General features: G+C 34.8%; 25 protein-coding genes, 1 long non-coding RNA gene, 5 other non-coding genes and 2 pseudogenes across 43 annotated transcripts; 24 read left to right on the top strand and 9 right to left on the bottom strand.

The window, feature by feature from the left end:
* Positions 1 to 15,537: 15,537 nt before the first annotated feature.
* Positions 15,538 to 18,826, top strand: LOC121246905. The gene is made up of 2 exons (XM_041145222.1): positions 15,538 to 15,853; positions 18,025 to 18,826. Exons 1-2 carry the CDS (start codon positions 15,825 to 15,827, stop codon positions 18,641 to 18,643), a joined length of 648 nt encoding a protein of 215 aa, XP_041001156.1. The 5' UTR covers positions 15,538 to 15,824; the 3' UTR covers positions 18,644 to 18,826.
* Positions 18,827 to 22,060: 3,234 nt separating this feature from the next.
* On the top strand, positions 22,061 to 22,702 carry LOC121247392 (annotated as a pseudogene).
* A 3,043-nt stretch (positions 22,703 to 25,745) lies between these two features.
* On the top strand, positions 25,746 to 31,741 carry LOC121246900 (protein IQ-DOMAIN 14-like). 4 transcript variants are annotated; one of them, XM_041145214.1, is made up of 7 exons: positions 25,747 to 26,097; positions 27,330 to 27,416; positions 27,685 to 27,782; positions 28,247 to 28,654; positions 29,323 to 29,556; positions 29,970 to 30,101; positions 30,867 to 31,741. In XM_041145214.1, exons 3-7 carry the CDS (start codon positions 27,708 to 27,710, stop codon positions 31,599 to 31,601), a joined length of 1,584 nt encoding a protein of 527 aa, XP_041001148.1. In that variant the 5' UTR covers positions 25,747 to 26,097; positions 27,330 to 27,416; positions 27,685 to 27,707; the 3' UTR covers positions 31,602 to 31,741. The 4 variants fall into 4 exon arrangements, with proteins under 4 accessions (XP_041001152.1, XP_041001148.1, XP_041001151.1 ...); XM_041145217.1 differs by having other exon boundaries at positions 25,747 to 26,101; XM_041145218.1 differs by lacking the exon at positions 27,330 to 27,416 and having other exon boundaries at positions 25,746 to 26,101.
* A 333-nt stretch (positions 31,742 to 32,074) lies between these two features.
* Positions 32,075 to 33,538, bottom strand: LOC121246904. The gene is made up of 2 exons (XM_041145221.1): positions 33,048 to 33,538; positions 32,075 to 32,536 (listed from the first exon to the last, which is right to left on the bottom strand). The coding sequence occupies exons 1-2, from the start codon at positions 33,173 to 33,175 to the stop codon at positions 32,293 to 32,295; spliced, it is 372 nt and encodes a 123-aa protein (XP_041001155.1). The 5' UTR covers positions 33,176 to 33,538; the 3' UTR covers positions 32,075 to 32,292.
* Positions 33,539 to 34,019: 481 nt separating this feature from the next.
* LOC121246902 (60S ribosomal protein L5-like) lies at positions 34,020 to 37,195 on the bottom strand. The gene is made up of 9 exons (XM_041145220.1): positions 37,009 to 37,195; positions 36,249 to 36,318; positions 36,069 to 36,160; positions 35,603 to 35,729; positions 35,416 to 35,495; positions 35,188 to 35,304; positions 34,939 to 35,073; positions 34,625 to 34,794; positions 34,020 to 34,346 (listed from the first exon to the last, which is right to left on the bottom strand). Exons 1-9 carry the CDS (start codon positions 37,009 to 37,011, stop codon positions 34,241 to 34,243), a joined length of 900 nt encoding a protein of 299 aa, XP_041001154.1. The 5' UTR covers positions 37,012 to 37,195; the 3' UTR covers positions 34,020 to 34,240.
* A 13,516-nt stretch (positions 37,196 to 50,711) lies between these two features.
* LOC121246901 (deoxypodophyllotoxin synthase-like) lies at positions 50,712 to 52,181 on the top strand. The gene is made up of 3 exons (XM_041145219.1): positions 50,712 to 51,203; positions 51,286 to 51,607; positions 51,717 to 52,181. The coding sequence occupies exons 1-3, from the start codon at positions 50,839 to 50,841 to the stop codon at positions 51,957 to 51,959; spliced, it is 930 nt and encodes a 309-aa protein (XP_041001153.1). The 5' UTR covers positions 50,712 to 50,838; the 3' UTR covers positions 51,960 to 52,181.
* Positions 52,182 to 59,058: 6,877 nt separating this feature from the next.
* LOC121246651 (U5 small nuclear ribonucleoprotein 40 kDa protein-like) lies at positions 59,059 to 63,310 on the top strand. Of its 2 annotated transcripts, XM_041144871.1 has the most exons (3): positions 59,156 to 59,213; positions 60,552 to 60,627; positions 62,055 to 63,310. In XM_041144871.1, the coding sequence occupies exon 3, from the start codon at positions 62,106 to 62,108 to the stop codon at positions 63,141 to 63,143; it is 1,038 nt and encodes a 345-aa protein (XP_041000805.1). In that variant the 5' UTR covers positions 59,156 to 59,213; positions 60,552 to 60,627; positions 62,055 to 62,105; the 3' UTR covers positions 63,144 to 63,310. The 2 variants fall into 2 exon arrangements, with proteins under 2 accessions (XP_041000804.1, XP_041000805.1); XM_041144870.1 differs by lacking the exon at positions 60,552 to 60,627 and having other exon boundaries at positions 59,059 to 59,213.
* A 1,010-nt stretch (positions 63,311 to 64,320) lies between these two features.
* LOC121247083 lies at positions 64,321 to 66,615 on the bottom strand. Its single transcript, XR_005937211.1, has 3 exons — positions 66,321 to 66,615; positions 66,148 to 66,235; positions 64,321 to 64,459 (listed from the first exon to the last, which is right to left on the bottom strand). It is a non-coding gene; the product is annotated as an uncharacterized LOC121247083 (long non-coding RNA).
* An 11,705-nt stretch (positions 66,616 to 78,320) lies between these two features.
* LOC121247391 (F-box protein DOR-like) lies at positions 78,321 to 79,577 on the top strand. The gene has a single exon (XM_041145749.1). It carries the CDS (start codon positions 78,321 to 78,323, stop codon positions 79,575 to 79,577), a length of 1,257 nt encoding a protein of 418 aa, XP_041001683.1.
* Positions 79,578 to 80,729: 1,152 nt separating this feature from the next.
* Positions 80,730 to 87,863, bottom strand: LOC121247390 (putative inactive cadmium/zinc-transporting ATPase HMA3). Its single transcript, XM_041145748.1, has 9 exons — positions 87,504 to 87,863; positions 85,962 to 86,219; positions 85,422 to 85,519; positions 83,986 to 84,241; positions 83,741 to 83,878; positions 82,931 to 83,258; positions 82,595 to 82,797; positions 82,316 to 82,509; positions 80,730 to 81,938 (listed from the first exon to the last, which is right to left on the bottom strand). Exons 1-9 carry the CDS (start codon positions 87,682 to 87,684, stop codon positions 80,730 to 80,732), a joined length of 2,865 nt encoding a protein of 954 aa, XP_041001682.1. The 5' UTR covers positions 87,685 to 87,863.
* Positions 87,864 to 91,252: 3,389 nt separating this feature from the next.
* LOC121246823 (cysteine synthase, chloroplastic/chromoplastic) lies at positions 91,253 to 118,965 on the top strand. 2 transcript variants are annotated; one of them, XM_041145112.1, is made up of 11 exons: positions 91,254 to 91,669; positions 98,868 to 98,977; positions 99,451 to 99,508; positions 99,753 to 100,016; positions 100,830 to 100,967; positions 101,207 to 101,258; positions 101,368 to 101,447; positions 102,283 to 102,342; positions 102,923 to 103,003; positions 105,017 to 105,126; positions 118,925 to 118,965. In XM_041145112.1, the coding sequence occupies exons 1-10, from the start codon at positions 91,418 to 91,420 to the stop codon at positions 105,107 to 105,109; spliced, it is 1,188 nt and encodes a 395-aa protein (XP_041001046.1). In that variant the 5' UTR covers positions 91,254 to 91,417; the 3' UTR covers positions 105,110 to 105,126; positions 118,925 to 118,965. The 2 variants fall into 2 exon arrangements, with proteins under 2 accessions (XP_041001047.1, XP_041001046.1); XM_041145113.1 differs by lacking the exons at positions 105,017 to 105,126; positions 118,925 to 118,965 and adding an exon at positions 103,590 to 103,830 and having other exon boundaries at positions 91,253 to 91,669.
* Positions 118,966 to 119,117: 152 nt separating this feature from the next.
* LOC121247389 (salutaridine reductase-like) lies at positions 119,118 to 122,488 on the top strand. The gene is made up of 3 exons (XM_041145747.1): positions 119,118 to 119,222; positions 119,292 to 119,577; positions 122,132 to 122,488. Exons 1-3 carry the CDS (start codon positions 119,152 to 119,154, stop codon positions 122,486 to 122,488), a joined length of 714 nt encoding a protein of 237 aa, XP_041001681.1. The 5' UTR covers positions 119,118 to 119,151.
* Positions 122,489 to 126,860: 4,372 nt separating this feature from the next.
* Positions 126,861 to 129,166, bottom strand: LOC121245123 (protein FAM136A-like). Of its 2 annotated transcripts, XM_041143449.1 has the most exons (4): positions 128,958 to 129,166; positions 128,245 to 128,382; positions 128,014 to 128,166; positions 127,263 to 127,392 (listed from the first exon to the last, which is right to left on the bottom strand). In XM_041143449.1, exons 1-3 carry the CDS (start codon positions 129,084 to 129,086, stop codon positions 128,038 to 128,040), a joined length of 396 nt encoding a protein of 131 aa, XP_040999383.1. In that variant the 5' UTR covers positions 129,087 to 129,166; the 3' UTR covers positions 127,263 to 127,392; positions 128,014 to 128,037. The 2 variants fall into 2 exon arrangements, with proteins under 2 accessions (XP_040999376.1, XP_040999383.1); XM_041143442.1 differs by lacking the exon at positions 128,014 to 128,166 and having other exon boundaries at positions 126,861 to 127,392.
* Positions 129,167 to 136,376: 7,210 nt separating this feature from the next.
* Positions 136,377 to 142,413, top strand: LOC121246194 (non-specific lipid transfer protein GPI-anchored 5-like). Of its 2 annotated transcripts, none has more exons than XM_041144246.1 (4): positions 136,377 to 136,664; positions 141,288 to 141,595; positions 141,686 to 141,805; positions 142,087 to 142,413. In XM_041144246.1, exons 1-4 carry the CDS (start codon positions 136,639 to 136,641, stop codon positions 142,215 to 142,217), a joined length of 585 nt encoding a protein of 194 aa, XP_041000180.1. In that variant the 5' UTR covers positions 136,377 to 136,638; the 3' UTR covers positions 142,218 to 142,413. The 2 variants fall into 2 exon arrangements, with proteins under 2 accessions (XP_041000180.1, XP_041000182.1); XM_041144248.1 differs by lacking the exon at positions 136,377 to 136,664 and adding an exon at positions 138,977 to 140,827 and having other exon boundaries at positions 140,984 to 141,595.
* LOC121247903 lies at positions 136,523 to 136,663 on the top strand. Its single transcript, XR_005937309.1, has one exon. It is a non-coding gene; the product is annotated as a small nucleolar RNA snoR86 (small nucleolar RNA).
* A 2,225-nt stretch (positions 142,414 to 144,638) lies between the features above and the next one.
* LOC121245812 (non-specific lipid transfer protein GPI-anchored 5-like) lies at positions 144,639 to 145,811 on the top strand. The gene is made up of 3 exons (XM_041143681.1): positions 144,639 to 145,050; positions 145,178 to 145,237; positions 145,456 to 145,811. Exons 1-3 carry the CDS (start codon positions 144,732 to 144,734, stop codon positions 145,581 to 145,583), a joined length of 507 nt encoding a protein of 168 aa, XP_040999615.1. The 5' UTR covers positions 144,639 to 144,731; the 3' UTR covers positions 145,584 to 145,811.
* A 1,327-nt stretch (positions 145,812 to 147,138) lies between these two features.
* LOC121247904 lies at positions 147,139 to 147,334 on the bottom strand. The gene has a single exon (XR_005937310.1). It is a non-coding gene; the product is annotated as a U2 spliceosomal RNA (small nuclear RNA).
* A 1,085-nt stretch (positions 147,335 to 148,419) lies between these two features.
* Positions 148,420 to 149,173, top strand: LOC121245810 (annotated as a pseudogene).
* A 690-nt stretch (positions 149,174 to 149,863) lies between these two features.
* On the top strand, positions 149,864 to 150,059 carry LOC121247980. Its single transcript, XR_005937379.1, has one exon. It is a non-coding gene; the product is annotated as a U2 spliceosomal RNA (small nuclear RNA).
* Positions 150,060 to 150,881: 822 nt separating this feature from the next.
* Positions 150,882 to 154,237, bottom strand: LOC121247181 (50S ribosomal protein HLP, mitochondrial-like). 2 transcript variants are annotated; one of them, XM_041145531.1, is made up of 4 exons: positions 154,101 to 154,237; positions 153,920 to 153,953; positions 152,109 to 152,197; positions 150,882 to 151,530 (listed from the first exon to the last, which is right to left on the bottom strand). In XM_041145531.1, exons 2-4 carry the CDS (start codon positions 153,951 to 153,953, stop codon positions 151,156 to 151,158), a joined length of 498 nt encoding a protein of 165 aa, XP_041001465.1. In that variant the 5' UTR covers positions 154,101 to 154,237; the 3' UTR covers positions 150,882 to 151,155. The 2 variants fall into 2 exon arrangements, with proteins under 2 accessions (XP_041001465.1, XP_041001466.1); XM_041145532.1 differs by having other exon boundaries at positions 150,882 to 151,527; positions 154,101 to 154,222.
* Positions 154,238 to 164,274: 10,037 nt separating this feature from the next.
* On the top strand, positions 164,275 to 166,647 carry LOC121246892 (FCS-Like Zinc finger 8-like). The gene is made up of 2 exons (XM_041145205.1): positions 164,275 to 165,786; positions 166,241 to 166,647. The coding sequence occupies exons 1-2, from the start codon at positions 164,945 to 164,947 to the stop codon at positions 166,359 to 166,361; spliced, it is 963 nt and encodes a 320-aa protein (XP_041001139.1). The 5' UTR covers positions 164,275 to 164,944; the 3' UTR covers positions 166,362 to 166,647.
* A 2,962-nt stretch (positions 166,648 to 169,609) lies between these two features.
* On the top strand, positions 169,610 to 180,621 carry LOC121247160 (folate-biopterin transporter 1, chloroplastic-like). Its single transcript, XM_041145510.1, is given in 10 exon segments — positions 169,610 to 169,848; positions 176,983 to 177,218; positions 177,511 to 177,575; positions 177,678 to 177,724; positions 177,727 to 177,839; positions 178,649 to 178,797; positions 178,884 to 179,135; positions 179,226 to 179,394; positions 179,515 to 179,607; positions 180,158 to 180,621. Coding segments are annotated over 10 exon segments (1,524 nt in total). The 5' UTR covers positions 169,610 to 169,745; the 3' UTR covers positions 180,455 to 180,621.
* A 9,695-nt stretch (positions 180,622 to 190,316) lies between these two features.
* LOC121245091 lies at positions 190,317 to 191,122 on the top strand. The gene has a single exon (XM_041143385.1). It carries the CDS (start codon positions 190,621 to 190,623, stop codon positions 190,987 to 190,989), a length of 369 nt encoding a protein of 122 aa, XP_040999319.1. The 5' UTR covers positions 190,317 to 190,620; the 3' UTR covers positions 190,990 to 191,122.
* Positions 191,123 to 201,277: 10,155 nt separating this feature from the next.
* LOC121244936 lies at positions 201,278 to 202,946 on the top strand. Its single transcript, XM_041143189.1, has 3 exons — positions 201,278 to 202,010; positions 202,164 to 202,313; positions 202,447 to 202,946. Exons 1-3 carry the CDS (start codon positions 201,381 to 201,383, stop codon positions 202,738 to 202,740), a joined length of 1,074 nt encoding a protein of 357 aa, XP_040999123.1. The 5' UTR covers positions 201,278 to 201,380; the 3' UTR covers positions 202,741 to 202,946.
* Positions 202,947 to 211,207: 8,261 nt separating this feature from the next.
* LOC121246700 lies at positions 211,208 to 213,995 on the top strand. Of its 3 annotated transcripts, none has more exons than XM_041144933.1 (2): positions 211,208 to 212,181; positions 213,468 to 213,995. In XM_041144933.1, the coding sequence occupies exons 1-2, from the start codon at positions 211,647 to 211,649 to the stop codon at positions 213,518 to 213,520; spliced, it is 588 nt and encodes a 195-aa protein (XP_041000867.1). In that variant the 5' UTR covers positions 211,208 to 211,646; the 3' UTR covers positions 213,521 to 213,995. The 3 variants fall into 3 exon arrangements, with proteins under 3 accessions (XP_041000867.1, XP_041000869.1, XP_041000868.1); XM_041144935.1 differs by having other exon boundaries at positions 211,209 to 212,181; positions 213,507 to 213,995; XM_041144934.1 differs by having other exon boundaries at positions 211,209 to 212,181; positions 213,486 to 213,995.
* A 1,437-nt stretch (positions 213,996 to 215,432) lies between these two features.
* Positions 215,433 to 219,189, bottom strand: LOC121246969. 2 transcript variants are annotated; one of them, XM_041145296.1, is made up of 5 exons: positions 218,945 to 219,189; positions 217,706 to 218,133; positions 216,827 to 217,395; positions 216,643 to 216,709; positions 215,433 to 216,183 (listed from the first exon to the last, which is right to left on the bottom strand). In XM_041145296.1, exons 2-5 carry the CDS (start codon positions 218,082 to 218,084, stop codon positions 215,735 to 215,737), a joined length of 1,464 nt encoding a protein of 487 aa, XP_041001230.1. In that variant the 5' UTR covers positions 218,085 to 218,133; positions 218,945 to 219,189; the 3' UTR covers positions 215,433 to 215,734. The 2 variants fall into 2 exon arrangements, with proteins under 2 accessions (XP_041001230.1, XP_041001229.1); XM_041145295.1 differs by having other exon boundaries at positions 218,934 to 219,188.
* Positions 219,190 to 220,712: 1,523 nt separating this feature from the next.
* On the top strand, positions 220,713 to 220,783 carry TRNAG-GCC. Its single transcript has one exon. It is a non-coding gene; the product is annotated as a tRNA-Gly (tRNA).
* Positions 220,784 to 220,794: 11 nt separating this feature from the next.
* On the top strand, positions 220,795 to 220,884 carry LOC121247932. The gene has a single exon (XR_005937333.1). It is a non-coding gene; the product is annotated as a small nucleolar RNA snoR114 (small nucleolar RNA).
* A 904-nt stretch (positions 220,885 to 221,788) lies between these two features.
* On the top strand, positions 221,789 to 223,236 carry LOC121245804 (late embryogenesis abundant protein D-34-like). The gene is made up of 4 exons (XM_041143675.1): positions 221,789 to 222,154; positions 222,263 to 222,550; positions 222,662 to 222,848; positions 222,928 to 223,236. The coding sequence occupies exons 1-3, from the start codon at positions 221,828 to 221,830 to the stop codon at positions 222,818 to 222,820; spliced, it is 774 nt and encodes a 257-aa protein (XP_040999609.1). The 5' UTR covers positions 221,789 to 221,827; the 3' UTR covers positions 222,821 to 222,848; positions 222,928 to 223,236.
* Positions 223,237 to 227,010: 3,774 nt separating this feature from the next.
* Positions 227,011 to 229,971, top strand: LOC121247137 (probable prefoldin subunit 2). Of its 2 annotated transcripts, XM_041145478.1 has the most exons (3): positions 227,044 to 227,180; positions 227,279 to 227,380; positions 229,344 to 229,971. In XM_041145478.1, the coding sequence occupies exon 3, from the start codon at positions 229,352 to 229,354 to the stop codon at positions 229,796 to 229,798; it is 447 nt and encodes a 148-aa protein (XP_041001412.1). In that variant the 5' UTR covers positions 227,044 to 227,180; positions 227,279 to 227,380; positions 229,344 to 229,351; the 3' UTR covers positions 229,799 to 229,971. The 2 variants fall into 2 exon arrangements, with proteins under 2 accessions (XP_041001411.1, XP_041001412.1); XM_041145477.1 differs by lacking the exon at positions 227,279 to 227,380 and having other exon boundaries at positions 227,011 to 227,180.
* A 5,328-nt stretch (positions 229,972 to 235,299) lies between these two features.
* LOC121247388 (uncharacterized mitochondrial protein AtMg00810-like) lies at positions 235,300 to 235,932 on the top strand. Its single transcript, XM_041145746.1, has one exon. The coding sequence runs from the start codon at positions 235,300 to 235,302 to the stop codon at positions 235,930 to 235,932; it is 633 nt and encodes a 210-aa protein (XP_041001680.1).
* Positions 235,933 to 238,052: 2,120 nt separating this feature from the next.
* LOC121247387 (transcription repressor OFP12-like) lies at positions 238,053 to 238,704 on the bottom strand. Its single transcript, XM_041145745.1, has one exon. It carries the CDS (start codon positions 238,702 to 238,704, stop codon positions 238,069 to 238,071), a length of 636 nt encoding a protein of 211 aa, XP_041001679.1. The 3' UTR covers positions 238,053 to 238,068.
* Positions 238,705 to 252,585: 13,881 nt separating this feature from the next.
* On the top strand, positions 252,586 to 262,631 carry LOC121246026 (SART-1 family protein DOT2). Its single transcript, XM_041143992.1, has 13 exons — positions 252,586 to 252,770; positions 253,724 to 254,603; positions 255,064 to 255,205; positions 255,306 to 255,360; positions 255,736 to 255,849; positions 255,950 to 256,046; positions 256,302 to 256,368; positions 256,509 to 256,568; positions 256,871 to 257,489; positions 258,326 to 258,723; positions 259,718 to 259,938; positions 261,479 to 261,563; positions 262,301 to 262,631. The coding sequence occupies exons 2-13, from the start codon at positions 253,729 to 253,731 to the stop codon at positions 262,373 to 262,375; spliced, it is 2,808 nt and encodes a 935-aa protein (XP_040999926.1). The 5' UTR covers positions 252,586 to 252,770; positions 253,724 to 253,728; the 3' UTR covers positions 262,376 to 262,631.
* Positions 262,632 to 263,286: the final 655 nt, after the last annotated feature.

Here is a 263,286-nt window from a genome sequence, read left to right as displayed (position 1 = left end):
TTAACTCCAGTGGGAAGACTAATATATTTTTTTATTTTTTTTATTTCGTGATTAAGGAAGTATTTTTTAATGATGTTGTAAGTTTTTTTTATTTTTTAAAAATATTTAAAAAGTGTTAAAAAAATCTATATAAAAAAGGACAAAAAAATACACATAAAGAGCCTAGCGGGAGTCCTCAGTGGCGACTCTAGCATTGTCCAAGTTGTAATGATTAGATAAAAAAATTAAAATTTTGCAATTGAAAAATATGTGTTTGAGTGGTATTTAGATGTTGAGATAAAATGAGATGGGTTGAGACCATTTCAACATCCAAATGAGGTCTAAAGGTAAAATTATATGTTTTATGTTTACACCGCATCTATTGCAATGAAACTTTTTACTAATTTTTTTGGAATTTTTGACCAACCACTCATTTTTCTCTCAGGTTGGTCATGAGTTTTGGAGTCTCGAAAATAGTATAGTTTTAGAAAATCATTTTATTTAAATGATTTTAATTCCTTAAGAGTATTATTTAATATTCATCATTTCATTTAATGATAAAAATTCTATTTATTTAGATGTTTTTATTTCTCTTAGAAATTTTTACAAAAAATCATTATTTTATTTTATGATGAAAAATGTTATTATTTGATCAAGAATAAAAAGTTTGATTTTAATACTTAGTATATTTACCTTTCATTTATTTTATAGTCTTTATTTTTTATTTAGTCCTCTTTTATTCCTCTTAGTTTAATCTCCACTGTTAGATTTAGGTTAGCAACCCTAGATGTAAGGTTAGGATTAAAACCATAATTTGAAACTCCCCATCGTGCCTCCTTGCCAGCCATCGTGACGTCGCCGTCAACAGCACCGCTGCGTCTCATCGGCGACAACCCCTTCTCCCTCTCGGCTTCTCCCCTTCCCGATCCCTCTCTTCCCCTCTGCATCCTATCCCTCCATTTCTCTCCTATCTCTTGGTAACCTAGCGCTGCCGCCATGAAGGACGTCGCAGCACTGCAGACTACCGGTGTAGCAACCCACAACAGCCTCGTAGCCCACCGTTGTGCACCCCGACCCTCACGTCTCTCTCTCTCCTTCTATGTTTCTCTCAACCCACGGCCTCAGCTCCTATTCTTCCCGCATCGCCTCCAAGCCTTGTCGCGACCACCCCCATGCCACCATCGTACCTAAACTCAGCCCAACGCCTCTGTCTTCCTCTCCCTCCCGATCTCAACCACGATAGTTCTGTCCCACGAAGCCCACAACCAAAAGCCACCAGCCTCACGCCCAGACCCCAGGTCAGCCCACCTCAGACCACTTCAGCCGTGTGCCAACCCACTTTAAGCGCACACTTCCTTCACTGCTCAGCCCCTCACGTTGTGGTATAAACTATATCTCTATGCCTCAAAAAGTATTATGTCATGTAGTTTGTACGGATGTTGCTAGTATTGTGTTTGAAAATAGGTAGATTAATATTTAGAGTTCTTCTATATAACATCCACTGTAGCCGTGCACACAATGCACACACTACGTGGATGCTTCCGCTTGTGGTCCATGTGTTTTTTTTTTTTTTTTTGGTTTTGCACCAGACGGCTTCTCTCTTTGTCTCTCTCTCATCGTTTCTCTCTCTCTCTCATCTCGAACTATCTCTCTCATCGTCTCTTTCTCCTCGACTCTCTCTCTCTCATCTCTGCTCTCTCTCATCTCGAGCTCTCTCACTCATCGTCACTCTCTCTCATCAGCTCTCTCTCTCATCTCAGTCTCTCTCTCCTCGACTCTCTCTCTCATCCCTCATGCTCTCTCTCTCTCATCTCGATCTCTCTATCATCTCTGCTCTCTCTCTCATCGTCACTCTCTCAATCCGTAATTTTGAATTTGGGAGATGAATGTTGTAGGGAGTTTTTCGTCATTTTACTTATGCCATGTAAGGTGTGCAGCGGCTGCTCCCACTACAGTGGCTTCTCCCCAGATTTTTTCTAATATTTATATATTGATTGCATTGGTTGTGATAGAATGAGAAGAAGTGGGGTGTGGTTTTATGATTGGAATGAAGTTGTAAGTGAAGCATAGATATTTTGAATTATGGGGATTGTGTTGGTTGTTCTAGGTGGGGAGTTTGTTGGACTTTAGATTGAGTATATGTGTTGTATGTATTGTTAAGAAACTTATTGGTTGAACATATAAATTGTGAAGGTTGGGTTTGTGTGTAGCCATGAATGAAGCTTATTAATCTTTGTATATCGTAATTGTGTTGGATTTATGGGCAGCAAGTACGTTAGTATGTTTTATAAATTTAAGTTGTGATTATGAGAAATTAGAGTGAGATGATGTGAGTTAGTAATAATTATTGAAGTGATATATGGTGGTGGTTTCGTGGAGCCATGAAGTGTAACTTGTAAAACTTTGTATTTTGTGTTGTGTAGATGTAAAAATATTGGATAGATTTTTATGTATTGAATGTTTAAGTTTCAAAAGACTATGAAGAATTGATGTGGTGATTGGAAACTTGTTATGCAGTATGTGTGATTATTTAGGTTTGTTGTATATTGAGTTTAAATGGATGATTGATTGAATATGTGTGTTGTATTCATTGTTAATAGGCTTATTAATTGAGAATAGTGTTTATGAAGGTTGGGATATTGGGGAGCCATGTGATTGTGTTGTTTGTTATTTACTGGGCTTAAATAGATAATGGATTTAAGTGATGTGTATATTAATTTATTTGAAGAGTTGGCTTGAATGCAATGATTTATAGATTTGAATTTATATGAGGTCCAATAATTTGACAGATTTGTATATATTGGGTGTATTAGGCATGAACAATGGTGGTGGAGCATGGTGATAGTTGGTTTCTAAATATTGGATAGGTTTTATATATATTGGATGTGTTAGTTGGGATTTGCAATTGGAGTTTATTGTATGTAATGGACAGATGTTAAGTTTAATCTTTAGCTTCACTTATATTGGATGTGTGAGCACGGAAGTGATTTCTAAATACATGATTATGTTTGTGTTGGACTATGTTTATAATTGAATTGTATTGAGATGCGAATATATGAAGTTTGGATGGATAGTCTTGAAGTGTTGGGATGAGATGATGAAATTGTAGTGAAGTTGAAAAACATGATGATGATTCTGGTTTCTAAATGGATAGATTTGTGTTTATTAAATGTATTGAGTATGGATGGAGCTTGTTAAAACAATTAGTGCTTAAATAAATTATATGTTGCTCTAGGTGATAAGAAGGTATGACACGTGTATGTTTGGTGGATTGTATATGTATGTTTGGTTTGGATTGTGTAATATGTTTGTAAGTGAGGAAGTAAATGAGATTCTGGAAATTAAAGTTGATGTTGGATTGGATTGTATGTGTATGGAGGAAGGGTATTGTTTGAGAAATGATATTGTAACTCTAGTTGAAATTCATGGTGAGGTGGGATTGAGTTGTAGACTTGTGAGTGATGGTTGGAGGATTTAAGTGAGGCATATGCACTCACTTTATTAGTTAGAAAATGAAGTTGGATTTCTAGATTAGTAGTTTAAGCCTAAGATTTATGGCAAGGGTTATGCTTCAAGGAATTAAGATAACTTGTATAAGTTCAATGAAAGGGTGTCAAGAATGCCTAAAGGTACAAATTGTACGATCAAGAATGGCATGAAGGTGTATGCAAGTAAGTAGTTGATTAAGTTATCTGGACATGACTAGTTTAAATGAAAGGAAGTTAAGTAAGGAATCAATTGAAGGTTAAGCCTCGTGGAAAAGAAGGAACTAAGAGTTAGAGTATTTTTAACATGTCAATTCTATGTTTAATATTCTATTGTAAATAGAAAAGAATTGATAGAAAGTTATGTATGCATGTAGGTTGTCATCTGACACGCACATGAATGGACTGTATGAAATGTAAATAGCATGAAGTTTAGATAAGTATTATGTTCATACTCTTCTAGATTTTTCTAAAGATATGAAAATGAAAATGAACGTTTTATATATGAAAAATGAAACAAAATGCTTTAATGAGAAAAATGTTCTTTATGAATTGAAGAAAAAGGAAATTATGGGTGTAACTGGTCCGGTTCGATCCGGTTTTGGAGAAATTTTGGAACCGAATTAGTATATACTAGTTTTAAAATTTTAAGAACCGATATAGACCGATTTATCACCGAACCTAGAACTTTTAATTTTTTCGATTTTAGTCCAGTCCGATTTTCAAGTTTACTATTTACGCGTGTAACATTATATATATTTGATATTATAATTTTTTTAATACTAAATTTAATCGTGAGAATTTAATATTTATAATTAACAATTATTAATTTATTGATGTTTAATTATACTAGTATATTAATTTTATGTTATAAGATTAATAGACTTGAATGATAAGATTAGAATTTCATGTTATATTAATTAGAAATGTAGCATATAATATATATAATAATAATAATATAAAAATTATATATAATATAAAAAATTAAGAACATATATGTACCGGTCCAGTTCGGTTTAAACCGGTTTTCAAAATATGAAAACCCGTACCACACCGGTTTAGGACTGATTTTCATTTTTAAGAACTGATACCGCCTCGGATTGGTTACAAACTAGACTGAACCCACCGATCTGATCCAGTCAGTTTTTCTGTTTTTTCTTACACCCCTAAAGGAAATGGTTTTCTAGAAATGAAAGAAAATGAAATGTTTTCTTAAAATGAAATGACATTTTATGAATCTATGCTAATGTATTAATGTTCAAGTATATGTATGTAATGACCTTCTTTGGTAGCCCCTTTTTATGCACCCAGAGAATAGTTGTATGCATGTGAATAGATGTTATATGTAGTATGTATTGTATGTATGGTTCCATGAATGAAATGATGAGGTTTTATGCTTTATGAAATGGACTGATGAATTAAATGAATGAAAAAGAAATGAATGAAAGGAAAGGAAATGACTGAAAGGAATTGAATATTTTAATGTATGAAGCTACGTAACGGCTATGACTAAATGAATGAATGATGGTACCAATGGACTGGACATATTGCGATGTCGGATAAGTAGTACTGGTAGTGCACTCAATGCTGCCCCTGACTAAGGGATGTCCAACCCGTGGCCATGGGCAGAATCAGGTCCAAAAGATTGTCAATCCTAACACACAGAACGTAACAATGTGTACTAGAGGAAAAGTAATAAGAATAATTGGATGTATGAAATGTTTTAGTTTTATAATGGAATGTACAAAATGGGAAATGTTTTGAGTAATGAAAATCTTTTTAGAAAAAAAGTTCCACCTTGTAATGTTTTTCGAAAAGAAAATGTTTCATGTAAAGTATGCATATGAATGAGAAATGCATGAATGAAAACCTATTTTAATATATTTTTATAGTATGAAGTAATGCTTATTGAGTATTTAACCCATTTTGTTTTTATATATGTCCATCTCCCTCTTAGGAACAAAATAAGTAAGAAATGTCAGGACAGACATGGTCCAAAGAAGATGTGAGTGTGACAGAAGCTTAGGCATTTTATGTAATGTATGAAACCAGTTTTATGAAAGGACTTTATATTTTTAATTAAATGAGTTCTGCTCCAAAATTCTCTTTTAAATTTATAAAGCAGATTTCAAATTTTAACTATGGAATCTTTTATATCATGGGAAGGGAATGAAAAAGTTTTAAAAAGTTCAATAATTTCTGTCTCGTTTTTTAAAATTATTTTCTAAAGTCTTACACTCAAATAAAGTAGATTTAATAGATCATATGAAGTCATGTATGAGTTTATTTTTATATAATCTTTTGTGGCTAAAATATCTTTCACTATTATACCTAGCACACAACGTATAACTTTTGAGAGGTACCAAAAATGATTGGGAAATTAAGAAACAACCTGACAAAATAAACTAAGAAATACTCCAGCATAACATGCATGACATACTCTAGAAGGGGGATGTCAATGAAAAGGAATATGATTTTTGATATTTTGGAATTATGACCTCTTCCTTGAACTCTCAAGGGAGTGATGTTAGGCCAAGAGCTTGATGGCCTGATTGCATACAATCATGTTTTTCGAAAAAATTGAAAAATCTAATTTCAGAATCCCCCACCCTTGTCGCATAAAAACAAAAAGAGTGACAAAAACAAAAAGAAAGAACTAGAACTGTAGTAGTATGTCATAATTCAGGCAAAAAATGAAAATAGGAATTTTAGAAAGCAATTTTAATCTGACATGATGAAAATAACCCTAAGTGTTGCAACTAAAAACAATTATTGTTTATCATTCATTTTAGTGTTATTCTTTTATTATCACTTGATGTAATATCAAATAATCTGATATGATTTAATGTGATTAGCAAAGTTAAACTAAAATAAAAATAAGTAAAATAAATTGATGTGAAATCCTTCTTTGTAAAAAAAAAAAAAAAATGCTTTAATAAAAATAAATAAAAGAAAAAAACTTATTAAGTCTAAGACTATTAAGTCAAAAGCGATACCAAGTCTTTAGACCAATTCCCAGATCCACCCGAGTCTGCCTTGATTTCTTCAAGAAACATAAGCCTAAAACCATCCACTCAAAAAAATACATATCAGGTTGTGGGTTTCGAAAGTCAACTAGTTTCTTAAAGAATGTCTTATGTTCCAAAGAATCAGTCCGTATATATTCTTAAGAGTATACAAGTAACCTATTCAAGATAGAACCTGACCAAAGTCACATAAAATATCCAAGAGATATATATATGTGTGTATGTATAGTTATGTAACACTCCACTCCCCACAATCAATAGTAAAGTCATTTTTAAAAATTCTCGAGAGTTGAAATGCTACTACTAAACTATGATTTAAAAGTATTTTCTTTTATTTTGAAGGAAACGCTTGGTACAAAGATTCTATAAATAAAATAATATTTTATTCAAATACTGAGATCACAAAAAAGAGTGTACAGAAGCATTTATTAAATTTTTTCAAAATGTGTACCATAAATAGCATAACTTAAAATCTCTGTACATGATCTAGGCCACTGTCACTGTAAAAAACCAGACTAAAATGATTTGATGATTCAGTAAGAAATCCATCATAATATAAACATACTTAACATAAGGTTTTTTCATCTAAATTAACTGACTAATCTGACTGGCCAACAAACTTAACATGTGTGCAAGATTGTGCACTAACTTCCCATACTACAACAAAGGAAGCCGACTGTGCAGTACTCTGGCGTATTACGGTAGACCACGCTTGAGTCTGTGGTTTGCATGCCCACCTTAAAACTGCATTGGTACCATGCATCTAAATGACCATCTGATTAACTGTTTTGAACTTATCTTACACTTGATTTTATAAAAGCTTACGTGTTTTATGCAACGTAAGATTCATGAGATGCATAATATATACATAACTATAATATGCAGAATGAAACATGATAAATGATGTACTTGCAAATATCATGACATGCATGGTACGTAAACACTGGCTTCGAAAGAACTTATTTTAATAATAATATATATAACTAGTTACGTATGTTAATTCTAATTTATGATTAAGGTACTTACCTTCTAATATTATTTCCTAAAATTTCCGACACAAAATTGATTACTGTGCTGGATTGGGAGGTTTATGATTTTTTTTTTTTCCAAATAACACGCAGAGGGAAGATATTCATAAAGAGATCTGGGAGAGGGTGACGACTAGTTTGAGTTGGACTCGATTAAAGTAGAGTTGTATCCCTATTGGAATAGGATACCGACGAGTTCGAGTTGGACTCAGTCACAATCATTCAAGAAGAGAGTTTGAATTTTGAAACATGATCTAGTTGCTCATTCAATGTAGGATTGGCAATGAATGAGATTGCGTAAGGGACTTTAATCAGTAATGATTTTAAATTGAAATAAATTTCTAATAGCCAATCTTTAAATTGTAAAACGAGTCTAATTCGTTTAATAAATCATAAATGAGATTTAACCTAGTTATTAAGTCTAATTAAAACTCTTAATCAATCTCAATAATTTATCATTCGTGGGCTTATCCAATATGACTCATTAAATATAATTTAGGCTCAATAAAAATTATTAATATCTCGAACTTTGAATTATTAGGTCAGGTCATTACAAATCCTCCTCATAAAAATTCCGTCATCAAAATTCGCTAGATCTCCAACAACCTACATTCTTTCTACATCTCTTTTACTCCTCGTTTAGTCGAACTTAATATTCCAACAATTTGGTCCGATACTTACTAAACCTTTAAGCGTACACATTGGCATGATACATGTCAACCATCATACACTCCAAATTCAACTCAAACATAAACAAGTATTTGCCTTAACAATGGGATTGATTAAAAGCCTGATAAAAAATTCACCCAATAATTATCTTAACTCCACATACAATAGTAACTAATGATCTCCACATGAAATAATAATAAAATTCTCTACCTAAAATAATAACCTCAATAAATTGTAACCTAAAACCCTCCAAATTTTGGATCATAAATCTTACGCCTCGTTCTTGGTGATAGAATCGTGTTTCCTATAGAACATAAGATATTTTCCACCAATTATCATGAAATACTATACACCATACATAAATTTATGTCATAACTCCAAAATCTAATAAATTCATTCCTAATTTCCTCATATCAAACTCCACAAAATATAAGACTATTTTCTCATGAACAAGAGGCTTCATCAATCTTAAAACCAAAGGTACCTAACTTCATATTTAGAAACTTCCTCACCTAATGCGCTAAAACCCTTTCACGTGCACTTTGACATGCATGTATATAAAAAAATTTCATTGATAATTTTCATTAAAACAATAAAGTAGTAAAAGTTAAAAATACTTACTGTAGAGCAGGACATGCCTTGAGGAGACCTTAGCCTAGATTTTTTTTTTCACTTTCAACTTTCAAAATTCCTTTTTGTTCCTTGTAAAAAGTTTTTTATTTTTTAAAAAAGTCTACAAAATATTTGACCTAGCTTTGATACCAATTGTAACATCCCGCTCCCCACGATTAATAATAAAGTCACTTTTAAAAATTATCAGGAACCAGAGTGCTACTACTGAATCTTAACTTAAAAATATTTTATTTTATTCTAAAGAAAGCGTCCGGTACAAAGATTCTATAAATAAAATAGATCTTTATTAAAATACTGAGATAAAAAAAATAAAGTGTGAGAAGTATTTATTAAAATTTCTCATAAATACCATTACTTAAAACCTATGTACATGATCTAGGTCATTGTCATTGTAACACCTCCTAGACTAAGTCCTGTCCTGCAACTCTATCGTCATAATTATCCTGACCTAGGGTGGTTTAAAAGACATAAAAAATAAACTAAAATGAATTAATGACTCGGTAAGAAACGCATCATAACGTAAACATACTTAACATAAGATTTTTTCATAAAATATTTAATGCTGAGCTTAAATCATGTATAATCATGCTAATGCTTATGTTATGCATATGATTGATTTATCTTAATTAATTGACTGATCTAACTTATCTAGCTGGCAAACATTCTTAACCATGTGTGCAAGGTTTTGCACTAACTTCCCCTACTACAGCAAAGGAAGTCGATTGTGCAGTACTCTAGCGTACTACAGTGGACCATGCTTAAGTCTGTGACTTGCACAGTTGCACACCCACCCTGAAACTACATTGGGACTATTCATCTGAATGACCATCTGATTAACTGTTATGAGTTTATCTTACACTTGATTTTATAAAAGCTTACGTATTTTATGCAACGTAAGATTCATGAGATGCATAATATATACATAACAATAATATGCAGAATGAAACATGATAATGATGTGCTTGCAAATATCATGACATGCGTGGTACGTAAACACTGGTTTCGAAAAAATTGACTTTAATAATATATATATAACTAGCTAATGTATGTTAATCTTAATTTATTATCAAACTATTTACATTGTAGTGTTGCTTTCTAAAATTTTCGACACAAAATTGATCACGGTGTTGGACTAGGAGGTTTATGGTTTTTTTTTTTCTTTCCAAATAATACGCGGAATGGAGATATTTATAGAGAGATTTGGGAGAGGGTGACAACCAGTTTGAGTTGGACTCGGTTAAAGAGTTTTAACGTAAGATGACTTGTAGAGTTGTATCCATGTTGGAATAGTATGTCGACGAGTTCAAGTTTGAGTTGGACTCGGTCACGATCATTCAAGAAGAGAATTTAAATTTAAAAACATAATCTAGTAGTTCACTCAATATAGGATTGGCAGTGACTGAGACTATATAAGCGACTTCAATCGGTGATATTTTAAATTGAAATAAATTTTTAATGGCTGATTTTTAAATTCTAAAAAGAGTCTAACTTGTTTAATAAATATTAAATGAGATTTAATTTAGTTATTGAACCTAATTAAAACTCTTCATCAACCTAACTCAATAATTTATCCCTTATGAGTTTATCCAATATGACCCATTAAATATAATTTAGGTTCAATAAAAATTATTAATATCTCGAATTTAAAATTATTGAGTCAAGTCATTACAAGTTATAACTAGTAACCAGCATTTATTGAAAAACAAAACTCAGAGCATTTTGGCAAATGTTTATGAAGAAGCCAAAACACTTTGAGCAAGGTTTTATATATAGGTCCGATTTTAATGACGGTGCCCTTCATGTGTTTGAGTAGGAATACTGTTTTAATAGGCCGTCAGTAAGTTAATCAGCTTATTGTATTTAGGATTTAGAATCACTTGTTTTTGGAGCTCCTTATTTTATGTCAAGTTTGCAAGCTCGTGGTCATGGGATTTGTTCAACCAAACTTTGAATATTATCCAATTTAACAAGCCATTCCTATTCATTCAGGCAGCTCTTGTATTTCCTGTAATAATGATGGTACTAGTAGAGGAAATGCTTCTTTTTTATATGAAAAACTCAAGCAGAAAAAGGAGGCCTGAGATTCGTTACATTGTAGGAATACTCAACTTGACGTGACCCTCGATTTGGTTTGTCGTTGTAATTAAAATAATAATTTAGTATGTCGGGACTTTGCTACATCCACGTAAAGATTCTTGCAGAGAATCCTCACCGATAGTCAATTTTTTTTTTTTTTTTTTAACTTTTTTAACATTTTTAAAAATATAAAAAATTAAAAATTTATTTAAAAGTACTTTCTTAATCATTAAATAAAAATAAATAAAATAAAATAAAATAAAAATTTGGTAGAAGATGTCGGTACAAATCTTATGTGGAAATAATATTTTCCTATATTTGGAAAACATATTACACATGCAGACAATTCCAAAATTAATAGTTTCCTCTTGAATTTAAATTAAATAAAACATAAGTATAATTTTTACAATTCTTCTAAGAAATGAGCTCCAAAATTGTACTTTACAAATGGTCACATTCACATCTGTAGCATATATCATGGTTTTGCTCTGCTACAAATAAAAGTTTATCAATAAAGCTTAAGAAGGCAAGAGTTGTCATTTAAAAAAAAAAAATTGATCGCCTAGCTGGCTAGGTTCCCTTCTTCCCCCAACACATCATAAACGACACTGCTTATTAATCTTTTGAATGTTGATAGAGAAAATGATGCTTCTTGTAATTCATGGAAAAGCATAGACATCTTTTTTTACAATATACATGAGTCTTCCCCAAGGTTCCTTTTAAGAATAAAAGTAGCAGCAAACTAGGGCTGGGTCATGGAGCACCTCTGCGCGCCACCCCACCCTTCCCTTCCCTGTATGGCCTTTGCCTAGTCAAGACTCAGGAGAGGAGGCATGCTGGCGGATGCCTGCACACAATTGGGAGTCGAAGGAGAGGCTTAGGCTGGGCACAAGCCCATATATATATATGTGTATGTATGTATATAACACATATATATATTAAAAAATAATTTTATTCAATAAAACAACATAAACGACGTCATTTCAGGTAACACTTAGCTCCACACGGTTAAGAATAAAGTCAATTTTAGAATTTCTCGGGAGCCGGACTGCTACTTCTGAATTTGACTTAAAAATAATTTCTTTTATTCTCTGAAGGAATGTCAGGTACAAAAATTCTATAAATAGAATTATTTATTGTTAAAAATACTGAGATCATAAGAGAGAGTACGTGGAAACATTTATTAAAATTTCTTAAGTCTGTACTATAAAAATCATAACTTAAAATCTTTATACATGATCTAGGCCACTGTCATGCCTCCCTGAATTAAGTCTCGTCTTGCAACTCTACATTCATAAATATTCAGACATGGGATGGTTTAAAAACATAAAAACAACTAAAATGAGTCTATGACTCAATAGTAAACCCATCATAACATAAACATACTTAACATAAAACATTTTTATGTTGAGAATTTAAAATCATGAGTGATCATGCTGATACTTATGCCATGCGACTTGTCTTGAATTAATTGACTGATTTGATTTATCTAACTGATCTGACTGGCTAATATACTTAACCATGTGTGCAAGGTTGTACACCGGCCCCATATTCCACTGCCGCAAGGGGAGTCATTGATGGTATTCTAGCATACTATGGTGGACCACACTTGAATCCGTGGCTTACACATCAACCCTGAAATTGTATTGGTACCATGCATTTGAATGACCATATGATTTATCTAATATTTATCTTTCATTTGATCTTATAAAATCTTACTTATCTTATGTAACGTAAAATGCATGAAATGCATAATACATACATAACTATAATATGTTGAATGAAATATGATCATGAATTATGGTGAATGACGTGCTTGCAAATATCGTGACATGCGCAGTACATAAACATTGACTTCAAAAGAACTGGCTTTAATAATAATATATATAACTAGCTAACGTATATTAATCCTAATTTATGATCTAGCAACTTACCTTGTAGGCTAATCTGATATTTTTAGGGCATGACTAATTTCCTTTCATTGGCTCGGCACCAACTAGAGGGAGAAATAGATTAATCGAGAGATTGAAAACATATGTGAGAGAGGAGAAAGAAAACATGAGGGGACGCTGGGAGAGGAATGATGCAGTCAGCTATTGGTGTGGTGAACGTGGGACACGCACGATGCTAGACCAAGTATCTTGGGTTCGGCCGTTGCACTTACGGAGGTTTATGGTTTTTTTTTTTTTCAAATAACACATAGAAGGGACAATATTTATAGAGAGATTTGGGAGAGGGTTCCAACGAGTTTGAGTTGGACTAGGTCACAATCATTCAAGAAGAGAGTTTGAATTTAAAATATGATCTAGTAATTCATTTAATATAGGATTGTCAGTAACTGAGATTGCATAGGAAACTTTAATCAGTGATAATTTTAAATTGAAATAAGGCCAATCTTTAAATTCTAATAGGAGTCTAAATCGTTCAATAAATATTAAATGAGATTTATTCTAGTTATTAAATCTAATTAACACTCCTAATCAATCTCAATAATTTAAGCTCATGGGCTTATCTAATATGAACTATTAAATATAATTTAGGTACAATAAAAAGTATAACTATTCCGACCTTAGAATTATTAGGTTGGATCGTTACATTTCAGGATTAAGTTTAACCTAAAACCTAACCCTCCCCCTGTCTCTTTATTTCCCCCTCTCTCTCTCTCCTTCCTCTCTCAGACTCTCAATCTCTTTTCCTTCCCATGTCCCTGTCTCCCTCCCTAGGGACGCGCACGCCCATTCTCCTCCCACTTTTTCTCCTCCTTCTTCTTGAAGCACAGTTGTGGAACCGAATGAAAACTTTACAAAGGCACTATTGAATTAAGCAGGAGAAAGCTCAATCGATGGAATGGAAGAAAATAGTTACCACAGCTGGGAAAGTTTCTTTGGATAGAAGGAGAGGTAAGAGAAGAGAGGAAGGGGTTTGAATGGCTGTGGGTTTGCGAAGAGGCCCACGCCCATTTGTGGTTGTGGTTTTTTGCTTAGATATGTTGTTGTTTTGGGATTTTTTTTTTTTTACTTTTTTGTTTCCAATATGCTCTAGTAATTCATTCACTATAGGTGGGCGGGGTGGGGCGAACGACCGTGGGCCAAATCAGCCCCCAACTTCCAAACGGGGGCACCCTCCCATGGGGGGCTGTGTCGAGGTTCAGGGGCCCAAACTCCCCCCCCCCCCCCCCCTTATGCAAGGGCGGGAGTGGGATGGGACAGGGGCACCTCTTGTGTAAGTGGTGTAGCTAGCACACTATGGCAAACTCCCATCGCCATTTTCAAAAGTTTGGATACCAAGTCCTTCCTTCCATCCCATTTCTTCCGCCAAATATGAGAGTAGGCTGTAAATTTTTCTCAGGGATTTGAAGTTTTGAACTGCCCATCACTTTCCATAGTCTCAATTTGGGTTGGAACCAAACTTTAAAGAGACTCTATTCTCTTTCACATCAAATTCAGGAAAGTCCAAAAGGTAATTACCAGTCAGCAGTCTCACTGCATGCATCGGTGTCCCCTAATTTCCCACCTTTGGTATGAAGCTTTGAATTCCAATATAAAAATAGGGGGAAGCATCATTTCAACGGTCTACAATGTACAAAAAGCAAAAGATCATGATGGGAAACCCTATATAGCTTTTTGACTAGAAAACCCTTTTTCAAATTTTACATCCCTTATAATTTATTAGAGATTTTGAGCAATTAATATTGCTTACATTCCTTTCCCTTTTTTTTTCTAAAGCTTTGTATGCAATTAAAGCATAAGATGCAACAAAAATGTTAAAAACATGGAAAGATCGATCGATGTTTGAATTGAGAGTAAGAGACTTTTGACGAAGAATCAACGAAAATGTCAAAATTGTAATTTCCCCATAATTGTCTTTGGATTCTTCTATGTATCCTCCTCATCTTCCTGTTCTTCTTCTTTTTTTAAAAAAAAAAATTATTACTTACAAATTAAACAATTAGCACTTTTCCAAATTCACCAGAAATTGAATGATCATAATAATTTTTTTAAGAAAAAAAAAAAATCCCGATGACTGTTCTTTTGACATAAAAAACAATTAATTACTTGTACACCATCCCAACACACATACACACACACACTCTTCCTCTAAGCTGCAGTTTTTGGGAATTCTGGATATAGCAGAATGCACCCAGAGACTGAATATTTATGATGCCATCCATTAGCATGTTATTTAGCACCATGCTGGACCGTATTCATGCCCGCACCTTACCTCATTGCTCTTCTTTTGAGGACTATAAAAATATACTGCCATATTATTCAACTTGTCCCTTTATTTTGACATCTCATATATTTTATTATTTTTAATTTTTTTCTTTACTTAATAGTTAAGGAAATGACTATTAATGTATTGATATTTTTTTTATATTTTTTTACAATATTTTAAAATAACAAAAAAAATATATGAATAAAAAAATTGAAATGAAAAATCCAATTTGACTTAGGGGAGGGGGCTACTGTGAGCCGCGAGTATCACCGCTCATAACTAAATCTCATTTGCTGCTCACAGTCAGGAGCTAAACATGACTGCTATTACTAGCTAGGGGTCTTGAGGAATTATTTTTCTCTTTTAAGTAAAAGTAATTGGGGGCTATTTAGTAACTGCACGAAAAGCTACCAACAATCTACTTTGCCTTTGGAATTTCTCTCTGATCCCTCTCTCTCACACTCAAAAACAATTATAAGAATCATGCCTGCCAAGGCAAAAGAAGAGGCCGGGGGTGGGTTGCAGTAAAGAATGGAGAACATGAGGAAAAGAAGACATTGGCAGCAGCCCCCCATCTTGGAGTTACAAATTGCAGGAAAAGGCCGCTCTTCATGATTCTTCTGATGATCATCAGCCCAGATCATGAACCTTCTCTGCTCTTCTTCTCAACATCTCTCACATACATACTCATCACACCCCACTTGGTTTAGTTCATGCAAGATCCCAAGAACTCAACCACAAGGTATGCCAAGAAAACACTACTCCTACAACTTTCCTGCTATAAATATACTATAAAATATATTGCTGTGTCATGTTCTCAATCATGTTCTGTACACAACATCAATGCATTCAAGAGATTTACTTGATCATTTTAGATTGTTTGCATCTCTACCTTTCTTTCTTACCAAGAATTACTAGTATTTGCTCGATCTCTCTGCAAAATTCTCAAATTTGAGATCATGATCTTGAGATCACAACAATTCTCGGATCCCGCATGCTGTCAATCGATGTTTTACAACTTTTAGCCAAGCCATGATGGTTATGATTATGAACATGTCCTCTGATCCAAAGCCATGGGTAATTAATTAATAGGTTAATTCATCATTCTGCTAGCTTGTCCATTGGGTCGATGCTATATATATATATATATATATATATATATATATAGAATGTACCCAAAATTAATTTATTATGAACATTGATGTTTCTTAAAATTATAAACTCATTAAACAAAAATGTTGAAAATTAATTTATTATGGACCATTAATGTAGTCGAGGTCCGTACTAGATCTTCTTGTTTATAACGCCAAGCTTTTGGTCAATTCATGGGAAGGAAAATAATTAATTTACAGAGATAGGGAAAGTTTTGAAAAACATATAACTATAAAATTAGACTTTTTACCTCGGTTTTCTTCGTTGTAACAAGCCAATTTCTGTTATAGACTCTATTATAACCATTTGGAAGAAATTAAAAATAAGCAAAAATAAAATAAGTACGTAATTAGTTTAATCGTGTTTTAGTAGTTAACTAATTACCCCCTAAGCTGAAAATATTTCTCATTTCATCTTATCTAATCTTATTTTCTTCCTAAACATCATTCAAATGCATATATTTTCATTACAATTTTTCTAATTTTTTAAATAAAAAGTAAAAAATTAGTCAAGTTTTTTAAATTTTAAAACAAAAATTATATTAAAAAATTATATTTTGACACTATCTTATTTAATTTTTAATTTTTATCTCATCTATCTGCGTATCAAACGAGGATATTTGCATTTAATGTCGTAGTACGGTGCATGACTCGTTACGGCACAGATCCTGATCGATCGTTAATTATGATCATCAGTTATGGATATCTTCCTTATGCATCGATCATTCATTTAATTTCTTGTAATATTTAATGGTCGCGATACAATATTGGTCACAAACTTTATAATTAAGATCATTTAAATTATGCATGCACCACTCGGCCAGTATCATTTAAGATCATTCAAAGCTGTGGTACTTGTTTATAAATAATTACTAAACCAGCCCCCAAAAAGAAATATATATTATCAAGGGGAAAAAAAAAAGGTAACAAAGTGCTTGATGACATGTTAGATGCACCAAATAATTTTATAAAAATAAATTTATAAATTAATATAACTTGATATATATTATATGATACATAGTTTGTAAGTTTATTAAATATTAATAGTAATGTTAGATATATTAATCATAAATTGTATAAACGTCACGTATTTATTTTGAAAGTTGATAGTATGATTTATTATTAAAAAATTAATTTTTTTCATATAAATCTCATATTTATTTATTTTTTAGAAAAAAAAAGACAACAATGACATGTGCTCTCTAGTACTGGCGAGCCAACCATAATTCGGTCTTTGCCCGCCTGTCTTTTGGGGCCAAACGCGTGGCCGTTACGAATACTCCAGGCTGAGTCTAAACTTGACCATTGAAGAAATAATTAGGATCACTTTTGGTTAACAATGAGTTCAGTTTTGGGTTTACTAAACTTGTCAAAGATCATAACTTTCAACTTTCTTCTTTCAGACTTTGGAACTCCAAATAATTGAACTTTTTTTCACCATATATGGCTTATAAAAAAGTTTCTTCGATCTTGAAGGTCACGCGTCCGTTAATATGTCTTCCTGAATTAAGGCGTATGTATCACGCCCAACCCTCCTTTGCCCTTCTTGCCTATTGTAAAACATCAATATATATATGCATGTATGTCATGTAGTTCTTGGGGTCTCTCAGATTCCTCATTACTGTCTGCTCTTTCTGCTCCTTTTTTCTTTCCTGGAATAACTAGTTCTTATAGATTCGATCTCTCTCAATCCACGAAGCTGCTAGCTACATATCAAGAAATAAAGCATGACATCATGTACGTGCTTCTTTCGCATGAATAGGAAGCCGGCCTGGTATCAAAGAGCAGTGAAGATGGCCGCTGTTTGGAGAAGTACCATTTCCAAGTCCAGAGAAATCCCAACGAAAAATGCTACAATTTTATGGAGAAGTACCAATTCCAGAGCCAGTACTACAGAAATCGATCATCCAACTCATGCAAGCTCCAACATAAATACTAGATCAAACAACAAGCTAAGCAAATGCAGCTCTCTAAAGATTGCCACCACTACGTTTACTCGAGTTTTTCTTTGTGCACCAATCTCTTCCTACAAGGAGCTTAATTTCCGAGCTGAACAGATTCCACCCAGAAGAAGTAACAGTTACCCAAGATACTCAAAGTCGAGTACGTCGACGTTTCCCACGTCACAGGATGGAGTAAATTATAATAATATTCCAGCTACCCCAAGACTTAGTGTGGAAGGGAGACGAGTTTTCCGGGGAAAGTCTCTGACGGATGATGTTTTAATGAGAAGATTTGTGGTTGAAGAAGAAGCAATGATGCAAATTAGGAGGAGGAATCAAATGGAAGCTATAAGGAGGAGAAGTATTATGAGAAGGAAGAAGCTTGGGCCCAGTCCTCTTAGTAGAATGGTTATGGCAGGCCGGGAGGAACATGCATGATCATCATGATCAGTAGTTGAAATTATAAGTATATAGTTTCTAGTAAATTTTTTTTTTGGGGGGAGGGGGAATATTTTTCATTATTTGATCGGCAATTTTTGTAATAAATTATTTTATGGAAAAAAATCCGGAATTAATTTGTTCGGTTGGATGATTTTATATATTTGATTTCGGCAAAGTTTAAAGATTTAGTGCTTCTTTTTTATTTATTATTTGTCTGTTGGGGATTGCAATAGGAGTCTTAAAAAGTACTTAAATAGTCTGAAAAACTCTTTAATGAAAAAATTAAGTTGTTTGGGTGTTACATATTAGAACACTTTTAATCTCAAATAAGTTACAAAATACATTTGAGGGTTTTCATACTTTTCCTCAAAAACCCTCAAATGTGTTTTTTCAGATAATGCAGAACGCAATTTAAATTTTAAAAAAATTATCAATGGACGAAAATACCAATATAATTTTCAGATAATTACAACTTTTAAACTTTAAAGGATATAATTATAATTTTTAAAAATTCAAATAATCGTAATTTCTACGTCAGAAAGCACTTTTTAAATGTTTTCAAACAAACGTAACATGTTTGAAAGTGCTTTAAACATATAGTTACTAAACAGTAAATAACTTTTTAATAATAGAACTTATAAATTAAGTTATAAACTATAAGTCTTAAAGTTATAACTTATATTTTTCACCACAATCTCAAATATGTATATATGTTCTCAACTAAAAAATTATTCCAAATTAATTAATAAAAATTATTCCAAATTAATTAATTATATATATATAAAGAAAAATTACACTAAGCACCTCTTAAGTATCATGCTTTCCCGTTTGTATCTTAAACTACTAAATTTTGATAATTAACAAATTCTATGATCAGCTTTTTATAGCTGAAATTGGCCACGTGTCATTTTCTCATCGATGCAAATAATAATTATTAGATTTTAATTTGGATTCAAGTTGTCAAAACTTGATTGCTTGAGATATAAGTTGTGAGTTTTAGAAGTTTAATTAGATCAGTGTAAATAAAAAAAAAAAGACAGTTCATGGGTCCAAATTTTAATTTCTCAGAAAAAAAAGAAAAGAAAAAGATTCAAGTTCACTCCATTAATATTAGTTTGCTGAATATTGGGGAAATTAGTGGAAAAAAGGAAATTAATAAGTTTATAAATTAGCAAATGCGATTGTGGGCAAAAATAAAAATTAATGATCTGCATGGCCATGCCTATATGCATCACATGATGGTTGCAAAGAAACACATGCAATTGTAGTTTTTCTTGGACCTCCAATTATGTCCTAAAAAGCATGAAACATAGTGATAGTTTAACAACCCTAGCTAAGCTAACCTGCTAGCATTTTTGCTTATAAGCCACTCAAAAACAAATATGAAGAGATTGGAGAACAAGCTAGGGACATACTTAGTTGTAATGTGAGCTGTATCACACCCAATAATTTTTTCTTTCGACATAAGTGAAGATTTTTAATAAATTATAGCGTCTCGGGTCTCGCCTCCTTTTATCAAATTTAAATTAATTAAAAAAGTACTGCATTATAGTATATAGTACCATGCTAATTAAACTCTTTAATTGCACTTTTTTCAAAATAAAAAAGCTTGGTGCTGCACCAAACATTTATTTTTCAACAATCATGCTATCTTTCTTTCTTAAATAAAAAATTAGGGTATCTTTTTTTTTTCAATTTTTATTTCGTGAGAAAATTAATTATATTTCTATTGTAGATTAAACATGATTTGTATTCGCAAGTCATCTCAACTCATTTCAACTCATCTCAACTCATCTCATTACTATTCATTATTATTCATCAACTTTAATTCACTCATTTTACTACTATTTATAACTCATCTCACTACTATTCACAACCTATCTCAACTCATCTTAACTCATCTTCGAATTCAAACGATACCTAAACCTACCAAAAGGTTTCCAATAGTGGACAATTCGACGACACCGCGTGTATCTATGATCTTCGTTTGTTTTCTAACATGCTGCCACGAGTATTACTCTTGAACGACAGTTTTTCTAATAATGTGAGAGCCGATCGAGAGTAATTAATTAATCTAACATCATCGACGACAGACGCTCCATCTCGGAAGAGAAGGGTTTTCTTTTCTTTTTTCTGTTCTTTTTTTAAGATTAAGATCAGACTAGTGGACCAACGTGTAAGGCATTAAGGATTTGACTAATAAGACATATTCTAAACATCGATAACGTACATATTTTGGTCGAATTCCACAGACTCTGGCTAGAGTGGCCGGCCATTCCAATCCTATAAAAAAATATACAAATCAAATTATGTCCCGTATATAGTATATAGTATAAAAACTTTTAAATAGAATTATTAGTCTCTTTCCTTGTAAATGAGTTTTTGTAAAAGAATAATTCTATATACAATCGTGAAGTGCATAAACGTTGCATAATCACTTTGAAAAAGAGTGAAATTTACTATTAAAAAATTAATTTTTTTTATATGAGTTTTATGTTTTATTCACTTTTTCAAAGCGATTACGTGACAGTTGCATAATTCACAGTTGTAAATATCTTTTCTCTTTATAAAATATCAAATTATCATAAGTTATGATTTTTAAACAAAGATTTAAGAGGTATTGACTGTTGACATACTCATGTCCACTTTGTTTAGAAAGAAAATTAATGTTGGGGATATAAGTCAATGTTTCTTTGTTGGGCTTGAAGTTGAAGAATTTTCTGTTAAAAAAAAAACTCAGCCTAGATCGATCGAAGTTCCGAATTATAAATGATTAGAAAAGTTTAAAATCTTTTGGGCAACCAATATTAAGTAGAAATTAATACATTACAAGAAAACGATAAGGCACAATTTTTTTTTATAAAATAATTTATAAAAATAATACAATTTTATAAAAATACTCTCATAGCATTATTATATAAAGACAAATATTGTATGTATATTGTTGCTCTACATTGAATAGCTTTGCTCTTCTTAACAATCATGTGCCTCACATCTTTTAAGTGTGGTTTAGATAGTAAGTTGAGATGAGATAAATTGATATGAGAATTGAAATTAAAATCAAATAAAATATTATTAGAATATTATTTTTTAATATTATTATTATTTTAAAACTTAAAAAAATTAAATTATTTATTATATTTTATATGATAATTTAAAAAAATTGTAATAATATTCTAACAACCTTTGTCACAGGATCGTAGTAGACCTTCCAATATAAGTCACTTCAAGATAAAATATAGTCACTTCAATCACGAGTAATTCTACTCTTAAGCCGGTCTACTCTCCAACACCACACGATGATGTGGCAAATCCGATTTCTTAAAAACGGTCTAATGCTCAAGTTCTCCCTCTCCCCCTCCCTCCTTTGCTCTCCCCCTTCCCTGCCGAATCCTTCTTTCCCCACCCTTTGCGATGGGGAAGATCATGACCCTCAAGAAGACTCGCCTCCACGAGGACTAGGAAGGCGTCCCTCCCAGCAGTCTCCATGAGGTCTCCATCCGCCGCATGCTTTCCTGCGATCCCCACGTCGTTTGGTTGATCAATGTCAAACAAGGTCAAAATAAAGAAGGGAAGACAATACTTTACTTGGTCTTTGAGTACATGGAAACTGATCTCAAAAATTTCATTCGGAGCTTCTGTCAAACAGGAGAGAACATTCCTACCAAAATCGTTAAGAGTTTGATGTTCCAACTTTGCAAGTGTGTTGCTTTTTGCCATGGTCATGAAATTTTACATAGGGATCTAAAACCTCACAATCTCTTGATGAACCCAAAGACACTGGTGCTTAAAATAGCAGATCTTGGGCTTGCTCGATCATTTATCGTGCCAATAAAGATGTATACTCATGAGATATTGACTCTGTGGTATAGAGCTCTTGAAGTCCTTTTAGGATCTACCCATTACTCAATTGCTGTAGATATGTGGTCTGTTGGCTGTATATTTGCTGAGCTTGTCACAAAGCAAGCACTCTTCCAAGGAGATTCTGAACTGCAGCAACTCCTCCACAAATTCAAGTTATTAGGTACTCCAAATGAAAAAATGTGGCCTGTGTAAGCTATCTGGATGGGAAATTTTCTGCTGTAGGAAATTTTATCTGCTTGCCTCAAGCGAACTTTCTAAGTCATGTTAAATTTTGCTTTAGGATGAAGAATTTGTTCTAGATTTGATTGTTGTGAACCCTGCTTTTAAGATTTTAATCACAATATATGGCTGCTTAGGTGCCTCCATAATTTCAAAAATATATATAAAAGGTCCATATGTGTTATCTGGTTGGGCTTCGGTAGGAAGGGGGAGAGCAAAGAAGGAGGGGTAGGGGGAGAGCAGAAAAAGAAGCATAGAGGAAGAAGTGGGAGGAGAGATTCGAATGGAAGATTCGGGAAGAATGTGGAAAATGTCTGGAGTTGTCTAATGAATCATTTTTTTTTTAAAAAAAAAAGCCAGCTCAGCTGGCTTGTGTGGTGTTAGAGATTTAAGTGACCTAAGAATAGAATTATTCTATGTGCAAACATAATCATATGCTTCCGAGTTTCTGCAACTTGCCACAACTATACTCATCCAATGGCTGAGACTACATGGCTCGTTTATTTAGTGTTTTGCCCTACAATGAGAGCCACTGGTTAGGGGTTTTAGTCCCCACCTCAATCTATAGTAAGTTGCACTCACGCTCCAATATTCAAAATAAAGGAATGTTTTAGTCACATATTCATAAAAATAAATTCACAAATTAACGTAATTTTTTTTTTAAGGTAGAACAAATTCCATTAATTCATAATGGGATATTACAATTTTAACCTGAAACATATAAAATACAAGCCAACTACTACTTTTAAAGCTTCTTAATACACAACGTTCTCTGTGATTGACATAGTTTAGTTCATTATTATAACTCTCTATAGACAAACCATCTAAGAGACAACACTCTATCCTAAGATAAATTTAATAAACCTCACATTCTGTCTTAAAACAGAATTAAACAACCTCACACTCTGTCTAATCAGATCTGAAGAAACCAATGGCCCTGATTCCAAAGAAGCTGCGCGTGGCGATGATAGAGCTCCCATTGCGATGGCACGTGGATGTCACGCGTGCACTTTGAGCCCCACGTGTGGCTCACACATCGCTCCATTCAACGAGATTCTTCGTCTATCTAAAGGATTGACGCCTTAGGAATCTTGAGGTGGGGCACGTGGTGGTTGCCTGGCTCCAGAGAACAACAGATCTGCATTTTGCCTTACTGTAATCAAAACAACAAACAAAACCGAAAAAATAAAAGAAGAACTAGAGCAAAGAGGGAGGAGGGATGAGGGATGAGGGAGGAGGGTGGGAGAGAGCGAGAATAGACAAATTAACACAGCTTAATGCAGTATATTAAATTGTAAAATTATTTTTATTGTAAAATAGATCTAATGTATCATATAAAATTATGTCAGTTTGTAAATTTACTCTTATGTAAATTTTTTTATACCTGTAGCACTCTCTTCAAAATAACAAATACATAAATACTCACCTATTTAACAAAAGACAATAGTGGAAACTGACAGCTTTATATACTGTTTTATAGTATATAATTCGATTTGTAATGGTATTTAATTTTAAATCTTTTTTTAAAATTAAATTTTACATTTGAATGATACGTTCCAAATTAGATTAGAAATATAATATTCAAGGACAAAATGCTGATCATATGGTGCATAAATGCCTCCATTGGAATTTTCTTTTTGAATCGGGTTTGTGTATTCAGAAATTTATCTATATGAATAACGTTTCATTGGTTAGTCATGTGTATTATGTATTAAGATTAATAAATCTTCAGGGTTTTGAAGAATCAAAATCCAAAAATAAAAGGAATTTTACAGGAAATGGTTGGGTGATCGCCCTCACCTATAATAGAGACGGGAAACAGTATTTACAATCATAGAATGTACAAGCGGCACATACTCATTTTGAAAAAAATGAATATATATAAAATTCACATAACAAATTAATTTTTAGTCGACCACACTCTTTTTTTTTTTAAAAAAAAAAATGTGTTTACACAATCTATAACTATATCAACATTACTCAATAGAGACAGTATAAAGCGTCCATCAAGAAAAAATAAGTATTACCATGCCCAATCAAAGCATAACAACTATTCGCGAAAACATCATCGCCATAACCATCACACCAAATTAACTAAGAAAATAGAATGGGTGATCTAAATACAAAAACATATAGAATTATTAAGAAAACTCATCATACTTTGTAAAAAAAAAAATGCTCATGAACGCTCACTGTTTCATCTCATTTGATCATGAAGTACGATGACCAAAATAATCGTGGTAGCAAGCATTCCCTATCGAGCCACGTTCAACCTTAAATTATTGAGTTAATTTTCTCTTTACATTTATACTTGTTTTTATTTCTTTTTATCCTATTACATAACCTTGTATTGTTAGATCTAGATTTAGATACACGATCGCTCATTGATTTCTTGGGCTAGCTAGTATCGACATCATCATTTGTCATAAATACCAGTTGGTTAATATAGCACGATTAATGTTTAATACTACTATCATGAGTTATGCAAGCATCACACATTTATTTTAAAAAAGAATAAGATCTATTATTAAAAAAAGAAATTTTTTTCTTATAAATTTTATATTTATTTTTTTAAAAAATAAAAATTTACAATGCAAACACATTCTATGACTGCATATATCATTTTTCGTATATATTACGGTTATGCCAATCCTAAAGCTAAGTGGCTTCTCAATTCATTGGATTATCGCAATCTATAGAAAAATTTTGGCCTCATTTGTATTCAGAGATGAAATGAGATGAGTTGATATGATTTATAAATAGTAGTAAATTTTGTGAGTTCCGTTCGAGCAAGCCTCCTGCCTTCCCCCCATTGGCAAATATGTTACACCCACCTTTTGAGGCGCTTAAGGGAGAGATAATCTTGGTGAGGCAGAAATACAACGACGACGATGATGATGAGATAATTACATTAAAATAAAAGAAAGAAGGAGGAAAACAAAAACATTGTGACAAACCTAACCGTTAATTAAAGTGGGGAATTGTTTTTGTCTTTTTTGATGTGCAGAATAGTCTTCCCAATGAAGTAAAGGTAGTTGAAGTTGGCCACATTGAGTGAGGAAGCGGCCAATCCCTCCATCTCTCTCTTTCCTTCTCGTCATGATGATTTCAGAAGCCAAAAGGGAAAAGAATTATAAATCCCACAAAAGGTGAAAGGTGGCTAAGGAGGAAAAGTAAATTCATACAAGCAAGAACACGATTCAAAGTTCTAGTGAGAGAAACTGCTAAAGAAAGGCAGAAGATAGAGGCTTGTGGCACAGGAAGGACAGGGAGGGTAGAGAGATAGAAGGCTCTTGTCTGCTTTGCTCTTCCTTTCTGTTGAAAAACAGCTTTTTGAAGGGTTTTTGGAAGGTCGGGAGGTTTGCAAGGCACGTACGGTCTCAGTTATCTTAGCCATATTTAATTGTGTAGAGTTTTGGTTTATGTTAATTATGTTATCTGATTATTACGTATGAATTCTTGACGAAATTAATTAAAACAGGATTTTTAAAAGTGGGCATCTTCTGTTATTGGGATTGGAATCATGTTTCAGTTCTAAGACAGTTCTCTTACTGAATTCCTTGTTTCCTTGGATCCCTTTTGCCCTCTTATGTCGGATGTTCACTCGGGGAATTGTTGTCTTTAAACTCTTAAAATAAGTTTTCTTTACAAGAAAAACAGCTTTTGCACCCCCAAGAAATTCTCTCTCTCTCTCTCTCTCTCTCGGCGTTTCGTAATACTTGAATGGTTTTTCATCTTGTCAAAAGTGTTCGTTGTTAAGAGAGATGATACCTGCACAGATAAATGGGCTCAACCTTGTGGAGATTTCTTGCCTTAATTAAGAAAATGAAAGTCTTTGTTTCCTCTTTGTCTAATTAGATCATTCTGGTTGGCAGTATATGTTTGTTTGTATTTAGATATTGGTAATAATATGGACCTCAAAACTATATAGAGATGAACGATGTTGATGTTTTAAACCCACTTCTTTAGTCATATTTTATTTAAAATCCTAGAGGGTGTCTCTGTTACATGATGCAAACATTTGAATTCAATCTGCCAATTCCCATGCCCTCCTTGTCTCTGACTATAAATGAAACTTTTTTTTCTTTTGTTTCTTCTGTTCTTTTTTAAGGGAGTTGTTTTTATTCTATTTTATTTCTTTGATCCCCATTTCATAGTTGTTTTTGTATGAGCAAACATTACAAAAGTAAAAGAAAATAAAGTAGTACAAATCACGGCAGCTTATCAATAAAGTTTGGATCTAGAAGTTGAGGTGGGAAGGCAATGAATGGGAATGCTTCCAGTCAGGTTGTTGGAAGTGGCCCATCTGGCTATGTAATCACCCCCATTTGGTAGTTAAAACCTGCAGTATAAACCTTGTAATTGGCCTCCTCCTTGTTGATTAGTGTAATCTTTTTGGTCTACAATGTGGCAGTGGCTAATCTTCTATGCAGTAAATTGTTGAACTAGTTCCTTAGAATTAATTATGCCCGCCTTGAAAGGCATCCCATACCTTCAAATTGTATATCTCTGTTTTTTCTTGTTGATTTGGGTTAAAGGAATAAATATCACCTCGGAATATTTGCCATCTCAGATCTCTGTGTTTTTCCATGTTAATTAGGAAAGGGATACTAAGCACATCACAATAAAGGCTTCAGAAGAGGAATTTGAGAAGAAGTCAATAATTTATGGATCATGTGACTTTTGGGTACTTTTGAATAGCCTTAATCCACATTCATAATATTTTATAATCATTAACTTGAACAAGCATACGAATCATATGCTTCAATGTTCTCCTGGTGCTAATATTCTTTAGTTGGTTTTGGCCACCCACTTATTTTATTGCCACGTAATACTTAAATAATTTACGAAGATTCAAATATATACACATACATACATAAGTAAAGATGCCCTCATACATATCTGGACATGCATGATGCATCCACTGAATTATTTGATTTCTCCTTCCTTTACAGGGAGAAACAGTAATGCTAGGAACATGGGAAAGAAAGGCAGTTGGTTTTCTGCGATCAAGAGGGTGTTTATTCACCATTCTAAGGAAAAACTAGTCAATGTAAGTTAATATCTTACACAGGGTGGGTGCAGCCGTGCAGGGAAGAAACTGAAAATGCATAATGATTACAGTCTTAGAGTTTTAGAGATGGCATAGTAAAAATATATATATATATATATATATATTAAAAAAAAAAAAAAAGAGATAAATTGTTGGTGAGGCATTGTTAATAAGTAACAACACAGAACAAGTTGCTAAAATTATCGAATTACTTGTCATCCTTGCTTCGAGTTGCTTCCCTTATAAATTTACACCACCGAGTTCCACTTATCTCTTTTGTCTGAAAACAAATAGCAGATATTCTTCAGAACAATATATTTCATTGAAATAGTGCTGTTCAATTAGGGTTTTAGAGTAGGTTTCTGGATTCAGAGAGCAAAGATCACTTACTTCCAGGCTGAAAAATACTAATGCAATGCAAACTGAATGGAACTTCTCTCCATTATTACTTCAAAAAATTGCAGGACCAAGAGAAGAAAAGCACAAAAGAAAAGAAGAAGGGTTTTGGAAATCTAAGGCATGGGGAGTCCAATTCATTAATTCCTCTATTCAAAGAGCCAAGCAGCATTGAGAAAATTTTTGGTGATTTTGAAAAAGAGCAACAAAAAGTAACTTTTAGGCCTCCCACGCCTCCTGAGCAACCAAATGCATCCCCGTTTGCCTCTCCTAGGCTAGCTTCTCCAAGGGTTGCCTCTCCTAGGCTTGCTTCTCCAAGGGTTGCCTCTCCTAGGCTTGCTTCTCCAAGGGTTGCTTCCCCCAGAGCTGCTTCTCCTCAGAGTGTTCGTCAAAAGGAGATTAGCCACAGACCAGAACCAACACTAAACCACCATGCTTCAGCGACTAAGATCCAAGCAACCTATAGAGGTTATATGGTAAGCGTCCATTGTCTCTTGTTTACTGGATAATATCAAAAAAAATTATTCAAGGCTTTGTTGTGTCCCACCACATCTGACAAGCAAATATTGACAATATCAAATAAAGATCCAATACAAATAGGATAATCCATTTTAATTTTTCTGTCTGGTAAGCTTTTTCTTGGGCCACATGTGACCACTCAGATGAATATCCTATCAAATAGACGCATTCATTTTATGGAGGCCTCCTGATGTTAAAGGCAATTGTTTTCCAGTATGTCCATAAATGAATCTGTCACAAACTTTATTTTTGGATTGCATTTGACCAGAATTGTTGGCCAAGTGCTCTCACTAAGACTCTAGTTTATACACAAGATTTCCAGATAGCAAAACTGAAAGGCAGGGCATATCGCTGCTCAACCTTGATTTGAATATAGGGTTCTCTAACATGCCCTGATACTCGGTTGAGGTTAGCTTGATGAAGCAATTGATAGATGTTCATTTGCATTAACTTTAGGTTTGGATGGCTATATCTGATGCAGGACAGATCTAGAGATCCTAGGATGAGAGAGATTTAAATGGGAAACAAAACTATAAAGGACTCTTCTAGACCTCTTTTGGCTGTGCATGTTCTGCATAAACATCAGTCCATAACCAAATTCACTTAACTAGTACTTGTCATGCAGGCAAGGAAAAGCTTTAGAGCATTAAAGGGCCTGGTGAGGCTTCAGGGAGTTGTGAAGGGACAGAATGTAAAGCGCCAGACGATGAGCGCCATGAAATACATGCAACTCTTGGTGCGTGTTCAATCTCAGATTCAGACACGGAGGGTCCAGATGTTAGAAAACCAAGCTCGGCATCAAGCTCCATCCAGGAATGATAAAGAAGTGGAGGGTACCTTTGACAAATGGAGCCAGGCAGTAAGTTTCCATATGGTTGATTAGTGAATTTGATTTGAGCTATGTACCCATAATGGTTCCAACCAGTAATGCTCCCTTCGGCCCGGCGGTGGTGCAACATTGGAGATTTGATTAATATGATCAGAAGTTATAATTTTGTCACAAAAATCAACTCATTATCCCATGTCCATTATGGCTGATCTGTCCATTTTGAAGGCGTGGCTTTAAGTCTGTCCCTTTACCTGGACTTGACACTGTGATGCATCTTGTCTCTGGATCTTAATCTGGGTCATCTAATAAAGAATTGAAATCTCACCAGTAGACCCAATGATAATTTGATTGTCTAAAGTGGAAAAGAACATACGCTTTGGTGCTTTTTTATGTTATTATTTCATTTACAAGAAACAAAATTTACAATTGGTGCACTGGTTTAGTCTGAGGCAGGTAACCATGATGACTGGGATGATAGCTCGCTGACAAAGGAGCAGAGAGAGGCAAGATTGCAGAAAAAGGTTGAGGCAGTTGCTAAGAGAGAAAGAGCCATGGCCTATGCATATTCACACCAGGTACTCTTTTTACACTACTCTAGCCCAGCTTCAATTGCATCACAAGGGATAGTCTCCCCTCCAACAATATACTAGTCAACCAAATCCATTAATGCACTGACAAATCCATGTTACTGGAGGTGTATATTGGTGTAACTACCCACTTTGGCTGCCGGTATTAACAATTTGGTCTTGTCTACTTCACCATCATTTACCAAGTCTTTTGATTTTCATTCCTTCCTTTGTCATTGTTCTCATTCCCATTTTTCTTATCATGCATCATCCTAAGGACATATCTTGTATATGGTCTAGAACCCAACACGTGCCTTTTTGGTGATCAATAGTTAAGAGCTTTTAGGTAGGACTTAAGATCTACAGAGCCACACTGTTTTAAGAAACATTATAGTACTATTACTTTTTGAATGCCATCATTGTAGAGAGCCCAAAATGACCAGCCAAACAATTTTGAGCTGTTTGAAAGACACTGTTTCTGCACTTCACAAAGTCATAACTTTGTAGATGCAAAAATTCTATTGTTTGAGAAATTCTTCTTCAGAATCAACGAGTCCAAGAAACGTAACATGTATGTTTTGGGTCATGAGTAAACCCAAGCTCGTAATAGGACTCTGCATGCGTGTATCCATGCTATTGACCTACACTTTATCCATTAACAACTTCAAAGGCATTTGCTTCCTTCCTTCTCAAAACTAGCTCAAGAGGAAGTTATTACGCCAGTTGGTTCATTTTTCTCTTCAAATTTGAGTTTTGTTCTCTCTATGCCAACAGTTGTGGAAGGCCTCTCCTAAATCAGGTCAAACACCTCTAAAGGATATCAGATCTGGGGGATTTTCACGGTGGTGGAACTGGTTAGAACGTCAGCTGCCTCCAGCAAATCCACCCGAAAGCCATGCAATGAAGAATTTTCAACTTACACCTCCAAGACCGCATTCAGAGCTGAAGCCAAGCCCACTTCCCCAATCAAGTGATTACAAGCAACATCATTCTGGGTTTGATAATATGGATATTGCCACACCAAAATCCTCAAAATCAACTATAGTCATGACAGGAAAACAGGCTCGAACCCCACCTCCTAATAGAACCTCACTAGGCAACAGCAGCTTGTCAAGGTATTCAAGACCAAGAGCTAGTGGAGCCGATTCCCCTTTTGATCTGCCATTTAAGGATGATGACAGCCTCATGAGCTGCCCACCATTTTCAGTTCCGAACTACATGGCTCCAACATTTTCAGCCAAAGCCAAAGTAAGGGCTGGTAGTAACCCCAAGGAAAGGTTTCCAGGGACTCCGGGCAGCGAGTCTAACAGGCGAATTTCATCACCTTTGACACAAGGCATAGGGTCTTTGAAGTGGAACAAGGGCTCCTTGTTCTCTAACAAGGATTCTAGCTCCCCAAGAATGTTAGACAAAAACCAGTCACTCCAGTCAATAGGGAATTTGAGTGTGGATTCAACAGTTTCTTTACCTGCTGGGGTTGGAAGGAAGCCGTTTAACCGATTTGTGTGATTTCGTTTGGTTTATTTTTTACCTTTTATATCCCCCATCGTGGTGTCTATTTTAATTGAGTGTATTGTGATAGTTTGATTTATATGATACTGAAAAAATATAATAATGAATAAAAAATAGGATGATGGTTTGGATGTAAACAGGATTGGGTTTCTCAAAGGTATTATGACATATGTTTTTTTAGGATTTCTGCAGCCTGTTAGTTCTCTGACTGTAATCCCAAAAGCAAGTGCTAATGCTGTGTTAGAAGGGCTTGCTATGAATATTCCCATTCATGACTATATACAGCTAGGCATTTGGGCAGAACTGAACCTGAAGCATCTTCCACGGTGCAAGCCGTGCAACGCCTCACCATCCTACAAGGAGCTGTGCACTTTTAATTGCCTCAAACGAAACAACCAGAAAGATGCGCCGAGGTGAGTGGTCCTAGTTTGCCATATTGTACACCGTTCACAAAATGGAATCTTCATAATTTAAGATGCAGAACGTTTACAAGCAAAAGAACAACTATCAAGACATAATTCTCATTCCGATTTTTGTATGTACCTACGAACCAATGTTCGGTATTTAACCAGGCAACTGGTCAAATCACCATGACATGTAATCGACTAGAGAGAGCACCAATATTCTGTATCCATCTTCTGCAGAAAGACACTTGAAACGTCAAAGGTGGTATGCGTTTGATGATAAATCATTCAGATGCAGTTGGTCCGTCGACAGGCTTCCCTCTCCCCCTTAGCTTGCCCACGGCTTCTTTCATGGCCTCATTTCTTTTTTTGCTTGCCAAAACTTTTGCCTGGACACCACTCAAATTGGGGTCCCTCCCCCTCCTCTCCTCAGGTGGTGGCGGCGGAGGCCTTCTGGCTGCCGCACTCACACCTCGATCACTGACATTCAAGCCGAGCACTGCACCAGCTAGGCCCAATGTCACAGCCCTGCAACATGAACCCATGACATGTCATAGATTTTATAGTTCTATTGTTTACACTTTTACTGAGTTTTCTCATTACCAAGCTACAATCTACTCCGTGATTTTACATCTCTTACAGTGGAAAATGAGGAATTTACTAATAAGTTCCTCACTAATCATCTTGCTTTTTAAAGAGGCTAAATGTATCTATTTTTTAGCATGCACCCCTGCTTTTGATATGTTATCTTTTTAGCGAATGTCTGTCAACCTTGTTCAAGTTTCATGAGGAAAATGAAGTTATAACTCATGGATGAAATAATCCATACAGCGGGTTTAAAGAAAAATATTTTAGCCCTTAAATACGACCTTCGCAAACTTAGCTCTAAAACCTGTTCATCCTTCACAGGAAACACTCTTGAGCATTGCATAGAAACATACTAACGTATATACACTTATAAATGTGTTCATACATAGGTACAACGTCCACATTCTTCACTTGAAAAACAAGCAACTCCAACAGAAAAACGTAAACCAACCTGCGATGTACAAGTTTATAATCCAGGTCTCCATCACATCCTAGAGATGAGCATTGAGTCTTCTTTCTTGAGGTTGTTGAGATGGGTACCGTTGCAGGAGCAGGTGCCGGGGTTAGTGAGTGGGCCATGACTCTCCTTGTGGACTGGTCTTGCTTGAGTTCAAAGTAAGTAGGAAGGTGTTTGTTTCTTCACAAGTAATAAGAAAAAGCCTATAAATGAAGGAAGTGGATGGTGTTGGGGTAGCTTAAGAAGTAAATAAGCAGATGCATTGACTGGTACCAGATAAGGTTCCATCTTCGTGGACCCTTCCTTCTCTCTGATTTACTTAGCTTCTGCATATCTATTGTGTCTTCCCCATTATCTATATGATTATTTCTTATGATCTCTGTTTTCGGAGACTGACCCATGTAATTAGGACTGTTCTTGTAACTTCCTATTTATATCCAAAATGTTCAGTAATTTCGAACTACTAAAAATGAAATTGTTTGGTTCAAACGGCAGGATCAATATCAAAACGAGAAGTATATGCCGATATTCGCAATTGTTGATGTCGAATGAAAGAATAGCCCGGACATCATAATTCACCACACAATGTAAAGTTGTTCTCGTATATAAAGTTGTTCTCGTATATATCGTGAGGTGTGCTGCGACTGTAGACTGATGGCTGATATATAGAAATGCTCCTCATGTATAGACCCTCAGATGTTTGAGAAGATGACGAGGAACCGAACCCAAAACGAATTTTACCGAGTACCGAAGCTCCTGTGACAAGCCTTCCAACGTCATGTTATACTTTCACTTGGAGATTCCTCCGACACTTTTGCATGCAATCCACACGACACCACCCACACAATGTGTAGGAAAGCGTACGACAGACCTCATGAAAAACATCGTAACAAAGAACAAATCTAAAGGCAGAAATCACTAAAAATCGAAGACGAGCGCAGGGGAGGGTCTTGGGGTATCAGAATAACGTAAAAAAAACCCTAGGAAAATGTCGGATTAAAACATCTTTGTAATCCATGCCCATAATCTAGTTACCATATAGAAAACGACACGCAATCCAAGCTGCAAAATTGCCCATAAATAGACAAATATCTTCTGAAAAAAGAAGTTTTAAAACATAGATAGGTCCCTCTTTTAAACTGCAACAGATAACCAAAATCTATGAAACCCTCACTTGCACACTAATCCTACTCATCATCCTCATCATCATCAGCTTCAGCTGAGTTTAATGCATTCAGTCTCTCAATCAGCTTGGCCTTCCGTTCCTCATAAGTAAGCTTCTTCAAGTTGTACCTGTTAAGAACCAGAAATTGGAACCTTCAAAAATATATTTTCTGCTTTAAAAAATCATGATATTCAGTCAAACAAAATTCAAGGTTTTGCAGTTGGAGTATTGCAAAAGCACAACCAAACAAGGAAGTAACTGAGTTTGGTAAGAATACCACCACAAATTTTCCCAAGATGAAGTACACACGTAGAAAAAAGTAATGAAAAGAGGCAACTACCTCCGTACATATGCAGGTACATATATACACACCAAAAAGCAACAATAAATCAATAACTGTCCCCACCTCTTGTGTTGCTTGGGAGGTTGTTTCTCAACCTTCTTCAAGGAGGGTTCAGCACGAATGGCAGCATGAACTTTCTTGTACAACTCCTCTATGTCATCAGGTTCAATCTCTCTTTTGATATATTCACTGAAGTGAGACTGGTACTTCTCAGGTTCATCCTCCATCAAGGTCTGGTACCAAGTTAAAAGGCAAACAATTAAAAAAAATTATAAGTTAAAAGACAAACAATTAAAACTAATATCAGAGATTGCAAAACGTTCTAAGAAAGGCAATGATCTGCTAGAAGAGGCATGGCACAGAACATAAATCCATACCCTCATATATGCAGCAACATGCCCACCATAGATATACTTGTGGTGAACTCCAGCATCGAACTGCTTACTTTCTTTTCCATAACCAGCAAACCTCTTCTCACTATGGGGGATATCAAGACCACCATCCAATGCTCCCTATAGTGATTACCATGGAAAAACTCATGCAATTAATAATTCTAATCATAACAATATATGTAAAAAAAAAGACAACTAAGAGGTTATGAAAGACAAGTCTGTGATTGACAATACCTTAAGGGCACCAAAAACACGGTTTCCAGTTGTTGTCCTGATAAGACCAACATCAAGGAGAGCACGGAATGGCCTTCTGCTCTCTGCAGGCTCAACTGAGAAATCCTCGCCAGTAGCCTAATAATAAAATACTTATTTACAAAGAAAACTACCACAAAAGCTGAAAACAGATATCCATTTAATTCAGGAGGGGACCAAGGGAGATATAGTATATATATGTCAATATACCTCCACATTGCCTTGATACTCCTCATCCATTTCAAGCATTTTCAAGACGCGACGGGCCAAAAGAAGTCCAGTACAGTAAGCTGAATGCATTAACAACATTCAATTATACAAGAAGACTACCATGAGTAACAGACAAAAAAGATAAAGGGTAGTAGAAAAGCTCTTAAAAGAGATAAGATAGAAATACCAGCTGCATAGTTAGTAAGGCCAACTTCAAGCCCATAATGCGGCAGCTCATGTGAATAAGCGGCAGCAAGAACCAAATCACCAGCAATACTAGCGGAGATAACTTGTGCAGTAATATCCTTGTTGGTCTGGTAACAATGTTAAGGTTTGAAACGCAGAAGAAAAATCTCAAAATGAAACCCTTCTGATTTTAACTCAAGACCAAACATGTTAGCCAATAGCCAGTGTGATCAATAAATCCCATTACTAAAATCTCAGAAGACCAAGAAGTGCCAAAATGCACATGCCAAAGAATGTACAAGAATGGTAATTATCATTCTTTATCAAATTCTATGGCCAACAAAATAGGAAGCATAAAAACTATAAAGAAAGAAGCTCCTTCTAGTGATCACCTAAACAAGAAACAAAGAATTAAAAAAAGATATCGGGACAGGAATAAACATTACTATAGACATATTTTAGGATACAAATCGCACAACAAATCGATATTTAGGAGTATTATACTTGTTCTTGTCCTGATTAATTAAGCGAATCCGGGCCCGGTAGTCAGTCTTCCCCTCTGGAAATATTCAGGAAATCTTACTGTCAGAATAGAAATAACATCAACTTAAGAATTATAACCATGAATCATTAAACACAATGCATACCTCGCCTTCTCTTAAACTTGACTTGAAATCGCTTGAAGTAGGCCTTGGATTTTTGAGCTTTGACAAAGGCCTGTAATGAATAATAAAATTGTTAGAACACTTGTCCCAAATGTAATTAGAGGGCCAACAATGTCAACAAACCGCATGGTAACAAATTAGATCCATATAACTCGTCTTTTGTTTGCATACATACAACTTTTTTCCAATTACACACATAAAAAAAAAAAAAAGCTACACGAAGTAATAGAGAATCCGTGCCAAAATACCCATAAGACTGAAAGAATAAGTGTAAACAACCTATAATAATATAATAAAATGCATAAAATGTAAGGATATAACGGGAGAGAGGTTGATTGCCAACTACATCAATTCTTAGAAAAATTGCCAACAATATGAGTGCTTCGGAACAGCAATTAACATATTCCTAAGAATTAAAATGAGGCATTTCCAAGATTCGGCAATATTCTCCTTTATCCACCTTTTTTTTGGGGAGCCAAACAAAACTCTCATACTCAACCACAATCCCGTGTTTAAAATCCTTCTCAATCAAACAAACGATACCCAACACATAGCTGTCCTCTTTCCATCCCACACTTTCCCAGCAAGTAAACAAACCTTTAGTTCTAAAAAAATTAAAAATATGTCAAGAAATGGAGCCGACTTCTCAAACAAGCATGGATTAATCAGCCAAATCAAACCAACTATTCAATCATAGTGAACAAAAAGAAGGAAACATAGAGCCTCAGTACGAGAGTCTCACCATTATTAAGGCTCGATCTAACTCCAAAGAGTAGAGAGGAGAGGGACAGAGACGGCTCAGCCTTCGTGAGAGAGAGGCCTAATGTAAAAGAGAGATATAAGCCCTGGAAGCACCTAATGGAGCTCTGAGATAAACGGATGCGATTGATTATATAGGGACTGACGGTTAGGATTGATTTGTTGGGGGGAGATCGCTAGGGTTTTGTGATTTGGGAACTTTACAGCACTTGAGTAGTGGCATTTTCGTGATTTCAAGGATGGCTTGCGATTAAGGTGCGGTACCCGAGCCAGAACAATGAATCGTGCTCTTCAGAAGTGTCACGTTCTGCGAGACTTAAAAAAATATGATTTTATTTTTTTATCTTTATATTTTATATTTTATATCAAAATTTACATATTTTTAAATAATGTGGAGTGTAAACTGTAAAGCGTATATATAAAAAAATTTTAGAACAATATCAATGTATTTATGTTTTCATGGGCTCTAGAGTTTGGGCCGCTGGCCCATACAAGCAAGTACTCTGAGTCTGGACCTCTTATAATAATCTCTTGGCAACTATTACCAGTCGTGTTACAACTTCTACGTGTCGAAGGCAAAAAATGAGCTATACTTCTTTCCACAAAAAATTGGCGTTGAGGAATAAAATCCTAATTAATCTCGAAACTGTAGAGGCCCTCGACAATAAATGTCTTGTAAGTATACTTCGAGTAATTTTTAAAAAGTTACTCAGAATCTGATTATTCGTAAAAGTTATTTACATCCCAATGATTCAAACCATAAATCCGGACCAGTAAAACTATGTTCTTTACCACTTAAACCAAGTCATAACGGTTAAAAAAATAATTAGAAAAATGCTAAATGTATTTGCGAAAAATTTACTTCTCTACATAATAGTTATTAATATGTTAAAAATTATAAAATTTGAGATTCAAAATTTGAATTTCAACAGAAAATAACAAAATGAGTGGTGTAAGTAAAACTGTAAATATATGTAGAACTACTCAAATTATTATTCTTATAAAAGTGCACTTGGCATATTCCTATTAATGATGGGAAAATCTAATAAAAATATGATAGAAAAATTCATCTCATCCGCTACTATTCATCACCTCACATTCTATGAAAAACACTCTCACACCCTATAAAAAATATTCACACATCCTATGAAAAAACTATAAGTATAAGGTGTGGAAATGGATAGTGACTGATGCATAGCATTCCTCAAAGATGATATTATATATGCAAAACATGTTATATAATAAATTGGGTAAGTAATCCATTTAATTATAGAGAAAACTACGTGAGAATTGGTAACATTTATTCGGCTAGATTTTAGCCAGAGCCCTCAAAAATAGCTCACATTCGACAGATAAAGATGACCAAATCTCAGCTTCTGATGTTTCCATTTTCTTTATATTCGCCACCCCTGAGCTTCTCTTCTTTGCGGCCGACAATCTCCATGACAAACTCGACATCTTCATCGAAGAGATATGTTGTTGGAAAATATGATTGCATTTATGAAAGGAAATATGGGTTAAAGATAAAATTAAAGTGCCAAAGATGACCAATGTATGGAGCAGCTACGATTGTTCATCCGGGTTCCGGCCCAAGAACTTGAGTATATTCGGACCGAAACCTGTGTTTCAAAACCAGGCTAGAACCTGAACCGGGTTAGTTCAAGTCAAACTTGGGCCAAAACTCATATTGAAATTGGTTTATAAAAATCTTTTTTTTTTTTTTTACATATATAAATCAAAGCCTACATATTATGAATTTTTTTCATGAAAAAAATATTGATGCAGTATTCAAACTCTATTTATTTAATTTTTTAAAATAAATTGTTTATAAAATAATATTGCATTCTTTATATGAAATCCACATATTATATTGTTTATATGCATTTTGAATTTTCAATCAAATAATCATCATCTATTATCATTAGGACTGATCTTTAATTTCCAAGAATCCCAATTAGTAAATAATTATAACCCAGCTTAATTATGTTACTTCCATAGCCCATCATCCCTAAGATCAAGTACAGGTTGTACCCATGTCTCTTCATTCCATTATAATGCATGTAATGCTTAAAAAAAAATTAGTAAGAAAACAGACAATGGGCCATCAGAGAACATGCTGATGTAATTAAAGAAAATGGGTTCCTCTCAACACTCAGTATTTGACATTATTAATAATAAAGAAAATATTATAGACACAAATGAATCTCATAAAAAAATCTCACACACTGATGTGGCACACTGATGTGTTAGTGTGCCACATCTCTACCTATTTTTTTCTTTCTTTCTCCCTTCCCCCGTGCCTCCACTCATGCCCTCTCTCTGCACTGGCCGTGGTAGTTGGAGACTACCCCAAGGTGGGCAAAAGACACTGACGGTCCAAGCGGCACCGCCGGCGTGGAGCTCACGACAACTTGTCGTGCACGTTGGTGACCTGGGACCACATTTCGCACACCATGTACATGGTGGACCGCGCACCACTAGGTGGCTGGGGTGGCGGAATCTGAGCCGATGGCTTGTCCTTTGGCTATCTATGGTGGTCAGGAACTACCCCGAGAGAGCAGACAACGAGAGCAAGGAGGGAGGGAAAGAGAGAGAGAGAGAGAGAGAGAGAGAAGAAGAAGGGAAACGTTGTCATATCAATATGTGGAATCTCTTTGTGTCTCTAGCAGCCATCTAATAATAATATTACAGTATACTAAACCTTTGTTGAAATAATTCCAAAATCCAAATCCCACAATTCATATATTTCTTATATAAAAAGAAGATCCAAAGTAATTGAAAATGATCAGTATATATAATTTTGATGTTTTGCATCCCTTTCTATTACAAGAGCTTTGTAGGTTGGGTAATGATTGCACACTTGATCTTTATTTCGAAGCTCTTTTGGGAATATGGGAAACCTTGATCACAATGGCAATGTGGGCATTGCGAAAACACTATCCTTTTGATACGTACAAAATGACGTGAATTATTAGTTCTTTGAGCGAATAATACAAGATTTGATCTGATGTAAAATGGTATCATTCATGAACGTATAGTTGCTAGAAAGGGAAAAAAATCAAAACATTCAAATTAGGGAAAAAAAAAACGAGGACCTGGTTGTAAACCCGAGTTCCAGCTTTAAAACCCAGTACTCTAACTGGGTGTACTCGGGTTTTTCTATGTAGGTACTGGACCGGATTTATTTCGGATCGAAACCTGGTTATCCTGGTTCCGAACCGGGCCAGGAAAAAATCCGGCCTGAATGAACAAGCTTAGGAGCAACCACAAGATACACGTGATAGAAGAATTAGTTAGGGTTTAAAAAAAAATCGGTGAATTGGTTATACTGATCAAATTGGTGTGTTTGGTCCGGTTCCAATTCCTAATAATCAAAACTCATTAGAAACTAGACCGATCCTGATTTTGATATTTAGAACACCGATTCAAACTAAACCGGACTGGTAGATATACACATATATATTATATATATTATATGCTAATTACTAAGTAATATAACATGAATTCAATCTTATTATTCATATCTATTAACCTTATAACATAAAATTAGTCTTATAAATTTTAATATAACATTTGATTATGATATAATATAAATTAATCTTATAACTTTTAATATAATATTTGAATTATGATATAATATTTAAATTTAAATTTTATAACATAAAATTAATATAATATTAATATAACATAATATGATAGATATGAGTCAATTACTTGCTATAGTTTTATTGGAGTAAGATTTTATTTATCCATAAAATCGAAAAAACCAAACCGAACTGAAACTGAAAAAATCGAAAATTTCGGTTTCAGCGATGAATCGCCGTATATCAGTTCTTAAATTTTTAAACCGGTTTAAAAAAGATTCAAAATCAGACCGAACTGGATCAATTACACCCATAGAATTAGTTGATGAAAAACACCATTTGAAATAGTATAAAACTATTTTATGTGTAATTAACATATAGTAATGCCAATTAATTATCATTTTTATGCGTACGAAATGTTACCAATATTGCTCAAAATATCCAATTATTAAGAGAGAAATTTATTGAAATCTGGCTATTCGGGAGCAAATCCGCAGTAAAACGATCATGTTGGGGATTACACACTAGAAATACGACTGTCTATATGCATTTATCCAATGCACTTTGTGCAAAGTATTCATTGGTATATTACTATTGAATATCATATGAAAAGATTTCAATGATTAAAAGATAAAAAATGTTAGATATGGTTTTAATTATATTAAGGACTTGTTTGTGAAACAAGATATTCTAAAGTATTATTAGATATTCTCAATATTACTCAAATATAAAAAAGTTTTTTAATTTAAAATTTTTAATTTTTTCATTTAACCATTATCTAGTCATTACAACTTTTCTAAACTTCCAAACAAAATACAAAAGAATAGTACAAAATTTTCAAATTTCAAAACAAAAATTATATTAAAAAATTACATTTAAACAATTATTTAACTTTATAATATTTTTATTCAAATTTTTTTTTTATCAAAACTCAATAAAAATATTTTAAATCAAATAATTTTAGTACTGTTCAAAAATTATTTTACTATTATTCACAGATATTTTAAAACATCCTAAATGTCGAAACCAACCCATTCACGACCGACATGATATGTTTTTCTATTTTTTAGATCAGACTATCCCTATTCACAATTTTAATATAGTACTTTATGATATACTTTACAAAAGATATCAATTCAAAAAGAGTAAACTATGATTTCACGACTAAATTGTACGTGTTTTCGGGTCCTTTCCTTCTGTAAAGGGTAAGGTGGTGGGTAGAGCAGGTCCTTTCCTTCTGTAAAGGGTAAGGCGGTGCGTAGGAGCTTTCTTTTATCATAATCTCTTATCGGTTGAAGCTACAAACATGGCAGATGATTTAGCAAGGCTTTGGGAAGGATTTAAACTAACCGAAACAAAGAAAGAGGTAGTTGATTTAACAAAAGAGGAAACGAAAAGAGCTGATCTGAAGTCCAAGAGGCGTCTTCTTCTTTTTGTGTTGATGGAAAAAATCTAAATAAGGAAGCTTTAAAAGCAACCATGAAAAAGATATGGAACCCTGAGGGTTATCTGTGCTTCAATGAAATAGGGCATCACAGATTTCTAGTAGAATTTCATAAATCAGTGGACTTGGAAAGGGTAATCAATGGAAGGCCATGGACTTTTGACAAATATCTAGTATGTATACAACCTTTTGACAACAACAATCCTCAAAGTGAGGTGAGTTTTTCACATGAACCCTTTTGGATTCAACTTCATGATTTGCCTTTAGCTGCGATGACATATGAAGGGGGAAAGAATAGGGTCTTCAATAGGGGAAGTATTAACAGTAGATGTGGATGGGGATGGGGTAGGGTGGAGAAAATATCTCAGAATCAGAGTTAATTTGGATACCACCAAACCTTTACCTCGAGGGAAATTAGTTAAAATAGAATGGAAACAGTTTTTGGTGGAATTTAAATATGAAAGACTTCCTTTATTTTACTTTCATTGTGGTGTAATTCAATATGTAACTAGGAGTTGTGTACTGAGAAGAAGTAGAACTAATTTAAAAAGTGAAGTTCAATCCCAGTATGGACAGTGGCTAAGGGCTACAGCTATCACAATGATGGGTAATTGGGACAAAAGAACTGCAAGCAGGGGTAACAGAGGTCAGTATAAAGCTCAAGAAAGTGATGAGGAACATAACAACATGGGCCTTCTATATTATCATGACAACCAAATCCCTCAGAAGGAGGCAGGCACGGACCCTGCAGAACAAATTGAACTAAGCGTGGATAAGCGTGGATAAGGGTAAACAAAAAGTTCAGCTGGAGTATAGCAAACATGTTGACCAACCTTTAGAACAAAATAGAGTTTCATCAGCTGAGACAAACATTATTAACATAAATCAGGAAGATTTGTCTATAGAGAACAGGAATCAAATCAATCAAACTCTCAATTCAGAAGAAGAAACCCAACCTGTTTACTTGAGATAACATTCATCAAATTCTGTGGACTTTTTACCAAAACAACTGAGCTGGAAAAGAAGGGCAAGAAATGTCAGTCATCAAAAGTCAGAAGAAATGGAGAGTGAAGAGACAGAATCAAGTGCTCCAAATGAAAGGAAATGAGTCATTGACAATATTGATAAGGAGGATGACTAAGGTGTTACCAAAAAATTTAAAGAGAATCTCATTCCTGAAAGGAGAATAACTCAGGAAACTATGGTGGAGGCTGCTCAGTAGCCCCACCACCAGCAGTAATGAAGTGCCTTACTTGGAACTGTCGAGGGTTTGGGAACTCTCAAACAGTTAGAGAACTATACTTTATGGTGAAGCAAAAGAGCCCAAACATCCTTTTTCTTATTGAAACAAAAAGCTCAAGGGAAATGATTGAAAGTATAAAGAACAAATAGGTTTTGATAGAAGTTTTACAGTGAATAATAAAGGAAGTAGTGGAGGTTTGGCAATGATGTGGCATTCCACTGATGACATTGAGGTAGAATCTTATACCAATTCTCATATTTCTCTTAGAATTGATGATTCTAATATTGGGAGGGTAGGGACAGTAACAGGCTTTTATGGCAACCCAATAACAGCAAAGAGAGAAGGGAGTTGGCAGCTTTTAAGGGCTTTAAAACCTGTGGATAATAGACCTTGGTTATGCATGAGAGACTTCAATGAAATATTGCATCAACATGAAAAACATGGGGGTATCACCAGACCTTTGGCACAAATGGAAGGCTTTAGGAAAGCATTGCAAAACAGTGATTTAAATAATATGGGTTTAGTGGCAATAAATTTACCTGGTTTAACAACAGAGAAGGAGGTGAATTCACTAAAGAGAGATTAGATAGAGTGATTGCCAACATTGGTTTTATAAACATTTTTCAAGACTTGAATGTTATGACTCTAGCAGCTTGCACCTCAGATCATAGCCCCATTCTAACAAATTTGATCTCTCAGTCTTAGCCGCAAAGAAGAAGAAGCAAAATCTTCAGATATGAAATGAGTTGGAGCCTAAATGAGGAGTGTAAGGGCATGGTAAATAGAGCTTGGGAAAGGAATAACAACACTGAGAATACAATAACTGAAGTCATAAACAAGTTAGACAAATGTAGAAGTCAATTCATCAACTGAAACAGAAGACAAGAAAGGCTTTACAAAGAACCAATTGAACAGTAGCTCAACAAGGTGAAACAGCTTCAAGAAAGAAACACAGGAGCTGACCAAGAGGAAATCAAACAGGTGCAAAGGAATGTGAATATTAAACTGGAGCAGGAAGATCTAAAGTGGAAGCAAAGATCAAAACAAAAATGGCTCAAAGAAGGGGATCGAAACACCAGATTTTTTCACATGTGTGCCAATCAAAGGAAGAAGAAGAACACCATACACAAGATCAGTGATGAAGAGGGAAATTTCTATTTTTCAACACAAGACATCAATCACATTATTCAGGAGTTTTTCACTAATTTGTATGCTACATCTCATCTAATGGGCCAGTCACAGTGTGTTGAGGACATGCCAACAATGATTACTGGGGAGATGAATTCAATATTGACTTCAGAATTTGTGTATTTAGAGGTATTAGAAGTAGTATTTAGCATGAACCATTTCAGTTCTCCTGGACCTGATAGATATTCAACAGGTTTCTTTCAACAATATTGGGAAACTATAGGAGAATATCTATGTGAAGCAGTAACAAAGGCTTTGAATAGAAATAGGTGGGATTGTTCCATCAATAAGACTTTCATGGTCTTAATTCCTAAAAAACAAAACCCTCAAATGTTATAGAATACATGCCTATTAGTTTGTGTAATGTATTATACAAAATAATGGCCAAAGTTCTGTCAAATAGGTTGAAGCAATTCCTACCTGACATCATTTCTTCAAATCAGATAGCTTTTGTCCCAGGGAGATTAATTACAGATAATATAGTACTTGCTTTTGAAGCTATGCATTCAATGCAGTGCAAGATGAAAGGAAATACTGGGTTCATGGCTCTCAAAATGGACATGAGCAAGGCCTATGATAGATTGGAGTGGAGTTTTCTAGAGATTGTAATGGCAAAGATGGGGTTCAATAGAATATGGATAGAATTGATTCTTAAATGTGTTACCACTGTTACATATTCTTTATTGGTCAATGGTTTTCCTCAACCAGCTTTTGCTCCTTCTAGAGGAATTAGATAGGGAGACCCTTTGTCACCCTATCTATTCTTATTATGTTCTGAAGCTCTAAGCCAAATGCTCAACAAGGCTGAACAGATGAGGTTAATCACTGGCTTACCTATTGGCAAGGGACAAATTCACTTAAACCATCTGTTTTTTGCAGATGGCAATGTACTTTTTTGCAAAGCCTCATCACTAGAATGGAGTAGGCTCAGTTACATCAGAAGTCAGTGTGAAAGAGCTTCTGGCCATAGATTAAACAAAGAAAAATCTGCTCTATGTTTCAGCAACAATACAAAGGCTTCCATAAGGGACATTGTCACAAGGTTTGCAGGGGTAAGAATTACAAACTCTTATGATAAATATCTAGGCCTCCCAGCTTTAATAGGCAGATAAAGGATCAATATTTTAAGGTAATACTAGACAAAGTAAGAAGGAAATTGACAGATTGGAAGTGGAAGTTTTTGTCTCAAGCAAGCAGAGAAATATTGATAAAATCAGTGATTCAAACTATTTTCACATACTCAATGGGAGTCTTTAAACTTCCTAAGGGATTGCTAAAATAGTTAAACAGTTTAATGAGCAACTACTGGTGGGGGTAGGTAAATGAAGAGAGAGAGATGAACTGGATGAGTTGGTAAAAAATGGGGAAGTTTAAAGAAATAAAGGGTCTTGGATTCAGAGAATTTGAAAAGTTTAACCAAGCTTTGTTAGCAAAACAAGCTTGGAGAATGATTAAAAATCCAGATTCCCTAGCAGCAAGTGTTCTAAAGGCAAAATACTACCCTCACTCAGATTTTTTCAATGCTAAACTAGGAAGTAACACATCCTATATTTGGAGAAGTATGTTATCAGTAAGAAAAGTAATTCAAGAATGATCAAGTTGGAGAATTGGAAATGGTAAATCTGTTGGAATTTGGAAAGATTCATGGCTGCCTCAACCTATATTGTACAGACCTCAATCTGGTTATAACCTGCTGGAATATGATGCAAGAGTGGAAGACCTCATCCAACAAGAAACAAAAGAATGGAACATCTTTTTAATTCACCTTCAATAGTATAGAAGCTGGCTTGATCACTAAAATCCCTATTAGCAAGTATAATCAGGAAGACAGATTGATTTGGAGAAGCAATGCTAAGGAAGAATTCACAGTGAAAAGTGCTTATCATTTACTTAGAAAACTACAAGAAAGGAACCGAGGAGAGGCTTCAATAGGAGTCATCAACAAAGAGGAGTGGACTAGGTTTTGGAAGCTGCCAATACCTCCAGCAGCCAAGAATTTTGTTTGGAGAGCATGTTCGAATATACTGCCAACCAGGGTCAACTTGTGCCAAAAGAAGATCATTCAAGACTCAAGCTGTCTAATGTGCCTCAGGGAACAAGAAACAACTGAACATGTATTATGAGAGTGTATTTCAGCAACTGATATACTGAGTCAAAGTTCAAGGAAAATTCAAAAAACAAAGACAACATGTAGCAATTTCAAAGTGTTTATTAAGGACATGTTCAAAAGACTCAACAAGCAGGAGATGATTGAGCTTATTCTAATTTTATGAAACATTTGGTAGAGAATAAATGAATATGTTTTTAAGAACACTATGATTGATCCTAAGACAGTCATGCATAGAGTAAGTGAACTGATGACAGAATGTGCAACAACAAGGTTAGAAGAGAATGATCAGATTGCAGCAATAGACGGGAGGGTCATATGGGTTAGTCCACCTCAAGGTTTTTGTAAGATAAATTGGGATGTGGCTGTAGATTTTTAAAAAAAAAAAAAAAAAACTGTAAAATAAGAATAGGAGCAGCAGTTAGAGATGAAGAAGAGAATTTTTTGGTAACCTTGAGAAAGAAAGAAGATGCATTTCCAAATCCACTTGTGGCAGAGGCATCACCTAGTGGAATTGAACTAGGAATGAAGAAGGTGATTCTAAAAGGTGACTCAAAAATTGTAGTTGATGCTATACAACAGAAGAAGAAGGACGAAAGCAGTTTTAGTATGATAATATTTGATATCCAAACAACAATGGATAGATTGGAACAATGTTTTTGTAATCACACTTATCGTGATGGCAACTTGGTTGCCCATAAGCTAGGGAAGGATGCTCTTAGATTGCGTTTAGATGTTGAATTGAATTGAGTTTAGTTGAGATAATAAAATATTGTTAGAATATTATTTTTTAATATTATAATTATTTTGAGATTTGAAGAAGTTGAATTGTTTATTATATTTTATATTGAAATTAAAAAAAATTATAGTAATGAGTTGAGATAGGTTAATAATCCAAACAAAGCCTTAATGACAGAGATTGTATAGTGGACATCCAGGACATTCCCAACTGCTTGTTAACTTTGTTTTAGCAACGGTTATGCATGAAAGAGGTTATTTCCAAAAAAAAAAAAAAAAACTATGATTTCCCCATCTTACATTAAAACTCGCTAATCGAACCAATGACTAAAAAAAGGTGGCGAATTCTAGAAGGAGGAAAGAATATTAATAATATTCGATTCGTCAAATGAAATAAGTCCGTTGATATGAAGCAGTTGCCAAGCTTGACAAAATAGGCCGTTTTGATTCTTGAATCATTCGAGAAGAGAGAAAAAACGACAAAAGTAAATTTGACCGTAAAAATCAAAGATTTACACCGCACTGTTGATAAGAAAAAAAATATAAAATAAAATAAAATAATTGTGTATAGTCTGTGGTGTAGAAATGATGAGTATGATTTTTCTTAATATTATATTTGGCAAAATAAAAGTAAATTCTGAATTATTATTTTTTTGTCTTTTGAATTCTATAAAGAGTGGCTCTAGGTGGGAGATGGGAGTTACCGTTAGTTATAAGATTTTTTTTTTTCATATATGTATTTTTAACACTTTTAAATATTTTTTAAAAAGATAAAAAAAATTATAATATTATTATAAAATACTTCTTTAATTATTAAATAAATAATAATAATAATAAATTCCGACGGATCCCCAATGGAAAGAGTATCATTTCCCTTCGATAAAACATCAACCACTTGTGGGAACACCTAAAACCAGACAGAAATTGTCAAAGACAACACAAGTGAACCACCAAACCAGGGGCTTTCAAGCTTCTCTTATCTACGACTTGGTTTCAGACCAGTAAACATGGGTCAGGTTGACTATTTCCCTCAAAAAAAAAAAAAAAAAAAAAACCCCGAGCCATCGAAACATCAGCATCTATCCAATATAAAAAAACTCAATTTCCAAGTTAGTACGAAGAGCACACTATTTATATTGTTAATACGACAGTGTTTAACTTGTGAATTAAATTTTATTATATTAAAACGTGAAAAGTGTATTATTATCCACTGTTCCTTATTGTATAATTGTATTTTCTTCTAATACAAAACTTAAAATCATATAAATATGAATCTCACCACAAATTAATTGAATATGAAAGGAATAACAAACAAAGTAAAATAAAATGGAGAGAGATTAATTGGTAATCACTAAAATAGATCAAACAAATATTGAAGTTATATTCTATGAATGCAAAGACTTTTTGTCACCAATAATAATTAAAGAACACCGTTGAAGGAAAATTACTCTAGATGGTTAGACAACACCTATAAATCTGCTATAGAAAAAACATTTAGGCTGCGTTTGGTTGTCAAACTAAACTCATCTCAAACCAATCAATGATGTGACCAACTATTTTTTCAATTTCTTATAAAAGACTTTAATTCATCTCAACTTACTTTCTACATTTCTACTTAAAAAGTTAAACACATCTTAACTTAAAAAAGTTAAATCTATCTCACTACAATGCCCAAAATACTACCATTAATTCACAATTTAACTCAACTCATTTCAACATCCAAACGTAACCTTAGTTTAAGTTCTTACAACAATTAATGCTAGCTGTATTTAAGAAGAATTTATAAAAAAACTCATTTCTCTACATGTTAGTTATTGATACACTGAAAATTATAAAATTTGAAATTCAATGTAAAACTGACAAAATGAGTCTTGCACATAAAATTATAAGTACTTACAAAAACTTAGCTCGAGCCTTAGGTTTCTTCTATAGCCCCTCTCCATGATGAATAAACTCGTTCATTCAACTAAAACTTTAGCATACCAGTGAATTCACCGGGCAATCTCCAGGAACAAGATGATCAAATATAGTGTTTCGATAGTAAGAAATAAACAATTTGATTTTTTAAATAATGTTTTTCACATTTAGAAAATCGTTTATAAGCAACCTTATATAGATAGATACGGCTCCAATCAAGATTCAAATAGGACTTACAAAATTTTAAAAACAAGATCTTGTACATTCTCTTGAAAACAAGTCTCATGATGTGTCTATCAAACCCGAGATCGCGATGTCGCTCAACCGAGGGACCATCGAATATCGATCGAGCACTTAGCTAGCAATGTTGTTAGACTTTTGGCTATATATATATATATATATATATATATATATATCATGTAGTGTAGTGAATCTTATATATCGTGAAAAAGTGTACATTTTTATTTATTTATTTATGAATCTTCTTTTTATAATAAAGAATATGCACAAAATTCACACATCTAAAACTTGTAACTGGTATCGTAGCAGCACGAGTGGAGGCATTGAGCAGTATACTTTTACTCATTTTCAATTGAGTGACTCAAGAATTGTTGAAAAATGGTTTGGGCGTTGAATGAACTTGGAAGGGATATTCAGCCCGAAGGGATAAGCCCATGTGTTGGAGGGCCCAAATCTGAAACTTCCAAAATCGGGACTAGTTTGCAAGCTCAGGGATGCAACCTATAACAGGCTCGTGAAGGATAATGTAGTGAACAAATAATGTTTTTGTTTGATCAGGTTATTCTACCAATTTATTCGAATGCTATCTAAGATAGACTCTGATGTCAGTCATTATCATCACTTTATATTCCAAAAGTTAACACTTAAAGGTAATGTATTTAACATTCATTCGTATATTTATATTGATACCACTTCTCTCTAACTTAGACATCGGAGTCCTACGGGACACACCCGTGCCATTATCTACTCTGCTACAGGTCAGTGATACGAAAGACGTCCTTAATAAAGCTAATAACCTTCCCTTATTTAAATTGCTACCAACATCAACTTTGGCTACATTAATGAGTTGTTGAGAAGGCAGATCGAAACAGCTCCCGCAATCTGGAATGTGTCTTTTTTCAATTTTGACTGTCATATGTAGGCGCGGTAGTTAATGTTGAAAATTACTCTTGACAACCTATATATCTATCTACCTTGGCATGCCGGCAGGGGAGTTTCTATAGTCAATATGGAGATATAAATATTTTAGTTAAAAAAAAAAATTTATAAAAAAATTTTATAAATTAATTTAATTTAATATAATACATTAAATTGTAAAATTATCTATATTGTAACGTAAATATAATGTATCAACTTTTATAAGATTTCTGCCTAACTGTGCAAAGAAAATCAGTGCGAACTCGTGTGTCATGCACTCTACAGTGGCACTACATCCATACACAGTACCACTGAACTGACAGATATGAATATCTATAAATAGCACTGCCCATATCAATGCATTTCATACAGTTTTCGCCTTGCAGCCCTCGAGCCAATTCCTAGTTTTTCAAAAAATTAAGAAATTTATAACCATGGCCGTCCAAACACAGACCAAGATTCCGGTTGTTGATTTCTCTGACGAGAACCTGAAACCTGGTACAACTTCATGGCTGAAAGTTCGCAACGATGTTTGCCGTGCACTCGAGGAGTACGGCTGTTTTGCAGCAGAACTTGGCAACAAATTTCCTCTGGATCTTCACGAGGCTATCTTTGGTGCAGCACAGGAGTTGTTTGATTTCCCCACAGAAACCAAAGAGAAAGTTACCTCTGAAAAGCTTTTCCATGGCTATGTCGCGAGTCCTCTCCGCGAACGCATGATGATCGATAACGCAACCTCTCCGGAAGTGATTCGAAAGTTGACGAATATCTTCTGGCCCAACGGAAATGATCATGTCCGGTAATAATTTAGTCCCCTCCTCTGTTTCATTCTCGGATTTGTATCGTGTAACATGACTTAATTTCTTTTTCATTTTGATTAGTGAGAGTGCTGATGCATACGTGAAGAAGATGACGGAATTGGATGAGATGGTGACGAGAATGGTATTTGAAAACTATGGTGCAGAAAAACACTATGATTCTCACTTGGAGCTTACTTCTCGCACTCTCTCGCTTTTAAGATACAAAAAACATCAGAAGGACGGGAACAATGAAGGGATTAAAACCCATACGGACAAGCACTTCACCACCATACTCCATCAAAATCGAGTGAGGGGTTTGGAGATAAAAACTAAGGATGGTGAATGGATTGGCTTCGATCCATCGCCTTCATCCTTTCTATTCTTGGCTGGTGATGCTCTCCAGGTAAAAATGAGTGATGTTTTGGTATTTTTTTAGTATTGGTATTGGGTTTCAGATGGTAAAAGTAGAGTACTGATGATGACTAATTAGTAAAGTTTTGTAAATGAGCAAGGTATGGAGCAACGACAGGATAGAAGCAAGCTTGCATAGAGTAATGTTGGTGGAAAATGAGGAGAGATACTCATTGGGGACGTTTGCATTCCATGAGGGGACGATACATGTGCCAGAAGAATTGGTTGATGAGAAACACCCTTTACAGTACAACCCCTTTAACAATCGTGAATATGCCAAAGCACAAGTTGCTCTCATTCAGAAAGAAATTTCACTCAAATCCTTCTGTGGTGTTAACTGTTAATTCAAGTACTAGTCCTGTTCGCCGGCTGTTCAAGTGTGTTTGTATGGTACTATGGTGATAAATTGCATAAGATGTGATGCAAAAGGCTACTTTTCACGTTGTAATCTCACCGTGTAATAATAATAATAATAATAATAAATATAAAGAATAAACAATGCCTTTTGTCAAATTACTACATGTCTCAAAAATTTAAGTTTACGAGAATATATAGATTTAATTATTTGTATTATATATATTCTTAACACTCTCTCTTAATACGTATGGGTCACTCTTTATCAATGAGTAAGTCCAACATGTAAAATATTTAATTAAATAAGTATAGTGTTGAGTCAAGGTTCGAACTCAAAACTTTTACTTTAATACTATGTAAAATTATGACTTATCTCAAAAGTTTAAACTTATAAAAAGAAGTAAATTCTTTTAACGTCTATTTCATAAATTTATTTGTGGCATGTATTTTCTATTACTTTTATCCATACATTTAGTCAAGATCAATTATACCCACACAACAATTCGAGACTTTTTTCCAGTCTCCAATTAAGCTAGGCATTGAAAATTGACTAGTGCTAGCTCGAAGGTGCTATTAAAGGAGATCTAAAACTAGTCAAATTAAACAATATTGAACAAAGGAGCTTACAAAAACCACAAGAGGTCTAATGCAATCCGTATATATTCTAGTCCCCAAGTGCATATAGGTATCGTCGATGAAGCCAAAACTTAGGATAATGGACTATGATCATGACATTGCAACTTATTAAGATATTTATGGTACAGAATTTATAGCCATTAAAGGAGACCATTCCTTGGGTCTTTGAGTCTCTGACTCCCCCTCTCTCTGTTTGTTATTTTTTTTTAGTTTCAATTTGTTTTTAATTTTCTGTTTTGTTTATCAATTTTGTTATTTTTTAAAACTTCTCTTGCTTTTTTTTTTTAATCTCATTATTACATTTTTTTAATCTTTTTCAAGTGCTTTAATTTTTAGAAATTTAGTTTAATTTTTTTTTTATCAAAGACTTTTTTTTTTCTAAATTTCTTTATGTGTTTTTATCTTTTATTATGTGATTTTTTTAAAAAAAATTATAACTTTATTATATTTTTTAAACGTTTTTATTGAGTTTTAGAACTTTTAGCTTTTATTAATTCTCCGCTGATTTCTATTTTTTTAAATATATTTGCCAAGTTCTTTTTTGCTTATTTAAATTTGTTATTGTTGTTTAGAAATTTTGTAATTTGTTTGACATGTTGTCTCTTAATTGGTACTGATGTGCTTTGACAAATGGATCAATCTCAAATTTAACTAGGTATTATATGGAAGAGTACTGCTACATCCATAAAAAATTTTCTAAAAATAAATTCACAAAATGACGTGGTTTTATATGATACATTAAATCTGTTTTAAAATAAAAATAAATTTACAATATAACGTACTATATCCAACCACGTCAATTTGTAACTTTATTTTTATGAACTTCTTTTGTGTTTAAAGCATTTACTGCTAGATATTGTCTTTGATACCCCATATAATAATGATAAGGGTAGGTGGTGTATGAGATCTCACATTACTTGGGAAGAGAAAGTTCTTGCTCTTTATAAGGTTTCAATGAGGCTCTAATTGTGATACCCCATATGATAAGAAAAATAGTAGATAGTGAATGAGATCCCACATTGCTTGGGAAGAAAAAGTTATTGCTCTTCATAAGATTCAAATGGGATTCCAATTGTATCATTGACCTGTCCTTTTGGAGTATAGGTCATGTGGTTTGGATCTTCTATTGGGGCGTTACCAATGGTATCAGAGCCTATCCCAACCAGAAATGTGGAACTTGAGTCGTGCCACTTACAACGGACAAGCCCAATGAGGACATCGGAAATTTAAAGGGGGAGACTGTGATATCCCATATGATAGGAAAAATGGTATGTGGTGAATGAGATCCCACATTGTTTGAGAAGAAAAAGTTATTGCTCTTTATAAGGTTCTAATGAGACTTCAATTGTATCATCGACTAGTCCTTTTGGAGTTAGGTCATATGGTTTGGGTCTTCCATTGTGGCGTTACAAATGGTATCAAAGTCAATCCTAATCAGAAATGTGGGATTTAAGTCGTGCCACCTACAATAGACAGGCCCAACGAGGACATCGGTAATTTAAGAGGGAGAGATTGTGATACTCCATATGATAAAGAAAATTGTATATGGTGAATGAGATCTCACATTACTTGAAAAGAAAAGTTCTTACTTTTTATAAGGTTGCAATGAGATTCCAATTATATCATTGACTTTACCTTTTGGAGTATAGGCCATGTGATTTGGGTCTTCCATTGTGGCTTTACAAATGATATCAGAGCCAATCCTAACTAGAAATGTGGGATTTAAGCCGTGCCACCTACAATAGATAGGCCCAACGAGGACATCAGGAATTTAAGAGGGAGAGATTGTGATACTCCATATGATAAAGAAAATTGTAGGTGGTGAATGAGATCCCATATTACTTGGAAAGAAAAGTTCTTACTCTTTATAAGGTTGTAATGAGACTCCAATTATATCATTAACTAGACCTTTTGGAGTATATGTCATATGGTTTGGATCTTCTATTGTGGCGTTACAAATGATATCAGAGTCTATCCCAACCAGAAATGTGGGACTTGAGTCATGCCACCTACAATGAACAAGCCCAACGAGGAAATCGAAAATTTAAGGGGAGAGATTGTGATACCCCATATGATAAGGAAAAGTGTAGGTGGTGAATGAGATCTCACATTGTTTAGGAAGAAAAAGTTCTTGCTCTTTATAATATTTCAATGGAATTCCAATTGTATCATTGACTAGTCCTTTTAGAGTATAGATCGTGTGGTTTGGGTATTCTATTGTAGCGTTACATATAATTCCTAAGATACGCAAGTCTCATGTACTTCCTTTAAAAAATAGTAAGCCCACCATTAAAAAATAAATTTTTAATATAATTTCTAGATTTACCCACTTTTTTTTAAAAAAAAAAAAAAAAAAAAAGTCTATTAGGGTTACACATTATGATTGTACAAATAAAATCTCTTTCTCTCTACAAAAATAAATTATCTAAGTTGTATATTTAACACACCTGCCACACCTCCACGTTAGCTCTTGTAAGTTTCCCATTGTTTATTTTTAAATCAAATTATGCTATATAAGCATTTTATTAAATGTATTTTACATACCGACTTGAGAATAAAAAAGTAATTATACTCATCATCACATTATTCTATGATGTGGTATTAAATGATTGTAGATTATTTATTATGTTTCACTTGTGAGCCTGTCATTTAATGTCACATTAAGAAATGTTGAGAGGATGATAATAGAAAAGATGATAAATAAATTTGTCAATAGAATAACTGAAACAATTAAAGCTAGGTATCTAATAGTGGCACCAATGAGGTTCCCTGAATCCCCGTCACAGGTCCCTCTGATATTTCGTGAGGTCTAGCATCTCCTCTCTCTATTTCAGGATTTTGAAGATCTTATAAATAAGAAGAAAAAGTGAATTTGCATCTGTTGAGTTTGAAGTTCAGGTTTATAGATGAAAACTTCTTAGCATGAGTTGCGGTGATAGGGTGGCAATGAAAGTTGATTTCTAGGGGATCGGTTCTTACAAATAAATGACTATTACTAGGCCTGTGCAAAAACCCGCTTGACCCGATCCGTCCGTTTGACCCGACCCGACTCGAACCGAACACGCGATTTTAATTACATCTCGGGTTTGACCCGTACAACCCACCTCTTAAAACACAAAACCCTAGCCATTCACATCCCACTTCCCCTCTTCTCTTTGCATCGCCTCCGTTCGCCCCCTCCCCACTTCTCTTCGTCACGACGCTATCATCTACAACCCGAGAGTCTGAAATGATTTACTTGGAGCGACGGACGACGCGTGGCGAAAGCTACAAGTTTTACTAGGAGAGAATCAATGGATCGTTTTGTTTGCTTCATTCGGTTTGCATCGACTTCTCTTCTCTTCTCCTTCCGATGTTCAAGTTTTGGTATTTTCGTCTCTGCTTTTCCTTTATTTTTTACCTCGTTTCCTTTCTCTGCTTTCATGGGTGATGGGCCTTGCTAGCTATGGCATTCAGTGGCTTGTGATTACCAGTATCATCACCTTGCCTTACGTTTCGAATAAGACGATGATACGTTGATGGGTCTTCCTGCTTTGTTACACATGTAATCTGAACATTTTGTCTTGATGCCATTTAACAAGGATAAAGCTTGTTTCTTTTTTCCTTTTCAATAATTGTATGATATGGGAATCTTCGATTGATACCGCGTCTCTGTGCGAAAACCCGATATTTTCAAAGTACTCGATTCTGGGTAAAGCTTTTCTTTGACACTAGTGGAAAGCAAATACGTGTGTTTGTTTGCATCGGAGATGCCGATACATAGAGGCGAGTCAGTACACACCCAAAGTTCAAACCAACATCCAAATTAAATTTACAAAAAAGAAAGGAAAAAAAAAACGGGCCGAACCCGACTAGAAACCTATGCGGGTCGGGTCAGGTCGGGTCGAGTTGGTCCAAAAACATGGACGGTTTGCTCGGATTGCAGGCCTAACTATTACAAGGTGAAAACATGTGTTGATAGCATTGTGTCAAAAATAATGAAATCACAAAGAACATGGACACCGAAAAAAAGGAACCAAGTAAGCTGATTTGGGAACCAAGAGCCTGATGGTCTGATGATATATAACCCAGTTCTTCAAATGAAAAATCTGGGTTCGAACTCCGGATCCCCCTTATCAAAAAAAGAAAAAAAAAAGTAAGCTGATCTGGGAAGGTGAGAATTATCATCCCCTACACCACACACTAACATATAATTTGTTATTTTTGTCATTTTATTTAAACACACATATTAATGTAGAAGTATGTGTGTTTAAGTAAAAAGATAAAAATGATAAATCACATATTGGTGTGTGATATATGGATGATAAATAGCATTTCTTAGGTTACCTGGAAATGCAAATCTAGCTTTTAGGCATTATTTAGGACCTATTTGAGGTTGTGGTAGGAGTTTTAAAATGTGCTCATATAGTTTTAAAAGCTCTTTAATAAAATAAAAAAATTAGGTTGTTTTGGTGTTACATATTAAAATACTTTTAATCCCAAATAAGCTAAAAAGTAAGTTTGAAAAAAAAATCACTTTTTTATGGATAATGCAAAAAGTAAATCAAATTTTAAAAAAATTATCAATGCACGAAAATATCTATACAACTTACAGATAATTACAACTATCAAACTTTTAAAAATATGATTATAATCTTTAAAAATTCAAATAATCTTCATTTCTACCTCAGAACACACTATTTTAATTTGTTTCCAATAAACGTAACGTATTTGAAAGTATTTTAAACATATGGTTACCAAACAGTACATAAATTTTTAATAGTAGAACTTATTACTTAAGTTATAAGCTATAAGTCTTAAAACTATAAGCTATATTTTTCACTGTAATCTCAAACATACATTTAAATTTAGAAAAATTTTACTCATTATTCTTATACCACACACCCGTTTTTATTTTATATATATATATATATATATATATATTTTTAATAGATTTGTGGTAAATGATGATGAGTAAAATAATTCCGTTGAAAAAGTTGAAATAAACAAGTTGCTCCCCATTTTTCTTCTATTTTGAGTTTTAAATCCACGTGACCACCAAATGGGTGAGTGTGTAGGGTGTATTAAAATAAGAGGTTGCAGTAACTCGTCCGGAAATCTTAATAGTAATTTAATAAAAAAAAATTATTGATATAAAAAGATATTATAAAAGTAAATTTATAAATAAAATAATTTTATATGATATGTTAAATTTATTTTATAATAAAAGTAACTTTACAATCGTATTATATCAAGTTACGTATTGCTAAACATTTCTGGATTCTCAAGTCTACAAGTTTCAAATTTTTGCTATGATTGCTATGGATAACTTATGGTTCTATAGAAATCAGATTGTGCATGACTCTCTAAATCTTTCTATAGAGCAATTTGTTGTTAAGGTAAAACATTCTTACAGTGACCATTGTAATGCATGGGATTCTAAAGAAAAAAAATGAAAGGGTAGAAAAAATATGGACCCCCTCGAATAAGTATTCTATTTCTTTTGATATGGCGGTAAGATCAAATGGAAGCACCTCAATTGTAGTTTGTAGATCACATACTAAGGAGACAATTCTCATAGTGGCAAATCAGATAGGAAGCTGCAATCCAAATCTAGGCAAGGCAATGACAGCATTCTTAGGAGTTAAAGAAGCATATTCAAGGTATTTATTGAACATCACAATTGAAGGAGACTCTCAAAAAATAATATCAACATTGACAAAGCCAGAATAAACTCAAGACTGGATAGCAGAAGGTACCATAAGAGACACAAGATTGCTATTAGACAATTTCTTGAACTAGGAAGCAAACAAAACATATCGTACCATTGCACAATGGATAACTTCCAATAATTTCATTGGAAACATTCCTCTAACTAAAGTTCTATAGTGTTTATTGAATTTTTATAGTGAAAAAGGCTCACCTATTCATTTCTACTTTCTTATAGTAGTTTGCAATATTTGAACTCATACAGTTGTCTCTTTTTTTTTGTCTTGGCAAGTTTACTACTTCATGATAAAGTACTGGGAAAGGAAGCATACATAATTTAGAGAGTAAAATATTATAAATTGGGGGATCATTTTCACTATGAAATTTCAACAGTGGATGGGGGATAGTGGAGAGAGACAAGTTTCCATATTGATGGTTGGAAGCAGCTCATTGCGCTAATTCATACGCATATCAATTTTGGGATCAATGAATTTTCTTTACATATTAATCTTGAAAGGATTGAAGCAGATATCTTGAGTCTAATGAAATACCTCGAATTTCCTAATCAATTATAAAATCAATTATAAAATTATGATTTGATTGATTGATGGCAGTCCCCTTCAATTTGGAATTTATTCACGTTTGCGCCTCTTGAATGCCTTCTAACATGCTATTGATACATTTATCTCTTTATGTTAATGAAAATTTTTTTTCTGGAGAAAAAAAAAAAAAAAAACATTTCTTAACCAAAAAAGCAATAGGAAAAGGTTCAACTCCGAAAACGACGACGTCCACTTAAATTTATATGGGGTTTGATATATACCTGAATCAGGCCCCAAATTATGGTACCCCCGTCGCCTTCGCCTTCGCCAACGAAGAAAAAGAGATCCTCTAGGGTTTACCACGCAAGTCTCCACCAAGTAAGCTCTCGCTCGCTCCCTCGCTCTTTCTGGGAATCCTTGTTCCATTTACTAGTTTTATTCTATAAAATGATAGCTGTGCTGGGAATTTTTCCTAGCGCTGAATGTGTTGTCTTTCGGTTTGTTTTCCTTCAATCTCAATAGCCGAACTTGATTTAGCTTATTATTTCATTCCTTGCCTTAAATTTGGTTTGGGATGTTTCTATTCTTTAGAAATTGGATTAACTTTTGTAGTTGCGTTTGAGTTTCATTTCCGTGATGTTGTAATGTGTTACTGGTCCACTTGGTTGCTGAGGGAGTGTTTCGCCGATGGAAACACATAAAATTGTTGGATATGAGGCTTTAATTATTCAGTTTCCGCTTGGTAACTTTGGGGTTATCTTGAACAGGGAAAAATGAAGTGGAAATAGAAATTTCTAATTACATAGTTGTAAATCCTATTTATGCGCGATGAGCCATTCTTCCTCTTTTTTTTTGTTTTTTTAATTCACTTATTTATTTCTGATCTAGGTTGAAAGATGACTAATTTCACTCAGTATTTTGCCATCTGCAGTTTTTTTTTTTTTTTCATTTTTTTACGAATGATATGAAATTCTGTCATGGTGTAAAAAATTAGACAATGTTGAAGCTGGTGCCTTCAAATGAACACCCATAATGTTGTGCCAGATAAAGCTTATTTTAGCCTTTAGGTAGGCAAAATTTAGGGGGTCTTATATTCGAATTGGACACTTGATCAGTTTATAAAGTTGAATGTTGTGCCAGAGACTGGGTCTTGGGATTATTATGAGTATAGGGACTAGTAGTGTGAACAAGAAAGTATGAAGCAAGAGACACTGTTCTTGGATTGTTTGAATACACCAACCATATTAAATCAAACCATTAATGGAGCATATGAAATCCCGTATTTAATAATTGTGATATTTCCTATCCCATCCTCTTAAGTCTTGTTGAATGAACAAACATGATTTTTTTTTCTTTTGTGCTAATGATGAAATGTGATTAACCACAATACATTTGTAAACTAGTTTTTTTTAAGTAGTTGAAATTTTTATTGAACCCAAAGGGCATAGCCCAATGACAGTGGCTATATACAAGAGAAACACCTAATTAGGAATAGAAAAAGATACAAGGAAATCGTGGGAGCTGCCTAAAGAAGCAAAGTAGTGGAAAAAAAAGTTTTAAGCTTCCATCATCTGTTCACGGTCCTAAAATTTTTTTACTATTCATTTCCCTACAAAGATAGCACTGTAACAGATAGAAGCCATATTCCTCGTTACTGCAATTTGAGGGGTGTATATAGCTCTCTCTAGTTTACTAAGAGATCTACTGTTTTTCTAGGCATATACCAAGACAGCCAACACTACCATAGAAGTCATTCCGCAATGCTCTGACAACCTCACAATGGAGTAAAAAGGTGGTCTACATATTTTTTTGCTCCTTTTTCACATTCAACATTAATCAATTGCAATGATATGACATTTCCTTAGGTTATCAATGGTGAGGATAATTTCCTAAGGAGACTGTCCAAACTAAAAAGGCTGCTCTTAAAGGTGTTTTAGTCTATTAAATATTCCTGTAAGGAAAATAGTTTCTATCCTGAGGTATGAGAACCTGATAAAAAGAATGGAAAATAAACTTCCTTCCTTGGAAGGGCCCAAGGCTGTCTTATCTAAAGCTTCAAGACTTGATCTGGTGGAGTACATGAGATTGAAAACTTCTGCGAATGCATCGACTTCCCAATCAGAAGCCACTCTGAAAAAAATGACATTCCAGTGAGGGGAGCCACTAGAAATCCCAATAATCTGGCCACTGGAGCTTGCTGTACACGTATGCTATTATATACCTCTGTGAAAGCTACTTGAGTGCCCTGTCACTGCACCATTAGTTGTGCCATTTGTGAATTAGTAACCGATATAAATGAATAATTTTTATGTGTGGATATGAGTGTGTGTTTTTTTCTTTTCTTTCTTTCTTTCCGAAATGGTTATAAAGAAGTAGGATTTAGTTAGAATGGATTTCATAAGTAAACCTCCAACCTCGTGCATTGTAATATGAGTTTTGTATTCATCTTGGTCATTAAAAAGGAGTTATTAATATTTGAATCAAATATCTACCTAGTCTTGTCTCGCCGCTTTATCACATTCTACTTATACTTTATGGTGTTAGGTTCTATTTCTCTTTGGCAATTTTTATAAGATTTATGAAGTTCTATTTTTCTTCAATCCTTGTCTTAAATAAAGAAGGAAGATAACCAATGCGTGTATAAGGTTAGAGGTCTTAGGTTCAAATCATACCACACAGATCTGAATTTCTGTATGTAAAGATCATATACTTTTAATATTTTTTATTGCATGCACCAATGAATGTTTAACATGCCCTTTTTTTGTGCAACTTTGATTGAAGCATGTGATCAAACCTGAATGGTTTTTGCCTATATTGAATGAGTGATTGTCAATTGTTTTCATGTTGTGGGTTAACATAGTACATGGACGAAAATGATAGTCTTCGTTCATTTTTTTTTGTAAGTGATATTGTCTTCGTTCATAATTAATTGAGACACTGCAGTGTAGTTGTAAAAAGTATTGGCTGTGATAGTAGAACTCTTCGCCTCCAAAAAAGAAAGTGTAGGTCAGAGCACATTTCATTTCTTTCTTTCTTTCTTTCTATTTATGCAGTGGTTTCGGTTGGTCGATTGAGGACTTCTTTTTAACATTTATGCTGGGGGTGAGGGGATCACCGTAATTTTTTTTTTTTTTAGTTTTCAGGCTCTGAAATTCCATATTCAGCTCTTCATCCTGCTTGTTTTACATGGATGGCTAATTTGTTTAGTTTTTATCTCAGGATTAGCTCCATAGAGATTAGGTTGTCACCTGTTAAAGAAACCAGGAAGAGATGGAAGTTATTCCAGCATGGGGTGAGAATGCTTTGTCTACGGCTGGCCCAAGACCAATGGAATGGTCTACTGTCCCGTATAGTGGTCCGCAAGCACCTGGGCCAAACGGGAAACAGCGGACTTCAAGTTTGGAATCGCCAATCATGTTGCTGATGGGTCACCAGAGCACCATCTACACTATGAAGTTCAATCCAGCGGGAACAGTGGTTGCATCTGGATCTCATGACAGAGAAATCTTTTTGTGGAACGTTCATGGGGATTGCAAGAACTTCATGGTTTTAAAAGGACACAAGAATGCAGTTTTGGATCTTCACTGGACTGGTGATGGATCCCAGATAATATCTGCCAGTCCTGACAAAACCCTGAGGGCATGGGATGTTGAAACAGGGAAACAGATAAAGAAAATGGCAGAGCACTCATCATTTGTGAATTCATGTTGCCCTTCTCGAAGGGGACCGCCACTCATTGTTAGTGGATCCGATGATGGAACTGCCAAACTGTGGGACATGCGGCAGAGGGGTGCAATCCAAACATTTCCAGATAAATATCAAATCACAGCTGTCAGTTTCTCAGATGCATCTGACAAGATCTTCACAGGTGGTATTGACAATGACATAAAGGTATGGGACTTGCGCAAGGGTGAAGTGACAATGACTCTTCAAGGGCATCAAGATATGATAACAGGTATGCAGCTGAGTCCCGATGGCTCCTATCTTCTTACAAATGGTATGGACTGCAAGCTCTGCATATGGGATATGCGTCCATACGCACCACAAAATCGATGTGTGAAGGTATTGGAAGGGCACCAACACAACTTCGAAAAGAACTTGTTGAAATGTAGTTGGTCGCCTGATGGAAGCAAAGTCACGGCAGGGAGTTCAGATCGGATGGTTTACATATGGGATACAACTTCTCGACGCATCTTGTATAAGCTCCCCGGCCATACTGGATCGGTTAATGAGTGCGTCTTCCATCCCAGTGAACCTATTGTTGGATCTTGCAGTAGCGATAAACAGATTTATCTGGGGGAGGTTTAGGAATTATATAAAGAACCTGCAACGTACCTGACTGTTTTTCAACCTATTATATGGTTATCTCTTTAAGAGCCCATACAAAGACTTTCGAAGAGGTTGTATCTCTGCTATAGTTCCTGAGTTTTGATGTTGGTATCTTAATTGGCAATGTAAAAGATTATGTTTTTCCATTTTGGAATATCGTTCCCACCTTTATTCTGGCATCTCCAAATAGATGTTATTATAGAAAATCCACAGACGGCCTCTTCTTAAGACCGGTGTAATCAGTGGGAATCTAAGATCAGAAGGCAATGGCCCCAGCCATTTAAATCTCTTCCAGAAATCTTACCAAAAGAGCCATGCACCTTTGGTCTTGTCTTCTGACTTCAACCAATGAATTTTGTTTAAGTGCTCGTGCATTGACTGACTCCGTACGTCTATCGAATTTAGAGAGAGAGAGAGAGAGAGAGAGAGAGGGGAGGAAATGCGCTTTCACAATCTCTCGGTCTATTTAGCATTATTTTTTAAAATTAATATTTTCATCTCTAATCTGTTGAATATTATTTTAAAAAGAGTGGTGCTAATTAATAACACGTATGGAGGGAATTAATAAGGTATAGAACATTGAGTTTCCTTGGCCTATATATCTTCTTATATATATAAGTGGCTATTTAACAGAGCCTAACGGAAATTCTTGTTTTCCGTTAGTGCTCTGTTAAATCATCGTTGGTGCTCTGTTAAATCATCTCAGCTGATTCCACTGATTGAACTTGCAGAGCAACACCTGCATAAAAAGCATGCAATGAAAATACATGAAAATACTGCACTGCATAACTGAAAGCAGGAAAATAATAAACTCAAAATAATCTAATACTCAATGGATAATGTGGAAAACTGCCAAACTGAGCTTTCACATCTTTGAAGTCTGTTTGTTGGCAGTGTGGCACGCCAATAAAGAAAAGCAGAATTTGTTTGGTCTGTGCATAATATGGAATTTTTTCCTAGCTAACATGAGTATATGAGTAGTTTGTAAATCACTTTCACCACTTTCATATGTCACATTATACTCAATGGATAATGTGAGAAATTGCAAAACTAATCTTAACTAAGCTTAACTAAATCAAATAATCATCATAAACAATGCTTCCTAAAAAATAATTTATTTGAAGTCAGTTTAATGGCACCTCAAATACACTACTCATGATCATGCTTTACCTTTGATAAAAATGCATGAAACCCAACTGCACTGCAGTTTATGCATTTGAAAGGGACTTGTCAAATTTGCTGCTTTTCTGTCATCCAATTTGCTGGTGCCTGTTTACTGAGAAAGCAGGTTCAACCTGCAGATCAGAAAAAGTAGACAGAAAAACATAAAAATGTTGTGCTGACATATCTGCCAAATTATAAAGGATAAAAACAGTAAACCCAAATAAAAAACATACAACGAAAAAACATGAAAATAGTCAACTGGTATAACTGTCAAAACCTAAAGGAGAACTGCAAAATTGATTAAAGGATATAAAAAACATGAAAGTGGTGGACTGACATTACTGTAAAAACATAAAGGTGAAAAATAATAAACTTAAAATAACCTAATACTCAGTGGATAAGAAAACAAAAGCTGCCAAAGAAGCTGCCAAAGAAAACAAAATAACTTAATACTCTGGATTAAAAGATAAGAAAAAGTACGCATACAAGAAAGAAGCTGCCAAACAAAAGCTGCCAAAAACAACACTGCCAACAGGAAAAAAATTGCACGTTGTGATTTTGTGTTGTTATCAGGCAGAATAGTTAAGGAGAAAGACAAAATAAACATGTACACAAAAACTGTACTCTTGCCGAAAACAAAAGAACATATCCATCCATATTTGATAGTTTTTTCCATTTATGATTTGAGAGTTTTTTTTACTTGTGTCTGGCTTGGTTGGTTTTGCAGTTTTTACTTGGTCTTGGAGTGGTCGTATGGGAGGAGGCGAGACATTGCAGTTTATATATAAACCAAACCCAACCACATATATGCAGCCTCACTTCCAACTAACCAAATTCTGATCTTTGCAAAACATACAACTTCACTTCCAACTACACAAATTCTGATCTTTACTAAGGATCAAGCAAATTGTCATATAGGTGAATAAGGATCAAACAAATTCTGGTCTTCTCTTCTCTTCCATTTTTTCCTTTTACTGTTTTTTTATGTTTACTGCTGGTTTTTACTGGTGATGATTTGTTTTCAGCTGATTTCCCAGTTCTGTGAGGTGTTCTTGGGTGAGGATCAACTGCACATTTGTAGCTCTTATCTTAGTAAGTGTATGGTATTATTTATTTCTTTCTATATATTTGGGATACGTCTTTTTTTAATTTTAAAAAATATTTATTACTTATGAATTTTTTGTTTTTAATATTGGCAGGGAGATTGTGAGCTGCCAGTACTGCAAAGGTGAGTTTGCGACTTCTCATAAGGCCTTTTCTTTTTGTACTTAATTCATTTGTCATGCAGTTTATAAACAATTTATTTAAATATATTTGTTTTTTTTTTTCATTTTATTTTTTGGTAGTTGCTGCTTATATATTTTTGAATTTATAGTTGTCTCTCCTCAGCATCATGAATTCTTATACACTTCACTTAGCAATTACCAAATTGTTGCCAAGTTTTGAAAAAAATTACAAAGTGCAATTTTTAAATGTTAGGGTATTACACAAATTCGTGCTACTTTTGCTGTATTTGTATGTTCATGGATATTCTTCTATTAATGGCTATATATATAGATTTCACCAGTTAACAACATATAAATAATTACAAAACCCTAATAGATGCTGACACAATAACAAAAATCTTAAATTAAAAATCCCAATAAAACAATTACATAATATCATCAACCAGAACATAGATTTTGAAGTATTTTAAAAACACAAAAAAAAAACCCTAATAGATGCCGACACAATAACAAAAATCTTAAATTAAAAATCCCAATAAAACAATTACATAATATCATCAAAAAAACACAAAAAAAAAAAAAAAAAAACTTACCATGGGAATCGAAGACAAAGGGTGAGGTGAGGCCGACGGTCCGCGTGAGGGTGGGTGAGTTCCAGGAGATGGATATGGCGGCGCAACCCTAATAAAACAATTAGGGTTTTTTCATCAACAAGATTTACATTTTGAAGTATTTTAAAAACACAAAAAAAAAAAAAAATAATTACCATGAATCAAAGACAAAGGGTGAGGTGAGGCCGATGGTCCACGCGAGGGTGGGTGAATAGCGGCGCAAGGTTCAACAACAACAACAACAAGAAGAAGGAGAAGAAAGAAGAGAGAAGAAGAAGAAAGATGGGAGAGAGCGGAAGGAGAAGAAGAAGAAGAAGAAAGAAGAAGAAGAAGAAAGAAGAAATGGCAGAAGGGAGGGGAGGATTCGTGCGGCGCCGTTTCCCAAGGGTTTCGGCAACACGAAGAAGAAGAAGAAGAAGAAAGAAGAAGAAGAAAGAAGAAGAAAGAAGAAGAAGAAGGTTCGGGTTTGTGCGGCGCGGCGCATTACAGAACGAAGAGACGAGTATGAAACCGTAGGGTTTCATTTGATTTGCGCAAAAACGGCGGCGTTTCAAAAGGGCTGGGCTCCCCTTTATCTTATACGGGTTGGGCTTCAAATCATACCCACAAAGCCCAATCCAAATAGATCATTGTATAAAATCACTATAAGGCTGGGCTCCCATTTCACTCATACGGGCTGGGTATAAAATCATACTCACAAAACCCAATTCAAATAGATAATTATAAAACCACTATAAAAAGCCCAAACTCAAAGAAAAAAAAACAATACCAACAATAATAATAATTAAATCAAAATAAAAGCGAATAATATATAAAAGACTATCACAAATTATATTTATAATTGTAAAGTAAACAAACACTTCGCAATTTTTAAAAAAATAATAAATAATTACAAGATTTATATAAAAAAAAATTAAATTTTTAATAACAAATCTTACTCTTTTATAAGATAATTGCATTACGTTTAAACACTCATAACAGTATATAACATGACTTTTATTTAATTTGATTTGGTCTTTCATGTTTTGTTTTTGATATAAGTATCAAATAGATAAATTTGTCTAAATTTTTATAAAAAATATATATATTTTAAAAAAATTATATTTTTAATATGGTTCACCTTTTTTTATAAATGACTTAGGTGTAACTTATCTATTTGGAGCCAAGATTATTATCCTTTAATTTTTCGTCAACCTAAAAAAGAGGCAAAGAATACATATCTTTATTAGTTGAAAGTGAGCTTTATTGGATCTACTCAAAGAAAAAAAACAATACCAAGAATAATAATAATTAAATCAAAATAAAAGGCAATAATATATAAAAGACTATCACAAATTATATTTATAATTGTAAAGTAAACAAACACTTCGCAATTTTTAAAAAAAATAATAAATAATTACAAGATTTATATAAAAAAAATTAAATTTTTAATAACAAATCTTACTCTTTTATAAGATAATTGCATTACGTTTAAACACTCATAACAGTATATAACATGACTTTTATTTAATTCGATTTGGTCTTTCATGTTTTGTTTTTGATAAATTATATATGAGTATCAAATAGATAAATTTGTCTAAATTTTTATAAAAAAATATATATTTTAAAAAAATAATTTATAATATGGTTCACTTTTTTTTATAAATGACTTATGTGTAACTTATCTATTTGGAGCCAAGATTATTATCCTTTAATTTTTCCTCAACCTAAAAAAGAAGCAATAATATATAATAATTATTCATAATAATAAATAAAATAAAATTACAGAGGCAATAAGAATATAAAATATTATTTAAAAATTGAAGTTTATCTAATATAGATATTATTATAATACAGAAGGCCCAATTCCAAGAAAACACTTTAATACAAAATACACGATAAATAATTATTTATTACTCTATTTAAATGTTATTCTTGTTATTTAAAATGTTATTCATGTTATTTTACGTTTTGAATAAAATACTAGAAACAAATTTTAAAAACGGTTTAAATTTTTTTTCATCGTTTCAAAATGTTTGCAAAAGACATATTTGAATGATCTTTTTGTGCTTATATTTGTATGTATGTATACAATACAATCAAAACTTACAATATCATTTGTGTCTAAACAGGAATTATCCTCCTTATCAAGAGATCTAAATATATAAAAGATTCAACTATTCGTTATATAATAAATATATATTCATTTCTTTGTTGAACCCTGCTTGCAATTTTTAGTCGATAGTTACTTTGTTAGACCCTGCTTGCAATTTTTAGTCGATGGTTACTAATAGAAATTGCATTGTTTATAGCATTTAAAATGCACTATGGATGTATGTATTTCGCATTAAGTAGTTATTAATTATTCATTTAGTTTTGATTGTGTGGAACAGCATCCAACGTTTTGAAGAATTGTTGACTTCATTAACATAATGAGAAGTGGTAAGATTGTGTTAGTGAGTTATGTAGTATTTATTTTTAAATAATAATATTAATTTCATAAAAGTTAAGCTTAAAAAGTATTTTTTGAAGATCATGGAAAACAACCAGCAAAGAAAATCCCGTATAAAGATTTACCAGAAGAGAAAAAGGAAGAAGTCCGTAGAAAACAGAGAGAAATATATGCTAAAAAAAAAGTGTCTAGAAGCAATTCTATTCAGTTAAAAGAGCCAGCTTCATTTAGGGATGATCAAATGACTACGTCAATTGATGGACCTTCAAATGATGATGTCCAACATATAAACATCATTCAGGACTTCAATGTTCTACAAAAAGTGTCAAAGAGACAACGAATTTTTCGTGTTGATCCTGACATCAAAGAATCGGCATCATTTCATAAAGTATGCGTTCCTCCTGGTGTTAATGTCTGTGTGGTTGATTCAGAGGCGACTTCATCATTAAACAATGTGACGAATCGTTCTGATTGTCCAAGTGATTCTATGGATTTCTTGACACGTAAATCAGGAAACACATACATAGATGAAACAACCATCTCTAATCAACTTTTGATTCAACAGGTTTTTTCTGAAATCGCTTTTTTATTTTTCTTAAATTGAGCAGTCTTATATTCTTTTTCATTGAAATCTGGAAACATCCTATTCAAATAGGCTCCATGTGTTGTTCGGGAAGAGTCAACTTTTGAAACAAGTATACCGCCACCATGTAGGGGTAAGAAACAAGTATAATTATACTATTCGTTCTTCTGATTCTATTATCAACTCTTGCCACTCTCCTAATAGTGTCTTTAGTTAGATCATTCAAAGAATTCAATGGGTTTACACCTATTGTCTTGTGTTTATTTTTTAACTCAATAGGTGGAAGGCATCGCCGCACTGTTGGACTTAGACAATTATTACAAGTCGTGCCATCTGAAGCATATTCTTTGCCATATGTGCCTTGTTGCAGACATTGTAAAGCAAAACGTTTCTATCATGAAACAAAAGGATTTTGTTGTGCTGATGGGACAATTTCTTTGATCACAAATGATGTCCCTGATCAGCTTTATGATCTTTTTACCTCCGACACAGATGAAGCCGTGCATTTTAAGACTTATGTTCGTACTTATAATAACAAGTTTGCGTTTACATCTTTTGGAGTTAAATTCGATAGAGATCTTTGCAGACGGAATAGAGGGATTTATACATTCCGAACTCAGGGACAGATCTATCACTATATCAATGATTTAGTTCCATTAAACGGCCGTCCTTCTTATCTCCAATTGTATTTCTATGATACTGAGCATGAATTGGAAAATCGCATTTCTGATTCAGACAGAATGAATCCATCAATTATATCTCAACTCATCGATATTCTTCGCATCAATCCATACTCTGTGTTCTTTCGGTCTCTTGGTGATTTGCCAAATTTGGAAAATCAAGTAATTCATATAAAATCAGATACTGGCCTAGATCAACGTGTATTTAATGCCCCGACATCTTCACAAGTTGCAGCAATATGGGTTGAAAATGAAGATGCAGATCAGTTGGGAGGACGGGACATTTATGTCTTCAGTCATTCTGGTGGAAGTCATATAGTTCAGTATTATTTTGGCTGTTATGATCCACTTCAGTATCCACTGTTATTTCCTTTTGGGGATACTGGCTGGCATCAAGGCATTCGTAGGGTGAATAGAGGAAGTGTATTAATATATGATGAAACAGCTCAATCAATAAATCCTCACCAATCAATGTCAGCAGAAGAGTTACTTACAAGAGAACAACGAGGTGAGAGTATAATCTTAATCTTCTTATTTTGTACTTAGCTTGTAGACGTCTAATTTTGTAATATTTCATTCTTCTAATTTTGTAGCATTAAACAGAAAAATGAAGGATCCCATTGTTTCGTGTCGTGAATATTATTGCTACAAATTGCAAATCAGAGAGAATATCAGATCAATTTTGTTGCTGTCTGGTCGTCTATTGCAACAATATGTTGTTGATATGTATGTTAAGATTGAGACGTCAAAATTAGATTATTTTCGTGCCAAACAACAACATATTCGATCTGAGTTATATCAAGGTATTGTTGATACCATTACACTTGGGGAAACTAATGCTTCTAATGTTGGAAAACGAATCATTCTGCCTTCGTCATTTATTGGAGGTCCAAGAGACATGCGAAAAAGATATATGGAAGCAATGGCTTTAGTTCAACGTTATGGGAAACCAGACATTTTTTTAACAATGACATGCAATCCAAACTGGCAAGAAATTTCAAATGAATTACGCCCCCATGAGGAGAGTCAAAATCGGCCTGATTTGGTTGCTCGGGTCTTTCGTGCAAAATTAGAAGAATTAAAGGATCGATTATTCAAACGGCAGATATTTGGAAAAGTCTCAGCATATGTTTATGTTATTGAGCACCAAAAAAGAGGGCTTCCACATGCTCATTTTTTAATTATATTACAGAGGGATTGGAAACTCTATGCGCCTGAATCTTTTGATGAGATTGTATCGGCAGAAATACCTGATAAAAATGTGAATTTGCACTTACATAATACTGTTGTGAAGCATATGATGCATAGACTATGTGGGGTGCTGAATCCAACAAATGTTTGCATGAAGAAAAATGGTTATTGCAAAAATCAGTATCCAAAAAATTTTGCATCGCGTACGACTGTTGGAAATGACTGTTTCCCAATATATAGGCATTCTGACAATGGAATAACTGTCAATGTGAGAGGTCATAATTTGGATAATCGTTGGGTCGTTCCATATAATCCATATTTGCTTGCAACATTTGACTGTCACATTAACGTCGAAATTTGTTCCACGGTAAAAGCAGTCAAATATCTATATAAGTACATTTACAAAGGGCATGATCGTGTTGCTTTTAATTTGGTTTCTGAACAAAACCATCAACAAATTGATGAAATTCAACAATTTCAATCGGCCCGATGGATTGCTCCGCCTGAAGCTATGTGGAGAATATATGGCTTCATTGTTAATGAAATGTCTCCAGCAGTGTATAGTTTACATTTACATCTTGAGGATCAACACCAAGTAACTTTTCGAGCAAATGAAGACTTAATCAATGTTCTCAACTCTGATCGGTCTGCAAAATCGATGTTAACAGAATTCTTTGCATTAAACCGAGTGGATGAGAATGCGAGGACGTTGTTGTACAAAGAATTTCCAGAATTCTATGTTTGGAACCAACAATACAAAGAGTGGACTTGTCGAAAAAATAAAACTGTTATAGGTCGAATTGTTATAGCAAATCCATTTGAAGGTGAGAGGTATTATCTACGGATATTGCTAAATCATGTAAGAGGACCTTTATCATTTCAAGATCTTAGGACAGTTGATGGTGTTGTGGCTCCAACGTTTCGTGAGGCTGCAACTATGCGTGGTTTGCTACAGAGAGACAGCGGTTTAGAAGATTGTTTACATGAAGCATCTGTATATCAAATACCATCCAGTTTGAGACGGCTTTTTGCAACTATATTAGTTTATTGTAATCCAGCCAATCCAAGAGAACTTTGGGAACGTTTTGAACAAGATATGTCAGTTGATTTTAGGTCAACTGAAGATTCTATGTTCAATGTAAGAATGCAAGTTTTGCGCTCAATCTCTTTTACACTTGAATCAATGGGAAAAGACATTAATTCGTTCCATCTTCTTGATGACAATATTTGTTTCGATGAAGACCCATTCGAATCTAGGGAAATTGATGATGAATTGGCTGTTGAAATTCCAGAAGAAGATATTGCTGCATTAGAAATCCTTAATAGTGAACAACAACATGTTTATAATGAAGTTTTGGGAAAGGTTTTTTCAAATAGACCTGCCACATTCTTTATTGATGGCCCTGGTGGGACAGGGAAGACATTCCTGTACAAGGCACTTCTAGCAGCAGTAAGATCAAGAAAATTAGTTGCTCTTGCAACTGCTTCATCTGGTGTTGCTGCATCTATCCTTCCTGGAGGTCGAACAGCACACTCACGCTTTAAGATTCCATTAGATGCTGATGAACATAGTATGTGTTGTGTCAGTAAACAAAGTGCCCTTGCAAAGCTGTTGCGTGTAGCAAAGTTAATTATATGGGATGAGGCCCCAATGTCAAGAAAACAACACATCGAAGCATTAGATAAAATGCTACGAGACATTAATGATTCAGAGTTAACATTCGGTAGAAAAGTTATCGTTTTTGGTGGAGATTTTCGCCAAGTTTTACCTGTGGTTCGTAAAGGAACAAGACAAGAGCAAATAGACGCCAGTTTGATTTCTTCCTATTTGTGGCCTACATTCATCAAGTTTCATTTAACTGAAAATATGCGAGCGAGATTGGATCCAATTTTTTCAGAATATGTGTTACAATTAGGCAACGGAATGCCACCAATCACAGTTAATGAAACTATAAAAGTTCCTGATGGCATGCTTATTTCGTATGAAGATGACTGCACTTCTTTGAATCATTTAATAGATGCTGTTTTCCATGATATTCATGAATATTCAATAAATATTTCAGCTATGATGAATCGGGCCATATTAACACCAAAGAACAGTTATGTTGATGAAATAAATGCATCACTAATTCATAAGTTTCCTGGTGAGCTTAGACGATATTATAGCTTTGATGAAGCAATAGATGCATCTGAACAGTCAATCATGGAGGATTTCTTGAATACTCTAACTCCAAATGGACTTCCTCCTCATGAATTGTTACTGAAGATAAACTGTCCCATCATGCTGCTTAGAAACATTAATCCTTCAGAAGGACTTTGCAACGGAACACGCCTAATTTGTCGGGCTTTTGATCGAAATGTCATTGATGCAGAAATCGCAGTTGGACACCATAGCGGAAAAAGAGTCTTTATTCCAAGGATCCCATTCTTGCCAAATGTTGATGAAAATAGTGATTTTCCATTCAAACGAACCCAGTTCCCTATCGGATTAAGTTTTGCAATGACTATAAATAAGTCACAAGGGCAAACGTTGGATTTTGTTGGGATATATTTACCTCAACCTGTTTTTTCACATGGTCAATTATATGTGGCTTTATCAAGGGCTAAGACTGCATCTACAGTAAGGGTTTTAATACGGCCAGTATCGACTGAACGATCAGAAAAGAACGACACAAAAAATATTGTGTATACGGAATTATTAAGATTAGCATGTTCAGATTAATATTATATAGGTAATTATTCAATTGTATAATTTGAGTTTAACTACTTAAACCAAACTACACATTTAATAGAATTCTCTTTTCTTTATGTTTAATATTGTATTCTTGAAATATTTATTGTATTCTTTAATTTTCTTTTCAATTTTCTTTTTAAATATAGTATTGAGTTTATTACACTTACATGTGCAATTTATAATTGTATATGAACAGCTTTAAAGATGAGGACGATTTATACATCGATAAAAGATATCACTCCAAATACAAGAAATTGGAAAATAAAAATGATCGTGGCAGACAAGTCACCCAAGCGAACAGGGCAACGCTCACCAGTAAAGTATCAAAACTTAACATTGATTGATCCAGAGGTATAGATAAATGTTGATGGTGTTCCTTTCATTTAATTATTTTCTTGTAACACATTTAAAAAAATATTATTTTTTTTAAACACAAAAACAATTTAAAATTAAACAAAATTATTATACTCAATTATTCATAACAATTTTTTGTTTATTTCAATTTCTTATATTGTGCAGGGAAATCGAGTGCAAGCGACAATGTTTGATAAAGATATTGATTCACGGGATGATACTTTACATATTTTCCAGTCATATTACATCAGTAATGCATACGTGAAGCCACTGGATCCAAAGTATAGAATTGAAAAATATGAATACCAATGGATCCTAAATTCTAGAACAATTATTGAGGAAGTTCCGAAGGATGAAAAACAATTGGAACCACCAAAGTACCAACTCATTCCGTTCAACGAATTAGATGCTTACAAAAACTCCATTGCAGAAATAGGTAATTGACTCTTTATTTTAGAATATTTAATTATCAATTTATTAAAAATTTAAATCTCATCTCTCAGATATTCTGGCTGTTGCAATCCACATCAAGCCATGTAGAGAGATAACTTCAGCGCATGGACCGACAACTATTCAGGAAATTTATGTCATTGATCAAAGGTAAAAATATTTTTTTGGTCGGTCACTATATATAGGTAATTATGTTTCATCATTTATTTCTTACATATTCTGTTAATTCTTTTTTTATTCTAATTTTGTAGCTTAAACCCCATATGTTTAACTATGTGGGGTCAATTTGTGCAAGATGAATGCAAAAAAATATCAGAAATGATAAAGACAAAGCCAATTATACTTGCAACAGGAATAAGAGTTGGTTCTTATAATGGTATTTTTAATTATTAACAATATTATATTTTATTTTATATTGTATATGTTTGCATTAATTATGATCTCTATTTCCAATGAAGGATTGTCTCTTTCATCGCGTCCAAAAAGTAAATTTGTGATCAATCCTGTTCTTCCTGAAGCAACTTCATTGCAAGAGTGGTAATTATCACAAATAAGTCATTATTTCTTTCATGCCACTTGAATATTGAAATCTCTTTATTTTTATTTCTTATGTCATATTTGTTTTTATGAATTTTAAGGTCAGTGATTAATGACTTATTACTTGAAAGTATTATTGCAAAAAGCTTGACATACCCGTCAACATCTCTGTCTTCTATTGGTATTCGAGAAATAATCAAGAATTGTGATGTTGCTGAGGTCATCAAAAGTTTACAACCCATGCAGGTAAAATCCTATTTTTTGTAACAAATTCAAATATTTATATAATCAATTCACCTAAAAAATTGTTTGTAATGTAATGTAGAAAGCAAGATTTTGGATAAAGGCAAAGATATTTGTGGTTGACTTGCGCCAAATATTTTTTTATATGTCATGCATTGGCTGCAATAAAGGAACTGGGTATGATTACAATGATACTTTCCTTTGTTACCATTGCAAACATCAAAGCATTTCGCAGCCACGGTATGTATCTTTCAAATTTGTTGTTTTACGCAATAAGTGATGTAATAGATTTAATGTATAACTTTTGTTAATTCTAACTTAAAATGACATTTTTATCAAATTTATAGTTGTCGAGCATATGTTGAACTCGACGATGGTACAGGAAGACTATCTGCTGTAATGTTTGGTGAAGTTGTGGAGCAAGCATTTGGTTGTTCGGCAGTTGAGCTTATGAAGCACACTGGTGATGTATGTTTTCTTATTTTCCATTGTCTTTATCATTGTGAGCAAAAAAGTTCATCTTAAAATTTTTAATATGTTTACTACATTATCTATGAGCACATTGAACTTTATATTAAAAAATTATTAAAAACAAATTATAACAAAAATCATGGCTGTTGATTTTTATATACTTGTTTATTATGCCAATTTTATTTTTATTTATAACATGCATAGTAATTTAATTAAGAACATTGCATTCAAAGATTTGTGTTAATTTATAAGACATCAATTTTTAGCATATTTATTCTTTAAATTTTTATTAATCATGGAAACCTATTAAAAATTTCTTTTACAGGAGCATCTACCATATATAGAAAATCTTGTAGCAGAAGTTTCGCAAAAAAAATGGATGATTGAACTTTTGGTGGACCCTAATCGACTCAACCAACAGCAACACAAGAATTTCAACGTCATCTCTATTGATGCAGTACAAGATGACACAGAATGATGTATCACAGTAAATATGTGTTGGATTATGTTATATTCTAAACTAACATTTTATAAATATCGATATTTTACTGAACTAGGCAAACGTGCTTTGCACCTTATCCCGACCTAGTAATATATATAAGTACAAGATGACCCTAGCATTGTATGGATACTGTAAAATGTACTTCTCTGTTTTTTCTGAAGTTTTCTCAAACATTTTTTAAATTCCTTCAAACATTGTGGAAAGAAAAAAAAAAGGTTCACAAACTCATTAAAAAATATTTCATTAATAATTATATAAAAAATAATAATAAGACAAAATTGGTCACTTTGAGGGGTCACTTTTCTCGATGCCCAACTATTTTTTTTAAGAAAAATCTAATTGCAAGTGATTCTGTACATTAATATGTGCATCCATTCAATATGATTGGTTAAAAAATAAATTTTATTGAAAACAGTGCTAATTTGAATTTAGAATATAAAGGCAACAACATTAGTACGCAGATTAGTACACAAACTTGCTTGTATATAGTAAACTCTTTTTTTTTTTTTATATATAATTCCTTGTTTCGGTCCGTACGTACCCTAATAATCTCGATCCGTTTAAAAGGTATTCTACTATTTCAAGTTTGGATAGTGTGCAAATGTGCAAGATTTGTGTTTGTTTTGGCTTAAAATTAATTAGGTTATTTTTAGTATTTTTTGGCCAATGCAAAATTAAGGCTTTAGGATGAAAAATATCTTTATTTGTTAGCTTCACATTATCTATAGACAATATTTTCTAAAGAAGGATTATGTACATTCGTACAATTAATTTTTGTCACGACTTTTTACACAGTGAGGATTATTTTATAAAATAACTTATAAAAATAACATTGTTTTATGAAAGAAAAATGATAAATTTACAACTATTTTACAATTCTATATGAAATGAAGTGTAATTTTATAATATTAAAATTTATTTTTAATGAAATGACATGATTTCATTAGATGTTTGGAAATGAGTTATAAAATTGTTACGAAAGAGTTGTATGTATATTTAGTTTTTATAGAAATATCCTCTATTTAAAATATTAGTTGTATAAAGAGTTGTAAACCTTTGTAAAGGAACTTAAAAATCCCAGGTGTAAATGTGGTCAGAAGATGAAAAAAAAAAAAAAAAACAAGGAAAATGATTCTCCCACCTAGAGAAGTTAACGAGAAAATATATCGGTTATATATATATATATATATATATTTTTTTTTTTTTTTACTTTGTAATTTCTTTTACAAAGTGTTTAAAGAGATTTAAAAAATTATTTAAATAAAAAATACAAAAAATAAAAGTACAATTTATACGATGGTATAATGCTGGAATCACTTTTCTCGATAACCCTAAAATTGTCTAAGAAGATACTGATATTTAGGTGGAGTTTGGATAGTGAGATGAAATGATTGATGAGAGTTTTAAATGAAAGTTGAATAAAATATTGTTAGAATATATTTTTTAATATTATTATTATTTTAAAATTTAAAAAAATTGAATTATTTATTATATTTTATTTAAAAATTTGTGAAAATTATAATGATAAAATAAGATGAGATAAGATGAGATAAGATAAGTTGAGATGTAATGTTTTATTATCACTTAACCGTTTGTTTACAATTATAAATTAAAATAATATATTTTTTAAAAATTTAAGTTTGACTTTTGTTTTCATTTGATGTTGTTAGATATTTTAAAATATTATTTTATTAAGAGTTGTAAAAGTAATTGTGATTGGGTAGAAGGGTATGATATAGTAGCGTCGTTTCCTAGTAATATTCTGATAATTATTATCCGAGTCCTCGAGTCCTAATCCTGAGAGGAGAATAACAGTACCGGATTGACAGATCAGAACGCCGGTTTTCATTAGAGTTTATATATATCCCCTCTCCCCGTCTTTCTGATCTATCTCTCTCTCAGTTTTGTGCTTATATATATATATATATATATATATATATATATATATTTGTCATAGGCTAGGGTTGTGCAAGGCTAGAATGAAGAAATCAAGAGGCTTACAGGACACTAGCACGGAGGCCGTTTGGTATCTCAACCAAGCACCCGCCAGAAACATGGACATAGCAGATCTTTCCGAGGATCTTCTCATCGAAATTCTCAGTCGTGTTCCTGTTGAAACTTTGCACCAGTCTGCGAGGTACGTTTGCAAAACTTGGGTTAATGCAATACGTGATCCTGTTTTCGTAAGGAACCAAGTGCTACATGCAAAACCTGGGCTCTTCGTTTCGAATGCAAAACCTAGGCAACTCGTACGACAAGATTGTCACATGGACAACTGTTGGTTCTTCGAGTACAAAAACGGAAAATTCAAGCTGACAGATTATGAACACGAGTTTGATGGGGAAATCTTGGGTAGTTCTGGGGGAGTGGCGCTATTCAAACCCAGAAATAATCTCTTCTTCGGTACTTTATATGTTGCAAATCCTCTTACCGGGAAAGTCATGAAACTCCCTCGCCCCGTCGAAAATCTTTGTGCTTTTGACCGGTTCAGTAGCATTGCTTTCATCCCTGAAACTGGGGAACTCAAGGTAATAAACCCTCGTCTGGACTCGACGGGGAAATATCATTGGGGGATAGCAACTGTGGGCGTAGGTATGTCATGGAGAAGAATAGATAGACATAATTCTCAAGAAGGAACGCCATCATTGTTCGATGATCCATTTCTGTATCTGCAGCGGCCAATTTGCGTTGGTGGGTTTCTGTATTCCGTATCTAAGTGTTGGGGTTGCAACCAAGAGGAGTTCTGCTCTATTCACGCCATTGACATTCGTGATGAAACCACTCGCTGCATTCAGATTCCAAAAGAATTAATGGGACTTTATGAGGGAAGCCGGCTTATGGCCATGGGGAATTACTTATGTTATATAGGCTATGAGGTGCGAGTTTCTGCGGTATACTACAACGTATGGATATTGAAGGACTTGGATCAGAATGAATGGGCTAAACTTTACAGCAATATCGATGTAGGTTTGGAAAAAGACGAAGCTCAGAATGCGATACCTATTGGTTGGATGGAGGATGAGCAAGAATTGCTGTTCTGTGTTAATACAATAAAATATGTTAAATCTCATAGAGCAGGAGCAGCAGCAGCATTCGTAGCATCAAATTCTGTAATGATCTTGGCTTACAATGTGAAAACACAAAAGAGAGAGAAACTTACATTACTAGATCAAGCCTCCCGCCACAAGATACAGGTTCACATCAACAGCCTTCTTTCGTGGCCAAGCAGGCATTAATTCTAAACGAGACATCGATCGTTTTTCTTATTGTAATTAATTATAGGATTTTTTGTCCATTCTCATTCGTACGTCTGTCTCAATAGGGCGTACGTGATGGGATCGATGTTTTTTTATTTTTTAAATTTGGTTTCTCCAGTTTTTTGCACTATGCTTTTGCTGAACTTGGTACTGGTAATTTGTGTGTGTGTGGTACGTAACTTTTACTGGGCACCATGAGTACTGAGTACTAAGCGATCGAACGCCAGACAACCCATGCATGAGATCAGTGTCATATCATGAGCCACACAGTCCATTGCCTTACACATTAATATTCTTACATAATCTCTTTATTTTATTGTTGGACATTCTCTTTAGATTGGAGTTCAGATCATCTAGGGTACTGCTGGAGGTTCTTCTCTTGTGATGGCTATATATATATATATATAGTATTTATAATGGAGTGATGAACAGCATTTAATCCTTTATAGAAAGAGGTGTTTAACTCATAATCACTACCACGTACGACCATACGATGTGAAATAGTATTTTTCAAATATCATGATCAAGATCATAACAGATCATTATTGTCTCAAATGATCTTAAAAAGAGGTGCTTAATTGAAATTACCATTCCTAAAAAATATATAGGATTAGGAACAGCTAATTATCTATACATTTAGTAAAAGAATTAATATTTAAAAAAAAAAAAATACACCTATTATAGGTACCTATTATTATCAAGAACAAGTTGAGAACAATTGGTAAAGCTAGCCGTACGTTCCCAATTAGGAGCCTTTATGAGTTGATTTTCTTACTGAAGAATTAGCATATACATGTGCGATGGTCAGTTATTGCCTATATTCTAAAATGAACATGCAAAAAGGAAATGAATTCCGATCCAATTTAGCAAAGTCGATATTAATTACTCACATTTTCAACAAACACAGTGCCAAAGATGCTCACAATGTCTAATGGACCCGATCATCGACATACATGGGATTAGCCTAAAATTGAGTACAACTGGCTAAAATAAGACAACACGAGAAAATCATGCTTATTAAGTTGGAGCATAAGTTGAAGTTACCCAAAGTTGGCAATAACTGTCTACAATTAAGTCAACAACCTGCTGATCTGTTTGCAGAACACAACCGTAGTAGTGAAGTACTGGCATCTAATTAATCACAATTTCTGATAAGCTGTCCACAAAACCAGCTCCACATTGCCTCTCAAGCTTACCACAGCATTGCTCCCCTGACTGCTTGCAACACTCTCTGATCTTTGCAATCATAGAATCATCAGTGACAATAGATATCTCCAGGCCATGAGCAGTGGTAGAGGCAGTATTAATAATGGTTGCACCCTGTGCTACACCACATCCGCTGCAACATTTCCTTTGCTGAGATTGAGCTTCACTGTTTTGGGGATAACAAACTTTACTAGAATCTGCTATGTCTTCAAAATTGTCATACTTGCAATTGATTTCTGTACAGTTAGAGCAACCTCTGTCAGTTGATGCAACATTGTTGCATGGTTCCAATTCATGTCTAGGCAATAGGCAAGTACACGCATCATTGTCCAATTCAACTCCATCAGAATGACCACAATTTCTCACGTTATTTGGGCCTTTATCACCACATCCATCACTGCACTGCTTTACTGTTTGGAATTTGTTGTTGCCTCCTCCTTGTCTGCCAACCAAGTTTGTTATTTGGTGTTTCCCCAGTAAGTTAACACCGAGAAGTCCAGAGTCTGTAGGATTGCTTACACTTGGAGACTCCACATAATGAATGACTTCCTTACAGCATCTGCATTTGTCATTGCATATCTTTGCCTCAGGGATATGATATCCTCCATCATAAGTACCTTTCCCACCAACAGCAGTTGTGCTTTTTTCCTTCGGAGATGAGGTCATAGTGAAAGTGCCATAGCTGGATCTTGCAAAGTCTTCATGAGATTTTGATGTCTCTTGCAACAGTAGCATGCTGTTCAAAATTACGATCAAGCATGTCCCGACATCAGTGAGAACTGCTGCCCAAATCAGCGGATAACCCGCAAAGGCCAAAGCTAGGATAGCACCTTTAGTACTGATGGATATAATGACATTCTCAATGAGTTTCCTAAGTGTTCTTCTTGCAAGTTGAATGGCTTTTGGTATCTTTCGGATGTCGTTTGACATGAGAATTACATGACCTGTCTCCATTGCGAGTGCTGAACCTGAAATTCCCATTGATATGCCAACATCGGCTGTAGCTAATGCAGGAGCATCATTCATGCCATCCCCAATCATGACTGTTGGACCTTCCTTCTTATAGTCCTCAATTATTCGTGCCTTGTCTGCAGGTAGAAGCTCTGAATGGATAACATCGAGAGCATGGTTGAGCTGCATAGAAAGTTTATACATTGTATGAAAAAAGTCTTTGCAAATCATTTGGAAACTCATGCTACAAAAAAATTGGCAGGATAAATTAAAGCAACAAACATGGCTACATGGAAAGTGGTTGAGCACAAAATGGTTATGAGTTTTGAATTTCGGTCAGGTTGAACGGACTGAGAACTGACCGAATTCATAAATGATTTCAGAAACCTTACATATTATCCATTGGCAGGCCATGCTGAAGGCTATTTGGTACCAAGTGGTTAAGCCGATTTTTATGTAATTGGAAACCCATCAATATTCCTTATGTGCAGAAACATATAAAGAAGAACAATAACACCAAGACATGATTAGATTTGGTTGATTGGTAACTTATTTTCAACCTGATCTTGTGCAAGCATCGCTGCAGTATGACTATCGCCTGTAAGCATGACAGATTTAATCCCCAACGACGTCATCTCTTCAATTGCCTCCATGGCCCCAGATCGACAACTATCAGAGAGGCTGAATATTCCAACTAGAGTTGTTCCAGAGTATACATAACCATCTGTATTTCCTTTCATCTTATGAGATTCTACTGTAATACAGAACAAGGATAAAATCATCAGTAACGACTGGAATTGCAGGAAATAAGTTTTGAATAAAGAGACAATTGATTCTACCTGTCCCGTGCCCAGATCTTAAACCAATTCTCCTGTTTCCAATATAGATATCGTGCCCGTCAATTTTCCCGAACACTCCTTCACCAGGAAAGTTTTGAAAGTCTTCCACATTCTCAGGCTTTGGCTCAATGGAGTGTAATCGTGCGTAGTCAACAAGTGCAGCTGCCATTGGGTGACTTGATTTACTCTCAATGCTTGAAACCCTGTGCAATTTTTACAACTGTTTTTACTTTTTCTTATTCAAAAACCACATATCATTGTCTTTCGTTTTTTTTCTTGTGAGTTCATATATGAAAAAGTTACCAAAGAATAAAATTGTAATGAACATTTTTTTACCAGTGGAGTAATGTGCTCAAGCTAACATCATCATTAATAGCCCGAAAATCCGTCACTACAAACTCTCCCCTTGTTATTGTCCCAGTTTTGTCAAAAGCTGCAATCTTAACCCTTGCAAGAATTTCAAGATAATCTCCACCTTTGACTAGAAGTCCATTTGTTGCAGCCTTTGAAAGTGCACAAAAAATTGCAACAGGTGTAGAGAGGATAAGTGCACATGGACACGTACTTACAAGCACTACTATTGCGAGATGAAACCATCTATTTTCGTTAGGAAGTCTGAGTGCGGCCGGAATCACAGCAAGGGCACATGATATTAGCATAACTACTGCAAAATTACATAGGAAAATGTGTGAAAAAGAAATATTAGTGAACTATAGCATGTACATATACTTTTTTCTCTGTACGTAAAGCATCAAACTGCAAAGAGAAATATCTTGAGGATCTTTTATCATGAGCTTTTGAGGTTGTGTAGCTTCATACAGCACTCAAACTTCTTTACAATTTCTAGCGAAAAAATCTACGGCTTCTGATTTACTTCCCAAGAAGCAGGCAGCACCTAGTTTCACGAAGATGAATGACTACTCTGTTTAATTATGTCTATATGCTGTTTAATTCATGAAAATATATATTTTTTTTTTGTACTTTCAGAAAAATCATCTTTGTTTTCCCTAGTAAATGAAATTATATTAGACAATGATACACTGATGTTCTTCACCTTTCCTGGGCATCTGCATCTCACCAAAGAAATCATTCAAGTCTCAATTCAAAAGGGGGTGATGGCATTTTGCATAGATGACAGCGACTAACCGGGAATATAGTACTTTGCACAATTGTCTATGAATCTCTGAGTTTTAGACTTCTTCTTGTGGGCCTCTTCCACTAACTTTGCCATTCTTGCCACAACAGAGTCTTTTGCTAAAGCTGTAGTTTTTAAATTAATATAACCTGAAAGAGAAAAAGAGAAAAGAAAACAAGTTCCAAACTATAAGCAGAAAACATTCCAATTTGTTCTTTTAACTAAAATATGAATAATGAAAGGTAGGATGATCAACCATTTATGTTGATAGTGCCAGCTAAAACAGGTGAATACAATTCTTTGGTGACAGGAAATGATTCTCCAGTCAGCATCTTTTCATCAACTTCACATTTCCCCTCCACAATAACTCCATCAAGGGGAATAACATTGCCAGCTTTGACTGCAAGGACTGTGTCCAACTCAACAACATTGACATCAACATGTTCTCCAGTTTCAGCTATTGTGGCTTTTTGAGGAGCCATGCTCATTAAAGATGACATTGTAGCCATAGCCTATGAGGTGCATTGTTGAAATGAAGGACATAAATTTGTTAAACCAATGCAGAAATTGAGTGTACCATGAATTTAGAACTTTTTTTTTTTAATAAGTGAGCGATATTATTAATAAGGATAGGTATAGCCCAAGTACACAAATTTGAACAATCAACAATATTCATAAACAGGAAGTCCCAGAGGGATTGTTGTTATCAGGGTATCATAGGAACTTAAGCTCCAGAGATCATTTATATTATCAGTGGGATATAGGAACTATGGGCCTCAAGAAGTCTTTAAGTGATAAATAGATGCCTTGTTCAAAGTTTTAGCTTTTTCCTTAGCGGATTTTTTTCCTCTTTGTTATGATAACCCTTCTTTTTGTCCTCGAATAGTAATATAGTACCCAAAGCTTAAATCTATATTACCCAAAAAATTTCAGTTGTAGCATTACTTCAAAATTTTTTGATAAGCCAATCCCCTAATAAATGGATGAAACCAACAGCTAAATTATTCAAAATATGTTGAGAGATAGTATACTAAAGCCAAAATCATTTATGCTGCTAAACCTTTGGGTCACATGGTTGAATTCCAGTAATATTAGGATTCAATTCACAATAAGGAATTAAATTTAGAATATAGTTGGCACTCTCATGTAGAAAGATCTAATGAAGCAGTTAAGACTTGAAGTGCTGCGAGTGTCCGTGATAGCACAAAGCAAATGCAGCAAATACTATATCTATGGCCTCCATGTCAGGAGTTTATTATCCTATCAATACTTGGACATAGTTTGAGGCATGCTCGAAAATGTTGATTGGCATCAATTGGTTTTTTTAATACCAGGCGATGATGTGGTTTTATGATTAAGTGACCACCAGAAACACACAACAAAAGCAAGGAAGTGAGATGGGGATTTACAGGTGATCCAACAAAGACAATCTTTTCTTCTCCTTTGTTAAAAGCTGACCGTGTTCATGTGTTAAGATGCTGTTACTATGGTACTTTTGTGCGTAACTGCGTGATGGATGGGAAAAAAGAACTTTTCAGACATGTACTTTTGGTATGTGCTTCTCAAGGTAGCTTGATTAGCTAACCTTTATTATAGGTGAAACAAAGAACAGAGATAGGCCATTTAATTAGCAGGTCATGTTAATTAAATGTGTGTATGTGAGTGAAAAGAGAGAGAGAATTGGTAGCAGACCTTGTAACTTGCTCTTGACTCAAGCCACTGAGCAATGGAGTACAGAAAGACAACAGTACCAGCTTCCCAATAATCTTGTAGAGCAAGCGTCCCCACCACTAGAAAGCATCAAAGATGTAATGTAAGACATGTTACTATGTAGTTCTTTCTTACAATCTCTTTTTATCTGCTTCTTTCTTTTTTTGTTCTTGACTTTTCCCAGTCTGTTGCACGGAATGCAGCATTAAGTATGATACTTAAAGCCGAATTATCTTAAGCTAAGGCTGCAAATTTGCATCACTCATAATGATACCTATTCAACCTTAAAATATAACATTTCTAAATTCTAGGCCACTGAATGGCTGTTTAAAGTTCATCCTAAAGATTCATCTTTCAGAATATGATGAAGAATTGACATATTGGTTTAGGTAAACATTCACTTCCTTTATTGAGCCAATCTCTCTCTCTCTCCCCCTGTTTTATTATATTTCAATGATTGGATTATACATAGTTATACTAAAAGGCATAAGAAAATCAAATCTAGTTTCCTTAAACCATTACCTGCCATGAGAACAAGAATGTTGATGTTGAGAGTAAGGTTTCGGATGGATGCTATGCTTCTCAACACGAGTGAGGGGAGGCCAACAATAACCGCAGCAAGAGCCAACCATCCCAATGGATGATAAATATACTTCAAAAAGGACAGTGCAAGTAATAAGCCACAAACCATTGTAGATGGGGCTGGCCATCTGTTCTGGAAACTGCTCTCTTCCTTTGGTCTAACAGTAGCTTCCAGCCTTGCTTTATTCAGTGCGTCAACTGACATTATACGTAAAAATAAATAAAAATAAAAATAAAACAACCTACACATATTAGGTACACACATGCTGTCATAGCTGTCAGCCTGTCACTCAGCTGCCTCAGTGGCGTGTGGTGGCACCTTGCACATATGCTAACCATAAGACTTGTATGCATGAGAAAGGCATGCAATGCACTGGATGTGTGCTTTGAGTTGGAGCTCAAAATCACTCAGCAAGTGGTGCTACCTAGTGTGGATTGGTCACTGGTTCTGGCTTGAAGGGCTGACTCGAGTGAAACTTTGGTAGGATGTGCAGCTGCACATGGATTTGGCTGACTGTGCATGGATTTTTGCAAGTTTGACTGCTACCCGATGACGTTGGTGGTGATGATGCTGTTGGGATGAGCAAGGAGAAGTGGGGAGGTGGCAATGGCTCAGGCTAAGCTCTCCTCTCATATGTGCGGTCCAAGGGCTGGAATGAACAGTGATGGGCTTCTCAAAAGAAACTAGACACCAAGGGCATTGAATAGAAAGCCTTGCTGGCTGGCTGGATCGACTAGCAGGCAGAAGAAGAGTGGATAAGTGACCTGTTTGCCTTGCCATATAACTCAAGGCAATGATCAAGGGCTGCAAGGTGCTGAGATGTTAGGTTAATAACTCACTGATATGAGGCTGCGATTTTGAAGGCAGAAGCCCTCTGCATGCGCTGGGCTGATGGCTTGTTGCAGTGATACTATAGTACTGAAATCTGTTAACTTGCAGCGAGCAATGGGCCAAAGTAGCAAGCACGCATGCCAGTCCTTTGAGCCTCTAAGTGTGTATAAAAAGGCTACCATGGTAACAGCTCGAGCATCAGTGAGGGTTCATGGAATTAGAGAGAATTCTGGGAAAGCAGAGCGAAGAGAGAGTACAGTGTGTACTCTTTGTTGAGCTATGGTGTTTCTTTTTGAACCAAGAAACAAATTATCATCCGTACTATACATTTAAACTTCCGAAGTTGTTATCATCAAGAGAAGTTATATTAGCAAATCCAGAGCAAAACTAACATGCTTGGACTGTGTTTTCGCCTTATCATTTTACATCAGAGACATGCCGGTGGACAATGGAGATTCCAACACCAACGTCAAGGTAGCAAAGACTTAGTGCTGTGTTTTCTTTTCTGGTCAATCAAACTATGGTAGCAATGGCGTTAGACTAACAGGGCCATCATGCGTAATAGACTGAATAGACTGAATACGTTTGGACTGGAACATCCAATCATTTTTTATGTTATCAATTTACAGGGAAAAGGGTAATGCACGTACCGACTTGAATCTCAGATATGAAAACAGTGTCATGGACAACAATTAACGTTTTTGTCGGTAGGATCACTGAAATTTCTTTGACCCCATTGAGCGATTTCAGAATCCTCTCAACCAATGTTACCTCTGATGCACAGCAAAGACCCAACACCTCAAAGTAGCTTTTCTTCAAGTTTTCAGCCATATTTCTACGTGGTACTTCCAGAGAAAGAAGAAGAGGAAGAGGAGAATATATTAGTCTGGTACCGAACTAACAAATTGAACCAAAAACAAAAAAGGAAAACAGAGACAGAGAGAGGTTGAAAAAGAAGTATTCGACGAAAGAGTTCCCAAACATGCGGAAGGGGAAAGAACAGAGAAAAAAGAAGAACCTTTTGAAGCGGAGGAAGACGAATTGCGGGAGTTTTTGGAGTTTTGACTTGGTGCCTCTGTGTTGAGTTTGACTTGGGGCTTCCATCTTTTTAAATATAAATATATTATCGAGGATAGCTTGGAGACGCAACGTCCATTGTTTTTTGGTGCTGTGTTTAAAATGTTCGTCGTGTTGCAGGGGCAGTTTAACCATGACAGAAGAACTTGCAAAAAGATATTCTAATTTTATAAATCAGTTTGACGTTGTTTTGTTTTGAATATGCCATTGTGACCTTCATGCTATTTGTTTTTTAGTATTTTTTTTAACTGCTGCTGCCGAATGGAGCGGCGCATGGAGCTCACGCAGATGATGAAGGGATGATCTGCAGATTTGGAATAATGGATCGGCAGGCTTACAGATTCGCGAAGCAGTGCTTGGTGGCTGTGAGCTGGGGGACGGTGAAAGATCAGAGGATTAGCTTCCGGGCAAAAATGGAGGAAAATAAGAGAACAAATAACTACACAATCGGATAATACGCAGAGATCACCCCAAGAACCCAAAAAAAAAAAAAAAAAAAAAAAAAACCAATCAAAATAAGGTCAAATTCAAAGGGTCCGAAAAAGATTCGATTTTAGTGAACATTTTGAATGAACCGTTTCAATTGATCGATTCAAGCCGATTTTAAACTGATTTCAACCGTTTTAAAACTGTATTTATTTTGGAAGTTGTTTAACAGCTAACTTTTTTTTTTTTTTTAATTTCTTGTATACTAATATGATAGAACTAAATATATATTAACTTTTTTATTATTGTATTCAATAAGAATCACATGAAAAAGATAACACATATAGTTCTTTATTTTTTTAGTTGAACAAAAAGTTAAGGAGATGAATTATTATTTTATATAAAACTTATTGTTGTGCATAAAATACTATATTTGTCTTGTGTTTATAACTTAATGGTCTTTATCTTTTTCGTATATAAAACAAAAATATCAACAATTGAGGTTAAATACATAAATTACATATTTATTGAAACTATTTAGATTCATATTATATTTTTATTGAAACTAATGAATGAATTTATATTTTATACTCTTTTATACATTATATAAAATGCTTAAAGTGCATCAAATATGATTTTTTATACTTTTTTTTTATCAACATTGAAATATCTTAATCAAAATTGTCATGTCACCTGATTCAATTTGTTAAATCGTCCGATTTATTGAATAAGTCCTTGCTCGATTCCCATTTTTCGAGCCTTGAATTCAAAGGAGAAGGTGAGTAAGAGAATGTCAAATTCAAAGTAGGATAGGAAGACGAGAGAGTCGAGAGAAGTCGGAGTTTCTCCTTTTCTCTAGGGCTAAATAAAAATCCAAAAATTCGATTTCGAATTCGAATTCTACTTTGATAAAATGAAGTGGGGGTCGGATTTGTTTTTTAGTTTTTCAGTCAGAGTTGGAGGGGTCACCAAATCAACTCTAACTTTATGCTATGACTCCAACTTCGAATCCGATTCTGATATTGTACATATATTATGGAAAATTCTGTACATTACACTATCATCTCACTTTCATTCTAAAATGTAATATGTAACATATTTATTACCATTAGTTAATCCTTTATTGAACGATTCTTTATCATGTAATAGTGATAAATGTGTCACATCTTACATAGTAAAATAAAATTCAATAATATACTAATATAAGCTAATTATTATAAAATAATATACTTATACTATAATATAAATAGATTAATAATAGTTTAATATATGTAAATGTTATAGTATTAGTACCATACATAATCAAGTATAGAAATAAGTATACTAGTATTGAAATAAGTATAGCATAATAAGTTAATAACATATAATACTAATTTATTAAAATATAATAACATTTAATTAGGCACTAGAAAGTCTAGTATACAAATAAATTTGACATTAGAATAGAAATAACTAATAAATTTAGCATAATAAGTTAATAATACATAATACTAATTTACAAAAGTATAATAACATATAATTAGATTGTAGAAATAAGTCTAGTGTATAAATAAGTTATAAATAAGTTAGACACTTGTAACTGATATGGCATAGAAGGTAGTAGCTTAATTTTAAACCTTTGATTTTTGTACTTTGTTATTGGGCTCCTATTATATTTACTTTTAATACATTTTTATAATTAAATATTTACTATAAATATTGATGTGGAATGACCATTAACAGGAACATCGTATTGTTCTTATTCAAAGAGTTTTGGTTATGTTTTTAATAAACTTGAAATTTGAAAGTCTACAAAAATGTAATGTTTAAAAATGAGATAAATATGAAGTTCAAAAAAAGTTCAAATTAGACCTCGCTCTAACAAGTCAGAGTCGAATTTAAGAGATTTCAACCCTGATTGGATCGGTGCTCACTCCTACTTTCCTTTGTTAACTTGCTTTTCTAGTGAGAGGGGCATAAGGTACTTTGTAATACATGCATCCCAAATGTGTGTCCGTGTGCATATATATATATATATATTGAGTAATATTAGATATATTTTAAAAATTGGTTTGGATTTAAAAATGAGATGAAATAGTTTTAGATAAAAAATGAAAGTTAAAAAAAATATTGTTAGTATATTATTGAGATTTGAAAAAGTTGAATTGTTTATTATATTTTGTATGAGAATTTGAAAAAGTTATAATGATGAGATGAGATGAAATATTTTTCGAATCCAAATGGAATCTAAGAGTGTGGACTCTATTTTTTTAAAAGAAGTACCCTGGACTTTGTACATTCTAGAAGTGAACTATCATTTTTTGTATATATTTATATAAACTTTTTCATTATTTGTGAAATAATGGAAAATGAAACGTAGAGTCCATTTGAAGTGTAGCTAACAAATAGAACTTGTTTCCAAAGAACAATGAAATCGGACCTAAATTGAAGAAGAAACATGTGTTATGATTCACTCAAAAGGCGGGGGAGAAAATTCAGATTTTTGTCCCCAACTGTTCAGTTGGACCAACTGCTGTCAATTCGATATTTTTGTCTACGAAGAGTAACCAGTCGCTTCTCTTATGCTCTTTTGTCAATTGTCACCCATTGGCTCTTCTTAGACGCGAAAAGTTTCGTTTGGACGAAAAAAATAGACTTTTTCGATACCATATTTATTTATATTTTTTAAATAGAATATGCGATATTTGTGAAGAAAGTCTCGTACACATCAAAATACATCGCTAGTCTCCAGCGGAAGATATAGCATTTTCCTTTGTTATTTTGTGAAGAAAGTCTCGAACCCAGAAAGTATTTGGATTTTTGAAGTCTAGATATAAAATTTCAACCGTTCGATTTAAAAATATTCAAAGCATGTTTATAGTATATAATATTTTAAAAATGAAAACTAATCCACCGAGACTCTCTCACCGAAACGAATCAAGCCTCTTTCACTACTACCAAAATCATCGTTGAGTTCTGCGGTGTCCATTCGTCGTCTTCTTCTTCTTCTTCTTCTCAAGTCTCAACAAGAGACTTCAAGGAAGACACCCTCTCGAAGAAAAGCAAGAAGTGTTGACAAACAATGGCTGCTGCTTCAGCTGCTCTGATCAATCCGCTGACACCCTCTCTTTGCAACTCCAAATCTGAGATCCTTGCGGACTCTTCTCGGACTTTGAAACGAGCCTGGATGGGCCAGGCTATATCTTTGAGGCTGAGGAACAAGAATTTTGGCAGCAGGAGGCTGCCTTCAGGTTGCTCTGTCGTGTGCAAGGCCGTGTCTGTGAAGGCCCCAACAGAGATCGAAGGTCTCAACATTGCCGAGGATGTTACTCAGGTCAGATAAAAACCCATTTCTTCTTATTCTTGAAGATAAATTTGAGAATTATCTGATTCTGAGATGTATGTTACTAACGTGAATAATTATGTTGCTTTTAGGAACTATTAGTAGGAATTGTGTGGTGGATTGTTTCTCCTTTATTGACGTTTGAGCTTTTGAGTTGGAGAATTTCGATTGGTTCCTGCTGATTACTGAACGTTTTAGAGTCGGTGGATACGTCATTCGTGTTCTTTATTGCATATTTCATTGTAATTATAGTTGGTTGTTCTGATTTACTTAACAAGAAAATTATAATTGGTTGTTCTTGTTATTCGGAAATTTCAATATTGATGTAAATGTCATTCAAATCCGCCAATTTATTATTTTTGTTAATTTTTAGAATATGAAGTGCGTCATTTGATTTGTTGAGAATATGAATGGGAATTGGCAGATATTTCATGCATGGCATTTGAAAAAGTAATTGGAAGGAACTTATATATTTATATAATATCGTTGAATCTTAGTATTATTTTGTGGTTTTTTTTTTGATAAGTATAGTATTATTTTGTGGCTATTGATAAGGTGAACTGTTACTGTAATTATTGTAGCAAAGTCTGGGGGTGAATTTACTGGCGAATGAGGATGAAAACTACTGCTTTTTAAAATCATTTTGAGTTAGTTGTTATGTTGACCAGTAAAAAGAGCGACTTCTTACTTCTTATGTTACTTTATTGAGTTCTTGGTGAGAATAATTGATGATTTCTGAAATAATTGATGAGATAATGATGTGGGTTGATATTTTTTTAAGTTATTTTTGAAAATATGATGAGAATGTAGTTTTACTTATTTATTTATTTTAAATTTTTTTTTTGATAAGTAAACGATATTATTGACAACAATGGGCAAAGCCCAAGTACACAAGATGTTATACAAGAGACAAAAACCTATCTAGGTCACAGAAGTGAGAACAAGAAAATCATGTAAATTAAGACCATTAAAATCTATAGCTATGACCCATAGAAATAAAGTACGGAGAAATAAAGATCGAAGCTCCTCTAGAGTCCGCTCCTTATCTTCAAATGTCCGATCGTTACGCTCTCGCCATATGCACCACATAATACAGATAGGGATCATCTTCCACACAGCTTTGATTTGTGTAGCACCTCCCAGAAATGTCCAGTTGGCCAATAACTCAACCACTGTGACAGACATTACCCAATTTAATTATACTCGGCTGAGCACTTCGATCCACAAGGCTCTAGTTATCTCACAATGTAGCAAGAGATGATCCACTGACTCACTGGCTTTCTTGCACATACAACACTAATCTAAGATAACAATTCGGTGCTTCCTCAGATTATCGGTTGTCAGAATCTTGTCTAAAGCAGCTGTCCAAGTGAAGAAAAGTGCTTTGGGAGGGGCCTTATTCCTCTAAATACTTCCGTGTTTGCAATCGACCACCGATTTCCATAAGGCTTCCGGTTCCATACTATATCTCCATAGCCACTTCCCGAGTAAGGCCCTATTGAAAATTCTCATATTTTTTATCCCCAATCCATCAGAAGAAATTGGTCTGCACACATTGTCCCAACTGACTAAATGGAAGTTGAATTCGTTCCCCATCCCGCTCCATAAGAAATCACGATGGAGTTTTTCATTTTTTTCGCCACAAGCTGGAATTGGAAATAGAGATAGGAAATAAGTTGGTAAGTTAGAAAGAGTACTCTTGATTAGAGTCAACCAGCTTGCTTTCGATAAGTAATATCTCTTCCATCCTGCCAATCTTCGCTCTATCTTCTCAATAACTGAATCCCAAATAGAAAGAGCCTGTTAGGCTGCCCCCAGTGGTAATCCCAAGTATTTTTATAGGAAGAGAGGCGACCTTTCACCCCACTGTACTGGCTAGATGTCGAGTGTTGCTGACATTCCCGACCGGCACTAGCTCTGATTTATCAAAGTTCACTCTCAAGCCTGACGTTGCTTCGAAGCATAATAAGAGTGCCTTTAGTGCCTTGAGTTGATCTTGATCTGCCTCGCAGAAAAATAATGTGTCATCTGCAAATAAAATGTGAGAAATAGATAGACAGCCCCTATTGGGGTCACCTACTAAAAATCCAGTCACAAAACTATTTCTAACCACGGCCAAAAACATCCGACTAAGGGCCTCCATAATAACAACAAAGAGAAGTGGGGACAACGGATCTCTTTGTCTTAGGCCACACGAACTGCTGAAGAAACCAGCTGAGCTGCCATTAATCAGAATTGAGAACTTTGCCATAGAGATGCACCATCTAATCCACTTACACCATTTCTCCCCAAAACCACATCTCTCCAACAAAAGAGAAGGAAGCTCCAGTTTACATGGTCATATGTCTTTTCCATGTCTAACTTACAAATAATCCTTGCAATCCTAGACTTTAATCTGCTATCCAAACATTTATTGGCTATAAGGACTGAATCCTAAATTTGACGACCCCTTACAAATGTATTTTGCAGCTTCGTGATTATCTTGCCTAAAACCTCTCCTAACCTGTTTGCAAGCACCTTTGAGATAATTTTGTATACCCCATTTATGAGGCTAGTGAGACTATCTTTCACCTCCAAAGCGCCGCTCTTCTTTGGGATCAAAGCAATAAAAGTAGTATTTAGGCTCTTCTCAACCTTCCCAGCTGAAAACAATTCCCGAAATACATTCATTATATCCTCCTTCACTACTTCCCAACATGCTTGGAAGAAACCCATCGAGAAACCGTCTGGACCTGGTGCTTTGTCATTAGCCATTCCTCTTACTATATCAAAGACCTCCCCCTCCTCAAAAGACCTCTCCAACCAAGACGCAATTTGTGGTTCAGCAAGTCCATCAGGTTTTGGCCTCCACCCCTCTCATTCTGTAAACAACTGTTCATAGAAATCCACCACGTGATCCCAGATCATAGGAGCTTCCGTGCTACCATTAATATTCAACATCTCAATGGTATCATATCTCCTATGAGAATTGGCCACCTTGTGGAAGAATTTTGTACATCAATTCCCTTCCTTCAACCATAATACTCGACTTCTGACTCCAAAGATCTCCTCTAGAGAAAGAACTTTCTCCAACTCTGATGTCAACTCTGTCTTTCGCACTATTTCTTCAAGGGCGAGGGCTTTATCCTCAAGTATTCTCTCAAAACCATGTAATTCCTCCACTAATGCTTTCTTGCACTCCCTTATGTCACCAAATGATTGAAAGTTCCAAAGTTTTAAATCATTCTTTAAAACTTTTAGTTTACCTACAAGTATATAAGAAGGAGTACCATAAAACTAATAAGATGACCACCAATTTCTTACCCTATCCACAAAGCCTTCACTCTTAAGCCACATATTTTCAAACTTAAAATATTGACGTCCGCCTTGGATACCACCACCATCCAACATAATGGGAAAGTGATCCAAGCAAAGGTGAGGCAACCTCTTCTGACACACCTCCAGGTAATGGATTTCCCAATCTGGCGAGATTAGGAATCTGTTCAGCCGAGCCCACGTCTAATTATTGGACCAAGTGAAAGAGCCCCCAATGAGGGAAGATCCACCAAGTTCATGTAAAAAATACATGCTGAAAAATTTGTCATCACTGGGCGCAACCGATTGTCTCCGGATCTTTCACTAGGGAACCTTATGATGTTAAAATCTCCTCCTATGCACCAGAGGAGGTCTCACCAACTATGTAATGCAGCAAATTCTTCCCATAATAACCTTTTAATACTGTCAACATTCGGCCCATAAACACCTGCAAAAGCCCACAAAAAGTTATCTTCCACAGCTTTAAAGGAATAGGTCACTGTGTACTCCCCAACAAAATCCTCCATTTTCTCCACCACCCTTCTATCCCACATCACTAAGATATCACCTGAAGCCCCGTTCGAAGGCAAATAAACCCAATCTGCATAAGTCTAGCTCCAATCACTTCACACTACTCTTCTAGACACCAATTGCAACTTTGTTTCTTGTAAACAAATTATGTCCCCCTCCATACCCGAAGCAAGTTTTTTATGCGAAGACGCTTATTTGCCTCATTCAACCCACGAACGTTCCAAGACATGATTTTCGGCTTCATAGAGGATATATAATTCCCTTCCCTTTGGATCTATCGCGGCTTGAGCTACCCTCATAGTTCAAGAATCATTTGAGTCTCGTAAGCTCCCGTTGTTTCTTGGTCTCAAAATTTTTAGACTGAGAGTGACTTACCTCAATGGCGGTGAGAAGAGCCATAAATTGTTCCTTAAACCCCACACAATGTTGAATGTCCTTTACCTTTTGAAGCACCAAGTCAAACACATTGAACTCGTATGTTAACTCACAGTTCAGAGGAAAAGGCTCCCCTTCTCCTCCCCCACCAAACAGATTTTTGGCCTCCCGTTCGACCACAATATCCTCAGTGATCTCCACATCATTGCCAAAGGAGTTGTTAATGGTGTATTAGGAACCATCACCACCTCACCTCCACCATGGTAAGGCATCTGAAAAAGCCCCACGTCACTATCCATATTGAACTCCATGCTCAACTCGCCTTCGCCGGAGGAGGTAGAGGTTCCAGTGTGCCTATCGACAATTTCTGGCCACGTTGGATCGAAGAAGGGGCTTTCGACGACAATATCTCCTCTGTATCCTTGTTTAGCAGTGACGCCGGCGTCTCCACCACCATCGCCGGGGTTTTCTGGGCCACCGTCGATCGTCCCACCTTAGGCCTCCGTGCTTTCGCAGGTTTCTTCGGCACGGGTGTGATGATTCCATTGTTGTGGACCAGTATGTTCCTCCATTGCATATCCTCCCATACAGGCTGAGACTTGGGCTCGGGCCCTGTTGTGTGAGGCCTAGCCCCAACATTATTACCCTGATGTAACGGGCCAAGGCCCTTGTTAAGTGGGTCAGCTCCCACAAACATACCCCTGCTAGGTCCATCTCTTGCCGAGCCCATCTCTACTCTTATAAGCCAATCCACTTTGGATTTTAGTGAAATCAATTGGGACTTTATGTCTAGTAGAGAGGTGAGAGCCTCCCCTCCTGCCATGACACCTAAGGGTCTGCCACCACCACCCTGCTTTGTACTAGGTGAAGCTCTCTGTAAGATCTGTGTCCCATGCCTTGCTTTGCAACAGTACTGCTCTGTCGTCGTCCCTTATACGCAGAACACTGGGTTCCTCCACCATCAGTGCCTTCCTAAAGGAGCGAAACTGTGGCTGCGCCTTCAACTCCTTTGGCTTCAGAGTTCCTTCCTTGTGAGTGGTCTTCCCATCATTAATAAATTCCCATAGAGCCTCCCCCCATCCTCTTCCACCCTCTGCCCTCCTCCTCAGGAACGAAAGTAAAGTTCCTCCTACCACCACCACCGCGATGTAACGACCTCGAATATTCGAACACCGTTGCGCAATAAAGTTGCGGCTACCTTCCCTGACTGTGGTGAAATAGTCTCTTTTTTCATCCTTCATGCAGGCTTCCATGGCCTTAGCCAACCATTGCACTGTTGGAGGACCCAAAACCACCCTTGACACCACCCTCCAGCTTCTTTTTGTAATAACCAGACGACCCCCCTCCTTCACAAATGAAAAAGCTTTTGATTCTATTACAATATCTTTTGAAAACACCTGAGAACACACCAACACCCAGAAAAACTCAAGACGCGCCGTCATAGACCACCCAAATACAGCAGTGAAAATAAGAGGTTTTCCATCGTCACGGGAAAAAGAGAAAAATCGTACGGAGAGAAAAATTCTAACAGGAAATTCCAAAATTTATCAGAAGAAATTTTGGGTCTTTTTAAAATTACCAACTTAGATGTGGGTCTTTTGAATTTTGGGGTACTTTGTGATATTGTTGGTCCAGTTAATTCTTACATTAGTTTCGGATATTCAGCTTCAATGACTATATCACAACGATAAAGGTTGTTTGTGTTTTTATTTTTTTATAGGTGTAATGTGCTTATTGATTTTGGTTTTTAACTGGTTCTCAGGCAAATGAGCTCAGCTCAAACATATCTCCCCACCTTGTAAGAATAGGTTTTTGGGTGAAGGCGTGAGTTGGAGACCCAATGGCGAAACTAACCAATCAAAATAGGAAAAAATGTAATCTCCTGATGCTAATTGTGTTTTCAAGAATTCATGGGGGCAGGGGGGTGTCAGTACGATACTCGTATATTTGAAAACGAATTCTTGAATATAATAATGTGTGTTGTTAAGAAGAAAGCTTCTTTAAACCTTTAATGTGAAATTTTTTGGATGTACTATTTTGATCCAGGCTTCTCCTACTTTAGGCAGAATTGCACTTTAAAAGTGAATATGTAAACGATGAAGTGGGTCATTTCTTTCATTAATATCTTTTTAGAAAGATAGAAAAGAGCAATAATTTTCACTTATAAGACATTTTCATAAAAAATAAAATAAATAAATTAAGATAATAATTTACTGCAGAAAAATGAAATTTTTAGATTTCTAAAAACTTCATATATATGGATACCTTGTGTTAACTTGACATTGAGGTCCATTCTTGCTATGCTTGAGCTACTTTCAGGGTTAAATCAATATATGAATAATGTAAGGATCGTCAAAATTTGAAGAGCTTTCAATGATTTTTTGAAGTTATGTTCATTATGCAGATTTATTTTGTGAGTGTCATTATATATCTGCAGAGTAGAATGCTCGTCTTGTTAGTTTCTTTCACGTTTCAAAAATCAGAATTTGGTTTCTCAATTTTTTTTCTTATCGTCTGAGGTCATAAAGAAGTGCTTCTAATGATATTTAGATGTTGGCTTATATGCTACTGTGACCATATCTATTTGCTCTGAAATGTTTCTCATGGAACTGAGTATACTTATATCATGGAACATCCAGAACAAGTGTATTAATATTCTAGGGAATGCCAGCACCTCCAATCATGGCTAGGTTGAGGTGTCTTGACATTGTTCAGGCCAATCTTGCCACAAAGCTCTTGTCAACACCTTTACTGCATGATACAGAGCAATGTGGCAGGGATGAACCACAATCTTGTACTGTAAGGTGGTAAAATAAGTTACATTAGTGGCAAGTAATAGCTATTTGTCAAAGTTCAAAACTTCTATTGTTGCTAAAGTATAAAGCCCGTTGCCCTCTTTTATTGTATTCACTATATCCATCTATCAAAGCACCAATTATAGTCATTTAGTTTCTTACTTACATGTTGCATTGATTGCATTGTGACACAGTTAATTGGAAAAACCCCAATGGTTTACCTGAACAACATTGTGAAGGGGTCTGTAGCCAATATCGCTGCCAAGCTTGAGATCATGGAGCCATGTTGTAGTGTCAAGGACAGGTAAGGAAGATAAAAATTCTACTCTAGGTATTAAACCTCTATGGGCATGTTGTAGTGGTGACGAGGTATGAGGATAGAATAGACAGCTTGAATGGCCTACTTTGAGAGTTATTTGGACATATCATTATTAATTACAGCTTTCTGGTAGTTTCCTATAAATAGTTGAAGTTTTTTAGGTATTCCAGGAAGTCCGATTGTCCATATTATCTGATCATGTGGGTTTTCCCCCCAAAATGTAGCCTTCTGACCTAACAGGTGCCCAATTTAGACAGCTAATATTAGTCAGTTATAGTGAATTAGGAGCCATATGTCGTATTTAAGGCTCAAAAAGGTTTCTACTTTACTGTGAGAATCATATGATCTGGTCCATTTGAAAGGCTAATATCCTAGTTTTCTGTCCTTGGAACTTAGGATCAGACTTATAGACACTGGTGTTTAATATTTTAATCAAGCACTCTGAAATTTTGCTGCAGGATTGGTTACAGTATGATAACTGATGCTGAACAAAAGGGACTGATAACACCTGGAAAGGTAAGTAGATACAACTCAAGCATTGTTGAGTTTTAATACAACAGAACTACCCTATGGCTTTTGCCGTTTAGAAACTTAGGCTGAAACTTTTCCTTCTTATAAAACAAGGCTCCTTGATTGGCAACCTCAGGAACAATTAACTTGACATTCAATGCTAACTCACCTGCACTATGCAAATTTCGCTTAGTCTCTCTTGCATAGCTTACCGTTTTGAGATAGCTGTTTCCTTTCACATATTTTGTAGAGCATTCTGGTTGAACCTACTAGTGGAAACACAGGCATTGGTCTTGCATTTATTGCAGCTTCAAGAGGATATAGACTCATCTTAACAATGCCAGCATCAATGAGTTTAGAAAGAAGGGTTCTTTTGAAAGCATTTGGGGCTGAGCTTGTTTTGACCGAATCAGCAAAGGGAATGAAGGGGGCAGTTCAAAAGGCTGAAGAGATTTTGAAAAGCACACCAAATGCCTACATGCTTCAGCAATTTGACAATCCTGCTAACCCCAAGGTTTGTGATCACGGTACCCACTCATGACTTGTTACACCTTATAATTATCTTTGAGTATTTGTTTCTATTCTTTCATTGCTTTGTACCGCTACTTTGCGGCCATGGACTTGGTGTATATCGAATACAAAGGTTGAGAAAACTCATGTAACTGGGGAGAGGATGCCAGATATATGCATATATTCTAAATATATTTATGTTGTATATCAAAATCATGGACTTTGTAGTTCTAGCAGGCAAATGCCTTTGGGGATGTGTATGGTTAACAGAGTGGCTGTAGGATCCCTCTAAGAGTTCTCCCTGTGTTGGACTTATGAAATTATTTCAATCACCTTACATCCTATGTATAATATATATTTGCCTATCAAGATTATGGCACTATCTTGCTAGCGTTGCAGGTCTCTATATAGCATTGCAAAACACCACCTTGCATGGGTAGAATGGTCAAGGGTCCATTCTAGATGGTCACCAGTGATAACTAAGCCACAAACTTCCTGATTACATTTTTTTTGGACAATATTATTTCTTAATCACATAAAGAAGGTGATGATGATGATGAATGATTATTTACTAATGAAATATGTACTAGTGATGTAAATGATGCCAGACCTGCTCAAAATGGAAGAAAACTATTGGTTTTGGTCAATTATCAGGCAGCCAGGAAGATGATACGGTTATTATTTTAGATAAAGTCACTACAGAAAGATCACGCTATTAGGATAATGCTTTGTCCTAGGGATCTTGTATGTAGTTATATAATGTGGCCTTTGATACGGTGAGATATACAATTTAGAAATTGACGTTTTGCACGTTCAGATACACTATGAGACAACTGGACCAGAAATCTGGGAAGATACACGAGGCAAGGTGGATATATTCATAGCAGGCATTGGAACTGGTGGAACCATTTCTGGTGTTGGGCGGTTCCTCAAACAGAAAAATCCTAAAATAAAGGTAAAAAGTTGTCAAACCTATAGGACATTTGTCTTATTTTTTACCAATAAAAAGGTAAAAAAGATGCATTTATCTTGTTTTCATAAGTCATATGGCGGGCATGGAGAGTTCCATGGGTTTTGTGGTATATGGTTGCCTTAATAGCGGAAAAAATGCTTTGAAAGAAAAGGGATGTATTCTTTTACCTGGCTATTTATTTATTCTATTTGAGCATTCTCATTTGACCCATGCTTTATCAGGTAATTGGCATAGAACCTTTAGAAAGCAACATACTTTCAGGTGGAAAACCTGGTAAGACAACAAATAAGCTTTCTGACTATTATCAATTAAATCTAATTATCTTTAATAGTTTCTAATTCTTACTTATTTTACTTATTCTGATATTACCATTCAAATGCAGGTCCTCATAAAATTCAAGGAATTGGAGCTGGCTTTGTGCCCAGGAATTTGGATCAAGAACTAGTCGATGAAGTCATAGAGGTCGAGTCTTATTTCTAGAATATGTGGTGCTCCAGTGCTCCTTCAATTCGATTATCTATGCTTTTTTTTTTTTTCCAACTTTATTTGCTAGGGAGGTTTTGGAATCTCCTCAACCCATGGATAGTTGACAACCCCAAGACCATGTGATGGGACTTCTGCTGTTTTGAGCTTTAGAAGTTTTGATTCTCCTAAAATGAAAAGTTCTACCTATAAAAAAAATTATGTTAAAATAAAAAAAAATCTTAATCTTGCATTTCTCTACCATTGTGACTTTTGGCTCTTGTTTAAGTGATAACTATTTAAATGGATTCTAGTTTGTTTGGCATGGTAATATTCGTAAATGCTAACTTTCAGGTCATGCCTATTTTTATGTTACAGATCATAATTGTATTTGGGCCATGCTTTTTGCTATTCTAAATATAATTCTGATTACTGGTAAAAAAAATAGTTACATATCATATTGTCAACTAATAATTATCTTTGTTGCTGCTATTCAAGGCAGCTGACAGTAGCTTAGACATGGTCATTTTTTGTCAGGAAAATTAAGACTGGATGTGTCTAATAAATCTTATAGAACTTTATTTCTGTACATAAACGTTCAATAACATGATGCATAGGAATTACGGCTTTGCCTATACATGAATATGGGCCACCTTTAGTCATACGCATACATGTTGATTTTCTTTAGTATGTTCTTCTTGCCACTGCAGTATTCAAAAGCAAAAGGATAGGAAATCCCATTTAAGCTTAGAGTTTATCGTCTAGTATTTATCATAAATGCAACTGTTTTGTGTGTTTACCATTACTCATTTCTCACATGCTGTGAATTTGGCAGATATCTAGTGAAGAAGCTGTTGAAACTGCAAAGCAGTTAGCACTCCAGGAAGGCTTGTTGGTTAGTGCTTTTTCTTAATCTTTTCAACCAATTAAAATTTCAGATGAAGAAGAAATTGGGACAGTATGCTCTGGTGTTGACATGCGCCCCTCTGCATTCCCTTGGATGCCCTAGGATCTAAAGTTTTTGTTCTAACCAGAAAAAAAGAGAGATGAAACCAGAACAAGAGGATTGAACAGATAGTCTTTCATATTAGGTTTAGTAATCAATTAGATGAACCCTGTACTTCTTCAACCTACCCATAGGTCAGTCGTATTTAATTAATCAGAAAATGACCAACAGAATATAATATAAATTAAGGCGGCAAATGGTTATTTTTACCCTATTCTGTAGTATCATCCAGTTGTGATAAAATAGCACGTTCTCACTCATAGTGATTGGAAGTGGTGGCATGTTGTCTATGTTTTGTGAGAGAGAGAGAGAGAGAGAGAGAGAGAGAGAGATGATACTCTCAGGTTTTATTAAAAAATAGGTGCTTGTATCCATGTCTGGGGATGGATATTTATGTATTAATGTATGTATGCATGTACTTGTCTGCTAAATTATTGTTCTTTCCTCACATGGTTTCCTTACTAATCAGGTGGGGATCTCTTCTGGGGCAGCAGCTGCTGCCGCACTGATGGTTGGAAAGAGACCTGAGAATGCAGGGAAGCTCATTGCGGTATGTCCCTTTTTTCTAAATGAAACTAGTAGGAAATGTAATCCATCTTCAGTGAGCTGCAGCATTAGAAAGAAGAAATGAGCCCACTGTGGAAAATTGTAACATCACTTAGGCAATAAAAAACCCACTTTCATTGTTAAAGAGTTACATGGAATCCATAGGTTTGCTGGTATTAGGTAACAAGGCATACTTGTGGAACCCTTGGATAAAACTTTTCGAGAAAACAGAGATTGTCCTAAATGATTAATTATTACTGAACCTTGTCTAACAGCATAAGCTATACATGGTCTCCTTTTTTTGGTTACTTCTTTATTTATTTTTGAATTTGGTTGGGGAGGTGGGGATAATGCTCCTATGGTAAGAAAATTGTTATGAGCTCTTTGATTAATGTCAAGTATAAAGCTAAAACGAAGTTTCCATCCAGCATTCTTGCAAGACAGGTTGATCCCTTGTTAATAATATACACACTAGTTTGTGCATGTGCTGGAAGGGTATTGTAGCTAACTTGTCATGGACTAGGTATGTGTGACTATTTGTCCTTTGTCAAAACTCTTGTGCTGGTAAATATCTGGAGTGCATTTGTCAGATACATGATCCGGACACAAATGATGAGATTGCTCTGATCTATGCTTTGAGTAACATGAAGTTTCTGTGAAGCATGCCATCAAGCAGGATCTTGAATCGTTTAATAATATCTAAATAGGTTCATTTACATTATCAAGAAGATCAGAGTGAAGTTGCTATTGTCTCTTTCTTCATCAAACATGTATGGATCTGTGTCTATAGAGGCTGTCAGATACATATCATAAACATATTTTTTCCATCTAAATGGGTATTTTTTTTTTTTGGTGGGGGGGGGGGGGGGGGGGGGCGGTTTGGGGGTGATGCAGGTGATTTTAATATGGCTATGTTTAGGCTTTGGTTGTTGCCATGTTGGAGGCACCTTTCACACCAGAAAAACATAAACTGTAGTTGTTTATCAGAGAACTAGAGTTATGGTTTAAGACTTGCATTCAAAGTCCATATGGTTAAACCTTTCTAGATTTGTGCATTTGTATGTTTCTAGCCTTTTGTAGCAACTTGTATGCGTCACCTTCTATTATTTACCATATTTTCTAGACATACGAAGTGGCTGTCACTGATTGTTTTCATTTTATCCTGTAAGATATAGAACTGAATTTTTTCAACCGAAGATGACCTAAAAGTAATTCCCAACAAAGATGTCCTAGAAGGAATAACAAGTGTAAGGATATCCTTTCTGGCTGTTGACCGAAATTAAACATAGTTGGGATTCATAGTTGCAATGAGTGTTAGGAAGTGCGGGCATGCATTGGTAGCTTTAATTCAATGCAAAGTTGGAAAAATGAACTTTCTGGATGAACCAATACTCTTCTCTTCAGGAACCACCACCCAAAGCCATCAGTCAGGTTTCGGGGGCCTGTCTGACTTTCCTAAATAGCATCCCATTTAATTTTTGGTGCCCGATTTCATCTTTGAAAGATTTTGCACTGCTGTTGACATACTTCACTGATAGTTCCATTTTTATTTATTCTTTATCAACAATGTATTCTAAATGTAGTACATGTAGTTGTTTTGGGGCCAAAAATGGGTCAGTCATATGTGAAGCTGCTCAGCTCTGTGGGTTCGGGCTTGTTTATATGGCATCTTGCCAAACCGATAAAGTACTTTCGCAGCTGTAATAGGCTGGCTTGTTTTCTTCATTAGTGAAATGTTCTGCGGCCCTGCAATCTAAAATGTTTTTCATATGAACTTGTTTCCAAAGAGGGAGAAGTGGTTAAAGATTAAAGTACTGTAGTTAACACATCATGAATTGCTCAATTTGTAGTTTAAGCAATTATGCTCAGATTCTTTGTTCTCTTCTCAGCACTGGGGCTCATGAAGCTATCTATGTTGTGGGAATATGCTGTTAAAATATTTATTTAGTTGTTCTGAATAACCCTTGTCTCCATTGCCATACCTCTCATCTAATTTGGGAATTCAAAATTCTTGTAGGTTGTGTTTCCCAGCTTTGGCGAACGATATCTGTCCTCTGTTCTTTTCCAGTCGATCAGGGAAGAATGTGAGAAAATGCAACCCGAGCCTTGAATCATGTTTTTTCTATGTATCTTCACATTTGCCCTATCATCCGTAATGTGCACCATAGATGTGATCTGAGTCTTAACAGCTGTGACTGGTTTGCTCCTCTATGAATGGTAATTGCCTAGAAATTGTGTACCCCAGTGGATGGTGTGCTTGAATCTCTTCTTCTAGTCAATTACATTGGTTCTCAATACAAAGAATGAAAGTCCCCATTTTTCTAAGTATGATACTCTGCTACTCTCTGCTACTACTTGTAGTCCTCACCATTGAATAAATTACACTGCTCTAGCATTATATGAAAACACGTGAAACTAATTTTTGAAATTTGTGAGAATTTATAGGCATGGCCAACGAGAAAACAATGGGAAAGAATTTGAAAAGTGGATGAAGTGACCATCTTCTTTCTTTTTCTCGCATGAAGTAAACAAATGGTGGGATCAGGGTGGTTAATTGTACTTGAGTTTTTACATTTATAAATTGAGATAAACTTTCGAACATTAAATATTTGAGAATAAAAACTCTAATTACATATTTCTATAAAAAAGAACCTATCTCCTTCTTCATAGAAAGAGAATCTCTCTCCTCCTTTCTAAAAAGTTCAAATCACTCTTAAGTACTTCCGCCGGAGGGGAGGGGGAGAGTTGTGTGAATATGCTTTCCACCTTCCTCTCCATCTCTATTTCATTTCCACTACTATTGTGTGAATATGCTTCCATGGTAGTTTTTTTTTTTCCTCCCCTCCATCGGTTCGGTTTTCGTCAAATCTATTGCACTTCGGCTACCATCAGTCGACACGCGCCCCACCACGCAACCATATTGCCGTCGATCTATTGGGACGACGCTGAATCGTGCCAAAAATCTAGACGTGTGACCCTCACGCGCGACTTGTTTCCTCCCATGGTCTTTACATGCTGCCACGCCTCGACGACTCCGTTAGCCACACACGTCGTACCAGCAGATTCTCCACCTCACCTTCCAACCATTAGTGCGTAGCCTTTACGCGCTACTATAGATGAGCGGGAAGACAAATAATTCTTTGCAAATCAGTCCATTTGATATCAATTTTTCTACTATATTATCGTTTTTCCTAATTGATGATTTTGAAAAAGAGACTACGGATCTTTCTAAAAAATATCTCAAAATAAAAAACTGCAGTATACCAATAGCTTACACCGCCTTTATCGATGGCTTATTTAAAAACTATATTTTAAGATGACGCTCTCATTATAGGATATGAGTGGAAACCAAGAAATTAGTTTCAAAATCTATTTTATTTTCCTTTTTCTATTACTTTTATACTATGATTATTGTACTTGATGTTTATTGAAGAACCTCACATTCTCCTCATGTATCATCTTTTCACTTTTTAATAAAATTCATTTGCTTAAACAAAATTACATATTTCTATCAATCTCTCGTTAAATTTCTATCAATCTCTCGTTAAAAAACTAATGTGAAGGATTGCTATGTAATGTCACGTGTCAATCTTCAATTGATTGACGCGATATACTGTGCCACATGTCAGCTAAATGAAGAATGGTACATTACATACTAGACTGACACGTTTGAATCTATTCAATAGTTTTCTAATTGAAAATTGATGGAAGTATTTGATTGTGGATTTTTTATTCTCGAGTATTAATATTGGAAAAGTGAAATATGTATCCCCGATTTGTAAAAACGTGAAAATAAAAGCACTGATTTAAAATTGAGATGAAAAATTAGTGAATGATAGTGAAATAATTTAAGTTAAGATATTTTAGGTTATATTTAGATAGTGAAGTAATTTCAAATATTCTGTAAATAGTAATGAAAAAATAATGATAGAATATTGAATAATAATGAATAATAAAAAAAGTAATAACAAAATAATGAATAATAGTAGAGTATTTTGAATTGAGAAAACCTGCTGACCGGTTGGGCTTCTAAGCCGTTAAAATAGCCCACTAATTAGAAGCGGATACGTACGCATTTCATCTTTATTTTCATGGGACCGCATCTCACCCGATTCTTTGTTTTCCACTCATCTTTTTTCTCTCTTTCATCCAGAAGAACTCTTGTGAATCAGAACCCCCTCTCGCAACACGAATGCCACCCCCTCACCTCTCTCGCGACGGTGCTGCGAATACCACCCCCCTCGCGACTGTGGCAAGGAGACGGACAGCCCCAGCCCCCACAACCATGGCTTTGAAGACGGACAACCCCAGCCCCCTCTCGCGACAGATCCAGAAACTCTAGAATGGTTCGATTTTTCTCTCCCTCAAGATTCTTCTTCTTCGATTCTCTCTTCACATCATTCACTACTTTGGGCTAGAATATTCTTCATATGAAATCACTACTTATAATTTCAGTAATTATTCTCTAGTTCATTTTTCAGTTTGGGGGTCCAGTAAGATGAGTTACGGCAGTAGTGACAACGGAGCCCGCCTCAGTGCACTGCCACCAAGCACGTCGCCCAAGACGAAGCTTAGTTCCACAGCCACCATCTCATTCCGACGCCGACCATCTGTTACCAAGTAAGAAAATTTTCAGACCACCTAACCCACACAAATTGAGCACCGTCGTTGGCCACAGATTTCGCACCACCCCAGTCAGCAACTTACGATTTCGCACCAAAAAGACCCAAACAAGCTTTCAGGTGCCATTAGGTACCAATAATTTACAATTAATTAGGGCTTCCCGTCAATAATAAAAATTGATAAATCAAACTCCTTGAAATGAGATTAAGAAGAGAAATCCTATAGGAAAGAAGATTTAAAAAAAAAAAAAAAAAACACGAAGTTGAGAAATTTTGAAGACGGAGAGAGAGATTATTGATAGAGAAAGATGAGAAATACACTGCACGGGTCAAGCGCCATCACTTTCTGGGTCTCCATCACCGTATGAAAGTTCGAGGCACACGACAGGGATGAAGACGAAGAAATTACAATTGTGGCAGGGCTAATCGTGTGTGGCTACAACTATTTTACTTTTGGTGTAAATTGTGACGTGGCTGCTTTTAATTGGAGGGCTATTTATTAGATATAAACAGCCGGACCGCTTAGAAGCAGTTCTGTTTTGAATTAGGCATAATTCATAATACTCCACTATCCAAACTAGACCTTAGAGTATTAGTAGTGAACTAGGCATAATCAAAATTTAGTTAAGATTTGACTTGCTTAAAATGCATCCACATCAAACTCAACATATATACATAAATTTTAACTTTCATGCTATTGACTAGCCGAATGTAGCTAGCCCAAATTACTGGCCAAATCATTTTTTCACAATAAAATATTATTTTCGCTTGAGACCATTATTCCCATGCTCAACCTTTTTCTCCACGAAACAGCTCCTCAAGCATTAATACATGAAACTTGAACAAAGATTTGTTGGCGTTGCTAAACTCTCCTCAAAACAGCTCGTCTGCCACTGTTGACCTCCACGAACACTGGAGTTGCTGAACTCTACCCTTTTTTTTTTTTTGGTTATTTTATTCATGCAAAGGAGAGTCACAGAATTCTATTAAACACGAGAATGTTTTGAGGGCTTCCCAACCTCCATACAAACTTCAAAAAAGCTTTGATAAAATTCCAGATGATTCCTTTCTTCCCTTCTCCCCTACTAAGTACCCATACATTCCTTCCCATAACAGACTAACATGTAAAAAGACTAAACTAACCTTCTAACAAACATAATATCTCTACCCAAAACACAGAGTTTTATCAAAGTAAAATACTAGCATTAGCACTACAAAACTGTGCTGTTTCAGTCATCCCAAATGACGCCGTCACAGTCAGGTTCATAACATGTTTCTATTTGGGTTTTTCTTTTGGGTTGTTGATTTTTCCAGCTTCTCAACACATATCGGAGTAATGTTTATATGATTTCGATTGTTGTTTCCAACTTCTTTTGGACTGTTTTTCTTTTGGGTTGTTGTGTCAAGTTTCGATTCAACTTTTGGTTGTTGATTTGAGATATCTTTTTGGTTGAACTACGAGATTTTGTTGGCTAAAATATGAGATTTGCTGCTCCTAATGGCATTTCCTTCCTCTGTTATGCTAATTTTTTTCTGGAACTAGCACTAGAAACTAGAAAGGTATATCTTTTATGCTTGTAATTATGAGAGCAACACTAGAAGTATCCATTGTTATTTGCCAACCAAGTGTTTGTGTAAATGTGAAAGAGAGACTAAACTTCTTCACAGTTATTTCTTGTCCATTTGGTAATTCACCCTGACAAAATAAATAGGCACACACGATCAATTTGTATCTTCCATTCAGTAAAGACTTGTAGATTAGGAGCAGCTGACCCACGTTTCCTAACCTAAATGTATCTTCAACACCATTTGTCACCCTCTTTCTTCGATCGGCAATCATCTTTGAATACGCCTGACAAAATAGAAGAAAATCTAGAACCATTTCTTAACTGTTCTTTTTTCTTTTTCCATTTCAGTTTCTATTTCAAGTGTAGGGCAAGTTGACACTGGATTATGTATGCTTTTCTGCCAATTGTTCATCTTTAATGATCATATTATGTAAAATTACGCATGCCATCATAATATCGTTGAGCATTTCAACATGAAAAATCTGTGCAGGTCCATGAACTAAAGCAAATCGTGTTTGAAGCACACTAAAAGTAAGCTCTACATTCTTCCTTGCGGACTCTTGGGAAGCAACAAAGTATTTTTTCTTGTTTCCTTGGGGAGCTGAGATGGTTTTAATAACTATTACCCATTGCGAATAAATGTCATCAGCAAGATAGTATCTCATTGCATAGTTATGACCATTAATTTTGTAATTGACAGTTAGAGTACACCCTTGAGCAATGTCAGAAAATATAAATGATCTATCAAACACACTTATATCATTATGAGACTTAGGTAATCCAAACAACGCATGCCAAACCCATAGATCGTAAGAAGCCACTATTTCTAAAACAATTGTTGGTTCGTAGATATGATTAGAGTACATACCATGCCTAGTAGTTGAACAGTTCTTCCAATTCCAATTCCAATGCCAAGTAGTAATCTAGCAATGTCATCATTGTTGGGTTTCTTTAAGTACTCTTCAGAAAAAATTGAAACAACTTCTTTAACAAAAAAATTTAGGCTTCTTAATGCAGTAGTCTCTTCAATCTTTAAGTATTCATCCATAAAATCAGTCATGACATCATATGCAAGCATCCTTAAAGCAGCTGTAATCTTTTGAAGGGAAGAAAAATCAAGCCTTCCAAAACCGTCTTGTCTCTGAACAAAATAAGATTCATGGGCTTCTACCGCAACTTGGATACGAAGAAATAGAGAACGACTCATTCAAAAGTTCATTCAAAATTATTTATGAGGATAGATTGGAGGATCAACAAAATAGTCCGAAAAAGATTTTGGTGGGCTTGCAATCAATCTCGCCTAATGAATCTATGTGATTTTTTAGAAGAACCACGTGAGCTTGATCATTCTTCTTCTAGAACAAGTTGTCTCGGTATCTCAAACTCTTCATCAGAATCTGAATTGATAAGTGCCATTTGTGAAAAAGTGAACGATCCATTGAGAGAAAATGAAAAAAAAAAATGGTTTCACAGAAAAACTTGAGTTGAAGTGAATAAAATTGTTGAGAAAATGTTATATTTTATAGTGGAAGAATATAACTGTTGGAGAAATGTAGCCCTTAAAAAAAATATCCATTGGAAGAATATGACCGTTGTAAAAAAAAAAAAGACCGTTAAAAAATTATATCCGTTGAAATAATATGAACGTTAGAAAATTAATATGTACTTTTTTAATAACGAATAAATATTTAATTATCATAAGAATTAAAATAAATAAAAATTTCAAAATCAATATTTTAATAGAATAGTAATAGATTTAAAGAGTTTGTTATTTAATGTTGTTCAAAAGTGGCTAGCTAAATTAGAAAAAGTGAATTTTCTAGTCTAATTCTGGCTAAAGAATGGCTAGGTCACTACTAATGCTCTTATGGGGTGTTGGAAAAGGGGAGAGAAAAAACTTAATAATTAAAATATTATAATTTTTGTTTTATGATTTGAGAAAGTTAAATTATTTTTTGTATTTTGTTTGAAAATTTAGAAAAATTATAAAAATTAGACAATAATTAGATAAAAAAGATTAGGATAATTTGAAATTGAAATAGGTATGTATTTAAATGATGTTTGAACATTCAGACGAGCCATTAGTCTTTTTAAAAGGCAAAACAAATGCTTTGGTTCTTTATAAGGTGTTTCCCAATTGAATAATGAAGAGACCGGGCGACCATAGTGTGCATTTGGAAGTACAATTATTTTCCCAACCAATGATTGATCGTAAATCACATGGATTTTTCTACTCGCACGTGTGTATTTGTTTTCACGTATGTTTATTATGCACTCTTGTTTGTTTTTAAATGAAAACAGATTCATTTTTTTATTCATCTATTAATCATTTGATACTACATTAATATAAAATAATGAATAACGTCTTTTAATTTAAAAAAACATGATCTCTTCAAAAAAAAAAAAATGTAAAAAAAATGATCCTCATAAACATTAATTTGTCGTACACGTAAAGCATTTTTTGAATAAAAAAAAAAAAAGGAGAAGAATATTCCTCGAAATCGCGTATTATAAAGTCTCAACTGTTCGTATAATTTATAAAGTCACATGTAGTTAATAAATTAAGTAAAAAAATCACATGTCTAATCTTTGCATTAATTTGCATGAATGATATTGATGTATAGGCCTTAGATTAATATAGAAAAGGTAGGAGGTCACCAACCTAAACTTAGCTTGGCTACATATATAGACAGAAGGAATGAGAATCGACCAGAAACTGTTCAAATTTATTTATTTATTTATATTACTTAAGAGTAATATTAGATGCAGTTATAGATTATGTAGGTGCTTAACACTCCTTTTGAAAAAGAGAAATTAAGTTTTTAATGTGTTTTTCATATTTATTTACTTTTTTCAAAATAAATGCATGATACAAACCTTAATATATGAACACAGAACATCAGTGCTCAATGACAACAACTGTAAAACATATATAAATATAAATAATGCTACTATGCCGCCCCATTTTGCTCCATCATTTTGATCGCTCATGAATTTAATTTTTTTTTTTATAGTTTTTTTCTTTTACTTATTGATTAAGGAAGTGACTATTAGTGTATTGGTATTTTATATTTTTATTTTTTAAAAAATGTTTAAAAATATTAAAAAATATATGAATAAGAAAAATTAAAAAAGAAAATTTTGCCTAGGAGGCACACCCAGCGGCGGCAACCTAGTAGCACTCTATAAATATATGGCATCTACTCTATCAAAATGAGGACACAAAATAGGAAAAAGAAAAGGAGTAGTATGGGAACATGAGTACTTTATAAGGGTGATTAATTAATTGAAAAATACATGGAAAAAAAGAAAAAAAAAAAAAGCAATTTCTTTGATTATTAAAGATAGAGATTAGATAAAGAAATTGAGGACACCGGCCCTAAATTTGTTCGATCCCCTCAAAAGTATTGTAGGAAAATGAAGCGTGCATGCATGCATGAGAAGTCAACTGTTTTCGACCATATTCCAACGCGGTAGTCCAACATGAATCGATCTTGGGTCATTTTCAGAGGCCGTGTTTATTGATGTTTGTAAGTAGGAATTGTATGTTCAATTAATTATTATTTTCTTGATTTCGTCGGCCCTCAATTTTCTTTGATTGTCTCATTATAAATATCACGTGATCGATAAGACAAATAAAAGAATGAGAAATGGAAATTAAGCAAATGAATGTTTTGGTCCTGCATGTATTTCTTTGACCGATCAAACACTACACAACAAATAACATTTTTATTATTTGTAGACGAGTTATTTGTGATAAAAATAATTATTTGTGATGAATATAGAATCATTTTAATATAAATTAATAGTCATTTTCGTATGAAATAATACGGCAGCAATATTAAACAATTTTCTTGTAATGAAAATACACAGTTGATCAATCTGCCCGGTTTGGATACACAAAATTATCTCATATCATCATTATAACTTTTCTAAACTCTCATACAAAATATAATAAATAATTCATCTTTTTCAAATCTCAAAATAATAATTATATTAAAAAATTATATTTTAATAATATTTTATTCAACTTTAAATAAAAAATCTCATCTCATCTCATCTCATCTCATCTGAAATACATAACCTAGCGAGCCTCCAGGATTCTTGAAACATCGTTTTATTGACTAAAAATTAGGTGCTACAATACCATCTATGGTTGGATATTAAGTAGGATCGATAAGAAAAGAAAAGTCACTTGCAATAGGGCATGGGTAAGGGGCCCTACTCTTTTAGACGACCATTGTCTACAAAGTCTCCCTTACGAGTTTTTATATATAGCTGATGAATGGGAGGTTTAGATATACAAATCAAATTCACCATGCTGGTTATAGAATATTAGAGGAGATCAATATAATGATCCTATTAGGGTCAAGACAAGTCGAGTTCTAGTGAATAATGAATGAATTATAAACTCTATTCATCTAATTTTTATTTGAATACAAGTTGAATTTCAACTTATCAATTATCATTTAGTTGCATCTTATGTTCACGAATAGCTCATTAATTTTTTTAACTAGTTTGAACTTAACGACAATATTTAATTTGAAAAAATATACTATTTATGTTATATTTAATAACTTTTTACAAATTTGGATAAACACACTTTATGTTTTTGTAGATTTTATATATATATATATGTATATATATATATATATAATTATACATATAATCAAGGATTATATTATAAGGAATTAATCAAGGATTCAAAATACAACCCATATATATCATATCATGAACATGGTTTCTCTTATATTCTTAAATTCTTTTATATGAAATGTATTGTTTAATAAAGTATCAAAATCTTGCGTTCATGAATAGTTTATTTAATAATAGAACAAAACTCAATTCAATTTTAACGGAATCTCGAATGATTTCTCAAATAATTTTGTTTAATTACGAACCCTAAACAAAATATAACTAGCAGTTATTTATGAAATCAGCAAGCATGCAAATCCGTACTTAGGATCGATTTAGGAATATCAAGATAAAGTTGTACAAATTAGGTATGCTCGGTGAATGAGATGATATGATAATTTTGTGAATAGTAGTAAGATGATTTATGAATGGTAATAAGATAGTTTGAGTTAAGTATTTTTTAAGATTTGGGAAATGAGAGAAAAAAAAAGTTGAATAAAAAATAAAGAATATAATTTTTGTTTTTGAATTTGAAAAAATCGAATTGTTTTTTATTTTTTATTTAAAAATCTGGAAAAGTTGTAATGATTAGTTTGAAAAAATTATAATGATTTATTTGAAAGTATTTGTATTTAAGTGATACTTGAAAAAAAAATAAGATGAGATGAGATGAGATGTGATGAAATGAGATGAAAATGATTTCCAAACATGCCCTTAAGTCGGAAGGAATATTCATGGAGCTAGGTTTGAATATAAATGAAAAACTTAAGAAGCATTCACAATAAATAATACAATTAATTCAGTTAGTTCATTAATTTTAGGCCTGCACACCAAACCGTCCAAGCTAGATTTGGGCCCGACCCAACCCGTAGGGAAATCTAAACCATATTAACCCAGACTGACCCATAAAATTCGGGTCGGGTTGAAACCCGTCCTCCTCCTCCTCCTCCTCCTCCTCGTTCGTTCTACCATACACATTGGAAGGCAAAAAGATCCATTCTGATCTCATGTCGTAGCTTTAGCAGAAGGAAGAAGAAGATGGACCCTACTATAACCGTTGTTGATTAAGCTTTTGGTTTGCAATGCCTTCGAGGAATTTTTCTATCTTAATCAATCTCATAAATGGATAATAACGTAATAATATATTCCTGAGAAAAAAAAAAGAATAGAGAAAGGGAAATTGAAATCGAAATAGACGGACGAACCTATGTTTTAATACAAAAATCTGTGTTTTAATTCTACCATTTCATTATTCCTTCACAACCACTCCGATTTCATCAACCAAGCGCCATGCTGAAGAAATCTCTCTTCCTCTAGGAGCAGCAAGCTCGACTCGTTACTCGAGCAACACAATGCCGTGTCATGATCCGAGCTAGGTTGGAGCACCGGCACTCCTCCATCGCCTCCGTGTTGATTGCGAGGCATCTCCATCTCAACTTCACAAACAATGACGAAAAGCACTTCAATTCCTCGACGCTGAGCTTCCTCCTCTTAGTGGTAGTTGTTGAGCTCGCGACTACTGCCGCCATGGCCAGAGATGCACAAGCTTTGGTTCTCATGCCCACTTGTGCCACCTCCATCATTGCAATATCTAAGATTCCTCTATGGGTTGGTGGGCGTTGTTCTTTTTCTATGGGTGATCGGTTTCGACTGATGTTAGGGGTAATAAACCCAATAAGGGTTTGACCCATCGAACCTGATTTTAGTCAGTAGGCCCATGTTGGGCCTTTCGGATTGATTGGGCCAAGCCCTTTTATGCACAAGCCTAATTAATTTGTTCATACTTTATGTGCTTTTGTATCGCATTTATACTAACGAGTAATGATAGATACAAATTAATTTCAAAATAGACAAATTTTACAGATTTTATAGAAAGTGAGTCATACTGAAAAAGAATAGATTTTTCTATACATTTTATGATATAGTTTATTTTTTAAAATAGAACTATACGAAATTTATCTATTTAAAACTTATACAAATCATTACTCAAACAATTAAAGTGCATGCCTGCATGTTAAGGCCCCGGCAGGCACCCAAGAGAAAGAAATGCATCTCTAATAATAAATAAGATTTATAAATGATGCACATATATGAACATGACACGTGAGATTAATTAAAGAAAAGACAGGAACAAGCTCGCGCGATTGATGGATAGAAAAATCAAGAAAAACATTCTCTTGGATTTTTTTAAATTAAGGTGATAATTGGAGATAGGAATTCGATTTTTGGACATCCGATCCTTTACCATCAAACTACAAAGCTGTTGACAAATTCTCTTAAAATCTTAGCAAACGACTAGAATACCAAAACGTCATATATATATATATAGAAGCTGGAATTAAAGTCGACATTAAAAACGTGTATATATTATCTAATGTTAGATTAATTAAATTGAATACAAAGGTTAGATTAGTAACATGTGATTATAAGAAAAATGCTGTATCAAAATGAGCCTATATATTTTCTTTACAAATAGTCATTTTCCTTGCCACTAACTCGTCGTAAATAATTTTTTTCTTATAGTGACAATATTATATGTTTGCATATCCAAAAGAAAAAAAGCTTTAGATTTAAATATTTTTGTATTTAATTTACATTTAATATAGGTAAAAACTAAAAAGGTTTTGTTTCGATTATGCTATGTATTAATTATATTAAATACTAAAAAGGCTTCATATAAATTAATTAGTATTTAATATAATTAATACATTTAATTTCGATTATGCTATTACATTTAATTACTGATCCAAACTGCATATATACTTAATTAATATTTGAAATATTGGTATCGTGCATGAATTAAAATGTCACCCTGTCCACACGCAAAAGACAAGACAATGCATGCTAGCTTTTTTAGTTGAATCTTTTTTCCTCCCTAATTAGCGCTTTATTTCCCACGCTAATTAATTTAAATATATATATATATTAATAGAAAATCCTTAGGACCGGTCGGGCTGCTATTAGCCAAGTAACAACCTGTCAATCACATAATAACACGTAAGACTTCCATCACACTTATCATGAAGCATGACTACATTATAAAAGCACAAGCTCTTTTGCGCGATTTCCAGCCCCTTACCCCTTGCACCCCCTCGAAGTTGATTTCAGCCCCACGAATCGCACCAAAAGGAACCCCCCTTCGTCCAAGCTCAACCCAAAGAAACTGCCCCACAAATCGCACCCGAAGGAACCCCCCTTCGTCCAAGCTCAACATGAAGAAACTCCCCACAAATCGCACCCGAAGGAACCCCCCCTTCGTCCAAGCTCAACCCATCGGCATCGGCCCCCTTCAAAACCCTCCTTCGTCCAAGCTCAGCCCCTTCATCTTTTTTCTAGTGGAGTTTGGACTCACATGCTATATTTCTTAGCAGCATGCTGAGACATTTGAAAAAGAGCTCATAATGCCTTCAGATTTGGGCAGGCTCTGGTTTGGGCAGAGAGATTTTGACAAAATTGTTGTATATTCATTATGAGTAACTGTACAATGGGTGAGGGTTCATTTCGTTTACATGTATTAGAAGGGTGTGCATATTGATGCTTGTGTCTCCTGTCGAAGAGGTGGGATGGAAGCTAAAGAAAAGCATATCACCTACTGTGCCTGCTCTGTAAAAGTTGGGTGTATATATTCCTTAAATATGAGATGACGTTCTGCTATATATATTGATTAGTGCATTTGTTTCAAAATGTTACCTTGTGTTTTTTGTTGGTTGATTGACTGCACTTTCTTGGTTTTGCTGACATTGTTCCAAAGATGACAACTCTCTCTCTCACTCACTCACTCTCACATGTTGTTTGCCATTGCAGCTCCAAGAAGCAGATGTTGGGGATAGCTTAGAAAGCTGGAGGAGGTATGCTTGTTGCATGTAATAATTTCTGGGTTGAAAAATGTAAGTGGTCAGGGTCCCAATGATTTCTACTCACTTGTTGCAGTGTGGATAGGGTTGGCTGCTGCGTAAAGGGAGTATGACAATCTGGAAAGGAGGCTGCGGACCCCTTCATATAAATAAATAAATATATATAGGAAATCCTTAAGAAATCCACGTAGGAGAATTAATCTGGATTGATTCAATCACCCAAAATGCTCAATAAACTCAAGAATGACCAAGAAATTTAAGAGTGAACAAGAAGAATCTAGAGCACGAATGGAGAAGAAACTTTAATTTATGTATTATGTAGAAAACTGTTCTGAGAGTCATTACAGAGTAATCTACTAACTATATATACAACATGAAAAAGAATACAAGTGCAAACATGTGCAACAATAAGACTATTTACAATTAAGGGTCTATAAAACAAACTATTTTACAAAAACTATTTACATACTTCAATAGGTCAGACTGAGATTGGGGCGGTGCAAAGAGAGGCAACGAGGAAGAGAGGGGTGGTGTGATTTACAGAGGGGAGCATACATACGACCTTAATTTTCTGTGGTAGAGCGTATTTTCTTACGTGACTTGAATTGAACAGAATGTTGCTTTTGTGGAATTTACAGTCCGACCGTTAGAAGCGTTTTTGTATATTAATTGTTAGATGACCACGTTTGAGAAATTAAAGCTAGACAAACAAATGATTAACATTCCTTAATTAGTCTTAAGTAAGGAATATAATTAAGAAGTACATAAAACTATAGACAAAAAAATATATAATTTCAAAATAATTGAAGTGGCTGGCCAGGATTCAGATCAGCCGATATTAATATTCAACGGCACTCACAACCGTACAAAATTTCGGTTGATAAAGGCAATGACTTGGTCCACTTTCCTATCACAACCGTACAAAATTTCGTTCGTATAATAGTCAAAATAAATGCTCTGTCGGGTCTTCAAGAACTAGAAGAAGGTTTAGGTAGGTAGGTACTCTCCATCAAAAAAAAAAAAAAGGTCGGTAGGTACTACACGTAATTAACACTGGGCCAATTTTTTCTAAAAATCAAAACGGAATTCAACTGCACGTTGCCCTCTAAATTTTAATATTTATTATTGTATATGCGATTAATATTAAATACAGTTATAGATGATATAAACGTCGTATACTTATTTTAAAAATAAATATAATTTATTATTAAAAAATTAATTCTTTTATATAAATTTATATTTAATTATTTTTTTTATGTGCAACACATATTCATTATTATATGATTATAAATATCATTTATTTTATCGACCGTGGCATGCATGCACTTGCCTTATTTTATCTCCATATGGCATATTGCACCTCTCTCACTCCGATCCCCACGCACACGTACACGACTACATATATACATATATAGAAACATAGACACAGATCCAAGTACCACCGAATCGGACAGTTTCTCTTCAGAAAAATTAATGAAGTTCTCCGCCAAGGAATCAGAGGTCCCATTTTCCTCTCATTCCATGATGATCTCTTCAACCCGCAGGTAAACTCTCTCTCTCTCTCTAAAGCGCACACTCTTTTTATCATTCTTAATTTAATATTGGTATTGAAGGTGGTGGTCAAAGGAAACGGTGGCAGTCGTGACCGGAGCGAACAAGGGAATTGGGTTTGCGTTTGCGAAGAGGTTGGCAAAAGAAGGACTGACTGTAATTTTAACAGCCAGAGACTTTGAGAGGGGTCGCAGAGCAGCCCAGGAACTCAGCGCCCAAGGACTCCATGTTCACTTCTTAAAGCTCGACGTGTCTGATCCTTCTTCCATTAACACCTTCGTATCATTATTCCGGATGAAATTTGGAGCGCTAGATATCCTCGTAAGTTGCCAGCTAGCTAGTATATATATATTCCTTTTATTTAATTAATTCCATATATATATATATATACATATTATATATATATGGGAAAATTCCAGTATCAGTTTGAATATATAAGTCTTAACGATTAGGAAAATATATATATAAGTTTTAACAAAAAAAAAAAAGAATATAAGTTGCAGGCATTTATAAATGTGTTTTGAATCATGAAAAAAGAAACAAATTTATATTGGCGTTGCTATATATATATAGAGAGAGAGAGAGAGAGAGAGAGTGATTAGGAAGGATTCATGACCATAATTGATTAGTTTATGGGAGCTTTAGATTTAAAACTCTATCCAAATTCATTACATTTAATTATTACAAATTTTTATATAAAATATAATAAATAATTTAATTTTTTTAAATTTTTTAAATTTTTTAAATTTTAAAATAAAAATAATATTTTATTTCACTTTTACTTTTATCTTCCCTCGTAATATTCAACTCATTGTCTAAACTTCTTGTATATTATTTTGTTGGGGACTGAGCCGTTTTGTTTGAAATTAATGAGTTATATATAACATTTTCTTGATTGTGATTGATTTATATCTTAGATGCCCCTACTTGACTTAATATCACGTACGGACTTTTAAGATATAATTTTTGTTTTTTCTAAGCGGACTTTTAAGATAATTTTTTTAATTACTTTTAAGATAATTAATCTCACAATCTTATATTTTCAACTCGATCCGACGCGTTTCCTACTAAATTTTTTTGTCATATTTGGCATCGTTAATATATAAATATTGCTATGTATTGTCTTAGGTTAAGTTTGACTAGTAAGTTAAAATGAGATGAGTTAAATGAAAATTAAAAGTTGAATAAAATATTGTTAGACTATTATTTTTTAATATTATTATTATTTTAAGATTTAAAAAAATTGATTATTTATTATATTTTGTGTGAGAATTTATAAAAATTATAATGATAAGATAAAATGAGATGGATTAAAAGCTCCGATATCAATCCAAACCGAGCCCAATGTGCAAGTACTGATTTTAATTTTTTACGCATTCATGAAATTTTTTTTTTCAAAAAATATGCAAAATTTATATATTCTAAAATTGTATAAATAATTTCCCTTTATATATAGTAGTTAAGGAGGGTATGAACCATGTACGTTATATTAAAAAAAAGTGATAAAATATCTTTAGAAAATATTGATATGTCATTAATTGTACGTTATATATGCATTATAAATTAACTGCATAGCATAAGTAGCTAAGTTAAGGTCTTGAAAGCCAACCTAAAAATTAAATTAGTAATTTCCTTTTTGTTTTGGACGCAATTTAATTAGCTAGCTACAATTTTTAATCGTCGTTAATTTTGTTTTGTTCTATACTTTTTCCTTATATTTGTTTTCCAAAGTTGTATGCAAAAACGTGCGTAATTAACATATATAAGAACACGGAATATTTGTAAATTAATAAAGTATTCAATGTTCAACAAGCAGCAGCCAGTACATGATCATGATGATCATCATCATGATTATCAACCTTTTGCTTAACTATTATATATATATATATATATGTATATATATATATATATATATTCGATCTTCTAGCTGTTTATTTTTCGGTGCGAAGTCATGATCGGATCAGCCACATGCATGCATGTACTAGCTAGCTAGAGGGAGCCATATATATATGTATATATATATATATATATATATATATATTCGATCTTCTAGCTGTTTATTTTTCGGTGCGAAGTCATGATCGGATCAGCCACATGCATGCATGTACTAGCTAGCTAGAGGGAGCCATGCATGCATATCATTTTGGTTCTTTAATTAATTTAGTTTCTATAATTAGTTCGTGATTTTCTAATTATTGGAGTAGTAGTAGTACTACTACTCATGTGTCTGCATGCTTGTATGGCAAATTTTATTCCCCAGATAATAATAATAATAAGTTAAAGTACAGGTGAACAATGCTGCAGTGTCATTCAATGAGCTAAACGAGAATTCAGTGGAGCATGCAGAAACAGTGATCAAAACCAATTTTTATGGAGCCCAGTTGCTTACTCAAGCTCTCTTGCCCATATTTCGTCCCTCTCCAACGCCTAATTCCAACTCATCTCGGATCCTTAATATTAGCTCCAGACTTGGCTCCCTAAACGTACGTGCGTAAGAGAGTTATAATTTTTTTTTCTTTTATTTAAGATATATAGATATATATTAGATATAGTTATGAAGTGTGCAAACGTCGCGTAATCTTTTTGAAAAAGAAATAGGTGCACTAATAAAAAATTAATTTTTCTCATATGGGTCTCGTACGTCTTTACTCACTTTTTTCATTTTTCGAAGGGATGGTGCATGCGGTCAACACTTATGCACTCTATGACTGCAAATATCATTTCAATATTTATATATATAGTACTCTTATTTTCTTAACCTCTAATATATATTACTATATACTATTTCTTATAGTTAATGAATTCCAAATTAATTATTAATGCATATATATATTCATGCATGCAGAAATTGAAAAACCCTAAGATAAAAAATATACTGCAAAGTGAAAACTTGTTGGAGCAGGAGATTGATGGTGTGGTAAGTTCGTTTCTTGAGCATGTGAAGAAGGGAACGTGGGAGAGTGAAGGATGGCCAGAATTGTGGACAGACTACGCAGTATCAAAGCTTGCACTAAATGCATACACAAGGGTTTTGGCCAAGCGTTTGGAGGGAAGCAATCTAAGTGTGAATTGCTTTTGTCCTGGCTTCACTCAGACATCTATGACTCGCGGAAAGGGCACGCATACCGCCGATGATGCTGCCAATGTCGGAGCAAGGCTTCTCCTCCTTCCACCTGAGGAGCTACCAACTGGAAAAATTTTTTTGGGAGGCAGTAGTACTACCAGTAGTAGTGCTAGTGTTGTTAATTCTAAACTCTAAACGATTGATTGATTATTGGGCGTGCATCTAAAATATAACATGATTCAAATCCCATCAAACTATATATGATGCTAATATATTAACTATTGCTTGTTGATTTATTTCACTATTTATAAGTAGTTGTTAGTTTTTTTTTTTTTTTTTTAATTTTCCGTATGGGTATATTCATATTGTACTGATATGATGCATGAATAAATGGATCTATAGATTTATACACACATGCATGTAATATGCACGTGTATTTTAGGTACAGCTTGTTCAATATGACCTCTCTTTCCTTTTCATGAGTTGCTTGCAGGATGAAATGGTTCTTCGTAAAGGTTAGAAATTGACAGTATAAAAGAGGCCAGCTCAATAGTACTGTTAGGAGATCAAGAATGAACACGTTTTCTAATAATATTTTTGCAATCCCAACTGATCAAGTTCTTGATGTTCGCTAACAATATTGATTTTTAGTCCTAAATGATGATTGGGTGCTAGGGAGGGTTGAGAATTAATGAAATGCATAAATATCATTAAGTCAGTATGGGCTAATAACTTCTCAAACCAAACCAATGATGTAGGATTTGATAAGATTGAAATCTCCGAAACCACCAACATTGACAATCAACCCTTCAACAAGAATGCCATTAAAAGTCATCAAGCGACTGGTGTGGACCACATCACACAGTAATTACTTGATAAAGCTTGATAAAATTTATAAGTGGTGGGCAGTAGAACCCCACACCTCATTGCCCTGCCCCGTTCGACCCATCCTCGATCGCCTAGGCGAGGTGGGGGATCCAGGGCGCAGATGTGGGGGCAGGTGGCCCTCCCGCACCCGCCATAGTACTGGAGGGCGGTAAAAAAAACCTTGCCCTGCTTCCCTAATCCTTCTCACTTCTCTCTCTGTCACACACAGTACTCTCTCTCTCATCTCCATCATAGTCCATCTGTCCATCGTACGCTTACAGCGTTGTCGTCCATCTGCATCTCCATCGTCGAAGGTAAGTCTACTTGAGCCTTGAATTCGAAGCTTTATTCATTTTTTTATTTTTATTTTTATTTTGTTGAGTTATGGAGGTTGGAGGATGGTTGAGATGAAATGGAGGATGGGATTGTGTCTTTGTGAACTGTGCTGTGGAGATTTGATTGTGTATGTGTTTTGAATCTTTGATGTTGTGATTTTGTATTTCAGATTGGAACCCTAAACTAGGGTTATCGATTGGACCATATTCAATATATATTATATAATAATATATTAATTTATTTATTTCCTTAATTTGTTATCATGAAAAAGTATTATTAAAATGTTAAGAAGTATATAAGTACGTGAAATAAGGAAGATAGAGAGCACGTTCTTTGAATATATAATGGCTTGTTGTGAGACTTGTTTTGACGGTTACAATTGATAATGTCTTGGCTAACGATGTCGTATTGGGATATCTTAAGACCTATCTTAGAGAGACAAATAAGATAATTTTGGATAATGATTGTTTGCATGTTAGATGTGATGTATATATTTTGAATTTAACTGTGACTGATGGTTTGAAAGATGTTGATGACTTGGTTGCACGAGTCAGAATGGCTATAAGATTTATGAGATATTTTCCTACTAAATTAGAGAAATTCAAGGTTGCTGTGAAGAATTGGGGCATAACATCCAAGAATGGCCTTTGTACTAATGTTCCTACAAGATGGAACTCAACTTTTTCTATGTTGGAGGCGGCCTAAGAATATAAGATATCTTTTGAATTATTAGGTGATGAAGACATTCAATATGTTAAATATTTTGATGAGCACAAGAAATTAGGAAAGCATATTGATGAATGATTGGGAGGTGGTTGCTATTTTTGTAGATTTTTTGAGGCTTTTCTAGAAGGTTACATTGAGACTATCTGGTTATTTATACCCTACATTCAATTATTTCTGTCAACAAATATGTAAGGTGAAAGAAGAATTGAATGAAATGCGTAGGGGTAATCATATTAAGATGCAGGAGATGATATTGATGATGATGGTCAAATATAACAAGTATTGGGGGGTTTAAGTAGGCTAAATATTTTGTTATTTGTGCTCTTGACTCCCAATTCAAGATTGATGGCATGATATATGGTTTGGGACTTGCGCACGGGACTGCATGGGCTGAGCTTATTGGGACAATAGTTAAAGAAACCATCGGTAAATTGTTTGATAAGTTTACCAAAATCAGGGGTGGTAATGCACCTACACCTACACCTACCCCACCCCCTCCTCCAGTAGCATAGGCGGGGAAAGAGCGTAGGTTGGTGTGGGGTGAAAGCCTCTCACAAAATCTCTACTAGTCCGTCAATCTACAGAGGCGAAGTCGGAGATAGACCAATATTTGATAGGAAATCTTCTCTCATATACGGCAAAATTTGATATATTAGCATGGTAAAAGACCAATGCCGTGAAATATCCCGTCTTTTGAGAGATAATCCGCAGTATTTTGGCTATCTCTATTAGCACCGTTGCCTCAGAGTCAGCCTTTAGTACCAGAGGGTGCATACTGAATCCATTTCGGAGTTATTTGTCTGTTACCACTGTGGAGACATTGATTTGCACACAAAATTAGATCAAATGAACAGAAATTCATGTTCCAAATGCTCTTGACTTTAAGGAGGCCGAGAGGATAAGGGTGGTGATCAGCCTGGATCTGGTAATCGTTGATGTTTTCACTATTAGAGTTGATTGATTATTATCATCTTCTTTATTTTGAAGAATAATGAATAGATAACTTACAGACCTAATTTTTTTTCTCTCGCTTATCTTTAATTTTTTGCTCGGCTACCAAAATCCTAGCCCTTTGTTTGGTTTCTGAGAAAACATTTCTGGCAACTATTTCTTTGGTTAGTAAAAGAAAATATTTCAGCCTTGAGAATCTAAAATAGAACGATAATAATTGTAACATTTTCCTCAGCGAACTAAGATTCGAATTCTTACATATTGAGAAACTTTAGTAATGTTGATGCATGTTGTATTGTTCTGAGCACTATAAATTGACTGTGGTTTCAATGCCCGTGCAACGTCTATGTTGTTTATGAAAATCACGAGGTAATGAGTTTCTATGTGGTCCACTTATTATTATTTTTTTTATGTAGGGAACCTCTCGAAAGTAGGGCCTTTGGACCCACTCCTGCAGGGTAAACCTCAGTCTCATGTACTGCACTCTCGAAAATTTTTCTATACTGAACTGGTTAAATCTCTGGCTTTTTATCAAGTAACGTGGCTCCAAATGATTGTTTGCACCCATGAGATATTGAACTTTGGACCTTGAAGTGAGTGATACCTTAAGACCAAAGCCTTCCACTTATTCTTAGGAACAATGAGTTGATTTTATTTCGAGACAATGGATTAAGTCCCTTTCTACTGACTAGAGTTTGATGTTCTTATGTTGTTGGACATCTGTGCCCCATGTAGTTGTATACAAATACAAAGAAGCTCTAAATATCAATCTTCATTAAAAAATAATATTAAAATGATCGACAGATAATGAAAAATAAAAAATAATTTTTCGATCATATAATACAACAAGATAATAGTTCAAAGAATGATGAACGGCATTACTTATTTTTATTTTTTATTATATAATCCAGCGAGTGTCTGAAGCTGAATGCTATCTGCCTTTTGGACAGTGGACTGATCCTAAGAAATTCTATGAGATTGCAGGCTGGGAGAGTAATCGCTTTTGAGTTTTTGTAGGCAAATAAATGGATAGGCTCTCAGGATATATATAGGAGCTTTGCACCCAAGACCAAGAATCTTGTAGTTGCCGGAGGCTTGACAGCATTTGTCCTTGGTGTGTACTCCTACACCATGAGAGCTGTCGGAGGTACAGATGAATTACAGATGGCCATAGACAAATTTGAAGAGCAGAAAAGCAAGCAGTAAAGAGGCTGAGATGGGCTGAGCCTGAAACAAGCATGTCATCAAAGGTTTTATTCTTGCAAGTAGTGTCATTATAATGTGACTTTTGTGAAAGAGATCATCTGAGTCCGTTGCTTTGATTTAATACATGGAATCAGAGATTTAAATCTTAAAACAGTTGAATGCTTAGTTTTGTGGTTCATCTGATATTTCCATGGTTTTCTTTTTTGCACTTGTTTGTGCATCTTGATATGATCAGCATGATAAGAGGGGGAATGAGTACACGAATGCATCTGCATTAGATTAGAGATCTTGGAAACTGATAGTCAGAGAATGATAATCCTGAGGCTTGCCATGCCATTTGAGTATGGTTTTACAACGGAGATACGAGATCAACAAAACCGAAAAAAAAAATCGAAGCATTTGGCCTGATGGCACCTCCATCCATTAATTGAAAACTACGAACGCGAGAAACCTCAGATACTTGAGACCTATCCTGACATGATTTTCAGTTTAATCAGCTTCAAGTGATCTTATTAGTGAACAAGAAATTCCAAATTTCTCTTTATACAATAAAAGCTCTTTCTTTCTCAACCAATGAATACAATAATTTGAGCCCACAATAACCAATGAACTAGAACTCACAGCGCCAGGCATTCGATAATATGTCTGAGCTACAAGCCAGTTTTCATGAACTTCCATCGTTTCATCAGTCGTCATTCAGAATTTCAAGTCACCTATATGTAATTATTATCCTACATCTACAGGATGATTCGATTTGTCACCAAAACTGTCACTTAGCAGTGATACTTCAACTTCCTGAGTATCACAAAAATAAAGGTTTTGTACGTTTCACTCGATCACTGAGAAAAAAAGGCGGCCTTCAACTTTGCAGCAAGATGCGGCAGCATCTTGATGCCGTCCTGGGTTGACTGATCAACACAGGTCTCCAAATCATTCAGGGCATCTGGTTTCTTTTGGAGCTTAGCTGCTTCAAACTTGTCTTGGCAGACCATCAGCGACCTTTTCATCGTTTCCTGCATCCAAAATACCAAATTCTCAACACTAGTTTTATCCTAGCATGGAGTAATTACTTCAGCAAGGGTCAGGAAAATTAAGGATGCAAAGAAAAATATGGATATTGACTTCTACCAATGCACACAAAACACGCACATATATTGTGCGACATTGTGTTCTTCTGCCACCAGTTCTTGATGCAATTGTATGATCAAAAGGGTGCAGGAAATTCATGAAAAATTACCTTGTTTGATAATAAAAGTATTAGAAAAATGAAGTGCATTGAATAAAGCAATGAGGCTAGAAATGATCAGATCTCATTGTGCACATTTAAACTACAGTAATAAAGTTTAAGCTCCATCAAAAGCAATCACAGAAAATCTAAAGCTCAATTCAGTTCTTTGGACAAAAAATTAGGGCAAAGCAATGCTAAGGGCAGCCAGCAGCAACTAGAGCATCTCCTCTGAAGGCAGAGGGCAGGTTGATCACGCTTTTTGTGGAAATGATCATGTTTAATTTCTTTTCTTCATCGTGTGTAAATCATTGTGCCTTTCCTGCAACATGTCCTAAAACAAGCTTCTCTATCCAAATCTAAGTTGTTCTAAGGACCATGTTCTATCGGTGAAAATTCAATAATTTACCTAATCCATGTGAATGGAGACGCATTATACGGATCTGGAATTTAACCGGGTAAGAGATATGTTGCATTTGCACTTTCTCTTGTGAAAAAAAAGGATACGTTGTGTTTCCACGGATTCATCATCATTAAAAAAAATCCAGGGGAGTAAAGCCCCCTGAAACAAATGGAATCAGTGACAGAAACAAATGAGAACAGAGAAAATCAAAAATAAAAAGAAAGGAAATCAGCCTACTTGAAAGTTAGCCATCTCGTCCTCAAGCATATGTTGAGATCTATCAACTGGAACACTGCAATTTTCTACACAATCGCTAATCTCATCATAGCTTCTTTCCCTATCAAAGCACTCATATGCACATTTGAAATACGCTTGCTGCAGACAATCATCATTCAGAAATTCATTGTAAGAAAGTCTAAAGCTAAAGAACAGAATAATTCAAGATAAAGAATGGCTTGAAGATATAATTGTTTCTCCATCCTGTCGCTAAGAAAGCGTGAGATAGGGAAAATTTGAAATTTGAAACTTGAACCTGATAAAGCCTGAAGCTTCATGCTCCATTCAAAATTAAGAAACATCGATTATATGGCCTTGTTCAATTAAGAAATTTGGAAAAAGATAAGATTTTGAAACAATAAATAAATAAAGACTGTTTCATTTGTACAACGCTTGCATTTACAAAAACTGAAAATTAGTAAGCTTTTATACCGATCCCCTACCTAAGCCAAACAGTTGTTATGGGAACACTTTGGAAAGGATTCTAATTTCTCAAGTCCAAAAGAACAACATTTAAGACTTCAAGTTCCAAATAATATACTTCCCCTAAATCTTTCTCAGCAACCAAACAGAGCTAAAGTATCAGAATAACAGTCTAACAACGCAGAAAGGTAAATAAGCACATGCAGAGGAATTATACATATCCAGAGAGAGAGAGAAGAGAGAGAGAGAGCCTGAAGAGTGAACTTGACGTGGTCTTGGACAGGAGAAAAATGTTCTTCAGCGGCTAAGTTGACTTGGTGGAGTTTCTGTCGAATTTTCTCCGTAACAATTCGCTCTTCGGCTGCTGCCATACGATCCATGTCTCTCTTACTTTTTCTACAGGGTTCAGGGTTTTTGTGACAGTTCTACAGCCTGCCTCTTGTCTGGGTGTACGATCTGGCCGGTGCGCACATTAAAAAAATCTATTCAGCAATTTAATTTTTATCATCCATTTATTATCTCATAATGTGATATTAAATGATAAATTTACAAGTAAAATATAATAAATAATTTTCAATCACCTATTATCACATCATAAGATGATGAAAAGATGATAAAAATTGAGATAATGAGTAATATTACTCATGTAGATCACATTTAATAAAGAGTATCAATAAAGCACATTTTCATAATATATTTTACAATAATGTTATAAGATAAGGGTACTTTTATAAAGTAATATTATTTTTTTATAAAATATTTTATAAAATTACCTCTCATTTAACATATTGTTGTGAAATATGTTGTAAAAGATATTTTGTATAAATCATTTTCCTTTAATAAAATACTTATATGTAGGGGTGTAATTGGTCCGGTCTAGTCCGAGAAAGGTCATTGACCAAAAATTTTGATTTATCATTTTTGTCAGATCGAACTATTAGCTAACAGTCCGGTTGGTCCATTTTGTCCATGAACATTTTTTTCCTTTTTTTCTTTTTTGAAAAAAAATTAATTAAATTAGTAAAATTAAAATTATGTGAACTCTTTAATATTTTATATATGGTTAATGAATATTAAATAATTTCATTGTATATATGGTTAATAGGGATGGGCTTTGACTCCGACAGAGTTGGAATGCCCAACTCCAACAAAGTTGGAGACAAAGTTGAGCTCCGACTTCGACTCCGAATAGGAGCAGATTCCGACTCCGATCAAAGTTGCCGGAATCGGAGTCGGAGTCGGAGTCGGAGCCCAACTCAGAGCTAAGCTTTTTTTTTTCAATTTTCTTATCACTTTCCCAGCATCCAAACAACACACAGTATACAAAAAAAATAAACAAATAAAAAAAATCCAAACAACATCAAAGACGAGATCAAGATTCAAGGGTTGGATCGAAAAGGCTTTCCCAGAATCCAAATGACATCAAGGGACAAATCTAAATGAAGCTTCGCAGCAAAGATGAGATCTAGAGTGGGTAGAGACAAGATCCAAAAGGAAGCTTGTAGAAGAAAGAACATGAAGGCTTCATTACGAAGCTGTTGTCGAAATGAAAAAAAAAAAAAATCATTTCTCTTGATCAAGGCTTTTCCTTGATCTCGTGTCTTCATTTCTCTTACTTTTCCTTGAGGTCAGATGATTTGTTGTAGAAGATCAAGTAGATATTGCAGTTGAAAATTAGGAGGTTTCAAACCATCAACCAGCTACCAATATCAATGCTCCAAATAAGGGATGAGGAAGCCATGATCTTGTTGTTAGATTTTGATTTCCGTAACTGACATTTGAATTTAAATATGTTGCTGAAAGTTAGCACTTGATTGTAAAAACGTCTTTCAATTTATACTCTCTGTAATCCACTTATATCAATTAATCAAATATACAAGTGTTCAAAATTGTATTACTCTGTTTTCTTTCATGGTATCAGACTGACTAGCAAAGACAAACGTCAAAAAAAAAAAAAAAAAACCCATGTCTCACTCTCCCTCATCTTCAACTAGCCTTCCAACCCCAACCTCCCATCCACCCTTTGTTATTTCCATGAGTAATGTTGTTACTGTCAAGCTCACTTCTAAGAATTATCTCATTTGGAAAGTACAACTCATTCCTTACTTCCGTGGCCAAGATTTATTTGGATACCTTGATGGAATCATACATATTCCACCCAAAATTGTCTTTATCACCCAACCTGAAAACGGCCGCATCACTGAAATAATCAACTCTGCCTACACTCACTGGGTCCAACAGGATAACATCGTCCTTAGCACTATCATGTCTTCTCTCTCTAAAGGTATTCTTGCCCAGGTGGTCAACTATACCACTTCCCATACTGTTTAGCGTGCTCTTGAGGAGAATTTTTCTTCGTGCTCTCATGCTAAAATTGTGCAAATTCACACACAACTGGCGACTACTACCAGAGGCAGTAAAACTGCTACTAAATATTTTTTGTTTATTTAGAAACTAACCAATGAGTTAGCTATTGCAGGCCAGCCCATGACATGCGAATATGTTATTACATACATTCTTGCAGGTTTAGGCCATGAATATGACAATTTTGTGGCCTTTATTTCTGCTCGAACTGATACAGTGTCTCTTGAAGAGATATACTCTCTACTTCTCACAACAGAGGCACGCATCTCTCGGCATCAGCTTGCCTCACCTATTCAGCAGACTTCCATCAACGTTGCTTAAAAGCAATTTCAGTCCTTTACAAATAGAGGACGCGGTGGCTATCGTAGCAGAGGATGGGGTCAACGTAGTGATTCCAATGCTAATACCCGGACCAATGATCAGAACACTCTGGTTTGTCGGGTGTGTAATAAACCAGGCCAGTTAACTCGAAAATGTTACCATCACTTTGATCTCTCTTATCAAGACTCCTTTAAAACTGACAACAAACAAGTCATGGTTGCTTCAAATGGTGCCAATTGGGACATTGAATGGCACGCAGACTCAGACGCCACTCATCATGTTACAAATACTCTCAGAAACCTGAACCTCAAATCTGCAAATTACGATGGTTCAGATCATGTTCAAGTGGGAAATGGCCAAGGTTTGCACATTACAAAAATTGGTCCCTCTCAACTCTCTACTCCCAACTCTTCCTTTCTTCTTCATAACGTCCTTCTCGTTCCTGAAATTTAAAAGAACTTATTATTTGTGCAACAATTTTGTGTTGATAATCATGTATATTTTGAATTTCACGACAAATATTTTATTGTGAAGGACTACTCGGGGAAGGTTCATCATCAAGGCCAACTCAGTAATGGACTCTATCAATTCAACTCCACTTCTCGTCACCCTTATACTTTCTCCATTGTCCGTGTCTCCACTCGCGAATGGCATCGTCGTCTTGGACATGCATCCCAACCCGTTCTCAACAAAGTCCTCCTCAATAATAAACTTTCGACTAGCACCAATAAAATGTCGTCTATTTGGTCCGAATGTCAAATGACTAAAAGCCATGATTTACCCTTGCAGTCTTCTTCGCATGTTTGTCGTCATCTATTAGATTTAATTTTCAGCGATGTATGGGGACCTGCCTCTGTGGCTTCCACCACGGGTGCTAAATATTATGTTAGTTTCCTTGATGACTATTCAAAATTTGTGTGGATGTTTCCAATCAAATTGAAATCTGACATTGAACAAATTTTTCTTCAATTCCAAGCCTATGTTGAAAAACATTTTGAAAGGAAAATTAAATCAATTCAATCTGATTGGGGTGGTAAATACCGCCGATTACATATCTATTTTCAACATCATGGAATAAATCATCGAGTGGCTTGTCCTTACACCCACCAACATAATGGATCGATTGAACGTAAACATCGACATATTGTCAAAGTTGGTCTAAGTTTGTTGGCTCACTCAAAACTTCCTTTCATCTATTGGGAAGGTGCTTTCCACACAACAACATACATCATAAATCATCTTCCAACACCTGTCCTCCAAAATAAATCTCCTTTTGAATTAATGTATCATTGTGTGCCCGATTACTCATTCATGCGTGTATTTGGTTGTGCTTGTTAGCCAAACATGAGACCTTATAACAAAAATAAACTCAATTTTCGGTCTCAAACCTGCATCTTCCTCGGCTACAGTTTGGGTCATCATGGATCAAATGCTTTAATCCCTCTACAGGTAAAACTTACATTTCAAGGCATGTAATTTTTTACGAAACTCTTTTTCTAGCTTTCCAACAAATCGAGCCTAAGACACATCCCACTCCATCCGTGTCTCTTCCATCCATCATCACTATCTCTTCTCCTCCAAACACCACTCCCATGCAACCTAGTTCATTTCTTGCGAGAACACAATCTGCACATTGCTCTTATTCTTTTGCAGGAACAGGGGACGTGATCTTGCCCAATTTCCCTCCTAATAGTGATGCTCCTTTGGACCAAGCAGTTACTCAAGATTGTTCTACATCCCAACATGTTGTTAATAGCCATCCTATGGTCACGAGATCCAAAAATAATATTCGTCAACCACGGAAGCATGCAGATGACTATATCCATTACCCACTTCCGAAAGTGCTAATCACTAAAACAATCACTGAAGCTCACGAACCAACCTCCTTTACGACAGCCATCAAACATAGCCACTGGCGTGACGCTATGAATAAAGAATTTGATGCACTTCTCCAAAATGGTACGTGGTCACTTGTTACACCCCCATCTCAAGCTAATATCGTTGGATGTCATTGGGTATATCAAATCAAACAGAAAGCCGATGGAACCATTGAGCGCTACAAAGCTCGTTTGGTTGCCAAAGGCTTTCATCAACAAGAAGGAATTTATTTCACGGAAACTTTCAGTCGAGTTGTGAAGCATGCAACCATTCGGCTAGTTTTATCTATTGCCGTTACTTTAGTGGCCTATCATTCAACTTGACGTACAAAATGCATTTTTGCATGGAGATTTACAAGAAACGGTGTTCATGACTCAACCTCAAGGTTATATTCACCCACAATATCCGCATCATGTATGCAAACTCCACAAGTCATTATATGGCTTGCGCCAAGTCCCAAGAGCTTGGTTTTCAAAGCTATCTGATAAACTCAAGGCACTCAATTTCTGTGAAAGCAAGGCTGGTAACTCTTTGTTTGTATTGAAGACCACCAACGAGGTACTTTACATTTTAATATATGTTGATGATATATTAATTACAGGGCCAAGTTCTCATGCTATAAACCGAATAACTTAAAGTCTCAAAGCTTCATTTGCTGTCAAAGAACTAGACAATCTTCACTTTTTCCTTGGAGTAGAAGCGGTTCGAAGCTCCGAAGGACTCTATCTCACTCAAAGAAAATATATTGTTGATTTATTAAAAATGAGTAAGATGGACAAAGCTAAGTCGTGTACCACCCAATGGCTTCTAATTGTCATTTGGTTGCTAACGATGGATCACCATGCACTGATGTTAGCCTATACCAAAGTATTGTAGGCAGCATGCAATACTTGGCATTTACAAGGCCAAATTTGGCTTTTGCCATTAACAAAGTCAGTAAGTTCATGCACAAGCCCATGGACTCTCATTGGCAAGCCGTCAAGAGAATATTGCGGTACTTAAAGCACATGGTTTCAACGTCTCCTCATCACCAAAGCTAATAACTTGAGAATTCAAGCATACTCCGACTTTGATTGGGCTGCGGAGAGAGATGACCGAAGATCAATTGGTGCATATTATATTTTTCAAGGACTCAATCTAATCTCATGGAGCTATAAACAACAGTAAACCGTGGCCCGAAGTAATACTGAGGCTGAATATAAATCACTTGCAAACACAGCTACCGAAATAATATGGATCCGCTCCCTCTTGTCTGAGTTACGGCTCCCTATTTGTCAAACTTCTGTGCTTTGGTGTGATAATATTGAAGTAACATATCTCTAATCCAATCCAATATTTCACGCACAAACAAAACACATTGAAATTGATTTTCATTTTGTTAGAAATCGTATCTAGCAAGTAGCTAGCAGTGCAATTTATTTCAAGTCACGATCAACTAGCAAATGTAGCGGATGGCTTGACAAAACCGCTGCCACCTATCAAATTCAAGGATGTGCAATTCAATCTGAATGTTCGTACTTTTCCCTTCATATTAAGGGGGCGTATAGAAGATCAAGTAGATATTGCGGCTGCAAATCAGGAGGTTTCAAACCATCTACCAACTGCCGATATCAACGCTACAAATAAGGGATGAGGAAGCCATGATCCTACTGTTTGATTTTGATTTCCGTAACTGACATTTGAATTTAAATATATTGTTGAAAGTTAGCACTTGATTATAAAAGCGTCTTTTTATTTATACTCTCTATAATTCACCAATATCAATTAATCAAATATACAAGTATTTAAAATTGTATTACTCTGTTTTCTTTCATAGAAGAAGAAGAAAGAAGGGGAAGAGATGAAACTAAACTGAGAAAGGGACTGAGTAGAATGAAATGGGAGTTAGGGTTAGTGAAAAGAAAATGATAAATATATATTAAGAGAAAAATGGCTTCATTTGAGAAAGTAAAAGAAAAAAAAGAAGAAGAAGAGAAATTGGTGTTGTGGGCGTGGGGGCTCGAACGGTTTTAAAATTTCATATCTCGAGCCAACCATTAAGCTATTTAGCAAACAGATGTTACAAATTAAAATATATGAACTATATATATCACATACACACGCATATATATATATATATATATATATATATATATATTGTAAGTCATATTTTTTAAGACTCGTGTTTTCAAGTATTTGTTTTTAGAGTGTGGCTATACATTAGCCGTACTCTTCGTACAATTCACATGTAATTTTTTTTTTTTGAAACACAGCATAGGGTGTGTTGCGGCTGCAATAAATATTTCCCTTTTTTTTTTATAAGTGATCTAATTCATCTCTAATTGTTATACTTAAAAAGTAAGAAAAATTTTACTGAGTAATTTTTCTGAGTAGCCTTACACCATATACTACCCACCTGTTGGGAAAAAATAAATAAAAAAATAAAAACCAACGTCATTAGATGTTTTGTGTAAGAGATTTATTATTCATCATTTTCACACAATATACATCATATTTATTTTTATTTATTTTTAAATTTTATTTTTCTTAAAATAATTGAATTATTCTACTTATTATCCATATAACACATATTTGATAAGAGAAAAAATTAAAAAATTATATATAGTGTATGATGTGAGAATGATAAATATAATTTAAAATCATTAACACTCATGCCAAATTAGGATTAGGGCTACTTTCGAGTTACGAGGCCCATTAAGGCTTGATTTGGATAGTGAGAATACTTGATAAGTGTTGAAAATGTTTATAAATAGTAGTAAAAAAATAATAAAAAAGTAATAATAAAATATTGAATAGTAGTAAAAAATAGGTGAAAAGTAATAATAAAGTAAAGAATAGTAGTGAAAGTACTTGAAATACTCTCACTTGCCAAACACACCGTTGACTAGGCCTTGTTTGTTTTCGAAAAACATCTCATCTCATATCATCTCATCTCACCTCATCATTACAATTTTCTCAAATTCTCACAAAAAATAAAATAAAAAATTCAACTTTTTCAAATCCCAAAACAAAAATAATATTAAAAAATATATTCTAATATTATTTTATTCAACTTTTTAACTTTAATCTCATCTCATCTCATTTCATCTCTGAAAACAAACGGCCCTAATGGCACACCAAACTTTCGATACTTCCACCGTTCCACGGCGGCTTCTCCACTTTCTTCCCTTTCCTGGATTCCAGGTTCTCCAACTTCTTCCTCTTCTATTTTTATTTTATTTTTGTGTATTTTTGGGAAAAACGCGAATTAGCAGAGCAAGGGCGTCGATACCAGATGGCGCAAATTGCATTGAAGGTTGGCGATATAGGAGTGAACACATATAAGCCATTTTCCGTGCCTATCAAATCTTCCCTTTTTTGGCTTTGATTATGGCCTCGTACAAGTCGCTATCTCTGTAAATTCTGAATCTTATTGCGTTTCGATTTTTTATTTTTATTTTTATTTTTTATTTTATTTTATTTTATTTTTTTTGTATCGTGCTTACCATTTACTCTGTTTATTTGCTGGTTTTTTCTATAAATGAACAAGCTGTGCAAAAAACCGCTTCTTGTCAAATGTCAACATATTAATTATATGATGATGATCAATTGATCAGCTATGTAGCTTGTAACTGTAAGCATTAATTGTAGGTATAAGTAATATGATGCACAGATTGAAACTACCCAGTTTGCATTGCGGATATATCTTCTGATTGACAAACAGAAGGGGATGGTATTAACCAGAAAATTTTCCTTTTAATGACTATTTATTAAGACGGTCAATTTGCGGTCACAAGGTGCTTTTATCTGTAAGATGAACATTGCCCTGTAAGATTTAGGATCCATCTAATAGATGCACTCTTAAGTCTTAACAGCTCACTGTTAGCTTTAATTTTGAATCCTTTAAAAGCAATTTTTTTTTTTTTTTTATAAGTAATAAGAGATTTTATTAAAGCAAGCAAATAGGCGTAGCCCAAGTACACAAGAAATATACAAGCTGAAACACCTAAGTACAAGCTAGGAACTAGGAGCTAAGAGCTAAGAAAAGCTGAAAGAAAAACATTCATATTATCCCCGTTCAAGCCAAGAACTTTCGCCCAGAGACAGAGAGTTTGAAAGAGAAACTCTCTGAATTCTACCAATGATCATTCTCTATCATCAAAACACCGTCCATTCCTTCCCAGCCATAGGCACCACATCAAGCATAAAGGAATCATCTTCTAAATAGCAGCAATGCGATGAGAATAGTAGTGAGTTTGGATTCGAAGATGAGTTGAGATGAGTTCAGATAGGTTGTAAATAGTAGTGAGATTTGTGAGTTAAAGTTGATGAATAGTAATGAATAGTAGTGAGATGAGTTGAAATGAGTATAAATGAGTTGAGATGGGTTGCGAATACAAACCTCTCCGCCACATCACAATGCAGAAACAAATTGTCAACTGATTCACCATCTTTCTTACACAAATAACCCCGGTCAAGACAGATTATACCCTTTTTTCTCAAATTATCCATAGTCAAAATCTTCCCAAGAGACACCAACCAACAGAAGAAAGCAATTTTACTGGGCACCTTTGATCTCCAAATACACTTCCAAGGGAATTGATTGACACAATGACAAGTCAGTGATTTATAATAAGAGCCGACAGTAAAAATGGAATTTCCTGCATGTTGCCACACCAATCTGTCTTCCCCTCCCTGCACAATTTTCATATCATAATGCCTACTGAAGAAAGCTGAAACGACGGGCACTTCCCAATCATGTAAGTTTCTAATGAAACTCACATTCCATTGAGGGAAATTGTTAGATAAAAATACAGAATCAGCTACTGTGACTTCTTTGTCCCGTGCAATCCTAAAAAGAGAAGGAAATGCATTCTTAAGCACCAAATCCCCGCAGCAAAGATCATGCTAAAAATGTCTCTGCCCACCACCGACCTTAAATGAAACATGATTAAGCAATTCCCCCAGCCATTCTAGACATATTTTTACAAGCCCACATCGTACACACTTCTAACCTCGTTAGAACACCAACTCCCCCAAACCCTCCCATATTGAGCATCGATAATGTTTCTCCACAACGCCTCCATCTCTTTAAAAGCAATTTCACTGTATAGTTATCATAATTTCAATATAATAAAAACTTATTTCTTCTCACTTAGTGACATCTTATTCACTTGTGAATCTGATACCGATTAGTGTTGGGAGTAACTGGGATTGAATCAATTAAGGTTAACCTAAATTTGACCCAATTATTAAACGGGTCAATGGGTTGACCCAGTTAGCCAAAAGAAAAAAGATTTGGGTCATTTGATTTAGTCACTCGGGTTAACCTGTGGTCTGATTCATATTTTTAGTTAGAAGTTGAATTTTAAATTGGAAAATGTAGCATTTATTTTAAAGCTTTCCCTAAGTTTTTCTGCTATAGTCTTTGCCTTTTTATCCAATTGTAGGACTAATCGAAAATATGTAAATATTTAACATTTTTATTTATTTTTAGATAGATTATGATTGGTTGACTCAACTCCACACGACTCAGATAGATGAACGGGTTATATGGGTCTTGTTGTGGTCAACCTGTGAAATAGTTGCTTCGGGTTTAGGTTGATGTGTTTGACCCACGTAATTATTTGGGTTTGATCCCAACATGACCCAATATGATTGACAGCCCTACTTGGACCTGAACTTAAATGAACAAATACACACTTAACACAATTTGACTGCCCTACACGAGGATGGAAATTTATAATCATACATGATGTGAAATAATAGAAATGGGAGGTTCAATAGAGGCAAATTTATTTTAGAGAAGATTGGAAGAAATGCTCAAGTTTATTTTACTTTCTATTTTTGCAAGTAATACAATTTTTCTTTCTTTAGGTTTTTAGACCTCTCTTTTACATTCTCTTGTTTTTTAGTTAGTATTTTTTCTCTTACTGGTGGGTGTGCCTTGTAGACTACGATTGAAATGCAGTCGGACATATCTCTTGTCAATGTTCATGTAACTTGTATTAGAAATGACTTTTTTTATGTGATTTCTACTTTTTGGGTTGGTTCATTTTAGTTAACTTGAAATATTAACTACAATGGATTTCACTTAGAAAGAAACAGGAAATTCTACACAACCAAAGATCATATGTGATACAAGTTATAAGACTTGAAAAAAGACATGTTTTACTGTACAGTATTCATGGTTTGTAAAGCACATTTAACAATAAAAGAGTAAAGATACGACACTTACACAATCAAAAAGGAAAAGCCTTGATATTAAAAGGGGGAAAAAAAGGGAGGTCTAAAGTTGTTACATCACAACATTCATATCACATCCTTGGAATTGTGTTTGCATTGAGTTTTAGTGACCTAATTTTCTCCAGTTGAGAATCGGGTAATCTTTTTTATTTAAACACTTTCTACAATTTGGAGAGATATAAATACATGATGTGGATTTAATTACATCAATGTTGGAATATGACACCATTCATGGATATCATTTAATGTTTTGAGATCAACAGATTGTGTGTATCTCTCTTCGAATTGTAGAAAGTGTTTGAATCAAAAAATTGAAGAGGATTTCTATTGTTCTTTTTTATTTTCTATAGGAAATTGATTGGTACACGAGAATTATGCACGGGATGTGTATAGGATGTATAATTTTTTTTTACTGTTTATGTATTGTTCATGAATTGATGAATATTTTGTGAACATTTTGTGAACAGTGCATGAACAGTAAAAAATTTTAAACATTCCCATTTGCACCCTATGTATTACCTTCTGTGGATGCATCATTACACTCCTGTATGTCGCTTGTATTCAAAGTTCAGGCAATTGAAGTCTCTCAAGTTCAGACGGAAACTCATAAGAGTTGGGTTCAATTCGATTTATAGAAAATCTGACTCGAGCTTGACTTGGAATCCAGGTTGTAATCGAGTTGAATGCTCGATCAAGCTCACTTAACTTGAGAATTTTTTAAGTTGATATAAATTAAATGAATTGAAATTGCAACTTCAACATTAAAATCATACTAACACAGCATTGCAATTTATACAGATAATTAGTATATATATGCACACTTGATATCTTGCATGTATATAACGTATTTTTATTTATATGTGTATTACAATGCATACTAATGAGATTGCAATTGAATATTAATATAGTCGATTTGTGTTATATTTAAGGTGTATTGTTTATTAATCAATCGTAATTTCATATTTATGCATGTGCTCATTTACCTAAAAGGAATTATGCCCGAACTCTTTTATTGAACAACTCAAGCGTGAGTCATGTTAATCAAGTTGAACTTGAGCTGCCTGTACAAATTACACCTCTAACCGATGTGACATGCCTGCCACCAGAAGCACCTATCCCTTGCTTATTTGAAAATTTTTGTCTGCCTAGTTGGTTGTTGTCTTGATTGTTCGTGATCATGAAAAGAAAAGGATGCTACTTGATCTGGGCCAATTGAAACCTATAGCTTCTGATGGCGTGTGAGGTTATTCACTGAAACCTGGCTATTCACAAGGTAAATTGCAATGGCCTATGTTCATGAATAACAAAGGGGAAGAAGAGTGACGAGATGCAGGTAGCTAGAATAATTTTGGTATAAATTTGCAGTTTTCAGATGCTATGAAGTTTGGTGGTTAGCTGACCTGATTGAGTTTTCAATCTAAGGTCAATTTTCTGCTCCGTGGTTGCTTGCTGATTTCTGTTGTATATTTATTTATATATGGAAGTACAGGTTGCAGCAGTTTTAGGAAGTATGATACACGATGATTCGAGCAAATACCATAGACTTAGGCTTTAACGTCTTAAAATGTAATGGTATGGATTTATTTTATTAATGGCAAATCTTACCTCATTTAGCCTGTTTAGTTTACCAAATACAACGTAGGTGGATGTAGACAACCGAAAATACCAAGTGCAGCCTTTTTGGGCTTTTTGTATAAAGAAGCCCCCCCCATTGCTTAACTCCCAAGTGCAACTTAAAACTAGACTTTTGAGACGCACCAAAAGTTATTCAAAGTACTTTTCATGGCCTTAAGAGGGATTGGCATGGCTCTGTTCTTGGTCCTATTCAGCATGCTGTTGGCTAGATCTGCTGCTCAATCAGGCTGCATCGGTGTGCTCCTTGGCATGTCTCCATGCCTTAACTACATCACTGGGAAATCTTCAACCCCATCTTCTTCCTGCTGCTCACAGCTTGCGAGTGTTGTAAAATCCCAGCCACAATGCCTTTGTACGGCGCTTAATGGTGGTGGTGCAGCATTGGGCATTACAATCAACCGGACGCTTGTTCTTGCACTCCCAGGTGCTTGCAATGTGCAAACTCCGCCCATCAGCCGGTGTAATGGTAAAGTTGAAACCAAGACTATTTTCTGATTTCATTAAAATATCAAACTGCATAAATGGAGAATTTTGCTTAAGCTTACTTTCCGGGCAGCTGCTAAAGGACCAGCATCATCCCCTGTGGCTTCCCCAGTTGGTTCACCGGAAGGGGCACCTGGGAGTGGGACCTCTTCAAATGAACTTTCAAACTCTTCAACTAGCTCATCAGAACCAGGTACCGTCGATATGAAATATGCAACAAATCGTTCCTAAACAAATGATGTATCACCAAGGACCAATTCTGATTCACTGATTGTTTCAACTGTTACCTTCATATCACATCCCATATGAGTGAATAAAAGATGTGAATATTATTTAATAATTTAGTGATTTTCTCTCAAATACAAATTTATCCTATTGAAAGCATGATCTATAAATAAATAGCTGTTTAAGATGGGTTATATCCTAGAAATCAGATAATATATCGTCTTGAACATCACATGTGAGTGGTTGCAGGAGCTGGATCTAAAACAGTTCCAATGACCGGTGCAAGCTCTTCCAACGGTGCTGTTGTAGAAATGCCTCTTCAAGTCGTCCTTCTTTCCATCTTCATGGCCGCATATAGTTCACTTTGCTGCAGCTTCTGAGTTTTCTTTGGGATTTCTTGGACAGTTAATTACTACTATTCGAGTGCTTTTACTGGCTTTAATGTATTATCTTACACGTACTTTGGTTAACTAAAGCATCTTTCTCCAATACTTTGGTTTGCCGTGCAGTTAAAGACCGAACCTTTATACCTTCCGTGTAATCCTGCTCATTACAACATATTCCAGTGTTTCTATAGTTACGAATGGTGTCTCTCTATTTTAAGACTTGGTTTCCCGTGTATATTAGCCTGGTTTGTATTTGCATATGAGATAAGTCGAGAAGTGTTGCGAAAATTAAATTAAACAATTTAACTTTTTTTAAATCATAAAATAAAATAAAAAATATTCAAACAATATTTTATTTAATTTTCAAGTTTGTTTTATGAGATGTATATTTTTTTTAATATTATTTTTGTTTTGTGATTAGAAAAAGTTAAATTGTTTATATGATTATGTGAAAAATTAAAAAAATTGTAATGATTAGATTAGATGAAATGAGTTGATCTTATCTCATCTTATCTTATCTAATCATTACAATTTTCTCAAACTTTCAAACAAAATATAATAAACAACTCAATTTTTTCAAATCTCAAAATAAAAATTATATTAAAAAATTATATTCTAACAATATTTTATTTAATTTTCATTTCATCTCATCGCAACTCAACTCACTATCTAAACTTTCCAAAAACAAAGTTATCATTTTGGGTAAGGATATTTCAAAGAGTTATCCTATAGAGTAATATTAGATACAATCTTCGAGTGCAAGTATCATGCATTTTTTTTTAAAAAAGTTAACAAATCTAAAGTACACATAAAAAAGTCAATTTTTTAAAGGTGGGTTTCATTATTTTTTAAAGGTAATGAATAGGATTTGTACACTCTAAACTTATATTTAGCATCGATATAGACTATATATTACAGGACAATGTAATATATAATATCTTTCTAATCCAAACTTTTGGAGATTGGCACACCTCTAAGCAACATGTTCAATATGTATTCCAAAAAAGAACCCCACTAGTTCAATATGTTCAATATGGAGCATTCTCTCTGATACGAATGCAAAGCGTGCACCAACATCACCAAGAATTCTCCTGGTTTTATTTCTAAAGAAAAAGAATACCCAGGACTCTCTCAGCCCAATAATGTAGTTTAAAGTACGTCGGAAATATGCGAAAACCAAAACGACAGATCTGAGAATGTAGTTTATAGAACTCACGCCAACAGAAATAGACAGAAAAAGTAAAAGAGGAACGTTATATACCACATCATAATCTCATTTTCATTCTATTATATAAGATGTGATATATATATCACTATTAAATAATAAAAAATTATCTAATAAAAAATTATTTAATGATGATAAATATGTCACATCTTGTAATGTTAAATGATTAAAAAATTATTTGTTATTTATTATTTATTTACCGGTTATTTTATGCTACATCAAGAGTAATAAAAGAATAATAATTAAAACGATGATGAATATTATTTTTCCTCGCTCCTCTTACATATTAATAAACGACGATGGATTATGCTACTCGGCTACCATTTTCCCACCATTTGGCATTTTCTTTTTTTATTTTATATTTCTATCTGTGTTTTTACTTTCGAAATGGTTTCTGAATAACAAGTGATTTAAACAATTTGAAAAATATTTTTTAGAAAAAAAAAATTATAGCGGTCACCATTTAAAAAGGTGGGTTGAATAGCATTTTCGTCGAAGACACTGGGGACAAATACAAATGATGGAGTTGTTGATAGGCTTCCTGGAAAGATGTAAAAATCATCAGTAAAAGCAATCCTAATAAGCAAAGTGAATTCTCTTAGCTGAAGGATGTCATTATCAAGGAAGCATGTACAAGATGGAGTTGCTATCGCCACCTAAGTGAAGTAATCTCGTACTATTTTACTATTATTCATAAATAATAATCTTAACATTTAAACGTAAGCTAATAGTTTTTTCCTATGCCACATCACCATATATCCCTATTATTTTATGATTAGAATTGTCTGCTACCTATCTTTACCAGTTCAGATTCTCAACTTTTAGGCCAAAAAGCCAGTTGAAAGAGAATTTAAAAGTCATAAACGCGTCATGCTTTCTTCTTATTGCTAGAAGTTTCTCAACGTGGACTCTCTCCTCCTTGCCAAATATTGCACAAATTGGTCACCCACATAGCCGACCTTCAAAAACTAATAAATTTTCTTTATGCATCAAGCTACGTAAAAGTTCCCAAAAGTCTCCAGTTTTGAACTTTGAACAAGAAGCTGGATCGAGCTAGGTAGGTAGGCTGCAAGCCAAAGTGACGAGAACCCGTTAGAGAGTAGGAGAAAGTTGTTCACCCACATAACCCAAGTTCTCTCTTTTGTCTCTCTGTTTTGATTTCCCTATAAAGGGCCATGCATACATCCATCCTCTTCCCCCCACCATACTAAGCATACCCGAGTGGCACAAGATCATTTTAGCATTTACAAGTATTTTTTCAGCACATATTTGGGAACATCTCAATGGCGCAAGGAAAGTTTGAGATGGGTGTGGTCCTAGTCCTAGTGACCATGCTCTGGGCAGGAGCTGAGGCTCAGTCGAGCTGTACAAATGTGATAATCAGCTTGTCACCATGCCTAAACTACATTACCGGCAACTCCTCCACCCCATCTTCAGGATGCTGCTCGCAGCTCGCCTCCGTAGTCCGTTCGCAGCCGCAGTGCTTGTGTGAGGTCATTAATGGTGGTGGCTCGTCGCTGGGGGTCAACGTCAACCGAACTCAGGCTCTAGGCCTTCCTAGTGCTTGTAATGTTCAGACTCCACCCCTTAGCCGCTGTAACGGTATGACTCCATATCAAAATCTTCTCTGACCAATATTTTGGAGAAATACTCTGAACAACTGTATTGAAAAAAGCAATAATGTCTTGTTTTCGTCTCTTCTAACTTTCACTTTCGTGAATATGAGCAGCTGCTTCTCCAGCCGACTCCCCCGCAGGAACACCAGACTCTTCAAACACAGTTCCTTCAGGTACAAAACGCTGGCATTGTTTATTCAGCTGAATGCAAAATTGTTGCTATTTGTCACATGCTGAACAATGCAGACCAGATTTTGGGTTTAATAAAATCAAATCTTTACAGGGACCTTAAGATATATGTGGCAATAGAACAAGTTTTGTTTATCATTTTTTTAGTTGCTTATTTTGTTCATTGGTTTAATCATGTTCATGTTGATGTTCACATGAGCAGGAGGAGGATCTAAAACTGTCCCATCGACAGACGACGGTTCATCAGCTGGAAGTTCCATCAAGTTGTCGATTTCGCATCTCTTCTTCCTTCTTTGTGCTGCAGCATTTGCTTCATCCTTCACCACATAAGAATTTTGTCCTGTGCTAGTCTGCCTTTCACAGCACACAATGCCTACATATTATTGTGATTATTATTGTATTCTACAGTACTTTATTCAGTTTTCTTAGCTTGCAGGATTTGGGTATACCTTTTTTTTTTTTTTTTGGTGACCTCTTCGGGTTAATATTGTTTTGTATTACTGAGGAGACATCTAGCTCTCTTTCCTTCTCAATAAAGATGATTGCTGGCTTATGATCTATCCACTGGGCACTTTTACATAATATCAATAAACCATACAATCTCCAGTTGGGTTTAAACAATAATTAAAGTCAGCAACAAGAAAGTGTAAACCTGACCAAAACTAGAGGCAAGAATTCGTACGAGTTCTTCACAGAAAACACTATGCAAAATAATTGATAATCTACTTGTTTGAGTAAGAAGCCTTCTCTAAACACAAGTATTACACAAAAGTGGGAAACAGAGGCTATGCCATCTTGCAGGGCCAACATGCAAACATTTAGGTGAGAAGATAATTTTATTATTATTATTATTTTTTTTTTATGGGAACTTTTTGTGAGTGGAAGGGTGGAAGGGAGGCAAGGCCAAGGTCTAAAAAACTAATTTTTCCCCGACTAATGAACTTTTTTTAAGAGATTATGTATGAGTTTATTGAGTTTATTGTTATGTCATCGCTTTTGGCGGAGAAATACCTTTTGCAGTAAAAAAGAATTTCAGTGTCACAACCCAACTCTCATTTGACTAATCGCCTAGACATGCCTATCCCCAATACAAATCAAACATCTGGCTTAATCCATCCGACTACTGTAGGCAGCAGTTACGCTTTTCTAATCAAGGACCAAAGACTGCATACAATCTTCCTAGTCAATCAGTTGGTCAGTTTTAAGGAACTGAGTTCTATTTCAGACTGCTCAAATTATATTAATTCTCCATGGAGTACAGAATGTGAAACCCAGATCGTAGAGTTGATTTATCTGAACTTTGGGCCTCGCCAGAGAAGGAAAAAAACAGAGCAGGGTGAAGTATCAACCATAGGCATAGCTTTTGATCAGTCCAAAAGAAGAATGCACTTTAATAATATACAGAAATAAGCAAGCACCAGACTGCGTATAACTTGTTTTTGAAGCTTGTGCATCTGTCAGCCCTAGCTCTGATCTCAGTGCGCGTATGAATCCCACAATTGACAAGCATAATCAAATCAAGCTGTGAGTGAGGCTAAGCTGATCAAGAAAACTTGCACAGGAGCTAGGCTTTAGCTCATCTCATTCAAATATCACAACTATAATCCAAAGTTGCATTGAGTATGAGGGTCAAAGAGCTCAAAAACATTGAGATATATTGTTCAGCTAATTGAATGAGCATCTAATGAAGCCAAGAAAGTTGCATTGAGTATGAGGGTAAAAGAGCTCACAAACATCAGAGCTATGTTCCTAAAGCTTATCTAGGAAGTCTCTGAGCATCAAGAATGCCTTCGTGAGTCGTGACAGTACAAATTCTTCTATTCTGTCCCACACATCCAGAGCTGCAGTTCTGTTCTCGCTGGTATACATTTCAACTAGAATTGGGTGGGGGTGCGCCGGGCCGATGCCGTAGTGCAACACAAAGGCGACGCTCGAGAGCCCCAGTAGCAAGCTACTGTTATGGGCACTCCCCCTCAAAAAATTAATTTAATATCGTGTGACCCGATGGGCCACGTATCAGATATTAAACTGATAAGAACAGATACTACACTTGATCTTAGCCAAAAGGCCGAGAAAGGTATGATTATTACGTTAACTCATGCTCTCTTTTATCGTCCCGCTCGTGAAGGTTCTCCTGCAGTGCTAGCAATGTGGGACAAGACTGCGAACCCATGTACAGCACAGTGTACTGATTGATAATTTGATATTGCACACAACTTCTTGACCAAAGGTTTTGCATTTGAGTTGAACTTCGGACTTCTATGTTAAATGCAAGCTCAAAAGTTAACCTGCTTTGTGTGGCAGATGGGATGCATGAAAGAGAAATGCTTTGTTTATACATAAATCTTACATAAGAATGTTTATATACTGTCATGATTTAATATGATCTATTAGATTGTCAACTCTTTTTATTGTAAGATAGATTTAACGTATTACATTAAACCAATTCAACATATAAACTTCATTCTCTTCATTGAATCGAACCATGTAAGGCTTTTGACTACATTACAGATTCATCATTTGTGTATATTTGCTAAATGATTGAAGTGATATTTGCAGCTTAATTGGCTGACCAGAGAAAAAACTATTTGCAGCATTATTGAAAGGTATAACTTGCTACCAAAACAAAAATGAATACTTAACACGTTAGCTACAGTACTACAAGAGTCGATACACAGCATCTAGTATCCATCGTTTATGGTTAGGACTATTGGGTATCTAATCTCATTCGCTTTTTTAACTTTCATCTCTCAGTGTCAGTGTCAGCCTAACATAGTGCTTTTTTTATGTTCTTTACGATTTTTACGCATTTTACCACTCCACTGAAAATTCCCTCAAAGATAGATGGATTCCAATGAGTCAACTACGAAATAGAAGTGTTCCCGTTTTCAAGATGATGATAGATTGTGGCTTCTGGGATGTGTATAACTATCTAGAGCTATATATTTGTACGATCTATATCTATATATACCAACACAATTTTTAAAGCATGAGATTTTGTTCTTATGAAATTACATCGTTCACTCTCCACTGTATTGGTGCTATCAAATCAGGTCATTTATTTCCAGTTAATAATATTCAATAATGTCTGTTTCTAGTCCATCTACGGACAAAATTTTCAGCTTGTCAATAAGGGCAAGTTGCATCCTGGAATGAGAATGGCCAACTTGTCTGCTAGCTGGCTGGTTCAATGCACCCAAATCTACATCATTGGACCAGCTTCTCAATGAGGAATACCATAATTGACAAGGTCTATGGCCGTCGTCCTGTGATAGTCTTGGTGTCCACGCAAGTTTCCTCCACCACATGCCTAGCTCCTTTATGTATCTGTGTAATCGAAATAAAACAACAGAAAATTGCCGGGTTCTATGGATTCCTCACGAATTTCGCTCCGGCCATTCGAGCTCTCCGACGTCGACGACTTCCTAAAATGGGCCAGCGATGATAGAGTAACGCGCTATCTTAGATGGAACACCATCACCTCTAGGGAAGAAGCATTAACATACATTGAGAAGGTTGCAATACCCCCACCCATGGCGTCGGTCTATATGTTTGGATGACCGCTCGATTGGCTATATTTCAATCAGACCAGAATCCGGTGATGGCCCTCTCTGGGGTGTTCAAAGAGTTCCCAAATTTGTTGAGGATTGAGGCTTTGGTAGAGGTAGAAAATAAAGGGTCTCAAAGGGTGCTAAAAAAGGTTGGATTTCTAAAAGAAGGGTTGTTAAGGAAGTATGGGATTTACAAAGGAGAGATCAGGGACATGTTTATCTACAGCTTCTTAGTAACAGATATATCATATGAATTGAGAGCCTAGTAAAAGAAAAGAGGAAGAAGAAGATAATATGATGCGACTTGTGAGTGATATGTTGTAACCAGTACCCTTGATCTCAAGATAATATACTGCATCTGCCTGTTTATATTCTTGTTCCATTAATTAAGAATCTAGTCAATGGCGATAAGCTACACCTATGCCAACACTGAAATAATTCCAGAAATATATACCAGGTCCCCAACATGACAACAGTGTTCAACAGTAGTTCAACATCATAGTCTGATAGACCTGTGAGTTTGGGATAGAAAATACTTTAACCACAAGAGATTACATAAAAGTGAACTCACAAACTACATGTCTTGATATAATACGTCAGATTGTAAAGTTACTTTTTTTATAAAATAGATCTAACGGATCTCATAAAACCACGTCAATTTGTGTAATCTTTTTGTAACTGTAGTAGTTCTCTTAGGATATTCTCGTTGCCCATATTGAAAAAGAATATAGACAATAAAACACATTTTCCCGGAAGCTGTTCCATATCCATAAATATATATAACGCTTTAAAGCAGAGATGCTTGCTGTTATTCCTAACTTTATTTTGAGATCTTGTTGTGTGAAGCTCGTTTGCAACTGATTGATCATTGATTTTCTTTCCTATGAGTTTGGTTTTATTGTCTCTGAGGTTCGGACGAAAAGAACACCCGAATGCCAAGCATGCCATATTAAAAAAAAAAAAAAAAAAGTAAGACGGCGTAGTCCCACATAGAGAAAGATAGAGATGGGCACCAAAGAAGATCGATATAAAACAAAGCAGTTGTCAGGGATGAAACTCATACCTTTCTCGGCCTTTTGGCTAAGATCAAGTGTAGTATCTGTTCTTATCAGTTTAATATCTGATACGTGGCCCATCGGGTCACACGATATTAAATTAATTTTTTTAAGGGGAGTGCCCATCACAGTAGCTTGCTACTGGGGCTCTCGAGCGTCGCCTTTGCTTTGCACTACTGCATCGGCCCGGCGCACCCCCCACCCAAGTCAATAGTCTAAACATTCTTTTAGTCGTGTGGTTGAATGCTAAATTTTATTTGGACAAGAAAAAGAGTCCACTTTTGACGAGTAAACGGGATGGTCTGCTTAAGAGGTTCAAAGTTTTTAAGCTGGTGGTTTGCTTTGCAATCCCCTTGCCTACTAGTATTGAAGCCCAAATTAACTAGGTAAATTGCACCTGAACCATGAGGTGGGGGAAAACCTTGTTCTTGTATACTAGTCCATGCCGACTTCTAGCCTTGCTGGGAGACTTTATAAGAAAAGAGGAAAGACCAACTTCAAAAGTGTGGCCAAAGGTGTGTTAGCCCTTTATGTCTACCAAGCAATGACCCACAAGAAGCTACCTGGAAATAAGGTTATTCAAAAGGAGATTTGGGCTCATTGCTCTTCTCAGTGTCAATATTGCGTTACTTGGCAATGGTGAATGAGTGGTGGGTTTATATTAAATCATAGGTAAGGAATTTTCTATGCAAGTATAGATAAGAGTTGCTACTGCATAATGCTGCTTATAGCTGCCATCGTTGACTATGTTTTCAACACTAGTTTCAGCGAGAACAACATGTCCCAGCTGCGCCCTTTTTGGTGTCGTATCATTCTCTATAAATCACTTTTTTAATAAGAAATAATTTTTTTAGAAACAAATGTACAGGCGAAATCCATGTATAGATGAAGTAAACAAAATAAAACACCTAAGTAAATTCTAAGAAACAGAAAGCGACAACAAAAAATCATGGCAGAAGCTCCGTTAATCACTGTAGCTGAATCATTCTCTCCAAATCATGTGGAGACACTACAGTTTTCCGTTTTCACCTACTGATGTTTTTCATTGAAAATAGCGTGTCCTCAGCCGTTTGCTACAAGCAGTCATATGGCCAATCTGTGATGCGAATGCTCTATTTTTTGACATCATTGCATTTTTTTTCCTCATATTTGTTTTCCTTCCAAAATAGCATGACAAATATATAAGAGCGGACATATTCAACCAAATTTCAAGAGTATAATGTCGCATATGCTCGATCCACTTGATCCATGCCTATTCTGTCACTCCTGTATCATGTGTCCAGTGTGCTCCATACTTCAGGCAATATGCCCCGCCAAAGTGAGAATCTTGACATGCTTTTTCTTCCTCAGCTCATGCGGGACAGGCCCAAAAACTCTGGTCCCAATCGGTTGGCCTTGCTTGTCGACAAGCACCACGGCATTGTCATCAAACTTCACCTCACTGCCATCACAGCGGCCACGTTGCATTGCAGCACGTACAACCACGCCATATACAACCTTTCCCTTCTTTACTTTTCCATTTGGATGGGCTTCCTTGACTGATGCAACTATTGTGTCTCCCAGTCTTGCACCTTTCTTCCCCTTTAAAGCTTGTATGCACATCACCTTTTTAGCCCCAGAGTTGTCCACAACTTTGAGAACCGTTCGCATCTGAATGAAAGTCCTTTGCTGCTGTAAAATTGCACATAACAAAAATTAAGGTTATTTCCAAAAGAGGTAATGACAGAGAACCTTTAATTATTTGGTTTAGCGAATTGGACTAACATTAGTTGCTGCTTATTAGGGGTGCTTTTATACCCACCAAGAAAATATAGGTAATTTTGATAACTTCCTCTCAGCCTTCCTAAGAGAGAGAGTTAAAACAGTTCTTCCTTCCAAGAGGAACCAAAACTGGCACAGGCTTGATTGATAATCTATTCCTCCCTCCCCCGCGGAATCCCACACTGAACTGAGGGTTTCCATGTGCTATGATCTCCACAGAGTCAAAAAGTTTGATTGATGCATCTCACATATTTTTGACAACATTGTTAAAAAGAAAGCGGGTCTGAAGAAATTCCATGTAAACTGAAAGCAACCACGTGATCATGCCTCTTCTAAACAATTAAGGTTGGCAATAGCATGTAGTCTTCACCATTTAGCCCATCAGAAGTTGCTCTCTGTCCATTATTTTCGATAACTATATGTTTAAGTAAATAAAAATGACCATCGTCATAATAATAACCAAAACAGCAAAGGAGAAAAACACTGACCTGTGATAAGGAATGGCTGCAAGTTATCCCATTCGATGTGCCAAGTAAACTAGACAAGTTGTTGAGGCCACCCAACAATGAACGACCCACTAGTAGTTTTTGTTAATTTTTCCCCAGTACATGAAATAAGGCGCAGTGAGTTGATCAGATAAAAAAATATCAATACAACAAAACTATAAACTAATGACTGTCTGCCAACCAAGAACATAAACATGTTTTTCTTTCTTTCTTTTTAACATTTTTTTTATAACTAGAAATTATTGATCATGTTTGCCAACCAAGAACCAAAATATGTTTTTCATAATTTTTTTTTTCAAGTCTCAGCACAAACAAGTTTTAAACCTAGAATAATGTCTCACCTCCCAACAAATTTTGTCTAGTCATTAGCGAACCCCATTATTTTCACAAATACCCAAAAACAACTCTCACAAAACATTTTTACTTTGAGTGGACCTCAACTTTTTCAAAAACACCAAAAACACATATCTCATATTTTTTCATTTCAAACATCTTTTCAATGGGCCCAGCCCTATCCCTTTTACAAACACAAACACAAAACAAACCTAAAAATCTTTCTCAAATTTCTTAAAATTTTTGTTACATAACCATTCTCAATGTTTTTGTGTTTATTGAATGTATGCAGTTCACACATATTCCAAAACATGCATCGCACAAATCTGGAATGTGCAAACAAAATATAGCCAGGAAAGTGAACGAAGCATAGTTCAAAAAAATTGCGTTTAGATATCCCAGTTAACAGTGCCGTGTGCTTAGCAAGCATACAGGTTATGGCTAAACCAATTGTACCTCCTAGTGATTAAACCTAATTATCCTATTCCTTGACACTTTCAATCAGTTAAACTATCTTACACTTTGAACTAGATTGAAACATTTCAGAGTACTAATGAAATTATGCCATCTCATGATCCATTTTACATCCTAGTGCAACACAATCCTTATTTTTTTTCTTCCTCAATTGCCATTGTGTCCTTGTGGAGAGTACATATCAGAGAAATCACCAACACATTTTACCAGTCCTAAATCTCCCAAATCTTCAACTAGGGTTTCAAATAGATGATGTGGCATCACTTTATTCATTTATTTATTTTATCAATAAAAAAATTTTTATTGATCATAAGAATAGGCAAGAGCCCAAGTATGCGGGACATATACAAGAGCAATGCCTGTTATGGCATCACTTTATTGGTTCGCAAAAAATGTGTAATATAACTTTTCAAAACTAAAGAGATAAAATATAATTAGGAGATAAGTATAAGCTTTAAAAATTAACTCTTCTAAATCCATCATAATTACTCATACCGAAAAGCTTCTAGTATGAGTAGTCCCACAATGTTGATTTCAGGACTCAGATTAACAAGTACATGTGCTTGTTGATTTGTTCTATGTACTCAAACATGAGATGCACACAAAAGCATTAGATGATCACAAGATGTGGGTTATGGTCTGATACTTCTTTCAATCCTTGTAATACCCCGAATGAAGTATAGGAGGGTAGTAAATGAGGAAGGTACACCATTTCAAGGACTAGTAGCAGGAAATAAAATTTACTTAATTGCACAAACGGCATGACATCAATGAAACTCACACTAACCCCATGACTACAATGGTTTACAACAAATCAAGGTAACAGAAGGTGCACAAGGTACGGATTATAGCAGCATATATCAGTGACTGAAACGTGGGAACGAGTAGCCAGTAGACATTAGTAACGGAAACTTGAGAACGAACTATAGAAGTCAAACTAAATGGCGAAACCTATCAGGCACCTACTAAACTGGAAAATCGCATACCGAGAGACCATTTTGAAGCAAATCCCGCAGCCATCTGTATCAAATCATACCGACATAAAAGAACATTCAATTAAAATGCTTGCCAGTCGAAAAAAATATGGCGACAGTATTGTCCCGTTTGGATGACTAGAAAGGCAATGAAGGAAATTGAGAGACTGAGAAATAGAAGGAGAATGCTAACCTGAACTACGAATCTACGATCTGGGAAGAATGGGGAGGGCGTAGTAAGCTAGAAATCGTGGAAAACCCCTAACTAAAGGTTTAAGTAAGACCGGACAAGACGAGGGTTTCTTTTTTTTTTTTTTTTTTACTTGAATTGAAATGAATTAAGGTGTAAATTGAATAAAAATATTATAAAATAAAAATATTATTAAAATATATTTTTTATTTTAAAATTTAAAAAAATTAACTTATTTATTATATTTTGTTTAAAAATTTGAAAAAATTATAATAATTAATTGAGATAATTTATAAAAATAAACAACATCGTCTACTATGCTAGTCCCAAGATTTTTCTTTTTTTTAAGAATGCTTTGTATATTTTTAAAATACTGTGCGTGTTTATTTTTTTAAAAAATTTTGATAAACTAAGGAGAAATTTAGATTCAGAGATGAGTTGAGATGATTTGTGAATAGTAAAATAAAAGTTGAATTATTTATTATATTTTATGTGAAAATTTGAAAAAGTTATTTTAAAATTTGAAAAAGTTGAATTGTTTATTATATTTTGTGTAGGAATTTGAAAAAGTTGTAATGATGAGATGAAATAAATTGAGATGGATTTTGAATCCAAACAGCTCAGAATTCATGTAAAAAAATTATAATTATTATTTTTTAAATAAACGCTCGAGATTTGCACAATATTAGTATTACTTTTATTTATCAAAATTATATTAGTTTACTTTTATTTATCATACTGCATGAAATCAAAATAAAATAAAATAAGTTAAAAGTTAGATTTTTGCCTCGACTCCCATCAAAATATCGTTTACTCTCTAATTTAAAAGCTAAATCCATGACTTATTAATATTAAAATCTGACCATTAAAATGTAAGCCCATTTTATGTAGATAAAGTTTTTGGTCGAGTTTGTACCATTAAACACATTGGCAAGTATTTCCTAATCCTAAAACTTTATTAAGTATTCCAAAAACATTGAAAATTAAAAATTCTTAAAAAAAATTTTAAAAACATTATAATGATGAGATAAAATGAAATATATTGCAAAAATAATCGAGATAATATGTTCTTAATTCCCTAAAATATGTAAAATCGATTGAGAAACCCAAATCGTAACATAATGAGATGAGACAAATTCTTGTGCCAGATATATGTAATCGTGATTTTTTATGTTAAAAAAAAATATTATATATTATATTTTCATCTTACTTTAATTTTGAAGTGTCGTTGTTTTTTATCTTTAATTTATTATTTTAAAAAAATAAAGGGCAATCATTTATGAATTGAAATTCTATTAAAATTTTATTAGGATGTTAAAACGAGGAAGTAAGTTCCTTTAAACAGCTCGACCTCGAACTTGGAATACTTGCTCCTATTTATTGGGATGGTATGCTCCTATTTATTTGATATGTCTTCCATGCTTTTTATCCTATCATTTGGCTCTCTGAAAATTATTATTAGTGTAATGAGTTCTGTTACATATAAATATTTTTGTATATTTTTTACGCATTTTATTAATATGATTGGCTAAAAGAGTTATTTTCAATAGTGTCGGATATAGTCATGTTATGCAAGCGCCATGCACTCATTCTGAAAAAAAGTAAGGTTCATCATTAAAAAATTAATTTTTTTATATAGATTCTATATTTACTTATTTTTTTTCAAAGAGAATGTGCAGTGTTTACGTATTCTATAACTATAAATATCATTTATCTATTTTATATTAAAAAAAGTGACGTAATCAATCATATTAATGAAATAAATAAATAGTACACAAAAGTGGTTTCACATAAATCTTTTGAGATAATATCGAGCACTTGATTATTCCAATGCCTAAGAGCCTTATAATGTGTCTTATATGGAATAGTGGACTACGTTTTCATGAACCATTAATAGTTCTCCTCTACGTTTTCATTGAAGTTGGTATAAATATTTTTTCCAGTATTAAATAAATAATAAGAGTTGTTCTATTTTCAAATTGATTTATAGAATATATTATTTACATCATTTAAATCGTAAGATTTGATTTATAATATTTAAATTTTAATTTTTTTATCAAATTAAATTATATCATATAAGTATTTTATTTTATTAATATTAATTCAACAACCCTACACCACAAACTTGCTTTTATTTTATATCTTTTTATTTTTTTTCTCTTGACATGTGTATGGCCTAGAGTTGTTGAGTAGAAGAACTCACTTATAAATAGAATTTTTCAAATAATAAACATTGTAATATCTATTTTATAATATTTTCAAATTCAAAGAAAAACATAAAAGAGATTTGATCAGAGTCCCAAGATTTGATTACACACTAAAAGTAAGAAGTAATGCTACGTGTAGTTATAATTTTATATACAAGATTTATTTTATCAATTTTCCTTTTAAATTAAAATTTTAAATTTTATAATTTTAAACATATCAATAAATTATATCACGTTTTGTTATGTAAATAAAAATTATAAATAAAAATAACATTTTTATTATACAAGATTCGGACTTCCCCAGAGAAAAATTATTGGAGAGGAGATGGTACCAGTTAATGATACTAGTTAATTAATTATCGGACTCTCACGTTTTGTTATGAAAAGGACATCAGAAGGGGTCCTCCCTCCCCCTCCGACTTTAATAGGCCTACCTCCTCCCTTTGGTTTTGACTGTGGCTGCGACGCCCAGCAACTTCTGCTGAAGCTTTTGATTTTTCGTGAAAGGGTCTCCGTGGCACCTCAAGGTATTATTGTTTGGATTGAGATAATCTCTCAACTCGTCTTATTTTATTTAATTATTATTATAATTTTATCAAATTTTCTATATAAAATATAATAAATAATTTAATTTTTTAAATCTTAAAATAAAAAATAATATTTTATTTAACTTTCAATTCATCTCATTACAACTTACTATTCAAATCTCTCATAAAAGAACTTGAAACAGACTGATAATACATAAACATGAGTAATAAATAGTAATGCTAGATAGTTTATGATGCGTATGTTTTGCTCATTTTTTTAAGAAAATGAATGTCTATTATAAAAAATAATTTTTTCATATAGATATAAAATTTATGTACTTTTATTTAAAGAGAATGTATAAGATTTACATGCTCTAAAATTACAGATATCATTTCTTGATTGAGTTTGCATGAGTCATATGATGAGAGCCAAACACGTATTTTGCTGTGTTGCATTTCATATTAGCAAGCTTGATTACTTTTATCCTGGATTCAAACTTATTTATCTTATATATAACTTTGAGAAATGTTTTGGCTATAAAAATAAATTTATAAATTTATGTAATTTAGTCAAATTATAGTTTAGACTCTCATACCTCATATATCATATTGAAAAATTATTTTTACTATAAAATTAATTTAATGTATCATATAAAATCATATTAATTAGTAATTTTATTTTATAAAATTTCTTTATTGACTGTATTAATAATTTCTCTAAACTTTCATCTTCGAGCTCATGCAGTACCATTTATATTTGATATTTTTTGGTTTTATTCAGAACAATGAACATACAACTAAGACAATAAAATTATTTTGTAAAATTATAAAATATATTTTATATCACTTTTTTATTATTTTTTTAATTTTTTTATTATCAAATTGTAAACTGGCCGTCAACAAGCAGGAAGGGCATCATTATTCTTTCATGATGCTGAAGACATGACTTGATCATGTTCATTAGTGCGTGGTGTCTACTCGATCTACTAGTCTTATCAATTCTTTCGATCGTGCTGCATGCATGGGTCCTAATTATCCTATTATCGTCAAAATTATCTTAATCAATGCTGACGTGGATGCAAGCAAATGACCAATCAAATCTCTGCAAACCCTATGCCAGGCTGGCTAGCCTACCTTTGAATTATGACAATTGACAATACTATTGGTCATGTGGACCTACATACGTCCTCTCTCCCAATCCCCCAATTATCTTCTTAAGGCATGGAAGAGACACCACAGCACCATCACAAAAAAGTTATACAAAGACACTCCATAAAAGGAAATAATGGATATCCCACCTATATAACATATATAGGTTTACATGACTTCAGACATATATAGTCTTTAATTGTAGTTATAGCCTAGTATTAATTAGGTTAAATTGATGCCACGCCTGTCTATCTGTAGATGTAACACTTTTGTATATATATGTATCTTAAATTATAAAAATAAATTCGCTTCTCTAAGATAAAGAACGCTAATTAAAGAAATCACACATAACTATTCATGAATAGGCCTGTTCAATCCGGTCTTATTTTTTCTCGGTCTACAGTTATGGATTTCGATCCGGAACAAATCCGAGCCAGTACCCGCATAGAAAAATTCGGATACACTTGGTCCGAGTATCGAGTTTTAAACCCGGAACCCAGATTTACAACCCGGTACCAAGATTTTTTTCAAACTCATTTCTAGCAACTAAATGGACAGAAACTCAAAAGGAAAATGTATATTATGTCCAATAAATCATCCACTTAATGATTTTTTTTTACTCTCTTCTCCACATGGTGTTTTGTTGGTAGTCAAATAACATGTAAGTTTTGATTTAAAAAATTAAATAAATAGAGTTTGAATGCTGTATCAACATTTTTTTTTCATGAAAAAATATTTACAACACGTAAGCCTTGATTAAAAAAAAAAAAAAACCGGAAGTCAAAACCTGGGTTCCGGGTTAAAAACTGGTTTCAATTCAAGTTCCAGCTCAAATTTGACTCGAGCTAACTTGGTCCGGGAATCCAGACCGAAACACACTCATACTCATTAGGATTGTACACCGATGGGTTTGGCGTCAGTTTTGGCGCAAAACCGATACACCACCAACGTTTACCATGGGTCTATGGAACTGACCGAAACCGTGGATTTGGGGAGAGAAAACCGATCATATCGATCTCGATGTGCATCGGTGAGGTCTTTGGTCCACCATCGGCGTCTTCTGTGAAGGAGTAGTAACTGAAGTTACGAGAAAAAAGCCTCACGCCATCGCTACCATAGAAGAATAAGAGAGTTGCAGAGAGAAAGAAGACGACGCGAGGAAGAAGAAGGGGGTGGGGGGTTATTAAGTCATTTTGAAACTGCACCGTTTGGCTTAAAAGCCAAACGGCGCCGTTCTGTTATATATATATTTTTTGCTTTTAGCCTCTAAAATGTCACCGTTTCACTCATTTAAGTGAAACGACGCCGTTATATATATATATATATTAAAAAATATATATAAATAGACCGGATCAACCGGTTCAACGGTTTCCCAGGAGTTCAAACTGGCGCCAAATCGTCGATATCGGTTTTTCCTCAATTCCTCTCGACCGTCGACCAGTTCTTTGCAAGTTCCGGTCGGTTCCATGCTCTGATGGTTGGTCTGATCAGTTCACGGCTAGTTCCGGCGGTTCTGTACACCCCTAATACTCATAAATATAGCATTATTGTCTTTCTTACAAGGGAGCACCTTATATCGTGTTGCTTTTTAACTTATAGATATGTTGGTTAGGTGAAATATCATATCCCTAATACGAACGGTACGTGTCCTCATTATACTGTCAATAATGTTTGAATTAAGCTGCATATTTAATTTGTTTTTTTTAAGAATATTCCCGCAGGTATAATCCCTTGCACGCCATCTTCGTAATTAGTACCCGTATAGATTAATTAATTAATTAATTATACATTATTAAAAGGGATATCATATTTGTTTGTCTTTATTGCAAAATATATCATAGATTAATATTGAATAATCAAATATTAATGCTGCACTTTCAATCTCTCTAGTTATTATAATTAGGTCATTGTCTTCGTTTTTTCAAACGATTATATATATATATATATATATATATATATATATATATGGTCCAATCCTTTGAAAGAAGTACAATTTTCTAACCCAGTGACATGTTTTCAATGTCGACATAGCACATTACTTAGCTGGATGCATGCTGACATGACAAAAATCACTATAATTTTCTTGGGTTGCTCAAGTTTAAAATCAGTGATTATTCGTGGACCAAATTAAGCCACCAACAAACTAGAGGACCAAGATCATGATGCTCAATGTCCATCATGGGATGTTACTCCAATTACATTAGGATAACTGTTGCATGTTGATTAGCTAAATCATCATGTATTGCTCTCCTTATTTGATGCATTTTTCTATATTTTCTGACTGGTGGGGGCATTTGACAATTTGTTTTGAGTAACAATACTCATATACAACACATTCCACAATATATATTATAAAATAAGAATATTTTTGTTAAATTATGTTAATTTTATAAAGTATTTTGTAAAAATATTCATCATTTTAAAATATTATTGGGTAAAATATTGTAAAAATTACGTGAATTTATATTTTTCTTAAACAAGCATATAAAATACTTGGTCATAAAATGACGTTTGCTGCTTGATAGTTGTGATAAATCGTAGGTTTTTTTCCAGCATATATCGTGCATGTCATGGGTCCAGTGAAACAGTTCTATTTGTTATACATGAGATTTGTTATCTAACCGTTACTATTCACTTTCTCTTCCCACACCTATAACTTTTTTATAAGGTGTGTGAGAGTATTTTTTTAAGATATAAGAATATTTTTCATAAGATGTGTTATGTGAGATGTGAATAGTAGCTAATGAAAAAGATTTTTCAGTATCTAATATCTATATATACAGTGGGAGAACTATGATTTAATTGGATGATATTAATCTCATCTTATGTTGCCCTCTCTCTAAAAAATTATCTTGGTCCCCTCTCTACAAAATTATTTTGATTTTATAGGTTAATTACTTATAATTCTAATTTAAAAAAATTTAATCAGATCTAAAAATAAAATAAATAAAATACATCTCACATAAAATAAAATGATCTAATAACATGATGATACGTTTTTACTATCAATAAAAATAAAAAAGAGAAGTTGAATGATTATCTTCTCCTCTTCCCGTTACCGCCTACAATTATGCAATTTCTAACTTTTTACTGTTAAAAGAAAATTATTTTGTCCTTACCATCTGCCAAAAGGCAAAAAATGGGAGCTTTTGATCATGGACGCAATTACGTGTTATCTTGAAGCAAATTTTTGGTGCAAACTGCAGGTCTTCTATAGGCTACAGTAACAGTAACATTGTAATAGCCTAACTGCTTACATACATAGTGATAGTTCCGCCATTGCATACACGGTTTAACTTTTCTCTCTCTTTTTTTTTATTCCATTTTTTTCGATTTTCTTCTTCTTTCATATATATATAATTGTATTGAATCTATTGATACAGTGTTTTTGAAAGTTTTTTTTTTCACTTTTCTCCTTCTTTCATGTATTAATGCAGTTGTATTTTTGTTTAGAATTTTTGTTTTTCTTTTTTAAATAGATTGATTACTACTTAGTTTAGCTTATATATGATATTTATATCTATTGAATGGTTATTTATCTTGTACTTATAGATTAACTTTAAATTCATGTTTAATGAGTAATTGAATTCATATATATATATATATAATTGTATTTTATGTGTTTTAATTTGATTTTAAATTTAAGTTTATGAATTATGTCTAAATTAAAAACTATCAACTCATGAATTGTATAAAAATAGAATAAAAAATATTTTATTATAATTTTAACTTTGCTTTGCCTCCTCAAACAAATTCCTGTTTCCACCGCTGTATATATACTTTTTGAAGAAAAAACAATAAAGTTAACCTTCTTTTTGGACATAAAATCAAGTATTTGAAATATGTTTGGATCCGATGCTTCTTGTTTGTGCGTGTTTGCGAGAATGATGAATTTCCATGCAGTTACGTGCGTCAGAATTTGAGTTTCTTCTGAAGTATGGGCAAAACAATGGAACAGAGGGGTGGGTTACAGTCCAAACTGCTCAGACTAATCGGGTCGGGTCTAAAATGGTTTAGCTGCCATCATTACATCATTGTTGACGCTCATTTCTATGGATGTACAAAAACCGATCAAACGGATCGATACGGACAGGCCGTAGAAGTATGAAATCGGTCAAAACAGAGAACCAGTCGATGGTAGTAAAATAAGTTAAAACCAACGTCGACCTGTTTGGTTCCAATATAAATCTGGCTCAAACCGTCGAATCGGCCAATTACATATATATATATATATATATATATTGACATTTTATGCAAGAAAAAAAAATTTCCTATCCTTATACGTAAAAGAAACTTTTATGTAAGAAAAAAATGATCTGTTGGTTTTATACTTATCGTTTAGAAAAGAAATTTAGAATGAAATAATGTCATTTGGTATATTATTTCCTTCTTCTTCTTCTTTTGATTCTCACTCTCTCTCATTTCTCACTCATCGGCACATCTCTCTCTTCACCATATACCACACATCTCTCTCTCATCATGCTGAACCATCTATGAGTTTCAAAGCATTCACAACGTCAAAATAGTTGACTTTTCGTCTCATTGCGATGTTAAAGAAATGCTGATGACCGATCGTGATCATGCCAAAATTGATCACCATTTTTTTCTCTTTTTACCGGTTGATTTAGGTTTTGTTTAGATATTGAACTTAATTGAATTAAATTGAAATGATAAAATATTATTAAAATATTATTTTTTAATATTATTATTATTTTAAAATTTAAAAAAATTAAATTATTTATTATATTTTATATTAAAATTTAAAATAATTATAATGATAAATTAAAATAGATTTAATAACGAAACGAAACTTAGACCGATTTTATACATGCATATAAGTTGTCGGTACGATTCCGGTCCCAACACCGAATGGAAACAGTCAATTTTCAATCCTACTCATTTCCTCTTCCGAATTCCCACGTGTTGATAGCACCGTGAAGGAGCAAATGATGAGGTGACGACACAACGAGTACTGTGGGGACCTAGTCCTGCCCTTCTTTACTGGTGTCTTCCGGGTCGGATCAGGGATATAGAGTCGGGTTATTTACTCCTGGGGCCATGTTAGAGGGTTTACGTAGCCGAGGAGTCCGGTTCGGGGCCTTTGATGACGACGGTACAGCTCCACACTCCAATTTGGTAAAGAAAAATGTGGGCCCAAACTCCAATGCCACGCAGATCCCTAACCGGCTTGTTCTTCACTACTCAGTACTCATGAGCCACGGCTTGGCTTAGTTTTATTTATTTTTTTTAAAGGATTCGGATACTTGAACGTACTAGAATTTAATAAATTATTTTTATAATAATATACATAAATCCTTTTAAAATTAACAAATTATACCAATACATAAACTGTTATAATAATTAAAAAAATATCTTAATTATAAAACAATTTCACAAGAATATTTGATGTAGTATATTAAATTTTAAAATTATTTTTATTATAAAATAAATCATATGATTTTTATTTTTATAAAATTTGTTGATTAAAAGGAAAATAATTAGGAAACCAAACTGTCAGAGGTCGAGAGCCGATCAAGAGGCACACAGAATGGTAACCCACCGTAAGATTTGGTAAAGACACCGGCTCTGTACGATACTCTCAGATCAGTCGTCAGCCTTGAGGCGTACTCCTTCATTTTATATTCTCTGGTTTCTGTGATGCCGAGAGATGGATAGAGCATATCGAGAAAATAATTCCAACTCACACAACCGAAAATAGAAATCCCACTCACGCACGCACAGAGGCAGAGGCAGAGAGAGAAGGGGGAGCAGTGGTAAGCAATTGGCATCCAACAACGAGAGAGAAGTGTCATCTGTAAGGTGTAAACTAGGTTGGGTGGTTTTACTACTGATTTCCATGCACACGAATTTACAGGTATCTTAAATGTTTTTTTATAATTTCGTATAAAACAGAGATAATTTTATTAAAAGTAAATCTATTCATCATTATTATTTTTATAATATAATGATATGATATTAGATGATTAGATGATTAGAGACTATTTATTACATTATATTTGTGAACTTATTATCTAATACCATGTCAGATAATAATGAGATGATGATAATAATTGAAAGGATGAGTATTATTATTCTTTTATTAAATTAAAATTTATTTTTGATAAAAAGTTGTAAAAGAAATGTATGTCTTTAAAGCAACCAAACCACACCCTCACCAAAGCATACACACACTACACACTCACACAAACTCTCTGTGTCTGCGCGTGTTTATGGCTTTCCCTCTCTTCAACTTCAGGGGCGGTGATCAGTCTCACGCTTCAGTCCTTTTCTTTTATTCTGGAATCTGGATTTTTGAGGCATAACATAATCTGTGCATATTCGGTTTATTATCCGTGGGTCTTGTCTGCTTCTAAGGCTCTATAATCTTTTCGGTGATAGAACATCTTTGAAGCCGTTTTATCTGCAATAGCAGCAGGGTTCGTAAATACAAAAGGTTAAAAAAAAAGTAGAAAATAAAAGCTAGCCAATAAAGGGAACAAAAATACAAAACCATCTTTGTTATTGCTGTCTGGTGAATGCCCGTCTGGTCCTTCTGATCATGACCGGTGAGGGTCTCTTTGCATGTCCATTGTGAGCCTGAGTGATTCTTGCTGAACAAAACAGAGAGAAAGGGATAGCGATAACTTCGGGGAAAAAGTCCCTTTCTTAGTTTTCATTATTTGGGTTTCTGGCTCTTCAGAAAATGGAGGTCACGGAGGTTAAGCAAGGGCAGGTTTCATAGAGCCTCTTTTGGTAGTTCTGGTTTCTGGGTTCTCTCATAATGGTGGATTTGACTGTACTACCATTCTATTCTACTATCATCTCTGATTTTTTATACAAATATCACAACTTTCTTCAGGGTGTCCCAACGTGCATGTCTCTCTCTACCTAAATTTAGAGGAGGAAATTTTTAGATTTGGGTCATCTTTCCAATGTTTGCAGTTGTACTATAAGATTCTGAGGTATGCTGAGGAAGAGGTCAAGAGCAACAAGCAGCAAGCAGGCTCTAATGGCATACTCTATTCCATCCCCTACAGACAAATACAGAAAACCCGCTTCATCTCTCCTCATTTCTCCAAGTTTGTTCACTCCAAAATCGTTATCTGAAACCGAGGCTGTGATGAGCCCAACTTCCATACTCGATAACAAGCCATTCTCTGGTCTCAAAAAACCCCTTTGGTCCGAAACAAGCACCCCAAGAAACCCAGAAACTGAAACAAAACGCCTCTGGGACAATTTGGATTCCAAAGGCATTGGCCTAGCCATTGTGGATGCTCTGAATGAAGAAAAGTCTGATTCCAAACCATCCAAACTTGAAAGCCGAACGGTTCTCTTTGGTTCCCAGCTTAAGATTCAGATTCCTCATCCACCAAATTCGGTTCTTTCGCCGGCTGAATCGCCCAAATCTCCGGCCGATTTCGGCATCAAAACGAGGAATTGTCAACTGAATTATTTTTCTTCCGGCTTTTCTCAGTCAGCGGCGAAGAAATCGGCATTCGGCACTGGGTATTCGGGTCTTGAGACTCCAAGTTCTTCCCGGGTTATCACAGGGTGTCTTTCTGCAAGTGAAATGGAGCTCTCAGAGGACTATACTTGTGTGATATCCCATGGGCCTAACCCCAAAACCACTCATATTTTTGAGGACTGCATTGTTGAGAGCTCCTTTACGGAGGTTCGGTTCTCTTCCAAAAGAGAAAACGGGTTTTTAACTAACCAGTCGTCCAGCTATCCCCCTGAAAATTTTCTCAGCTTCTGTTATTCATGCAAGAAGAATCTTGATCATGGAAAGGACATTTACATGTACAGGTTGGTCTGATTTCCTTTATTTGTGAGAAAATTAGCTGTTTAGATAATCTTGGATTATTGGATATGCAATTTTGAAAGTTTTGGATCAATGCTCGCTTGGCGGTTTCTTTCTTGTGTAAGCTTTCATGCTATCGAAAATGCACACATATCACATATGATTAGAAAATATATATAAGATTCATATTTTGACATGCTAGAGGGGGTATAAATTATATTGTAGGACTGACCTTGATTTGAACATTTACAATTGTGTATCGTAGATTTGTTTTGTATGTTGTTTCGAGTTTCTGTTCTGTCTTAGATGGTTGACGCCAGGGTAATCGACCTAGCTTGCATGTTTCATTGGACTAATCTTGTTTCTGATATATATACACACAAGCATGTTTGGTGGGCTTTGGTCATCAGACCAAACCTAGTGTAGAACTACGAATCTAATTGATCTATTCTCTTTCAGGGGTGAGAAATCTTTCTGCAGCAGCGAATGCCGGCAACAGCAGATGCTTCTGGAGGAGGAGGGAATGGATAAATACGAACCTGATGATGATCATGGGACTTGTTCCTGGGTAGCCACCTGAATCTCCATTCTTGTTTGTTCCAACTTCCAAAGAATCATAAAAGAAAATGCCCCAACTTCCATGAGGGTAGTCGTTGTATGATCAGTTCTGCATAACAAAGGCAAGGACAGTTCTTGAGTTTCCTGGAAATTGAAACTGTTTTCGTGTTTCCTCTCGTATTTTTCTCTTGTTTGCAATAACTTCTTGATACTCTTCTTGTAAGGAAGACTGAAAAGGCTTTAGATACTGTAGAGTTGATTTTGTTGAATTTTGATAAATAGGTGATGCTGTTGGGTTTGTACACAAATTTTTTTAATCTTTTCATGGTTTGTGATGATGATTATGTATGCCTAAAGATCACAACATTACTTTTGTTGATCCTGATTAATCACCTAATAACTAAGAACATAGAATCAATGCACAACCCTCTGGGTAACTCCACACACTTCTAACGTTAAGCCCTTCACAGGTCTCCAACTGGACCAACTCCCCCCAATGACTTTCTCCCTACCTCTTCATATTCCTCCAAACCCATCTTTTTTTCAGTGGGACAGTAATCGTACAATCTAGAAAATGGAGTAAGAACTTTCTACATGTTAGAGAGGATTAACAGTTGTAATTTCAGTTGCAACTATGGAAAAATGACTTTATTCCTTCGGAGTTAGGACCCAAAAATCCTTTCCCAACAATTCATGCATGGAACAATAACCACTTCAACAACTCTTCAGACTCTGTTCAATAAAGCAGATTGGAAAATCCTTCAGAAATTACAACTCCATGACCGTTTGGAATTTCATCTCATCTTTGTAACTAAACGAGGCGGGCAGGTTTGGGGGTGAGATAAGATATAAAATTTTCATCTTATCTCATCTCATCATTACACATTTTTCGTCTCTTTCTAAAATACTCATACTCCCGACCTTCTATGGAAGCAAATCAAGAGCACGGGTATTGAACTAGCCAAATGCCAGTAAAATTTAAAATATAGCTAAGTTTTGTATAAATGACCTGCATTAGACTAACTAAAAACCTTTAACTTACTTTGAGCTACAATAACTCTAAATGAATTTCTAAAATTGGAGAGTCACTATTCATCCATCAAATCTATATTTTATTCACAAATAATTAGCAAGACTTTATTAAGTTCTTTTTAAAACTTTCATTAGTAAACAAGACTATATCATGTCTAGATTTTTGAGGAAATATTTTTGGTAAACAAGACTATTATGTTGTATAATTAGGTTGATATAAAAAATAGTTGAGAAATAATAATTTTAAATAAAAATTAAATTATTAATTAATATATGGAATGTATTTGTAAAATATAAAAAAAATTATTATTAAAATATATAATATAATATAATTTTGACTTTGGGATGAATAATCCAATGTGGACTAATACCTTCAATGACTTTAGTTTTAGCCAAAATTTTAACTTTTAATCAAATTTTAGACTTGACAATAATTAGGCAATTGCCGATGCATAGGGACATATCAACTTGGCTGAGAAAATCCTGGACCCTGTGTGACACATGATGATCTTGGTCGAGTAATGCTAGAAAGAAGCCATTGTAGCAGTATACACTTTGCACTCATTGTATGGCTGCTTCTAGTTGATTGTTCTCAACACTCACTTGGAGAAATGTGTGATTTAAATGATGTCACATTATGTGTGTAAAATAAATGCTCTTAATAGTAACTTCTATCTATATTTATTCTTTAGATTTTGATTGCGTGTGATTTCACCATAACCAATGTCCAACCCTTGATAACTTAGATGTTCTAATATTTTTACACACAACATTGCAGCTTGAGAATAATGTGACGATCCTCCTTGTTTGCTCCAATGGGAAACGATTTATACAGTATAGAGTATGTAAATTTTGTACATCCTATTAAAACAAAATAATAAAAAAAAAAAAAATCTAAGATTGACATAAAAAAAATTAAATTTTTTATATATTTTTTTAAAGAATATGCTAGACTTTACCTCTTTAAAATGCTTATAGTGAATTCGGACTCCTTGAGAGAATCGTGTGGTACTGCAGTCCTGATACGTGTCGATGCACCAGTCACGAGCCTTAGAGTCTGCGACTGCCTCAGGTCTTTTTCTGTTCTTTTTTTTGTTTTTTGATAACGGCCTTTTTCTTTTATTTTTTCATTTTCCTTTTTATACATGCAGAAGATTCGATTTTGGTTATCTTAGCTGCGTTTAAATATTAAACTAAATTAAATTGAGTTGAGTTGAGATAATAAAATATTATTTTTTAATATTATTATTATTTTAAAATTTAAAATAATTAAATTTTTTATTATATTTTATATTAAAATTTAAAAAAATTATAATATTAAATTGAAATAAATTTAGAAACTAAACGAACCTTAATAGTGAGAAACCAAACTTTTTTTCTGTTTTAAAAGAATGTAATAATATTTTAGGATTGATTTGGATTCAAAAATGAAATTAAATGATTTTAAATAAAATATGAAAGTTTAAAAAATATTATTTTTTAATATTAATATTATTTTAAAATTTTAAAAAAATTAAATTTTAAAAAATTGAATATAAAATAAATCAAATAAAAGGATATGAAACGATTCTTCAATCCAAATTAACCTTAGAGCACGGGCTCAACAAAGTTAAATTATAACCAAAGAATAGCTAAAGTGTAAGATAATGTGTTGCAATTGGCTCAACAAATCAACAGTAATTTTAACTTCAAGTTAAATCACTAGCCAAATTTATTGAGCCAAATGAGCTAGTCAAATAATTTTTTTAGACTAAAATATTCACTTGAGTTGAAGTGAATAAAATTGTTGAAGAAATATTATATTTTATAGTGGAATAATATAGCTGTCGGAGAAATATAGTTGTTGAAAAAATATATCCATTGAAAAAATATAAATTAAAAAAATATATCCGTTGAAGAAATATAACCATTAAAATAATATGAACGTTAGAAAATTAATAGGTAGTTTTTTAATAATGAATAAATATTTAAATTACAATTATAAGTAAAATAAATAAAAAATTTAAAATTAATATTTTATTAAAATATTAAAAAATTTGTTAAACTCGTTATTTAATAATATTGAAAAGTAGTTAGTTAAATTTATAAAAATAAATTTTTTAACCAAATTTTGACTAAAATTTATTGAGTTCGTAATTAGTGCTCTTAATAGTTTCATTGAAGGGTGCGTCTCCAAACTCAAACTCAAACGTCTAGTTATTTTAATTTAAATGAAAAATGATAAAAACACGTTTTTAATACCTATTTTACCCTCCTCCAAACAAGATTTTGTCCCTCATCTCCTTCTCCCCTCCTCTCTCTGATTCTGGTTCGACGGCAACCCATAGCCCTCGTCGCCGGGGCTAACAGAAGGATTCTACAGAGACCACTTCGGATGCTTCCCGAGAGGGACATGTCCGTAGCCCTTACTATTCAGGCTCCGCCGCCGTCTCACGGGTGGGACGAGGACAACGACCCCCTTTTATATGACGGAAATGGTAAGTTTTCCATACATTAAGTATATGGCACGGTTATGGAAATTTTCTAGTTGTTGAGCAATAAAATGGGGAAAAAGAAAAGGAAAGTTTGGAATATCGAATTGAGGTTGGGAGTGCAGTGGGGATCATATGGTTTGGTTTTTACTTTTATTTTCGTGATTTCTAGGCATCCAAAAGAGGAATTTTAAGTTTCAATATGATGATCATGATGCAAATGAATCTGATTGGTGATTTGATTGGGACTACGCAATGGCAATGATCGCCCAAGTGTCTAACTATTGCATAAGATTATGGTTTAAATGTTGAATTACTGGCCGTCATCCTTCAAGTTAGAAAACTTCTTCATGGAATTGCTTAGAAAGAAATAAGAACGAATATGTTGCGAGGATTCTGGTGTTTTAACTTTTAAGGTAAAAGTGAGCTTAGAAACTTAAATCAGAATTATAACTTAACTGGGGCAGGGGCGGAACTAGGAATTGGTGCGAGGGGGGGCTATTAGCAAAGTGGATTGTATGTATGAGTGAACAGTAACCAACATTTAAGGTAGCAAAGTGTGTCACTAATATTTAACATTAACCATATAAGATAGTTATCTAGGGACAACTAAATTATTCAAGCCGCCAATCTAAACCTCTCACTTGAGCTCCATCGGACTTAAGTGAATGATAAAAATTAAGATATCAATAGTTATGTGAGACTTATTGAAACAAACGATAAAAATTAAGTAAATAAACAATAAAAATTATCTGTGGTTTTATCTTTGCCTTCACTCCTAATTGTTAATTCGATGGTAGTACATATATACTTACTAACAAAACTACTCCAAATTAATAAATTAGCTAGTGGAAGACTTGAAAATAAAGTGTAAATAAATAGGAAAAATGAGGTCATAGATTTACCAACTAGCTTATAAAAAGAGACCAAGATATTTTCTTACTTCTTATGAGTTGTGAAAAAAAATGAGAATGTGAGATTTTATTAATGACAAAAAATAGTTGTATGAAAAATTGTTGAAAAACTAAAAGAAACCTAGACAACTAAGTGTAAAAATACGTAAACTGATATGGATGAAAACAGAGAAGGCCAACTTGCCTTTCTAATTCACTTCATTATGTTTAAATAATACACAAGTCAATGTGTAGGTTACATCTTTACAAGTTAAAAAGGAAAATAGCAGATTTACAGGAGGAAAATATGGCAACGTTTACAAGAGAGGATGAAGGAATCAGAGGAGTAAAATCAGGAATCATATCACGTTGATCCAATTGAAGTTTCATATCAGGAAGGCTCATGAATGTGTGCTGTAATTTTGGGATTTCTAGTTGTAGCTGCTGTTTTGAAGGGCTCATGAAGATGTGCTACATTTTCGGGATGTCCAGTAGGATTTGGTCTAACACCCCCTCAAATTGATGGGGGTCATGATCACCATTAATTTGGACTGAAGAAATGCAAACCTTGGAGCTGTTTGTCCTTTTGTGAACATGTCACCAATCTGATTAGCGGTTGAAATATGCTTGACTTGGATATCTTTATTGAGGACTTTTTCTCGGATGAAGTGGTAATCAACTTCAACGTCCTTTGTTCTAGCATGAAAGACCGGATTGGATGCCAAAGCAATGGCTCCAATATTATCACACCAAATTGTTGGAGTAGATGGAAGTTGAATTCCAAGTTCTTTCATTAGCATCCTTATCCAGTGCAATGGCTATGCTGCGGTACTTGGCTTCAGTGCTACTTTTGGAGACTATTTGTTGTTTCTTTGCTGTCCAAGTAATGAGATTGGGTCCAAGAAATATGCCATAACTAGTTTTACTTCGTCAGTTGTCCGGATTACCCGCCCAGTCAAAATCACAATAAGCATTTAGATTAATATCACCGGATGAAAAATAAAGACCATAATCAATTGTATCTTTGAGATACTTAAGCACACGTTTTGCAACAATCCAATGGGGCTCACGGGGGCTGTGCATGAACTGACATAGTTGATTTACAGCATACACAATATCAGGTCGTGATATTGTACAATACTGAAGAGCTTCAACGACACCGTGATATTTTGTTGGATCCATCAAGAGATTACCTTCTTCAGATGAGAGTTTGGGTCCTGATGTGGTCGGACAATTAAGAGGTTTAGCACCTCCCATTTTGGTGCTTTCAAGTAAGTCCGTGATGTATCGTGTTTGACGGAGGTGTAGGCCATGCTTGTCACAAGTTGCCTGGACACCTAGGAAGAAACTTAGCTCAGCCAAATCTTTAATAAGAAATGATTCTTTGAGGGACAAAATAAAGGAGTCAATGGTAGGCTCGCTTGAACTAGTTACAAGTATGTCATCCACATAAATCAGCACATACAATTTCACATAATCATTTGTATAGATAAAAAGTGAATAATCATCACTAGATTCAATGAAACCATATTCCAAAAGGGATTGGGAGAGATGCCGAAACCAAACATGTGGTGCTTGTTTTAGGCCGTATGGTGACTTGTGTAACCTGCAAACGTGATCTGGGTAATTCTCATCAATGAAACCTTTAGGTTGCTCCATAAAAACCTCTTCATCTAACAACCCATGCAAAAAAGCATTTGAAATATCTATTTGAAGGATATTCCAATTAAAAGACACTGCCAAAGCAAGAATAATGCGGATTGTGGTGTGTTTCACCATTGGGGAAAATGTTTCCCCATAATCAATCCCATATTGCTGATCAAATCCTTTTGAAATGAGACGTGCTTTATAGTGCTCAATACTACCATCAGAGAGGCGTTTAACCTTAAAAACTCATTTATTTCTAACAATATGCTTACCAGATGGGCGAGGATAGAGTGACCAAGTTCCATTTACCATTAAGGCATCAAACTCACGACCCATCGCAGCACACCACTCGGGAGAGTCATTGTTTGTGCGTAGGTGGAAGGTTCAGGCTCGGTGACCACCGTTGAGAGTACCTGCAGTGGGTAGCGAGTTGAGTACATGGTGAAGTCTGGAAATTGTTTGGGTTTGGAGGTGCCAGTCATTGAGCGAGTCATCACTCGGGTTGGTGGAGTTGATCTGTTTTGGTTTCTAGTGGAGACAGACTGTGAGGGTGTTGTGGCGTCGAGTTGGGGCTGGTGTTGAGCTGCAGTTTTGGTTTCAAGATTTGGAGAAAGAGGCTGAGATTGAGAGTTAGGGTTTGTTTCAATGTCAAATTGGGGGTCAGATATTTCGGTTTCAGACGGTGGGGTGAATGGGTATGGAAATGAAGGTTCTGGAAGAGACATACTTGAGGGGACTTCACTCGATGAGGCACTTGAAGGACAGACTCCAGTTTTTGCTAGAAAGTGTTCTTTGTGAAAAACCACATTTCGGGATATGTACACACGTCCATACATATAGTCAAGACAACTATACCCTCTTTGTTGGCTGGTATAGCCAATGAAAATGCACTCTTTATTGCGGAAAGAGAGTTTGTGTGTTTCATATGGTCTGAGTAAGGGAAAACATGCAGATCCAAATATTTAAATGATAATATTTTGGAATTTTTTTATTAAGCATGAAAAATGGAGTTAAGTTGTTTAACACTTTTGTTGGGAGTCGGTTTATGAGATAAACATATGTAAGAAAAGCATCAGCCCAATATGTATTTGGTAGGTGAGATCGAGCTAGAAGAGTCAACCCGGTCTCAACAATATGGCGATGTTTTCGCTCAGCGATCCCATTTTGTTGGGATGTTTATGTTAAGCTAGGGAAAATGTCATTTTCTTGTAAAAATGGTTTAAAAGAGGTGGAAAGAAATTCGCCACCATTATCAGTTTGGAGTTGTTGAATTTTACAAGAGAAGACATTTTCCACAAGTGCTTTAAATTTGGTAAAAATTGCAAACACCTCATGTTTAGACTTAATGGGATATAACCAAGTAAAGCAGGAAAAATCATCAATAAAAAGAACATAATATTTCGCTCCACCCACCGAATACATAGGAGATGTCCATACATCTGAATGAATAAGAGCTAAAGGCTGAGAAGATTGGCAAGTTCAATCACTAAAGGGTAATTGTTTTGATTTCTCTAAAGGACACGATGAGCAAAATCCAGATTTATTAGAATTTGAGACATCTAAATATTTTGAACGAAACAACTGATTTAAAACAGTTTGAGACGGGTGGCTTAATCGATCATGCCACATGTCAAGAGTGGTGGACACACCAAGATTGGCCACAAAACATGAAATTTTATTTGAAGTAGATTTATTGTCTGCTATTGGATAGAGTCCATTCTCAACTTCACAAAAAAATACTTCCAATGAGGATAAAATAACAATCATTATCTAAACAGAAACGATTGATGGAAAATAAATTTGAAGATGCATTTGGACAATGAACAACATTGGATAGATTGAAATTTGAATTTGGTGTTTTGAGAGATGAGGTACTCATGTTTTTAATCACCAAAACTGAGTCATTTCCAACCATGATAGTGTCTCCTCCTTCATAGGGCTGCGAAGTGGTGAGATTTGTTGTGTTACTGGTAATGTGGGCATTGGCCCCACTATCGGCATACCGCACCTGTTGAGCATAAGAGTTGTTGCTTTCAGCAGCCATAACAGTGAGATCCGTTGGTGGTAGTTGACCTTGGTAGGTGAAGTCAAATCTGTGATAACAATCAACAGCTTTGTGGCCCTTTTTTCACAAATTTGACAAATGGGCCTGTTATCACCTATTTGTGCAGCACTAGGCCTGTTATTTGAAGAGCCCACATGATGTGGTGGTTGACTTGGGGAGCGGGCTTGATGTAATAAGCCCGGCCCTGCAGGCTTCTTTAGGGCTCCAACTTTCGGATGAGTAGCTGCAAAAGCCAAGTTAGTCTCAGCAGGGATAGATGAAGGAGGCCCCTCCATTAACGTCTCAAAGTTGAGTAGCTCGGTTTGGAAATCATCAATGGGGAGATCCTGATCCCTTATTGCGAAAGTGTAGGCAGTGACAAAGGGCATGAAATGTGGTTTGAGTCCACTCAAGAGGTAGGTGATCAAATTTTGTTCTTCGACTGGTTTGCCGGCAGCAGCGAGTTGATCAGAAAGAAGTTTTGCTTCTTCTATGTATGAGAGGCAGGATTTATTTCTTTGTGAGATTGCTTGAAGTTGCCGTTTGAGGAAGGCAATTCTAGAGTGTGAGGTTGATGAAAACCGAGCATGAAGAGAGTCCCAGACCTGTTTCGAGGTCTCCAAATTAAGAACGGTGGAAAATAATCTTTCCACAATAGAGACATATAGGCAGCTGAGGACGCTGTTATCTTGTTTGGACCAGCGTGTGTACTCTGGATTTGGAGAGTTATTTCGGAGAGTCTTGGTTGGAGCAAGGTTGGTTCTATCAACAAGACCTACCATGTCATGACTCTTCAAGAATACAAGAAATTGGATCCGCCAGGTAAGGTAATTAGGGCCATCCAATTTCGGAAACTGTGGAGTATTTTGGGAAAAGGCCATTCTGTTTTTAGTGATGTGCGGAAGCTGTTTGTGTAGGATCTTTACTGTTTGGAGTTAGCCTTAGAGGCCTGATACCATGTAAAAATATGTAAACTGATATGGATGAAAACAGAGAAGGCCAACTTGCCTTTCTGATTCACTTCATTCTGTTTAAATAATACACAAGTCAATGTGTAGGTTACAGCTTTACAAGTTAAAAAGGAAAATAGCAGATTTACAGGAGGAAAATATGGCAACGTTTACAAGAGAGGATCAAGGAATCAGAGGAGTAAAATCAGGAATCATATCATGTTGATCCAGTTGAAGTTTCATATCAGGAAGGCTCATGAATGTGTGCTGTAATTTCGGGATTTCCAATTGTAGCTGCTGTTTTGAAGGGCTCAGGAAGATGTGCTGCATTTTCGGGATGTCCAGTAGGATTTGGTCTTAGTACTAAGTAAGATTTTTGAAAATGTCTTTCTTTTTTTTTTTTTTTTTTTTGGTGGGGGGGGGGGGGGGGGGGGGGGGGGGGGGGGGGGGGAATTATCTTTATATTAGGACATCTTTAAAAAATCATATACTAAAACAAGTTTTTAAAATTTTTGGGGGGGCTATCATCAATGTAGGTCCACCCCTGAACTAGGGGTTAAACTTGGGGCTCTTTGATTCGGCACCTTTAATTATTGGGTGCTTCTACTCAGTCAGCCCCGTGATTTTTCCCCTCAAAGTCACTAGTGCAACTGCACTTTTATTTTTCCTTTTTATTTCAAACATTTTTTAAACATCTTTGAACATTTAAAAAAAATTTACAAATTCACTAGTAAATTATTTATTTTATCTTGTTCTTTTGGTTTATATTGTTGTAAATACACAAGCTGTCAAAATGAGGGGCAAAATCATGGGGCTAAATATTATTATCATTAATTATTTATTTTATCTTGTTCTTTTGGTTTATAACTTGGAAAAGTATTCATTTGAGTTAGAGCACATTGGTTTATTAAATTTATTTGTATTTCCCCCTATCCATTGGAGGCATATTAGGCCATATGGGATCGGCAATGGGATTCCTCCCTTTTCTTTTGAAGTGGATGAGATCAAAGTTTTATTGTATGTGAACAAGAGACTTCACGATTTGGGCTAGCTGCTGCTTTTAATATTCAAGAAACTTAATTCGAACATTGGCGTGCCATTTGTGCTGATTTGAATTTTGAGTTAATTGTGTCAGGGTAGTCTTTGACTGAAAATTCTTGGTTATCTTCCAGTTTTCAGATTGCTTACAGGTTAAAGTTACATTTTGTCTCGGGTAGAGGGGCTCTTTGACAAACACTTTTCGATTTCTTCAAGCTTTGAAGAATCTAGCTTGGAGAATGGAATGGAACTTTTGTTGAATTAAAGACTTGTGCCAATTGAGTTTGAGGGATCCTTGTTTAGAATTTTTGCTTTCTTTCTAGCTTTGAGGAAGTAATCCCATGCAGGAGTGACACCTTTTGATTTCTTTCCATCTTGAGAGACTCATACCAAGGTGTTCTAATGACATAAATTGGCTTCAGTCTCTCTCTTCCACCAATATATCTTGCTCCTCCGTTGTGACTTTTGAACTCTTGAACAAATGTAATTTGGTTCTGTGATGTGATTCCCTTAATCCTACAATCACTAACCTTTGTCTATCAATGCTTTTTCTGTGTGTTTGATCCAGATGCAGGAAAAGAGGATATGTTGATAACAGATATGGAAGGAGAGGCGTCCACTTCTACTAAAACTGCTCCCTGTGAGAGCAAATATCACATAAATGCTGTCAAATGCTTTGGGGTGGATCTGTCCCCAGATACTGTCGCGGTTGCTATGGTATATTTTGTACAAGGTGTCTTAGGGCTTGCAAGGCTTGCTGTCAATTTTTACTTAAAGGATGATTTGCATCTTGATCCTGCAGAGGTATATGATTTTAACTGGTTCTGTTGATTGTCGTATGAGTTTTAGGTTAGATATATATGTATTTTAAAGGATGATTTGCATCTTGACCCTGTTCCTTCCTTCAATGGTATTATTTTGAAGAGGAAGTTGGGACCCTTTTCTAACGGTCCAATATCTCAACTAATGTCATGAATATACTTTCTGCTTATGCAGAATTTTGTTTGAAAGATTAGGGATTCATCTTTACGATAAGCGAATCAGTTAGATTTCATGTTATATCTGAAAGGCTGACAAATTATATGTTGTTGACTAGACAGCTGTCATATCTGGTTTTTCAGCATTACCATGGCTTATCAAACCACTATATGGGCTTATTAGGTGCGAGTCTATTTACTATCTGCCCCCAAATTTCCTCCCCATGATTAAGTATAGATATTTTCATTTCTGAACCTCATTCAAAGATTTTTTTGGTCACTGCAGTGATTCTGTCCCACTTTTTGGTTACCGAAGAAGATCATACCTTATTTTATCGGACTTCTTGGTGCGTTCTCATGGAGTTTGATGGCCACCTATGTCGACAGCAAGTACGATGCTGCTATCTGCATACTTCTAGGATCACTTTCTGTAGCCTTCTCTGATGTTGTAAGTATCACTTGTAAATTATATTACTTATGACTTGATTGTTATAGAAGCTATATATATCCTATGTGCTGCAACCCAGGTGTTTTCACACACTTGCTATCAATGGCAGAAGCCAAGGCTTTCCATATATAAATTTGTAACGAGATATGATTTAGCGTCTTGAGTGCCCAAATATATCACGCCCCACTTTCAAAGTAAGCACCTATAGTTGCTATTGATATGAGGCAACCCCATATCCTCGAAGAACAAAGGTGGAGCTTGTCCTGAGATCAAGTGTAATAACTTTTTTTTTTTTTTTTTTTTATGATTTATTTTTATCAGTGACATCATGTGTAATAACTAATAGAATGGGAAGAAGTAACTGCCTTAAGAGCTACGACCATCCTCCCACCCTCTGAATGGCCAAGAAGGCATGAATTGTTATGTTGCTAGATGACTTATTAGAACATATCCGAGCACATTACATGTAATTGATGGCTGGGCTTGATGCCTAAATACTATTAATGACAAAACTATCTAGTTGGCTTCCCTTTACAAGGTCCATCTGTGGAGGGTTTTGACAACCTATGTTGATGATGGGGAGTAAATTTTGTTTGCTTGTTTTCAAAAATGCGTCTTTGGCGTTTTGTCTTCTTGGTTTCTGTGGCTTCCATTTACAAGGTCCATCTTTGTTGGATTTTGACAGCCTATGTTGATGGTGGGGAGTAAATTTTGTTTGCTTGTTTTCAAAAATGCGTCTTTGGTGTTTTGTCTTCTTGGTTTCTGTGGCATACTTCACAAATTGTGTCAAAAACTGAAGTATGTTGTAGGTTGTAGATTCCATGGTCGTAGAAAGGGCTCGTGGTGAGTCACAAAGCATGTCTGGGTCTCTCCAGTCTTTGTGTTGGGGATCCTCAGCTATTGGTGGAATTGTGAGCTCCTACTTTAGTGGCTCCCTGGTGGATGCTTATGGTGTAAGGTACCTGAGGTTTTTGTATGGATGTAATGCCCTCCCACTGATAATCATTTGAAATAGTCATTTTGGTTACAATTGTCACGTTTCAGGTATGTTTTTGGTATCACAGCTTTGCTACCACTGATTACTTCTGCAGTTGCTGTCCTTGTAAAAGAACAGCCTGTTCATCTAGCAAGAGGGCAACATCTTTCTTCTACCAGCCTTGATTTTCTTGAAAGTTCAAAACAGAGCATTACTAAATTGTGGGATGCTGTCAAGCAGCCCAATGTTCTTCTTCCTACATTATTTATATTTCTCTGGCAGGCAACACCACACTCAGAATCTGCTATGTTTTACTTCACGTATGTCCAATGTGAATGCTTTTCATGGGCGCTTCTAACTTTTTAAATTAATTTTTAGCGTCTACCTTAATTATGCAACATTTGTCACAGCACAAATAAACTCGGCTTCACCCCAGAATTTTTGGGGCGTGTCAAGCTTGTTACTTCAGTGGCATCACTGCTTGGTGTTGGACTGTATAATGGATTTCTGAAGGATGTTCAGTTGCGGAAGATTTTTCTTGTAACAACATTTATCGGATCAGCTCTTGGAATGACTCAGGTTTTAACATTGACTCCCTTTTAAGGCTATTTATAATGATATAAGTCTGGTCTGACTCTGGATTGAGAGTGCTTACTGCCTGATGGTCATTCTTATCTCCTATTTCTGGTTGTTCATCAGGTTTTCCTTGTAACGGGATTCAATCGGAAGTTTGGTATAAGTGATGAGTGGTTTGCAATAGGGGATTCTCTGATTTTAACAGTTCTTGCTCAGGTGTACATTTAACCTTACCTTCTTACTTCTCTGCACATTCATTAGGAGTTGTTTCTTGACGTTTGCTGTGACACTGATGTGGTTAATATGATTATTTGGGTTTCAATTCCTATTGCATGGATGCCAGTGTCTCCAGAGCATAGTGGCACTGTGCATAATGGTTGGAGAATTGCTTTGATCGCATTCCAGTGACTGCTTACTAAGAAGCTGTTTTAGTTCTGTTGAAGAAAATTCCATGCATTTTTAGGTTTCAAGAAAGCCCTAGTAAAACCATCTGGCCCAGTGCTTTATGACTAATTATACTTTTTACCATTTTGAGGACCTCATTTTCTTCAAATAGACTCTCAAGCCCGTGGTCATTTTGTCAAGATCGTTCATCTTATCTAGATACTATTAACAAGATACTATTTATGTTTATTTTGATTGATCTAAGAATGACTACTTGGATTTCCTGATATGTGCTCTTTAACTATTTTATTGTTTTTTGTTTTGCAGGGAGTTTATCCTGGTACCAATTCTGTTATGAAATTAATTACTAATTTTCTTGCAGGCTTCTTTCATGCCTGTTCTTGTGCTGGCAGCAAGATTATGTCCAGAGGGAATGGAAGCCACTCTTTTTGCAACACTCATGTCCATATCAAATGGAGGAAGCGTTCTTGGGGGGCTGATAGGTGCTGGTCTGACCCAGCTCTTTGGTGTTACTAAAGATAGATTTGATAACTTGGCGTTTTTGATAATCCTTTGTAATCTGAGCTCTTTGTTGCCTTTGCCACTTCTTGGCCTCCTTCCACGGGATAATGATGATGCCAATGAGGAAAGTGAAGATATTGAGATGAAGTCTAACTGAGTTTTGATTGTCCGCCTTATTCTCCGTCAGTCTCCTTTGAGCCCTTGGCAAAACTGTAAAAAGCTTTTTAATCTACTGTTGCTCGAGACAGAGCGTCTGTAGATATTACGATCTTTGTTACGCTATTTTGTGTTGGAAATGAAATTTCAAGGTTAATTTCTGTTCTAGTGGCTTTGAGAAGGGTTTTTCTTGCAGCAAGTTCATCCCATTGCTGAATGGGAGGATCAAGGTTTCTTATTCTGCCGGGTGCTGTTCTTTCTATTCGAGAGTAAGTTTGCTATTTCCTTTCCTTTCTCCCCAGAGAAACTGATAATTTTGTTGAGCTTCGTTTGCACAAGGTCTTTTGCATTTGAGCAAAGATTTACGTACTAGGAAAATACACAGGAAGAAAAAACAGGGGGCATGAACGATGTTCAAGTTCATGCAGTGTTCATGTCCTTGACTCGAGCTTTTGTTTTTTTCTTCTTGTTTTCGAAGAGTTTCTTGAGCTGTGTCTAGGTCCTGCAGGGTCCATGGTTCTAGTATTGTTTGCATGCTACTTCAGTTCTCACTAAACAAAAAGCTACTTAATTTCTTCTTCTTCTTCTTTTCGGGAAACGTTACATATTAGCATTTCTCATCTCGTTTCAGAAATTGTGAACGTGAAGAAAGACATCTGAGTGGAGGGGTCCAAATATTATTGAAATAAAATCTCTTTACTATTGACAAACTAAACACATAGAAGTGATTAGCTAAAATAGTTATTTTTGTGTATTCTTTGCAAAGTCCACTGATGTGATTGGCCAAAATAGTTATTTTCATTAAAAAAAAAAAAGTGATTCAGCTAATCACAGTAGTGAAGTGCACAAAAAGTACGCAAAAGTGACTACGCATAAAGTTTTTGATAAAGAAATATTAGTATTTTGAATTTTTATAAATATTATGAGCCTCGAAGGAATGAGGTTTTCCATTCTCCAAATAAAATTGCTCCATCAGTTTTTTCATTATAAGTGAAATACACTCACCCACATAATTAAAAATATAAATTTATAAATTTATTTTAAGTGATGATTGGTAGCTGCCCACCCCTTCGGGTCTCTGGACCGCCCTTTGGGCTGCCTAGTGAACCAAATATGTGGGCCGGCCACTCTTAAGAGTGGCTAGAACCACCCCACGTTGGGGCGGCCAGATCCGTCCTAACATGCCGTGGGGTGGTTGGCTACCACTTTTAAGTGATGTTTGGCTACCACTAGTTGGGTGGCGTTGCCCCCTTGAGGGAGGCGACCAAAGGTAGTTGGTGGATGTGGTTAAAAGTGGTTTAGGATTAGAACATAATTTGAAATCTTAACATTTGAGGTTGATATTTAAGGATTTTAGAATTTGAAAATAATTGAATGCAGTTCAGTTTAGTTTTGTTTGTTTTGTTTTTTTTAAATAGAAGTAAAATATATACATGACGAGATTGGAGGGTGAAATCCTGCGAGAAGAGGCACTCTTACTAGCAGTAACATAAAAACAAGAGAGAGAAGAGAAAGTTGAAACTGGTTACCATCGGAACTTAAGAAGCAACAGAAGGATGTAGCCCTTCTCGTAAGGGACATGTGATGAGAATAGGTGATTGTGCAGTCCACATGGTGGGGGCCATGGAAGTGGCTACCCAAAGCTGTGTAATGTCAATTGTCATGTGTTCCGGTCCAAACTTCTCAATTTCCAACAATATTTCCAAAAAAGGGTGTACCCCACAATCCCACTTTGAACTCTTGGAGCCTCCCCGCACATGCACATGCAAAGATTCAAGATTGTGTTGGTTTTCCCTTCCCCCACGGATTTCAAACCCCGTTCACACTCCTTTTTTTCTTTTTGCAGGATGAAGTTTTGTACCACATTAAGATGGCAATATGCTGAGGTGATGAGACAGAATATTTTTCATCAATTTTTTTTTTAAGTCTCAAATTCTCTATTCATTTCCTTAAAGATAATGTTGCATAGAATGGCCTGAGCAAGAGCTGGTAGGGCTCAAGACTTGGTTTAGAGTGTGAGATAAGATGAGATGGTTTTAGATGAAAGTTAAAAATTGAATAAAATATTGTTAGAATATTATTTTTTTTGTTTTGAGATTTGAAAAAATTGAATTGGAATTTGAAAAAGTTAAATTATTTATTATATTTTGTGTAGAAATTTAGAAAATTTGTAATTATGAGACGAGACGAGATAAGACGAAACACTTTCTAAATCCAAATGAGCTCGATATGTAGTTCAGAAAGAAAAATGACTACATCTTCTTAAAAGCTTTTCATATGGGAGGAGTTGATGTTAAGATATAAAATAAATAATAAAATCTAACTCTTCTCATTAGTTTAAGTTTTTAGATAAGTGGTAATTTTATATGATATTAGAGCAGAGGTCTTGAGTTCAAATTTTGACTCTACACTTTACTCCATTTAATTAAATATTTCACGCTTAAGTTTTTTGGACAAGTTAGTGATTTTATAGTTGGGAGCTGAATATGTTGTTGAGTCCCAAATGATTGAAGCTGATTTAATAAGAAAAAGGTCAACAATTCCTTCTGATAATAATTGACACCATACCCTATATAATAAAATCCAGCAAAATAATCTGCAGAAACCAATCCATTTAATCACATATTGCTTTCAATTTATATTTATATATTGAATTGTGTGACAGGAACTGTTGCTACGTATCAATGGGCGGGCCATGCTAGCTGCTCATAAAGATGTTCTTATTTGCAGTTGTACGCATTTGCCATATATATGCAGTGGCAGCACCCTTTTAATTTGATTGCCCCCCTTCTTGGCTTCTATCAATTATTTTTATTAGAGAACAGATCAGAGATATATATAGCAATGATGATCCATGATATTTTATATGACTGAAATCGATCAAATGGTTCCCTTTACTTCCATTTCCCATAACTTTAAGCAGAAAATCTCAAGGCTTATTAAAGATGAGATGCAAGCGCCGAATGATTGATTGAGAGAGGAGATTGGTTGAGTGGTGGGGAGAATAAATTACAGACTGCATGTGGGATGCCATGTGAAAGTGCATCAATTTTTTGAACAAACTCCATTAATACTATTATTGTAAAAACATACTTCAAATATCATAATGGAGGAACCGAACAAGATGCCACGTGAGAAATCATTGACCCTAACTGAAAAATGGATAGAGATCTAAAAGCCATGTTGGAATTGTTAAGATATAAAATATATAATAAAATCTATATATTTTCATCAGTTTAAATTTTTGAGATAAGTGATGATTTCACATAGTATTAGAGCAGAGGTCTTGAGTTCGAACAATGACTCTACACTTTACTTCATTTAATTAAGTATTTCACGTATTAGACAATCCATTGAGGGAGAATTTAACCCACATGTGAGAGAGAGTGTTAAGATATAAAATAAATAATAAAATTTATCTATTTTCATCAATTTAAACTTTTAAAATAAATGATAATTTGACCAAAATAATAATGCAAATGAAGTTAAAAACAAATTATTGGTATTATTTTTATATATAATTATTATCACGATATAGAGCAATTTAATGCGCCATTTAAAATAATACACAAGAATGCATGGAATCACGGTACAAACAGAAAACGAGGTGACTTTTGTTGTCTCTTCTGTTTTCACCTTCTTTTTTTTTTTTTTTTTCCTTTCTCCTTTCTTAATGGCTTACCTAGAATGCTTGGTATGGGCTCGTCAGCATACGCAATGAGCTGAGAAGCCAGACTTGAAATGAGTTTCTAGAGTTCAGTGCACTTATCAAAGAATTGTTCTCCGAGAGTTGATTTTCTTCATAGCAGTTTGGAAATCTTACGGGAATGCAACATCTAAACATACTAATCGCAGTTCTGTTGAGTGATTAATGCAATCATTAAGTCAGCTACCGAAAAAGTGGCCCAAATGAGTGCATTGAATAATGCATTTCACTTTTTTTTTTATGTATTTTTTTAATCATCATAAATATTTTTTAAAAAAATAAAAAATTCATAATATCATTAAAAAAACATTTTCTTAATCACTAAGTAAAAAAAAAAAAAAAAACTCATTCGGGACACTTTTTGAATCCCAAATTCAAGACTTAAAGCATTTCTGTTTATCACATTTCATCTAATCTCATTATTATAATTTTTTTAAATTTCCACATAAAAAATACTAAACAATTCAACTTTTTTCAATTTTAATTCAATTTTTTCAAATTTTAAAATAATAATAATATATATTTTTATTTTCATCTAAAATAATCTCATCTCTTCACTCTGTTCACGATCGATAAGGAGCGAATAGAGACTTATAACAGGAAAATGTCGGCCAAATATCCAGTACTGGTAAACGTAGTATCATTGTAGCAGGACTATACCCACAAAGATTCTAGGATATTAGTCTTTGGACCAGCTTTGACACCTCTCCGACATGCAGCAGAAGGGAACAGCAAACCATTGTGGCCACTTAAGTTGCCGGACATCCACCGGGCAACCATTCACATAACAAGAAGGATGATTTGACTCGACTTTACGACGTGGCTGATACTAGGACATGGCGATGGAGCTCTTCAAACTGAGGAGCTCCACATCCTTGGCCATGATGGCTCTTGTCTGCATGTGGACCGTCAAGTTTGAACATAGTCAACATGTTCATAATACATTCTGAACATACTCTAATGCTACACTAATCTAGTAAAATCCAACTAGGAAGGGAAGACAAACTCTAGATAACTTGCGTCTTGAGCTAGTAAAAGGCGTCTTATCCTTGATATATATAGTTTACTTACGATTTGTCTGTTTTACTTTGAAAGAGAACATCATCATGAGAACTCGTCACAGTTCAATGCGCTTGTTAATGCCATAGAAAACCTAGTTTTTGGGGCCATAATGGCATTGTCAAAGCGGTAATTATCAGATAAAAGTATAGTCAAAATGTTATGCATCAAATTGAGAAGGTTTTGTCCAGAAAATAGGTTGAGTCTAGTCAACCAACAATCAAAATGGGTCCTGTTAACTAGTATACAGGTTTAATTGGTAGGTAGATATTAAACCTGCTGGTGGAAAAGTGGCTAAAGAGAACTTAGGAATAGACCCTGTACCATAGTGTTAATCAAAGTAGTGTTAAAGATGTGTGTAGCCTATGGCTTGGATTACTGCAGGCTGTAAGAAAAAAGGGGAAGGGGGTTTAAGCTATAAATGAAGTATGAGATGGGCTTCTCTGCATTTTCTTGGTTATTAATAAAACCTCTATATATTTCCAAGACTGCTCGATTGAGCTAGCAGTACTCGTGATTGAATTTTGATGGGGAGATGTGTTTGTATGCACGTTTGCATGTGTTTGTTTGTTTTCTTCATTCAATCTTGACTACAGTCAATAGGCATGGCCCATCTATTTGAGTAGAAGTTGTCTAAAGGATCTAGCAAATCAAAATAAATGATGAATAATCAATGTTAGGTCAATTTCTCACTATTAATTGACAGTTTAAAAAGGTAATAATGTTTAGATGATCAGTTGGTTAATGTTGATAAGGGAGCTGCATGTTCATAACAAAAAAAAAAAAAAAAAAAAAAGGAGTTGTTGAAGCTTCTACCAATAAAAATACCATTTTTTCTTGTAGTAAACCATTCAAATGGTCAATTGATGCTAATAAAACAGACCAATGGTAATAGACCACGCATGATGTGTCCCAATCCAAGAAGCCTCATGCCAAATTAAGTCCTTTTTTCCCCCTCAGTAACACATGACCAGAAATGCAGGGCGGCTAAACCAACCACAAAATAAAAAAAAAGTTGGAAAATTTTATGAATCCCCATCCTTCAATAATTGATTGGTTCATTGTCAATGACGTTAAGACATTTTTAATTGTACATATTGCACGCCTGCGCATTTACGATTGCAACTATCATTTTTCGTAAAACAAAATCTGAGAGAAAATGATGCAGGCGGGGATTGGACAACTTAAGCAGAGACATAATCTATCGCATATGGGTGGTGTTTTATGTAAATGCATGTCTGTTTCTCATTTGCTAGGGCAAACAACTTAATTCACGAATGCAATTTGACTAGCTAGAAGTAGTACTCACATGAACAAGAATCATACCTTCTCTTTTCTTTTGAAATAAGAAAAATGGTTGGTTCCTCATAATATGCCAAAAAGTGGTTTGCATTATTGCAAAACTGCATGGAAATCAATCTCAATGGTCAAGTTGTCAATTTTCTTGTTGTGTCACATTCACCTTTTTTTCGACCAGGAGATCATGTTGTAAAAAGCTTGGGATCTCACAGCAATAATATATATATAGATGTTTGTGTATTTTTTTATAGGGGTATCTACAACTATTTGTCCCAACTAATAATATGCGAAATATTGTACATTCTCATTGTTAAAAAATATGATATACATAATTAAATCTACATATTCCCGTCAGTTTAAGTTTTTGGGACAAATGGCGGTTTCACGTGATATCAGAGCAGATATCTTGAATTTAAATCTTGACTTTACACTTTATTTCATATAATTAAATATTCCATGTATTGAGTCTACTAATTGAGGATGAATACTCTAACCCACATGTGAGGGGTTATGTTAAAAATATGATAGAAATAACTAAATCTATGATCTCTTTCTATTACCTTAAACTTTTGAGACAAGTAATGATTTCCGACTCATGTTCACTTGTATTATGGATCAAGTAAGTATGAGACCATAAATGCATGCCGAATCCTAGAAAGTTAATGGTTTCTTCAAAGAAATTATTGTTGGTGTTAGAGTTGTGGGATTTTGAGATCCTTTTACCTTGGAAGAAAGACAATATTTATCTATCTAGAACAATTGCAAATTGAAAAAAAAAATACGCATTTTTATTAGACATAATAATAAAAAAATATAAAACCTCTCAATCTACCAAAATTTTGAAAAATGAAGTGCATGAGTATTTTATTGTAACATTAATTGTCGATGAAAACAATATTCCCTCTCCGTTTGATCTAACATATATTTGGCTGTTGAACCACCCACGCCATTGGTCAATGAAGCATCACTTTGACGGTGACTCTATTCTAATATATATATAAGCTTCATCCACACCATCAAAGTCAATTGGGCAACTCTCCATTATTATTAATTAACAAAATAAGCCCCCATGAGATTTGTGTTCATTGTCTCTATCCATGAGATGAGATTTATGTCTCTCTTGGATGAACATCACACCCACAATTTATTTATTTATTTATTATTATTTTGTAACTAATTTCAAATTAACCAATCTATTCGTGCCACTTCGTTACAAAATAATTTAAATTTTATATAACTGTTTTTCGTTTTAAATGGAGTTGTAAAATATTTATAAATTAATCGAAAATTTACCATTTTCTTTATTTTTTTTAATATGATTGTTGCTTAAAGGTAAGAACATTGTTATGGTAATCAAATCCTCACAAAACTTTCCATATATTTCTACGCACCTTTTCATTTCAAAAAAGAAAAAAAAAATCCTAACTATTTGGCCATGTATAAAGGAAGAGTTTTGCTAGGTTGCAGCTCAGTAATGATAGTGAGCGTGTGCCGTTAGTATAAATTTGTATTTGTATTTTTGTATTTTTATATTTTTTAACATATTTAAATATTTTTAAAAAATAAAAAATAAAAAATATATATCAATATATTAAAATTTATTTTCTTAATTATTAAATAATTTTTTTTTTAATACATGAAAAAGGAAAAAGTCAGACAATATATTAACGTTTTCTCTAAAGTAAAGCCAAAGGCAAGACAACAGACAGGTCAATTCAACTATGTTAACCGAAAGTAACTGTCAATCAACTAAAAAACTACCATAAAGAAAAGAAACAATTAACAGTTCAGATTAAATTAAGAGAAGAGAGAGAGAGAGAGTATAATAAAATAAATTCCATAAGAGAAAAAAAGAAAAATAAAATTATTTATATACTATACAAGATTTACTGTTTATGTGATTTGACAATTTGTCTAAGTTCAGAGGAAATCTTATTGTATTTCAATGATAACAAAAAAGGCAATGCTATTATGCCTTCAAATATTTACTGTTGGGTATGCTGTCTAGTCTTTTTTTTTATATTTTTTTTTATTTTTAAATATTTAAAAAAAAAATATCAATATATTTAAAAACACTTCTTTAATTACTAATATTTTCCTAACAAAAAGGTACGACACTTGTATAAGTGCATAATATAAAATACAAGTAAACCCTAATCCAACGAATCGGATTGGATTTAGAGCAAAAAACGGGTCAAAGATTTTTCCTCCCAGCCTAAAGGTTCACCAAAAAAAATTATAATGACTTTTTATAGAATCAGGTCATCAACCAAGCCGTGACAAAACCGAACTCCACACCAAAAAAGAACAACTAATTCTTACGTGAAAGAGAAGCTCATCCCTTCTCTCTCTATTACTATATATCCAGGACTAGGGGTGGAGAAGTTTTGGTTCAAGCCGGAAAAACCGACCCAATTAATATTGTGAGTGATCGGTTTCGGTCTCACAGATGGTGGACTGAATAGATTTCAGTCTGATCTTGGGGTCTGTGATTTTTGGATTGGACCGGATCGAAACCGACTGAATTAGTACATGTATTTTTAAAATATTTATATATATTATTTTATTTTATACACTAGTTATATAAGTTAATTATGTAATTTTTATCTAATCTATTATCATTGACCATATAAAATGTTAAATAATGTACGCTATTAATTAATAATGTATAATAAATCATGTGATAATTTATGTCATTATATGTAGATACATTCATACATACTCTACTACTTACAATTAATTAAAATAATTAGATAATTTTTTTTAACTACCTAAGTTGCAAGCAAGTATGAATAATCTATGTACAATCAAATTTTTTGATATTCATTAACCATATATAAAATGTAGGATATTATTGATAATTATGCATCCTAAAGAGTAAAATCTAAATTAGTAAGTAGTAACTATCAACATCATAAATATAATTATAGTGAAATATTTTTTTAATGAGTTAGTTACATAATTCACATTTCTTAATTTACTTAATTTTAATTTTAATAATTTTAATAACTTTTTTATTAATTTATTTAAAAAAAAAGATGAAACAAAATAACAAAATAATTTGATTGGACCGGATTGGAGCAATAGCTACTGGTCCAGTCCACTAGAGTTGATTGTTCCGGTCGGGTCCAAGAAAATGCATCATCCCCGAACCGGACTAATTTACATCCCTAAACTAAGACATTAATATTTTATGATAAGCAGACAAGATTCTTTAAATTTTTTTCTTAGCTATTTCTCTCATTTTTTTTTATTTTTTTTAATAGAGATTTTGAAAAGAAAAATGATAAACCTACTCTATAATTATTTTACAACTCTATTTAAAATGAATGGTAACGCTATACACCACTCTTATTCTATTTTGATCATACTAAGTAATATATGGCATATTTATCACTATTAGATGATAAATAAATATGTAATAAATGATCATTTAATAATGATAAATATTTTATATCATACTTAGTAGAATAAAAATGGTAATATGATATATAAAATTTTCTATTATATTATTCTTTTGAAATTTAGATCTTTGCAATTATGTCATCTTGAAATGCACCCGCCCACTTCAAAGCTTTCTGAAGTCCAACTCTACCGTTATGATTAATATCCTCTCACTTTTATTGGCGCAATTTGCTAGAATTACTTCTTTAATTGATGTTTTTTTTTTCATTTCTTTATTGGTAAATTGAGATGTTTGTTGGGATCTATCTCCCTGATTAGAACCTATTTCTTATCTAAACATGTCTAAAAAAAAAAGAGGCAGGAAGGGCCCCTCCGGCCACTTTTGTCTCATTCTCTACTGCCCCATGTCCTTTCGAACATGGAGGAAATCATGGCGGATTCAATCTTCTTCTCTCTAACCAAAATTCCCAACCATAAAAGCTCTCGCACAAACCCAAACACTTCCTAGTTCTTGAAGCAACGAAAGCCATCATGCCAAGTGAGAAACCCCAGCCAAAAAGAAACCCACTTGATCTATCCCATCATTGCAATCAAATCCAACAAGAAAAGCAGCCATAATTTGCACTTCCTTTTCCTCAGTTCCTACCCTTCCATCCCAACTCAAACCAAGCAAAATAATAAGAACAGAGAAAGAAATCATGGAGATTGAATCAGTCAAGTGCGAGTGTTGTGGCCTCAAAGAAGATTGCACCCAAGACTACATAACCGAAGTCAAGGCCAAATTTGATGGAAAATGGCTTTGTGGGTTGTGCTCAGAAGCTGTAAGAGACGAAGTTAGCAGAGGAAAAAAGCCATTTGGAATGGAAGAAGCTGTGAAAGCTCACATGTCATTCTGTGGTAAATCGAAATCTAACCCAGCTGTTCGAGTTGCGGATGGGATGAGGCAGATGCTAAGGAGAAGGTCAGGGGATTTATCATCTTCTCCATCTTCTGGTAAGAAGTATTCAAGATCAGCAAGTACTACTTCACAAGTACTTACCGATGCATCTTCTTTTTCAATGTACTAATTTCGAATGAAAGGCGGGGGGGCTGTCTTAGAATAATATTGATAAGCATATAGATAGCCTTTCATGGAAAACTCTCAACTTGTCTTGTACAGTGGATATTATTTCAAATGGAGGCTGCTTCTTGGTTTCCCAAGTTCTAGAATTGATGTTTATCTGTTTTTCTCTTCTTTTTCCTAGCTAAAAAAGGGCAAAAAACTTCAAGGGAAAAATCCCAACTTCATAAACAAACCAACATGAAATAACAACGAACCTTTTTCTATTCTCTAGGATAGAAAGAAAAAATTCTAAACGCTTTTTGGTTGGTTTTCACCAGTTCTTCAAGAAAACTTCAGCCATTGGTGCAAGTAGCCATTTTTTTTTTCCTTTACAAATTTGCCTTCATTTTCATCGAGTCGTTGGAATTGGAAACTAGAACTACTGGAATTGAACGTGCAAAAATGAGCTCTCTGGTTTCTTGATGCCGAAGATATTTTTCAATCCACCTGGATCACGGCTCGCTAAAAGCTTGGTTTGGATGCTGAGTTGAGTTTTTAATAAATAGTTGTGAGTTGAAATAGTATAGCCTATTTAAGATGAATTTTGATATATTTAAATATTAAGATGAGTTTAGATATATTTAAAAGAAGTTAAAAAATATTGTAGATCCACGTGTAAAAATATAGTTGAGTTTAAAAAAGTTATGGATAACGTATAAAGAGGTTATAAATTGAGATAAATTTAATAATTTAAAAATTTAATGTTTAGATATTAGATTTAATTTAAAATTAGACTGTCTAGATTTCAAACTGATTCTAAGTATATTATAAAGGATAAAATCAATAACAAATCTCGGTTTCCTAATATTTAAATGCAGCAGCAAGGGGTCAACTTCCCACTCCACCATAAAGGACAATTTCAACATTATTATGCCCTAAGCTTCGAGCAGTTTAAGTTAAAATATTAATGTTCCCACTACAATTAGTGGTTGGCACAGAAAACCATCTTTATTTTCTTGATAAGATGCAAATGATCAAGTACATTTAGTTTCTGCATTGCAACCCTTGGTCTTCAGACTATCAATCAACTTCTTCATGATTGAGCTACCCTGCAAAAATCTCTCCATTTTGTCAAGAAAAACTTAGCTGAGACTTGTTTAGATGATGAGATATATTGAATTTTTTTTTTATTTTTTTTATTTTTTTATAAATAGTAATGAGTTAAGATGGTAGAGTGAGTTTTATGAGACCCACTTAAAATGAATTTAAATATATTTAGATGTTAAGATAAATTTAAATGTATTTATAAGAAATTAAGAAATATTACGAGTCATGCGTGTAAAGAGATATTGAGTTAAAAAATTTATAAATTTTACGTGTAAAAAAATTTTAAATTAAAATAAATTTAATAATTTAAAAATTAAATATTTAAATATTAAACTTAACTTAAAATTAAATTGAAATGTTTCAATTCAATCCAAATTACATACGAAGCCTTAACCTCTTTGATCAAGACAACTTTATAACAAGACATCTCAAAGCAGCTAAGCAATTGAGGTTAGAAATGGATTGATTGGTCATAAAGTGGAAACAGAGTTAATTTGAAAGAATCTTCAAATGTATTGATGGTCCAAAATGCTTTTAAACACGTACTTATATGCTTATTATTTGACAGCTTTTTTCTTAATCTGTCATGTCTCATCAGAATCATAAATGCCCCTTATAGCAGCATGTCATCTTGAAACCAGATACCTGAGACATGTCGCAGGAATGCAATAAAAGGCATTCAAGTTTTGTAGAGAGTTGTTCTACTTCTCCTTGTTACAAGTCTCAGCCATAAATAGCCATGAGTCTCAGTCATATATTTTTAAAGAATAATGTCATGACTGCAACTATTATTTTTTATTTTTAAATTATTTTTTATTTTATTTTATTCTTATTAAATTAATTGAGTTGTTTTATTTATTATCTATATATCATATATTTATTATTAAAAAAATTAAAATAAATATAATGTACAGTGTATATAAATGATAAGTAAAATTATTCTATCATATAATAATGCTATGTTGTACTAAAAAAAAAAAAAAAAGACAAAACACAGTAAAAAGCACTATCGATCACAACCCTAAGTAACAATTCTTGATCCTTGTAGCACTCATCTTCATATGCCTGCGCACTTAGGTAGGTAGGTATTCTTAGTAACCATATACACGATACTTTTCATAACATTTTTCACAATATATAATATAAAATGAAGATATTTTTATAAAATAATATTATTTTTATATAATATTTTACAATAATACTCCTCATTTAAAAATATAATTATAAAATATGTTAGAGCATGTAAGTCCTTAGCCATTTATCAATGCAAGTCCAAATTAAAAGAAAATGTGAAAACACCTGCATTGGCCTAGTTAAACTTTTCAAGTTTAATATATATACGACAATATATGTTAGCAGCTCTTCATATCTGGCGAGGGACTGTACACAGACCAAATTATTTTTTTATCATTTCTCTACCTCCCATTCATTCTTTCCCTCGATTTTTTTATGTTTTCATCTTAAAATCCTTAATTTCATTTATCTTTTCTTTCTTTCTTCCGAAACTCTTTTCTGTCTTCGCCCATTTCTTCTTCAACCCGCAAGCCACTTTCTTTTCTTCAGCCCCATTCTTCCCCAGCCCGCAAGCATCCCCTTCTCTCTAGCAGTCGCATTCTCCAGCGGTTGTCGTCGTCTTCGTGATCTCCAACGTAAGTCTCTATTCCTCGCTCTTCTCTCCCTCTTCTCTGTGCCGTCTCTTTTCTCTCTCTTCTCCGATTCTCACTTTACATTCATCGAGTGATTAAACCACTGGCAAATTTGCTATCCAGGACAAATAATTATCAAATCGGCTTGGCTCTACCTTATACAACATTTGCCACTACAAATCTGATTGTACGATTTGGATAAATGCTTTGCTATTTTTTTTTTTTTTTTTTTTTTGTTCTTTTGAGGATGAAATGGTATGGTGTATTTATGGTGTATAATATTTGTCACAAATTTACTTGGTATTTTGTTGGGTTTGATTCTCTATTTGGCATATTGTTTGTCCGTGAGGGTAATATTTGTCGATGAAGTGTATTTGTAAAATATTAAAAAAATTATTATATTTTATTATTATTTGGACTTTAAGATAGCTAGTCCGATGTGGACTAATGCTCTTATAAAAGTATTATGCATTTATCATTTTTCTTCTTTAATTTTGTCTGGAACACTTAATACAAAATTGAAATGGAGTAATGCTACGTATAGCTCTAGGGTCTGAGTCCTGTAGTCATGTATGCTCCTTTAAAAAAAAAAAAAAAAAAACTTCATAGAAGTCGAAATATGAAAAAAATAGGTATGCCTAGATTAATCCTAGAGTTGCTGATAGTGGAAGTTGTCTTTCTGGATTGCTCGCCGATACCAACCTTTCTTCCATGATTTTGTTTATTTCTCTCCCCTTAGCAACGGGAAAGGAATCCTTGATGGTGAAATGATACGTGAGACTCCAAGTTTTGTGCTAAAGAGCACGGAGGTTCGAGTCTTTTTTAAAGCATAATATTGAGAATACTCATTGAACGATAAATTTATAAAACACATATTGGCATTCAATATTGTTTGATTTGGGCAGTTGTTTAGATTATTATGGATCATACATAAACGATAATTGGAGTCGGTAGCTCTCTTAGAGATTCCTCAATGAAGTAGTACCGTCAGGTAAATCTGAGACTCACATAAAAAAACTTATTTTTTAATAATAGACCCTTTATTTTTTTTAAATTGAGTATACAGTACTTACATACTCTAAAACTATATCAAGCATTACTCAAATCAAGTATGTGCTCTTAACCTTCTATCCTTTTAGATTCTTCAAAGACTGGAGAAGAATGCATGTCCCTATATATCTTCAAACGATGGAGCACCTTTTTGGCTGGCATTAGATGTAGCAAGCTAAGTAAGATTTGACTTCTAATTAGGCTCTTAACTTCCCATTTCTTATAAAAATGTAAAGCGATTGTGTGGAGATTCTGATGGTATAGTTTCGAGTACGAAAATTGATGATGGCTTCTACAACATGATTAATCAGGTGATGGATGAGGTTTTTTTTTTTTTTTAAATAAAATATAAAATCTTCGATTGTTTCTTCAAACTTTCATCGCGCTTGATGAAGAGGATAATGTTTACACCCTGAATCGGACGGCATTATTTGAGTGCCAACATATCGTCCCCATCCATACCGCTACTTCTATAATTTTGTATGCATGTCATGAAAGTTCTTTGCATAGTTTCGTAATAATGCTCACTCCACCAACGATTTGAGGTCATATCTGAGTTGAAGTTGAATCTAAACCATTATAAACGCAAAAGGCATTTAATCCTTCGAGTAGTCATCTAAAAATATGGTCCTCCATAAATCACCCAAAACAATTATATTCTCAAAAAGTGTTTAAGATTTACAAGTGATAATCTATAGTATTGACTTAATAATCGAACTGCACCCATGCTTTACTATATTATCATGGTATTCCTTTGTTATAAGTTAAGAGCATTCACATCTTATTTCCTATAAATTTTCTTAAATTTTAGATAAAAAAACACTATTTCTAAAATTTATTCTAAATTTACTAATTTTTAAAAAATCCCCTACATCTCATTTCTTATATTTTATTTATTCTATTAAAATAAGCCATCTATTCTTTCTTTATTATTTTTTTCTCGTACTTCAATTTACAATCTCAACCACCCACTCTTTTGCCTTTTTCCATAAGTAAATTTTAAACATGAACTTGATTTTTTATCCCAGGAATGAGAATAGTTTTGAAATTATTACAGTTTTCCAAATAATAAATATTTGTCTTTTGCAATGGTATTTTATTTGTTACAAATAAATTAAAAGCAAGATTATGGGTTTTGCCTAGATCTAATGGTGATAGAAATAATTTAAGCTTTAGGCACACCTGAAGGAAACAAATAGATAAATCTGTTTTTTTTCACATGTTAAGATAAATTACACACTTCATAAACTGCAGATTCATTCTCAATAACTAAAATAGTTAATGAAAAGAAAATGTGTACATCCATAATATTTGCTCAACTGTACATACAAGTATTACTATTGCCCATACACCAGTTCCAAAAGTTCATTACATATCAATGTTTTGAATACCATACCGGACGTCATACCGATCAAGGCACTGGAACGAAATATTTCAGTACCGGTACCGTTTCGTGTACTGTTTCGGGATAGTCGATATATGAATAAATTATATATATAAATTATATTCTAAAATAATAGTCTATATATGAATAAATTATATATAAATACATATATATATAGAAATCATAAATAATCTAGTTTGAATTGGAGGTTAAAAAATAAGCTTGTAGTTTGAAAAAATGAAAAAAAAAAAGCCGCAATATCGGCCAGTACAGGCCGAAATTGAGGCCGGTACAAAATAGATATGGTACTTGTACCGGCCAAACGGCCGGTACGAAAAATATTGGTTGTACCGGCCGGTACGGTATGAGATTCAAAACAGTGTTACATATGCCCACAATAAAATTATATTATAATTACAAGTGCTGAAACTGCCAATGCATCGACCCCAAAAGTTTAGTACATGTCGTTATAAGATTGTTCAGAAATTTTCAAAATAAATTGCCAAAACAAATAATCACGAAATCCAAATTGCTATAATGAAACTGGTTTTCTACAATTTTCTCTTATGTATCTCTAAAACAATTTATAGTCTATGTCGACTAGTTTAGATGTCCATTAATGCTTCTATCTTTTGAAATTCAGTTTTTAATAAGTTAATTGTCTTTTGGCCATATGCTGAATTTCTAGATCATACCAACAGAAAAACCCGTAAGAATGCCTAGCCAACGAAATTGACCAGTACTGAAATCTATAGAACAAAACTACCAACACATATCATCAAATAAGGCCACCAACAACCTCATAGTTTTGGCAACCGAAAAATCGGCACTCCTCATTATCCTCCGTATGAGCAGTTCTTCGACATGCTTTAATATCACAATAACATATTGGATACTCATTTTGATGATAGTTTATTGAGCGTGAGATATTGCTATTGCTACTACGTGACCTAGACATTGGATAGTGTTGTATTTTGTTTTGCTTCAAGTTTGTACACAAACAGTGAGCATCGTTCTTATCTTTAGTACAAACTATATTTCAAAGATTTTTACTACAATCTACAAAATCTTGATTGGTCGACAATGTCCTCAATAGCTGCAACAATTGATTGTCAATATACATTGGCCATCTGAGTTACTCTACCATAGAGTTTTTGTCCATTTCCGTTGTCAACACTCAAGTTTCACTTGCTAAGCCTCCAAACATACCCAAATAATTAACCCAAGAAAGTGGCTCAGGAAAGGAATGATAATACATAGGAAGTGGCAACATCCTCCATGGCTACAACAATCGGTTGCCACTAGTGATTGGCCATTCGAGTTACCCTACCATGGAGTATGTGTCAAATTTTCTGTGTCTCCACTCAACTTCATTATCATCACAGTCGGGGGATACACAACCAAAATCAAACTAAAGAAGAAAAGCATCCAACGAAAAAAAGACCAAAGTAGCATGTCTAAATAGCTAAACAACCTTGATCTAAATTGTTAAGCAGGATGAAGTGTCACAGCATAGATGGTAGCACAACACAACAAGTCAAAGAAGTAAATAATCCAACCAAGCAAAGAACTTCACAACAGGAGGCTGATAAAAACAATCAAGATTTTAGGTTGAAACAGCATGGATAAGTCACAGGACAGCTTATAAAATAACATGCTAAAATTTTAAACACAACTGAACAACAAAGAGATGAAAATAATCCAAACAACAGAACTGAATATCAAAATAGCAAAAATGGCAAAGTAATCCAACCAACGGAATTGGTAAGGTTATAACAGCAAAAATAACAAAGTAATCCAACCAACAAAACTGAACAACATGCCTAAATCATAGCAAAATAGCAAAGACCACTAAAAAGCACATAAATTACAAAACAATATTATAAAAATTTAGGGAAGAGGCTCATAATGGTTTTTTTTTATTCGGGCATAGGCAAGCATATAACACAAGCTCGAATGGCTGCAAAACGGTTGCCTTTGTGAAACTTTCACAAAAAAATGACCATCCTGGTTACCCTACCATATCAAGCTCGCGACATTTACAAAAGTTTTGATTTTACACATTTATCATATTCAATTTAACCATCATCACAATCTAATTACATTACACATGCAATCCCAACAACAACCTCTGCATATGAACAATTAAAGCTGCAAAGAACAAATGAATGATAGTGAGAAAAAGCAAATAAGGAATCAACAACAAGAATCAGAAAGCCAACAATTAGTGAAGCCAACTATCACAACAATAGGACAGCAAAACTAAGTGTCAGCTTGCCCAAACGAAAATCAAAGAAGCAGATGACACAAAATTTGTAATATTGTTTCCTTATTCATTTTTTTAACCCTGAATTTTAAAAAAATTACCACAGCTTACAATTCAAAAAAAAAAAAAAACTTATTCATAGAAAAAAATAGCAAGCTCACTTGAATAAATTGTAGAATATTTATCCAAATAGAAAAAAAATATAGCAGTGTTTTGAAATGGCAAGGTCACTGACAGTGATCTTTAGCACATAAATCATGTGAAATTATTCAAGAATCAAATGCCAAGCTCACTTGAACAAATTATAGAGCATTTATCCAAACATAAATCAAAGAAGCAGTGTTTTGAAATGGCAAGATCACTGATAGTGATCTTTAGCACATAAAGCATGTGAAATTCTTCATAGAGTCAAATAGTAATCTAAATTGAATAAATTACAGAACATGTATCCAAACAGAAAGCTTAAATCAATAGTATTTTGAAATGGCAAGGTCACTAACAGTGATCTTCAGCATATAAAGCATGTGAAATTATTCATAAAACCAAATGACAAGCTCACTTGAATAAATTACAAAACATTTATCCAAACATAAATCAAAGAAACAATATTTTGAAATGGCAAGGTCACTGACACTGAAACTAAGCACATAAGCATGTGAAAATCTTAATAGAATCAAATGTCAAGCTAGATTGAATAAACCCAAGGAATTACACAAAACATGAATTTCACAAGTAATAGAATCAAATGGCAAGCTCACAAATTTTACAAAGCACATTAGTATCTTAAATTACATATAGAGTGAAATGACAAGCTAGATTGAATAAATTACACAGCAATTATACAAAACATAAATCAAACAAGTAGTACAATCAGTACAATCAACATGACAACATAACTGACAGTGAAACAAAGCATATTAGAGTTGCATGTGATATTCTTCATAGAATCAAATGACAAGCTAGATTAAATAAATTACACAAAATTACACAAAACAGAAATTAAAGAAGCAGTAGAATCAAATGACAAGGTCCCTGACAATGAAACAAACCAGTTGACTATGTGAAATTCGTAATAGAAAGGTATGGCAAGCTAGATTGAATAAATTAGACATAAATTTCACAAAGCATAAATCAAAGAAAAAGTAGAATCAAATTGGCTGGTCACTGACAGTGAAACAAAGCACATAATGTGAAATTCGTAATAGAATCAAATGGCAAGTTAGATTAAATAAATAACACATAAATTTCACAAAACACAAATCAAAGAAGCAATAGAATCAGATGGGTTGATCACTGACAGTGAAACAGAGCATAACCATGTCAAATTCGTAGCACACTGAATGAAATGATAATCTAGATTGAATAACAGAACACATATATTTCACAAAACACAAATCAAACAAGCAGTAGACAAATCAATCAAGTAGTATTATCAAATGGGTTGGTCACTAATTTTACAAAATTTTTCCCTAAACCTGTACAAAAATCGCCATTTTAGAAACCCTAGAGAAGCATACACAGAAACTATGGGTGATAAACGGTCCGGTCGGACCAAACGGACTGACCGGACTGAATAAAAAATAAAAATAAAAAAATATTTTATATATATTATTTATATAATAATTATACAATTAACAATATAAAATTTTAAATATATTATTAATACTTATTAATATTCTATAAATTAACAATATTTTATATATATCTTCATCTAACTTATCACTATTAACAATATAAAATTTTAAATATGTTATTAACACTTGTTAATATTCTATGAATTAACTAATATATAATATCAATTAGTTAATTATATAGTAATTATATAAATTAATAATATAATTTTCATCTAATTTATTATCATTGACCATATAAAATATTTTTTTATTGAGTTTGTTACATAATCCATATTAATAAGTCACTTAATTTAATTTAGTATTTTAAATAAATTTTTTTCATTAATTATTTAAAAAAAAATAAGGCCAGACCAGACCGGACCGGACCATTTGCAGCCCTAACAGAAACCATATTGCGATCCCAGCTAGGGTTTTCGAGATCTGCCTCAAGATTCAGCAATGGAGTTACAGAGACCCAAAATGGTAGAGCTACAAACGAAATTGAGAGAGCATTTCTCTTAGAGGTGACGGCATGAGAGAGAGGGACTGTGTGTGAGTTTGTGAGAGAATGAAATGGCTTACTTATCTTGAAAAATGTCAGAGGGGCTGTCGTTAATGGACGAGTGCGAGAGAGCAACTAGGGCGTGAGAGACAATGAACATGGGAGGGGAAGAGAGAAAGGGACATGCGAAAATAATTAAAAATGCGTTTGGAGATATACAATGCTTCCCCATAGATTGGGAACTACTGTAGCATGCGTAAACAAAAATCCTAAAGTAAGGAGGGAGGAAAAAATGCAAGTTTTTTCCAAAATTTGGAGAAGAAGAACGTACAAGGAGCCGTATGCCAGTGCTCTAAGATTATTTATAAAATTATTTGGTACGGTATCATTGGCAACAACATTACGTGCACGATGTCTATATATATTACTTATAAGATTGGATGAATTTGAATTTAAATTTTATATAGTTCAGACAAAAACTCTACGAGATGATAGTAAAAATAATTTTAATAGGTTCCAAAGTCTAAACACTTGGTGGCTATTTGCCAAGCTTGTAGAAGTAAATGGTGAATGAAGTAACAGCCAACAAGCTCCACTTTTCCACCCTAGCCCCGCGGGTGGACCATTGAAGTATTAACATGTAAACAAAGGTCGAAAGTGAAAAATACAAGGCTATCTCAGTCATTTTAGAGAAACCTAACGTTACTCCGCTGCATGACCGTTGGGGTTCAAATTTTGAACGCCTATCTTTCTCACATAAAAGATTCGAACGAAAACAGAGACCGACGCGCACACATATGCACAGATTAACATTTTAACGAAGTAGCAACCGAAAGGAGCAAGAAACCATGAAAACGGTGCTTTTAGTATCAACACCTGGAAAATCAAGCACCACAACGGCCATGGAGGACGACCGGTCCGAGAGCCGAGACAGCTGCTACTTTCCCGGGTGCCGGAAAGATGCCAACTGCAACTGCAAGATTTGCTTGGCCAGCATCAATGCCACCCTCGACCTCATGCCCATCAGCGTCCAGAAAAGTTCCCTCACCAAGATCTCTGCTTCTGGGCCCAACGACGTGGAAAGCACTCCGATCTCGTTCAATTCTTCGAATATGTCCACGCCAAGGTCGAGTGCAAATCTGGCTCCGGCCCCTCCGGTTCTCAAATCGAATGCAAGATTGGATTTGAACAAGAAGATGGGGAGGAGGGAAAGAGAGCGGGGTTTGAGGGGCCGTTTTATGAGATTGGTATTGGGTTTGAATTTGATTTTCATCGCGGAGTTCGGGCTTTCTCGTGGGATTTCCGGGGTTCTGCGACCCGTGTTGTCACCCGATATAGTTAAAAATGTTGGTGAGAAATCTTGGGTTGCCCAAGATTTGAAGGGGAAGCTGAGGTTTGTGCAGAGAGAGTTGCAGAGTCTTGTTGATGCGGAGGTGTCAAATTGCAGCAATACTAATTCTGTTTGGAAAATTGACCAGGTGCTACATTTCAAACTCTTGTTAGGAAATTATAAATTCATTCAGCAAATTTGTTTTGATGGTTCTTTTTGGAGAGAAATTGAGGGAACCCTTGAATTATTGTTCTGACTTCTAAAATTTCAATGGGAAATCAAATATAATTAAATTTTTCAGGATGGTTTGCTCTTGAATTCGCGTTGTACATTGTACAAGTCAGCAGTGGAGGAGGTGAGCATTTGGGGATGGCCTTTGCAGACTGCGGGATTACTCATGACTGGATTTTCTTCCCGATCATTCACCATTTTATCCGGCAGAGTCACCGAGGTAATGGCAAAACACTTCATATTTGCATAACGACATAATCTCCATTACCACTAGTCTTTTTTTATAAAAAAACATAAGATTAAGGCTGTTTCATAGCTTAAAAATACATGTTTTATTTGCTTTGTGTGCAAAGTGGACCGATGGGAAAGTTGGGTATTTGATTCGGAAGGCAAACACTTCATGGGTGCACCGGAAGTGGGGCGCCTCAGTTGTGCAATTAAATCCTGATACCTGGGTTCTTGAGTACCGGCGGAGCTCAGTATTGGATAACTCAAGACTATTTATAGCAGCGGTTGAGTTCTTGAAGTATCGGATTTCGAAAATGGTTGGAAGTGTGAAGCAAGAGTTTTGGTTCTTCAGTCATGCTTTAAGAAGCAACCATTTCTCTCTGTTTACAGCAAAATATGACACGAAGATCCCAACTTGAAGAAAGGCAATGGGCATTTCTCGGTAGTGTCAAGTTCTCATTTCTTGTGAGAAGCTTTTCATTTTCGTTCTCTTTTTTGAATTTTTTGTACTGGGATATCGGCCTTTTGCATTGTATGTTGCCCTACCCGTTCACCAATGCAATCAAGTCAGGTGTTCATTGTTTCTCATGGTTTTGTTTCAATTGCAAGAAACTGATTTTCTTTACATGAACTGCATTTTCCTATCCTCATGCTGTGCTCTTGATTTCTGCCCCGTATTATGCTCTTATGTCTGTCCCATCATCAAAAAGATCACTCCGGTTTGCACAGATTATAAAGGTCAGCATTTCCAATTAAGATGATAAGAAATTTTTTTGAAGTAGAATTTCCTTCCATTATTACTTTCCTCAAAAGTGGGAAAACATCGAAATACGTAAATTTCATAATTGATCACTTTCTTTGATGGATTATTTGTGTTGCGGAGTCTTTCATATTTTCCACAAAGAGACTTTCGCAACCTGCAACCAGAGAATGAAAAGTGCCTCAGTGCGCTTCCATGCCTAAGTTAAGGATAGAATGCGGGCTGTTAGGGCCCTGATTGAGTTTGCATGAGTGAGCATTGTGCTGGAGGCCTAGTATCTCGGGTGAGTATCACGCTGGAGGGTCATTCTTGTGTGAGCATCGTGTTGGAGGGCCATTAATCTCCCATGTTGTTCATTACGTCATTAAATTCTCATTAATGGCGGCTGGATTCGAATTTCATACTTTTTTGGCAGGTGTGAGTTTGGTGGCCGCTGAAATGACATGAGCCCATGGGCCCTAATAAAGTAAGATTGATTCTAAGGAATATTCGAACTAGCTGTCTCCGCATTAAGCCCTTGTTTGGGTAAACAGGAGTAAATCGTCCATGTAACAACATCCCGGTTAGACATTTTGTCGAACACCAATCTCGCGTCCTTAATCGGCCCACGCGGGGCATTACTGCGAACCAAACCCGTCTGCACAAACAGGTCCAACCCGAAACCCAACTTTAACGCGAGCCCATGAATCTTCATCTCATGGACAAAAGCCGAAGCTCTGGACACAACAACAACAAAAAAAAAAAAAAGACGTGATTTTTAGTCCAGACAAGTTCCTGCAAGTATACTAGCGTAATATTTTTGTCTATCTCCATAGAATCGATCCCAACACTTAACGATGAAAATCGTGTTTGAATCCAATGATTGAGGTGCCAAAAAAATGCCATTCTCTGAATTCTGAACTTTGTTGTCTGTTCCAGTTTGCACAATGTTTTGTAATGCACATGACTTGACGTAGATCTCCCATTGAAACAGATCTTTGCAGGTCTATGATCACTTGAAATTAGCATATCCTCAGCGGGTACCAAAGATATGATTCATTGATTAGGGTAAAATGCAATAGAGATTCTTCAATATACAGTGCATGAAAGAATTAGTACTTGCTCGTTTGGCAAAAAGGGAAATAAAAAAAAAAAAAAACTGCAAATCAGTAGTCAATAATACACTATTTGTCCTTGTCCTTGCACCGTGTGTTTCATCTTTCCCCATTTGTCCTCGTGCCTTCAGAGAAACCATGCATCCCCACTGCTTACTCTGCGGTGAACATTGCCATCATGGCAATAATTGACTCCTTTTCTTTGCGTCTCTATTTACGGTAGTAAAATGCTAAATGAACTCTTGAGTTTGTCTCTCAATTTTACTGTTTATACATTTTATTTTATTTTTTATTTTTTTACTTAATAATTGAAGAAGTCATTATTAATGAAATTATGTTTTTTTTTTTGTTTTTTTTAATGATTAAAAATGTTAGAAAAATAAAAATAAAAAAATTAACTAGTAGTATGCCAATTGTAAACGCTGGACGGCCCGCTAGCAGCATAATTGAAGATAGAATTTTGCTATGTACAAACAAGTTTGTATACTAATATGTGTACTAATATTGTTGTCTTTATATTCTAAATTACAATTAGCATTGTTTTTAATAAAATTTACTTTCTGATCAATCATGTTGAATGGATGCACGTATTAGTACGCATAATCGCTTACAATTAAATTTTTCGTTTTAAAGATATTTCTCTTCCATTATAACCTTATGTTTGGCTTAGCTATATGTAGAAGTGGGTCACCCAAATGCTACTAACTTGATGGCCGCTAGGAAGAGTTTGACGATCTTATTTAGTGAGAGAAGTGGAACCACTAACTTGGTTTTGACAATCTGATTTGGCAATGAGAATTCTGCAAGAATATTGTACTAAGTTAATCATGGCGCCATTTCCTCTGTGCCAATGTAGTAAAATTACTAATAAACTTGTCTAAGGAATCGAACGGCATGAACTCACGAGCCTATTTGCAGGGCGATGCAAAAATATCGTCGGGGTTTTTTTTTTTTTCTTTTATTTTTTATTTATTTTTAATCAGTGTCGCAATCAGATTTATTTATTTGACCGACTCCGACTCTGACTTTAACTCCATTCCAACTCTGACTTTAAATCTGAATTTGATTTTTAATTCTGACTTTAATAAAAATATGTTTTATTTATAAATTGATCATATATATTTATATAAACAGTTTAGAATTTAGATAGATAAATTCAGGAATATTAATAGACTAATAATCAATGTGATAATTATTAAAGAATAATAATAATTATAATAGGCTAATAATCAATTATATGTACACACTACACAACATAGTATTGCTATCATGCATATTACATATATTAAAGTAGATGAAACTTGATAGCTGATAGTGAGTTGTACCATGTATAATGTATATATTGTAAGACTATTAATTTATTATCTAGATTATAATATGGTAGTATGTAACTAGCTAGATTCTAATATAATATTTGGCTTGTATTTGAGTGGTTGGTTGTGTTTCCTACATGTAATTTATTTAGCAGTGAATAATTGGATGATAAAAAAAATTAATATCGTTGGACCATGATGGCTCATGGTTGCTCTTACTTATTAGTTGTTATTTGGGGCCTTGGGTGCTAGCATGGATGAAACCAAAATTTATGTAGAGAAGGGCCGTAGGATATATAAAAGTTTGTATATAACAAAAATTAAAAGATTACTTAAAGAGTGGGCATAAATATAAATATATATATATATATATATATATAAAAGAAGTTTCGAGTTTGAATGTAAAATAAAAATATTTAACATACTAATTCATCTCAATATTCTTTCAGAAAATAAAAATTATTAATTATCACATTCTTTTACAATATAGACTAGCAAATAATTTATTTATTTTTTAAATCTTATCTCGATAATATTAAAAATTGAAAAAATTCATTTGATTTATTTTTATTTCGAAATCTAGTCTTAACAATGTTTTTTATTTAAAGTTTTTGGCTTTAAATAGTCAAAAAATCTACACTATGATAATCAAAACTAATTTAAACGTACATGCAACATAATAATTAAGTTAAAAAAATATGGGTTTACATGATGAATCAATGAGCATATGTATGAAAACCAAAAAAAAAAAAAAAAAAAAGAGCATATGTATGATTTATGGAGAATGAAACATATTTGAGATTAAAGAAATTCACATCTAATACTCTTTTATTTTTATTTTTACGTAGCTTTAGATTAAATTAATAAAAAAAATATCAGAATTTTGGGGGTCATAGTCCCCCCGACCCCCCTAAATTCATCCCGGGTGTTAACTTGGGTCTAAACTAGATCGTTGAATAATCATTTTATTTTTTTAGTTGATTTGAAAATCTGAGATTCTAATATGAAATTAGGAGGGATGGTTTATCAATAATAGCCTAAAGGGTATACTGTATATTTTTAATTTCTTTAGATTTGTACTTTTATTTTTTAGATTTGCATAGTATATGAAATATTTTTACTTATATTTTTTGTTTTTTCATATCTAGAATCTTTTTTTTTAATAATATTTTTCATAAACTTGAAACTTGAAAACCCACAAAAATTGATTTGTTATATGTAAAGTCTTGTTTAAAAATAAGCTAAATATGAAGAAAAAAATCCAAATCCGACTCCAAATGAGATCGTAGCCTATGTAAGTCGGAGTCGAAATTCCTGGATACCAACTTCGACTCGATGGATTCTCAGCCCTACTTGTTTGGACACCGATTGTTGAGGGAAATACTTAACATCTAACAGGCTCAGCCAGAGGCCCATTCATAGACTACGAGCGGCCCATCGGAGAAAACCTTACAGTCAACATAGCCCCCCAGTCCTGCCCTAGCAAGGTACGACCCAAGGGAACCTACACTAACGGAATGGGCAAGTGCTTCCTTGCTGACTCGATTGGTAAGACAGGTTGGAACTGCCATCCCATACCCGTGCCCGAAAAGGTTACTGCATTAAATGCACCAAGGAGATTACCGCTTTGAACACTCATGTCAAGCCCAAAGGAGATCACCTTATTAAATGCAATGAGAAGCAATCTCAATATGCATGCCGATGTTAGAGCATTGTTCTTGGTTTCATCAAATTCACATTCAAAATTTGATGAAAAGTATATATTTTTCATAAATCTAAAACCTTCATATCCATAACTTCACATTGAATTAGCTATTATATTCATCAAAATAATAATATAATATTATTTTTTAATAATAATATAATATTATTTTTTTAATAATAATATTTTTAATTTTTTCTTTCATATTTTGTAATTACATTAACCATATGTTAATTAATAATTTAATTTGATACTTCAATTATTGTTTCCCAATTAATTTTTTTCTTTAACCTAATTATCCAACAAATACATTTTAACAACCATTCTTCTACCCAACAATCATATATACAAATTATAATGCATAATTTTTATATAGTTTTGTAATTTTTATTCATGTTTAGACTTAATATATTTATTTGAGATGTAGAAAAATATTAAGTTTATAAAGAGAATTGTATAAAAAACTACGAATTCATGTGATTCTTCTTTTTTTTTTTTTTTTTTTTTTTTTTTTTTTTTTATAGGAATTCATGTGATTTTTTTTTATAGGAATTTATGTGATTTGAGCAACAGTATAATGCACAATTTTCTAATTCGTTTTGTTTTTAGCTTCATGTATCAGAATGACAATATTTGGCCAGTCTCAATACATTCATTTAACGTGGTCTAGCTGCCAACGTCATTCAAATAAGTATAAAATAATCTAGATAGCTATGAACAGTAGATCTTCAAATTTGAAGATGAAGATGAATGTCCAGTAGCTCAAAGTTTAAGATTTGTGTATATGGTGAATCCAATACAGTAATTTTAAAGCCAAATTCATCAAAATTTGAATATTAGACTCATTTGATGAGTTCAATACTAATGCTCTTAGGCTGCTAAAAGTAAGGAACACGACAACCTCATGAACGATATATAAGAAATGAAAAGTAAGTCTAAGGGTATGATCTTTCTTCTCTCCCTTTAGACACACACATACGAATATCTCAAAGGATATTAACTGACTTTGACATCGAAAGTTTCGAGCATCAGAGGCTTCAGGTACCGAAGGTCACTCTATTTGCAAGTGGCATGGAGGTAGGAGGCATACCGAAATCAACATCAACACTCATCATCAATCATCCCACTAAAAATTCTTCTTTGTTGTTCCCAAAAAAAAAAGAAGAAGAAGAAGATTAAAACTAAATAAAAAGGGTATTTCGTTCGTGAGTGGAGAGGAGAAGGAAGTGGGGTTTGCTGTTCTTGTTGGCAACACTTTGCGCGGGCGTGGCTAGCAAGAAAGTTTTGTGAACCAAAATCAAGTCTGCGGGCGGGATGCGTGCGCGTAAACCACAAATTACTCTTTGGACTTTTATAAGCATTACATAATAAACGTGTGCATTTTCGTGATGATTTGTCCCTTGTCTGGGGTATGCTAGGTAATGGCTAATAACATGCACAAGCAAATCAAAGGGCCCCTCGATATAGTACTACATTAGTATTAATAAAGGAAAACCATATGGTTGATTGTCTTTTAGGGAGTGGTTTCTACAAAATTACTAAAAGCTAGACTTCGATACTTTCTTGGAAGGATCATGGCAACTTCACCGCCTGTCATTACACGTTGGGAACGCAATCCTGCATGTCCTTAAGATCTTCATGAGAACCTTTCAAATCCTGAATGCCACTTTCATACTAACGACTGTTTGTTGCTGCTGTGTTGGCTTAATTTTGTTGTGTTGACTTCATTCGTTTGATCTGCTACTCTTCATTCTTATGCTATATGATGCATCTGTGTTTCTCCTTATTCCCAATTAATTCTAGTATTTGTATTGCTAGTCATCACTCAACTGATCAGTAAAAATTTATATCTTATCTGTGTAATCAAACGAGATTATACATACTTGATTCAGTATATTCTTTTGATCTCTTCCTCAATAATCTCTCCATCAACACGTATGTACGTTGTTTAGAGATAGATCTACATTTCTTTCTATGATCCTTCTCTTTCTGCATGCCTCAGATCATTAGCTGTTATCTTGGAATGCTCACATTCATGCACGTCTTAAATTGCATGGCCAATGCTGGACAATTCAATACAAATTGAGACTTAAGGTAAAATTTAAGTTAGTAATTTCGTAATTATAATATAATAAAATATAAATTATTATATAAAATATTTCTAAAATTCTCAATAAAATGGGATTTTATTTAAAATATTTAAATAATTTTTTTTGAATTTATATTTAATACATCAACTTAAAATGAGGCCTCAATGTAAATTTTGTGCCTCAATTTAGTAAGATCTTAAAAAAGTTATTTAAAATTATAAATAATTCATTGAATTAAATATAAAATTTAGTATTATAGTGCCTTGCATACATTGGAAAATATAAAATTATTTAAAACTTTATTTAATGAAATGATTTTTTTTTTCAAAAATTCTCTTAAAAAAATACCTCACTTTTATTTTTGGGATGGGGCAAGGCCTAAATGGCCTTACCATTGAGCCGACCCTAGGTCAATGTTAACTGTCCCTGGTTTCTTAGAAAAAAAACATCTTAGAAATGTTGTAAATAGGCATAAATGCTGTAACATTTTATAAATATTGTGGAGTTATCCTTTTATATATCTTGAATATAAGGGATTTGTGTGTGTGTGTTTTCCTAATTTCGCAGGATTTATTGACCATGCAATTTACTCGTGTCTAGACTCCTTTGTTTCCGGCCCTAACTAGGTTGGTTTGATGGAGAGGTTGAAGCTGTCCTACTAACATCACTGGAACACAACTAATGTTTGTCGGGCACACATCCAAGTTGATCCAAGACATAACCCTGTCCTGGACATGAGTAAATCTTTTCAATTTTTATTTCTAATTAAGTCAGGTAGATGACCTATTTTTTTATATTCTTATCGTGACATGATTTAATATGTACAAAAAAATGTCTAATTGTATATTTTTTTTTTTTTTAAAAAAAGATTAATTTAGTTTTTATATATATCTTTTTTTTAATAATGTTATATATATTCGTAAAGTACGCAAACGTCATGCAATTGTTTTGAAAAAAAATAGAACTTACTATTAAAAAATTAATTTTTTTATATAGATTTTATATTTATTTAATTTTTTAAAAAAAATTGTGCAATATTTACATACTCAACAAATGCAAATATATATATATATATATATTTTTAGGTTGACCAAGATGCAGAAATCTGAGTAGGAGGCCAACAAAAGCAAGCAAGGGATGATTATTTAAAGAAATTAGGGTCTTGTCGAGAAGAAAAACAAGGTCCAAACTTGGATGCAGTCAAGGGGACCTATTGGATTGGATTATGAGACAGGATGTTTAATTAAGATGATTAAACATGTTTAATTAATTAAAAATTTTAATTATTTATCTCAACTTACAGTTTATCTTACTCCTAAATCTTCAAAATAACTTACAGCTAATTAATTCTGAATTGGCCAAAAAAAAAAACATTACAGAACATAATTACCAAAATAGCCCGAGACCTCATAGACAGAAGACACCCAAAAAAATAAATAAATAAATCGTGTGGTCATGAATTTTCTGATGTTGTTGCACTTATTTTCCGAAGGTGCTTAGCTGCTCTTCCATCAGGCATCCACCGTCCGCTCTTGTAAATGAATAAATAAACTTATTTTTTAAGGCTAATATATATTGTTTATATAAAAAATTATCATATCAGAATATATAAAAAAATATATTGATATTTTGATCATAAAAATTAAATAATATAATGTTAATAAAAAAATTTTCTCACCAACTAGTATTTATCATTTTATACCTCACACTTCATGAAAAATATTAATACATTTTATGAATAGATATAGAATCTCCAATGTAAATAATGGTTGATTTGTAGCAAAATTCATGTTAATAATATAATATAGATTGCGAACCTTGTAAATAAAAGTTTTCAAATAATAAAAAATAAAACAAATAAATAAAAGAGCATGACTTTGTAATTTCCCGCAAGCAAAAGGGCGATTATCTTCTTCCCCCACAGCCGATTCATTCCCCATAACACTGAAGTCTGACGCTGCACAACCCCAAAAAAGGAAGGGAGGTTCCATTAACGACAACCTTTTTTATGTTCCGCCTAGAAAACAGCCTCTGCTTATCTCTTTCCAATTTCCTCTCAGGATTTCCACTTTCCCATACCTTTTTGAGACTCGGAGAACACCCACCCATAGCACCCACCCATTTTAGGTTCTACACCAAAAGACACAAAATAATTGAAGACAACAATTCTCCGACCATTCCTTTATGATTCTTCCCCTTCAACCTCACAATCTGATCTCTTCTTTGATTCCCATACGAAATCGGGTTCCTTTTTTCACAAGGGCATCTTTCTTTTTGCTGGTGGTAGTATTAGTATTAATCTCTAGCGCTCTCTCTTCCACCGCTACCAACGCCAAACCCCTAAAGAAGCAGCATCCAGAATCAACATGAAGGTCCACCCGATCCCCAGGAAGCGTAACATCACCGTCCAATACGATATGAATGCGAGAGATCCTCTCTCTGAGGCTCAGGCCCTTCTGGGTCTCTCCTCCAAGAAGCTCAGGCGCTTGCCACACGTCTTCAGCCGCGTCCTCGAGCTCCCCTTTCGGTCCGACGCCGATGTCTCGGTCGAGGAGAAGCCCGATTGCTTCCGATTCATCGCTGAGACCGATAACGATATCCGCAACGTGCGGGCCCACACCGTTGAAATCCATCCCGGGGTAACGAAGATTGTGGTGAGGGAAAGTGGGTCCCTCGAATTGTCCTTGGACGAGCTTGAGCTCGATATGTGGAGATTTCGGCTACCCGAGTCGACCCGGCCGGAGTTGGCAAGCGCGGCCTTTGTCGATGGAGAGCTTATCGTGACGGTGCCCAAGGGCGAGGAGGGAGTGGAGAATGCTGAGGAAAATGGCGTTGGTGGTGGTGGAGACGAGGATGTTTGGAGAGATGGGAATGGTGAGGGCTTTAGAGGAGGTATCGGAGGTAGGCTTGTGCTTGTACAGTAATAAGTATTTGGACTTTTTATTTAATTATTGTCTTTTTTAATTGGGTTTTTAGTAGTTTGCAAGTTGTTGTTGAGGTTGTCGGTGGTGTTGGGGATGAGACTGGTTTTCGACTTTTTGTATGCCTACGTTGCTGTTAATCGATGTTGATCTCTCTTTGCCTGATAAGTATGAGGGCATGGGAGATGATCTCTTTTTAGTTAATTGATGTTGCTTTGGCATGTTTTTTTCACTAACGAGTTTTGAGATCGGATGGTTCTTGGTATATTGTAGGATTAATTGACCTGTCTAGAGAGAGTTCTTGGAAGTTTACATGATATCCTTTATGCATTTGCTTTTGAACATAAAAAGAAACCTTAAGGAATGGAGCAGAGAACATAATTCTGTCCTATCTTCTGTTGCCTGGGTTTCTGAGGTTGGAATTCTGGGTCAAATGGTAGTAATTGGTTGAGTAGGTATTTGCACTCAGCACTCGTGGATTCCCAAAAAGCAAGATGATATGTTTGAAGTAAGATTTTGTTCTTCTTTCCTAAATTTTCTTGATGAGCGACTGCAACACTGTTGTCTAGTCCAAATACCTTGGTCAGTGATTCTTGTACTGCCTTAGACTTTTGACATATTTCTGGAGATTTATGGCTGTTTTTACTTGGTAAAAAATATTCTCTTCTTCCGGTATTCCACCTGTGAGAATACTCGCTTCATAAATCAATGGCATTATTTCATGTTTTGTGCTGAGAATTGATTCCTCCATTACTCCATGATAATGAATATATGCTTTTTGTCCTCTTACTAGAAAGTAATCTAATCTCAGACCTGAACATTTCATTTGCTTTATACTTTCAGTGATGAAATCTAGGCTCTAGCATATCTAGATTTCACCAGCTAACGATAATTTGCATTATCTTACAAGGCATTTGGCCTTTTTTCTTTCTTTTTTCTTAAAAGGAATAGGCTCAATTTTTTCTCTCTTTTGAATCAAATTGACCTGATGAATGATGATCCCCACTATTGATGTCTTTGTTGTGCTTTTGATAGCTTTTTTTATTTTTTTCATAGCTTTTGATCCGCACTTCTGATAGCTTTTGAAGCTAGTAGGTCCACATCCTCTTAGTCTGACACTAAAGATATTCGTCGTCAAGATTAAGATCAAATTATCATGTTTCTTCTAAAATCCTGCTTGACTTACTAATGCACTTTCTTTGATCATGCCATAAACAATAATCATTTTTCCTTTTTCCATGGAAGTGAATTAACTATTTGTGATAGTTCAACGTTCTGTGACAGTTCTTCCCGATGCTTTGGCAGAGATAATTGTTTAAATATGCTGGGAATGATATTGGAGGAAGAATAAGAACGCTGAAAGTTCATTTCGATGCTTCAGCAGGATTCTAGTTAAATACGCTTGGGATGAGATGGAGGAAGGGAAGAATAACTATTTCATTTGATCCGAAGCATGTCATGATGAGTTTCATCATAGTTTGGATGATATGCTTCAATTTTGGGGCTGAACTTTTCTCTGGAATTGCAAAACCGTTTATTTCCGAGAGTTCGGAATCGTGGATCACTTTGGAGGTCTATTTTGCCTCTCCCTTCACAGCTGATGTGAGCCTTATGGAAACTTTTTTGTTTTTAACAAGAGGCGACATTTTTCAGCACTTCTAACTTGAATTTGACAATTCTTATGCATTCAGTCGCTAACTCAGAAGTGTTGTGTGTACTCTGCAAGGTAGTTTATTTGTTGCTTACTTGGTTGAGACATTCTAATAAGAGCCCTTGATGAACTCCGTTCCTGTACTTCGATGGCCACACATACATAAATTATTGTTCCTGAGATTGTTTATCAACTTATCACAGACAGTGGTCTTGTTATGTTTCCCAGCAAAATCAAGGGAAACTAATAATGGGGTTTCTGTGATTTCAATGCCTCCTGCTTTATGCATGCGAGTTGAAAGAGTTACGTTATGAACTATATTACCCTCATCTCATTCCTATCAGTGTCTGTGTAACACCATCCACCAGGATCAAATGGTTTCATGGTAATATTAACATCAGTTCAATACGATGAGAGCGAGACAAAAAGTATGGCATATAGCATAATCGAGTTGAAACTTTAATTTAGGTTGCAGCTGATTATTGGGTCTTTTGAGCATCTGAGAAAGTAAAAGGTTGAGAGATGCAGACAAACCAGATCGGGAAAGCCAAGTTTTGAAAGGGCTCTCTCTGAAATGAAAATCTGGTTTCACGGTGATTTCACTATCGTGTTCAGTTTTTTTTCCCTTGTAATCTACTTTCAACAGAACTATGGTTAGCTTTAAAAACGAATAAAAAAGACAGCCTAGAATCTTTGAATTACGGCCTCCATCGATCTCATCAAGTGAAGGTGGGCACGAATTTATGCTTTTGTTTCTGGTAAGGAGAACTCTCCCTCGGGTTACCCTTGCGTGGCTCTGCTTTCGTTCAAAAGTTCAGAACAATATTCACTTCTTGCTATAGTAAACCTATCTCCTTAAACAGAAAAAGAACCTCTCCCCTTTCTAAATCAGATTACCGGAATCCTTGCTCTTGATATTATAATCCATCAGATGAAGTACATGACACAACCCATATTCCTCATATTCATCGATTCGGGGAATCCGATTCTAAACATATGTCACAATTACCAAAATTTGTCTTGGACCAACAATGAAGACCTAAAAGAGTTGACGCCCTTCGACGGGAAGAAACAAAAAAGCAAGTTGAATTGTCATAAACAAATCCCAACCCCAGAGATTGGTAAATGTTCATTTCTTTGTTTTGTTTTGTTTTTTTTTTTTTTTTTTTTCCTTTTTGGGTAAGTGGCAGATGGGAGAATTGTTAGGTTGGTTTGGATTTAGAGATGAGAAGAGATGGTTTTAGATGAAAGATGAAAACTGAAAAAAATATTGTTAGAATATTATTTTTTAATATTATTATTGTTTTGAAATTTAAAAAAGTTGAATTGAGATTTGAAAAAGTTGAATTGTTTATTATATTTTGTGTGAAAATTTGAAAAAATTGTAATAATAAGATGAGATGATATGAAACGCTCTCCGAATCCTAACAGGACCTTTCCTTAAAACAACGTGGATGGAAGCAAAATGGCAACCCATTCTCATGTAGTCGATCACTTGACCTACACTATAAGCTGTTTATTGAGAAAAAAAAGTTACCAGCTCCAATGTAGGAAGCCAAAAAATTATAAGAACGTCCGAGTGATCCTTCAACATGCTCCACTAAATTACTTCACAATACCTTTGTCAATTCTTCCACAGTTTTTCCACTGAACCTCAGCTGTTTGATTTCAGCATCAGGGTAGCTAGTTCTTTACACGGCTAAATTTTTATCCCTTTTGTGTGCTGAGCCAAAGTTTTTCAAAGGCACACAGGCAAATTCTACCAGTATCCGACTGAGACAACATAGAATGCATGTCTGTCTGCAGATATACACGTGAATCAACTAAGGATGAACACGGTCCAAGACCAAAATTTGATGAACAAATGTTGAACTGTATGGCACTATGGTTTTAGTTCATTTTCCAAACCAAAGTGTTCCCTCAGGAATCCTTTAGAAGTCCTCCCAAAACCGTTGGCAACTTTTCCCATATCCTTGAATTTATTGAGTTCCCGTTTTATCTGCTCTACCCTATTCATGACACAGTCCATAAAGCTGTCTGGTTCAACAGATGATACACGGCATGACAGATCAGACTTCTCACTCTCGAGTTGCTGATACAGACTAAGAAGATAGTTCTTCTGTGCATGAAGCGTTTCCTCTGCGATTTTATATTCGGACTCCTGTGACTTCTGCAGTGCCAGCAGAACATGGTCAATCTCATCTTCAAGCTTTAGGGACTGTGTCCAAGGGTCAAAATCTACTAGTAAAGTGTGCTCCGAGCTCCTGGTGACATCTAAAGAGTCTTGGCTATTTGGAACTGCCAGGGGAGCATTTCCATGGCCCAAGGCACCTGCTTGTGAACACAAAGTGTCCGAGGCTCAGAAACAGATAGAAAGAACTGGTTTAATAAATATCTATAGTGATAATGGCGTAGTCAGAGATTATGGAGTGACTTGATTCAAAGCAAAACAAAATGGAAGCCATGTCCCTTTTTTCCAAGTTGAGAGAGAGGCATGCATCAGCATCAATCTAATGATTCATCATATTTCTGTCTCTGTGAAGATGATTTTCTGAAAACTCCACATCATGGTGAAATGCTGACAGAAACATTCGATCAGAAAGAAGTTTACAAATCCTCCCATTTCCATGAGAGAGAGATAAGAGATTATGAAAATTGGGAAGCTATTTCTTAAGCTTGCAAAACTTGTGCCCAAATGAAAACCGTGATGCAGAGATCTTCAAGTGCACAACCACTGTTAAGTTGGTAGAGTTGAACGATTAATTTCAAGTATTTATAATGGAAAATTACCTTCAGAAATAGCTAAGAAGTTATCATCCACTTTCCAGATACCTTCAAGAGGAGCCCCATTTTTGAGCTGATAAAAACATCAAATGGTTAGACTCACGGTTTTACAAACCTGGGGAAAGTGGGCCAGGATAAAAACTGCAAAGGGAAGAAAGCTAAAACTTTAACACTTAGGTAACGGTTTTACCTTTGCAATGGCCAACTCAAAGCGATGCAACAACCGCATTGCACTGGTTTTCTGTGAACCACGCAAAATGCAGATGCCAACACCTAAAATCTTCTCCACATCATCCCGGAAATCAATAGATGCACATGTTTGTAAAAGCCTTGTAGCATGTGGAACCAGATCAGTTCTAGCATCACAACGACGGCAATAATACTCAGCATCCAATCCAATGCTTCCTCCTACTGTCCCAGCCATGTAACATCGAAGGGCACAATCAATATGAGCAATATGCGCACATATATAACCCTCATCCACCACTGCTTCACATTTGATGTAACTGTAGCCACCATAGTCTAAATTTATAGTCTTGCTGCAGAAGATACAACAACAATCAAGGCAGAATCGAGGTTCGCTGCAGCAAAGATCACAGGGCATGGCTGCTAAAGGTGGCTTCTCCAGTGGTTCCAAGATACTGCTGCACATCTTATTCCCAGCCTTACATCCCATGGTGTCGGTCTGGGAATCAGACACATCATATTCTGGCATCCCTTCAAAAGGTACAGTAAAGAAATGATGCTCCTTCACATGACCTGTAACAGAGCAACATTGTTGGACAAGAAAAAAAAAAAAAGATTCTAGTGTGAAACCGAGGCAAAAATAATAGCAATGATATGACTCGGTAGTTTACATCATTCTAAAGATTCAGTTTCAATGCTAAAATGCAATAAGCGTGTCAACATGTTCAAGCTGATGAAATTATCAATACTAATTAAACTATCAACTGCAGAATTAAATGAACATAGAGTATGCATCGTACCATATGGAACCAGAAACACAAGTTTGCACAAACAATAAGTCCAAAATAAAATTAACAAAAAAATGGTGGGTTAATTACAGGACCATTTGTTAATGCCGACTTCTTTGCTGGGATCTTCCAGCTGAATGAGGCCAAAAATGCATTAATGTCAGCGCCAGGGAATTTTGTTCGGACAAATTGCTCAACAGAAAGTTTGCTTGCAAAACCATATTTTCCACGCGTCGAGTTCTCGAGATGTCTAAGGCGCCTCGGAAGAAATAGGTACCTGTCCTTATAATATCCCGTAGTGGCAACTCTTCTACCCACCCTCCAACTCCATACATCACCTGGGTTGGGCCAGTTTACAGGAGCATATGGCAAACCCTCACCAGACTCCTCAGGTAAAACCAGCCTCAATAGAGAACCACTTTCCTCTGTCTTGGGTGTGCTTCCATCTCTTTCATCAGGAAAGTCAATCTCCATATATATCTTTCTTCAGCTAGCAGCTGGCAGTAGCTGCTGAACTGCCAAGCTGTCCAATGTCATTAAAAAATCACTATCAGTAAACAAGGAAGAGAAACCTTTAAAACTTCGGAATAGTAAAGCAACTCAAAATGCTCCAAAACTTTCTGGTTCTGACTTACGGTACAAAAAAAAGGGAGAATTAACGCAACCACTCAGCTTACAATGTAAATAGAGGCAAATTAGTTCGGAAAATACTAAATAATCAGATTTTCCCTCAAAAAGAAAACAAGCAAAACCCAAAAGATAAGTTCAGTCAAAATTGACCAATCATAACTGCGGTGCCCCAGATTCATATATATTTTTGCAGAAAGATATTAATGTTTGCGTCATGTACACCACCACAAAAATCCTACCGGTTTTCTTATTTCTAACTACTAAGGCCCACTCTGGTTTTCTTTCAATTCACCATACCCTAATCAAAGGGTTTCTTCGTTACTTCTGTAGTGGCAAATGACTGCCACAGTAAACGAGCATAACTCACAGTTGAATTGGAAAGTCCATTGAAAATTGAATCGAGTGAGTAGCGATTACAATTTGCTTTCTTCGGTGTCTTCTCGGAGAATAAAATCAAACAAAAACGATTGATGGATCGGTCCGACCGTCCGATAACTCCCAAAATCCCCCCCCCCCCCCCCCCCAAACACAAAAAAAGTAAACGTGGTGGGTGTGATCTAAGGCCCCCGTAACACTACATGCATACATTCCAACTATATAAACCCAAACATAGACTGATTCTCATTTTCAACAACGATCTCAAACGAAAAATATAATAGTTGAAACATGAAGAAGAAAGGCTAAAAGCATCACCTGAGACTAACAGTGTTGCTCAGATGCGAACTCAAGGAGAAAACTGGTATCCGATTCGAACAAATCACGTCATCAAGTACGAAAATACTAGGCAACATGAATCAGAAAGTAGTGAGAGAGAGGGAGAGAGAGAGCGAGCAAATTTTCCGATGTTCATAAAACAGAATGATGGCTCGATTAGCGGGTACAAAGACGAAGTAGACGAAAGCAACTGGAACTGGAAGACCAAATCCCGACTTAAACCCCAACAGCCAGAGAGACGGAGAGTTTATTAAAAAGGAAAACCAAATTGAGAAAAAATAATTAAAAATAAAAACAATTGAACATTATAATTTTTATAAACTCTTATATAAAATATAATAAATAATTTAATTTTTTTAAATCTCATAATAAAAATAATAGTGAAAAATTATATTATCACAATATTTTATTTAATTTTTAATAAAACATCTATTCTAAATTGCGTAACCAAACAGATAGAAAATAATTACAAACCTTTCACAACTTCTTTCAAAAACAATTGAACAAATCAAAATATATTCTTTAATGATAAATTTTACATTTTTATAAATTCAGTCTATAAAATTTATATATTCTAAAATTATATCGCATTATCCTCTCAAATTTACCCTTTCAAGTTGGCCAACTTTTTACATTTTTAATAGATATTCTTTTGAAACATATTTTACCCTATTTTATCTCAATATACCCTTTTTGTCAACATTTTCTATCTTGAGAAAACGTTTTACCATTTTTTGCTAATTTAAAGCTTTTTCTAACCCGTTAGATGAATTTTTTTTTTTTTTTTTAATAGATCCAATTCAATTTTAAGATCTCCACTTAATCAAATAAAGAATTTTATGGGCTTTTTTTAGGGAAGTTTATAGATTCTTTCAGTGGGAGACTTTGATCTTTCTTCCTTTTGGTGAGTGTGTATTTTTTTTTTTTTTTCCTTTTTTGGTTTAGGGCCTTAAGTGGTGGCCTCGGTGGTTTAAATGAGCATTTTTTTTATTAGAAATAAATTATAACTTATGTTTTAAATTGGGATGTGAAAGATAATTTGATTGTTTATTAATCATATTGCAAAAAGAGTAATAGTTTTAAGGAAAAAAAAATGAAATGGTCCTTTAGTTTGTGTTTTATTTTTAGAATTGAAGAAGAGGACAAAAAATCAACCATTGAAAAAAAAGAATAAAAATGGTGGAAGTTGCATCCTATTGCCCAAATAAAAGTAGGTGTGTGTATGTATATATTATATATATGTGTGTGTGGGGGGGGGGGGGGGGGGGGGGGGGGGGGGGCGGCTTGACAAAAAAAAATTATTGGTGATTAAGCAAGTGATTTTAAGTATATTGATATATTTCTTATTTTTTAAAAACATTTAAATATATTAAAAAATGTAAATAAAAAAATAAAAAAAAAATTACAAAAGCAACTAGTGGTTAAAGAGCCCGACTCTACATATATATGTGTGTGTGTGTGGAAAAAACTACTTTGCCTCGTAATTTGACCGTTTGACAAAAAAAAAATTATTGGTGATTAAGGAAGTGATTTTAAGTATATTGATGTATTTCTTATTTTTTAAAAACATTTAAATATATTAAAAAATGTAAATAGAAAAATAAAAAAAAATTACAAAAGCAACTAGTGGTTAAAGAGCCCGACTCTACATATATATATATATATATATATATATATATTTATTCTTTATAAAGTTTGAGTGATTATGAGTGTAATTTTTTATATATATATAAAACCAATTAACAGATTACTCAACAAGCACCAGTGGTCTAGTGGTAGAATAGTACCCTGCCACGGTACAGACCCGGGTTCGATTCCCGGCTGGTGCAATCCCCTGAAAGAGCAGTGATGAATACTTTGCGCCCCTGTGATGGTTGGGTCCATCATCTTTCATCTGCTCCATCAGATAATAACCCGCGCATCTGAGCTCTTTCTGCTGTCTTTTTTTTTTCCGTTGAACTGCTCCTGCTCTGATCTTTTTCCCTTCTCAATATTTCTGCCAAACCTCTGGTGTTTTTGGATAAAGATTATACATGTATCTACTCAAATCTTCTTCTCCAATGTAATGCATTCATCGGTGCAGAAAATGGCAGCCTCAGTTGCAAAAGTGGTGTCCCTCAGCCACATATCTACAATTAGAATGCGTTAATGATTTTTTTTTGAATAACGGATAAATATTTCACTTAGAATTAGAATTAAAATAAATGAAATGATCAAAATTAATATTTTAATAAAATAATAATAGATTTAGAGAGTCTGTAATTTAATATTATTGAAAAATGACCAGTTAAATTTATAAAAATGAGATAATTAATAGGAAACTAAAATTTTAACATCTTGGTCAGAAAGCAAAAACCTTGTACGGTTGTACGTAGATGAGGATGTCGAAATTGTTCTGTTGGAGAGAGTTAGGAAACTGGACAAGAAATTCTATACAGATTTGTGATGGTTGGCTGGTTCTAGTATCAAACATCACAAACTCAAAGGGTATGTATAACTCAGTTTTGCCGACTCACTGATCTTATAAATTGGATCTACATGTCACATTATTAATATTATTATTTAATTTATAGTTTATTAAACATCAGTCGGCGTAAATATCTGATCACCTTTAGAAAGAGAGAGAGATTAGATTGACTCAGCCGAAAGGAGGGCGCTACAAAGTTGCCATGTGTAAATGCAAAAGCAGAGTGAATGCCCTATCGAAGCGCCACTTTAGCCAACTCGCCTAACTCTGTCGGCCTGCTTCGAGTGCCACGTCTCCTTGACCAGGTTTCCGTTCCCTTCCAAAATCCTACGGCGCCCGTATATATTCCGTCGCTGCAGTTCCTTCCAAATTGTAGTCTTTTTCCAACTTTCTTTAAACTCCAAAGATGAGCCAGGAACAGCAACAGAAGCCTCGCGATGAGAGAGAACAACCCATCAGATACAGTGACGTATTTAACGTCTCCGGTGACCTCGCGTCGAATCCCGTCGGGCCTCAAGACGCAGCCATGATGCAGTCGGCTGAGCAAACGGTGTTGGGACAGACTCAGAAGGGCGGTCCAGCTGCTGCCATGCAATCCGCTGCAACTCGCAACGAGAGAGCCGGTCTTGTCGGTCACCGCGGTCTTAGCGACGTTGCTGGCCAGCAAGGCGTCACCGTTACGGAGACCGATGTCCCTGGAAGTCGCATAATATCCGAATCAGTTGCTGGACAAGTAATTCTTTGCAATTTTAAAATTTTTGCGGTTATTGAAGTATGTTATCTTGTTGTGTGCGTGCATGTGTGAGTCTATATTTGTTTTCTTTTCTTTTTTTCCGAATAGGTTGTTTGTCAGTACGTGGAATCAACAGCAGTGCAACAAGCAGCAGTTGAGGTTATCGAACAGAGTGCAATTACTATAGGGGAGGCACTAGAAGCTGCTGCACAATCAGCTGGAAACAAGCCAGTGGATCAGAGTGACGCGGCGGCAATTAAAGAGGCCGAGGTGAGAGCGACCGGCAGTAATGTTATAACCCCAGGAGGGCTCGCGGCCACGGCTCAGTCTGCCGCAAATCACAATGCGCTAGTCGATAGGGAGGGCGATAAGATTAAGCTACGCGATGTTTTGACGGTAAAAATTACCTTTCATTTTCTTTTTTGTTGTTTTTAAAGTTGCAACATATATATATATATATATATAACATTGGCGGCTGTCTTATATATAAATATGGCATGCATGTAGGGTGCGACCTCGAAGTTGGCAGGGGACAAGGCAGCAACTCAGGAGGATGCTGAAGGAGTAGTGAGTGCGGAGCTAAGGAACAATCCAATTATGGCAACTCAGCCAGGAGGAGTGGCAGCGTCAGTGGCTGCAGCTGCTAGGCTCAACGAGAGCTTTTAAAATGTATGAAACTCCAAAGTTAAGGCTGGCTCCACAGCAATACTTCTTATGGCGCTGCTGCTGATCCAGAATAGAATTTCCAATCAGACTATTAAGTAGCATAGGATATGTATGCAGTCAAATAGTATGTTTGTGTTGTGCTACTTTTTTTTTTTGAAGTGTTTAATAAGTGTTTAATAATGGAAAACACTACTCCCACCTACAAAACTTATCGACAAAATCTACCGATTGTTTTTATTATTATTATTTTTATTTAATGGTTAAGTATTTATTTTTTAATAAATTTGTGATTTTTTTTTTATTTTTAAAAATATTCAAAGTGTTTAAAAAATGTTTGAAAAAAAAAATTACCGTTGGATTAGGATTCTCGGTCCGTGGTGTATCATCATCCTTTATAAAAAAGCATGTTCCTAGAATGTATGCTACTTGTTTGAGAATGTCTGTTGTCAGGGTAGCATTCACGAGATGAACTATCATACTAATTTGATGATTACTGGCTAGTGGCATAAGAGTATTAAATTCAAAAGCAAAAAGTCTATTTGCACCCCGCATGGAACCCCGCGTACCCGTCCCTCTACGTGAAAAAATTGAAACGGCGCGTTTTATATTTAATCTAAACAACAAAACACCAACATTCACGAACAAAGCAAGGTTTGTCTTCTTCGTCTATCCACGAACATTCGTAATTTTCTTGACATGGCTAGGATATTTTCCTAATAAGCTTTAGATTTTTCTGCATCATTTTGTCATCGTGCACACTGCTGGTGGGCGCTGCGGCTTCCCTGATGGGCCCCCGCATTCCACTTTGTTGAATTCTGGAATGTTTGAGTGAAAGTAAACCCAGACCAAAGCCTCCTGCAATTTCAGATAGTTGTTGAATAAGTTTCCATCTCCATGGAAAAAAGCCTTCAAAACCTGTTCATACCAATCTTGCTCTCATGAGAGACTGATTCAACAAAAAATTAGAGGGAATTAATAAGAGACTTTTTACCACTGGTAGTTCTTTGACGAAGATGAAGTATCTGAGCCTAGTAAGCAAATCCAAGAGAAAATGGCCTCCACTTATATGACAGTGAACATGAAGAGACATCTTTCTCTTCACTTTCTTCCATTATGCTACTACTTCATCACTTTCTAATCTGTTGTACCACCTTTGAAATTGAAATTTTAAATCCAATTTTCCATATTTTAGATTCTGAAATATCCATATAAAGGGTTCAAATTATTCTTTCTTTCCTAACTATTCATTTTGGAATCATTTCCATATTAATACTAAGATATAAACCTAGCAGTACAAAGAGCACGATATACAATAACAAATTAAAAAATACTCTCTAATCCTCTACTTTCCTCTTTTTTTTTTCCCCTTTTAAAATATGTAATTCCCTGTTTTCGAACTTCGCTTTATTTAGCAATAGATACATATCAAGTCCCTTTTTTTCGTCTGCAAATAGATCCGTTCTTTCCAAAATAAACAATGCTCATATCCAAAATAAACTTCGGTAAAACGAATAGATTTGTTCCTAACTGCTTTAAGACAACACTCTCTCTCTCTCTCAGATGGCACTCTGTCCCTCAGACCGTCGGCGCTCTCTCTCTCCCAGACGACACTTCCTCCTTTCTCTTCTTCAGCTAGGTTTCATTTTCTTTCTATTTTTATTTTTTTAAAACAATATACCTGCTGACGTGATATTAGCCGATAATGCCACGTCAGCCGATTCCCTCAAAGATGACCATCAGATACCAACTTTTTTTTTTTTTTTTATAAAATCAAATCCAATTTTGATGACGCTAAAGTTTAATCTTGAAGAATCTTGAATTAATTCTCGTTTATTTTCGCAAATGAGATGAGATTAATTAAGATAAAAGTTGAAAGTTGAATAAAATATTATTAAAATATTTTTTTAATATTATTTTTAATTTAAAATTTAAAAAAGTTGAATAATTTATTTTATTTTATGTAAGAATTCGATAAAGTTATAATGATGAGATCATATGAGAATAGTTGTGAAAACAAACGAGGTGTCACAAATCTTTAAAATCATCTCATCTCACAATCTAAACACAATTCAAACACAAATATTTTTCATTTTAAAATTTTTAAACTTTTTATATATTCATTACTTAATCATTACAACTTTTTAAAATTTTCAAACAAAATACAAAAAATAATTTAATTTTTTCAAGTTTTAAAATAAAAATTATATTATAACCCTCTTTTAACCTTATAATTTTTTTTTTATTAAATTTTTTATCTCTCATTTTTTTAAATTTCATAAAAAAATTTTATTCAAACTATTTCGCTACTATGTACAAATTATCTCATTAATATTCACAAATTTTTTATCTCATATTATCTTATTTCATGTGTAAAACCAAATGAGATCTCACTCTCTTGCGCATCTTATTGGACTCATTGCGATGAGTTTCTACTTTCTAGTGTCTCGAGTGTTGTTGGTGTGCAATGATCGTGGCCATCCAATGTGAGTGCAAGGAGAGTTGTAGGTTGTGTTCCGACTATGGTAGACGGACAGGCTGTTAAAGCTCGCTGTTATGCGATGAACTCGTGCGTGGGCATCAGTGATGACATGCTAGCCTTGGTGGTGAATAAGAGGTGAACCTACGATTTTTGCCGTGGTCATCATGGATTCATGAGGCATGGCTGCAGGTTGCATGGGTTTGGTAGGGGATGAGATTTTAATATATTGTATCTTAGAATCTAGATTTTAATCCTTTTTTTATTTAAAGAAAAATTGTTATCATTCATTTATCAAGAAACTTATATCTATAACCGGATACATTATAAGATGTCTCAATATCAAACATGACATCATAAACCAAAATAATATATTTTGAGCTCCACCAATAAACTATTTCCTTTTGTAATTGGTTTGGTCTTCATTAGTACTGTTGATACTCTTTATAAATAAAAGTCCAAGAAACAGCACTCTCTACCTAAACAAAGACTCAACCTCACCTTTCATAAAATGAGAGGACTCAACCTCACAGACAAAAGTCCAAGAGACAAATTTTTCTTTTTTAATTTTTAATTAACAATAAGGAAAACCAAAAAGAAAAGCAGTAAAATAGATGTGAAAAATGATGGATTACAGTTTGGACCAACTCTGGTAGACTTTGGAATCTGTGATGGCACGTGAAGGCAATACACTTCCCTCTTTTCAGCCACAAATATCAGATCTAAAAGATATGGTGGTGGTGAGTCCGGTGACCTGGCGCGTGTGGCAAAAAGAGCTGTCGGAAGAGGTGGTACGTGAGGACCACGCGCAGATGTGGGCGACGCGAAAAGACCTTGTGCAACGGTTTTTGCAAAACTGTCACTTTCCTCAAAATGATTTTCAAAATGATTTGCGACTTGGGAGTCTGCTTGTGTCGCACGTGTCTCTCAAGAGTTGTCCAAAAGTTATAGATTTGTGTTTTTTGACTTTGAAAGAAGTAAAATAAAACTAAACAAAAATAACTACATTAATAGACAGGGTGAGTGATGGTGGAATGAGAGAAATGAGAGGGAGAGTCAGGCAAAAATACGATGTTGAGTCCTTATTTTTTACGAGAGAGAGGGGGAGGCTGTTATCTTTGATTTTAATTAGAATTCGATATATTGTATCTTCGATTTTAGTTTTAATGCAAAGTAGCTAAGAAAAGATCAAAGAATAACGTTTACAATCTAATGATGTTTATATAAATATTATCCATTGAAAATATAATTATAAAATAATTATTAAGAAAGTTATAGCTAGTATGATTTTTGGATAATAATTTTCTACAATTGTTTTTAATGAAGCATCTTCTACAGTTTAAAAACAAATAAGCACGTTATATTTCATTAAATAGCTAAATACAATCTTAAAATATACAGATTATACATTTAAAAAAAAGTTAGGTTCATTATTAAAAAATAATTTCCCATGTAGATATATATACCCACTTTTTTCTTATGAAGAACTTATATACACTAAGATTATAAATATTATTTTTCATTAAATATGATACATGTACAACATTTTTTACAATCCTTCACACAATCATATTTTAACATAAAAATATTTATATAAAATGATGTTACCTTCTAAGTTACCTTACAAAAATATTTATTGACAACATAATATTATAAAATATTATAAAAAAGAATTGTATTATATATATATATATATAACCCAAAAAATTGTAGTAAATCCCACTCAATATTTTCCTACTTCAAATGTGGATGGACTGAAATTTCCAGCAGAGGGACATTTGGCGGACTTCGCTCACTCTCGCAAGGCGGAGCCAGGAAAAACTCACCGTTCCCTTTACGACTTCTGTCCAGTGTCCATTTCCAAAAACTAACATTCTCGAAGAGGTACAGATCTTTCCTCCATCTCTCACAGGGTTTATTTCGTTGGGGATTGGTAGATCCGACGCCTCTCTCTCTCTCTCTCTTTTTATTTCTGATGGTAGGGTTTTGGAAAGTGCTATGCTGTTTCGAAGATTACTGGCTGATTTATCTCCGTCCGGTTCTCGATAAAATTTAGGAGAAAATATATAAGAAGATTGGGAATGGTATGTATTCATTGTGTTGGTTTAAAGGAAAGACTAAATTATCGTTTGGAACAAACTAAGATAGCGTAATAGGTCCGGTCTGCTGACTTTAAGTGGGGGAAACGAAGCTATGAAGTGGGATTTTGAGGGAAACGTGGGATTGAATCTATGTATGAAGTGGGGGAAATGGAGTACTTACCTTATCTTAGTTTCTTAGTATTATAGACAGTTCACAACCTCCCATAAGCTGGTGCGATGATGATTGCTTCTAACTACTTTCAGATTAATACCTGATTTGGACATATTGTACAAATTGAAGCTGGAATTTGAACTTAGGGTGTTGGTAACAGGTAGTTAAATTTGAAAATGAGGTAATAATTTTGGGGAGCAATATGTAGTTTACCTCTTCTTTATTAACAGTGTGATCATTTATCAAATAATCTAAGTTAATCTTTTGACACCCATATCTTGTCATTTGAGGTATTGAATTCCAGCTCCAATTCTTGAACAAGATTTAGTTATTTAGGTAAAAAGAAATAAGAAAAAAGGTTTTGAACTTTTGTGTATTGGGACCTTTCCTTGTCTCTGAGTTGTACTAGCTACTATTCAAACTTCAAATATACAAAATTAACTTAAAAATATATCAGAAATAAAATATTTTATTAAAACTATGTCCAATTCTAAGAAGAATCATAATCTTCCTTCTAATACATTTAGTTTAGCTTCCTCAAAATACACTACTATAATATTAAAGATGGGACGATTTGTGATTACTACCAAAATGTTGAAAGGGTGATATATTTACAAACAGTAGTTAGTTATATGGTTCGTACATCAATAGTTGTAGAGTCTCAATGGTTCCATAAGCTACCTATCTCAAATAGTTGTAGAGTCAATGGGTTCATAAGCTCTCTAACTCATGTGGTTACTCATGAACTTTCCTTCTCATTGGAAAAGAAAAAAGGGAAACAAGGTGGATACCAAAGAAGAAACTTCTAACAATGGTTTTCGTTAAAACCTGATTTTTCATACAATGGGTTGAAAGTCAAGTTTCTTGAGATGCCAATCATGTATGAAATTTGGAGGATTAATAAATGTTATTAATTTAGGTTAAATGGAATTAGTAGCTTGAGTAGTGTCTGTGTCTCCAAACCTTTCTTAATGGTAATCAGATTAATCCACCGTTTCTTCTAGAATTTATGGTAGACTTGAGCAATGTAGTGTATTTTGTATGAATTTAGTAGCCATGCAATTGTTCATGTGAGGCTTGTATTTTGATCTTTGAAGCATGTTGTGGCAGAATTCATTTTAGAATTTGAGCATGTTGTTTCTTAGGAGTTAGGGTGAAGTTGTACCAGATTGGCATTGGGATCTAAGGTGTTAGTTGAGTTGAATGTTATATATCTTTGAAATGACTAGAAAAGTCTACTGTACCAAAATCAAAGGATAAACGTTAGTGACATTTGGTTATTATATATCATAGAGTGCAAGTATGAGCTGTTGAGAAATATCAAATTCAAATTATGAATTTCACAAAACGGCATCAATGAAAAGTTTGTTTTTGTCATTTTTGGTTTGAAATCATGTTACTTGTGGAGTAAATTTATTAAAATTCATGTCTGATCCTTATCAATTTGAAACACCGGAAGGAAAAATTATTGTGTCACTGGTTTTTCTCAAGGTTGTATTTCCAGCCCTGATTGTTGGCAGTGTAATCAATCAGAATTTTCTGTAATGTCTCTGTCCTTATTATTGCTAATCTTACATGTACCTCATCTCTATGTTTTTTTAATAAATAGATTTTTATCTGCGAATGTTTTGTTTTTATCCTGATGAATTCTTAAAAAGCTTGGGTCACAAATATTTTTTGTAAGTTTTGCAAAATTAGAAGTGGAATGTGCGGGGCTGTTGCATCATTGGGGGCAGCCTTTGCTTCATATCTCTATCTAATGTCCTTAATCCCTTTTTGTTTATTCATTTGTAGAGAGAACAATGGCGAGCAAATCTGAAGATGATCACAATGAACCAGTAAATGAACAAGCGGTTGCAAATAAGTATGCTACTATGAGGTTTGAACTGAACCAAATTTACTCAAAAATCACTGAACTAGAGATGGAAGTGAGTGAGCACTCATTGGTCATGAATGCTATTCAGTCGCTTGACCCATCTAGGCGTTGGTATCGGATGATTGGTGGTGTTCTAGTGGAGAGAACCATCAGAGAGGTGTTGCCTGCTGTCCATCGGAACAAAGAGGGGCTTGAGGAGGTTATATCTAGGCTCAATGAAGCCTTAGAAAAGAAGAAAAAGGAAATTGCTGATTTTGAGACCCAGTACAAAATTAGGATAAGAAAGTCTGATGGTGAGACGAAGGATGACAATGGACGAAAGGAAGGTTCTTCTCAAGGAGTCCTGGTCGGCCCTGCAAGTGGAAGCGAATGATGGGTCTTCCATCTCTTCCCACTTTATTTTCTCGAACTAGATACATAAATTTCCCTCTTGTTTTGTACTGGACAATAAAGTCTAGAGTCTTTGGTTGATCAGGGCTGATAGTAGACTGTAAACTCTACCAATGTTGCTGAATGTGAGTTTGTGTTCGTTATTTGTGTGAAAAATGATATTTGGTAAACTATTGAGCATGAACACAATTATCATCTATAATTCTGGGCTGGATGACGATGATAATAGTGGAGAATAGTGGATGTTAGCATCAACAGCAAGTATCTCTGTCTTTTGGTTTGGATGTCAATTTGGGCTGTGGATGTGGAGTGTGGGCTTCACTTCTAATCTGAAACGTCGCTCAAGACCTGTCTTTATAGTTTGTATTATTCTAATTCAGTCGAGGTTCATTTTCATTTTTGGTTAAATTTGCAGTACTGCAGCTTTACTACTGTTGATTTGGTCATGGGCTGAAGACAAATAACACGGCATTTAAAAATGTGGAGTGCACTGTCACTTTGCGTGAAAACAAGATCATTTCTGGGTTGCATAATTTTCAGTGAAAATAAAAGACAAAAGTCCAATTCAAATAGACTGAGACAACCATTCCCGAGGAAAATTACGTGGAGCCGGGAAACAATATCCATGCATACAGATGGCGCCTTTTTGCCACAGAAGCAGCGGATTGCAGAAGTATCCAAACTTTGACGGATAAAGTTGCAGTTGCTAAATGAAGGGCCTCCCTATCACTGCCACAACCTGCTGATCTCTGGTAAGGCTGTATCTGTTTTGGTGTTTTTGAATAATTTGAATTTGAAACTGCCATGGAAATGTTTGTTGTACTGCACCTGTTTACAGAGTTATATTTGATGTTATTGCATCTGTACTGTAATGCAACTTTGAATGGGTCCAAACAAAGAAAAGATTGCTCTGCCCAACAAAATCAGATTTGAGTTGATTGATGAACAATCCATAAGCTGACAATCCTCTCACATTTGGACATGTATTGTGGCTGTTTATATTTGCATTATTTCCAATTATTGGATGTCTAGAGGTGACAAATATCATTATCTCCTTCAGTTTGTTTTGAACTTGACCATTGTATTAGCACAATATGATTTTCCTAGCTCACAGAATATTTTAGAATAGGATTTACTTGCTGTTATTTTGATTCTTTTGTAACTGATTTAATTCCTTTGTAAAGTGTATAAATATACATTGTCACTGTCTAGTAATATACGATGGATATTTAGGAAAGATGTGCCTCTAACATGTTATCAGAGCTGCTTGACTAGCAGTTTCCTTGATCCATGGCTACGCCTAACTCTTCCTCACTTCCACAACCTTCTTCCTCTATCATGTCTTCTTTCTCCCATGTAGTCACCATTAAACTCACAACTGAGAATTTTCTTCTCTGGAAAGTTCAAATTTATGCTTACCTTAGAGGACAAGATCTCTATGGATATGTAGATGGAACGATCCCTTGCCCTACCTAGTTCCTAGTTTCTACTGTCGAGACTCCACCTAAAACTAATCCCGAATTCCTTACCTGGACAAGAACAGATCAGCTTGTCCTTAGTATTCTTTTCTCCTCCCTCTCTGATTCTGTTGCTGGCCATGTTCTCACAGCAACCATTGCTCGTACTCTATGGAATTCTCTTCATACTCTTTTTGCCTCACACTCTCAAGCAAAGGAGTTTTAAATACGTTTTCAGCTCACCAATTTGTCCAAAGGAGATCAATCCATCTCTGATTATTTTGGCAAAGTTCGCCATCTTGTTGATACTCTTGCCGCTACTGGAAATCCTCTTCTAGACAAAGAGTTTGTCACTTACTTACTCAATGGTCTTGGACCAACATACAAGGCATTTATCACCTCAGTCACAAATAGATCTAATCCCATCTCCTCAAATGAACTCTACCAACTCCTTTTAATACATGAAAACAGGTTCCCTTATTCACTCAAACCATCTTCTGAAGTGTCTGTTAATTACAGCTCTTATGGTAGTAATAATCAAAGAGGACGTGGTCCCTCACGTGGTGGAAGATAGGGACGAAGCAGAGGAAAATTTTCTGGGCATGGTGGTCGTTCTTCCTCTGAGACATTTTCTCAAACACCTGGTACCCAACGCCCAACATGCCAAGTCTGCCAAAAACAAGGCCATGTCGCCCTTCAGTGTCGCCACCGCTTCAATCATTCCTACCAATTCTCACCACCTCAGTCTCTCTCTGCCAACTTTGCTACCCCAAGCTCCTACTCTGACCCAACTTGGTACCCTGACTCTGGTGCCACTCACCATCTCACCCACGACCTCAAAAATCTCAACATCATAAGTGAACCTTACTTTGGTAATGACACAGTGCGCGTAGGTGATGGATCGTGCCTTCCTATACAAAATACTGGTGACTCCTCTCTTATCTCTAGCTCACATTCTTTCAAATTACAAAATCTTCTTCATGTACCTAACATCTTTAAAAATCTTGTTTCTGTCCTTCAGTTTTGTTTTCAAAATTCTTGTTTCTTTGAGTTTCATGCAACACATTTTTCTGTGAAGGTCACTCGGACAGCGAAGTGCCTCCTCACTGGAACCACTCGTAACAACCTTTGTGTTCCCTTCTGCAAAAAATTCTCCGTCGTCTTCTTCTGCTTCCACTCACTTGGGCGAACGAACTTCCCTACCCACCTGGCATCAACATCTTGGCCACGCATCTCAAGAAATTGTCTCCAAAGTTGTGCACGCCAACTGCTTGCCAGTTCCCCACAAACATTCTGCTTCTAAATGTTTAGCCTGCCCTCTTGCGAAGAATCATCAACTCCCACATATGTCACATGGGCCCAATTGTACTCGGGCCTTAGAGATAGTCAGTGCTGATTTATGGGACCCATCTCCTGTAATTTCAAACAATGACCATCGCTATTATGTTTCTTTTATTGATCATTTTACTCGTTACACATGGTTCTTCCCTTCAAAGTTAAAATCAGATGTTCAACACATTTTCACTACTTTTCTTCCATTTATTGAGCGTCTTTTCAATACAAAATTGCTTACTCTCCAAACTAATGGTGGAGCTGAGTTCAAGCCCATCACCTCACAATGCAATAAACTTGGCATCAATCATCGCTTCTCATGTCCTTATGCCCATCAACAAAATGGGCTAGTCGAGCGTAAGCACTGATATATTGTCGAAACTGGGCTTGCTCTACTAGCCCACTCCTCACTTCCTCCCTCATTTTGGGTTGAAGCATTTGAAACATCAGTTTATCTAATTAAGTTATTTCCATAAAAAATTCTCAATAACCGGTCACCTCACTTTAAGGTCTATAATAGAGATCCAGACTATTCTTTTTTGAAAGCCTTTGGGTGTCGATGTTGGCCCAGCCTTCATCCTTATAACAAACACAAATTGAATTTCAGATCCATTGTTTGTGTGTTTCTGGGTTATAGCCCAAATCATAAGGGGTATAGATGTCTTAAGCCCATTTCCAAACGGGTCTATATATCTAGGGACGTTCTTTTTTATGAAACCTCGTTTCCCTATTCCACCATAAAGCCTAACAATACCCTCACTGACCAGGCCCAAGGCCAGGTCCCCACTCACGCTTCTCTCCCTCTTTTTCCTTCATCTATTCTTGGCCCTGCTCCTGGTTCGGGCCCAAGCCCACGATCCCTCCCAACTCCTCACTTCACGCCACAAAGCCCTATTTCTTCTTCAGAAAGCCCTAATTCCCCCTCATTTTCTCCCTCTGGCTCCTTCGAAAACCCTAACCCTGCCTCTTCAGAAAATCTTTCCTCTCCAGCCGTCACCACAACTCTACCCCCACCTTCTTTTGCTCAACCCAACCTCAACACAAACAAATCCCTTTCCACCTCTTTAATCCTGCCTTGGTCACCTATCATCACTCGGAGTCAAACCAATTCTCTGCGACCTCGACAGAGTACTGATGGCACGGTCCCTTACCCGCGGCGCTACTGTCTCAACACCACAGTGACGGTTCCAGATGAACCCTCCAGTTTCTCCGTCGTGTCCAAATCCCCTGACTGGTATGATGCTATGTCTCATGAATTCAATGCATTGATCCATACAAATACATGGACTTTGGTACCTCCTCATCCCTATTATAATGTTGTTGGCTGTCATTGGGTGTATAAAACGAAGTTGAACTCTGATGGGTCTTTTGCTAGAAGAAAAGCCCGTTTGGTAGCCAAGGGCTACTAGGGCTGTGCAAAAAACATTATGACTCGATCCGGCCGTGCGACCCGACCCGACCCGACCCGACCCGACCCGACCCGACAAAAAAAAAGGGTTGAAGTAACTTACGGGTCGAACCCGTTGAAACCGACATCCTTTTAAGTCGTATGAGAAAAAGTTTGAACCGAAGCCAGAAGATCAAAAACCTTAGCCTCAAAAACATCTGCGGTCTCTGCGGCTTCCATCACCGGACTCTACGTCACCATCAAGAACAATGCCGACGTCGAGTCCTTGCTCGAGAAATTGCGCATGGGTGGTGTCGTCTCCTCCACCAAGGATCACGCTCCCCCTGAAGATTTTTCTTCTTTTTCTTCTTCTTCTTCTTCTTCCGAGTTTGTGGTCGAAAACGAGACAGTGAAAGATGGCTGAGATTTTGCAGAAGGTTCTGTTGTCGGAAATATTTCAGGGGTTCCTGTGTTTTTTACCGATGTACAACGAGAAATAGGTGTGCTTTTTGTTTTTCTCTGTGGATTTGTTTAGTTTTTTTTTTCCTACTTTCCTGTTTAGTATTAACCATATAGCCATTGCAGTGGTGCTATTTGTTCTTTTCTCAGAACATTCTAAAGCTTAATGCTTTTCTTTGCCTTGTGTTTTCATGGATGTTTGGGTCAGGTCTAGAAGTGGAATCGATTGGTTCTATTTGTATTGATGATCAGATTGTATAGGGATAGTGGGATTTGTAAGTTTTTTTGGATTTGATCGAATTGCTCTCTAACAATGATGTACTATGTAACAATGGCTATTTCCGATTGGGTTCCCATTACCTCCTTCCAATCTCGGGTCGGGTTGGCCCATAACAGATTGATCCGTTCTTGAGTCGAGTCGGCCCCAAACATGAATCGGGTTGGTCGGGTTGCAGCCCTAAGTGCTACCACCAACAGTCTGGTTTAGACTATAGTGAAACGTTTAGTCCAGTTGTTAAATCGACTACTATTCATTTGATTTTGTCTATTGCTATTACAAAGGGTTGGCCATTGCGCCAACTTGATATTCAAAATGCCTTTTTACACGGCTTCTTGACTGATACAGTTTTCAGGTAGCAACCACAAGGTTTTATAGATCCGAAGTTTCCACAGTATGTGTGCAAACTCAATAAGGACATCTATGGTCTCAAGCAGGCTCCCCGAGCCTGGTTTGCACAATTAAGCACATAGCTTACTAAGTATGGTTTCTCTGCCTCTAGAGCAGATCCTTCTCTGTTTGTTTTGAATAATGGTGACTTACAAATTTTTCTGTTGATATATGTTGACGATATGGTCATTACCTCATCAAAACCTGAAGCCATTACTTCTCTTATATCTGCACTCTCCAATGTTTTTCCCGTCAAAGACCTTGGTAGATTGTCTTACTTTCTTGGGCTTGAAATTGATTACTCTACCTCTGGTCTTTTCTTATCTCAAAGAAAATACATTAAAGACTTGTTGATTCGAAGCAATATGCTTCATGCCAAACCTATGTCATCTCCTATGGCAGCATCTCTTAAGTTGTCACAATTTAATGCCCCTGAGTTCAGTGATCCCATCTTATTCAAAAGCATTGTAGGTGGATTACAATACTTGTCTATGACTAGACCTGACATAGCCTTTGTTGTAAACAAAGTATGCCAGTTTATGCAATGTCCAAAAGAACCTCACTGGTCTGCTGTTAAAAGGATCCTTCGGTACCTCAAGTCCACACTCAATCATGGACTGTTTTTCAAATCAGCATTCAAGTTCACTCTTCAAGCCTATACAGATGCTGATTGGCCAGGCTGTCCTGATGACAGACGGTCTATTGGTGGGTTCTGTGTATTCCTTGGTCAGCACCTCATCTCTTGGAGTTCTAAGAAACAAAAGACGGTTGCACGCTCCAGCACTGAAGCTGAGTACAAGTACTTGCCTCTATAGCTGCTGAGTTGATTTGGCTCCAGACTATGCTTCGAGAACTTGGCATATTTCTTTCCCAAGCACCAAATCTGTGGTGCGACAACATTGGTGCAACATACATTTCTGCCAATCCAGTCTATCACTCTTAGACCAAACACATGGACATTGACTACCATTTTGTACGTGATAGTGTTGCTGCAAATGCATTGACAGTTTTGTTTTGTTCATCGAAGGATCAGTTAGCTTATGTACTTACTAAACCACTTGTATGAAATAGATTTGTTAGTCTTAGAACGAGTCTCACTATTGTAGATACCCTACTGGACTTAAGGGGCATATTAGCACAATATCCTCTGATTTTCCTAGCTCACAGAATATTCTAGAATAGGATTTACTTTCTGTTATTTTGATTTTCTTATAACTGATTTGATTCCTTTGTAAAGTGTATAAATATACACTGTCACTGCCTAGTAATATACGATGGATATTCAAAAAAGATGTGCCTCTAACACATTGAACCAAACCTCTTTTTGCAAAGAAAAATTAATAAACACACTATTTTTCACAACATATCTTTTAAAATGAGGGGTATTATTGTAAACTATCATATAAAAGTAATACCATTTTATAAAAATATCTTTATTTTATATCATGTATTGTAAAAAATATTGTGTGTATCTTTACTCGTCCTTTATTATCTTTTAAGAACTTAGAGATTGGATTTAATACTCGATCCTCACGCCATCAAATTGCATAACTTGTTGCCCAAATCTACTCCGCAGTTCAATAATGCCGACATACACTGAGAAAAAATGGTCTGCTATTAAGCTTTTACCTAAACCAACTAACTTCACAAATAATTATTAATATTATAGTTGTTGATAAGCTCTCTTTGGATCCTCCTCGTTTGTCTCATTTTTCATATATAATTAATTAAACATACACTATTTTCTAATTACCATCCCACCTTGTTCTCTGCCATGCATTTTGGGGTTCCCAATGGTTTTGCTCACTGATTTGTTGACCGAAAGGAGACTGCACATGACACCTCCCGATTGTTGGGATCTTGTGCAATTTGAGATTTAAAATGTTGAACACTACATATTATTACGGAACCAATTTGGCACGCTTTTCCCAAATGAAATGGTTGTACTCGAACGCATGATTTCACTCAAGTTGAGCAAGATTTCATTGGGTACAGGTTAATATATATGTGAATTGAGCCTTTCTTGAGTCATTTTCATTAAAGTTATTTGAACTCATTATAAATATTTAAAACTTCTCCATCTTATCAGAGTGATTATACATCCATAAAGAAGCAAGTATGCTATAAGTTACTGGTAATTGTACCATGCCCTCCTGCCAAACAAGGCTCTTCGTGGTTATGTGTGCAAAATGGCCAACCTAAATGTTCCCACCAAAATGCTACCAGGACCGCTACTACTAAAGTCCAAAACAAGGACAATGAACGAACTTCGGATGTTAATTAATTATTACCATTGGGCATGGCATGGGCATGGCTTTGTCCTCGTCTATTTTTGTCTGCTCAGCCACCATTATTCACTGTTGTGAATCAGCCACAGAACATCCAACGAGAAAACAAATAAACCACGAGTAATTCTAGGTATAATTGTAAAATGAGTAAATATTGCATAATTATTTTAAAAAAATATAAAGTTTGTTATTAAAAAATTAAATTTTTAATGTGGATCTCATATTTTATTATTTTTTTCAAAATGATTACGTGGCGGTTGCATAATTCATAATTGTAAATATATTTTCTTTTATCATTATAACTATTATAAATTTTCATATAAAATATAATAAATAATTAAATTTTTTTAAATCTTAAAATAATATTAATATTAAAAAATAATATTTTATTCAATTTTTATTTAAAATTATCACATCTCATCTCCCCTAGCTAAACTACTTAGCTCATCTCCCCTAGCTAAACTACTTAGCCTTTACTGATTATCAAGTACATTTTTCCTTTGTCTTCGCAGATGAAGCATCATCTGCTCTCACCAAGGACAAAGTAGAAAAAACATTAATCGCCTGCATATCCAAATATATCGTTTCATATTCATTTATAATCGCCTGCAAACTATTATAAAAGGAAAAAATTTGGGAGGGGGACGAATGTTACACCTGCAACTACTGCGAAATATATCGTTGCCGGCGGTTCTTGGACTCCCGGCGGTGATTGGCGGCAGAAAACGTTGGGGACGACGACGACGAAAAGATACAGATGACAAGGTCGGCGAAAGCACGAATAATATACCTGTGGGTGTGTTTAGGATTCAGTGTAAGGTAACATAAGAGAAGCTCATGCAAATACTCCCATTCCCTTGTCACGTCGGTGAGATTTCTTGCTTCAGCCATCTCTTGCATTGACCGCCGGAAATCAATGTAAGGATCTAGCGAGTACTTAGGCACTTTGACGCTTCCATTCACCAATGCGTTCTCAGGGTCTTGCCCGGCGTCCAGGGACTCGAAAATGGAGTTGGAGCGGCCAGGGGAGGGGAAGAAGAAGCGGTGGGAGGCGAAGATGGTGGTAAAGTCGGGGGGTGAGTCTGCGCCGTCAGAGTCATCGGAGGAGGAGAAGAAATCAGTGGAGTCTGAAGAGTTAAGGTCGTAAAGGGTGTTGAAGTTTTTGAGGATGATTGAGCACGGAGTTGTGGAGATCATGGGTGAGGGGATTGGATCTTTGTTTGGAGGGGTTTGGATGGTGGGTACGCTTTTGAGTTTGGAGAAGCAGCTGTGGAACTTCTTCCAAAAGTAGTTCGACATTCTTCAGCTCCACAGAGAGAGAGAGAGAGAGAGAGCGAGAGGAGTACACACACGTATTATATTATATGGAAAGAAAAGAAAGAAAAAATGCAATTGCACTAAAGCAGCCTTCACAGTATATTATGCATGCATGTTTAGCACCTTACAAATATCAATGCTCCAATCTACTATTTTATATTGCTCACGGAAAATCTTTAAAAAAAGTAACGATATATACACAATACATTTTTATAATATATTTTATAATAATATTATAAAATGAGAGTATTTTTACAAACTAATGTTACTTTTATTATAATATATTTTACAGAAATATCTTTCATTTAAAATATAATTATATCAAGTATTGTAAAAGATATTGGTGTAAATCATTTTCCTTAAAAAAATTGTCTCCAAACCACATGAATCTTGCCTATGAAACAGTGAATTTAGACTGCAATTCATTGGGTGGTCTCATATAGCTTAGTGAGGTTTGCTGCAGAAAACTTACTTGGCCGGCACATGATTCAAGGAAGTTAAATTGGTTGACGAGTAATGCTACTCATCATCTTAATTTTTATTATATTTTTATCATCTTATAATGTGGTATTAGGTGATTAGAAATTATTTATTACATATCACTTATAAATTTATAATCTAATGTCACATCATAATATAATGGAAGAATGATAAAAATTAAAATAATAAATAGATTTTTTCTTGGTTGGCATTATATATCTTATCTTTGGCAATTTCAAATTTCCAAACAATCATTCTTAAAAAGCAACGTCACCGCAATTTTATATATTTTGTTTCATGCATCAACTCACCCGCCGGGTTTAGAAACGTTGTGAAAACCAAGCACCAAATTAGTACACATTCGATCTAGACAAGTAATATATCGTCTTATCTCATTTAATTATTATAATTTTTTTAAATTTTTATACAAAATATAATAAATAATTTAATTTTTTCAAATCATAAAATAAAAATAATATTAAAAAAATATATTTTAATAATATTTTATTTAATTTTTAAATTTAATCTCATATTATATTATCTCATCTGTATAAATAAATGAGATTAAATTATATATATATATATATATATATATTTATCGAACATTGTCAAGCACAACACTACGTACCAATGGGTACGAACTGCACAGCTAACCCCGTGAATCTACTTGCATGTTTGGAACGAGAGTGCAAGACAAAATTGCAGCGCATGTTATATCTAGGCTCCATTTAGATTTAAAAAGTGTTTTATCTTATCTCATCTCATTTTATCATTATAATTTTTTTAAATTTTTATATAAAATATAATAAACAATTCAACTTTTTCAAATCTCAATTTAACTTTTTCAAATCTCAAAACAGTAATAGTATTAAAAAATAATATTTTAATAGTACTTTTTTTAACTTCCTTGAAAGAAAAGTATTTTTTTAAAAATATTTAAATATATTTAAAAAATATTTGAAAGAAAAGTAGAAAAAATGCAATTGCACTAATAATAAATTTGAAGGAACAAAATTATGGAACCAGCACCAGTGTATAATTTGTGATGTCTCCACAAGTTCTCGCAAAGTGCTCCAACTTGGAAGTGTTTCGACCATGCTTATGGTTTTATTTTATTTTTTATTTTGGTAATTACGGTATGAATATATTTAGGATATATAGATTTTTCTTTGGGATTGAGTTGGAAGAAATTTCTTCTAAATCATTTATAAAAATAACAAGTGTTTATTGAGCATCTGGCACACTTGCATTTTTAAAAGTCTAATTTAAAAACTCATATGTTCATTTATTAAAAACCACATGTACTTCTCACATGACCAAAGGACAGATATAGTTTTTATAAATTGGTTGAAAGATGTTTTTTTTCAATCCAATTTAGAAAAAAATTCTGTAAATATATTTATAATAAATAACTGAAAATGTTGAAATATTGAATTCTCGAATACTACGATATCAATATCTTTTTATTTTATTTTATTTTATTTTTTATTTTTATTTATATTTTTTTTTTAGGAATAGGATATCAATATCTTCATTTGCACTGCATGCATGAATTTTGCGGCCCATATAGTACGGTAAGTTGGTAACCGGCCTCACCGATCACCAATTTCCTTTCCCCAAAATAAAAAGAAAATAAAAATCTAACTACAAATTCGTTTACCACATCTATTTCTATATATATAAAAACGGAGTTATATAATTTTGACATGATATTCTACCTGTTAGAGACTAAATTGACTGGATCAAACTATATAGAAACCTATCACTAAGGGAAGAGATAAAGTCAAGAAATAAGACAAGAAATAAATAAGGTAAAAAAGTTGGTTCGGATTCCTAAAAGCAAAATATATCATAAGTCTAAATTCTGTTATTGTATTGAGCAATATGTGAGGCCATGAGACATTATAAAATCATCACCTGTTATAGTGGATTTTTCTCCCAACAACCCGTAGACGTAGGCTTTAATGCTGAACCATGTAAATTCTGTGTCTCTCTTTTATTTATTTTTATTTGTTTATTTATTATGTATTTCATGAATGAACGCGAAGAGCACCATATTGAAACCCGAATCACTAGCGTAGATCGGGCTTTTTTTCTTTCTGGTCTATTGTACAAATTTAGGCATGAACACTATCCAAAAAGTAAACGTTCTACCCATTAAATTTGAAGTGTTATGTTTATGAAACACTAAACCTTTTAAAAGTAATTTTCATTATAAACCATTGTAATTTTTAAATTTTATTTATTTTCTTACGTATAAAGATATAAACCGATTGAAAACTCCACCCAAAAGTACTAATTCAATATTTATATTGTTTTGTATTTTAAACGGAGTTATATGACTTCGATGTGACATTTTACCCATAAAAATAGGCATTTTACCCATTAAACTTGAAGTATTATATTTATGGAACGATAATCCTTTTAAAAATAATGTTTCATTATGAACTGTTGTAACTTTTAAATTTCATTTATTTTCTTATATATAAAAATATAAATCGATTCAAGTCTTCACCCAAAGGTACTATTTCAACATTTATATTGTTTCATCAAATAAATCGCCCTATAAACTGTTTTAAATTTATCCATTATAAAACTCGGTCCCTCTTTAAATCATTATCCCTCATACACAACAATCCGCGTATTGCGCGGGTTATAGGCTTGTGTTCGTACAATTTCCAAGACTGAATGGGGTAAAATATACCCTGCCGAGATAAACTAAGTACAGCTCATCAAAAGATTTCCATTAGAAAACAACAGAATGAGAGAGGAAGAAGTAGGGATGTAATCAGTCCGGTTCGGTATGATTTTGGACATATTTTAGAACTGAACTGGTATATACTGGTTTTGAAATTTGAAAAACGATACCGCACCGGTTACACCCATAAACCAATACTTCCGATTTTATCAGTTCCAATCCAGTTCGGTCCGATTTTTCGATATATTATATAATATATAATAATATAGTTATAATATATTGTAGCATATTATAATATATATTATAATTTTATTGCAGACTATAGTGATAATATATAGTTATTTATATAGGATTTTAAAATTTAATATTATATTAATTAGTAATTTATCATATAATACAAAATTAGTTTATATATAATTATATATAAAAATGATATATAATATAAAAAATACTTTATACAATATAAAAAATTAGAAAATATATATATATGAATCGGTCTGGTCCGGTGTTAGAAAAATGAAAATTGGAACCGGACCGATTTCGATCGATTTTGAGAAAAATTAAACTGATATCAGATCGAATTGAACCCAATATCAGACCCGGTGCGGTTTACCGGTTCACCGATTTTTTTTCACCTCTGGGAAGAAGAGACAAAGAGTGGACAATGAGAGAACAAAGAAAAAGAAGATGTCATGGAGAAAACATGGAAATGATGGAAAGAAAAAGAAATGAGAAAAAAGTAAGTCAGGCATGCAAGCTAGAAGCGGAATAAAGCTGTTATTCTTAATCACTCCCAAGGCCAAGATAAAAAGGGATAAAATCGAACGAGAAAATGGACTTTTTCTTGAACTTCTCCAATTTCTTCAACCTAGCGACAAGAGCTCCAAAGACAAGAACCTTCTCAGAAAATAACCCTCCAACCTCTGTTGTACAGAGAGAAATAAGAGACCATAAGAGACTGTAAAATAGTCATATTATAGTAGATTTGCTCTCCAAACGACCCGTGTATGTAGGTCTAGTACCGAACTACTTAAATCTGTGTTTCTATCTCCATTTATATTTCCTGCATTTATTTTCTATTTATTGCTATAGATGTATGTACGGTCATCGTATAGCTACTTTGGACCACTATCGAAGGCTCCAAACCACTCTGATCGAGGCACAAAATGTCATTTTAGGCTGGGAATGACTTTTTCTCCTATTCTGACATATTGTAACATACCAGTCTTGGATTTAGGGTATATAAGTAAATTTCCTAATAAAATTTTTTATTTTTCTATTATTATTATGATTATAGTTTTACCAGAATTTATATTTATTTTATTTTTAATAATTGCTATTATAATTTTATTTGAAATTTGCTAGAGTTTTGTTTTAATAATGATTACTAAATTGTATCAGATTTACGTTTACTACGGTTTGGTTTGAAATTTAAAATTTATTTTTTTTCTATCTCCACCGAACCTAATTTCTTGTTTTTAGCCTCTTAGTTAAACACTTTAAATCTCAAACCCGTATGTTTCTTAGTGTTTGTTGTTAACATTCTAGTGAAAAACCGACTCTATTGACGAGTAACGATCTCCACTCCGCACGTCTCTACTCTTTCACATGCACGTCTCTACTCCTCTAGATTTCCTTTTATTTTTCTCTATCATCTACCATTATAAAATCTTGCTTACCCGTATACGAGAGGAGAAACTCGAAGCCATGAGCCATCTCACTGGAACTTCTCCATACCGTGAGTTTTTCCCCACTCTCGACCATCGTGCAAGGCTAAGATTTCCCCAGACACTGTAAGCCGACCCACCCTCTTCACAGAAACCATCCTTTTGGTGAGTCCGAAATCGAGCCGTCGCCCCTCCTCCACAGTAGCCACGTCAAGAGGCGCCGAACCCCTCTCCGGCGACACAAAAAGTGCCGACCAACCTAGCCCCAGCTCACCCACTCCTGTTCGGTAAGCCGATCGCCGCCAGCCTTCTCTCTTTCCCTCTCTTTTGTTTTAAGTTTTATAGTTTCTCTCTCTAAACTCTTTCTCTCTCTCTCCCTCACTCGGTGTCGCACCACCATAGGAACCCTCCAGTCGCGTCGCTGGTCACTCCCAGCCACCCGGAGCCGCCGTCGCACTCATCCCTCTCTCGGTGAGTTCTCCTTTTTCACAGAACCTCTCTCTCTCTCTCAAACTCTCTATTTTCCTTTGTGTTAAGCCTGTGTGTTCGGTTCTTGAAGAACCCATGGGTTTTTTTTATGGGCCCCTGGGCCTTAGACCCTTATGTGCGTGTGATGAGCTTGTTTTGTTGGGCTCATTTTGTTGGGCTCATGTAGTAATAATAATATGTTATGGGCCAGGTTATTTTTTTCAGAAACTATTCTAATTATTTTAAATGGATTGTTTTCTCAATTATAGACTAATAATTTAAACCCAAAGTTTTTAATTAAATAAATATGTAGTCAAATGCTATTTTATAAGAAAGTGTTTAAAGAATTTGAATTATATTTCAAAGTATGTTATTGAGACTAATATTTTGTTAATATTCCTTGGTCTATTTTGTAGGATTTAATAAAATTATTATGTTAAGAATATTTAAACAATATTAGTATTTATTAGGTTTCTTATAAGATTTAATAATTATGTTAAGAAATGAAATTTAGTTTAAGAATTTAAGTTTTATGAATTATTTTAAAATAGCTCGAGTATTCTACTAAATTATAAATTAATATTTTAAGTAATTTAAATACTAGGATTTATTGATTATAGTGTTAAACAAAATATTTGTTTGACTATCTTTTAGATTTTGAATTTAATTATGTAGGATATTAGTACTTATTTGTTTCTAAACAAATTTAGTGATAGTTATTATTTCATAGAGGTTTCAAGTTACGAAGTGTTATTCAAGAAGAAACGCAGCGATGTAAGTAATTTGATCACAAACTAGGATCATCACAATTCAGTTTATAGATAATTAGTATTTCAAGCCAGTTCATTTGCAGCCAATTATTTATGCATCACTCGTGTCATAGGCAAACATGTCATCCAGCATAGCATACTATTTTGTCATTTTGCATCATGTTTAAATTCAAAAATTATGATTATGTATGTAATATGCCATGCATCTCATGTGTATAAGATACGTAAGCCATCTTAAATTCAAGTGAAATATAAGATCAGATCAGTTAATAAGATGGTCATTCAGATGCATGGTACCAATGCAGTTCAGTTTCAGGGTGGATGTGTAAGCCACGAACTCAGTCGTGGTCCACCATAGTATGTCAGAATACTATTAGCGGCTCCCCTCGTGGCCGCGGGATGTAGGGGCACCACCTCGCACATAGGGTTAAGTGTGTTGGCCAGTCAGATAAATTAGTTAAATCAGATAAATCAGTCAGACCAGTCAGTTAATTCAGTTAAAATAGTCATGCATAGCACAAGCATCAGTATAAATAATCATGAATTTAAACTCTCAGCATGAAAGTTTTTATGAAAATCTTATGTCTATTATGTTTACGATGTGATGGATTTTTTGCTGAGTCTTCGACTCATTTTTGTTTGTTTTCATGTTTTTAACCACCCATGTGAGTATGATGAATACGAGCAAGCAGGCTAAGAATAGAAGGAGCATTAAATTTTTTGTTCAGACTTTCTAAAATAAAACATGATTTTATGACATGAATTTTGTTCAGTTTATTTCATTTAATGTTTTTGGAAGATTTTTTATTAGACCTTTTCTACAAAATAAATTTCTAATTTCATTTATGAAATTTGAGATCTCTTGCCGGATTTATTTTTATGAAAAATACGTGACACTCCTAGCATTTGGGAAGGGTTGTGTTACACATATTGTGCAATTTTTTGGCATTAACATTTGGCATTATCTGTGTGATCGATTTCTTTTCTACACCGAAAGTGGGAGAATGACGATTTTTCAGCGTACAAAATAATCTCAAAGGAAGCAGATAATTTTTTTCCCCATATAAGTACAACCTTTCTTACTCGTATTTTTATTAACACTGTTACAAAAATTGGGCGAGTAAACTTTTCCTCACCCATAAGGTTAAGAATATTGTGCATATGGGTGCATAATGCATAAAACACTTCAATTGCCAATTGAGAACAAAGTTTCCTTGCCATGTAAGATCAAGTGTACTGTCCATTTAAGTTCACAGTACTGTGGCATGCAAAGTGCACATGTACCGTGTGTAGTGTCATGCACCCACTCTACATGGCATGAACAGTGCCATGCATAGGGGCACTATGGGTGCACGTTACTGTGCACATAGGAGGCCCACGACGGTTAGCCGTGGGCCGGACAACTTCTACTGGCTCGATAGTGGTCCCCGACCACTACAACAAGCAGCATCGTGTCAACTAGCGGTCATCATGAAGACTGTCGGCGCCTTCTAACTCAACCATAGTGGTCCCCAACCATTACATCCAAGCACACAGTGGTTCACGACCACACATCCTGTGCACATAACGTGCACCTAGAAGCTCACGACGACTAGCCGTGAGCCCACTATGGTAACCAGTAGTCACCACGACCATTACGACTGGGCACACGGTTGTCCACGACCAAGGGTCCACCATACGAAATATGGACCGAAGAGCTCACAACGGCCAGCCTTGAGCCCAACAACCAACTGACAGACACCACGTGGACCACCAGAGGTTTCTGCCCACGTCGTGTCTGCCCTCGTCAACGGTGGCTATGCATGGTATGGGCAACAAGTGCATGTTGTAGTGCACCCGAAGGGGGGCCCCATTTCCAGTAACACCCGCGAGCTGGTGAGCAGCTGCCCACCACCACTAGGACCGCTGGTGATCTTTGTCGCCAGCGAGGCACTCCACAACTAAGTCGGTTCCTCGGCCACGAAGCGAGGCATGCATCCCGCCATGAATGCAAACGGGAACCATGCCGCCTAGCACAGGCGGGCACCCGCCATGCAAACTAGTTGGTTTAACCACCTTTCCCCGGCCACTTCCTCCACCACCTGGAATTTCTCAGCTTTGTGGAGTTGCTTGGCCATAGAGCACCACAATCAAGTGGAGTTGCTCGGTCATAGAGCTCTTTGGCTATGTGGAGCTCCTCGACCATGCGTTCCTCGCGAGCATTATCTTGGCGAGGTGTCGCTCTGCCACAGCTTCCTTAGCTGCATTGGGTCCCTCAGCCATAATCACTCCTCACCATAACTCCTCTCCATCACTTAGCTTGTTGGCATTTTTTGTAACTCGCCACCCTTACGAAGTGCAACGGGGCCCCAGTAACTCACTACCAGAGAAACAATCCTACCGCCTAAGAGACTGGACCATTGTAACCCATGGCTGAACGACCATCCAACCAGGGTAACTCAGCCACTTGCACCTTGCATGAGAATGTGCAAAGTGCTCACTTTCAACATGCACGTCAACATGCGCCCAACAACTATGCAAGGTGGGCAACCCCTTGTTCGCCACAAAACTTCCTTGCCCACGGAGTCAACTCACCAGAACCGGTCAAAGAGTGCAGTGCACTTGGACACAACTTATAACCATAGTGAGTCGCTAGCCACATCTCAACCAACTAAGTTCCTCAACAAAAAAATAAAAAATAAAAATAAAAAAGAAAAAAAGAAAAATATGAGAAAAAGGAGAAGCAGGAAACAACAACCAGCAACAGTCAATTTCAATCAAGCAAAGGTCGGCTACAACGGCTAAAGCACCCCAGTTTGTCTCTCTCAAAATTTGTGTGAATTTCATTTTTACTGATAAAATTAGTTTTTGAAGTCTCTCTTCGCCAAACTCCTAGAGGTTCCACGGGAATCCTGGTGTCAGCAAACCCTAGGAACATACTCTGTTAGAACTCACCCACGTAACATGGGACATTGAATACACAACCCTGCTTGATATCATGGGCACCTCGGATCTTCATCATTGCGAAAGCATGGCTGCCCAAGGCCTTACCGGTACGCTTCAAACTTTTGCCACGCTATAGCAAAGCGATTTAGGTTTGTAAATCTCACCTTTGTGATTTGGGTTATTTATGCTAACCGATTTGACTTTTTTAATACGACCAAGCATCTCTTTCAACAAAGACTCACCGCAAACCAACAGGTGGGACAAGTCACTCAATTGCCCGACCTTTCTCACGCACATAAAAGCTGAGTCGCTGGACTCGCACCTAGACAACAATACCAACACAACATCTTCTTCAGCAAACGTCGAGTGTTTACACTCTTGTCATAACTGCCGCCAGCGAGACATCTCCGAGAACGAGCCTCCGAGCTCCACAACCATCTCGCACGGGTTACATTCAAAAACGAGTTGACGGACTCGACAACTATCTAAGATGGACCTAGGGGTCGACGAGCTCCTTGACCACTTAGTGCGGGTCTGTAATGCCCTGTTCCCGAGGGTTTGAAGAGTTAACTTATGTTACCTGATACTCAACTCCAGCACTGCTAATATACTTCCAAAAGCTCCAAATCAAATGTAAACACTTCAAATTTAATTAACCACACAAAGTCATACATCAAACCCTCGATACAGTAACCCAAAAATATCAGCTTCTCTGCATGTCACTTAAACTCACATTTCAACAATATAATTATAGACTCCAAATTCCCAATATTATAAAGAAATTTTGATTCAAACTAGTTTCCTCAATATAATCATTTCTTTAAATGTCAAGTCATCATAACACAATGAAATTTCTTAACAAAAATCACCAATACTCATTGAAAACTTTCTATTCTTAATCTACTATTCTTAAGTTATCTCACCCAATGCTTTATAGTCTTGATCCTCAGTTGAAATATCCAAATCATTTGAAAAATATAGTGGAGATAAGGGGTGAGTTATCAACAACTCAGTAAGCAAAAAACATATATGAGCATTTATTAAAATTTGGAATGCTGAACAAAATATTTTCTTTCAAGATGTAGAGTCAGAATACTTGTTTTCAGAATGAAAAATCGAAACATGTTACAAAAAATATAAGAGCGAAACTCTAAAAAACATTCTCATTCAAAATTCCTTTTAGCAGAATATAACTGAACATCCTCATCATATCTTGTCATATCAGAACAGAGACCATGTTTAACCCTCGTGGTAGGGTTGTGTATTCTGCGAAAAACCAAGCAGAACATAAATCACCATAAATATTAAAGCGATTGCACTCAGAATAGAAAACTACTATTATATCTCGTGGTGGACCAGATGTCACTATTATATCCCGTGATAGGGTCAGAGTCACTATTGTATCCCATGAAAGGGCCAAAGGTCACTGTTGTATCCTGTAACAGGGCTAGAGGTTACTATTGTATCTCGTGATAGGGCCAGAGGTTACTATTATCTCCTATGACAGGGCCACATATCAAAACAAAACAAAATCAGAATCACATCAGAATTAGAGTCGGAGTCAGAACAAAATCAGAACATCATGCCAAAGGTTTTTTAGATGCAAAATCGTTCCAAAACAGAGTACTGAACAGATCATTTCACATTTTTCAAAACAGATTCAGAATATCTTCACGTCACATGCAAAAATTATCAATTTTCATATTCGCTCATATTTTTCTGGGTTCAATAATAGAATGTAAAAAATAAGCTCATGTCTATACCAGTCATGCCAGAAAATACTTTATTCTTATACAGAATCTCATGAGCAATGCAAAATAAATAACTGAGATTGTTTAACATTTCTTTTCATAACACAATATGCACATTTTCAAAATTGACATCAGTCCATTTTATTTTTATGCAAAGTCTTGTGTAGGAATCTCGCTTACCTGACTCTTGCGGAGAGTTACTAGAGCCTTGAACTTGAGCTTTATCAATGTTACAACAGTGCTAAAAGGCAATTTCTGAAAGATCAAGCACACGAACACCCGGTTTAACGAAGTGATATTTTTGGAATATGGCTGATTAACTGAAATAAATCCAGAAGATAATGGCTAGAAGATGCAACTCACGGCAAGCACCAAAAATACCAAGAAACCGAGTGAAGCTCATGGCTTTTATGGGCAAAATAGGGCACAACAAAAAGGGTAAAACAAAGCAATAAAAGACCAAACAAAAGGGAATGCAATGGGAATAACTCACAAGTATGAGCCACGAAATTAGTAAGGAAAAATTAAGAGAAAGTACAACAATGGAGGCTCACGAACAAACCTGCAAATGGAGAGAAAAACATATGAAAAATAAATGCTAAAGAGGAAGAGATCTACATGGTTTTACAGCAAAAGGGAAATCGAAAATTAAAGAGATGGAAATGGAACCATTACCAGCCGAAAATGGAGGAATGAGTGGCAGTGTTCGTTGACTTGCAGAGGAGAAGAACCGAAAATAAGATGGAGAGGAAGAAGGAATGCAGCAGACGACATCCCAAAAAAAATAGAGGAAAGAAACGACATAAAATGAAGAAGGAGAAGAATAGAAGCAGCAGTCGCACAAATTGAATAAGGGGATGAAAACTAAAACAGAAAGGAGGTGGAGAAGCAACGGCGCATCAGAGAAGAAAAGAAGAGATGAAGAAGCCCTAAGGGCTGGACCAAACGACGGTGTTTGGGGGGATTTAGTGGGCTCGGTTGAAGGCTCACGGGTTGGGCTGGGGACTGAATGGGCTGGGCCCAAAAGAAAAATAAAACACACTCAAATAGGCCCAGTTCGAAAATAGAAGATTCAAACAAAAGAAAAAGGTACAATAAAAATAAATAAGAGCCAAATAAAAACACTACAACTCAATATTAATAAAATAAAATAATTAAAGTCAAACAATATAATAAATTAAAGGAAAGAGCAATTTAAATGTAAACAATAATTAATATCAAGAAAGCACATCAAAATAAATTTTACAACTTAAAAATTATAAAATAAATCTAACGAGAAATCTGATAAATTTAAAACAAGAGAACCAATATTTAAAATAATTAAAATAATCATTCAATTAAAATACACAAAAATATGGGGCATCATAAGGTTACTAAAAACAAACTCTAGCATCAATACCAAAATGAAAACGCCAACAACAGTTCACATCGAGGGGTGAAAATCCGCTAACATCATAAAAAACAAAAATGATAAGTAAAATATACACTCTTTGTTAACGACAAAATGATCTCATGCAATCTATCAAGCAAACGTCCATACAAGCAGACTCAAAGCCGAGTCTCTTGGATCGCGACGAACAATGGTGATGATAGTCTCTTGACTGCTTTGACCCTCGCCCACAGGCACAAGAAAGTCGAGTCCCTAGACTCGTAGCGAACTACGAGTGGCGACAGTTCCTAGACTCTGTGCGGTCAAGTACATGTCCTACCCAAGCCGAGCTCCCGTTCGCAACTAATGTGATATATCACATCTCTCACCTACCTCCCCAAGCCGAGCTCCGCTTTCTCATTTAGCGCGGTCGAGCACATCTCCCACCTAGCTCCCCAAGCCGAGCTCCTCACTCGCACTTAGCATAGTCAAGCACATCTCTCGCCTAGCTCTCCGAGCCAAGCTTCGTGCTCGAGTACATCTCTCACCTAGCTTCACACTCAGAAATATTTATCGCTTAATGCGAGTAAAATAGAAAGCGGGGGGCTTGTTTCCAATATTTATTTTTATACAATTTTATGCAAGCTATATTTGTTGCAATTAAACTTAAAGATTCTTAAGGCCTTCTTTTGGAGAAAATTGACCTTAAGAATCGTGAGCAACTAAAAGGGAGTAAAATATCCCCCTGACCTAGTTAAACTAAGCCCAACCCATTAAAGAGCTCTCATTAGAAGACAACAGAATGAGAGAGGAAGAATAAACAAAAAGGAGACAATGAGGGGATAATAAAAAAGAAAATGTTAGAGGGAAAAGAAGGAGGTGACGGAGAGGAAAAAAGAGAGAGGAGAAAGTAAGGAAAAATAAGTCAGATGCGCAATCGAGGTGTGAAATCAAGTTGTCATTTCTTATCACTCCTAAGGCTAAGATAAAATGGGATCAGACTGAATAAGAAATGAGACTTCTTTTTTAACTTCTCTCATTTCTTCAACCTGACGACGAAAGCTCTAGAGATAAGGTCATTCTCCATAAAATAATCATTCAACCTTCGTTGTACAGAAAGAAATGAAAGACTGTAGAACACTCATATTATAGTGGATTTACCCTCCAAACGATCCGTGGACGTAGGTTCAATGTTGAACCATGTAAATATGTGTCTCCATCTCTATTTATATTTCCTGAATTTATTTTCTATTCACTGCTATGGATGTATGTACAGTCATTGTACAATCTCTTCGAACCGCTACCGGAGGCTCCAAATCATTCCGATTGAGGCCCGAAATGTCATCGTGATCAGGAATGACTTTTTTCAATTTCGGCTTGTTATGCAATTTTTTGGCATTAACAAAGACAATATAGAATATTGTTAGAATATTATTTTTGAGTTGAGATGGTTTTAAATGAGTTGAATAAAATATTGTTAGAATATTATTTTAATATTATTATTATTTTGGTATTTAAAAAAATTGAATTGTTTATTATATTTTGTACGAAAATTTGATAAAGTTGTAATGATGAGATAAGATGAGTTGAGATAAATTGATATGGGTTTCGAATACAAACGGAGCCTTAATGATAGAATTTAATTTATAAAATTCAAAATTTATATTACAAATTAAATCATCTAATATACTAAACGATTATATAATTCTTTAATTTAAAATAATGATAATTTCCTATTCGAAAACGATACATAACGGGATCTCATCGACAAAGTTCTTTTTTTCTCTGTTCTCAACTTCTCACTCCACCGGCGACCCAGTTCCCCCCCCCCCCCCCCCCCCCGCGGCAGTTTCCCGCGCCCCAGTCCCGTCGAGTCTCCGATAGCCCTCACCGACGTCTCCGACAGCCTTCTACCGCTAGGTATCTATTCCTCTCTCTCTCTCTCCACTTTCGATCTTTCCCCAACTTATTGTTCTCTCACTGCTTCTACACATCGTCGATCGATATATATTACTCCTCGCCGCTCCCATCACGACTCTTTTAACTTTTCCACAGCTAACAAACTCGAAGAGGTACACATATGTCTTCCTCTCTCTCACTGGAATTTTTTTCCTTAGGGTTTGATATCCGACGCTCTCTTTCTGATGGTTAGGGTTTGTGGAAAGTACTCTGCTGTATCGAAGATTTCTTATTGATTAATCTTCAGTTTGGTTCCCAAAAAAAAATAACGAGAAGATACATGCAAACTATTGCGAAGAGTGTTTATTTGTTGTTTTGGGTTATGGGAAGAAAAAAGTATTGTTTAAAACGGGCTAAAATGTTGTATTGGGTTTGATCTAGTGACTTCGAATAGATTATTGGGTCCATACGATTGCACTTCGAGCAGCCAAACAAAGCTATGCAATATCTTTCGTTCTTGGAACCCTATTCGATATAAATTTTTGTGAAATTTTCGATATAATCCCTAGGGATTGGCTCAAATGGCAAGGGCTTTGGTCTCGGTGATTTACTCTCTCCAGGCTCAAGGTTCGAATCCTAAGTGTAAATAATTTCTAGGGGCAATCGGACTGGGTTAATTTTTCCTTGAATCACCTAAGGTACACTTGCAGAAAATTCCTTGCCAATGGCCTGTGCATCCCAGGATTAGTCGAGACTTTGTTCTCGCACATCCAGTGCCAATAGAATAAAAATTGTGAAAACTTGAGCGAGCTCCACAAATTTTCTTACTATTGACCTTGAGCTCGTGCTTGATAATGCCTAAAATGTTCTGCTGGTTCCTGATATAGTTATTTATTTATCTCTTTTGTTTTTTTATTCTTTTTTAATAGTGAGGGAAATGGATGGTCTAATATCGGTTTTATATTTTCTTTTAGTTGTGATGGACATGGAATGGAGGGATAATCAAGATGATTCTCCAGTGAGAGAACATTGGGATGGAGGAGCTTACGATGATTTAGAACAAAATGGAACTGATAAATCAAGCAAACACCGGAGCAAAGATAGGAAGAAGAGTAGCCGAGGGGAAGACAAGGAACATAGGAGTAAAGACCGAGAACGATCAAAGAGAATTAGTGATGATGTTTCAAAGGAAAGGGAAAAATCAGCCAGAGATGCAGAGAAGGATCGAGTGTCAAGCAGGGATAGGAGGAAAGAAGATAGGGATGAGTGGGAGAAGGATAGGAGCAGAGATATTAAGTTGAGGGAGAAAGACTATGAACGTGAAAGATATAAAGAAAAAGAGCGTGATAGGGATAAAGATGGAAAAGATCGAGGGAAGGACCGTGAGAGGGAGAAGGAGAGGGAAAGAGAGACAGATAAGGATAGTGATCGAGGACGTGAAAAGGAGAGAGCTAAGGAGAAAAACAGGGAGAGGGATAAAGATAAAGAAAGAGAAAAGGAGAGAGATAGGGCGAGGGAAAAGGAAAGGGAGAAGGAAAGAGAAAGACATAAAGATCGGGAGAAGGATAGAGAAAGCTTTAAGGATGCAGATAGGGAGAAGGGAAAAGATAAAAATAGGGAGAAGGAGAGGGAGGCAGATCAAGATAAAGAGAGGTCAAGAGATAGAGAAAGAATGAGCAGGAAAATTCCAGAGGAAGATTACAATTGGAGCAAGGATGAAGAGCCTAAAATGGACTATGAAGAAAATAAGGTTAGGGATACTTCAAAGCAAGGGAAGGTGTTCCATCACAGTGAGACTGAAGAAAATGCTGAGGGCCACCTGTCGGCATCAGAGCTTGAGGAGCGCATCTTGAAGTTTGTAAATCTTTATTTTTGCTTTATTTGTGCATATTGGCATATGAAATTAACAATTGTAATGCTTGAGATTCTTTTTCCCACAAATCCTACCTTAGTTTTGTGAAACAATCACAGCCATTCTTTTGTGCTACCCTTGTTTCACTTGTCTTTTTCCAGTAGCTACTCTGTTCTTGGCACCATATGAATTTGTATTTAGGTTACTTATTCAATTGGATATTGTGTCCTATTCTGATTTTTTTTTTGAAAGTGTTGTGTGTATTCTGATTTAGTTGTGTGTAATTATTTTGGAGTCTCATTTACATCATATTTAATTTCTTTCCTAGGATTTGTTGCATTCTCTGTTGGTGGTGTGACAAGCCATTTAAGTTTCAGAAGTTTGAAATACCAAGTTTCTACAACCAAATTTTATGTAACATGAATATATTTCTTTACTTCTCGTTTTAATCTTTTTATTCAGGAAGAGAGAAGAGAGATTGAATAAAAAATCTGAAGGTGTTTCTGAGATTTTATCTTGGGTGAGTCGGAGTCGTAAGCTTGAGGACAAAAGGAATGCTGAAAAGGAGAAGGCTTTCCAGCTCTCTAAGGTCTTTGAGGAGCAGGTTAGTTTTGTTTTTGTAGTGTCTAATTTGTACTTCGTTTTATAAGATGATTGATTTCATGTGAGAATTTTCACTAATGTCATGGTATGAGTTTTCTCAGGACAATATTCGTGAAGGAGACAGTGATGATGAAGAACCAAGCCAGCGTACTGCTCGTAAGAGTTCTTACTCTTTGAGGGCTTTTTGTTTATTCCATCAAATTGATTTATTGGGGGTCTGGGTCACATGGAATTGAATCTGCCCAGCCTGTATTTTATTCATTTTGAGTGCACAGTTGGACTGATCCAAATACTGTACTCATTTAGTTCTATTGGGGACTCATGGAATTTCCTAATGATGTCCAAGTATGATAATAAAAATAATCAGCGTGTCTGCATATGCATGCATGTGTTAATTGGTCTGAATGAATTCGCTTATGTTCATGATTTATGCAGACTTCTGGTGTCTGATCCGTAAGCTAATGGTTCTGGTTGATGGGTTGCTACATTGCTGATCCAGACTGACATTTTTTTAATCTTATCACTTGGCAGATGATCTGGCAGGAGTTAAAGTTCTCCATGGCCTTGACAAAGTAATGGAAGGTGGGGCAGTTGTTTTAACGCTCAAAGATCAGAGTATACTTGCAGATGGGGACATCAATGAAGGTAAAGCTTTTCTGGCGTAACTTTTTGCTTTTCAGATTTCAATTGTCTTAAGATGACTTGACATTTTAATGTAACAGACGATTTTGGTCTGATGTGACAGACACTGATATGCTTGAGAATATTGAAATTGGAGAGCAAAAGCGGCGGGATGAGGCATACAAGGCTGCAAAGAAGAAAACAGGGATCTACGATGATAAGTAAGATGAATGTTGGGATCAATACTTTATTCCAATGGCCAGTTGTAATAGAACTCAATGGATTTAGTATCCATGACTTTCTTCTATCAATTGTTAATCATGCTTAGGTGTTTCTCTTGTGACCTGTGCACATGGGCTATGCTTATTGCAATCATTAAAATTTCTTTCTTACCTATCAAAAATTGTTTTTCTGATGTCTTATCATTCATAATCATACCAAAAATGGCTAATGACACTTTCCTTGTGACGCTTTAGGTTTAATGATGAACCCGGAGCAGAGAAGAAAATGCTGCCACAGTATGATGATCCCACTGCAGATGAGGTTTATTTTTGCTTTTACCTTTTGTGCTTTAGTTTTTTCCTGAGCTTTGTTTGCCTTTTTTTTAATTAAAATTTCTGGGAGAAATTGTTGATCATGGACAGTGGTCTTGAAATATGTGCTTACTCGATTCTTATTTTCAGGGAGTAGCTCTGGATGAAAGAGGACATTTCTCCGGTGAAGCAGAGAAGAAGCTCCAAGAGGTAAACTTGTTATTCCGTGTACAATGTATTAGAAGATAAAGGAGGAGAGTGGCTCTGTTTGAGGATGGGGAACTTCCTATGCAGTAATGGCATTTTAAAAATCATTGTTTTGGTGACTTCTGTTTATTTGAGTTTTAATACCATTCTTCCTTTCTGCCGTCTTTTTTTTCCCCTTCACTTAATTTGCACAGTTTGAATATTTGTGATGAAAGGTGATTTTAAGCTTCTTTTCATGCTTGAATAATTTATTTCTTAATCAAAATTTTCCTTGCTTATGAAGAATATATTTTCCCTATTGCCAGCTCCGTAAGAGGATAGAGGGTTCTTCCACAAATAATCACTTTGAAGATCTCAGCTCAGCCGGGAAAATCTCATCAGATTACTTTACTCAAGAAGAAATGCTTCAATTTAAAAAGCCTAAGAAAAAGAAATCCTTGCGGAAGAAAGAGAAGCTGGATTTAGATGCCCTTGAAACAGAGGCTCTATCTGCTGGTTTGGGTGTTGGGGATCTTGGTCCTCGGAAGGATGCAAGGAGGCAAGCCACAAGAGAGGAGCAAGAAAGAGCTGAGGCTGAATTGAGAAACAATGCATACCAGTCAGCCTATGCGAAAGCTGATGAGGCATCGCAATCACTGCGGTTGGAACAAACTCTTCCTGTTAAAGTAGAGGAAGATGAAAATCCAGTTTTTGCAGATGATGACGAGGATCTTTATAAATCTTTAGAAAGAGCAAGGAAAATGGCACTTAAAAAGCAAGAGGCGGAGGTGGCATCTGGTCCTCAAGCAATTGCACTTCTTGCCACCACTAACACCAGCAGAGAAACTGCTGAAGATCGAAACCCCACTACTGGAGAGTCACAAGAAAACAAAGTCGTCTTTACAGAGATGGAGGAGTTTGTCTGGGGTCTCCAGCTCGATGAAGGTATTAGCTGGGAGCCATTTTTATTAGCTGGTCAAAATTTAGATTTATTTGTTACTATTTCCGTTTCAAATGTGTCCTGTTATTGTTGCTACCAATTTACATGCGATTCCATTTACGCGTCAATTTCGAACCTTTTTCCTCCTTTGGCATTCTAAGATGTTTCTATTTTCTTTTCAGTCTGCCAACTTTTTTGCTTACAGCATGGTGGCTATATGATATTATTTGGATGTGAATTTGTATTATCTCTATCTGCACCATCTGGAAGATTAAGGGGATGTTTGAGGAATGAGATGAGATGAGAATTCTGTGAATAGTAGTGAAATGGTTTGAGTTAAGATGTTTTATTGGGTTTTGGGAAAAGAAAGAGAAAAAGTTGAATCAAAATATTATAAAGTTAAAATATTGATAGAATATAATTTTTTAATATTATATTTGTTTTGAAATTTGAAAAAGTAGTATTGTTTTTTATGTTTTGTTTGGAGGTTTGAGAAAGTTGTAATGATTAGATGAAAAAGTTGAAGATTTGGAATTGAAAAGTGTTTGTATTTGAGTGATGTTTGGAAGGAAATTACGAGAAATTATGAGATGAGATGGTTTGTGTTCACAAACAAGGGCTTAGAGTCTCTCCCTTTAAAATAACAGTTTACTTTGCTGTAGGTTTTGAAATCTTCCAATGCTTGTATAAATAATTATGTTAATATCTTTCATGTGCACTGTGGTAACACCTTCCTTTATTAATAAAATTTTATCTTACTCATAAAAAAAAAAACAAAATTTTATCTTACTCATAAAAAAATAAATGTTAATAACTTTTACTTTTGCTATTGTTCTATCAGAAGCCCGAAAGCCTGAAAATGAAGATGTTTTTATGCAAGAAGATGAAGAGCCAAAAGTTTCTGATGAAGAAATAAAAGATGAAGCTGGTGGATGGACTGAAGTGAATGATGTCAGTAAAGATGAGGACCCTGCTGATGAGGACAAGGAGGAGACAGTGCCAGATGAAACCATACATGAAGTTGCAGTTGGGAAAGGATTATCAGGTGCACTGAAGCTTCTTAAAGATCGAGGAACACTGAAAGAAAGTATTGATTGGGGTGGTAGAAATATGGACAAGAAGAAAAGCAAACTTGTTGGCATTGTTGATGATGATGAAGCAAAAGACACTCGTTCATCCACTTTGATCGATTATAAGAAGGAGATTCGAATTGAGAGGACAGATGAATTTGGGCGAATTGTAAGTGCTTCATTGTTTAAGCCAATATTCAAATTGAATTGTGTAAACATCATAGTTGACTTATTACTTGCATAAAAGGAACATCATTTTCGACTTATCTTCTCTCATCAATGTGGTTTGACATAGTGGCCTGACTTAAATAAGGTACTCTTTTTCCCCCAATTAACTTCAGTGAGAGGAATTGACCATTGGAGTGGATGCTGCTTATGCTTGTTAGAGAGGCAATTCACACAAGGTGCATGGTGTAGATATGGGAGTGAACCCAGTTGAAAGTTTGTTTCTTTAAAATCTGATTTTCAGGCAAATGGGCTGTTTTATGGATCTATGAATCTCACAATTGAGGGCTATATTGCATAAGTTAATGTTTGGTTCTGTTGGATTCTCTCTCTCTCTCTCTCTCCCCCACCCTCTTCAATTGGTTTAAAATTTTAAATCACATCCTTGATTGGAGATTATACAAAACAAACTGGTTACCACAGAGAAATTTTTTAACTTTATTTTTTTAACCACACCATTTTGTGCCACTATGGTTCTTTTAATGGCTATGAAGCATTCATTTAATGCCATACTGTTATTTATTTGTTATGTATTAAATTGTACTCCTAATTGAAGACACAGATGATGTCATGATAGCTAGTTGCTATTAATTTATGTATATTGAAGATAGAGATGGGCGAGACATTCAAGATAAATGTGGTGTTAAAAAAGATGGCTTCTCATATAAGGTGAAAAATTGACTACCTCAATGATTTTGTGAACTTTGAGACTGATTGTGGATGGCCATGTCAAAACATGTTGTCTTATCTGTGTCTGTGAGTTAGTGCGTTGGTCAAATGTTGCAGATAAACGGAAGTTAGTCAAATATTAGTCAGTTGTAAATAATATGAGCCTCTTGCTTCCGGCTATATATTCCTATATGTAAGCCATTAGTTTTATGCATTTTTCTTTGTAAGTTTTAGTGTCTATTTGTGACTTGCGACCCTGTTTTTCCCAGATGACTCCAAAGGAAGCCTTTCGGATGATTTCACATAAGTTTCATGGGAAGGGACCTGGCAAAATGAAGCAAGAAAAGCGCATGAAGCAATACCATGAAGAATTGAAATTGAAACAGATGAAGAATTCAGATACACCATCAATGTCTGTGGAGAGGATGAGGGAAGCTCAAATGCAGTTAAAGACACCCTATCTTGTCCTTAGTGGTCATGTTAAACCAGGGTATGCTTTTGTTCTTATTACTTCATCTGTTCACTTAAAATCATTATCAACTGAATTTCGATATAAGGAAAGAATGTAGAAAAAATAGTTCTGACCAAAAGAAGCATTTGCGATAGATTGGGTAGATAAAAAACTATATTGGCATGATACTTCATGCTACTATCAGCAACTCTTGCTCCCAAAGCGAAGGCCATGTTTGGTTAAGTCTGATTTTCAAAATTTTTCTAAAATAATTTTTCAACTTCAAACCAAATAGCTTTCAATCTAAAAAAAAAAATTTCCTATTTCAACTTTTATTCAACTTTTCATCCAATAATTTGCCTAGATTTCATTGAAAAGTCAAAAACACAAAAACAAAATTAACTTTTACAAAAATGAAAAAACAAAATCCTAAAAATGTTACATTTAAACAACTTTTCAAAATCCCAATACAAACATTTCAAACTAGTTTTTATTCAAATTTTCCTATCTATCTCCAGAAAACCCAATAAAAAACATCTAAAAAATTTTCAAAAAAATCCTCAAAATTTCATTTACAAACATGGCCAAAGCTTTACTAGATAGATTTTGATAGTGTAAATTTTTTGTTGAAATGATGTGTGTGAATTTTAACAAATATCAGTTTACTTCCACAGGGATCTCTTTGGGGATCTACCCACCCAAAATTGGGGGGGGGGGGGGGGGGGGGGGTGTGCTGGGTTAGGACTTAGGAGGCTAAACAATTAGTTAGGGCTTGGCACTGCAATTTTCATGTTCATTAAATAAATATGGTGCCTAACATTTTATTCCCCTTTCTGTTCCAGTGCTAGTAGTGGCGCTTACACTTTCCCACATTTGTTGTGGAACTTAGGTTGCTGTCAGATGATCATGATGTGTTCACTGTATTGGTCCATATTAAGGAATATTTATTGGGGAAAATACGCTTTCCACCCTCCAACTAATTGATGTCTTACACTCTGCTCCCCAAACTATCAAAACTGACATTACATCTTCCAACTGCTAATTTCTGTGAAATAGCACACCATTTAGCCAAGCCTGACCCATAAGATGATGAAAACAGGTGGCATAATCTTTGACTTTTGGATCTTAGCTATTGGTGATAGTTGGGGAATGCAATGTGTTAGTTTTGGCAGTTCAGGGTACGTGTAAAACAGTTATTAATTGGAGGGTGGGAAGCGTTTATTCCAATGTTGATTTCTTGTTGGGCAGGTTCTAATCACTTGTTGAGTCACAATGTTGTTTAAAATAGACGACGGAGATTTTATCACAATGGTACAGCTACTTTGATGGTGGTGAACGTAAATTTGGTGTCCCTAGCTGGTAGATCATCATGATGTTGTGCTTGGATATCTAGACTTTTGGTATTCAGTTGATGGATAAATACATATGATGTTTTGCATCCCTTCAAAGAAAGCTTAGTTCTTAATCAAAGATTTGAATAAAAAATTATGTATAGTCTGTAGTTATATGGTCAAAATGGCATTTTTTAAACATCAAATCACTCAAATATATCAACTCTTTTTTTCCTGTTTTTTACCAGGCAAACTAGTGATCATAGAAGTGGTTTTGCTACTGTTGAGAAGGATCTGCCTGGGGGCTTGACGCCCATGCTTGGCGATAGAAAGGTCAGTCAACTAGAAACATTTTTGTGATGCTATCCTCGTGTTTGTTATGTGCATTAAAAAATGGATGTTCACACAAAAGTTGGAAAGTGAGGAACTATCTTTTTTCAGTCTTGTAGAAATTTTCTAAGGTCTTTTTTTGTTTTTCAGTCCTGTAGATGTTTTCTGAGGAATTAACTTTAAAGTTATCAGGCCCTTTTGGTTTGATATAAAAATAGAGTTTTAGCATTGGTGGTTGCAGTTTTCTTCTGTGGATGGTTTCACTAGACCTGCTTCTATAATTATGAAATAAAAATAAGCTTAAGAACTGTTCCTAAATCAGAAATAGGTCCTCGCTTTGTACACCTCCTGTGAACTGCCTGCCTAGTGCATGCTGGGAAATGCATGCCATAATGCTTTTGTATTTTGGATAGAAGTTCTAGTTCTTTAACACCAATCCGGATAAGTTGAATCTAGAACGTTAAAATTTTAAAAACTCCTCGTCAAATTTCCCGAAAGTAAGAGAGTAGGGTGCTAGAGAGATGGAGTAGCCTGTTCAAAAAGGCTGGTTTTTCTGTGACTAAAAAGTTTGAGAATCTCATCTTCCCATCAATAGCCATTCCAACCATAATTTTAAGTATCCTTAATTTTGTTTTATCATTTATCTCCACATTGCAAATATTGATTACAAGATATGCAATCTTTTGTAACCTATCAGAAAAAAAATTGAAAAAAAAAAAAAACTTTTGTCCATCTTTCAGGTTGAACATTTCTTGGGTATAAAGCGTAAAGCTGAGCCAGCAAATTCTGGTGCGGCAAAGAAGTTTAAACCTTGATGGTTCTTTTAGGCGGAGTTTTGTAGTGGAGTCAACGCTCTTATTCTAATTTTAGTGCCAGCAAAGGACTTCAGTGAGTTGGTTTATGGTAGGCTACTGGCTGATCTACATCTCTGCCACTGACGACTGTATGTATATAAATTGAATTTGTTAGTTGTAATTCGTAACAGAAAATATCTATGATCTGCAAACTGCTTGGTGAGATTTGGCTGTGGGGCTACGGCTATATAAAATTCATAGCAAAAAATTTTGCTCATATTTTGTATACTTGGAACTCTTACACACTCTACTCGAGCAGGTTTGCTTTCCCCTTCCCTACCCCGAATCTCCCAAATGTTGGATGGACATGATTTTATAACTAACTGTTGGGAATCCAGATGTGAAATTGCATGTTTTCGGCTAAAATATTCTTTGGCCTGAACCATAGCACTTTGCCCAAATTTGGCCGCTGATACCTCTGTTTATGTGTGCGTGCATGAGTTCGTGTAAATAGCATGTTGTTACATGATCCGGACGAGTTGCGTGCAATCGAGCATTACTAGTTATTTTTAGCCAAAATTTGACCAGAAAATTTACTTTTTCTAATTTAGTTAGCTACTTTTCAACACCTCCAAATAACAAACTCTTTTAAATCTATCATTATTTCATTAAAATATCTATTTTAGTCTTTTCATTTATTTCAATTCTAATGGTAATTGGATATTTATTCCTTGGTAAAAAAATGCACATTAATTTTTTAATATTCATATTATTTCAATGGATATAATTTTTTAACCGTTTTATTTTTTAAACGGTGATATTTTTTCAATAGATATTTTTTTATCGGCTATATTACTCTTATATTAAAATTTAAAGTCAGGTGTAGCTGTCAAAAAACAGAATAACACAACGTCAAACAAATCCCAAAAGGC

Source organism: Juglans microcarpa x Juglans regia, chromosome 1S, assembly GCF_004785595.1.
Source record: "Juglans microcarpa x Juglans regia isolate MS1-56 chromosome 1S, Jm3101_v1.0, whole genome shotgun sequence".
Taxonomy (NCBI): Eukaryota; Viridiplantae; Streptophyta; class Magnoliopsida; order Fagales; family Juglandaceae; genus Juglans; species Juglans microcarpa x Juglans regia.
This window is presented reverse-complemented; position numbering and strand designations above follow the sequence as displayed.

Coding starts and splice junctions, on each gene's coding strand:
- LOC121246901 (XM_041145219.1), top strand. CDS start 50,839: ATGGCCGTCCAAACACAGACCAAGATTCCGGTTGTTGATTTCTCTGAC. Junction 51,204..51,285: donor AACGGAAATGATCATGTCCG/GTAATAATTTAG, acceptor CATTTTGATTAG/TGAGAGTGCTGATGCATACG. Junction 51,608..51,716: donor TGGCTGGTGATGCTCTCCAG/GTAAAAATGAGT, acceptor TAAATGAGCAAG/GTATGGAGCAACGACAGGAT.
- LOC121247388 (XM_041145746.1), top strand. CDS start 235,300: ATGGTCATTACCTCATCAAAACCTGAAGCCATTACTTCTCTTATATCT.
- LOC121246700 (XM_041144933.1), top strand. CDS start 211,647: ATGAAGGTCCACCCGATCCCCAGGAAGCGTAACATCACCGTCCAATAC. Junction 212,182..213,467: donor CTTTAGAGGAGGTATCGGAG/GTAGGCTTGTGC, acceptor TATTTGTGATAG/TTCAACGTTCTGTGACAGTT.
- LOC121246194 (XM_041144246.1), top strand. CDS start 136,639: ATGGCCTCGTACAAGTCGCTATCTCT. Junction 141,596..141,685: donor GCCCATCAGCCGGTGTAATG/GTAAAGTTGAAA, acceptor CTTTCCGGGCAG/CTGCTAAAGGACCAGCATCA. Junction 141,806..142,086: donor AACTAGCTCATCAGAACCAG/GTACCGTCGATA, acceptor GAGTGGTTGCAG/GAGCTGGATCTAAAACAGTT.
- LOC121247181 (XM_041145531.1), bottom strand. CDS start 153,953: ATGGCTGCGGGATTTGCTTCAAAATGGTCTCTCG. Junction 152,198..153,919: donor TGCTTCAAAATGGTCTCTCG/GTATGCGATTTT, acceptor AAAAACTACTAG/TGGGTCGTTCATTGTTGGGT. Junction 151,531..152,108: donor GCAGCCATTCCTTATCACAG/GTCAGTGTTTTT, acceptor GCAATTTTACAG/CAGCAAAGGACTTTCATTCA.
- LOC121246651 (XM_041144870.1), top strand. CDS start 62,106: ATGGAAGTTATTCCAGCATGGGGTGAGAATGCTTTGTCTACGGCTGGC.
- LOC121244936 (XM_041143189.1), top strand. CDS start 201,381: ATGAAAACGGTGCTTTTAGTATCAACACCTGGAAAATCAAGCACCACA. Junction 202,011..202,163: donor CTGTTTGGAAAATTGACCAG/GTGCTACATTTC, acceptor TAAATTTTTCAG/GATGGTTTGCTCTTGAATTC. Junction 202,314..202,446: donor TATCCGGCAGAGTCACCGAG/GTAATGGCAAAA, acceptor TTGTGTGCAAAG/TGGACCGATGGGAAAGTTGG.
- LOC121247137 (XM_041145477.1), top strand. CDS start 229,352: ATGGCGAGCAAATCTGAAGATGATCACAATGAACCAGTAAATGAACAA.
- LOC121247390 (XM_041145748.1), bottom strand. CDS start 87,684: ATGGCTGAAAACTTGAAGAAAAGCTACTTTGAGGTGTTGGGTCTTTGC. Junction 82,798..82,930: donor TTGAGCACATTACTCCACTG/GTAAAAAAATGT, acceptor AAAATTGCACAG/GGTTTCAAGCATTGAGAGTA. Junction 82,510..82,594: donor AAGATCTGGGCACGGGACAG/GTAGAATCAATT, acceptor TCTGTATTACAG/TAGAATCTCATAAGATGAAA.
- LOC121247387 (XM_041145745.1), bottom strand. CDS start 238,704: ATGTCGAACTACTTTTGGAAGAAGTTCCACAGCTGCTTCTCCAAACTC.
- LOC121245091 (XM_041143385.1), top strand. CDS start 190,621: ATGGAGATTGAATCAGTCAAGTGCGAGTGTTGTGGCCTCAAAGAAGAT.
- LOC121246905 (XM_041145222.1), top strand. CDS start 15,825: ATGCAAGATCCCAAGAACTCAACCACAAG. Junction 15,854..18,024: donor CCCAAGAACTCAACCACAAG/GTATGCCAAGAA, acceptor TCGCATGAATAG/GAAGCCGGCCTGGTATCAAA.
- LOC121246902 (XM_041145220.1), bottom strand. Junction 35,730..36,068: donor ATCGATTTGTTGTGCGATTT/GTATCCTAAAAT, acceptor CATTGTTACCAG/ACCAACAAGGATATTACTGC. Junction 35,496..35,602: donor CCTTACTAACTATGCAGCTG/GTATTTCTATCT, acceptor TAATGCATTCAG/CTTACTGTACTGGACTTCTT.
- LOC121247391 (XM_041145749.1), top strand. CDS start 78,321: ATGAAGAAATCAAGAGGCTTACAGGACACTAGCACGGAGGCCGTTTGG.
- LOC121245804 (XM_041143675.1), top strand. CDS start 221,828: ATGAGCCAGGAACAGCAACAGAAGCCTCGCGATGAGAGAGAACAACCC. Junction 222,155..222,262: donor CCGAATCAGTTGCTGGACAA/GTAATTCTTTGC, acceptor TTTTCCGAATAG/GTTGTTTGTCAGTACGTGGA. Junction 222,551..222,661: donor AGCTACGCGATGTTTTGACG/GTAAAAATTACC, acceptor GCATGCATGTAG/GGTGCGACCTCGAAGTTGGC.
- LOC121246904 (XM_041145221.1), bottom strand. CDS start 33,175: ATGGCCCACTCACTAACCCCGGCACCTGCTCCTGCAACGGTACCCATC. Junction 32,537..33,047: donor TATAAACTTGTACATCGCAG/GTTGGTTTACGT, acceptor TTCATGTTGCAG/GGCTGTGACATTGGGCCTAG.
- LOC121246892 (XM_041145205.1), top strand. CDS start 164,945: ATGCTGAGGAAGAGGTCAAGAGCAACAAGCAGCAAGCAGGCTCTAATG. Junction 165,787..166,240: donor AAGGACATTTACATGTACAG/GTTGGTCTGATT, acceptor ATTCTCTTTCAG/GGGTGAGAAATCTTTCTGCA.
- LOC121246823 (XM_041145112.1), top strand. CDS start 91,418: ATGGCTGCTGCTTCAGCTGCTCTGATCAATCCGCTGACACCCTCTCTT. Junction 98,978..99,450: donor TGTTGTAGTGTCAAGGACAG/GTAAGGAAGATA, acceptor ATTTTGCTGCAG/GATTGGTTACAGTATGATAA. Junction 101,259..101,367: donor ACTTTCAGGTGGAAAACCTG/GTAAGACAACAA, acceptor ATTCAAATGCAG/GTCCTCATAAAATTCAAGGA.
- LOC121247389 (XM_041145747.1), top strand. CDS start 119,152: ATGAAGTTCTCCGCCAAGGAATCAGAGGTCCCATTTTCCTCTCATTCC. Junction 119,223..119,291: donor ATGATCTCTTCAACCCGCAG/GTAAACTCTCTC, acceptor TTGGTATTGAAG/GTGGTGGTCAAAGGAAACGG. Junction 119,578..122,131: donor GCCAGCTAGCTAGTATATAT/ATATTCCTTTTA, acceptor TTGTTGGAGCAG/GAGATTGATGGTGTGGTAAG.
- LOC121246026 (XM_041143992.1), top strand. CDS start 253,729: ATGGACATGGAATGGAGGGATAATCAAGATGATTCTCCAGTGAGAGAA. Junction 255,850..255,949: donor AGATGGGGACATCAATGAAG/GTAAAGCTTTTC, acceptor CTGATGTGACAG/ACACTGATATGCTTGAGAAT. Junction 256,047..256,301: donor ACAGGGATCTACGATGATAA/GTAAGATGAATG, acceptor GTGACGCTTTAG/GTTTAATGATGAACCCGGAG.
- LOC121245812 (XM_041143681.1), top strand. CDS start 144,732: ATGGCGCAAGGAAAGTTTGAGATGGGTGTGGTCCTAGTCCTAGTGACC. Junction 145,051..145,177: donor ACCCCTTAGCCGCTGTAACG/GTATGACTCCAT, acceptor GAATATGAGCAG/CTGCTTCTCCAGCCGACTCC. Junction 145,238..145,455: donor TTCAAACACAGTTCCTTCAG/GTACAAAACGCT, acceptor TCACATGAGCAG/GAGGAGGATCTAAAACTGTC.
- LOC121245123 (XM_041143442.1), bottom strand. CDS start 129,086: ATGGATCGTATGGCAGCAGCCGAAGAGCGAATTGTTACGGAGAAAATT. Junction 128,383..128,957: donor ACGTCAAGTTCACTCTTCAG/GCTCTCTCTCTC, acceptor GATTGTCTGCAG/CAAGCGTATTTCAAATGTGC. Junction 127,393..128,244: donor ACGAGATGGCTAACTTTCAA/GTAGGCTGATTT, acceptor TTTTGGATGCAG/GAAACGATGAAAAGGTCGCT.
- LOC121246900 (XM_041145218.1), top strand. CDS start 27,708: ATGGGAAAGAAAGGCAGTTGGTTTTCTGCGATCAAGAGGGTGTTTATT. Junction 28,655..29,322: donor CAACCTATAGAGGTTATATG/GTAAGCGTCCAT, acceptor CTTGTCATGCAG/GCAAGGAAAAGCTTTAGAGC. Junction 30,102..30,866: donor CCTATGCATATTCACACCAG/GTACTCTTTTTA, acceptor CTATGCCAACAG/TTGTGGAAGGCCTCTCCTAA.
- LOC121246969 (XM_041145296.1), bottom strand. CDS start 218,084: ATGGAGATTGACTTTCCTGATGAAAGAGATGGAAGCACACCCAAGACA. Junction 217,396..217,705: donor GAAGTCGGCATTAACAAATG/GTCCTGTAATTA, acceptor GCTCTGTTACAG/GTCATGTGAAGGAGCATCAT. Junction 216,184..216,642: donor CTTCTTAGCTATTTCTGAAG/GTAATTTTCCAT, acceptor GTTCACAAGCAG/GTGCCTTGGGCCATGGAAAT.